This window comes from Pseudophryne corroboree, chromosome 4 (genome assembly GCF_028390025.1).
Source record: "Pseudophryne corroboree isolate aPseCor3 chromosome 4, aPseCor3.hap2, whole genome shotgun sequence".
Lineage (NCBI taxonomy): Eukaryota > Metazoa > Chordata > Amphibia > Anura > Myobatrachidae > Pseudophryne > Pseudophryne corroboree.
The window spans coordinates 498,088,992-498,377,349 of NC_086447.1; the positions used below are offsets into that span (position 1 = coordinate 498,088,992).

General features: G+C 45.9%; 2 long non-coding RNA genes across 2 annotated transcripts; one reads left to right on the forward strand and one right to left on the reverse strand.

Moving 5' to 3' along the window:
• The first annotated feature begins 5,649 nt into the window (after positions 1 to 5,649).
• LOC134911549 (uncharacterized) lies at positions 5,650 to 215,809 on the forward strand. Its single transcript, XR_010176664.1, has 4 exons — positions 5,650 to 5,715; positions 10,645 to 10,676; positions 215,534 to 215,636; positions 215,722 to 215,809. It is a non-coding gene; the product is annotated as an uncharacterized LOC134911549 (long non-coding RNA).
• Positions 214,297 to 231,049, reverse strand: LOC134911548 (uncharacterized). The gene is made up of 4 exons (XR_010176663.1): positions 230,814 to 231,049; positions 216,022 to 216,096; positions 215,734 to 215,948; positions 214,297 to 215,135 (listed from the first exon to the last, which is right to left on the reverse strand). It is a non-coding gene; the product is annotated as an uncharacterized LOC134911548 (long non-coding RNA).
• Between the last annotated feature and the right edge of the window lie 57,309 nt (positions 231,050 to 288,358).

The following is a 288,358-nucleotide window of genomic DNA, read 5'->3' on the forward strand; positions in this document are numbered from 1 at the left end:
CATCTCTTGCACGCCCCTGTCGTTTTTTAAATAATTCTGCACCACCAAATTCAAGGTATGTGCAAAACATGGGACGTGCTGGAATTTGCCCATATTTAATGCACACACAATATTGCTGGCGTTGTCCGATGCCACAAATCCACAGGAGAGTCCAATTGGGGTAAGCCATTCCGCGATGATCTTCCTCAGTTGCCGTAAGAGGTTTTCAGCTGTGTGCGTATTCTGGAAACCGGTGATACAAAGCGTAGCCTGCCTAGGAAAGAGTTGGCGTTTGCGAGATGCTGCTACTGGTGCCGCCGCTGCTGTTCTTGCGGCGGGAGTCCTTACATCTACCCAGTGGGCTGTCACAGTCATATAGTCCTGACCCTGCCCTGCTCCACTTGTCCACATGTCCGTGGTTAAGTGGACATTGGGTACAACTGCATTTTTTAGGACACTGGTGAGTCTTTTTCTGTGATCCGTGTACATTCTCGGTATCGCCTGCCTAGAGAAGTGGAACCTAGATGGTATTTGGTAACGGGGGCACACTGCCTCAATAAATTGTCTAGTTCCCTGTGAACTAACGGCGGATACCGGACGCACGTCTAACACCAACATAGTTGTCAAGGCCTCAGTTATCCGCTTTGCAGCAGGATGACTGCTGTGATATTTCATCTTCCTCGCAAAGGACTGTTGAACAGTCAATTGCTTACTGGAAGTAGTACAAGTGGGCTTACGACTTCCCCTCTGGGATGACCATCGACTCCCAGCAGCAACAACAGCAGCGCCAGCAGCAGTAGGCGTTACACGCAAGGATGCATCGGAGGAATCCCAGGCAGGAGAGGACTCGTCAGAATTGCCAGTGACATTGCCTGCAGGACTATTGGCATTCCTGGGGAAGGAGGAAATTGACACTGAGGGAGTTGGTGGGGTGGTTTGCGTGAGCTTGGTTACAAGAGGAAGGGATTTACTGGTCAGTGGACTGCTTCCGCTGTCACCCAAAGTTTTTGAACTTGTCACTGACTTATTATGAATGCGCTGCAGGTGACGTATAAGGGAGGATGTTCCGAGGTGGTTAACGTCCTTACCCCTACTTATTACAGCTTGACAAAGGGAACACACGGCTTGACACCTGTTGTCCGCATTTCTGTTGAAATAGTTCCACACCGAAGAGCTGATTTTTTTGGTATTTTCACCAGGCATGTCAACGGCCATATTCCTCCCACGGACAACAGGTGTCTCCCCGGGTGCCTGACTTAAACAAACCACCTCACCATCAGAATCCTCCTGGTCAATTTCCTCCCCAGCGCCAGCAACACCCATATCCTCCTCATCCTGGTGTACTTCAACACTGACATCTTCAATCTGACTATCAGGAACTGGACTGCGGGTGCTCCTTCCAGCACTTGCAGGGGGCGTGCAAATGGTGGAAGGCGCATGCTCTTCACGTCCAGTGTTGGGAAGGTCAGGCATCGCAACCGACACAATTGGACTCTCCTTGTGGATTTGGGATTTCGAAGAACGCACAGTTCTTTGCGGTGCTACTGCTTTTGCCAGCTTGAGTCTTTTCATTTTTCTAGCGAGAGGCTGAGTGCCTCCATCCTCATGTGAAGCTGAACCACTAGCCATGAACATAGGCCAGGGCCTCAGCCGTTCCTTGCCACTCCGTGTGGTAAATGGCATATTGGCAAGTTTACGCTTCTCCTCCGACAATTTTATTTTAGGTTTTGGAGTCCTTTTTTTACTGATATTTGGTGTTTTGGATTTGACATGCTCTGTACTATGACATTGGGCATCGGCCTTGGCAGACGACGTTGCTGGCATTTCATCGTCTCGGCCATGACTAGTGGCAGCAGCTTCAGCACGAGGTGGAAGTGGATCTTGATCTTTCCCTAATTTTGGAACCTCAAGATTTTTGTTCTCCATATTTTAATAGGCACAACTAAAAGGCACCTCAGGTAAACAATGGAGATGGATGGATACTAGTATACAATTATGGACGGACTGCCGAGTGCCGACACAGAGGTAGCTACAGCCGTGAACTACCGTACTGTGTCTGCTGCTAATATAGACTGGTTGATAAAGAGATGTCGTAGTATGTATGTATGAAGAAGAAAGAAAAAAAAACCACGGTTAGGTGGTATACAATTATGGACGGACTGCCGAGTGCCGACACAGAGGTAGCCACAGCCGTGAACTACCGTACTGTACTGTGTCTGCTGCTAATATAGACTGGTTGATAAAGAGATGTCGTAGTATGTATGTATGAAGAAGAAAGAAAAAAAAACCACGGGTAGGTGGTATACAATTATGGACGGACTGCCGAGTGCCGACACAGAGGTAGCCACAGCCGTGAACTACCGTACTGTACTGTGTCTGCTGCTAATATAGACTGGTTGATAAAGAGATGTCGTAGTATGTATGTATGAAGAAGAAAGAAAAAAAAACCACGGTTAGGTGGTATACAATTATGGACGGACTGCCGAGTGCCGACACAGAGGTAGCCACAGCCGTGAACTACCGTACTGTACTGTGTCTGCTGCTAATTTAGACTGGTTGATAAAGAGATGTCGTAGTATGTATGTATAAAGAAGAAAGAAAAAAAAACCACGGTTAGGTGGTATACAATTATGGACGGACTGCCGAGTGCCGACACAGAGGTAGCCACAGCCGTGAACTACCGTACTGTACTGTGTCTGCTGCTAATATAGACTGGTTGATAAAGAGATGTCGTAGTATGTATGTATAAAGAAGAAAGAAAAAAAAACCACGGTTAGGTGGTATACAATTATGGACGGACTGCCGAGTGCCGACACAGAGGTAGCCACAGCCGTGAACTACCGTACTGTACTGTGTCTGCTGCTAATATAGACTGGTTGATAAAGAGATGTCGTAGTATGTATGTATGAAGAAGAAAGAAAAAAAAACCACGGTTAGGTGGTATACAATTATGGACGGACTGCCGAGTGCCGACACAGAGGTAGCCACAGCCGTGAACTACCGTACTGTACTGTGTCTGCTGCTAATATAGACTGGTTGATAAAGAGATGTCGTAGTATGTATGTATAAAGAAGAAAGAAAAAAAAAACACGGTTAGGTGGTATACAATTATGGACGGACTGCCGAGTGCCGACACAGAGGTAGCCACAGCCGTGAACTACCGTACTGTACTGTGTCTGCTGCTAATATAGACTGGTTGATAAAGAGATGTAGTAGTATGTATGTATAAAGAAGAAAGAAAAAAAAACCACGGGTAGGTGGTATACAATTATGGATGGACTGCCGAGTGCCGACACAGAGGTAGCTACAGCCGTGAACTACCGTACTGTGTCTGCTGCGACTGGATGATAAATAATGATATAAAAAATATATATATATCACTACTGCAGCCGGACAGGTATATATATTATATAATGACGGACCTGCTGGACACTGTCTGTCAGCAGAATGAGTTTTTTATAGAATAAAAAAAAAAACACCACACAAGTGAAGTCACACGACGAGTGTTTAACTTTTTCAGGCAATCACAATATAGTATACTACTAACTATACTGGTGGTCAGTGTGGTCAGGTCACTGGTCAGTCACACTGGCAGTGGCACTCCTGCAGCAAAAGTGTGCACTGTTTAATTTTAATATAATATGTACTCCTGGCTCCTGCTATAACCTATAACTGGCACTGCAGTGCTCCCCAGTCTCCCCCACAATTATAAGCTGTGTGAGCTGAGCACAGTCAGATATATAATATATACATAGATGATGCAGCACACTGGGCTGAGCAGTGCACACAGATATGGTATGTGACTGTCTTGTACTCCTGGCTCCTGCTATAACCTATAACTGGCACTGCAGTGCTCCCCAGTCTCCCCCACAATTATAAGCTGTGTGAGCTGAGCACAGTCAGATATATAATATATACATAGATGATGCAGGCATGCAGCACACTGGGCTGAGCAGTGCACACAGATATGGTATGTGACTGAGTCACTGTGTGTACCGTTTTTTTCAGGCAGAGAACGGATATATTAAATAAAACAACTGCACTGCTGGTGGTCACTGTGGTCAGTCACTAAACTCTGCACTCTCTTCTACAGTATCAGCCTCAGGTCAATCTCTCTCTCTCTCTCCTAATCTAAATGGAGAGGACGCCAGCCACGTCCTCTCCCTATCAATCTCAATGCACGTGTGAAAATGGCGGCGACGCGCGGCTCCTTATATAGAATCCGAGTCTCGCGAGAATCCGACAGCGTCATGATGACGTTCGGGCGCGCTCGGGTTAACCGAGCAAGGCGGGAAGATCCGAGTCGCTCGGACCCGTGAAAAAAAACATGAAGTTCGTGCGGGTTCGGATTCAGAGAAACCGAACCCGCTCATCTCTAGTTTATTTATCAAAGGTCGATTTCATAGCTTTTTAACTATTTCAAAATAATGATGAAAATCGATGTTGGGTTTCCACGGTTAAAACACACATTTTCTAAAATGTAAAAATGAATTGAAAAAAATTAGAGGTAAAGATTGGAGCTTCTTTTATAGGCTCTTCACTTGTTATTGATGCTGCCTCTTAACTTCACATTGGACCTATCCCAAAAAAGGTCCAAAAATTACAATAATGGAATAAAGAAGTGTGTGAACAAGATGGTGCTGCCGTATTTTATGAGGAGGGGAGAGAAAAAGTGGTGACCAAAAACCAAAACAAATATTTATCTAAAAAGTTGGATTTTTTGATGCTCGTGAGTACATGAAAATTATAATAAAAGGGACAATGGGGGTCATTCTGAGTTGATCGCTCGCTAGCTACTTTTAGCAGCCATGCAAACACATAGTCGCCACCCACGGGGGAGTGTATTTTCGCTTTGCAAGTGTGCGATCGCATGTGCAGCCGAGCGGTACAAAAACATTTTGTGCAAAACAAGACCAGCCCTATAGTTACTTATCCTGTGTGATGATTCCAGCGTTGGATGTCCCAGAATTGACGCCAGATACCCGCCCTGCAAACACTTGGACACGCCTGCGTTTTCCCTACCACTCCCAGAAAACGGTCAGTTGACACCCATAAACGCCCTCTTCCTGTCAATCTCCTTGCGATCCTGTGCGAATGGATTCGTCGCTAGAAGCATTGCACAGCAACGATGCTGTTTGTATCCATACGATGAGCGTGCACATTGTGGTGCATAGGCATGCATAGTTTTGCCATTTTTTACCTGATCGCTGCACTGCGAAAATCGGCAGCGTGCGATCAACTTGGAATGACCCCCAATGTGTAGTGATACCTAGGGATATGAGTCTCCTGTGGTTAATAAGGTTAGTGATATCTAGGTGTATTCTAATCTTCTTCTCTAAAGATAAGGTAGTAATCCCTAGGTCTGACGTACCTAATTTACACAATCAAAGATGTCATAACACGCGTCAAGGTTTCTTTAACAATCTGGTGGAGATACTGTAGCACACCTCACTTATGTAATTCAATTTCACATGAAGCCTATCAGGGTCTCTTTAGCCCCTGGTAAACAGGTTTGCAAAAATGAGTGAGAGGGAGGTTGGCTTAATTAAAATAACAGGTGTATTCACACAGAAATCACCTGCATAGCAAAGCCTCCTATTACTTTGCATCTGCTCCCACCCCATTTATAAAGGTCTTGCTATGATCTGAGCCTCTGTACTGTACCTCCAATCCTCTGCTTATTGAAGAAGAATTCTGAACTGCTATGGTGCTGTAAACAATTATGCCAAACCACAGGTAATATAACATCTGCAAACGTAAAAAGACATTCCTCTTCTGTAACTTTTCAAGCTGCATGCACACATTTCTAAGTGCAAAATTAAAAGGACTTCTTTGACATTCAGTTACACAATGCTGGAAAAGCTTTCCAACCAAATATAATTAAATGCATAATAGTTTAGTTAAACTGTGTGGCTGGTCCTGCTTTGATACTGTAGTGGCAGTCCAGACCTCCTGGATAATATAGTACAATTATAATTACTCCACATTTGCTTCATTGGACAACGTCAGTTATAGGATTTGATTGGATTATCTTTCTGTATTGTATTCTGGAAGAAATTAACACATCTGGTACAGACAGTAATCTAATATACCATTTTCATGAATTGCTGCTTTGCTCTAAGGACATGCTTTGGTTTAATAACCATTCATGACAGGTTGTGGGTGTGTATATATAAGAAGATGATGAAATGTGATACATCTGAGAAGAATATCCCTTTCTTAATAGCAGGACACAATATCCATGCAGTATTTAAGGTATAGTACAGGTTGAGTATCCCATATCCAAATATTCCGAAATACGGAATATTCCAAAATACGGACTTTTTTTGAGTGAGAGTGAGATAGTGAAACCTTTGTTTTTTGATGGCTCAATGTACACAAACTTTGTTTAATACACAAAGTTATTAAAAATATTGTATTAAATGACCTTAGGCTGTGTGTATAAGGTGTATTTGAAACATAAATTAATTGTGTGAATGTAGACACACTTTGTTTAATGCACAAAGTTATAAAAAATATTGGCTAAAATAACCTTCAGGCTGTGCATATAAGGTGTATATGTAACATAAATGCATTCTGTGCTTATATTTAGGTCCCATCACCATGATATCTCATTATGGTATGCAATTATTCCAAAATACGGAAAAATCCGATATCCAAAATAACTCTGGTCCCAAGCATTTTGGATAAGGGATACTCAACCTGTACTTGGTATTTGATAGGAGTTTATTTTGCAAGCAGTCATTGAAATCGTATGCCAGACTTCCACCTTGGTATCATAGAGGAATGAACCTGCTGTGATTTGACTTAATATACTGACTGTAAAACCATACATACAATTGCAGTAATTCTGCTTATTTCAACTTTTTCTACTGATAATACAGAATAAGCCATGAATACCACACTCATTTCCTGTGTTTTGATGTAAAATGTGACAGTTACCATTGGAAGCAATCAAGCATTTGCTTTCATTGTCTAAGTTGCTGTAGCAAATAAAAGCTAGCTCCTGATTGGTTGCTTTGGTTCAGTGTTTATTTTCCAATGTAACACAACTGGGGTAATTGAGAGTTGATTGCAGCAGCAAATTTGTTAGCAGTTGGGCAAAACCATGGGGGGGTCATTCAGAGTTGTTCGCTCGCTAGCAGATTTTAGCAGCATTGCACACGCTAGGCTGCCGCCCTCTGGGAGTGTATCTTAGCATAGCAGAATTGCGAACGAAAGATTAGCAGAATTGCGAATAGAAAATTCTTAGCAGTTTCTGAGTAGCTCGAGACTTACTCCTACACTGCGATCAGCTCTGCCGATTTCGTTCCTGGTTTGACGTCACAAACACGCCCTGCGTTCGGCAAGCCACTCCCCCGTTTCTCCAGACACTCCAGCGTTTTATCCTGGCACACCTGCGTTTTTCCGCACACTCCCAGAAAACGGGCAGTTTCCTCCCAGAAACACCCACTTCCTGTCAATCACACTCCGATCACTTCAACGATTAAATTCTTCGTTCGGACGTGAGTAAATCTACTAAGTTTTGTGCTAAAATACTTAGCGCATGCGCACTGCGTACCATGCGCATGCGCATTTTTGCCTTAATCACTTCGTTGTGAAAATCGGCAACGAGCTAACAACTCGGAATGACCCCCCATGTGCACTGCAGGTGGGGCAGATATAACATGTGCAGAGAGAGTTAGATTTTGGTGGGTTATTTTGTTTCTGTGCAGGGTAAATACTGGCTGCTTTATTTTTACACTGCAATTTAGATTTCAGTTTGAAAACACCCCACCCAAATCTAACTCTCTCTGCACATGTTATATCTGCCCCCCCCCCTGCAGTGCACATGGGAGGTCATTCCGAGTTGTTCGCTCGCAAGCGGATTTTAGCAGATTTGCTCATGCTAAGCCGCCGCCTACTGGGAGTGAATCTTAGCATCTTAAAATTGCGAACGATGTATTCGCAATATTGCGATTACACACCTCGTAGCAGTTTCTGAGTAGCTCCAGACTTACTCGGCATCTGCGATCAGTTCAGTGCTTGTCGTTCCTGGTTTGACGTCACAAACACACCCAGCGTTCGCCCAGACACTCCTCCTTTTCTCCGGCCACTCCTGCGTTTTTTCCGGAAACGGTAGCGTTTTTTCCCACACGCCCATAAAACGGCCTGTTTCCGCCCAGTAACACCCATTTCCTGTCAATCACATTACGATCGCCAGAACGATGAAAAAGCCGTGAGTAAAATTACTAAGTGCATAGCAAATTTACTTGGCGCAGTCGCAGTGCGAACATTGCACATGCGCATTAAGCGGAAAATCGCTGCGATGCGAAGATTTTTACCGAGCGAACAACTCGGAATGAGGGCCATGGTTTTGCCCAACTGCTAACAAATTTGCTGCTGCGATCAACTCGTTCGTAAATGAGCCAAACTGCCTCTAGAATTCTGTAGCTTCAATTCCTGAATGAGAAATGTTTGAATAACATAACTTGTAAAGCAATTCTAGTTATTTTTATATGCAAATGCATAATATTCACAATTTGTAAAGAAATATTTTACATTCTGAAATTATATATAAATTATACTAACTAGACTGAGAAATTAATAATAAAATGATAATGTGTTAAACTGTTACACTGCAATGACAACATTTACAACCAGCAGTGTCCAAGGTGTACAATGGCATACCTCCCAACTGTCCCGATTATCGAGGGACAGTCCCTTTTTTTTGGGACTGTCCCGCTGTCCCACCCGCAGGCCGCAGTGTCCCGCAGTGGGAGGGCAGTTGGGAGGCTCCTGCACTCGCTGCTCTGCTAAGCAGCGGTGAATAGACACTGTGCGCATGCGAACAGCGTCTATTCAGTGGAGACAGGAGGAAAGGGGGCATGCCAGCAGCTCACGGAGCGCTGAGCATGCCCCCTCAGTGACGAAAATGGGGCCATGGCTCGCGATCGCGGGCCCTCCCGCTAAGCCATGCCCCCTTTTCATAGGCCACATCCCTTTTTGGGAGCGCTTGGCTCGCAGCGTGTGTGTCCCTCTTTGACACAGAAGAATATTGGGAGGTATGCAATGGGGAGCTGGCCAGGACATATGAAAATACATGTGAAGTTGTATACAACCTGTTCTGACTTCCTTCCCTGGGAATCAGCAGCCACCGCACCATGGGACACACTGCTCAGCCTGTCAATTGTCATTTAGCCCGGCCCCAGACTCCTGTGTGTGTGTGTGTATTTATATATATATATTTATATATATATTAGAGATGAGCGGGATCGGTTCTCAGAGAGCCGAACCGTACCAAACCTCACGCTCTGAGCCCGGTTCCAAGCCTGGCTCAGGTTTTCCCGCCTGACTTGGAAACTCGAACGAGGCAAAACGTCATCATCCCGCTGTCGGATTCTCGCGGAACTTGGATTCCATATAAGGAGCCACGTGTCGCTGCAATTTTCACTCCAGTCTCGGAGAGTGTAGTGAGAGGACATGTCTCCATCCTCAGTGTCTGTGTGGGGGTGGGAAAGTGGGGTAGCGAGTCTTTTGCTGTGTTGTGCTGCTCTGTCCAGTCCAGTGTAGTCAGTGTATTGTGCTGCATCAGTCCAGCCAGTCAGTGTTGGTGTCCTCTGCTGCTATATGTCCCAAGTGCTGCTGGCTGCTGTATAAGTCCCTTGCAGTTTTGCTGTGTTGTCTTGCATCAGACCAGGGGTAGAGTCTTTCTTGTGCAGCATCAGTCCAGTGACCAGTCACAGTGGTGGTGTCCTCTGCTGCCATACAGTATATCCAGTGTAGCTGTATAAGTCCCTTTCAGTGGTGCTGTCCTGCATTAGACCAGGGGAAGTCTCTTGTGCATCAGTCCAGTGACCAGTCACAGTGGTGGTGTCCTCTGCTGCCATATATCCAGTGTAGCTGTATAAGTCCCTTTCAGTGGTACTGTCCTGCATTAGACCAGGGGAAGTCTCTTGTGCATCAGTCCAGTGACCAGTCACTGTGGTGGTATCCTCTGCTTCCATATATCCAGTGTTACTGGCGTATAAATCCCGTGATACTGGCATATAATTCCTGTGATATTGCCGTATAATTCCAGTGATACTGGCGTATAATTCCTGTGACATTGCCGTATAATTCTCGGAATACTGGTGTATAATTCCTGTGACATTGCCGTATAATTCTCGGAATACTGGCGTATAATTCCTATGATATTGCCGTATAATTCTCGGAATACTGGTGTATAATTCCTATGATATTGCCGTATAATTCCTGTGACATTGCCGTATAATTCTTGGTATACTGGTGTATAATTCCTGTGACTGTGCCGTATAATTCTCGGAATACTGGCGTATAATTCCTATGATATTGCCATATTATTCCAGTGACATTGCCGTATAATTCTCGGAATACTGGCGTATAATTCCTATGATATTGCCATATAATTCCTGTGACATTGGCGTATAATTCTCGGAATACTGGCATATAATTCCTATGATATTGCCGTATAATTCCTGTGACATTGCCGTATGTAACCCCCCTCCTGCCAGTGGTTACTAGGTGTCTACTATAGTGCCTCCAACCAAGCGTTTCGTATAAAGTTATGTGACAGGCCGGCTTGGGAACGCCTATGGTAGATGGTAAATGTATACTAGACAATTACTGTTGACAACAGTGTTACCTCTCATTTGTTTTTCATTCCAGGCTCTGTCTCAGATACGAAGACGACTCTTCCGGTAAGTATGGTTATATTTAATATCACTAATCAATATTAACAATATCCACCGACAGATAACCCTTTCTATTACTTATATTGTCCTATACATAAAATATTGCATGCATTACAAAAAAAATTGGTAGAATGGAAAAAACAAGGTCACATGTTCTAACACCTAAATACCCAGGTAAAATCAGTTGGAGAAACTGCAGTTTAGATATACCATTGGGGCCCTTACAGGAGTAGTCACACGAATAGTCTGTAGCAATTTGTATCCATGCTAATAAAAGTTAATGAGTGAGTGCCCGTGGTCCTTACTGAAAGTTTATACCGTGCCGTGGGACTTTTCCCCCTTTATCCAGATCCACGTTCCACACCCTTTTGGATCCTAACACTGAGGTGGGTGTCAAGATTGTCCCCTTCCGTATAATTCTCGGAATACTGGCATATAATTCCTGTGACATTGCCGTATAATTCTCGGAATACTGGCATATAATTCCCGTAATACTGGGGTATAATTCCTGTGATATTGCCGTATAATTCCCGTGATACTACCATATAATTCCAGTTATCCTGCTGTATAATTCCATGTAAATCCATATAATTCTGTATAAATCCATACACAAATACAAGAGTCCGCCTTCTGCTGCGCTATCAGCAAGTCTTTAAATGAGTAATGTAGGTATTTCACAAAGTTGGAGTCTCAAACTTTAGAGCCCCGAAGCAAGAGATACCAATAACCCGAATATTCAGAGTCAATGGTGTTGGGGATCTTTAACTGACAGTGATTGATAGGTGTAAATCATGAAGAAGTAACAAAAGAACTCCTTATAGGTACGCACCGTACTCACATGTACGGTGTGTGCGAAGTGTCCATAAAGGTATCTTTTTCCTTCTTCGCTCCAATGGGTACTGGCCTTCTTCTATTCCCTTTAGCGACCCCTCATGGGAATACAAATGAACAGACGCGGGTGGAAACCCCAATAGTGTAATACGTTTGATGTATTGTAATTAAAAACAGAAGTAGGAAAACTGAAGTGATAATGTTAATCCTATTTCTAGTGGAGGACGTACCGTACTCACATAAAAACAAATAAAAGTACTCCTATAAAGGTATCTTTTCAAAGGAACAGAAAAACAGAAGAGTGAGGCGTACCCCGAACTCACGTTCTGTAGATGTTATCAAATCACATCAAGGTTTCTTTGAGGGGCGGCTTCTTACTTCTTCTCTATGGTGTTCTCGTCGGGACCACAGGATCCAGAAAAACCCACAGAGGAGAAGGTCTTATGAAAATATGTCCGTTTTATTCACAATAAATGTTATAAAAATGGGTAAAAAGCTTCCTAGACATGGATCACCATGCATAAATAACCAAGAGGAACATCCCAATACTAAGAGGTAGTTGTTGAAAAACACAGACCTGGGGTGTGGTAAGTCCGGACTCTCACACTCCTCAGAACTGATCTCCTGGGTACAGGGGTGAGCCTCCTTAACCACCAACGCGTTTCGACTGGAGAGTCTTTATCAAGGTGCAACTGGGTGGTGTGTGGTGCAGGAATAAATACACTGCAGCATGGTGACACCCCTTTTGGGGCGGAACCGGAAGCTAAAGGGATAAACTTCATAAAAAATGACATGGCCCCTCCTAGGGGGATGTATCTGGCCTCAATGGGGTGTAATAATACCTACTATAGGCAGTAAACCACTTAATAAATCTAAAATGAGCCTTAAATAAACAAAATAGCGGCGTGCGTTCCGGTTCCGCCCCAAAAGGGGTGTCACCATGCTGCAGTGTATTTATTCCTGCACCACACACCACCCAGTTGCACCTTGATAAAGACTCTACAGTCGAAACGCGTTGGTGGTTAAGGAGGCTCACCCCTGTACCCAGGAGATCAGTTCTGAGGAGTGTGAGAGTCCAGACTTACCACACCCCAGGTCTGTGTTTTTCAACAACTACCTCTTAGTATTGGGGTGTTCCTCTTGGTTATTTATGCATGGTGATCCATGTCTAGGAAGCTTTTTACCCATTTTTATAACATTTATTGTGAATAAAACGGACATATTTTCATAAGACCTTCTCCTCTGTGGGTTTTTCTGGATTCTGTGGTCCTGACGAGAACACCATAGAGAAGAAGTAAGAAGCCGCCCCTCAAAGAAACCTTGATGTGATTTGATAACATCTACAGAACGTGAGTACGCCTCACTCTTCTGTTTTTCTGTTCCTTTGAAAAGATACCTTTATAGGAGTACTTTTATTTGTTTTTATGTGAGTACGGTACGTCCTCCACTAGAAATAGGATTAACATTATCACTTCAGTTTTCCTACTTCTGTTTTTAATTACAATACATCGAACGTATTACACTATTGGGGTTTCCACTAGAGATGAGCGGGTTCGGTTTCTCTGAATCCGAACCCGCCCGAACTTCATGGTTTTGTTCACGGGTCCGAGCAGACTCGGATCCTCCCGCCTTGCTCGGTTAACCCGAGCGCGCCCGAACGTCATCATGACGCTGTCGGATTCTCGCGAGACTCGGATTCTATATAAGGAGCCGCGCGTCGCCGCCATTTTCACACGTGCATTGAGATTGATAGGGAGAGGACGTGGCTGGCGTCCTCTCCATTTAGATTAGAAGAGAGAGAGAGAGAGATTGACCTGATTTACTGGAGCTTAGGAGTACTGTAGAAGTGTAGAGAGTGCAGAGTTTACTAGTGACTGACCACAGTGACCACCAGACAGTGCAGTTTTATTTAATATATCCGTTCTCTGCCTGAAAAAAACGATACACACAGTGACTCAGTCACATACCATATCTGTGTGCACTGCTCAGCCCAGTGTGCTGCATCATCTATGTATATATATCTGACTGTGCTCAGCTCACACAGCTTATAATTGTGGGGGAGACTGGGGAGCACTGCAGTGCCAGTTATAGGTTATAGCAGGAGCCAGGAGTACATATTATATTAAAATTAAACAGTGCACACTTTTGCTGCAGGAGTGCCACTGCCAGTGTGACTGACCAGTGACCTGACCACACTGACCACCAGTATAGTTAGTAGTAGACTATATTGTGATTGCCTGAAAAAGTTAAACACTCGTCGTGTGACTTCACTTGTGTGGTGTTTTTTTTTTTATTCTATAAAAAACTCATTCTGCTGACAGACAGTGTCCAGCAGGTCCGTCATTATATAATATATACCTGTCCGGCTGCAGCAGTGATATATATATATATTTTTTATATCATTATTTATCATCCAGTCGCAGCAGACACAGTACGGTAGTTCACGGCTGTAGCTACCTCTGTGTCGGCACTCGGCAGTCCATCCATAATTGTATACCACCTACCCGTGGTTTTTTTTTCTTTCTTCTTTATACATACATACTACTACATCTCTTTATCAACCAGTCTATATTAGCAGCAGACACAGTACAGTACGGTAGTCCACGGCTGTAGCTACCTCTGTGTCGGCACTCGGCAGTCCGTCCATAATTGTATACCACCTACCCGTGGTTTTTTTTTCTTTCTTCTTTATACATACATACTACTACATCTCTTTATCAACCAGTCTATATTAGCAGCAGACACAGTACAGTACGGTAGTTCACGGCTGTAGCTACCTCTGTGTCGGCACTCGGCAGTCCGTCCATAATTGTATACCACCTAACCGTGGTTTTTTTTTCTTTCTTCTTTATACATACATACTACTACATCTCTTTATCAACCAGTCTATATTAGCAGCAGACACAGTACAGTACGGTAGTCCACGGCTGTAGCTACCTCTGTGTCGGCACTCGGCAGTCCGTCCATAATTGTATACCACCTACCCGAGGTTTTTTTTCTTTCTTCTTTATACATACATACTACTACATCTCTTTATCAACCAGTCTATATTAGCAGCAGACACAGTACAGTACGGTAGTTCACGGCTGTAGCTACCTCTGTGTCGGCACTCGGCAGTCCGTCCATAATTGTATACCACCTACCCGAGGTTTTTTTTTTCTTTCTTCTTTATACATACATACTACTACATCTCTTTATCAACCAGTGTATATTAGCAGCAGACACAGTACAGTACGGTAGTTCACGGCTGTAGCTACCTCTGTGTCGGCACTCGGCAGTCCGTCCATAATTGTATACCACCTACCCGAGGTTTTTTTTTCTTTCTTCTTTATACATACATACTACTACATCTCTTTATCAACCAGTCTATATTAGCAGCAGACACAGTACAGTACGGTAGTCCACGGCTGTAGCTACCTCTGTGTCGGCACTCGGCAGTCCGTCCATAATTGTATACTAGTATCCATCCATCTCCATTGTTTACCTGAGGTGCCTTTTAGTTGTGCCTATTAAAATATGGAGAACAAAAATGTTGAGGTTCCAAAATTAGGGAAAGATCAAGATCCACTTCCACCTCGTGCTGAAGCTGCTGCCACTAGTCATGGCCGAGACGATGAAATGCCAGCAACGTCGTCTGCCAAGGCCGATGCCCAATGTCATAGTACAGAGCATGTCAAATCCAAAACACCAAATATCAGTAAAAAAAGGACTCCAAAACCTAAAATAAAATTGTCGGAGGAGAAGCGTAAACTTGCCAATATGCCATTTACCACACGGAGTGGCAAGGAACGGCTGAGGCCCTGGCCTATGTTCATGGCTAGTGGTTCAGCTTCACATGAGGATGGAGGCACTCAGCCTCTCGCTAGAAAAATGAAAAGACTCAAGCTGGCAAAAGCAGTAGCACCGCAAAGAACTGTGCGTTCTTCGAAATCCCAAATCCACAAGGAGAGTCCAATTGTGTCGGTTGCGATGCCTGACCTTCCCAACACTGGACGTGAAGAGCATGCGCCTTCCACCATTTGCACGCCCCCTGCAAGTGCTGGAAGGAGCACCCGCAGTCCAGTTCCTGATAGTCAGATTGAAGATGTCAGTGTTGAAGTACACCAGGATGAGGAGGATATGGGTGTTGCTGGCGCTGGGGAGGAAATTGACCAGGAGGATTCTGATGGTGAGGTGGTTTGTTTAAGTCAGGCACCCGGGGAGACACCTGTTGTCCGTGGGAGGAATATGGCCATTGACATGCCTGGTGAAAATACCAAAAAAATCAGCTCTTCGGTGTGGAGGTATTTCAACAGAAATGCGGACAACAGGTGTCAAGCCGTGTGTTCCCTTTGTCAAGCTGTAATAAGTAGGGGTAAGGACGTTAACCACCTCAGAACATCCTCCCTTATACGTCACCTGCAGCGCATTCATAATAAGTCAGTGACAAGTTCAAAAACTTTGGGTGACAGCGGAAGCAGTCCACTGACCAGTAAATCCCTTCCTCTTGTAACCAAGCTCACGCAAACCACCCCACCAACTCCCTCAGTGTCAATTTCCTCCTTCCCCAGGAATGCCAATAGTCCTGCAGGCCATGTCACTGGCAATTCTGATGATTCCTCTCCTGCCTGGGATTCCTCCGATGCATCCTTGCTTGTAACGCCTACTGCTGCTGGCGCTGCTGTTGTTGCTGCTGGGAGTCGATGGTCATCCCAGAGGGAAAGTCGTAAGACCACTTTTACTACTTCCACCAAGCAATTGACTGTCCAACAGTCCTTTGCGAGGAAGATGAAATATCACAGCAGTCATCCTACTGCAAAGCGGATAACTGAGGCCTTGGCATCCTGGGTGGTGAGAAACGTGGTTCCGGTATCCATCATTACTGCAGAGCCAACTAGAGACTTGTTGAAGGTACTGTGTCCCCGGTACCAAATACCATCTAGGTTCCATTTCTCTAGGCAGGCGATTCCGAAAATGTACACAGACCTCAGAAAAAGAGTCACCAGTGTCCTAAAAAATGCAGCTGTACCCAATGTCCACTTAACCACGGACATGTGGACAAGTGGAGCAGGGCAGGGTCAGGACTATATGACTGTGACAGCCCACTGGGTAGATGTATGGACTCCCGCCGCAAGAACAGCAGTGGCGGCACCAGTAGCAGCATCTCGCAAACGCCAACTCTTTCCTAGGCAGGCTACGCTTTGTATCACCGCTTTCCAGAATACGCACACAGCTGAAAACCTCTTACGGCAACTGAGGAAGATCATCGCAGAATGGCTTACCCCAATTGGACTCTCCTGTGGATTTGTGGCATCGGACAACGCCAGCAATATTGTGTGTGCATTAAATATGGGCAAATTCCAGCACGTCCCATGTTTTGCACATACCTTGAATTTGGTGGTGCAGAATTATTTAAAAAACGACAGGGGCGTGCAAGAGATGCTGTCGGTGGCCAGAAGAATTGCGGGACACTTTCGGCGTACAGGCACCACGTACAGAAGACTGGAGCACCACCAAAAACTACTGAACCTGCCCTGCCATCATCTGAAGCAAGAAGTGGTAACGAGGTGGAATTCAACCCTCTATATGCTTCAGAGGTTGGAGGAGCAGCAAAAGGCCATTCAAGCCTATACAATTGAGCACGATATAGGAGGTGGAATGCACCTGTCTCAAGCGCAGTGGAGAATGATTTCAACGTTGTGCAAGGTTCTGCTGCCCTTTGAACTTGCCACACGTGAAGTCAGTTCAGACACTGCCAGCCTGAGTCAGGTCATTCCCCTCATCAGGCTTTTGCAGAAGAAGCTGGAGACATTGAAGGAGGAGCTAACACGGAGCGATTCCGCTAGGCATGTGGGACTTGTGGATGGAGCCCTTAATTCGCTTAACAAGGATTCACGGGTGGTCAATCTGTTGAAATCAGAGCACTACATTTTGGCCACCATGCTCGATCCTAGATTTAAAGCCTACCTTGGATCTCTCTTTCCGGCAGACACAAGTCTGCTGGGGTTGAAAGACCTGCTGGTGAGAAAATTGTCAAGTCAAGCGGAACGCGACCTGTCAACATCTCCTCCTTCACATTCTCCCGCAACTGGGGGTGCGAGGAAAAGGCTCAGAATTCCGAGCCCACCCGCTGGCGGTGATGCAGGGCAGTCTGGAGCGATTGCTGATGCTGACATCTGGTCCGGACTGAAGGACCTGACAACGATTACGGACATGTCGTCTACTGTCACTGCATATGATTCTCTCACCATTGAAAGAATGGTGGAGGATTATATGAGTGACCGCATCCAAGTAGGCACGTCACACAGTCCATACTTATACTGGCAGGAAAAAGAGGCAATTTGGAGGCCCTTGCACAAACTGGCTTTATTCTACCTAAGTTGCCCTCCCACAAGTGTGTACTCCGAAAGAGTGTTTAGTGCCGCCGCTCACCTTGTCAGCAATCGGCGTACGAGGTTACATCCAGAAAATGTGGAGAAGATGATGTTCATTAAAATGAATTATAATCAATTCCTCCGCGGAGACATTGACCAGCAGCAATTGCCTCCACAAAGTACACAGGGAGCTGAGATGGTGGATTCCAGTGGGGACGAATTGATAATCTGTGAGGAGGGGGATGTACACGGTGATATATCGGAGGATGATGATGAGGTGGACATCTTGCCTCTGTAGAGCCAGTTTGTGCAAGGAGAGATTAATTGCTTCTTTTTTGGGGGGGGTCCAAACCAACCCGTCATATCAGTCACAGTCGTGTGGCAGACCCTGTCACTGAAATGATGGGTTGGTTAAAGTGGGCATGTCCTGTTTTGTTTATACAACATAAGGGTGGGTGGGAGGGCCCAAGGACAATTCCATCTTGCACCTCTTTTTTCTTTTATTTTTCTTTGCGTCATGTGCTGTTTGGGGAGGGTTTTTTGGAAGGGACATCCTGCGTGACACTGCAGTGCCACTCCTAAATGGGCCCGGTGTTTGTGTCGGCCACTAGGGTCGCTTATCTTACTCACACAGTCAGCTACCTCATTGCGCCTCTTTTTTTCTTTGCGTCATGTGCTGTTTGGGGAGGGTTTTTTGGAAGGGACATCCTGCGTGACACTGCAGTGCCACTCCTAAATGGGCCCGGTGTTTGTGTCGGCCACTACGGTCGCTAATCTTACTCACACAGCTACCTCATTGCGCCTCTTTTTTTCTTTGCGTCATGTGCTGTTTGGGGAGGGTTTTTTGGAAGGGACATCCTGCGTGACACTGCAGTGCCACTCCTAGATGGGCCCGGTGTTTGTGTCGGCCACTAGGTTCGCTAATCTTACTCACACAGCTACCTCATTGCGCCTCTTTTTTTCTTTGCGTCATGTGCTGTTTGGGGAGGGTTTTTTGGAAGGGACATCCTGCGTGACACTGCAGTGCCACTCCTAAATGGGCCCGGTGTTTGTGTCGGCCACTACGGTCGCTAATCTTACTCACACAGCTACCTCATTGCGCCTCTTTTTTTCTTTGCGTCATGTGCTGTTTGGGGAGGGTTTTTTGGAAGGGACATCCTGCGTGACACTGCAGTGCCACTCCTAAATGGGCCCGGTGTTTGTGTCGGCCACTAGGGTCGCTTATCTTACTCACACAGTCAGCTACCTCATTGCGCCTCTTTTTTTCTTTGCGTCATGTGCTGTTTGGGGAGTGTTTTTTGGAAGGGCCATCCTGCGTGACACTGCAGTGCCACTCCTAGATGGGCCCGGTGTTTGTGTCGGCCACTAGGGTCGCTAATCTTACTCACACAGCTACCTCATTGCGCCTCTTTTTTTCTTTGCGTCATGTGCTGTTTGGGGAGGGTTTTTTGGAAGGGACATCCTGCGTGACACTGCAGTGCCACTCCTAAATGGGCCCGGTGTTTGTGTCGGCCACTAGGGTCGCTAATCTTACTCACACAGCTACCTCATTGCGCCTCTTTTTTTCTTTGCGTCATGTGCTGTTTGGGGAGGGTTTTTTGGAAGGGACATCCTGCGTGACACTGCAGTGCGACTCCTAGATGGGCCAGGTGTTTGTGTCGGCCACTAGGGTCGCTTAGCTTAGTCATCCAGCGACCTCGGTGCAAATTTTAGGACTAAAAATAATATTGTGAGGTGTGAGGTATTCAGAATAGACTGAAAATGAGTGGAAATTATGGTTTTTGAGGTTAATAATAATATGGGATCAAAATGACCCCCAAATTCTATGATTTAAGCTGTTTTTTAGGGTTTTTTGAAAAAAACACCCGAATCCAAAACACACCCGAATCCGACAAAAAAAATTTGGTGAGGTTTTGCCAAAACGCGGTCGAACCCAAAACACGGCCGCGGAACCGAACCCAAAACCAAAACACAAAACCCGAAAAATTTCAGGCGCTCATCACTAGTTTCCACCCGTGTCTGTTCATTTGTATTCCCATGAGGGGTCGCTAAAGGGAATAGAAGAAGGCCAGTACCCATTGGAGCAAAGAAAGAAAAAGATACCTTTATGGACACTTCGCACACACCGTACATGTGAGCCCGGTGCGTACCTATAAGGAGTTCTTTTGTTACTTCTTCATGATTTACACCTATCAATCACTGTCAGTTAAAGATCCCCAACATCATTGACTCTGAATATTCGGGTTAATGGTATCTCTCGCTTCGGGGCTCTGAAGTTTGAGACTCCAACTTTGTGAAATACCTACATTACTCATTTAAAGACTTGCTGATAGCGCAGCAGAAGGCGGACTCTTGTATTTGTGTATAAATTGTGTTGTTGGAGATAGAGTGACATCTCCTTGTACGCCCTCACTGCAGCTATCTGTGGGCGCAGTAGATCCTCACTGTCCATTTTTTCTTGATCTGTATAAATCCAGTCCAGTGGTGCTGCCATATAAATTCAGTAATGCTGTCCTGTGATGTATATTATTTACTCCAAATAAAGGGGTTATTAATATTTAATCCAAATATTTTTTACAGGGTTTGCCCTGTGTTGTGTAGAGGTACGCTCTCTTATGCCGCATATTGTGTTATATAACTCCTGTAAAATAATGGAGAACAAACGTTTGGAGGATAAAATAGGGAAAGATTAAGAACCACTTCCTCCTAGTGCTGAAGCTCCTGCCACTAGCCATGACATAGACGATGAAATGCCATCAACGTTGTCTGCCAAGGCCGATGCCCTATGCGATAGTAGAGGGCGTGAAAAATCCAAAAAGCGAATGTTCAGTAAAAAGACCCAAAAAAATAAATTTAAATGGTCTGAGGAGAAAAGTAGACTTGCCAATATGCCATTTACGACACGGAGTGGCAAGGAACGGCTGAGGCCCTGGCCTATGTTCATGACTAGTGGTTCAGCTTCACATGACGATGGAAGCCCTCATAACTGAGGCCTTGACACTTATGTTGATGTTAGACGTGCGTCCGGTATCCGCCATTAGTGCAGTGGGATTTAGACAACTAATGAAGGTATTATGTCCCCGGTAACAAATCCCATCTAGATTCAACTTCACTAGGCAGGCGATGCCGAGATTTTGCCAATTAATTCCAGTGATTTGGACGTATAATTATTAATTACAGTGATCTTGCCAATAATTCTAGTGATTTGGACGTATAATTATTAATTACAGTGATCTTGCCAATTAATTCCAGTGATTTGGACGTATAATAACAGTGATTTTGCCAATTAATTCCAGTGATTTGGATGTATAATTATTTATTACAGTGGTCTTGCCAATTAATTCCAGTGATTTGGATGTATAATTACAGTGATTGTGCCAATTAATTCCAGTGATTTGGACGTATAATTACAGTGATCTTGCCAATTAATTCTAGTGATTTGGACGTATAATTCCAGTTGGAATTGTTTGTGTCGCTTGGCTTAGTCATACAGCTACCTCATTGCATCTCTTCAACATCTTTGCATGAGGTGCTGTTTGGTGCTGTTTGCTGTTTTTGAAAAGTCCACCAATTTCAGATTTTTTTTAAAAGTGACTGGAGCGTGCTGGAGATGCCGAACAATTGCGGCTCACTCTCGACATTCAGCCACTGCGTGACACTACTAGATGGGCCAGGTGGTTGTGTCGCTTAGCTTAGTCATACAGCAACCTCGGTGCACCTTTTTTTCTTCTTTGCATCATGTGCTGTTAGGGGCTTTTTTTATATCTGCCCTCCTGTCTGCCACTGCAGTGCCACGCCTAGATGGGCCGATTGTTTGTGTCGCTTGGCTTAGTCATACAACTACCTCATTGCAATTCTTTTTATTCTTTGCATGATGTGCTGTTTGGGGCCTTTATTTTATGTCTGCCCTCCTGTCTGACACTGCAGTGCCACATCTAGATAGGCCAGGTGTTTGTGTTGTCCACTTGTGTCGCTTAGCTTAGTCATCCAGCAACCTCGGAGCAACCTTTTGGCCTAAAAACAATAATGTGAGGTGTTCAGGATAGACTGGAAATGATTGTTATTGAGGTTAATAATACCGTAGGAGAAAAATTACCCCCAAATTCTGTGATTTTAGCTGTTTTTATGTTTTTTTCAAAAATCATCCAGATCCAAAACCAAAGCCAAAACCAAAACATGAAAGTGGAATTAGAACCAAAACACAAAACATGAAAAGTGCCAGCCACACATCTCTAATAAACTGTATATATATATATATATATATATATATATATATATATATATATATATATATATATATATAGAGAGAGAGAGTTAAGTAATGGCCGGGGTGCCCTCCTGCAAGTGCCTTTAATGGAGAATCCTTCCTAGGTCCTTGATAAGGCCTCTATAGAAGAAAACACGGGCAGCACTTCACGGACTTTGAAAAGCAAGGTGTATTCATAAATAAAACATAGTGCAAGTACAATCAGGTTTCCCTGGCGCCACGGGACCCGAGGCTTGGACGGGTTGCCCAGCAACCATGACGTCATGAGCAGAGCGACCAGCTGACTCACCCGGATGCCGACGGCCCAAGACGCTGCGGGACACCACACGCTGCACACATACGGTATTTAACACAGGTAAGCACAAGCAACACTGTTTAGTCATTTGTATTTGTCACATCATGCTGCACAACCTGAAGAAAAGGCTGCACTGGCCTTGAAACGTCGTACTTGCACTATGCTATATTTATGAATACACCTTGCTTTTCAAAGTCCGTGGAGTGCCGCCCGTGTTTTCTTCTATAGAGGCCTTATCAAGGACCTAGGACCTACGGCGCTCAGGTGCAATTTTGTGATATCTATACCATAAGTATGTGTAACCCTTGTAGATAATAAAAACACTTCTCAATTTATTATATGAGCGGCACCTTATACATAGACATGTGCTTGGCATGCACATATAATTTGTTGCGAGAATTGGTGAATACAAGCGCCCAAGAGTCTAGTGAGTATATCAAGGGGAGAGAAGGTATAAAAGAAAGGGATGATAAGAACTGGCTTAGGTCACTTATCTGGTAACAAGAGAAGCTCTGCTCAAGCAGCACTCTTTTTGTGGCTTAATACATACGAATAAAACAGAAGAAAGCAAACATAGTGTGTACCGTTTTAAAATTCCATATTATGTCACTGCATAATTTTACAGGCCTAATTAGGAAACCAGCTTATTCCCAAAACACAATCAATATGCAGCCTGAGCAGTGTATATATTTAAAAACACAACAATTTAATACACATAATAACATAAGGAAACATAAAATAGCTGAATAACATGCGTACAGAATAAAAAATTATATAAAGGTTATCTGTCCATAAGAATGGCTGGAAGGCATGCGTACAGGATTAAAAATTGTATGAAGCTTATCTGTCCATAAAAGGAGATGTCTGCAGGTAGCTCCAACGCGTTTTGTCCGTCAGCAACCGGACTTCATCAAGGGGAACTATATATATATATATATATATATAATTTATACAGATGGAGCCACCTTATCTGACACCCCCCCAGTCGCAGGCGCGCACTCCCGGCATGACTAGGCGATCCGTCCGCCTAGTCACGCCAGGAGTGCACAGAGCTGCTTCCTATTGTAAGCGTTTCTGTCTGGGTGCGCGTGCCCGCCCGGACAGAGACACTCTCCATTAAAGTGAATGGGGCAGATCTCCGTCCAGGCGCGCGTGGCTGTCCAGAGGGAGATGCTCACAGTGTCTCTGGGGCGCGCCTAGTCACAGACGGAGCCACGACTAACGTGGCTCCATCAGTATATATCTGTCTGTCTGTCTATAATAAGAATATAAAACTACCTGACATGATTGAACGCCGTAGATTACATGACCGCGCATTATTTATTTCCCAATGACCACACACTCAGCATGGCCACACACTTCTCAGGGTAAACGTACACTTGTACTGCTTCAACCTTGACCAACTCAAAACACCAGCATCAGTGACAGAGACATTACTCACTAACAGCAGCACATTCCCACCTCACTTACAGAAGCACATCACTGCCTTACTGACAGCAGCGTATCCCTGTCGCTCTGACAGATATTCATATATCAGAAAAATGTTATTTATTTTATTCACTTACACTATTATCCAGTTACATGTTTATTTATTAAAAGTAATTAAAGTAAAAGACTATTCTGAACATTTTTTTTCTTCTAATTCTGTATTGTCATAACCGGGGCCATTTTATAAGATAGATATACTTCCCTCTCTTGAGTGTGTGTGGTCATCAGGGTTTAAAGTGGGCCGGAACAGGGCGGGACTGTGTTCTGTCACTTGTAAATCGAGGTGGAACCAGTTCCACCTCCGCTCACTCACCTTACCTGACCACAGCAACTTAGTACAGGCAGCACTGGAAGCACTGTTCCCAGCACATGAAGAGCAGCAGGGTGTGGGGAAGCTGTGTCCCCAGCAGGAAGTGCAGCAGCAGCGGGTGTCCGATGCCAGGGACCACCTGATGCTTCCCAGCTCCGGACTTGCATTTGCGACAGGCAGCAACATGGAAGCAGTGATTCAAATTTGCTGGCAATTTGGCAGCCAATCGGAAGCGACGGTGGTGGCCTTTTGGATTTGGCACTATCCATGAGCCATTTGCAGCTTGCAGATTGGCAGCCAATAGGATCACAAACAAATCAGAGCTTGCCACGCTGTAGCTTGCCTTGCCCCCATTGTGTGATGTCAGAAGCCACTGGACGGAAGAGCCAGACGTGCGGTGGTGGAGAGGAGGAGAGAATGCCAAAAGTAGAGCCCAGTGGATGTGGAAGAGGCCAGAAGATGCCAGGCTCAAGAAAAAAAGACAGGATGAGCCGTCTGGAGGCATAGAGGACTAGGTGGCGCCACTGGCCAGGATGGGCCTGAGGCAGACAAAATAACATTAGGACAAAAGAGGCACACAGGGGTGGAAAGCAAAATAGCTAACTAAGCTCCTCCCTGTAGCCTCTTCCTCTGGAGAAGGTAGACCCTCTGTGAGGCCCATCTGTCACCAGCACCCCTTCCCCCAAAACCATCAGTGTAGTTGGGCACTAAGCCCGTGGGCATAGACAGGCACTAGGCCTGAAGCAAAGCAGGTGGGCCCTCATCCCGGGGTGCAGTAGTCAGTCACTAGGCCCATGGACAAAAATGTAGGCCTTTGGTCTGTGGCACCAGAGATGGCATTAGGCCCTGTATAATAAAGTGCACCACCAGGTGAATAAGGTGACTCTGGACATTAGGCCCAGGTCACTTAAAACTGTCCCTCAGCTGGGCAGGCCAAAAGGGTCTGAACCTTAAAATTAAAAAGGTGATCTGGGTATTAGGCCCAGATAACAAGTGTGCCCCTCAGAAAGGCAGACCAAAAGGGCCTGAGCCCCATGATAAATAAAATGACCTGAGCATTAGGCCCAGATCACTCTGAGCTCCAAATAACAAGGCAACACCCTGAGCCCTGTAATCAGACTGGCTCTTGGCGCTAGGCCTAACTATTATATCAAGACATTGTCTGTTACCGACAGATGTTTGGTTTATGTGTAAGGGGCACTATTACTGTGGGCATTATGTGAACAAGGGGTACTACTGTGTGGCATAACATGAATAAGGGGCAATGCGTGTGGTGGAATGTGAATAAGATTGTTATACTGTGTGGTGTAATTTAAATTGGGGCATAGCATTGTGTAGCCATGCCTCTTTCTTGTGATACCCTACCAACTTTTTTTGTAGTGCGTGCCTTTGGCGTGCAATGTTCCTTAATAAGGTATGGGTTTTAGGACAAAAATGTATAGTTTGCAGTAGAGATAAGCGGGTTCGGTTCCTCGGAATCCGAACCCGCCCGAACTTCAGGTTTTTTTACACGGGTCCGAGCGACTCGGATCTTCCCGCCTTGCTCGGTTAACCCGAGCGCGCCCGAACGTCGTCATCCCGCTGTCGGATTCTCGCAAGGCTCGGATTCTATCGCGAGACTCGGATTCTATATAAGGAGCCGCGCGTCGCCGCCATTTTCACACGTGCATTGAGATTCATAGGGAGAGGACGTGGCTGGCGTCCTCTCCGTTTATAGAGAAGAGAGTGAGACAGTAGAGAGAGACACAGTAGTAATTTTGGGGAGCATTAGGAGGAGTACTAGTAGTTACTTGCTGAAGTGATAGATAGTGTGACTGTATTATCTGACTTGTGGGGGAGACACTGACAGTGGGGAGCAGTTAGAGTCTGAGAGCAGGACTCAGGAGTACATATAACGTACAGTGCACACTTTTGCTGCCAGAGTGCCACACTGCCATTGTGACCACACTGACCACCAGTATAATATATATTGTGATTGTTTGCTTAGAAGTACTACTTGCAAGTTGCTGATAGTGTGACCAGTGACCTGACCACCAGTTTAATAATCACCACCAGTGAGTTTAATATATATATATATATATATATATATATAATTGTATATAATATATATATAATATTGTATACCACCTACCCATGCTTTTTTTTTTCTTTCTTCTTTATACATACTACTATAGTAGCTTACTGTAGCAGTCTGCGGTGCTGCTGAGCTGACAGTGTCCAGCAGGTCCGTCATCAGTCATTACATAATAAATATATATACCTGTCCGGCTGCAGTACTAGTGATATTATATATATATATATTGATTTCATCTCATTATCATCCAGTCTATATTAGCAGCAGACACAGTACGGTAGTCCACGGCTGTAGCTACCTCTGTGTCGGCAGTCGCTCGTCCATCCATAATTGTATACCACCTACCCGTGGTTTTTTTTTTCTTTCTTCTTTATACATACTACTATAGTAGCTTACTGTAGCAGTCTGCGGTGCTGCTGAGCTGACAGTGTCCAGCAGGTCCGTCATCAGTCATTACATAATAAATATATATACCTGTCCGGCTGCAGTACTAGTGATATTATATATATATATATATATATATATATATATATATTGATTTCATCTCATTATCATCCAGTCTATATTAGCAGCAGACACAGTACGGTAGTCCACGGCTGTAGCTACCTCTGTGTCGGCAGTCGCTCGTCCATCCATAATTGTATACCACCTACCCGTGGTTTTTTTTTTTCTTTCTTCTTTATACATACTACTATAGTAGCTTACTGTAGCAGTCTGCGGTGCTGCTGAGCTGACAGTGTCCAGCAGGTCCGTCATCAGTCATTACATAATAAATATATCTACCTGTCCGGCTGCAGTACTAGTGTGATATAATATATATTGATTTCATCTCATTATCATCCAGTCTATATTAGCAGCAGACACAGTACGGTAGTCCACGGCTGTAGCTACCTCTGTGTCGGCAGTCGCTCGTCCATCCATAATTGTATACCACCTACCCGTGGTTTTTTTTCTTTTCTTTCTTCTTTATACATACTACTATAGTAGCTTACTGTAGCAGTCTGCGGTGCTGCTGAGCTGACAGTGTCCAGCAGGTCCGTCATCAGTCATTACATAATAAATATATATACCTGTCCGGCTGCAGTACTAGTGATATTATATATATATATATATATATATATATTGATTTCATCTCATTATCATCCAGTCTATATTAGCAGCAGACACAGTACGGTAGTCCACGGCTGTAGCTACCTCTGTGTCGGCAGTCGCTCGTCCATCCATAATTGTATACCACCTACACGTGGTTTTTTTTTTTCTTTCTTCTTTATACATACTACTATAGTAGCTTACTGTAGCAGTCTGCGGTGCTGCTGAGCTGACAGTGTCCAGCAGGTCCGTCATCAGTCATTACAAAATAAATATATCTACCTGTCCGGCTGCAGTACTAGTGTGATATAATATATATTGATTTCATCTCATTATCATCCAGTCTATATTAGCAGCAGACACAGTACGGTAGTCCACGGCTGTAGCTACCTCTGTGTCGGCAGTCGCTCGTCCATCCATAATTGTATACCACCTACCCGTGGTTTTTTTTTTCTTTCTTCTTTATACATACTACTATAGTAGCTTACTGTAGCAGTCTGCGGTGCTGCTGAGCTGACAGTGTCCAGCAGGTCCGTCATCAGTCATTACATAATAAATATATATACCTGTCCGGCTGCAGTACTAGTGATATTATATATATATATATATATATATATATTGATTTCATCTCATTATCATCCAGTCTATATTAGCAGCAGACACAGTACGGTAGTCCACGGCTGTAGCTACTTCTGTGTCTTTTAGTTGTGCCTATTAAAATATGGAGAACAAAAATGTTGAGGTTCCAAAATTAGGGAAAGATCAAGATCCACTTCCACCTCGTGCTGAAGCTGCTGCCACTAGTCATGGCCGAGACGATGAAATGCCAGCAACGTCGTCTGCCAAGGCCGATGCCCAATGTCATAGTACAGAGCATGTAAAATCCAAAACACCAAATATCAGTAAAAAAAGGACTCCAAAATCTAAAATAAAATTGTCGGAGGAGAAGCGTAAACTTGCCAATATGCCATTTACCACATGGAGTGGCAAGGAACGGCTGAGGCCCTGGCCTATGTTCATGGCTAGTGGTTCAGCTTCACATGAGGATGGAAGCACTCAGCCTCTCGCTAGAAAACTGAAAAGACTCAAGCTGGCAAAAGCACCGCAAAGAACTGCGCGTTCTTCGAAATCCCAAATCCACAAGGAGAGTCCAATTGTGTCGGTTGCGATGCCTGACCTTCCCAACACTGGACGTGAAGAGCATGCGCCTTCCACCATTTGCACGCCCCCTGCAAGTGCTGGAAGGAGCACCCGCAGTCCAGTTCCTGATAGTCAGATTGAAGATGTCAGTGTTGAAATACACCAGGATGAGGAGGATATGGGTGTTGCTGGCGCTGGGGAGGAAATTGACAAGGAGGATTCATATGGTGAGGTGGTTTGTTTAAGTCAGGCACCCGGGGAGACACCTGTTGTCCGTGGGAGGAATAGGGCCGTTGACATGCCTGGTGAAAATACCAAAAAAATCAGCTCTTCGGTGTGGAAGTATTTCACCAGAAATGCGGACAACATTTGTCAAGCCGTGTGTTGCCTTTGTCAAGCTGTAATAAGTAGGGGTAAGGACGTTAACCACCTCGGAACATCCTCCCTTATACGTCACCTGCAGCGCATTCATAATAAGTCAGTGACAAGTTCAAAAACTTTGGGCAACAGCGGAAGCAGTCCACTGACCAGTAAATCCCTTCCTCTTGTAACCAAGCTCACGCAAACCACCCCACCAACTCCCTCAGTGTCAATTTCCTCCTTCCCCAGGAATGCCAATAGTCCTGCAGGCCATGTCACTGGCAATTCTGACGAGTCCTCTCCTGCCTGGGATTCCTCCGATGCATCCTTGCGTGTAACGCCTACTGCTGCTGGCGCTGCTGTTGTTGCTGCTGGGAGTCGATGGTCATCCCAGAGGGGAAGTCGTAAGCCCACTTTTACTACTTCCACCAAGCAATTGACTGTCCAACAGTCCTTTGCGAGGAAGATGAAATATCACAGCAGTCATCCTGTTGCAAAGCGGATAACTGAGGCCTTGACAACTATGTTGGTGTTAGACGTGCGTCCGGTATCCGCCGTTAGTTCACAGGGAACTAGACAATTTCTTGAGGTAGTGTGCCCCCGTTACCAAATACCATCTAGGTTCCACTTCTCTAGGCAGGCGATACCGAGAATGTACACGGACGTCAGAAAAAGACTCACCAGTGTCCTAAAAAATTCAGTTGTACCCAATGTCCACTTAACCACGGACATGTGGACAAGTGGAGCAGGGCAGGGTCAGGACTATATGACTGTGACAGCCCACTGGGTAGATGTATGGACTCCCGCCGCAAGAACAGCAGCGGCGGCACCAAGAGCAGCATCTCGCAAACGCCAACTCTTTCCTAGGCAGGCTACGCTTTGTATCACCGGTTTCCAGAATACGCACACAGCTGAAAACCTCTTACGGCAACTGAGGAAGATCATCGCAGAATGGCTTACCCCAATTGGACTCTCCTGTGGATTTGTGGCATCGGACAACGCCAGCAATATTGTGTGTGCATTAAATATGGGCAAATTCCAGCACGTCCCATGTTTTGCACATACCTTGAATTTGGTGGTGCAGAGTTTTTTTTAAAAACGACAGGGGCGTGCAAGAGATGCTTTCGGTGGCCAGAAGAATTGCGGGACACTTTCGGCGTACAGGCACCACGTACAGAAGACTGGAGCACCACCAAAAACGCCTGAACCTGCCCTGCCATCATCTGAAGCAAGAAGTGGTAACGAGGTGGAATTCAACCCTCTATATGCTTCAGAGGTTGGAGGAGCAGCAAAAGGCCATTCAAGCCTATACAATTGAGCACGATATAGGAGGTGGAATGTACCTGTCTCAAGCGCAGTGGAGAATGATTTCAACGTTGTGCAAGGTTCTGCAACCTTTTGAACTTGCCACACGTGAAGTCAGTTCAGACACTGCCAGCCTGAGTCAGGTCATTCCCCTCATCAGGCTTTTGCAGAAGAAGCTGGAGGCATTGAAGGAGGAGCTAAAAGGGAGCGATTCCGCTAGGCATGTGGGACTTGTGGATGGAGCCCTTAATTCGCTTAACAAGGATTCACGGGTGGTCAATCTGTTGAAATCAGAGCACTACATTTTGGCCACCGTGCTCGATCCTAGATTTAAAACCTACCTTGGATCTCTCTTTCCGGCAGACACAAGTCTGCTGGGTTCAAAGACCTGCTGGTGACAAAATTGTCAAGTCAAGCGGAACGCGACCTGTCAACATCTCCTCCTTCACATTCTCCCGCAACTGGGGGTGCGAGGAAAAGGCTCAGAATTCCGAGCCCACCCGCTGGCGGTGATGCAGGGCAGTCTGGAGCGACTGCTGATGCTGACATCTGGTCCGGACTGAAGGACCTGACAACGATTACGGACATGTCGTCTACTGTCACTGCATATGATTCTCTCACCATTGAAAGAATGGTGGAGGATTATATGAGTGACCGCATCCAAGTAGGCACGTCAGACAGTCCGTACTTATACTGGCAGGAAAAATAGGCAATTTGGAGGCCCTTGCACAAACTGGCTTTATTCTACCTAAGTTGCCCTCCCACCAGTGTGTACTCCGAAAGAGTGTTTAGTGCCGCCGCTCACCTTGTCAGCAATCGGTGTACGAGGTTACTTCCAGAAAATGTGGAGAAGATGATGTTCATTAAAATGAATTATAATCAATTCCTCCGTGGAGACATTGACCAGCAGCAATTGCCTCCACAAAGTACACAGGGAGCTGAGATGGTGGATTCCAGTGGGGACGAATTGATAATCTGTGAGGAGCGGGATGTACACGGTGATATATCGGAGGATGATGATGAGGTGGACATCTTGCCTCTGTAGAGCCAGTTTGTGCAAGGAGAGATTAATTGCTTCTTTTTCGGTGGGGGTCCAAACCAACCCGTCATTTCAGTCACAGTCGTGTGGCAGACGCTGTCACTGAAATGATGGGTTGGTTAAAGTGTGCATGTCCTGTTTATACAACATAAGGGTGGGTGGGAGGGCCCAAGGACAATTCCATCTTGCACCTCTTTTTTCTTTCATTTTTCTTTGCGTCATGTGCTGTTTGGGGAGTGTTTTTTGGAAGGGCCATCCTGCGTGACACTGCAGTGCCACTCCTAGATGGGCCAGGTGTTTGTGTCGGCCACTAGGGTCGCTTAGCTTACTCACACAGCTACCTCATTGCGCCTCTTTTTTTCTTCTTTGCGTCATGTGCTGTTTGGGGAGTGTTTTTTGGAAGGGCCATCCTGCGTGACACTGCAGTGCCACTCCTAGATGGGCCAGGTGTTTGTGTCGGCCACTAGGGTCGCTTAGCTTACTCACACAGCTACCTCATTGCGCCTCTTTTTTTCTTCTTTGCGTCATGTGCTGTTTGGGGAGTGTTTTTTGGAAGGGCCATCCTGCGTGACACTGCAGTGCCACTCCTAGATGGTCCAGGTGTTTGTGTCGGCCACTAGGGTCGCTTATCTTAATCACACAGCTACCTCATTGCGCCTCTTTTTTTCTTCTTTGCGTCATGTGCTGTTTGGGGAGTGTTTTTTGGAAGGGCCATCCTGCGTGACACTGCAGTGCCACTCCTAGATGGGCCAGGTGTTTGTGTCGGCCACTAGGGTCGCTTATCTTACTCACACAGCTACCTCATTGCGCCTCTTTTTTTCTTCTTTGCGTCATGTGCTGTTTGGGGAGTGTTTTTTGGAAGGGCCATCCTGCGTGACACTGCAGTGCCACTCCTAGATGGGCCAGGTGTTTGTGTCGGCCACTAGGGTCGCTTAGCTTACTCACACAGCTACCTCATTGCGCCTCTTTTTTTCTTTGCATCATGTGCTGTTTGGGGAGTGTTTTTTGGAAGGGCCATCCTGCGTGACACTGCAGTGCCACTCCTAGATGGGCCAGGTGTTTGTGTCGGCCACTAAAGTCGCTTAGCTTAGTCATCCAGCGACCTCGGTGCAAATTTCAGGACTAAAAATAATATTGTGAGGTGTGAGGTATTCAGAATAGACTGAAAATGAGTGGAAATTATGGTTTTTGAGGTTAATAATACTTTGGGGTCAAAATGACCCCCAAATTCTATGATTTAAGCTGTTTTTTAGTGTTTTTTGAAAAAAACACCCGAATCCAAAACACACCCGAATCCGACAAAAAAAAGTCGGTGAGGTTTTACCAAAACGCGGTCGAACCCAAAACACGGCCGCGGAACCGAACCCAAAACCAAAACACAAAACCCGAAAAATTTCAAGTGCACATCTCTAGTTTGCAGGGGAGTGCAGAACACACTAGAACTGGCCCTGGCTCCTCCTAATGAGAGGGGAGGTAGGTGGCAGGGGAAATTAGTTCCACCGCCTCTCCAGGACCACTTTAAGCCCTGGCAATCACACTCTGACATACACACGCCTTGATTGGTTGAATGGTGATTGAACACACCAAGGCATGCATATACTGTATCAGAGCACAATGCACACCCACCAGCAGTATATCTATTACATATATACAGCAGAGTTTTTTATGACCAAAAAAAAATAGAGTAAAAAATGGCACTATCTACAGACATATAAATTAGTACAAATGTACTTCAAATTTGACCCACACACCCCTAATTAAGGACAACACATACTGTACTATAATAATAAAGTCCCACTATAACTAGCACTTCCCACTTTAGATTTTGTGGGTGCCTGCACTAGTAGGCGCCTTTTACACTATATATACACATATAGACACAGCACCATCACTATTGTAGATGCATCATCATGCAGTAAGCCTAGGGTAATGGTGCTTACTCACTCACTGACTGCTGTGCTGTCACACACTGCTGTGACAAAGTCAGAATTGGCAGCCCGTCCTCGGCCAGCTCCAGTCCTTGGCTGCTGTCTTACGCTGACTGTGTATGGAGATGGAGGTGGACCCGGAGGTGGATCCATCAGTGGTGACTGATAGGCCCCACAAAGGCTTATGGAAGGAGATGCTGTGGCTGGGCATGCGCAGCAACTCACCTGTTTGCCAAATTTGACTTACTTCAGTGAGCTTCAGTGCATGAGCAGAAGCTGTCTTCTAATGCTGACTGTTCAGAACTGAACAATTGTGATAGAGTAAAAGTAGATCCGTGACTTTATGTCTATTAACCAGTGTGGTGGTTGTATCGGTATCCTAAAGCATTTTCTATAAATGTCATAAAGAGCCTGTTTCTTAGTCGCAGGCACTGCCAATGTTGGATGCAGTGGAGTGATGTTTTTTCTTCTGCACATGCATCTAAATTATGTCACAGTCAGTGATAGGATTGAGGCACAGGGAAAAAGATGCACAGTCACAGAAATGTGTTGAACATAGAACAGAAAGGTGGCTTAGCACAATGGTCCTTTTTATGGTGTGTTATGGGATTTTTGCAGATGTGTGGTGGTTTCTTGGAGGCCATACTCAGACGGAGAAAATTACAGCTGCCATAGGGCTGGTGCAAGTTTCAATGGTGCGGCTGACTGTGCATCTATAAACGCTCTAATCGCTAATACAGCACCTACAGAGGCTGAAAGTGAGTGCCTCAGCCCTTGCGCATTCAGGACACATGGATGTGCACCAGGGAAGGTATTTGTAGCAGCATTTAAATAAAGTCGCATATGGGCGACCGCAAAAAGGCACAAACAGGGATGCGACAGCATCCAACTCAGAACCAGCCTATATAGGGAATGTCTAGGTGAGTGACTTACTAAGGAGATACATTGAGGTCATTAATACTATTATATTGTCATGGGATGGGGCCCTACAGGGAATAGAATATAAGTTTTAACTGATATTTAATCTCCACCCCTGTCTAGACAAAAAGGGGGCAGGACTTTTGATACTGTATACTGTGCATGCTAGGACCATTAGGAGGCATATGGGAGAAACATTACAAGAGAACACAGCAGTAAATACTAGTGATGAGCGGGTTCGGTTTCCGAGAAACCGAACCCCCCCGAACTTTACCCTTTTTACACGGGTCCGAGCCATACTTGGATTCTCCCGTATGGTTCGGCTAACCCGAGCGCGCCCGAACGTCATCATCCCGCTGTCGGATTCTCGCGAGATTCGGATTCTATATAAGCAGCCGCGCGTCGCCGCCATTTTCACACGTGCATTGAGATTGATAGGGAGAGGACGTGGCTGGCGTCCTCTCCGTTTATATAGTTATAGTTAGTTGATCTGATTGCTACTGCTTAGCTTATTGTGGGGAGGATTGGGGAGCAGCTGTTAGGAGGAGTACAGTGCAGAGTTCTGCTAGTTTTTTTTTATCCGTTCTCTGCCTGAAAAAAACGCTCCATACCATATCTGTGCTCAGCCTCAGTGTGCTGCATGATATATCTCACTGTGCTGAGTGCTCACACTGCTTAATTGTGGGGGAGACTGGGGAGCAGCTATAGCAGGAGTACAGTGCACAGTTTTGCTGACAGTGACCACCAGTATACGTTTGTCTGCCTGAAAAACACTCCTGTGGTGTCTTTTTTTCTTTATACTATAAGTATAAACGCAGTCTGCTGACATTGTCCACCAGGTCCATTATACTGTATATAGCAGTACGGTAGGCCACTGCTGTACCTACCTCTGTGTCTTCAGTCACTCGTCGTCATACATAAAGTATACTATCCATCCATCTACATTGTATACCTGTGGTGTCTTTTTTTCTTTATACTATAAACGCAGTCTGCTGACAGTGTCCACCAGGTCCATTATACTGTATATAGCAGTACGGTAGGCCACTGCTGTACCTACCTCTGTGTCTTCAGTCACTCGTCGTCATACATAAAGTATACTATTCATCCATCTACATTGTATAGCTGTGGTGTCCTTTTTTTCTTTATACTATAAACGCAGTCTGCTGACAGTGTCCACCAGGTCCATTATACTGTATATAGCAGTACGGTAGGCCACTGCTGTACCTACCTCTGTGTCTTCAGTCACTCATCGTCATACATAAAGTATACTATCCATCCATCCTCTTTTTTTCTTTATACTATAAACGCAGTCTGCTGACAGTGTCCACCAGGTCCATTATACTGTATATAGCAGTACGGTAGGCCACTGCTGTACCTACCTCTGTGTCTTCAGTCACTCGTCGTCATACATAAAGTATACTATCCATCCATCTACATTGTATACCTGTGGTGTCTTTTTTTCTTTATACTATAAATGCAGTCTGCTGACAGTGTCCACCAGGTCCATTATACTGTATATAGCAGTACGGTAGGCCACTGCTGTACCTACCTCTGTGTCTTCAGTCACTCGTCGTCATACATAAAGTATACTATCCATCCATCTACATTGTATACCTGTGGTGCCTTTTAGTTGTGCGCATTAAAATATGGAGAACAAAAATGTGGAGGTTAAAAAAATAGGGAAATATCAAGATCCACTTCCACCTCGTGCTGAAGCTGCTGCCACTAGTCATGGCCGAGACGATGAAATGCCATCAACGTCGTCTGCCAAGGCCGATGCCCAATGTCATAGTACAGAGCATGTAAAATCCAAAACACAAAAGATCAGTAAAAAAATGACCCAAAAATCAAAATTAAAAGCGTCTGAGGAGAAGCGTAAACTTGCCAATATGCCATTTACGACACGGAGTGGCAAGGAACGGCTGAGGCCCTGGCCTATGTTCATGGCTAGTGGTTCAGCTTCACATGAGGATGGAAGCACTCATCCTCTCGCTAGAAAAAAGAAAAGACTTAAGCTGGCAAAAGCACAGCAAAGAACTGTGCGTTCTTCGAAATCACAAATCCCCAAGGAGAGTCCAATTGTGTCGGTTGCGATGCCTGACCTTTCCAACACTGGACGGGAAGAGCTTGCACCTTCCACCATTTGCACGCCCCCTGCAAGTGCTGGAAGGAGCACCTGCAGTCCAGTTCCTGATAGTCAAATTGAAGATGTCACTGTTGAAGTACACCAGGATGAGGATATGGGTGTTGCTGGCGCTGGGGAGGAAATTGACAAGAAGGATTCTGATGGTGAGGTGGTTTGTTTAAGTCAGGCACCCGGGGAGACACCTGTTGTCCGTGGGACGAATATGGCCATTGACATGCCTGGTCAAAATACAAAAAAAATCAGCTCTTCGGTGTGGAATTATTTCAACAGAAATGCGGACAACAGGTGTAAAGCCGTGTGTTGCCTTTGTCAAGCTGTAATAAGTAGGGGTAAGGACGTTATCCACCTCGGAACATCCTCCCTTATACGTCACCTGCAGCGCATTCATCATAAGTCAGTGACAAGTTCAAAAACTTTGGGTGACAGCGGAAGCAGTCCACTGACCACTAAATCCCTTCCTCTTGTAACCAAGCTCCTGTAAACCACACCACCAACTCCCTCAGTGTCAATTTCCTCCTTACCCAGGAAAGCCAATAGTCCTGCAGGCCATGTCACTGGCAAGTCTGACGAGTCCTCTCCTGCCTGGGATTCCTCCGATGCATCCTTGAGTGTAACGCCTACTGCTGCTGGCGCTGCTGTTGTTGCTGCTGGGAGTCGATCGTCATCCCAGAGGGGAAGTCGGAAGACCACTTGTACTACTTCCAGTAAGCAATTGACTGTCCAACAGTCCTTTGCGAGGAAGATGAAATATCACAGCAGTCATCCTGCTGCAAAGCGGATAACTGAGGCCTTGGCAGCCTGGGCGGTGAGAAACTTGGTTCCGGTATCCATCGTTAATTCAGAGCCAACTAGAGACTTGATTGAGGTACTGTGTCCCCGATACCAAATACCATCTAGGTTCCATTTCTCTAGGCAGGCGATACCGAAAATGTACACAGACCTCAGAAAAAGAGTCGCCAGTGTCCTAAAAAATGCAGTTGTACCCAATGTCCACTTAACCACGGACATGTGGACAAGTGGAGCAGGGCAGACTCAGGACTACATGACTGTGACAGCCCACTGGGTAGATGTATTGCCTCCCTCTGCAAGAACAGCAGCGGCGGCACCAGTAGCTGCATCTCGCAAACGCCAACTCGTTCCTAGGCAGGCTATGCTTTGTATCACCGCTTTTCAGAATACGCACACAGCTGAAAACCTCTTACGGCAACTGAGGAAGATCATCGCAGAATGGCTTACCCCAATTGGACTCTCCTGGGGATTTGTGGCACCGGACAACGCCAGCAATATTGTGCGTGCATTACATCTGGGCAAATTCCAGCACGTCCCATGTTTTGCACATACCTTGAATTTGGTGGTGCAGAATTATTTAAAATCGACAGGGGCGTGCAAGAGATGCTGTCGGTGGCCAGAAGAATTGAGGGCCACTTTCGGGGTACAGGCACCGCGTGCCGAAGACTGTAGCACCAGCAAACACTCCTGAACCTGCCCTGCCATCATCTGAAGCAAGTGGTGGTAACGAGGTGGAATTCAACCCTCTATATGCTTCAGAGGATGGAGGAGCAGCAAAAGGCCATTCAAGCCTATACATCTGGCCACGATATAGGCAAAGGAGGTGGAATGCACCTGACTCAAGCGCAGTGGAGAATGATTTCAACGTTGTGCAAGGTTCTGCAACCTTTTGAACTTGCCACACGTGAAGTAAGTTCAGACACTGCCAGCTTGAGTAAGGTCATTCCCCTCATCAGGCTTTTGCAGAAGAAGCTGGAGACATTGAAGGAGGAGCTAAAACAGAGCGATTCCGCTAGGCATGTGGGACTTGTGGATGGAGCCCTTCATTCGCTTAACCAGGATTCACGGGTGGTCAATCTGTTGAAATCAGAGCACTACATTTTGGCCACCGTGCTCGATCCTAGATTTAAAACCTACATTGTATCTCTCTTTCCGGCAGACACAAGTCTGCAGAGGTTCAAAGACCTGCTGGTGAGAAAATTGTCAAGTCAAGCGGAACGTGACCCGTCAACATCTCCTCCTTCACATTCTCCCGCAACTGGGGGTGCGAGGAAAAGGCTACGAATTCCGAGCCCACCCGCTGGCGGTGATGCAGGGCAGTCTGGAGCGAGTGCTGACATCTGGTCCGGACTGAAGGACCTGCCAACGATTACTGACATGTCGTCTACTGTCACTGCATATGATTCTCTCACCATTGAAAGAATGGTGGAGGATTATATGAGTGACCGCATCCAAGTAGGCACGTCAGACAGTCCGTACGTATACTGGCAGGAAAAAGAGGCAATTTGGAGGCCCTTGCACAAACTGGCTTTATTCTACCTAAGTTGCCCTCCCTGCAGTGTGTACTCCGAAAGAGTGTTTAGTGCCGCCGCTCACCTTGTCAGCAATCGGCGTACGAGGTTACTTCCAGAAAATGTGGAGAAGATGATGTTCATTAAAATGAATTATAATCAATTCCTCCGTGGAGACATTCACCTGCAGCAATTGCCTACAGAAAGTACACGGTGACCTGAGATGGTGGATTCCAGTGGGGACGAATTAATAATCTGTGAGGAGGGGGATGTACACAGTGAAAGGGGTGATGAATCGGACGATGATGATGAGGTGGACATCTTGCCTCTGTAGAGCCAGTTTGTGCAAGGAGAGATTGATTGCTTCTTTTTTGGTGGGGGCCCAAACCAACCAGTCATTTCAGTCACAGTCGTGTGGCAGACCCTGTCACAGAAATGATGGGTTCGTTAAAGTGTGCATGTCCTGTTTATACAACATAAGGGTGGGTGGGAGGGCCCAAGGACAATTCCATCTTGCACCTCTTTTTTCTTTCATTTTTCTTTGCGTCATGTGCTGTTTGGGGAGTATTTTTTTTGAAGGGCCATCCTGCGTGACACTGCAGTGCCACTCCTAGATGGGCCAGGTGTTTGTGTCGGCCACTTGGGTCGCTTATCTTAGTCACAGAGCTACCTCATTGCGCCTCTTTTTTTCTTTGCGTCATGTGCTGTTTGGGGAGTATTTTTTGAAGGGCCATCCTGCGTGACACTGCAGTGCCACTCCTAGATGGGCCAGGTGTTTGTGTCGGCCACTTGGGTCGCTTATCTTAGTCACACAGCTACCTCATTGCGCCTCTTTTTTTCTTTGCGTCATGTGCTGTTTGGGGAGTATTTTTTTGAAGGGCCATCCTGCGTGACACTGCAGTGCCACTCCTAGATGGGCCAGGTGTTTGTGTCGGCCACTTGGGTCGCTTAGCTTAGTCACACAGCTACCTCGGTGCAAATTTTAGGACTAAAAATAATATTGTGAGGTGTGAGGTGTTCAGAATAGACTCAAAATGAGTGGAAATTATGGTTATTGAGGTTAATAATACTATGGGATCAAAATGACCCCCAAATTCTATGATTTAAGCTGTTTTTTAGGGTTTTTTGAAAAAAACACCCGAATCCAAAACACACCCGAATCCGACAAAAAAATTTCGGTGAGGTTTTGCCAAAACGCGTTCGAACCCAAAACACGGCCGCGGAACCGAACCCAAAACCAAAACACAAAACCGAAAAATTTCCGGTGCACATCACTAAAATACACAGTAATGTATTCCAAAATAATAAGACAATTCAAGGCTGATTATTCTTGCATTGTCTCTTTATTGTGGAATATTTACTTGTTTTCAAAAATTAATTTGTTCTATACATAAATTGGATGTGTTGGTGGTTTTTCCCATTGCTATGAGTCTCATAATACCACATTTAGATAGAAAAATCTCAAAATCCCGTGTTTTTCCTGGATTTGTGAAATTGGGAAAAACCCGGGTTACAGTTCCTAACCCCCTTTCACACAACACATTTAACCAGGATTATTCCTGGGTTGACCCCTTTCAGACAGAATCCATGTCAGCCCTGCAATAGACTTGTGTGTCATAATAAATGGACTATTTTTATTGCACACAGAGATGAGGTCATGAAAAGTTGGTGGTGACTGCTCACTGCATTGCATTAACCATGGCCGACGAGTTACTGCTGAGTAGCCCGCAGTTCCTGAGAGCCTGATGCAGCTGCTTGCACTGTGCTACCTGGCACAGTCTTATGCCAAGAGCAGAAGGGAGCAATTTCTGGCAGAGAGGCAGTGGCGGATCCAGGGGGGGGCACGCGGGCCCGTGCCCCCCCTGTCATGTCTGGCACTTTAAAAAACAACAACAGAGCAGTCCCTTTTAAAAAGAAGCGGCGGCGCAGACGGCGCGCGCCGCGATGAAGGGTCTGGCAGCAGCGGCGGCAGAGCCGGATTTAGGGGGGGGGGCCCGGGGGTAAGTACCCCGGGCCGCCCAATCTAAAAGGCCCCCCCCGCCGCAGATCGGATCTCTCTTAAATCCGATCTGCGGCGCTGCGCTTACATGTCCCGGCTCCCCAGCACCGCTGCCCTGTCCCTGACGTCCTCCTCCGCAGGCTTGCTGAGCCGGACAGCAATTGGACAGCTGAGCCGTCGCTCAACTGCCCTGACTAAGAGAGCTCTAAGAGCGGTAGTCAGGGCAGCTGAGCGGCGGCTCAGCTGTCCAATTGCTGTCCGGCTCAGCAAGCCTGAGGCTCAGTCATTGGCGCGCCGCATGCTGCACTGAAGAAGGAGGAGAGATGCGTGGAGCCCCGGAGGCTGTAGCTATGTTTGCGTCCTTGGAGGAGAGGCCGAGAGAAGCCAGCTCTCGGTCTCCAATTGAACAGTACTGCCCGCCAGCAGCATAACCACAAATGTAAGGCTGGCTAAATTTTAATATTTTAATATATTTTATTCTTGGTCATATGTTCATATATATATATATATATATATATATATTAGAGATGAGCGCCGGAAATTTTTCGGGTTTTGGTTTTGGGTTCGGTTCCGCGGCCGTGTTTTGGGTTCGACCGCGTTTTGGCAAAACCTCACCAAATTTTTTTTGTCGGATTCGGGTGTGTTTTGGATTCGGGTGTTTTTTTCAAAAAACCCTAAAAAACAGCTTAAATCATAGAATTTGGGGGTAATTTTGATCCCAAAGTATTATTAACCTCAAAAAACATAATTTACACTCATTTTCAGCCTATTCTGAACACATCACACCTCACAATATTATTTTTAGTCCTAAAATTTGCACCGAGGTCGCTGTGTGAGTAAGATAAGCGACCCTAGTGGCCGACACAAACACCGGGCCCATCTAGGAGTGGCACTGCAGTGTCACGCAGGATGTCCCTTCCAAAAAACCCTCCCCAAACAGCACATGACGCAAAGAAAAAAAGAGGCGCAATGAGGTAGCTGTGTGAGTAAGATTAGCGACCCTAGTGGCCGACACAAACACCGGGCCCATCTAGGAGTGGCACTGCAGTGTCACGCAGGATGTCCCTTCCAAAAAACCCTCCCCAAACAGCACATGACGCAAAGAAAAAAAGAGGCGCAATGAGGTAGCTGACTGTGTGAGAAAGATAAGCGACCCTAGTGGCCGACACAAACACCGGGCCCATCTAGGAGTGGCACTGCAGTGTCACGCAGGATGTCCCTTCCAAAAAACCCTCCCCAAACAGCACATGACGCAAAGAAAAAAAGAGGCGCAATGAGGTAGCTGACTGTGTGAGAAAGATAAGCGACCCTAGAGGCCGACACAAACACCGGGCCCATCTAGGAGTGGCACTGCAGTGTCACGCAGGATGGCCCTTCCAAAAAACCCTCCCCAAACAGCACATGACGCAAAGAAAAAAAGAGGCGCAATGAGGTAGCTGACTGTGTGAGAAAGATAAGCGACCCTAGTGGCCGACACAAACACCGGGCCCATCTAGGAGTGGCACTGCAGTGTCACGCAGGATGTCCCTTCCAAAAAACCCTCCCCAAACAGCACATGACGCAAAGAAAAAAAGAGGCGCAATGAGGTAGCTGTGTGAGAAAGATAAGCGACCCTAGTGGCCGACACAAACACCGGGCCCATCTAGGAGTGGCACTGCAGTGTCACGCAGGATGTCCCTTCCAAAAAACCCTCCCCAAACAGCACATGACGCAAAGAAAAAAAGAGGCGCAATGAGGTAGCTGTGTGAGTAAGATTAGCGACCCTAGTGGCCGACACAAACACCGGGCCCATCTAGGAGTGGCACTGCAGTGTCACGCAGGATGGCCCTTCCAAAAAACCCTCCCCAAACAGCACATGACGCAAAGAAAAAAAGAGGCGCAATGAGGTAGCTGACTGTGTGAGTAAGATTAGCGACCCTAGTGGCCGACACAAACACCGGGCACATCTAGGAGTGGCACTGCAGTGTCACGCAGGATGTCCCTTCCAAAAAACCCTCCCCAAACAGCACATGACGCAAAGAAAAAAAGAGGCGCAATGAGGTAGCTGTGTGAGTAAGATTAGCGACCCTAGTGGCCGACACAAACACCGGGCCCATCTAGGAGTGGCACTGCAGTGTCACGCAGGATGTCCCTTCCAAAAAACCCTCCCCAATCAGCACATGATGCAAAGAAAAAGAAAAGAAAAAAGAGGTGCAAGATGGAATTATCCTTGGGCCCTCCCACCCACCCTTATGTTGTATAAACAAAACAGGACATGCACACTTTAACCAACCCATCATTTCAGTGACAGGGTCTGCCACACGACTGTGACTGATATGACGGGTTGGTTTGGACCCCCCCCCCAAAAAGAAGCAATTAATCTCTCCTTGCACAAACTGGCTCTACAGAGGCAAGATGTCCACCTCATCTTCACCCTCCGATATATCACCGTGTACATCCCCCTCCTCACAGATTATCAATTCGTCCCCACTGGAATCCACCATCTCAGCTCCCTGTGTACTTTGTGGAGGCAATTGCTGCTGGTCAATGTCTCCGCGGAGGAATTGATTATAATTCATTTTAATGAACATCATCTTCTCCACATTTTCTGGATGTAACCTCGTACGCCGATTGCTGACAAGGTGAGCGGCGGCACTAAACACTCTTTCGGAGTACACACTTGTGGGAGGGCAACTTAGGTAGAATAAAGCCAGTTTGTGCAAGGGCCTCCAAATTGCCTCTTTTTCCTGCCAGTATAAGTACGGACTGTGTGACGTGCCTACTTGGATGCGGTCACTCATATAATCCTCCACCATTCTATCAATGTTGAGAGAATCATATGCAGTGACAGTAGACGACATGTCCGTAATCGTTGTCAGGTCCTTCAGTCCGGACCAGATGTCAGCATCAGCAGTCGCTCCAGACTGCCCTGCATCACCGCCAGCGGGTGGGCTCGGAATTCTGAGCCTTTTCCTCGCACCCCCAGTTGCGGGAGAATGTGAAGGAGGAGATGTTGACAGGTCGCGTTCCGCTTGACTTGACAATTTTGTCACCAGCAGGTCTTTCAACCCCAGCAGACCTGTGTCTGCCGGAAAGAGAGATCCAAGGTAGGCTTTAAATCTAGGATCGAGCACGGTGGCCAAAATGTAGTGCTCTGATTTCAACAGATTGACCACCCGTGAATCCTTGTTAAGCGAATTAAGGGCTGCATCCACAAGTCCCACATGCCTAGCGGAATCGCTCCGTGTTAGCTCCTCCTTCAATGCCTCCAGCTTCTTCTGCAAAAGCCTGATGAGGGGAATGACCTGACTCAGGCTGGCAGTGTCTGAACTGACTTCACGTGTGGCAAGTTCAAAGGGCATCAGAACCTTGCACAACGTTGAAATCATTCTCCACTGCACTTGAGAAAGGTGCATTCCACCTACTATATCGTGCTCAATTGTATAGGCTTGAATGGCCTTTTGCTGCTCCTCCAACCTCTGAAGCATATAGAGGGTTGAATTCCACCTCGTTACCACTTCTTGCTTCAGATGATGGCAGGGCAGGTTCAGTAGTTTTTGGTGGTGCTCCAGTTTTCTGTACGTGGTGCCTGTACGCCGAAAGTGTCCCGCAATTCTTCTGGCCACCGACAGCATCTCTTGCACGCCCCTGTCGTTTTTTAAAAAATTCTGCACCACCAAATTCAAGGTATGTGCAAAACATGGGACGTGCTGGAATTGGCCCAGATTTAATGCACACACAATATTGCTGGCGTTGTCCGATGCCACAAATCCACAGGAGAGTCCAATTGGGGTAAGCCATTCCACGATGATCTTCCTCAGTTGCCGTAAGAGGTTTTCAGCTGTGTGCGTATTCTGGAAAGCGGTGATACAAAGCGTAGCCTGCCTAGGAAAGAGTTGGCGTTTGCGAGATGCTGCTACTGGTGCCGCCGCTGCTGTTCTTGCGGCGGGAGTCCATACATCTACCCAGTGGGCTGTCACAGTCATATAGTCCTGACCCTGCCCTGCTCCACTTGTCCACATGTCCGTGGTTAAGTGGACATTGGGTACAGCTGCATTTTTTAGGACACTGGTGACTCTTTTTCTGAGGTCTGTGTACATTTTCGGTATCGCCTGCCTAGAGAAATGGAACCTAGATGGTATTTGGTACCGGGGACACAGTACCTCCAACAAGTCTCTAGTTGGCTCTGCAGTAATGATGGATACCGGAACCACGTTTCTCACCACCCAGGATGCCAAGGCCTCAGTTATCCGCTTTGCAGTAGGATGACTGCTGTGATATTTCATCTTCCTCGCAAAGGACTGTTGAACAGTCAATTGCTTACTGGAAGTAGTACAAGTGGGCTTACGACTTCCCCTCTGGGATGACCATCGACTCCCAGCGGCAACAACAGCAGCGCCAGCAGCAGTAGGCGTTACACGCAAGGATGCATCGGAGGAATCCCAGGCAGGAGAGGACTCGTCAGACTTGCCAGTGACATGGCCTGCAGGACTATTGGCATTCCTGGGGAAGGAGGAAATTGACACTGAGGGAGTTGGTGGGGTGGTTTGCGTGAGCTTGGTTACAAGAGGAAGGGATTTACTGGTCAGTGGACTGCTTCCGCTGTCACCCAAAGTTTTTGAACTTGTCACTGACTTATTATGAATGCGCTGCAGGTGACGTATAAGGGAGGATGTTCCGAGGTGGTTAACGTCCTTACCCCTACTTATTACAGCTTGACAAAGGGAACACACGGCTTGACACCTGTTGTCCGCATTTCTGGTGAAATACCTCCACACCGAAGAGCTGATTTTTTGGGTATTTTCACCTGGCATGTCAACGGCCATATTCCTCCCACGGACAACAGGTGTCTCCCCGGGTGCCTGACTTAAACAAACCACCTCACCATCAGAATCCTCCTGGTCAATTTCCTCCCCAGCGCCAGCAACACCCATATCCTCCTCATCCTGGTGTACTTCAACACTGACATCTTCAATCTGACTATCAGGAACTGGACTGCGGGTGCTCCTTCCAGCACTTGCAGGGGGCATGCAAATAGTGGAAGGCGCATGCTCTTCACGTCCAGTGTTGGGAAGGTCAGGCATCGCAAACGACACAATTGGACTCTCCTTGTGGATTTGGGATTTCAAAGAACGCACAGTTCTTTGCGGTGCTTTTGCCAGCTTGAGTCTTTTCAGTTTTCTAGCGAGAGGCTGAGTGCTTCCATCCTCATGTGAAGCTGAACCACTAGCCATGAACATAGGCCAGGGCCTCAGCCGTTCCTTGCCACTCCGTGTGGTAAATGGCATATTGGCAAGTTTACGCTTCTCCTCCGACAATTTTATTTTAGGTTTTGGAGTCCTTTTTTTTCTGATATTTGGTGTTTTGGATTTGACATGCTCTGTACTATGACATTGGGCATCGGCCTTGGCAGACGACGTTGCTGGCATTTCATCGTCTCGGCCATGACTAGTGGCAGCAGCTTCAGCACGAGGTGGAAGTGGATCTTGATCTTTCCCTAATTTTGGAACCTCAACTTTTTTGTTCTCCATATTTTATAGGCAGAACTAAAAGGCACCTCAGGTAAACAATGGAGATGGATGGATTGGATACTAGTATACAATTATGGACGGACTGCCACGGTTAGGTGGTATAAAAAAACCACGGTTAGGTGGTATATATTATAATAATAATACAATTATGGATGGACGGACTGCCTGCCGACTGCCGACACAGAGGTAGCCACAGCCGTGAACTACCGCACTGTACACTGGTTGATAAAGAGATAGTAGTATACTCGTAACAACTAGTATGACACTATGACGACGGTATAAAGAATGAAAAAAAAACCACGGTTAGGTGGTATATATTATAATAATAATACAATTATGGATGGACGGACTGCCTGCCGACTGCCGACACAGAGGTAGCCACAGCCGTGAACTACCGCACTGTACACTGGTTGATAAAGAGATAGTAGTATACTCGTAACAACTAGTATGACACTATGACGACGGTATAAAGAATGAAAAAAAAACCACGGTTAGGTGGTATATATTATAATAATAATACAATTATGGATGGACGGACTGCCTGCCGACTGCCGACACAGAGGTAGCCACAGCCGTGAACTACCGCACTGTACACTGGTTGATAAAGAGATAGTAGTATACTCGTAACAACTAGTATGACACTATGACGACGGTATAAAGAAAGAAAAAAAAATACCACGGTTAGGTGGTATATATTATAATAATAATACAATTATGGATGGACGGACTGCCTGCCGACTGCCGACACAGAGGTAGCCACAGCCGTGAACTACCGCACTGTACACTGGTTGATAAAGAGATAGTAGTATACTCGTAACAACTAGTATGACACTATGACGACGGTATAAAGAAAGAAAAAAAAATACCACAGTTAGGTGGTATATATTATAATAATAATACAATTATGGATGGACGGACTGCCTGCCGACTGCCGACACAGAGGTAGCCACAGCCGTGAACTACCGCACTGTACACTGGTTGATAAAGAGATAGTAGTATACTCGTAACAACTAGTATGACACTATGACGACGGTATAAAGAATGAAAAAAAAACCACGGTTAGGTGGTATATATTATAATAATAATACAATTATGGATGGACGGACTGCCTGCCGACTGCCGACACAGAGGTAGCCACAGCCGTGAACTACCGCACTGTACACTGGTTGATAAAGAGATAGTAGTATACTCGTAACAACTAGTATGACACTATGACGACGGTATAAAGAATGAAAAAAAAACCACGGTTAGGTGGTATATATTATAATAATAATACAATTATGGATGGACGGACTGCCTGCCGACTGCCGACACAGAGGTAGCCACAGCCGTGAACTACCGCACTGTACACTGGTTGATAAAGAGATAGTAGTATACTCGTAACAACTAGTATGACACTATGACGACGGTATAAAGAAAGAAAAAAAAATACCACAGTTAGGTGGTATATATTATAATAATAATACAATTATGGATGGACGGACTGCCTGCCGACTGCCGACACAGAGGTAGCCACAGCCGTGAACTACCGCACTGTACACTGGTTGATAAAGAGATAGTAGTATACTCGTAACAACTAGTATGACACTATGACGACGGTATAAAGAATGAAAACAAAACCACGGTTAGGTGGTATATATTATAATAATAATACAATTATGGATGGACGGACTGCCTGCCGACTGCCGACACAGAGGTAGCCACAGCCGTGAACTACCGCACTGTACACTGGTTGATAAAGAGATAGTAGTATACTCGTAACAACTAGTATGACACTATGACGACGGTATAAAGAATGAAAAAAAAACCACGGTTAGGTGGTATATATTATAATAATAATACAATTATGGATGGACGGACTGCCTGCCGACTGCCGACACAGAGGTAGCCACAGCCGTGAACTACCGCACTGTACACTGGTTGATAAAGAGATAGTAGTATACTCGTAACAACTAGTATGACACTATGACGGTATAAAGAATGAAAAAAAAACCACGGTTAGGTGGTATATATTATAATAATAATACAATTATGGATGGACGGACTGCCTGCCGACTGCCGACACAGAGGTAGCCACAGCCGTGAACTACCGCACTGTACACTGGTTGATAAAGAGATAGTAGTATACTCGTAACAACTAGTATGACACTATGACGACGGTATAAAGAAAGAAAAAAAAATACCACGGTTAGGTGGTATATATTGTAATACAATTATGGATGGACGGACTGCCTGCCGAGTTCCGACTGCCGACACAGAGGTAGCCACAGCCGTGAACTACCGCACTGTACTGTGTCTGCTGCTAATATAGACTGGTTGATAAAGAGATAGTATACAATACATACAACAATATACTACTATACTGGTGGTCAGGCACTGGTCACCACTAGTCACACTGGCAGTGGCACTCCTGCAGCAAAAGTGTGCACTGTTTAATTTTAAATTAATATAATATTATGTACTCCTGGGGGCTCCTGCTATAACAACCTGCAGTGCTCCCCAGTCTCCCCCACAATTATTATAAGCTTTGCCTTTTATACATTGATGTGCAGCACACTGGGCTGAGCTGAGTGCACACAGACTGAGTCACACTGTGTGACTGGCTGCTGCTGTGTATCGTTTTTTTTCAGGCAGAGAACGGATATAGCAGAGAACGGATATATTATATTAAAATAAATAAAAGTTAACTAACAACAACTGCACTGGTCACTGTGGTAAACTCTGTCTGACTCTGCACAATCTCTCTCTCTCTTCTAATCTAATTTCTAATGGAGAGGACGCCAGCCACGTCCTCTCCCTATCAATCTCAATGCACGTGTGAAAATGGCGGCGACGCGCGGCTCCTTATATAGAATCCGAGTCTCGCGAGAATCCGACAGCGTCATGATGACGTTCGGGCGCGCTCGGGTTAACCGAGCAAGGCGGGAGGATCCGAGTCTGCTCGGACCCGTGAAAAAAACATGAAGTTCGTGCGGGTTCGGTTTCAGAGAAACCGAATCCGCTCATCTCTAATATATATACATATATATATATATATATATATATATATGTATATATAATATATATGTATATATATAGAAATAGTCTCCACGTGCGGCACTCCTAGGCAAATAGCAGTCAACTCTTATATCGGCATATAGGGTAACGTTTCAGTGCCCCCTTCTTTTATTACATCGGCACTTTCATCAGACAAACAAATACATGCAACGAATCTTACCTAAATAAGTGCTCCCATCACCAGAAACGCCAATCGCCGGGCGCCAGGCTGCCCGGCGCACCCGGTCTCCTCAATAATGACGTCATTTCCCAGACACGTCTCACACGGACGGGCCGGTTCAAAGGTCATCACCCAGTGCACTGATAAAAAATACAATACATAAAATACAAAATACTAAAAAGCACATATATTGCTTGTCTTATAATTAAGCATATTGAAACAAATTAAATTCAATATGATAATAAGGAATATATATATATTTTTTAAAGATAATTAAACAGAAAACATATTGACAGGTAAGCCGTGCATTGAGATTATGCAATTATTAGACAGATCTTTAATGTATCAAGAAACTGGCAAATTTAAAGGTTATAGGAACCAATTTAAACCTAAATGTTCGTTTAACCCCTTAGGGCTGAGCGTATCGAGTCTGAATATCCACTCAGACTCACGCTGCAGTAATTTGAGTGATCTATTACCACCCCGAATCATCGGGGGTATATGATCAATCATACGATATCTTAGAGTACTTAAAGGGTGTCTAGCCATAGAGAAGTGATGGGCCACCGGCTGTTCACTACCCCCTTTATTAATAGCTGCCTTAATGGCACTACGGTGGGCGGCCATACGTTCTTTAAAGGCTCTTTCTGTTTTGCCTATATAAGATTTTCCACAAGGGCAGATGATTTGGTAGATAGTGAACTTGGAATTGCATGTCAAAGCATGTCGGATCTTATACTTTTTTCCTGACCCAGGGTGGTGAAATGTATCGCCTGCAATTAAAAATTGACAGGTGGTACAAGAACATCTCGTACAACCCATTTTTCTTTTTAGGAAGGTTTCTCTAGCAGTAGTTTGTGATCTAACATCTGTCCGCACTAGTACTGTATATCTCTCAGATTCCTACTCCTAGTGTAGCAACTCATCAGGTTAGTGTTATTGAGTTTCAAATCGCCATCCGATTGGATCATGGGCCATAAATTTTTTGAAACTCTATTAATACTGGCACTGTGTTGATTGTATTCCTGTACCCAAGGGATCATGTTATACTTCTTTTTGTTTTTGCATTGCCTAATTAATGTATCCCTGTCAAGTTTAAGGACTTTTTCCTTTGCTGTCAATAATTGTTGCAGATTATATCCTCTATGGAGGAATCTGTCAATCATAGTTTCCATTTGTTCTTCTGCTCTGGTCGGGTCAGAAGTGATCCGACGGATACGAAGCAACTGGGAAAATGGCAATCCACGTTTAAGTGGTGTAGGATGGAAACTCCTACCGTGAAGTAGGTTATTCCTATCCGTCTGTTTTGAGTACAGTGAGGTAGAAATCTTGCCCCCTTGTTTCTCAATCATGACGTCTAGGTAATGAATCTCTTTTTTGCTTATAGTGTATGTTAATTTGACAGGATGTTCACACTCATTATGCTGGTCAATTACCGATATCAATGATTCCTTAGGCCCTTTCCAAAAGATCAATAGATCGTCTATATATCTAGTATAGAACAATATATTATTGGCCACCTCTGGTTTAGAGAACAAGATATCGTACTCTACCTGGAACATATATATGTTGGCGTACGATGGGGCCACACTGGCCCCCATCGCACAGCCAACACACTGCAGATAGTATTGCCCATCAAACATAAAAAAATTTCGGGTTAAGACGAGGTTCAGCAGTTCCAACAAAAAATTAAGGTCTGGGCCCTTATACAGGGCATTATCTACAAGGAAACGCCTTACTGCGTTGAGGCCCTCCCCATGGGGGATAATTGTATATAGGTTACATACATCTATACTACATAACCAAATGTCATCATCAATATCACCCAATTCAGCAAGTTTACTAAGCAACATAGTAGTATCCAACAGATGGTTGGGGTGCGCCTGAATACAGGGCTGCAACAACGTATCAATGTATACAGACACAGGTTGAAACAAGGAGTAAATATGTATATATATATATATATATATATATATATATATGTATGTATATATATATATATATATATATATATATATATATACTCTGTAATCAAATAAAAAAGAAGGAGCGCTCTTGTGAGGCCACGCACACCTTCATGGGGCCGCATGCCTTCGGCATGCACAAGGTGCCCCCCCTGTCATTTTTTCCTGGATCCGCCCCTGCAGAGAGGGCTAATACTCGATGCCGGTATTTGTGCAGGAGAGCCCTGATTTTGGGCAGCATTACTTCTACCCTGAGATTTACCAGTGCGACTAATTGATCGTCGTGGACCAGAGACGAGAGACATGGACAAGCTTTCTTGGCGACAGTGGAAGCTTTTCAGCCCGAGCAGTGGATGGCACACTTTCGGATGTCGCATGCTACATTTTACTACCTGGTGAAATTTCTCACTCCAGCACTCACCAAGGGAAGCACTAACTACTGCCAGGTCCAGGTTACGAGCTGGTATTAGGAAGGCTAAAGCTGCATATTCAGCAAGGATTGAGGCTGATTGTTCCCAACTGAGGAATCCAAGATGGATGTGACAGTGGATAAAAGAGGCCTCTGGATGCTGTACAAATTCTGACATAATGATGGCTAATAACCCCGCGTTAGTGGAAGAATTAAACTCACTGGACTGCAGGTTTGATAGGGACAATACAGAACCTCCTATTCCTTTACTAACTGGCACTGATGATTCCACCTTGGTGCTTACAGAAAGTGAAGTTTTAGATTGTCTGCGATGAGTGAATTCTAAAAAAAATCTGCTGATCTAGACGGGATCCCTGGAAAGGTCCTCAAGGGATGCACTAACCAGTTAAACTGGATACTGACTGTACTATTCAATCTCTCCTAATTGTATTGTTTCTACGTGTTAAAAGACTACTACAATAGCCCCTATTCCCAAGAAAGGTCCGGTGAAATGCTGCAATGACTATCACCCCATTGCACTGACCTCTCTTATTATGAAATGCCTTGAATGTCTTGTATTGAAGTATATTAAATCCTTTATCCCTAGGACATTCGACCCCTTCCAATTTGCTTATCAAGAAAACCAATGTACTGAGGATCCAGTTCTTACAGTTTTACACTCATCTCTCAGTCATTTGGAGCAGCAAGGGTGTTATATAAGGATTCTTTTTATCGATTTTAGCTCAGTTTTTAACACTGTAATTCCCTGGTCACTAATATGTAAGCAGTGTGCCTTAGGTATTGGTCTACCTACTTGTAATTGGTTACTAGACTTCTTATCAAATAGATCCCAGCAGGTAAAATTAAGTAACCTTCTGTCTAAGAATGTAACTATAAGTACGGGAGTCCCACAAGGTTGTGTACTAAGACCTCTTCTTTACTCGCTATTCACCTACGACTGCATGTCTTCCTCTGATTGTGTGCAAATTATAAAATTTGCGGATGTCATTGCAGTCGCTGGATTAATATCTGGTGAGAATGAGGCGAGTTATCGTAGGGAAATTGAGAATTTGGTGACTTGGAGTGAGGTTAATCACCTTTTGATAAATGTAGACAAAACCAAGGAGTTGATGTTGGATTTTAGGCATAGTAGTGATTTTTCCCTACTCCTAGTATCCATAAATGGGTTAAATATAGAGGCTGTTCAGTCCTTTAAATTCTTAAGTATCCATGTTTCCTCCAGTTTATTGTGGTTGGTTAATACTCAGGAAATAGTTAAAAAGATACACTAACTCTTATTTTTCCTTCGCTGTCTTAAGGTTGCAGGTGTAGGCATTGGTATGTTAATACATTTTTACAGTTGTGCAATTGAGAGTGTTTTAACCTATGGAATTATAGTTTGGTACGGAAACTGTACCACCCGTGAGCAAGGGGAGTTAGAGCGCTTGGTTCACTTAGCTAATAAAATTATTGAGGTCCAGCTGCAGACTGTTAAAGATCTCTTTGCAGCAAGATTGACAAATCGAGCTAGGTGTATAATGTCTGATTCTAGCCATCCGTCTGCTTATCTTTTTGCTAAATTGCCCTCTGGCTAGCGTTTTAGATCAGTGAAGGCATGCACAAATCGCCTACGGAATAGCTTCTTCCCAACTGCTGTGTGCATGTTAAACGCTCATTGAGAATAATGTGTCATCTCTCAAATGCGTGAATCTGTGTGCTTTTTATATACCTATGTTTAATCTTTTTATCATCATTTGGTGTGCTGTACAATTGAATTTCGTTGTAAAATTTTGTTTGATAATGACAATAACTGTATTGTATCATATCGTTGATAGGGTGGAGATCCCGGCACACCTTATTGGAGATGCAGCGTACCCTTTGTGGCGATGGCTCATCAAGGGCTTCACACAGCATCTCTCTGTACCAAGTGCATTTCACCCACACTCTCAGCTTGGCCAGGATGTTGGTGGAGAACACCTTTGGGAGACTGAAGGGGCGCTGGTGGTGTCTACTAAAGCGTAATGACATTGCCATCACCCCGGTGCCGGATGTGGTTACTGTTTGCTGTATCCTCCACAACTTTTGTGAGATACAATTTTTCCTTAGTGGAATATTGTGGGATACACTTTTTCCTGAGTGGAATACTGTGCGATACTCCGGTAGAAGCAGCAGCCTATGAGGGTAAGACAAGAAGTGGCAATGCTGAGGAAATCCGCAACACCTTCACTGCTAACTTAACTACTATGACACAGTAGAGGACACAAGAGATATGATGCAAAAACGTTTTGGTTTAATTGTTTTTGAAAAGAAGTTTTGGGTTTATTGGTTATGAAAAAGTTATGTACAACATGCTTTTTTAATTTTTGAACATACTGAAAATAGGCCATAATGTGAAGCATAATGTGTGTACATTCAGTCTAGCGTACACCCCCATCTGTAGAAGTGGCTGAGGTAACGACCAGGTATGGCCTGTGCACTTGAAAAGCCTATAAAGTGCTTAATACACATGAACATTTAAAAAAATACAAAAGACGAAGAAAAAATATTATTTGCCTTTGTAGACACTTAAATAAAAGGCAAAACTGTACAGCATACTTGAAAAAGAAAAACATAAATGTCTACAACTGTCTGTAAGAAGTGCTGTCCAGTGGATGGTTATGAGTAAAGATGTGCGGCGGGTACTTTTCGTGTTTTGTGTTTTGGTTCTGGATACATCCTCGTGTTTTAGATCTGGATTGGTTTTGCCAAAACCACCTTTTGTGTTTTGGTTTTGGATCTGGATGATTTTTGAAATAAACATAAAAACAGCTAAAATCACAGAATTTGGGGGTAATTTTTGATCCTACAGTATTATTAATCTCAATAATAACATTCATTTCCACTCATTTCCAGTCTATTCTGAACACCTCACACCTCACAATATTGTTTATAGGTCAAAAGGTTGCACCGAGGTGGCTGTATGACTAAGCAGAATGGCACTTAAAAAAACTAGGCCCCAAACAGCACATCATGCAAAGAAGAAAAAGAGGTTCAATGCGGTAGCTGTATAACTAAGCTAAGCAAAACAAGTGTGTGGCACAAACACTTGTCCGATCTAGGAGTGGCACTGCAGTGGCAGACAGGATGGCAGGTTTAAAAAATAGGCCCCAAACAGCACATCATGCAAAGAAGTAAAAGAGGTGTAATGCGGTAGCTGTATAACTAAGCTAAGCGACACAAGTGTACGGCACAAACACCTGGCCCATCTAGGGGTGGCACTGTAGTTGCAGACAGGATGGCACTTAAATAAAACTAGTACCCAAACAGCACATGATGCAAAGAAGAAAAGAGGTGCAAGATGGAATTGTCCTTGGGCCCTTCCACCACCATTATGTTGTATAAACAGGACATGCACACTTTAACAAACCAATAATTTCAGTGACATGGTCTGCCACACGACTGTGGCTGAAATGACTGGTTTGTTTGGGCCGCTAACAAAAAAAAGCAATCTCTCCTTGAACAAACTGGCTGTACAGAGGCAAGATATCGACCTCATCCTAATTCTCTGATTCCTCACCCCTTTCAGTGTGTACATCTAGTGTTCCCTCTAGGATGAGGCAGGGGTAGGGCGCCGGAGTTCGGGGGCACATTGGCGCGCGTGCGGCCATGCAAATTAGGGGGCGTGGCGACACCTCCGTCATTTTCTTGGGCGGTGCGGCCCACAGATACTACTATAGAGGGCGTCTGTGGCCGGCGACATCACTTTTGGGGGCGTGCCCAGCACCTCCGTCGGTGCTGGGCTTCCCCCAGCGCTCTCCCAATGCGTGAATGGATGCTGCACGCATGCGCACGGCATCTTTACACGCTGGGAGGTCAGGAAGCGGGCGGCTGTTCTAGCAGGGCGCCGCAAAAGGGACAGGGCAGGTTTTGCCTTCTAAAAAATGGGCAGGGCACGGCGCCCTGCTAAAATAGCCTAGAGTGAACACTACACATCCTCCTCCTCACTGAGTATTAATTCGTCCCCACTGGAATCCACCATCACAGGTCCTTGTGTACTTTATGGAGGCAATTGCTGGTAAAGGTCTTTTATAATTAATTTTGATGAACATCATCTTTTCCACATTTTGTGAAAGTAAGCTCCTACACCAAAGCTGACAAGGTTACGGCTGCACTAAACACTCTTTCGGAGTACACATTTGAGGGGGGTGGCAACTTAGATAAAATAAAGCCAGTTTGTGCAAGGGCATCCAAATTGCCTCTTTTTCCTGCCAGTAGACGTACGGACTGACATGCCTACTTGGATGCTGTCACTCATATAATCCTCCACCATTTTTTCATTGGTGACAGAATCATATGCAGTGACAGTAGACATGTCAGTAATCGTTGGCAGGACCTTGAGTGCAGATGTCATAACTCGCTCCTGACTGCCCTGCATCACCGCCAGCGGGTGGGCTAAGAAATCTTATCCTTTTCCTCACAGCCCCAGTTGCGGGAGAAAATGAAGGAGGAGCTGTTGACGGGTCACGTTCCGCTTAAGTTGACAATTTTCTCACCAGCAGGTCTTTGAACCTCTGCAGACTTGTGTCTGCCTGAAAGAGAGATACAACGTAGGCATTAAACCTAGGATCGAGCACGGTGGCCAAAATGTAGTGCTCTAATTTCAACAGATTGACCACCCTTGAATCCTGGTTAAGCGAATGAAGGGCTCCATCCACAAGTCCCACATACTTTGTGGAATCGCTCCATCTTAGCTCCTCCTTCAATTTCTCCAGCTGCTTCTGCAAAAGCCTGATGAGGGGAATGACCTGACTCAAGCTGGCAGTGTCTGAACTGACTTCACGTGTGGCAAGTTCGAAGGGTTGGAGAACCTTGCACAAGATGGATATAATTATTCACTGTGCTTGAGTCTTTGCCTATATTGTAGCTGGATACATAGGCTTGAATGGCCTTTTGCTGCTCCTCGATCCTCTGAAGCATATACAGTAGAGTGTTGAATTCTACCTCGTTACCACCTCTTGTTTCAGGTGATGGCAAGGCAGGTTCAGGAGTGTTTGATGGCGCTCTAGTCTTTGGCACGCAGTGGCTAAATGCCGAAGGTGGTCAGCAATTTTTTTGGTCCACCGACAGCAACTCCTGCACGCCCCTGTCATTTTTCAAAAAATTCTGCACCACCAAATTAATTGTATGTGCAAAACATGGGACGTGTTGGAATTTTCCCAGATGTAATGCATGCACAATATTGGTGGCATTGTCCGATATCACAAATCCCCAGGAGAGTCTAATTGGGGTAAGCCATTGTGCAATGATGTCCCTCAGTTTTTGTAAGAGGTTATCAGTGGTGATACATAGCATAGCCTGCCTAGGAACGAGTTGGTGTTTGCGCGATGCTGTTACTGGTGCCGCTGCTGTTGTTGCTGCGGGAGGCTATACACCTACCCAGTGGGCTGTCACAGTCATATAGTCCTTAGTCTGCCCTGTTCCACTTGTCCATATGTCCGTGGTTAAGTGGACACTGGGTACTACTGCATTTTTTAGGACACTGAGGACACTTTTTCTGATGTCTCTGTACAGTCTCGGTATCTCCTGCCTAGCGAAGTGGGACCTAGATGGTATTTGGTACCGGGGACACACTACCTCAAACAATTATCTTAGTCCCACTGAACTAATGGCGGATACCGGACACACGTCTAACACCAACATAGTTGTCAAGGCCTAGGTTATCTGCTTTGAAAAAGGTTGACTGCTGTCATATTTTATCTTCCTCACAAAGGACTGTTGGACAGTCAGTTGCTTAGTTGTAGTCAGGGCTGGTGCAAGGTATTTCTGCACCCTAGGCAAAGTTTCAGCCTAGCGCCCCCTAATCTGCAACACCCCCCACCTCCCGGAGGTATCATTCTACATAGACAGAGAAAAGGGATAACACTTAAGGACTTTTAAATGAAAAGATATATTGTAATATGTATAAATGTTAGGTGGCATATTAGGAATCGATAGGACGCTGAGGCCAGTTTCTCCAATGTGCTGCGCAAACCCCCCCACCCTCTGTGGTCCCGCAGAAACCCCATGGGCAACTTACCATATGTTGTTTTCCCTCATTATTGGCAGGGTTCTTCCTACAGTCAGCCGCAGCATTACAGCGACGCTGCTGGGTGCAGACATGTAGTCAGGTGCTTCAAACAGAGAAATATATCAACTGCGCTGAAATGCAAGGGGTGCAGCTACTCAACAGGTTACCACAAACCTAAGTGCATACATGAAACAAAAAAATATGAATAGCGCTCCCCAATTGGGATATATATCACCGAAGCGTAATGTCCATCAGATTCTTGCAAGGAATATTGATAACGATGGTTCACTTTCTGATGTTTTCTCGCATAGCCGTTCAAGATACCTCAAATGAGATTAGAAAAAACGCCTCTCATAGCGTAAAACAATTTTTCCATTTATTCTAAAACTTTAAAATTCATAAGATAACAATCAATCAGTTATCCACCACCATACAGAGTAACTGCGTACCAGAGTGGGCCTATACAAGGCATGTGTTGCACATGAAAGGGTTAGTCCCGGGTGTAACTCCTCCACGGTCCAGTTGTTCTGCCCTTCAAGGTTCCACGCTGTATCAGTCTCTGCCTTGATCCACCAACGCGTTTCAACAAAATACTTTATTCTCTGATCTGATGGAAATTACGCTTCGGTGATATATATCCCAATTGGGGAGCGCTATTCATATTTTTTTGTTTCATGTAGTCAGGTGCTGCTTGCTGCTGGAGAGCCGGGATCCAGGGCCCTGGTGGAGGTGAATCAGGGCTATGTGGAGTGACCGTGGGGGCGCCCCTCAGGAGCAATAGTTATATCTGCCTCCTATGTGCCTTCACATGACTTGATGATACACGTGTCAGCAGGGAGGAAGAGCTGAGGCACTATGCAGTGCAGCATGATAGTGGCAGCTTTACCTGATTAGACCTGCAGCCGCTGCCGGTGCAGTGTAAAAGGGTATGTCTCGTACAGAGGCACCCTTCACTTTATTGCTTGATGAATTCAGTGACGCCCTCCAAGGGCCGGTGCCCCTAGGCAGCCGCCTAAAGCTGCCTAATGGAAGAGCCGGCCCTGGTTGTAGTACAAGTGGTCTTCCGACTTCCCCTCTGGATTGACGATCGACTTAACTCTTATCATTTTTCTAGAGGGAGGATGAGGGCTTCCATCGTCATGTGAAGCTGAACCACAAGTCATGAACATAGGCCAGGGCCTTAGCCGTTCTTTGCCACTCCATGTCGTAAATGGCATATTGGCAAGTTTACGTTTCTCCTCAGACCATTTAAATTTCTTTTTTGGGGTCTTTTTACTGAACTTTGACTTTTTGGATTTTACATGCCCTCTACTATCACATTGGGCATCTGCCTTGACAGACGATGTTGATGGCATTTCATCGTCTATGTCATGACTATTGGCAGCAGCTTTAGGCCTAGGAGGAAGTAATTATTGATCTTTCCCTATTTTATCCTCCAAATTTTTGTTCTCCATTATTTTTCTGAATTTATATAACAATATGCGGTACAGGAGAGCGTACCTCTACACCTCACAGGGCAAACCCTGTGAAAATTATTTGGATTAAATATTAATAACCCCTTTATTTGGAGTAAAGAATATACAGCACAGGACAGCACCACTGAACTTATATGGCAGCACCACTGGACTGGACTTATACGGTAGTCTAAGTCTAGGTCTTCAGGACACAGCCCTTACTTGGTACTCATCCTACCTATCTAATCGATCTTTCAGTGTTCACTTCTCTGATTCTACCTCCTCTTCTCTACCTCTATCAGTTGGAGTAAAGCAAGGCTCAGTCTTAGGTCCTCTGCTTTTCTCAATCTATACCTCCTCTCTTGGTAAACTAATCAGCTCCTTCGGATTTCAGTATCATTTGTACGCTGATGATACTCAAATCTACCTATCCTCCCCAGATTTATCACCATCTGTATTGGCTCACGTCACTGGATGCCTGTCTGCCATTTCATCTTGGATGTCATCTCGCCACCTCAAACTCAACATTTCCAAAACAGAATTAATTATTTTCCCACCAGCTAAGGGTAGTTACCAACCTGATATTGCCATAACTGTTGACAATGCAACTATCCACCCTACCCCACAAGCTCGCTGCCTAGGTATCATCCTTGACTCTGAACTGTTGTTTGTTCCACACATTCAATCTGTCTCTAAATCATGTTACATGCACCTTAAAAACATATCCAAAATACGTCCTCATCTTACACAAGACACTGCAAAAACTCTAATCCATGCACTCATCATCTCCCGCATTGATTATTGTAATAGTCTCTTTACTGGTCTTCCCAAACATAGGCTCTCACCACTTCAATCCATTTTAAATGCAGCTGCGAGGCTAATCTTCCTCGCTAGACGTTCTTCATCTGCTGATCCGCTCTGTCAGTCCCTCCATTGGTTACCGGTATTCTACCGTGTCAAATATAAAATACTTTTACTTACATACAAGGCTATTAGCCAAACTGCACCATCATACATCTCCTCACTCATCTCAAAATATCTCCCTACCAGACCCCTCCGCTCTGCACAAGATCTGCGTCTCTCATCCAGATGTATTACCTGTTCCCACTCAAAATTACAGGATTTTACCCGGGCTTCACCCACTCTGTGGAATGCCCTCCCACGCACAATAAGACTCTCCACTAGTCTCCAAACCTTTAAACGTTCCATGAAAACTCATCTCTTCAGACAAGCCTACCAAATTCCTGACCCACACACATAACCTTCAATGCTTCCCTATCCAGTTACATCCCCTCTGTACAGTCCCCATAACCTCACATTTTGTCTTCCAACATTGCTGGGTGATCATATCATACAACCCACTAAGAACCTAGCAATCTGGGGAACAATTATGTAACAGGTTGCATCTATCCTTGTGTATCAATGCCTATTTCCCTATAGATTGTAAGCTTGCGAGCAGGGCCTTCCTACCGCTATGTCTGTCTTTGCCCAGTTTTGTTCTATAACTGTTGTTCTAATTGTAAAGCGCAATGGAATATGCTGTGCTATATAAGAAACTGCTAATAAATAAATAAATAATAAATAAATAAATAAGTACCACTGGACATATACGGCAGTTTCACTGGACTGTATTTATATTCCAGTACCACTGGACTTATACGGCAGGATCACTGGAATTATACGACAGTACCACTGGAATTATATTGCAGGATCACTGGAATTATACGCCAGTACCACTGGAATTATACAGCAGGATCAGTGGAATTATACGGCAGTACCACTGGACTAATATGGCAGTACCACTTTACATATACGGCAGTATCACTGGACTGGACTTATACGCCAGTACAACTGGAATTATATGACAGGATCACTGGAATTATACGCCAGGATCACTGGAATTATATGGCAGGATCACTGGATTTATACGGCAGTACCGCTGGACATATACGGCAGTATCAATGGACATATACAGCAACACAGGGACACCACCACTGGACTGATGCAGGACAACACAGCACCACTGCAATGGACTGGACTTATACAGCAGCATTGGACATATGGCAGCAGAGGACACCAGAGGCGTCACCAGGTGTGGTGACACCCGGTGCGCACCCCTGATGTACTGCCGCGATCGCGGCAAAAAAGGGGGCGTGGCCTTACAGCTAGGGGGCGTGGCTTCGCGGGGATACCGGGATCGTCACTCTGGGGGCGTGCCCAGCATCTCCGGAGATGCTGGGCTTCCCCCAGAGACGGTCTCAGTGTGCTGTCGGCTCCTCTGCTATGACAGGAGCCGGGTGCTGTAACGGAATTTCACACTGCAGCACCTGGCTCCTGTCACTGCGGAGGAGCTGACATTTGGTGTCACCCCCTCCAGGTGTCACACCCGGGTGCGGGCCGCACCCCCCGCACCCGCCTTGTGACGCCACTGGAGGACACCACTACTGTGACTGGACTGATGCAGCACAAGACACTACCACTGAACTGATACAGCACCACTGGACTGGGCTTATACAGCAGCACTGGACATATGGCAGCAGAGGACACCACTACTGTGACTGGACTGATGCAGTGCAATACACCACCACTGAACTGATACAGCACAGCACCACTGGACTGGGCTTATACAGCAGCACTGGACATATGGCAGCAGAGGACACCACCACTGTGACTGGACTAATGCAGCACAATACATCACCACTGAACTAAAGCAGCACAACACAGCACCACTGTACTGGACTTATACAGCAGCACTGGACATATGGCAGCAGAGGAGACCACCACTGTGACTGGACTGATGCAGCACAAGACACCATCACTGAACTGATGCAGCACAACACAGCACCACTGTACTGGACTTATACAGCAGCACTGGACATATGGCAGCAGAGGACACCACCACTGTGACTGGACTGATGCAGCACAAGACACCACCACTGGACTGATGCAGCACAACACAGCACCACTGGACTGGACTTATACAGCAGCACTGGTCATATGGCAGCAGAAGACACAACCACTGTGACTGGACTGATGTAGCACAAGGCACTAACACTGAAATGATGCAGGACACTGAGGATGGAGACACGTCCTCTCTCTACACTCCAATACGGAGTGAAAATGGCGGTGACGCGCGGCGACTTATATGGAATCCAAACCCTGTGAGAATCCGACAGCGGGATGATGACGTTTTGGCTCGTTCTGGTTTCCGAGTCAGGCGGGAAAACCTGAGCCTGACTCGGATCCGGGCTCAGGTGGTGTCGTTCAGGTGGGTTCGGTTCTCTGAGAACCGAACCTGCTCATCTCTCCTCATTTCTAGTTATGAGTAGTGCCATCTGGATAAGTATACACAGTGCCATGTGTAGTATTATTACCCATGCCATCTGGACTAACATGCACAGTGACATGTGGACAGCTATGCATTGTACCATCAGGACTGGTCTACTTATTGGCATGTGGACTGCTATGCGCAGTACCATGTGAAAAATTATTTGCCGTGCCATCTAGATAACTAGGCACTGCGCCATAGTGAGAAGTATTCCCTGTGCCATCTGGACTATTATGTGGAGTAGCAGTAGTTGGATTTGAGGGGTTTGTTTCCATAAACTGTATGCCTCTGCTATGACACTGGTAGTTGGAAAAATGGCCCTCAGAATAATGAGGAGGATACACCAGATAAGGGTGTGGAGGGTGCGGATTGTGTAATCTAGACACCTGACCATTAAGAAAGGACATTTGTGCCTCTCTGTTTTCCCTAAAAATGTGTTCATGCATACCCACAAGTTGTGTGAGAAATGAATTTTGTAACTCTGTCTCGTTCTCAAAAAGTGTTGGAATTGGGCATCCTCCTGTGCCTGCATTTCAGCATCGGAATCTCACAGCTGATTGACCAGGACTCTTATCATTATGCGCGTAGCTTACTCCATCTTTGAGGTTTTTTTCTTCCATTCAGGTACGTCAAAGACTAGAAATGGAGGTTAAAAAAAAATCAAATAGCTCTGATGTCAGCATATATGTGCTTGAGGTCTTCTACCTTCTGTGCACTAGATTCACACTGCAACATATACATTTTGAGTATGTCAAGACAAAGATATCATGTGTGAGTTATGGAAGTGTGCAATTGTACAAACACGGCATGCTACGCACGATTTATCTAAAGGATAAATCGTACTATTAGCGTGCAGGTGTGTAACAGGTCTATGATGTTGTTAGCAGTCGTTATTACTCATAAATGCTGCAACAGCTAATGTGGCCTTCTGATATTGTTGAAATACATAACAGTCAGGAACTGAATGTGTAATGCAGCATTTAAAAATAATAACAAGTGCAAACAACATCATTGTGGAATAAGTGTGTGTAAAGTAAAACAAAAACATCTTACTGTTCCTACTCAACTTTGGGGTCTCAGTCTGCGCAGAAGTCGGTGTCCCAGACGAAGTCACTTTCCACTGGCATCGACCTCGATAGTATTGCTGTCTGGGTCCCCCACAGCAGCCATCGGATCAGTGTCTGTGATGTCAGTGATGTCATCACACAACATTGGTGGCGTCAGTGGAAGGATTGGCTGTTCTCCGAGGTAGCCCTTCGTGAGGACGCCCAACTGGATGATGAAATGTCAATGGTATTAACCAGTGCAGAATTACCAAAAACTTAATTGCACTGATCGTAGTAAAGCCACTCCATTCTAGCAGCACCACTTTTCCTCCTGTTGTGGTCGTGAACTTTGTTGTAAAATTTTATGAGAGCTTTCAATTTATTCACTACCTGCTGCTGTGTCCGCTAAATGCCCCTTGAGGTAAGTATCTTGGCAGTGTTTGTTTACACTGTGGCGTCCTTCACTGTCCCAGTGATCTGCTTCCGGATCTCCTACTCCCCTCTAACAGCAAGCAGCTCCCTGATCTCTTCCTCCTTCCAGTGCACCATGATGTCTCTCTCCATCTCCCCTGCAGCACAATTGTGACCTCAGACGCCAGCGCCAGTGCCACGCCCACTCAGCCAATCAGAGAGACCCTGCTGCTTAGCCAATTGCAAGTTCCCTGCCAGCTAAGCCAATAAGCGTTCTTAACTGCGTCCCATTTCTAAAATCCCGGGTCGGACCTTTACAGACAGCCGACAACCCATGTAAGATCCTGGAAAAACCAGGTAAAAACCTGGGTTGAAGTCCCGGGAATTCAGCCCCAGGTTGACGCTTTCAGACAGAAAAAATCCCAGGTCAACCCTTCCCGTGCCTGGAAATTACCGGTTCATTTTCTCTGTCTGAAAGGGGTATAAGGAACCTGGCATTCTGCTATTGGTGTCTACTATAAGCCAGAGTATTCTGTGAGTGTCTAGCTTCAACACATTCCTAATACTTTAGGCAATTTTAAAACTTAATACATATGAAACTGAAACAGCAAAGTAGTGGTTTTGTAATCTATTTTCAGATTACCACATGATGTTTTAATGACACAAATAGCAATATACAATTACTTTAAGCCCATGATATATTTTCCAGTTAGTGCTGAATTCACTGAATCTTGACACCAGGAATGTAACTGTTATTCAGCATTACCAATGAGTGGATTTGCTTGGATTAATTTCCAAAGGTTTTCAATGTAACATTCTTGTATTTGCTTTGTTGCTTCAGTGTGAGCAATGTTACAGTTACACTACAGTACCTTGACTCTAAATATCTTGTCAGATAGCAGCTAACAATTCTTTGCTTTACTTTAACATAAGGAATCTCTGAAAAAAATAGTTTGAAATTCATAAAAAGATGCTCTGTGGTTTATTGTTATTAACTTTCTATTGGAAAACATATATATTTTTGTCTCTGTTTCCACATTATTCACTTTGGAACTATTGTGTTTGAATTCAGTTTCATAGTAGTCTGAGTTCTGATGTCATGACTGCATATATACCATAAGCTCCATATCTCATTGGGAGACCAGTAGCTATTTAGAAAGGCATAAAGGTAATTGCAGTGTTCCATCAATGGATGGGAGTTTGTCTGTTGAATCCATTTTTTTATGCTGAGTAGACTAAAGGATAAGGGAACTCAAATGGCAGTACATAGCTGAGGATGCAGCCCAGGGAGTTTCTGTGTGCACTGGCTGCAACTTGTGAAATGCAGAGGTGGCAGTTCCTCAGCAATAAGTGAAATTTACCTTTCTGTATACAGCAGGCAGGAGCTGGGCACCGAGGAATAAAGGTTGCAGGCAGGAGTTAGGTACTAGGGAATGGAGACTATGGGCAGCAGCTGGGCACCAGGAGATGGGGGCTGTGGACAGGAACTAAGCACCAGGAGATGGAGGCTGTGGGCAGGAGCTGGACACCAGGGGATGGGGGCTGTGGGCAGGAACTAGGCACCAGGGGATGGTGGCTGTGGGTAGGAGCTGGACACTTGGGTGTGGAGGTTGTGAGCAGGAGTTGAGCATTAGGGATGGAGGCTGCAGGCAGGAGCTGGGCACAGTTTGATTTTAATTTGGAGGAAATGTAACCAGATTTACTACCTTCTGCTAATGTGAGTATCCATATGTCTTCATGCATATAGTCGCACCACACATTTTGCATCTGTAGCCATCATAATTAGTATAAGACCCATTCTGGGTGCAAAAGATGTGAACAAAACAGGTATCCCTTTGACATATGCAAGCCTCAGAGTAACCAGCTGTGCTTGGGCAATGTGGAAAAAGCTAAAATATGCAGGAAGACCTCCTGCAACCCACCAGAGAGGAATTAAAAGTATTATTGGCCATGGCAGAGCATAGTAGAGTATTACATGCAATTTAGATCAGTATAGAGCAGTGGTTCCCAAACTTTTCTGAATCACAGCGCCCTAGAGCATCAGAATTATTTTTACTGCACCCCTAGGCCAAAGGTTTCTTATTCAGTCATTTAGAAAAAAATATTAAATTAAGTAAACTGTGCTTCTGTAATCCTTAGGTTCAGTTATGTGGTGAGGGACAGGAATTGCTTCTGTTTGTCCACATATGTTATGATTAGCCACTAGCACTGGTTTTGCCTATTTCATTTTCCATAAATAATTTTGAATTGGTCCTGGACCACCAATCCAAGGCACCCCTGCAAGAGCCTTGTGGCACCCCAGGGCGCCTAGACACAGTTTTAGAACCACTGGCATAAAGTACTCATAAAAGTTGTTTGATTTATTTATTAGAATAGTAGTATTATAGTACATATAACATTTTCAACTAACTTCTTATTAAAGATATACGCAGACCCAGGGCCGGCTCCAGGCACGTTCGATGCGTGCGGCCGCGCAGGGCGCCATCCTTAATGGGCGCACGGATTTTTCACTGCCTTTAAGGGTTTTTGGCTGCAGATAGCAAACCACAACATTCCCTGCCCGTACCTCCCGACTGCAGCGCCAGTCATGTCACTCCTGACACTCGCAGCGTATCACCGGCAGCACAGCCTGTGCGGCTTCTCACTACACCCATACACCGACAGCAGGGCAGGCTGCTAGCATTATCGATTGGTGGACGGCGCTGGCCATACACCAATCACATTTCTTGGAGTATATTAATGCTGATTGGTGGATGGCCGGAGCTATCCACCAATCAGTAGAAGCTGCAGTGAAGCGGCAAATCAGTGAGGATGAGAGAGAGAGAGAGATATTGGAGACGGAAGTGATCAGTGCGCAGCAGGTGGAGGAGAAGGGTGAGTAGATGTGATCATCTGCCCCCATAGATCTGAGGTGGTTTCTATTCAAAAGCATATTTATGCAATGGAGGGCATTGCAGTTGGGTCATATTTTTTATTGAAGGAGAAGGGGGGGTTATTAGGTGTGGGGTGCAGTTATGGGATATGATTTTAGTTGAGGGAGGAGGGGGGGTTTCAGGATTAGGTGGGCAGTTTTGGGACATAATATTAATGAAAGTAGGATTGGGGGGTTTCATGCTTGGGGGTACAGTAGTAGGACATAATAATTACAGAAGGATGGGATTTCATTCTGGGAGGGGGGCAGTTGTGGGACATAATATTAAAGGAGGATGGAGGTTTTATTATGGGCGGGGCAGTTCTGGAACATCATATGAATTAAAAGAGGAGGGGGTTTTCAGGCTGGGGGGCAGTTCTGGGACATGACATTAATGACAGGGTAAGTGGGGTTGTTAGGTCTGGGGAGGGGGGGCGGGGTAGTCCTGGGACATGATATTACATAAAGGAGGAGGGGGTGTTAGGTCTGGGGGGTAGTTCTGGGGCATGATATTATAAAGGACAGGGCCGGCTCCAGGCATGTTTGAATAGAGTGGCTGCGTGGGTCGCCACCCTTAATGGCCGCCGCACGCTTGCGCCGCCATATTTGTGCCTGGAGCCAGCCTGCAGTGTCCCGGCCCCGGCCTAAACTCTTGTGTGCGTTCTATGCGGCGTATTGTGCGGCGCCGGCATCCGCATAGCGTGCACACGAGCATTTTGAAGAGTCCACCCGCGCCCTCAACAGCACTCCCCCTCCCGGCTCCCAGCACCGCAGGTATTGGGCATTTATCGATCTGGCACTGGGGGCATTTATGTATTGGGGTGGGCAGGGCACTGTGGGGTCATATCTGGCACTGTGGGGTCATATCTGGCACTGTGGGTGACTGGGGTCATATCTGGCACTGTGGGGCCATATCTGGCACTGTGGGGTCATATCTGTACTGTGGGGGTATTTATGTATCTGTCACTGGGGGCATTTATGTATCTGTCACTGTGGGGGCATTTATGTATCTGGCACTGGGGGCATTTATGTATCTGTCACTGTGGGGGCATTTATGTATCTGGCACTGTGGGGGCATATTTGCCCTGTGGGGGCATTTATGTATCTGGCACTGAGGGGGCATTTATGTATCTGGCACTGTGGGGGCATATTTGCCCTGTGGGGGCATTTATGTATCTGGCACTGAGGGGGCATTTATGTATCTGGCACTGTGGGGTCATATCTGCACTGTGGGGGTATTTATGTATCTGGCACTGGGGGCATTTATGTATCTGTCACTGTGGGGGCATATTTTCACTGTGGGGGCATTTATGTATATGGCACTGTGGGGGCATTTATGTATCTGGCACTGTGGGGACATTTATGTATCTGGCACTGTGGGGTCACTTATGTATCTGGCACTGTGGGGGCACTTATGTATCTGGCACTGTGGGAGCATATCTGGCACTGGGGGCATTTATGTATCTGGCACTGTGGGGGCATTTATGTATCTAGCACTGTGGGGGCAAATCTAGCACTGTGGGGGCATTTATGTATCTGGCACTGTGGGGGCATTTATGTATCTGGCACTGTGGGGGCATATCTGCACTGTGGGGGCATTTATGTATCTGGCACTGTGGGGGCATTTATGTATCTGGCACTGTGGGGGCATATCTGCACTGTGGGGGCATTTATGTATCTGGCACTGTAGGGGCATATCTGGCACTCTGGGGGCATTTATGTATCTGGCACTGCTGGGGGCATGTCATGTGTATCTGGCACTGCTAGGGGACATGTCACGTGTAGCTGGCACTGCTGGGGGGCATGTCACGTTTAGCTGGCACTGCTGGGGGGCATGTCACGTGTAGCTTGCACTGCTGGGGGGCATGTCACATGTAGCTGACACTGCTGGGGGGCATGTCACGTGTATCTGGCACTGCTGGGGGGCATGTCCCGTGTAGCTGGCACTGCTGGGGAGCATATCATGTAGTGTTCCCGCTAGGCGTCTGTGGCTAGGCAATGTGTCTCAGTGCTCTAACTGGCGCAAAGTGTCTAACGTGCTCTGCCTGGCGCAAAGTGTCTAACGTGCTCTGCCTGGCGCAAAGTGTCTAGGAGGTTCTACCTGGTGCAGTGTGTATTAGCTGCACTACTGTGTGGTGTAATGCGAATTGCCACTATTATGTGGCCACGCACCTTCCCCACGAAGCAATGCCCCTAAATTGTTGCTGCGCGCCTTTGGCGCGCACTGTCCATGCTTTAGCATACAGGTAGGGGAGCACCAAGCATTACAGTATGTACATCATTTTGCCCTCCTAACTTAAAAATGTGCCCTCCCTGTGATCAGCACCCTGCCCTAAAAAGTGAACACTATCATGTGTAGCTGGCACTGCTGGGGGGCATATTGTGTGTAGCTGGCACTGCTGGGAGGCATGTCATGTCTATCTGGCACTGCACATTATGTGTATCTGGCACTACACTGGAGACGTGTGTAAGGAACACTACTGTGGCTGTTATTTGTAAGGCTGCTAATTGTGTGCGTAGAGGGGGTGTGAAAATATATTTATAGTTTGCTGATATAAAGATATGAGGCCACGCCCACTTTCCCAGGAGGACACACCCACTTTCTCAGAGACCACACCCACTTTCTCTGGAGCGCGCGCCGAAGGCGCGCCTATGGGGGGGGGGAGGGGCGCTTTTACATTTTCTCGCTCAGGGTGCTAATAGGCCTGGAGCCGGCCCTGCGCAGACCCCAGTGGATGGTTTTGATTATAAATCTTTGTCGTGTTTTATCAAACTTTCCCCCAGTTGTTTTGATTTTGATTTTGGATTTGGATTTCTTTCAAATTGATTTAAAAACTTGGATCATGTAACTTGGATGCTAGTATGTAGTACTAAAGCATAAACTACAGCTCACATCCTCTCCATACACTCTCCTCTGTGAAATGGCAGCTGAAATCATGAAGGAGGGACTTACATGCAATCAAAAAAACAAAAGATTCATTTTTGAGTCCCAAGATTCAAACGACTGGTTAAGCTATTATTTATAACAAGTATATTCAGAAGCCTAAAAGCAATTATTTGTAAGTTGCATGCATGTTTCTAAATCTTACAATATTTACAGCATTCTATCTACTGTATGCTTGTTATTATCCTTCATTTGTCAACAGTAATTGTTTATTTACTTATTGTCCTAAAAATGTAATCTGTTCAATATCTCTGGCAAAGCACACACATTTGTATAATGTAAAATGACGATAAAAATGAAGTATTCAACAACAAAATGGAGTTTCTTTCCATAAGGAGCATTCCACTGAATACAAGGTAAAGTCATGAATTTGTGATTGTGTTCATACTATTGCTATTAAATACACTGTAGCATTGATGCTTGTTTTCTATAACTTAGCAGCAGATAAAATGGTTTCCATAGTGCCTTAATCTTTATTTTAGGATTCCCAATAAATGCACTGATGGCAGGACTGATTTGTAACCTTTATTAGCTAACCCACAGTTATCAGCAAACATGTGACAGAATGCAGGAATGCTGTATGATTCTTGATCAAAGCTCTGGGTCTTGAAACACTTCTTAGAGAATATAATTATAAGTAATTTGCAGAGTCACTTCACAAGCATGCGGTCATGCCATACTAACCAAATATCTCTTTGAGGGGAATGTGTTATTTGACATCAAGGAAATTCACTTTCTAAGATCTGGTTTTGCTATATTAAGTATGAGGAGTCTGTAATGTAACTGGACTGTAACCCCTGCACAGATTACTGGTTAGACTTGTATTCCATTTTTGTTTTGCACATTTTACTTATTTTCAGCTTAAATATAACATACACTTGACAACATTTTTTTTCTTTGTGACATTTTAATACATAGAAAGTAATGCTGACATTTTTCTGTGCAGTCATACAAGTACATAACTTTTAATGCAAGAAAACCCATAGTGAAAAACACTTATACAATATGTATAATATTTGGCAATGACAACAAACTGGTTCCAAGCATCCCTCCTTATGAGATGCAAATGAGTTGGGAGGGAAACATCATTTTATACTTGATGAGTCACTGCAGATAAATGTAATAAACATAATTAGCTATATTCCTAGGAGTTTAAATGAACATACCAACGTAGATGGTGGTTTTGTTTTTTGTTTGTTGTTGTTGTTGGTATAAAATCAGCTTTTACTAAATATTTGATGAAGTGATCATCAATTGAATAACTGCATGATATGGTGAATTAAACCCTTTGTTCTGTTACACCTTTGCATTTTTGGAATGTGTTTATTACACTGGGGATAGCTCTTATTGATTACTAGTTGTTTCTACAGGAAAAACTCCCCCCCCCCCCCCCCCCCCCCCCCAAAGAAAAATGCACAATTGCTGCTTGGTGATAATACCATTTGCACATATGTTATACATAGATGTTCTTCCTGCAGTCACTGTGGAAATCATGCTGAGCATTGTCAGAGGCAGTGTGGAGCAACATCATTTGTAAATACAAAGTATATTTAGCCATGGTGCTCCAAATAAATGGAAAGCTGGTAGGCTATAGGTGACCTAGCAGCCACTTGTCAATCATATGGCCTTTTTTTTTTCCCCTAAGAAAAAGGCCTTAGGGGATCAGCAATGACCATCTGAGATTTCAGTTCATTAGCAAGTAATTTACTTATTTATTTTCTGGTTATCAGGGAACTTATAATATGCCTGATATAACTGACATTTTCATTTTTAACATAATATACTGTACTTGATGTTCTTTTCTATAGAGACAGAACTGTTGTGAATTGCTATAGTTTTAACAGAGCCAACTTACCTGCTATAAACACAAATGATAAAAAGATTGAATTATTGGCTGAGAGACAGGTAATGAAGTTGTTAAGGAGAGATGCTGACGACTCATGAGGAACTCTCCAAAAAATGCTTCAATTTAATTAAGTTTATCCTGCATACTATATACTTTGGCTAGCTCACCAATGGGAACACTTGATGGAAAAGAAAGAAAGAGCTGTGGTTGAAACAAAAGATTCTGAAACTATGGAGAAAGAAGAGATTTTAAATGACCCTTGGCCTGTATATTATCACTAAGCTTTAAAGAGAGCAAGAGTACAGTAGAGAAAGTAGCAAGACAAGAAAACTAAGTTATACAGTTATACTGTAGGTTGAAACACAATCCACAAAGGTAGGAATAATCAGGAATATGTATCAATTATCTGTATCAGTTGTAAGGTATAAAAATAGTATTGGGTATTTGGCATTCACAGGCCACTATTTAGCTTATCAGGGTAATATAGTGTAATATCATGTTTTTTCTTACTCCAAATTAAGATAACATTTCTGATTTCAATCTTTTAACCTCTAGTGGTATTACCCATTTTTTAGAATCAACAAAATTGACGTTTCTTGCTATCCAGGGAGAATTTTGATATTTTCATTTTCTCAATTTAGTCAATAATATTAATACAGAGGGTTTTTTTTTGTTGCTATATCGTAGGCTAGTTTACAATAAATAAATTCCATTTATTTACAATCATTTTCAAATTGTTTCAAGAACTGGGAGTTTCAAGGATTCGCATCTTACACTATGAAAATTGGACATTTCTGCATTCTCTCAAATTGATCATGTAATTTAGAGAGTCAATGTCATAAACTGAAGTTATACTGTATAGAAGGTGTCAAAATATCCATTTAATGCAAATATTTATATTCTATCTTACCAACACTAATACCCTCAGTGTCAGGAAAGAGGGCACTTTAAAGGCACTGTAACTAGAAAATGTAATCTTTTATGTGCTCCACCGGATAACATATATTTGAATTTTGCAAAATAATTAGAATAATGATTTTTTTCTTAAAGCCTATAGTAAGTAACGTTTGGCACTTGACAATAGGTTGCTTCACTGCTGGGACATTTACAAAATAACAATTGCAGTGCATTGCCAATAATATCTCCTGCCTACAGTGTGCTTCTCATTATGTTATTATAAACATGCTTCATTTATTATTTAAAGAATTTGTAATTAATATACTGTAGTTGTTACACATAACAACATATTAATCAAATAATCACACTCTCCAAAACATTGACAATGTTTTCAAAATAATAAGTCAAATATGTATCTGTCACACTATTGTTACCTAGTATTAATATAAATGTTCCCCTAGGACCCAAACAAAGCTGGATTCAAGGTCATCCATCTTCCATTGCATATGGGTCAATCAATACTAGCCAGTGTTTGTCACATTTAGTAATGGTGCCCATAAATCCCACAGGAAGTTTAAAATGTTGGGCAGGCAAATACGGTGTAACCAACTATATTATACAAGACATACAGTAACTGGATTAGAGTGTTTTTTCTTCCATTAAAGTATACTTTCAAATTGGATTTTTCCCCCCAATTTTGGTATCACAAGTAGAGAGGGGCTTATGGGCTCTTGTCAGCATACTATGCAATGCAGTGACAAAGATGTCACTTGAAGTTGGCCAAATTTGTTAATCACGCAACTCTTCATGTCTTAGGAGGGCAGGAAGAGCCCTGTATGTTTTTCATGCATAGCTGGTAGCTTATGGGTAGGAACATGATCAGGATATTAAAGTAGCATCTCTATACAGTCCAGCCCTTGACTGATTGGAAACAAAAAGCTACAAAACTTCCACTGTGCACTGTTATAAATTAATTACATTTAAAAATAATATCATTCTTGGACTGACTTTTACCATAGCAGGGGATCTCCATGCCCTAGATTTACCTATTGTAGTGCAAACCAGCTCAGATTGTTTGGCAAACACACTAGTTGATTGTGTGTGGAGTGCGCTATGTATGTGCTGCCTCTGTTTTTACTTATGTATGTATGCATGTATTTATATAGATGCCCAATTATTTATATTATTACACATTACTAACAGTTTCCTTCAGCCTTACTATGATCATTGTGTTCAAAGTCATGATACATGTAGGAGGGAGGGATCTGAGATTAACAGCAAGGAGCTGTATAAAACTATGCAGCTAGCAATACTTCAGACTCCCAGTGGTTGCACTTTGTATTCTTGTATGCGTTAGAACATTTGGACCTCAGTCTCATGAAACATGGAGGATACATAAAACAAAAGAAAAATGGGGTGATTCAAAAAATGATATTACTTGTACAAGAATATAGTGTAAAAGATTGAGTGCTATTTATGTTTGTGGCGCCTGTAAAAAAAAACTTTATTAAGAACAGCGGTGTGTTTACAGCTCCTTTTGGAGCATTTTGTGGTATTCGAGTTTAGCCAGTCCGGATTACAGTTTCCCTAACAGCTGTCAGCCATTCATCATTCCAAGGCTGAGGAATCCCATGGTAACCTAATGCAGGGGCATAGCCAGAACTTTGTGGGCCCCATAGAAACATTTTGAAGGGGCCCCTGTCCCAATTTTTCTAGAGAGACACTTCTCTGCAGAAGTTGTTCATTTTATGCCCTATAATAGTGCCCTAGTTCATTTTCTGAACCATAGTAGAACTTATTTAATCTTATGCCCGATAGTAGTGCCCTAGATTATTTTATGAATCACAGTAGTGTGATAAGTTTACCCTATGTCTCATTTCAGAGCTGCCAGTACACATTATCCCGCACAGTTCCCCCAATTCACATTATGATATGTAGTGCTCCCCATTCATATTGTGCCTCATTACAGTGCAGCGGTTCATATTATATAACATTAAAATGCCCTTCAGTTCAATTTATACCACACTACAATAAGCAGGTTCAGGGGCATACCTAGATATATTGCAGGCCCCAAGGAAATATTTTGAAAGGACCCCTACGTACCACCCAATGGCGAAAAATGCATAGAACACATATAACTTTGACAGGGAAGGAGGGCTCCTCTCAGCTTTGGGCCCCATAGCAGCTGCACTGCCTGCACCTATGGTAGCTACGCCCTTGACCTAAGGTAGGGATATTTAGGTAAACTGTCATCCGGACTGGCTAAACTCGAATACCACAAAATGCTCCAAAAGGAGCTGTAAACACACTGCTGTTCTTAATTAACGTAATTTTTTTTACAGGTGCCACAAACATAAGTAGCGCTCAATCTATTACACTGTATTATTTATATTATATTTAAGCTACTTTAACATAAGCGCAGAACACATATTAATTTTAAATTACTTGAACAAGAGTCAAGATTACAAAATAAAATATTTTTCTTTTAGATAGTTTTTGTCAATTGAGCTACAGTATATAACCAAGTCAGTCTCATTCCTAACCGTAAACACAATATGCTCGATTTTTAAAATAACCTTTAGTCACTGATGCTAAATCATTTACACTGAACATTGTGCTTATTGGGTATAACATGAAAGACAGTTAAGCCTCAATTGGCAGAAAGTGTGATGTACTCAGCAGATTAGAGAGCGTTACATTGCTTGCTTCTAAACAATGGAGTTTATACAGACCCAGCACTGGAACGTGCTAAAGGTCTGAGTTAAAATTTTTAGTTGAAAAATAAGGCGTGTGATTGACGATTATTTCACTTTAAAAAGAATCTTTATAAATTAGCATTTTTATTAGCATCAGCGTCCTCTCTAGGAGAGCATAGGATCATGCAGAACATTATGTCTACAGACACACAAATATCCATTGTGATAGTTGTCCTTTGTCTCTGAGAACATGAAGATTCAGTAAGAATATACTGTACTCATTTCTATGAAAGTGAATGTCTGTGTTTTTATTTGATCTTTATACTCTTATATCACATGTACTGTACACCATAGATCTTGACAACAATATTATTTTTACTTATACCTACAACCAATTCCTCTTATGTATTACCTATTCAAATTTCAATCATTTCTGTCCCTTATTTATATTTGTACCTTATACCACCACACAAAGGGGATTATTCAGGTTCGCTAGCAAAACAAAAAAGCACACTAATGGGCAAAACCATGTGCACTGCAGGGGGGGCAGATGTAACATGTGCAGAGAGAGTTAGATTTGGGTGGGTTATATTATTTCTGTGCAGGGTAAATACTGGCTGCTTTATTTTTACACTGCAATTCAGATTTCAGTTTGAACACACCCCACCCAAATCTAACTTTCTCTGCACATGTTACATTTGCCCCACCTGCAGTGCAACATGGTTTTGCCCATTAGTGTGCTTTTATGCTTTGCTAAAAAACCTGAATAAGGCCCTTATTCCCCATGTATTCAACAATTTGCTCTCTTACCCATTGCTATTACAATCCTTTTCTGCCTATCATCCTCACATACGCAACACCACCATTAACATTCACCACCAATCCTAACCACCCACACGAGCTTCACAACTCAGCGGCAACAGCAAGCTAAGAATTTAGCTTTTACTAGCTACACTAGGTGGAGGAATACTGTTTATAGCACACACACACACATCTCTGAAGCTGAGTGCATAGATGAATCACACAGTTCCAAACATTGACTCTGTGGGACTCATGCAGCCTATGGGATGTGGATTGTGTTTATATGCTGTGAAGATACATGTCTCGCCCCTTTGCCCAAATCATCAATACTGTAAAAAAACTATAGTTGACATTTGTTTAAACCTCACACTGCTAAAGTAATGTGGAGATGTTAAATACTACAATTTGTGTACCTCTCCAAGTGTATAGCTATTATTTCTTTAATTGAGTCTCTCTTGTGGCTTCAGTATCAGATTCTGCTAAATCGTAAAATTTGCTACTGAAAAAAATCTCATGCTGGGGGCAGCCAGCACAGGGCAAAGCCACCAAGCATGAGAAGCGCTGTGATCACATTTAAAAATATGAATGCAATGCGACCATCATGCTTACCAGTAGCCCTCCTGCATACACAGCATGGCTGCATATGCCGGCGCACCGGTATCATGTCCCCCCCCCCCCTAAAATGGCCGTGTGTGATGTCACACGACCTCCCCAGAACAATCTGGAAACCCTTGTGTTGTCCGGAACACTCCTTCTTGACACCCCCCCCCCCCCCGATGTCCACTCTTGTCAATCACAGTGCTATTGCATTGTGGCAGGATGTAATTGCACTGAGATGCCCATGCACACGGAGTGCAGACGCTGCACATGCGCAGACAGACGACAATCGTCCAATCTGCGTAAACACAGCTTTGCATTGGTTACTGAATGAAGGCCAAGGCCCATTGCAATCACATCCACTCTCCCATATTTACACTGTGTTTACACCTCTGTCAGGACCCTTGACTTGGAAAGCTCACTAGTATAATAGTCATGTACAAAATAAAGTAAAACCCTTGCCTACTGATGGGTTTTTTTTCAACATAATTTTACATTATTTAAATAATAAATATATATTTATGTTATATTGGAGAACACTTTTATAATATGTACAATGTGTCATACTGTACCTACTGTACTTCTTACATGACCAAAGCTGCCAAACTCTTGAGCACAGAGTAAAGTCTGCACAAGAAGGTCTAGCAATGTGTTCTGGTTATGTTGCTTACAGTTGCAATTAGCTGTGCTTACACTACAGTAAATGAACCACAATTTATATATCAGTGGCAAAATGTAGGTATACTAATAAAAATAAATATATATTGTTGAAATAATGTTAAAAAGGCTGTAGTTTTTCTTATTGTGAATATTAATACTGAACACTCACCTAAAATAATCTCTACTGTACATGGAGAAAAATATGTTAGAAGGGAAATAAGCAGAAAAAAGGCAGACATTCCCGGGGTGAAGCTAGCTTGTCTGTCAAAAATTATTAACTACTTTAGCTTCATAGTAACAACCCCATTTACAGTAATATGATTACCACCATTACAATAATTAACTTTATAATTCCCATTATTTATTATCCAAAATATCATAAAATAATGACATGTATGTAAATTAAACTCCTACTTATATCCCTGTCTCATAAAATAACCTTAACCTTACTTAACCTCATTAAGTCATCAACCACTTACCACCTCTTACTCCTAGTCTTACCTACCATAAACTATATCCAATGCACCCCCACCCATACTCTACAGTACTATACCTGTCAGAGAGCTCTTCTGTTGAATCTGGTACTCTCCTATTGCAGCTACTATGCTCTGGAAGCATCAAGCTACTATCTGTCAGAAAGATCCCGCATAGCCTGCTGCTGTCAGTGAGTATGAGGGGCCTTGCACAGGCAGGGACATGCAGTCTAGTGCTGCAGAGTATGGCCTCTGGTAGGGGATAACTGCACTGACACCCCCTCCTTCCTCTCTTTGATATCAGGGATTGCAGCTTCGGATACCCTGCAGGCTCCACTTCTAAATCCATTTTTTACCAGGGGCAAATGGCCCAAATGTATTCCCCCCAACACACACACACACACACACACACACACACACACACACACACACACACACACACACACACACACACACACACACACACACACACACACACACACACACACACACACACACACTGTGCCCCTGCCTCATTCTGTTGTTAATGGCATGATATTTGTAAAATGTGTTCTTAACTATGGTCAGACCTCCCCCACACAACACAGCAAAATAAATTGATTGTAATTGCTCCAGACTGATTCCTAGATCATTAAATCTGCAAAATATAAATTTACAAATAGAGGGATTAGTTTAGAAATTCATACGAAATGGTCACATCTTCAGATCTTTTGTACTGTGCATGTGTCTGAGAGTATAGCTACCCATCACTCGGATCTGCGAACTACTCAGAATCACACAGAAGTAACCCAGAGCTGCACTTGGCTCAGTGGGTGTAACATGGTGGCAACAGAATGCTTGCATGGGGTTGTCCATGGACATGGAGACATACATAGTGAGAATTACTTGGCCTGTAATATGAGAGTGACGAGAAGAGTTGGCCATCAGTGGGTTAACCATTTATGGTCGCTATCATCAATGCTATCTGTGCTTAACATCGATGGCATAAATCAATCTACAGAGAACCATCTATGGTTTGCATCCATCAATGGTCATCACAGCTGTAAGGAATGCTCTCTTACACATTGTTAATACAATTCTTTCCTGCCTATCATCCTCACATATGCAACACCACTATTAACATTCACTACCAATCCTAACAACCCACAGTAGGCTATTCAGGGAAAGAGCAGATCTTAGAAGGCCAGTTTGGCACGGCTATGCTCTGTTCCACACCATCAAGGAAAAACCATTGGCCATAAGTAAAAAACCATTGATAATTGATGCCCATCCCTAGTCATGATCACATGTGCAGAGCGGGTCCTGCAATAGCATCTCAGAAAAACAATCGCCTCTGCCTGATTGACAGGTACAGCAGTTTGGTGAGAGGGACAGGGATGGCTTGCTGGAAATGAGGGTGCATCACTCACGTTTTCCAGGACTGCATTATGAGACGCAGTTTCCTTGGCCTCGTAAGCCACTCTGCATCAGCAAGCCCGAGTAAGGTGAGGCTTACTCAGCCTGCCGCTGCAGATGAACATCGCAGCCGATGGTTCCAATGTTCACTCCAGACTGTGATTGCATAGTTTGCAGTATTGCTATCACAAATGCAGGAAGGAGATGCTATGTTCCTCCTCCTGCAATTGCATTGTTAAGGATTGCATTTGCAAGCAGCTTTACTAAATGAGGGCCACTGTTCATTACTGCGTACATACAATGATTAATCATCTACCATTTCCACATTTTCCTAATCAGAAGTGTATTCATACTGTATCTTTGGACATTACTAAGGGGCACTGGGCCCATCTCATCTATTGGATTACACTGGACTCATTTCTGTTACTTCCCGTGACTTGTTTATCTATTCTGAATATTAACATTCCAGATTTATGTTTGTGCTATGTCTTTTTATGGTAAACAAACTTATGCTATAAACCTAACAATACTTCTAACTCAAACTAGGATAAGGGACCTAGGACATCATACAGTCTTCAGTTATGTAATGCTGATATATTTATTTACAGTGCATCCGGAAAAGTATTCACAGCGCTTCACTTTTTCCACATTTTGTTATATTACAGCCTTATTCCACAATGGAATAAATTAATTTTTTGTCCTCAAAATTCTAAACACAATACCACTCTACACACACCATTTTGGCAAATTTATTAAAAATAAAAAAAACTAAGAAATCACATGTACATAAGTATTCACAGCCTTTGCCATGAAGCTCACAATTGCGCTCAGGTGCATCCTGTTTCCACTGATCATCCTTGAGATGTTCCTACAACTTAATTGGAGTCCACCTGTGGTAAATTTAGTTGATTGGACATGATTTGGAAAGCCACACACCTGTCTATATAAGGACCCACACTTGACAGTGCATGTCTGAGCACAAACCAAACATGAAGTCAAAGGAATTGTCTGTAGACCTCCAAGACAGGATTGTCTTGAGGCACAAATCTGGGGAAGGGTACAGAAAAATATCTGCTGCTTTGAAGGTCCCAATGAGCACAGTGGCCTCCATCATCCATGAATGGAAGAAGTTCGGATCCACGAGGACCCTTCCTAGAGCTGGCCAGCTGTCTAAACTGAGTGATCGGGGGAGAAGGGCCCTAGTCAGGGAGGTGACCGAGAACCCAATGGTCACTCTGTCAGAGCTACAGCATTCCTCTGTGGACAGAGTAGAACCTTCCAGAAAGACAACCATCTCTGCAGCAATCCACCAATCAGGCCTGTATGGTAGAGTGGCCAGACGGAAGCCACTCCTTTGTAAAAAGCACGTGACAGCCCACCTGGAGTTTGCCAAAATGCACCTGAAGGACTCTCAGACCATGAGAAACAAAATTAACTGGATCTGATGAGACAAAGATTGAACTCTTTTGCATGAATGCCAGGGGTCTTGTTTGGAGGAAACCAGGCGCCACTCATCACCAGGCCATCCCTACAGTGTAGCATGGTGGTGGAAGCATCATGCTGTGGGAATGTTTTTCAGCAGCAGGACCTGGGAGACTAGTCAGGATAGAGGGAAAGATGAATGCAGCAATGTACAGAGACACCATGGATGAAAACCTGCTCCAGAGCTCTCTTGACCTCAGACCGGGGCGACGGTTCATCTTTCAGCAGGACAACAACCCTAAGCACACAGCCAAGATATCAAAGGAATGGCTTCAGGACAACTGTGTGAATGTCCTTGAGTGGTCCATCCAGAGCCCAGACTTGAATCCGATTGAACATCTCTGGAGAGATCTGAAAATTGCTGTGCACCAACGCTTCCCATCCAACCTGATGGAGCTTGAGAGGTGCTGCAAAGAGGAATGGGCGAAACTGCGCAAAAATAGGTGTGCCAAGCTTGTGGCATCATAGTCAAAAAGACTTGAGGCTGTAATTGCTGCCAAAGATGTATCAACAAAGTATTGAGCATAGGCTGTGAATACTTATGTACATGTGATTTCTTAGTTTTGTATTTTTTATAAATTTGCAAAAATCTAAAAAAAAACACTTTATTTACATTGACATTATTATTATTATTATTATTGTGTGTAGAATTTTGAGGGAAAAAAATTAATTTATTCCATTTTGGAATAAGGCTGTAACATAACAAAATGTGGAAAAAGTGAAGTGATGTGAATACTTTCCGGATGCACTGTATATTGGGATATTTGATTAGTGTTAATCGTGATTTGTGTATAGTATGATGTATTTGCGCTGCATTTTCAGGCAGAATGGACAGGAAATTTGTTGGTTGCACCCTCTGTGACTTGCCTTTGGGCCTAATTCATGTTTGAATGGAATTGCACAGCCAAAAGGAAGCAGCTGTGCAATCGGGTTGGGTATGATATGCCGGCAGTCAGAAGACCAACCACGGCATCCAGATGGTGAGAATCCTGACAGGGGCTAGGTAAGTACACATACCTTCAGAAATATTTCAAATACTTGCAGTTGTGCGCATCCCTGGGATAGCTGGGCAATCAAATAATCAGTCCATTTGCAGCTCTTATCTATGATATGTTCACTGAAAGAGTGTGTGAGTGACCACATCGGCTTTTGTATTGTTCTGAAGCGCAGTTTTTCCATTCTTTGGAAGCATACTTACCTTCTACCAATGGCCCCCAACCCTAGCTCTACCTTTCCGCAACCTAAGCTTAACCTTCCCCATCAGCCTAGCCATAACCCTCCCCGGTGGTGCCTAAACCCACCTCCCCTCCTTCCCGCAGCCTAAACCTAACCCTCCCTCCCCTCGTATCCTAAACCTAACTCTCCCAGGAGGTGCCTAAACCTAACCCCCCTTCCCCACAGCCTAATCCTAAACCTCCCTTTCCCATTTGCATACAAATCTGAATTTGGTCCTATGTTCCTTCTGGCAGCACAAATTCTGTCACTAAAAGAGACTTTCCTCCTTGGTAAAATTTGCCAGCCAGTGTCTCAACAGACACGTCTGTTCTTTTTGGCAACATTGCTAAGGCTTTCTTTTTAATAGTTACCACCTTCTGTATCTCCCAAGCAGGGGCGGATTGGCCACAGGGATAGTTGGGAAGACCCCCAGTGGGCCGATGTGCACGGGGTGGGGGGGGGGGGGGGGGATTGCTGCCATGGTTGCATGGTACACCTCTGGTGCTGCCCATGTGAGGTCTCCTCTAAAAAAAATTTCCAGGGCCATTTCTAGTTCCCAATCTGCTTCTGCCCAACTTTGAAAGAAATTGCAATGGAATATGCTAGTGCTGCATAAATATTAAGAAATAATTAATATTTACTGTACATGTTAAGCTAACAATTATAAAACTCTTGGTATCACTATGCCATTCGAACAGCAGTGGAAATTTGAAACAGATTGTGATACCAAAAGCTATATTAAACATTTCATTTGTTCACCCTATGGGGTCCAATTTGTTTTATTGTGGTCTGTGGGGGCCAATGTGTGTTTTCTCCTGTGGGGGCCAATGTTATTCATCTGCACTTACGTCTGAGTTGCACCATGCATGCACCGCAATGGTGTTCGTACATAGGGGGTCATTCTGAGTTGATCGCTCACTAGCTGTGTTTAGCAGCCTTGCGAACGCATGGTCGCCACCCAAAGGGGAGTGTATTTTAGCTTTGCAAGTGTGCGAACGCCTGTGTTGCCGAGCAGTACAAAAACAGTTTGTGCAGTTTCTGAGTAGGTCTGAACTTACTCATCCGCTGTGATCACTTCAGCCTGTCCGGTTCCGGAATTGACGTCAGACACCTGCCCTGCAAATGCTTGGACATGCCTCTGTTTTTCCAACCACTCCTTGAAAACGGTCAGTTGACACCCATAAATGCCTTCTTCCGGTCAATCTTCTTGGGATCGGCTGTGCCAATGGATTCTTCGTTAAATCTATCGCCCAGCACTGATCCGCTTTGTATCCATACGACGCACCTGCGCATTGCGGTGCATACGCATGCGCAGTAGTGACCTGATCGCTGCACTGCAAAAAACAGCAGCGTGCGATCAGGTCGGAATGACCCCCCTAGGTGCAGTACAGAGTCAGAAACACGCACCAAGAAGTGTATTAGAAATGTGTTGGGCATTCCTGTGTGGTTACTCAGATGTAAAGTAGTGTGGGTGTGTTGCTAAAAGTGCATGCATATAGAGACGTTAAATTACTCACATAGCAGGCCAAACTCAGATGTATGATCTGCACCTAGCATAGGGATGGTGAAAGTTTCAATGGTGTGACCGATAGCGATGTACAAAAGATAAAGATGTACAAAGTATGATTTCAGCATCTGTAGACACTGACAGTGGGCATCTCTATCCTTCCATATCTGGATGCACGGATGTACACCAGGCAAATGCATTGTAGCGTCTGTTAGACAGTGGATCACTCCGCGGTCTGTCTCCATTCCTACCACTAGAGGCAGCTTCACAGCTCTAGTGTTTTACCTCCTAGTGTCAGCTTAGTGCACAGTCTGAGAGACTTCTTCCTGGGAGAGACAACTGCACTGACTTGCAGCTTCTGCTCTCCTCAGTGTGCGAGCTTGTCTACCTCGAAGCCGCACCCTGTGTGTATGCAGCTGCATCCTGTGTGTACTGAATCGCTGTGTTACCGCTGTACTGCTTCACATGTATACTGTGAGTTCCTGCTGCTGCAGAACATCTTAAATATCCTACAAGCTGTTATCTCTGTTATATGAATAAACCAATCATCCTGGTTAAGTGCCGTTGTGTGGACTAACATCCCAATCCAACACCGCAACACTCTGCCAACAGCGTCATTAGCATAAAGTCACAGACACAACTGCAGCAAAAAAAAAAACAAGGAAGGCCACAACTGAGTCAAATCAGAATAATGCCCTATAAGGAGGAATCCCTCCCCATAAACAGACCCCGCCCCCATTAGGGCTACTTCCATAAATTTCCCGAGCTGGCTCTCCATCTCAATGCGCCCCTGCTCTTGAGGGAAGATAATTAGCAATGTTTATAGAGATATAAAGTCCCCAGGGCCGGCAACAGAAATCTTGGGGCAGCGGTATCTCTCTCTCTTTCTCTCTCTGCCAGTAACCGCTTTCAAAGTGCCTGGGTGCCTTCAGAGGAATGTAAATGACGGTAAGGGAAATGCTGCGGCACTCTCAGGACTTCTTCATCCAGTTCACTGGCTCACATATTCAGTGTGACTGCGGCATGTAATAAATAGAGGGAGAGAGTCGGTGTGTGTGTGTGTGTATGTATATATATATACTAGGTGCTTCATCGCGCCCTACGGGCGCTCTTCACACCGTCGCAAGGGGCTACTCCCCCTTAACCCTTGCATGCCTTTCTGGGGTTCAATATTTGTATTATATGGAGTATTACCTGCATTCCTTTGTTAGTGGTTAAATATTGCACAATGAAAGGGCGTGCGATGGTGAAGGAGGCGCAGCCCCTTGCGACGGCGTGAACAGCACCTGCAGGGCACGATGTGCAGAATGTAGCGGGTGCGGGGGGGACTGCGGATGGGGGAGGGTGTCTGTAGATGCTGCGGGTGGAGGGGGGCGGAAGCGGGGGGGGCCTGGATGGGGAAGGGTCGGGAGGTGCTGCGGGTGGGGGAGGGGCAGAGGAGTGGGTGCTGCAGATGGGGGAGGGGTACGGAGGAACTGTAGGTGGGGGAGGGGCAGAGGTGCCACGGGTGGGAGAGGTGCAGGTGCAGGGATGTTGCGGATGGGTGAAGGGTTCCGTAGGTGCTGTGGGATGGGAAGGGGCAGTGGTGCCGGGGGTGGGGTAGGGGGTCCGGAGGCGCCGTGGGTAGGCGAGGGGCAGGTATGGGTGGTGCGGCGGATGGGGACGGGGGTCCGGAGGTGCTGCAGGTGGAGGGGTAGGTGCGGGGGTGCCATGGGAGGGGTGGGTGAGGGGGGGTACCGCGGATGGAGGAGGGTGTCTGCAGATGCTGCTGGTGGAGGGGGGCAGGTGTGGGGGAGACATATATGGGGGGTGGATGGTGGAGAGGGCCTGGAGGTGCTGTGGGTGGTGGAGGGGCGGAGGACTGGGAGCTGCGGGTGGTGTAGGGGGTCTGGAGGCACAGCATGTGGGGGAGGGGTGGAGTGCCGCATGTGGTGGAGGGGAAGGTGCGGAGTCATTGGGGAGTGGTCTGGAGGCGCTGAAGGTACTGTACCTGCCAAAAAGGTAGTTGGAGGGTATACAGTAACAGGGCCAGAACAGGGGTGACGGGCCAGGACAGGGGTGACAGGGTCAGAACAGGGGTGATGGGGCCAGGACAGGGGTGACAGGGCCAGTACAGGGGTGACGGGGCAAGGACAGGGGTGACGGGGCCAGGACAGGGGTGACGGGGCCAGGACAGGGGCGACGGGGCCAGGACAGAAATTACATGGACAGGATAGGGGTGACAGGGCCAGGGTAGGGGCAGCAGGACCAGGACAGGGGTGACAGGGCCAGTATAGGGTTGACAGGGCAAGCACAGGGGTGACAGGGCCAGGATAGGGGTAACAGGGCCAGCATAAGGGTGAAAGGGCCAGGATAAGAGTGACAGGGACATGACAGAACACAGGGCACGGGAGAGATTGGTATTTGGGACAAAACAGATGTGTCTTACCGGAGTCACTGCTGCTGGCTGCTGCTGTTCCACTCCAACCTGTTGGGATCTGCTGCTGGTGGAGACTTGGCATGGCTGACTCTCTCAGGCTGGAGTACTGCTTCCTCTGCTCGTCCGCATCCCTCCCCCCCTCCTCAGTCACACACCGCAGACCTCGCGCAGCTGCCGGGCCCTGTGGTAAGGGGAGACTGGGAGTGACTGGTTAGCCCCCAGGAGACGCTGCGACTGCAGGGAGGAGGGGGTCATAGCATTCACGCAGCGCAGACCTCGCGGCTGCTGGGCACTGTGGTAAGGGGAGACTGGGAGTGACTGGTTAGCTCCCAGGAGATGCTGCGGCTGGAGGGAGGAGGGGGTCGGAGCCTGCAAGCAGCTCGGACTTCTGCAGCGCTGCCCGCCGGCTAAAGTGTGTGAAGGAGCTGGGTGCACCTCACTGCAGACTGCAGCGCTGCAGCTAGCGGTGGGGTTGCCAGGGCTGGAGATAATAGAGGCAGTATGGAACCTGCACAGCGGCAGGTGCCCCACAAAACTGCAGCTAAGAAGCGTAGAGTGTGCTAGAAAGTGACGCTCCTCAGCGCCAGAGACCCTGCTGAGTATGCTGATGTGAGCCAGTGCCCGTCTGTCTGTACGGCATACCCCCTCACACACCCCCATACCTCCCAACTGTCCCGATTTTTGCGGGACAGTCCCATTTTTTGAGGTCTGTCCCGCAGTCCCACCCGCGGGTCGCAGTGTACCGCGCGGGGGGGGGGGGGCAGTTGGGAAGCTCCTGTACTCGCTGTTCTGCTTAGCAGAGCAGCGGTGAATAGACACTGTGCGCATGCGTCTATTTAGTAGAGACAGAGGGAGACAGAGGGAGAGGGGGCATCAGGGGTACGGATAAAGGGGGGGGAAGGGGGTACGTACCGTGGGCCCCACAGTTTTAGGGGGCCCCCCGGCTGGAGTAGCTCTGTCCCAGCTCTGAAGCTACCCCGTCCTGCCAGCAACAGCATTGTGCTACAGTCAGCACACGCTACTGCGTGTTTGCAGGTCTGTGGTGTTGCAGGGAGGCAGCAGCCTCCCTGCTTTCTTCTGCCTGTGCCGGTGTGTAGGGGGGAGCGACCACCTCCTCTGGATTTAGCCCTAGCTGAGGGGCCAAAATTCCATTTAAAAAAAAACAGTGGAATTTGCATAAAGGGGCGTGGTCACGCGGGTGCGTTTAGGCCACGCCCCCAATCCCACAGCAGGCACAGTAATGAGATAGGGCTCCCCTGTCTCAAGTGTCCTGGGCCCCCCGGACTCATAATCCGCCCCTGGAGGCATGCCAGGAGCTCACAGAGCACTGGGCATGCCCCCTCACTGACTAAAACGGGGGCCCTCCCGTGAAGCCACGCCCCTTTTCGTTGGTCACGCCCCATTTTTGCTGCACGTGTATCCCTCCTTCTGCCTGAAGAAAGCTGGGAGGTATGCACCCCTGTCTGCCTGAAGAAAGCTGGGAGGTATGCACCCCTGTCTGCCTGAAGAAAGCTGGGAGGTATGCACCCCTGCCTGCCTGAAGAAATCTGGAAGGTATGCACCCCTGCCTAGTGATGAGCGGGTTCGGTTTCCGAGAAACCGAACCCCCCCGAACGTCACCCTTTTTACACGGGTCCGAGCCATACTCGGATTCTCCCGTATGGCTCGGTTAACCCGAGCGCGCCCGAACGTCATCATCCCGCTGTCGGATTCTCACGAGATTCGGATTCTATATAAGCAGCCGCGCGTCGCCGCCATTTTCACACGTGCATTGAGATTGATAGGGAGAGGAAGTGGCTGGCGTCCTCTCCGTACTACTACTAATACGAGACTGTTGGTTGATCTGATTGCTTGTTTTATTTTACTATAATTGTGGGGAGGATTGGGGAGCAGCTGTTAGGAGGAGTACAGTACAGTGCAGAGTTTTGCTGATAAGTGAGTCGTGACCACCAGTTTTTTATCCGTTCTCTGCCTGAAAAAAACGCTCCATACCATATCTGTGCTCAGTGTGCTGCATGATATATCTGTGCTGAGTGCTCACACTGCTTAATTGTGGGGACTGGGGAGCAGCTATAGCAGGAGTACAGTGCACAGTTTTGCTGACAGTGACCACCAGTATACGTTTGTCTGCCTGAAAAACACTCCTGTGGTGGCTTTTTTTTATACTAGTTTAGCAGTTTGCTGACAGTGTCCACCAGGTCCATTATACTGTATATAGCAGTACGGTAGGCCACTGCTGTACTTACCTCTGTGTCGTCACTCGTCATCCATTAATAATAATAAGTATACTATCCATCCATCTACATTGTATACCTGTGGTGGCTTTTTTTTTATACTAGTTTAGCAGTTTGCTGGCAGTGTCCACCAGGTCCATTATACTGTATATAGCAGTATGGTAGGCCACTGCTGTACCTACCTCTGTGTCATCACTCGTCATCCATTAATAAGTATACTATCCATCCATCTACATTGTATACCTGTGGTGGCTTTTTTTTTTATACTAGTTTAGCAGTTTGCTGACAGTCTCCACCAGGTCCATTTATTATACTGTATATAGCAGTACGGTAGGCCACTGCTGTACCTACCTCTGTGTCGTCACTCGTCATCCATTAATAAGTATACTATCCATCCATCTACATTGTATACCTGTGGTGGCTTTTTTTTTTATACTAGTTTAGCAGTTTGCTGACAGTGTCCACCAGGTCCATTATACTGTATATAGCAGTACGGTAGGCCACTGCTGTACCTACCTCTGTGTCGTCACTCGTCATCCATTAATAAGTATACTATCCATCCATCTACATTGTATACCTGTGGTGGCTTTTTTTTTATACTAGTTTAGCAGTTTGCTGACAGTGTCCACCAGGTCCATTATACTGTATATAGCAGTACGGTAGGCCACTGCTGTACCTACCTCTGTGTCGTCACTCGTCATCCATAAGTATACTATCCATCCATCTACATTGTATACCTGTGGTGGCTTTTTTTTTATACTAGTTTAGCAGTTTGCTGGCAGTGTCCACCAGGTCCATTATACTGTATATAGCAGTACGGTAGGCCACTGCTGTACCTACCTCTGTGTCGTCACTCGTCATCCATTAATAAGTATACTATCCATCCATCTACATTGTATACCTGTGGTGGCTTTTTTTTTTATACTAGTTTAGCAGTTTGCTGACAGTGTCCACCAGGTCCATTTATTATACTGTATATAGCAGTACGGTAGGCCACTGCTGTACCTAACTCTGTGTCGTCACTCGTCATCCATTAATAAGTATACTATCCAACCATCTACATTGTATACCTGTGGTGGCTTTTTTTTTTATACTAGTTTAGCAGTTTGCTGACAGTGTCCACCAGGTCCATTATACTGTATATAGCAGTACGGTAGGCCACTGCTGTACCTACCTCTGTGTCATCACTCGTCATCCATTAATAAGTATACTATCCATCCATCTACATTGTATACCTGTGGTGGCTTTTTTTTTATACTAGTTTAGCAGTTTGTTGACAGTGTCCACCAGGTCCATTTATTATACTGTATATAGCAGTACGGTAGGCCACTGCTGTACCTACCTCTGTGTCGTCACTCGTCATCCATTAAGTATACAATCCATCCATCTACATTGTATACCTGTGGTGCCTTTTAGTTGTGCGCATTAAAATATAGAGAACAAAAATGTGGAGGTTAAAAAAATAGGGAAAGATCAAGATCCACTTCCACGTCGTGCTGAAGCTGCTGCCACTAGTCATGGCCGAGACGATGAAATGCCATCAACGTCGTCTGCCAAGGACGATGCCCAATGTCATAGTACAGAGCATGTAAAATCCAAAACACAAAAGATCAGTAAAATGCCTCAAAAATCAAAATTAAAAGCGTCTGAGGAGAAGCGTAAACTTGCCAATATGCCATTTACGACACGGAGTGGCAAGGAACGGCTGAGGCCCTGGCCTATGTTCATGGCTAGTGGTTCAGCTTCACATGAGGATGGAAGCACTCATCCTCTCGCTAGAAAAAAGAAAAGACTTAAGCTGGCAAAAGCACAGCAAAGAACTGTGCGTTCTTCGAAATCACAAATCCCCAAGGAGAGTCCAATTGTGTCGGTTGCGATGCCTGACCTTCCCAACACTGGACGGGAAGAGCTTGCGCCTTCCACCATTTGCACGCCCCCTGCAAGTGCTGGAAGGAGCACCCGCAGTCCAGTTCCTGATCGTCAAATTGAAGATGTCAGTGTTGAAGTACACCAGGATGAGGATATGGGTGTTGCTGGCGCTGGGGAGGAAATTGACAAGGAGGATTCTGATGGTGAGGTGGTTTATTTAAGTCAGGCACCCGGGGAGACACCTGTTGTCCGTGGGAGGAATATGGCCATTGACATGCCTGGTCAAAATACAAAAAAAATCAGCTCTTCGGTGTGGAATTATTTCAACACAAATGCGGACAACAGGTGTCAAGCCGTGTGTTGCCTTTGTCAAGCTGTAATAAGTAGGGGTAAGGACGTTAACCACCTCGGAACATCCTCCCTTATACGTCACCTGCAGCGCATTCATCATAAGTCAGTGACAAGTTCAAAAACTTTGGGCGACAGCGGAAGCAGTCCACTGACCAGTAAATCCCTTCCTCTTGTAACCAAGCTCATGCAAACCACACCACCAACTCCCTCAGTGTCAATTTCCTCCTTACCCAGGAAAGCCAATAGTCCTGCAGGCCATGTCACTGGCAAGTCTGACGAGTCCTCTCCTGCCTGGGATTCCTCCGATGCATCCTTGAGTGTAACGCCTACTGCTGCTGGCGCTGCTGTTGTTGCTGCTGGGAGTCGATCGTCATCCCAGAGGGGAAGTTGGAAGACCACTTGTACTACTTCCAGTAAGCAATTGACTGTACAACAGTCCTTTGCGAGGAAGATGAAATATCACAGAAGTAATCCTGCTGCAAAGTGGATAACTGAGGCCTTGGCAGCCTGGGCGGTGGGAAACGTGGTTCGGTATCCATCGTTAATTCAGAGCCAACTATAGACTTGATTGAGGTACTGTGCCCGGTACCAAATACCATCTAGGTTCCATTTCTCTAGGCAGGCGATACCGAAAATGTACACAGACCTCAGAAAAAGACTCACCAGTGTCCTAAAAAATGCAGTTGTACCCAATGTCCACTTAACCACGGACATGTGGACAAGTGGAGCAGGGCAGACTCAGGACTATATGACTGTGACAGCCCACTGGGTAGATGTATTGCCTCCCGCTGCAAGAACAGCAGCGGCAGCACCAGTAGCAGCATCTCGCAAATGCCAACTCGTTCCTAGGCAGGCTACGCTTTGTATCACCGCTTTCCAGAATACGCACACAGCTGAAAACCTCTTACGGCAACTGAGGAAGATCATCGCAGAATGGCTTACCCCAATTGGACTCTCCTGGGGATTTGTGACATCGGACAACGCCAGCAATATTGTGCGTGCATTACATCTGGGCAAATTCCAGCACGTCCCATGTTTTGCACATACCTTGAATTTGGTGGTGCAGAATTATTTTAAAAACGACAGGGGCGTGCAAGAGATGCTGTTGGTGGCCCGAATAATTGCGGGCCACTTTCGGCGTTCAGGCACCGCGTACAGAAGACTGGAGCAACACCAAAAATACCTGAACCTGCCCTGCTATCATCTGAAGCAAGAGGTGGTAACGAGGTGGAATTCAACCCTCTATATGCTTCAGAGGATGGAGGAGCAGCAAAAGGCCATTCAAGCCTATACATCTGGCCACGATATAGGCAAAGGAGGTGGAATGCACCTGTCTCAAGCGCAGTGGAGAATGATTTCAACGTTGTGCAAGGTTCTGCAACCCTTTGAACTTGCCACACGTGAAGTCAGTTCAGACACTGCCAGCCTGAGTCAGGTCATTCCCCTCAGCAGGCTTTTGCAGAAGAAGCTGGAGAGATTGAAGGAGGAGCTAAAACAGAGCGATTCCGCTAGGCATGTGGGACTTGTCGATGGAGCCCTTCATTCGCTTAACCAGGATTCACGGGTGGTCAATCTGTTGAAATCAGAGCACTACATTTTGGCCACCGTGCTCGATCCTAGATTTAAAACCTACGTTGTATCTCTCTTTCCGGCAGACACAAGTCTGCAGGGGTTCAAAGACCTGCTGGTGAGAAAATTGTCAAGTCAAGCGGAACGTGACCCGTCAACAGCTCCTCCTTCACATTCTCCCGCAACTGGGGGTGCGAGGAAAAGGCTAAGAATTCCGAGCCCACCCGCTGGCGGTGATGCAGGGCAGTCTGGAGCGAGTGCTGACATCTGGTCCGGACTGAAGGACTTGCCAACGATTACTGACATGTCGTCTACTGTCACTGCATATGATTCTCTCACCATTGAAAGAATGGTGGAGGATTATATGAGTGACCGCATCCAAGTAGGCACGTCAGACAGTCCGTACGTATACTGGCAGGAAAAAGAGGCAATTTGGAGGCCCTTGCAGAAACTGGCTTTATTCTACCTAAGTTGCCCTCCCTCCAGTGTGTACTCCGAAAGAGTGTTTAGTGCAGCCGCTCACCTTGTCAGCAATCGGCGTACGAGGTTACTTCCAGAAAATGTGGGGAAGATGATGTTCATTAAAATGAATTATAATCAATTCCTCCATGGAGACATTCACCAGCAGCAATTGCCTCCAGAAAGTACACGGGGACCTGAGATGGTGGATTCCAGTGGGGACGAATTAATAATCTGTGAGGAGGGGGATGTACACAGTGAAAGGGGTGATGAATCGGACGATGATGATGAGGTGGACATCTTGCCTCTGTAGAGCCAGTTTGTGCAAGGAGAGATTGATTGCTTCTTTTTTGGTGGGGGCCCAAACCAACCAGTCATTTCAGTCACAGTCGTGTGGCAGACCCTGTCGCTGAAATGATGGGTTCGTTAAAGTGTGCATGTCCTGTTTATACAACATAAGGGTGGGTGGGAGGGCCCAAGGACAATTCCATCTTGCACCTCTTTTTTCTTTGCATCATGTGCTGTTTGGGGAGTATTTTTTTGAAGGGCCATCCTGCCTGACACTGCAGTGTCACTCCTAGATGGACCAGGTGTTTGTGTCGGCCACTTGGGTCGCTGAGCTTAGTCACACAGCTACCTCATTGCGCCTCTTTTTTTCTTTGCATCATGTGCTGTTTGGGGAGTATTTTTTTCAAGTGCCATCCTGTCTGACACTGCAGTGCCACTCCTAGATGGGCCAGGTTTTTGTGTCGGCCACTAGGGTCGCTTAGCTTAGTCACACAGCTACCTCATTGCGCCTCTTTTTTTCTTTGCATCATGTGCTGTTTGGGGAGTATTTTTTTCAAGTGCCATCCTGTCTGACACTGCAGTGCCACTCCTAGATGGGCCAGGTGTTTGTGTCGGCCACTAGGGTCGCTTAGCTTAGTCACACAGCTACCTCATTGCGCCTCTTTTTTTCTTTGCATCATGTGCTGTTTGGGGACTATTTTTTTGAAGTGCCATCCTGTCTGACACTGCAGTGCCACTCCTAGATGGGCCAGGTGTTTGTGTCGGCCACTTGTGTCGCTTAGCTTAGCCATCCAGCGACCTCGGTGCAAATTTTAGGACTAAAAATAATATTGTGAGGTGTGAGGTGTTTAGAATAGACTGGAAATGAGTGGAAATTATGGTAATTGAGGTTAATAATACTATGGGATCAAAATGACCCCCAAATTCTATGATTTAAGCTGTTTTTTAGTGTTTTTTGAAAAAAACACCCGAATCCAAAACACACCCGAATCCGACAAAAAATTTCCGGTGAGGTTTTGCCAAAACGCGTCCGAACCCAAAACACGGCCGCGGAACCGAACCCAAAACCAAAACACAAAACCCGAAAAATTTCCGGTACACATCACTACCCCTGCCTGTGCCATGCCCATACCATCTACTTCTGCTCCTAGTCTCCTATAGATTTGCCCAGATCTGTGACTCATTTGACTAACTCCGCCCAGTGTTGTGACTCCGCCCAGCATTAGCAAATGAGTCACAAAGTCACAGATCTGGGCTATTATATAGGAGATATATATATATATATATATATATACTTTTTTATATATATATATATATATATATATATATATATGGAACACAATTTCTGAGGGTGCTAATATTTATCAGAAGGAGAACGAAATGACAGGCATAGGAATGGAGAGAGTTAAACCTCCTCTGATGGGTGTGGACATAAGGGGTTATGAAAAGTACAGCCAATGGTAGATAGGGGAGGGATCAGCATATATAGGGTGGTATAGGTCATCTAGGGGTCTCTCTCTGCTAGTTTGCCTTCTCTGCTAGTTTGCGTTCTAGCTGGTGAGTGTTTCTCAGTTTTAGAGCATTTCATTAGGGATTTAAACAGGTTATATATGAAGTAAATTTTCTGTCTGAGAAGTTTATTATAGTTTACAACAGTATGGTTAGGGTACAGGGGTCTCTCTCTGCTAGTTTGCCTGCTAGCTGGTGAGTGTTTCTCAGTTTTAGAGCATTTCATTAGGGATTTAAACAGGTTATATATGAGGTAAATTTTCTGTGTGAGACAGGCTTGCCTACCCTCCCGCATTCAGCGGGAGGCTCCCGATTTTTACACGAGCCTCCCGCTGCCCCGCACCCCTAGACAACCCTCCCGGATTTTGAGGGTCCTAAATTCAAATTCTGGACTGCGCATGCGCAAGTCCGGAGATCGGGGGGGCGGGGCCGGCACGGGAGACTTCAAAGCCGGCCACCGCAGGGTTGTGTGCAGCGATCTCCCCCCTGCCGTGTACACAGAGAGCGAGGCAGTCTGAAGCTGGGCTTTGCTTCCTGGTTGCTGGCCCCTCCCACCACACTGAGTCAGATGGCAGCGTGTAGCAGCACATTCCCTCCTCCTGCTCCTCCATACGATGTGCCTGTGCAGTGCTGCCTTCCCACAGACCCACACTGTCCTGGGGCCGGCCCCAGTCCTTATTGGAAGGAACTACATATAGCCAGGTGGGTGCTGTGTGGAAATGGGGCTGTGTGTCCTGCAATGTGGCACTGGGACTGTGTGTAATCTAGTACATGGTGTAATATGGGGAGGGGGTATGTATCATGTAATGTACTGGGTGTAATATGGGGGGGGGGGGCTGTAATGTAATGTGCTGGGTGTAATATGGGGGAGACTGTGTGTAATGTCATTGCTGGGTGTAATGGGGGGATACTGTGTGTAATGTCATTGCTGGGTGTAGTATGGGGGGTACTGTGTGTAATGCAATTGCTGGGTGTAATATGGGGGGTGTATGCTGTATATACTTTAATGTGCAGGGTGTATTATGGAGAAGGGAGGCTGTGTATGCTGGGTGTAATGTTGCACTGGGGGTAATATAGGGGCAGGCTCCTGCTTTTTACCAGAGTCCCCCACTGCCCTGCAAATTGAAGTACAGCCCACCACCCCTTCGGCACACAGGTTCCCCTCTGCTGCTCACTCTCTCCCCCATCCACGGCACCCTTGACCCTCCCCTCCTCACATCCCATCCCCCATCCACGGCACCCCCGACACAGGTTCCCTTCTGCTGCTCACACTCTACTCACATCCCCTCCTCCATCCAGGCCACCCCAGACTCCCCCCACACACACACAGATTCCCCTCCTGCTCGCTTTTTCCTCACATCCACCTCCCCCATCCACAGCACCCCTGACCCCCCACCCCTCACCACACAGGTTCGCCTCTCCTGCTGACTCCCTCCTCACATCCCCCATCTACGGCACCCACAACCCACCCTCTTTCCCCTGCCCCCTCTCTCCTCACATCCCCCTCCCCCATCCACGGCGCCCCCTTCCCACAGTTTCCCCTCTCATGCTCTCTCTCTCCTCACAGGGTCCTGACTCCGGCGGTGTCAATTAGGTGAGGGCTGCTGGCTGGAGTGTGGACGCAGTACATTCTTCATTGTTGTCCCCTCTCCCAGCGCGCGACTCCAGCATGGGCGGGACCCGGCTGCTGAAGTCTGACGCCGGCAACTCCCCACAGCCACCTCCGTGTTGACTGGTTAGTGTTCTCTGCTGCAGGACCGGATTCCTGTTGGGATTGAGGGGGGGGAGGGGTTTGGAAAAATCTGCCTTCAGATCTCTCTCTCTCTCTCTCTGTCTGAAAACCCTTCTCTTTCACCCCCCTCTCTCTATCCCTGACACACTCTCTTCCCTCTCTTTCACTATCTATCTATCTATCTATCTATCTATCTATCTATCTCTGACACCCTCTCTCATCCCCTCTCTCTTTATCCCTGACACCATCTCTCTCTTACTCCCTCTCTCTCTCTCTACTCCTGACACCCTCTCTCTCAACCCCCTCTTGCACGACCCCTCTCTCTATCAATGATACCATCTCACCCCCTCTCTCGCTAACCCTGACACCCCCTCTCTATTCCTGACACCCACTCTCACTTCCTCTCTCTCTATCTCCAACACCATCTCTCTCTCACCCCATTTCTCTCTTCCCTCTCTCTTACCCCCCTCTCTATCCCTGATACCCTCTCTCCCCCTCTCTCTATCAATGACACCCTCTCTCACCCCCTTCTCTCTCATTCATCTTTCTCACCCCCTCTATCCCTGACACCGTCTCTCTCATCACCTCTCTGTCCCTGACACTTTTAACCCCTCTCTCTCTCTCTATTCTTGACACCCCTCTCTCTATCACCAAGTCTTTCACTCCCTTTCTCTCTTCCCTCTCTCACTCCCTTCTCTTTTTCCTCTCATCCTCTCTCTCACCCCCCTCTCTCTATCTCTGACACCGTCTCTCTCACCCCCCTCTCTCTTATCTCTGACACCGTCTCTCTCACCCCCCTTTCTCTCTGCCCTCCCTCTCTATCCCTGCCATCCTCTCTCGGTCATCCCCTTCTCTCTCTTCCCTCTCTCTACCTCTCCCCCTATCCTTGACACTGCCTCTCACCCCTTTCTCTCTCTTCCCTGTCTCTCTATCCCTGACATTGTCTCTCTCACCCTCTCTATTCATGACTCCCTCTCTCTCCCTCTCACCCCCTCTATCTATCGCTGACACCGTCTCTCACCCCCTTTCTCTCTCTTCCCTCTCTCTCTATCCGTCACACACACTCCCTCTCTCTTTCTCTCTATCCCTGGCACACACTCTCTCCCTCTCTATACCTGACACCCACTCCCACCCCCGCACTCTCACTTACTCCCCCTCTCTATCCCGCGCAACCTCTCACCCCCCCTATCTTTCTATCCCTGACACACTCTCTCACCCCTTCTCTCTCTATCAATGACACCCTCTCTCACCCACCCTCTCTCTATCCCTGACACCCTCTCTCTCACCCCTTCTCTCTATCAATGACACCCTCTCTCTCACTCCCTCTCTCTTTCTATCCCTGACACACGTTCTCACCCCCTCTCTCTATCCCTGACACATTCTCTCTCTCTCTCTCTCTCTCTCTCTCTCTCTCTCTCTCTCTCTCTCTCTCTCTCTCACCACTCTATCCCTGACACTCTCGCTCTCCCTTCTCACTTTGTCATTACCTCACTTTCTCTGACATCCTCTATCTCTCGCATTCCTCTCCCCCTCTCACCCTGACACACTCTTGTGCTCTGCTTCTCATTTACTCACTTTCTCTAACCCCCCACCTTTCCCTGACACTGAATAAGATCCCCCCACCCCAGGTGACACGTAAATAATCAACATTAGAAGTCAAATTTAGTAGTACTCACCAGGGCCGGATTAAAGTCTGTCAAATGTATATGACGGGAGTGGTAAGCGTGACCGGCGGTCAGGAGACCGCCAGTCAGCATACCGATGCCAGGATCCCGATAGTGGAATCCTGGCGGGAGGGGGCAAGTTTAGCTAGCCCCTTGCGGGCTCGGTGGCGACTGTGCCAAGTGGGAAAAGTCCCTATTGGTCACGGGATGTAGGTGGAGGTTATGTGTCTGCCGGTCACATGGCTACATCCCGTATATGACACATACTGTATGTGTATAATGATGTAGATGTGATGTCAGTATTATGCTCTGCTGTGTAATTTAGGTGTGATGACCGTATATAGCCCCCATGTGTGATGTCAATGTGTAGCCCTGCTGTGTAATGTTGGTGTGATGTCAGTTTGTAGCCATGTAATGTAGCTGTGATGTCAGTGTGTCGCCCTGCTGTGTAATATAGCTGCAATGTCAGTGTGTAGCCAGTACGGAGCTTTGTACTTCAGTTTTCACCTACCACTGCAGGACACACCCCTGTTTGACAGATACGCCCATAGGTGGAGATACACACCCCTTGGGTGGTATGTGACACGCCCCCTCAATGGTGCGCCGAGCGGCACATTAAGAGTGCGATCTATAATCTCCCTGAAACTACTTTTCAAAAGTAGGCAAGTATGGTGTGAGAAGTTTATTATAGTTTACAACAGTATAGGTATAGCTTGTGCCCGGTGTTATTTGCCCTTCTTCTCCCCCTCGCCTTCCAGTGCATTCCCTGAGGGCAGGTGCTGCTTGCATGGCCGCCTCTCGCCCCCACCGTTCGGCCGGGTCTCCATCTCGTTACCGCTCTGAGGGCGGGGGAGAGGGAGCCTTGGCTGGGCCTATGTCCCTAGTTCATGGTTCCCCATTCTCTGGCGACGGCGCGCGTACCCGCGCGGCGGTTGCCAGGCGGACTCGGTCTCCCCTGCCCCAGGAGTTTGGTCCGGAGGTAATCTCCGGCCGCGGATGGTGGGTGAGACGCAGGGCACAAGAGAGGGGAGGTGAGGTGGCCGGGCCTCGGCCTGCACCTCCCTCTCCTGAGGTGCCGGAGTTGCGGACCCGTGGACGCGCGCATGAGCGGGCAACATACCAAAGCTCCCGCCCTCCCGCCCTCCATTTCAAGGGTGCAGCAGGGGCAGCCCCCCCACGCAGATGCCGGCCGAGGGCGGCAAGGCGGGCGGAGTGCGGCGGCTGGGCGGGGAAGGGCTGTCGCCGGGGCTCGGGCGGCATCTGCAAGGGACGTGCGCGGTCGTTCGCTCAGCTAGTGGTGCCGACCGCGCACGTATATGCGCAGCGGCGCCACAAGGCTCTGAGTCTCCCCCGCAGTCTCCCTTACAGCCGGAGTCCAGCTGGGGGGGCAAAGGGGGGCATATAATGATAACCTCACTGGGCCCCATATGATTGCCTTCCCTGCAGCCGGAGGGAGCTCCGGGCTGCAGGAGGAGGGCACGCGTGCCAGGGGCAGCTGCAGTGGCAGCTTATTGGGTGAGTGTGGGCGCAGGGCATATGGGGGAGGTGAGGGGCAGAGGAACAGGCAGGAAAACGCAAGGGGGACCAGCGGGTCAACAGGGGTGCAGGCAGACTATATACCGGTGGGGCCCTTCTCGACGCCCACCGGACGGCAGGCCAGTAGGTGGAGGGATGCTTCCACGGGGGGCCTCCCCCGGTCGTGGCCACGAGTTTGGGGGCAGTCAGGAGGCCTCCGAGGAGTTAGCCTCAGCGCTGTCATCGTTGGTAGCGGCATTGGGCCCATTGATCGCAGCCACATCTCCGGGGACAGCGAGGCATTCAGGCACGCGCACAGTAGCTGGGGCGTCCTTCACGCCGACGGAGTCGGCAGTCAGGCAGATAGCGCACGCTTGTCATGACCTGGAGGTGGCCGCGGCGCAGTTAGGCAACCATAAGGTAGGAACAGAGCGCGGACGCTAGTCCCGGGCGGAGGTACCCCGGAATAGTAGGCATGCTCCGGGAGTGGTTTCCGGGTCCCGTGCTTTGTCGTCTTTTTCAGGGGTTCGTGGTGAGGCCGCAGTAGACGTGAGCGAAGACGAGGACTTCAAAGTTTTTCCACAGCGGGAGCATCCGAGTGGTCGGCAACGGCAGGTGAAATGGAGGACTCGGCATCGGGCTCCTCCACGCGCTCTAGTTCTGTCAGTTCCTCCTCTCCTTCATCCCTATCGTCGCAAGCGTCCGAGGTTAGTAGCATGACTAGAGCAAAGAAGCGGGCGGCGAGGTACGCAAAAAAGGCGGCAGGGCAGCGGGAGAAGCGGAAGAGGCGCAAGCGGCAGCGCTCGCAGGGCCAAGAAGCGCCGTAATTTGCCCGGAGTGGTTCACTGCAACTATACAGCAGTGTTGAGGGGTTTGCGGGATAGCTGCCGGAAAAAAAAAATCAGTAGAGGCGATTACGTGGATCTGTTCGTGCTGACTAAGGATGCGAAGGAGTATAAGGCAGCGAAGGCTAAGAAGGGCATAGGAGCTGAGGCTTTCCGTTTGTTTGACAACTGGCTGGCTGGTTTCTGCGTCTTTGCGGCGTGTTATCTGGAGGATAGGCCGGATGAACATATGAACATCATCCGGTACTTGCACCTGATACACGACATGCAACGAGCGTCAACAGGAGTAGAATGGCGAATGTATGACGAGAAGTTTCGGGAAAAGCAGGACTGCTTGCAGATAATTGATTTTAGATGCAAAGACGTGGAGGTCTGGCTCCAGGTCACCCGGACCTCTCAAGCTGCGAAGGAGTCCCGGAATCCGGGGGCGGATGGGCAGCACGCTGGGTCATCCGCCCTGGGGTTTAGCGTGGCGGGGGGGCCGGGCAGGAAACGAAGATCGGCTAATCGCGGGGGCGGACAGGCACCCGCGAGGGGGAAATGCTTCGCATATAGTGATGCGACCTGTTCCTTCGGCAGGCAGTGTTGTTTTCGACACTTCTGCCTGCAATGCGGCAGCTTACACCTGGCCTCCAACTGTTTTAAGGGGATTCGGCAGGGCCCAAGGTAGGGGGTAAGCAAGGCTATGGTAAACTCCCCGGGAGCGGGACCGCTCAACCGGGCTCCAACACCGATTAAGTTGGATGCCATGTCCAAGTGGCTGGGATGGTACCCCAATAGGCGGGACGCTAGTTTTTTGTTTCAAGGTTTTCAAGTTTGGTTTCACACCTTCCCGTCAGTTTTGCGCAAAAAAGTTGGGAAAGAAATGCGACTGGGTAGGATGGAGGGCCCATTTCCCCTGCCCCCATTGGATGAGTTGGTCATTTCTCCAGTGGGGGTAGTCCCCAAGAAGACTCCGGGTGCTTTTAGGCTCATTCAGCATCTCTCTTACCCATCAGGGTCATCAGTCAACGACACAATACCGCCAGAACAATGTTCGGTGGTGTACCAGTCGTTTGACAAGGCACTGGGGATTGTTCGGACTTACGGCCCAGGAGCACTGATGGCTAAGATTGATGTAGAATCCGCATTTAGGTTGCTCCCTTTGCATCCGGACTCATTCCGTTTTATGGGTTTTCGGATTGGAACAGAATATTTCATTGACAAATGTTTACCGATGGGGTGTTCCGTTTCCTGCTCATTCTTTTAAAAGTTTAGCACATTTTTACACTGGTGCATGGAGTCTTCTACGGGAGGTCATGGGGTAGCACATTACCTTGATGATTTCCTATGTGTGGGCCCGGCGAATTCACCGTGCTGCAGCGATTTGTTGTTCAGCATCCGAGCCCTGTTTTATCACTTTGGCGTTCCTGTGGCCGAGGATAAAACGGAGGGGCCAGTCCCCTGTTTGTCGCTCTTGGGGATTGAAATCGATACGATGGCAGGCTCATGTCGCCTTCCTCAGGCCAAGGTTGCCAAGCTTTGCGAGGTGATCGGGCAGTTTGTGGCGTCGCGCAAAGTTACGCTGCAGCAGGCGCAGTCTTTGCTGGGCCTCTTGAACTTTGCTTGTCGGGTCATCCCGATGGGCAGGGTTTTTAGCCGAAAGCTGGAGAGGTCGACGGCGAGGTGTGCCAGACCGCATCATTTAATTCGCTTGTCCTCCGAGATTAAGAGGGATTTGGCCTTTTGGGCCTCGTTCCTGGAGGACTTCAATGGGGTGCGTATCTGGTTGGCCCCAATGGTTGACAATGCTGGATTACAGCTGTTTACCGACGCGGCGGGTTCCTCTGGGATCGGTTGCTACCTAGAGGGCTCTTGGTGTGTGGCCCCTTGGCCGGAGGAATGGTGTTGCAAAGGTTTCACTAAGGACCGTTTGCTGCTAGAGCTTTTCCGCATTATGGTAGCGCTGGAGGTTTGGGGCGAACGTCTGGCTGATCGCAGCATTTTGTTCAGATGCGACAATCTGGGCATGGTGCATGCGATCAATAATCAGAGGGCGAAGTCGCTGGTGGTTTTGAGGGTGCTTGCGCAATTGTTGCTGACATGCTTGCGTAGGAATGTATGGTTCCACGCGCAACATGTTCCAGGAATTAAGAACGGAATTGCAGACGCGTTGTCCTGCGGGCAGTGGGAAAGATTTCGGCTGTTGGCACCTGAGGTCGATGAGCGAGGGTTTCAATATCCCGGTTATGTCTGGCAGGTGATCGGACCGGACTGGAGGGCCTAGCGATGCGATCAGTGGCTCCGAACACGCTCATGGCTTACGATCAAGCTTGGAGCGAGTGGGAAGAGTTTGTCCGAGGACGGGGTCAAGAAGGTAAGAGTGGGCATCGGATGATGCTTTCTTTTATTTGGCAGCTTTTTGTCACGGGTAGGTCCAGAGCGGTGGTGCCCGGTATAATTGTTTTATAAAATCAAGGGTCTTCCTGACGTGACAAAGAGCGGGCTTCTTGTGAAGGCGATGAAAGGGTGGGTGCGTGTGGCGCCAGCGCCGCCAGATAGGCGGCGCCCCATCGATGCGGCCTGGCTACCAGCTGTCATCGGTGCTGTAGTCGGTGTCGCATCATCACTTTTTGAGTCGCTGTTGTTCCAGTTGGCGTTCTCCATGGCTTATCACGGAGACTTTCGGGTTTCGGAGCTGGTAGCGCCATCTAAATGGGCAGATTCGCGCATGCTTCAAGATTACGTGGTGGTGGGTGAGAGGTCTTTGCTCTGCAGACTGCGTCATTCTAAGACGGACCAAGTAGGTAGAGGAAGATGGGTCACTTTGGTACCGTCTCTGTAGGAGAGCATTTGCCCGGTGAGATTGGCATTGAAATATGCAGCAGTTCGGCCCGATGTGAGGGGGTCATGGCTGCTGCACTATGACGGTTTACCATTGACGAAATATAAATTTCGTTGGATGCTTAGTCGCTGTCTGACCGGCTTGGGCCTTTCACCCACTGCTTTCGGTACACATTCTTTCCGAATTGGGGCTGCGACTTCGGCTGCGTCGGCGGGTTTTTCAGTTGCGGAGATTCAGGCGGTGGGGCGCTGGAAGTCTTCCAGTTACAAACGTTATATTCGCCCGGTTTCATGAGTTTTTCAGTTTTAATAAACGTTAATAAGATAATGTTGGACGGTTAAGTACGTCATTGTGCAGTTTGTGTCTGTTTGTCTCCCCTGTTCATCCTACTCAGGGATTAGCTACTCGCCGCTGCTGGCAGCGGGGGTCTGGAGTTCTTTTGCAATTTTTTGCCTGACCTGACAGACTGAATTTCAATTTACACAATTCGGCTGATTAGTTCCAATACAAAGTCCCTCAGCAGGTTTTTTATGCTTTCACCTCCAGCTGAGTTATTACATGTTTTTTCCCATTTAACCCCCCCCCCCACACCTCACCCCTTTTTATTTGGTTTTATTTTATTTGATCTTTCCCGTTGTGTTTTTATGTTATGCTTCGATTGGCTTGAAGCTTGTTTAGAGCGGCTAGGCCATGACTCAATAAGAAATGAAAACTTTTTTCTTTTGGCAGATCCTTCAGGTTAATGCATGCAATAAGCTCATGTTAGGATATTTTTTAACCAATTTTTATTCCTTTCCTTCACTTCAGGTTGCGTAGAAGACTATTTGGCAATACGGGTAGTTGGCCACTCTTATGTTTACTGGGCAGCCAGGTTTTTGGCCTCGGATGGGGCGTAGTTTTTTCCTTGGGCTCATGTCGTTCGTTGGCTTGGTTGGCGTGGGATGATGTGGCGAGATCTGAAGAGTAGATTGGTCAGTCAGGTCAGGGAGCATGGAGTCCATAGGGTGCTGGTTGTCCACTTGGGTGGCAACGATCTGGGGAAGAGAACATCTTCAGAGCTGAGATGGGCCATGATGGAAGATCTGGCCAGTGTGGCCGCAGCATGGCCCAACTGTGTTTTGGTGTTCTCCATGATGGTGCCAAGGTTGCGTTGGCAGGGAGCGGCGGACAGTCGCCCTATTGATGAGGCCAGGCAAAAGGTGAACGCTGCGGTGGCGAAATGGGTATTGGCTCACGGAGGGAAAGTGGTTCGCCACCCTAGGATTTGGTTCCGGGGAAGTCACCTTTTTCGGCCTGATGGTGTGCATCTGTCCAAGGAAGGGATGATGCTTTTCCTGGAGAATCTGTTTCAGGTGTTGCAGGAGTTAGGTTGAGGGTATGGTGGCGGTGCGAAGACTCTGTGGAAGAGTCTTTCGCTGTTGGCGGAAAAGAACGGCAGGTTATAGTTTGACTTGTTAGTCACAGGTTTTACAGTATTGGTGTGGTTTAGGTCCACTCACCTCCATTGACTTTTAAGGCCGCTAGATCACCCATCAGGGGGCAGCGTCATCACCCATCAGGGTGGGCAGTCAGCGTGGAGGTCTGAGTCGGGCACCTATTACCTATGTATGGTTTGTGGTAGATTAGGATTGTTTGAGTTTTTAATGTTCTGAGGTTATCTTCAGTGGGTTATAGCCGTCCTTTTTTCTGCCACCATATGTCGGTTGAATAGGCATGTTAACTTAATTTTTACTTTACAGGTTTTTTCTAATGGTTAGGGTACAATAAATAGCTAACAATTTTCTGCCAAATTCAAGTCTCCGTGTCAATATTTCATGGTATTAAGGGTATAGAATGTTTTACTTTTAGAATGGAGGTCCACACATTATCATTAGGAGGTTTAACAAAAATAATAAAAAGCAATATAATATATGTAAAATGTATTTACAGTTTCTACACAACAGACATGGTAAAAAGCTTTATCCACATAAGGAATAGTTCCAATTTAGTCAAGCAAAGTATTCTTGCCAAATAGTTGTTCAAAATGGTGATGTATGTATCAAGAAGACACAGAACCCAGCGCGTTTCGTCCCAAAGGACTTTCTCAGGGGTAAGGATCTAAATGATAAATAAAATTACTCAATAAACATGTATAAAATACCAGTTATTAACAATAGTCCAAAGACATACATACAAAACAATGTTTGTGAAATTAATATACAAAATAATGTTCAATAACAGCCAGTTTAGATTTATCAAAAAACTAATTTTCAGAAATCTATTTAGTATAAAAAGAGGGAAGAGAGGAGGTATACATACAACATTTGTTTTTCCATATAAAAACAGATAAAAGAACGAATACACACTTCTTTCAAAAAACAATCCTTTATAGGGATTATTTAAATGCGCTAGCCAACATTTGTGTTGGAACTAAAGAGGAGAAAAAAGATGGACTATTATAGTGGTGATACTATCGTATCTAATTGATAGGCACCTATGGTGATGGATATACATACCAAAGTGCAAAAGATCACAGGGAACACTACAGGACTTGTGATAGTCCCACTGGATGGTGTAATGGCATTCACCAATAAAGTAAAGACAATGATCTGTAGAAATTCATACATCAGTTTTAGGGCTCAGTCGTTAAATGATTATATCCAATATAGAGAAGTAATGTGGTTTAAAAGTGCCACACACTCCATATCAATATATCATAACACCAATGTCCCATGCCCCTAATGCTCTATAGATAATAAGCTCTAGCAATAGTGCCCCAAGAGTAAGCCATCTATATGTTTATAAAGAATATACAAGTCCTAATGCCCCAAGCGTGAGCCATCAATATAATTGTGAAAATATACAAGAAGATACAAGTCTATACAAAAATAAACAAGTCTATACAGAAATATGCAAGTCATAATGCCCCAAGCCTGAGCAATTAATAAAGTTGTAAAAAAATATGCAAGTTGTATATCACATATGGGAGCAATGAACAAGTAAAGATACAATCCTTACAGAGACCTGCTGTGTGTCTACCAGATTCAAACGTGAAATGAGAGGAATAAACCAGTGTGGGGTATATATACCATGAATGAATGACATCACTTCCTGTCATTAAATGAACAGGAATAAAGATATGCCAATTAAGAAACTTCTAACACTAGTGAAACCTATATCCCTGTACCAAATCTCATTAAGGTTGCTGTGAACTAAAACATAGTGAATGATTTTACCAAACAGTGGATATAAATATCACAGCTCGCGGGGGAGCGTGTTAACAATATGCGTTCCACCCGCGGGCAAATCTATTTCCTTTTTGCGTTCCACCACTGGGAGTTTCTTAACAGTATCTACTGGAAGCGCATGTCAGCCTTTCCTGAGGGAAGGAACTCAGCGGCGTGAATGTGCATTCCACCCGTGGGAAGAAACAGTTTGCGTTCCACCGCCCAATGACACACTTCCGGGGGCGGGTGCCAACCATGTATAGGAAGTGTGCAGTGTGCGTACTTACAATTAGGCAGCGTACTTTCTGGGAGGGGGGTGGGGGTGGCAGGCGTACCAAATACGTTGTAATGCTGTCAGAGGGAAGGATCAAACCTGGGGAATAGCTAATATGATGCCAAATTATATATATTAGCTGTTCTACCCACGGGAGTTTCCGATTTTCATGGTTGTAAATATAAATGAGTGTTAAAAATTTGGTAAACCTACAGAGCTGTAGATTTGAGATGTCTTAATGTACAGTAAGTAAATGTTAATCCATGGTTCTTGGTGTTACCCGAGGAGCACACGTAGCAGATAGGGTAAACAGTGACAGGACCATTTTTGTCATTTATGAAATTCTACACACTGGAAGTGCAATCAAAATTTTGATCTGATTGTCCATTTGGGTGTGGTCGTTCACTCAACGCAAGCCACGCATCTATAATGAGCTCATTATATCAACCCCTTTTCATCCCCTCAGGGGAGGGTTATAAAAATTACGTACGTAGTTTTTCTGTTTCCCATCTGAAGAATACCTATGTTACTGTACATTTCATCTTCCTAATATTTCGGGAAGTAAGAGAATTGTGCGGGCAGCTCCTGTATTTAGAGTTTAACTGTGGCTGTTGGAGAGCTTGGCACGCAGCAGATTTCCTAGCGGCCTGTCCGACTCTTCGTCATTAGCGGAGGCAGGGACAGGTAGCATGATGCATAGTGACGGCATCTCAGTGAGAACCGGACCAAGTCACTGGGTAAACGGTTTTAGTCCCGGCAACCCTGTTGATTTTGTTCCCCTGAACTTTGGGGACCTGTATGGATGTCCCCTTTGACCCCCCCTGTTGCCGGGACTGAGAGTACCAATGAGCTCCTGTCATTTTCCAAACACAGCCTGTAAAGTGAAAGTTAAGAACTGATTGGTTGATATTTTTTTTATATTTCTCCAAGTTTTTATTTATTTCAACCTGTGTCTCACTCACACACCCACTATGCTCATAATTTGTGACCTGTTTTAAATTCCAGGAGCCCCACAACGTCTTAATCCAGCTCTAAGGGGTCTCTGTACTAGGCCTTGGAGAGAGATAAAGTGGGCTGATCTAAAGAACCAACCAACCAACCAACCAGCTCCTAACTGTCATTTTTGAGACACAGCCTGTAACATAACACTTAGCTGTAACATAACACACAGCCTGTAACATAACACTTATCTCCATCTACTTTATCTCTCTCCAAGGCTTAGTACATAGACCCGTAAGTGTTAAATGCTTCAGCAATATCCACTGGCGCCAAAAGGCGGGGTTACTAATTACACGGGCTCCTGGGGGCCCATGACTGCTGCTATTCCCAAGTATAGCGAGTTATGCTTATGGTCGGCACCATCTTCCCAGTGACATTTTCAGGAAGATGGCACAGCACATTGAAGCAAAGACTCTGGCACTGTGCTCTCTAGTGTCAAATGCACCATGAATATCACTGGGAAGATGGCTCTGGCAGACAAGGAGGGACCCGCTTCCTTGACCAAATAATGTACCCCGCACCCCACCTGCCCCCGAGGCCCCCCATGTATTAAAAAGGGGCCCTCTGTGGAGCGTGTGAAATGGCCCTGCAATTATTATTTTTTAACATTCAAAGATTTTTAGGGAGCGTGCCCCATTTTTAGACCACGTCCAACATTCATTACAGGGGCCCAATGTGGCTCTCTACGCCCCTGCAATATCTATAGTTACTGTGAGATATTTTCACAGTAACCAGTAAATATAATTTTTGCCATCTGTATGCAGTCTGTGGCCAATCAGGAAAATTGGATTAAACACTAAAGGCTTTTTTTAATCATCCTAAACTACTGTAATAAGAAAATTGACTAAAACTTTTTAAAAAAAATAATAGTGAAAAGTGCTGGTCACAGAAACAAATCAGATTTGATCTATCATTTTCTAGGCTGTACTAGATAAATGATAGCAACACTCTAATTCTACTTTTTCTTTATATAGATGTTTTAATAAATCTACCCCTATGTTCCTATATAGATTTTTTCAGCCTTCCTTCTCCTTCGTGTATACCCAGATTATATACAGTATGTGCCTGATTCTTGTCAGCACTTCATATTCAAGCATGCAAATTATATTTATTTTAAAAATAAATAAAAGGATTAAAGATTGTGTTTATAAATGGTGATGAACTTGGTACAGATAGAATAAAGGATGTTGGAAAAGCAGCCATAACTTGTACAAAAGAATGTATACAAGAGTAGTTAGAAGGTATAACTATGGGGGTCATTCCGAGTTGATCGCTCGCTAGCAGTTTTTAGCAGCCGTGCAAACGCATTGTCGCCACCCACGGGGGAGTGTATTTTCGCTTTGCAGAAGTGCGAACGCTTGTGCAGCAGAACACCTGCAAAATCTTTTTGTGCAAAACAAGGCCAGCCCTGTAGTTACTCTTCGTGTGCGTTGATTCAGAGGGACGGCTTTTGACGTCACACACCCGCCCAGCGAACGCCCAGCCACGCCTGCGTTTTTTCTGCCACGCCTGTATTTTTCTAAACACTCCCTTAAAACGGTCAGTTGACACCCAGAAATGCCCACTTCATGTCAATCTTCCTGCGTTCGGCCGTGTGACTGGAATGTTCGTTACACTCTGTGCAAGCCCACAATGCTCATTGTACCCGTACGACGCACCTGCGCAGAAATGCCAATTTTTAGCCTGATTGCTGCGCTGCGAACAACGGCAGCTAGCGATCAACTCAGAATGACCCCCTATGCGAGGTGATGTGAAAGCCAACAGAGACAGTTTTATATGTCTACTAAAAAAGAATAAACCATCTCAAAAATGATGGGCCTTATTTAGAGTTGCACACAAGTCCATTTTGAGGACTACCTGTGGTCCAGAGATATACACATCTCGGCTGCATCTCCAGGCATCCGCACATAGGTCAAGTTTTCTGAGAGTGTGTTGCATTTCGTTTAGGCATACTGTAATTGGTGGTTTTGAGAGGTGACTGAATGCAGAGATCAGTCTGATTGTAGACGGATCTCTTACATCAAGAATGGGGCTTATGCAATGATAGTTATTAGTGATGAGCACCGGAAATTTTTCGGGTTTTGTGTTTTGGTTTTGGGTTCGGTTCCGCGGCCGTGTTTTGGGTTCGAACGCGTTTTGGCAAAACCTCACCGAATTTTTTTTTGTCGGATTCGGGTGTGTTTTGGATTCGGGTGTTTTTTTTCAAAAAACCCTAAAAAACAGCTTAAATCATAGAATTTGGGGGTCATTTTGATCCCAAAGTATTATTAACCTCAATAACCATAATTTCCACTCATTTTCAGTCTATTCTGAACACCTCACACCTCACAATATTATTTTTAGTCCTAAAATTTGCACCGAGGTCGCTGGATGGCTAAGCTAAGCGACCCAAGTGGCCGACACAAACACCTGGCCCATCTAGGAGTGGCACTGCAGTGTCACGCAGGATGGCCCTTCCAAAAAACACTCCCCAAACAGCACATGATGCAAAGAAAAAAAGAGGCGCAATGAGGTAGCTGTGTGAGTAAGCTAAGCGACCCTAGTGGCCGACACAAACACCTGGCCCATCTAGGAGTGGCACTGCAGTGTCACGCAGGATGGCCCTTCCAAAAAACACTCCCCAAACAGCACATGACGCAAAGAAAAAAAGAGGCGCAATGAGGTAGTTGTGTGAGTAAGCTAAGCGACCCTAGTGGCCGACACAAACACCTGGCCCATCTAGGAGTGGCACTGCAGTGTCACGCTGGATGGCCCTTCCAAAAAACACTCCCCAAACAGCACATGACGCAAAGAAAAAAAGAGGCGCAATGAGGTAGCTGTGTGAGTAAGCTAAGCGACCCTAGTGGCCGACACAAACAACTGGCCCATCTAGGAGTGGCACTGCAGTGTCACGCAGGATGGCCCTTCCAAAAAACACCCCCCAAACAGCACATGACGCAAAGAAAAATGAAAGAAAAAAGAGGTGCAAGATGGAATTGTCCTTGGGCCCTCCCACCCACCCTTATGTTGTATAAACAGGACATGCACACTTTAACCAACCCATCATTTCAGTGACAGGGTCTGCCACACGACTGTGACTGAAATAACGGGTTGGTTTGGACCCCCACCAAAAAAGAAGCAATTAATCTCTCCTTGCACAAACTGGCTCTACAGAGGCAAGATGTCCACCTCATCATCATCCTCCAATATATCACCGTGTACATCCCCCTCCTCACAGATTATCAATTCGTCCCCACTGGAATCCACCATCTCAGCTCCCTGTGTACTTTGTGAAGGCAATTGCTGCTGGTGAATGTCTCCACGGAGGAATTGATTATAATTCATTTTAATGAACATCATCTTCTCCACATTTTCTGGATGTAACCTCGTACGCCGATTGCTGACAAGGTGAGCGGCGGCACTAAACACTCTTTCGGAGTACACACTTGTGGGAGGGCAACTTAGGTAGAATAAAGCCAGTTTGTGCAAGGGCCTCCAAATTGCCTCTTTTTCCTGCCAGTATAAGTACGGACTGTCTGACGTGCCTACTTGGATGCGGTCACTCATATAATCCTCCACCATTCTTTCAATGGGGAGAGAATCATATGCAGTGACAGTAGACGACATGTCCGTAATCGTTGTCAGGTCCTTCAGTCCGGACCAGATGTCAGCATCAGCAGTCGCTCCAGACTGCCCTGCATCACCGCCAGCGGGTGGGCTCGGAATTCTGAGCCTTTTCCTCGCACCCCCAGTTGCGGGAGAATGTGAAGGAGGAGATGTTGACAGGTCGCGTTCCGCTTGACTTGACAATTTTGTCACCAGCAGTTCTTTGAACCCCAGCAGACTTGTGTCTGCCGGAAAGAGAGATCCAAGGTAGGTTTTAAATCTAGGATCGAGCACGGTGGCCAAAATGTAGTGCTCTGATTTCAACAGATTGACCACCCGTGAATCCTTGTTAAGCGAATTAAGGGCTCCATCCACAAGTCCCACATGCCTAGCGGAATCGCTCTGTGTTAGCTCCTCCTTCAATGTCTCCAGCTTCTTCTGCAAAAGCCTGATGAGGGGAATGACCTGACTCAGGCTGGCAGTGTCTGAACTGACTTCACGTGTGGCAAGTTCAAAAGGTTGCAGAACCTTGCACAACGTTGAAATCATTCTCCACTGCGCTTGAGACAGGTGCATTCCACCTCCTATATCGTGCTCAGTTGTATAGGCTTGAATGGCCTTTTGCTGCTCCTCCAACCTCTGAAGCATATAGAGGGTTGAATTCCACCTCGTTACCACTTCTTGCTTCAGATGATGGCAGGGCAGGTTCAGGCGTTTTTGGTGGTGCTCCAGTCTTCTGTACATGGTGCCTGTACGCCGAAAGTGTCCCGCAATTCTTCTGGCCACCGACAGCATCTCTTGCACGCCCCTCTCGTTTTTTTAAATAATTCTGCACCACCAAATTCAAGGTATGTGCAAAACATGGGACGTGCTGGAATTTGCCCAGATTTAATGCACACACAATATTGCTGGTGTTGTCCGATGCCACAAATCCACAGGAGAGTCCAATTGGGGTAAGCCATTCTGCGATGATCTTCCTCAGTTGCCGTAAGAGGTTTTTAGCTGTGTGCGTATTCTGGAAAGCAGTGATACAAAGCGTAGCCTGCCTAGAAAAGAGTTGGCGTTTGCGAGATGCTGCTACTGGTGCCGCCGCTGCTGTTCTTGCGGCGGGAGTCCATACATCTACCCAGTGGGCTGTCACAGTCATATAGTCCTGAGCCTGCCCTGCTCCACTTGTCCACATGTCCGTGGTTAAGTGGACATTGGGTACAACTGCATTTTTTAGGACACTGGTGAGTCTTTTTCTGAGGTCTGTGTACATTTTCGGTATCGCCTGCCTAGAGAAATGGAACCTAGATGGTATTTGGTACCGGGGACACAGTACCTCCAACAAGTCTCTAGTTGCCTCTGCAGTAATGATGGATACCGGAACCACGTTTCTCACCACCCAGGATGCCAAGGCCTCAGTTATCCGCTTTGCAGCAGGATGACTGCTGTGATATTTCATCTTCCTCGCAAAGGACTGTTGGACAGTCAATTGCTTGGTGGAAGTAGTAAAAGTGGTCTTACGAGTACGACTTCCCCTCTGGGATGACCATCGACTCCCAGCAGCAACAACAGCAGCGCCAGCAGCAGTAGGCGTTACACGCAAGGATGCATCGGAGGAATCCCAGGCAGGAGAAGACTCGTCATAATTGCCAGTGACATGGCCTGCAGGACTATTGGCATTCCTGGGGAAGGAGGAAATTGACACTGAGGGAGTTGGTGGGGTGGTTTGCGTGAGCTTGGTTACAAGAGGAAGGGATTTACTGGTCAGTGGACTGCTTCCGCTGTTGCCCAAAGTTTTTGAACTTGTCACTGACTTAAGATGAATGCGCTGCAGGTGACGTATAAGGGAGGATGTTCCGAGGTGGTTAACGTCCTTACCCCTACTTATTACAGCTTGACAAATGCAACACACGGCTTGACAAATGTTGTCCGCATTTCTGTTGAAATACTTCCACACCGAAGAGCTGATTTTTTTGGTATTTTCACCAGGCATGTCAATGGCCCTATTCCTCCCACGGACAACAGGTGTCTTCCCGGGTGCCTGACTTAAACAAACCACCTCACCATCAGAATCCTCCTGGTCAATTTCCTCCCCAGCGCCAGCAACACCCATATCCTCCTCATCCTGGTGTACTTCAACACTGACATCTTCAATCTGACTATCAGGAACTGGACTGCGGGTGCTCCTTCCAGCACTTGCAGGGGGCGTGCAAATGGTGGAAGGCGCATGCTCTTCACGTCCAGTGTTGGGAAGGTCAGGCATCGCAAACGACACAATTGGACTCTCCTTGTGGATTTGTGATTTCGAAGAACGCACAGTTCTTTGCTGTGCTTTTGTCAGCTTGAGTCTTTTCATTTTTCTAGCGAGAGGCTGAGTGCTTCCATCCTCATGTGAAGCTGAACCACTAGCCATGAACATAGGCCAGGGCCTCAGCCGTTCCTTGCCACTCCGTGTGGTAAATGGCATATTGGCAAGTTTACGCTTCTCCTCCGACAATTTTATTTTAGATTTTTGAGTCCTTTTTTTACTGATATTTGGTGTTTTGGATTTTACATGCTCTGTACTATGACATTGGGCATCGGCCTTGGCAGACGACGTTGCTGGCATTTCATCGTCTCGGCCATGACTAGTGGCAGCAGCTTCAGCACGAGGTGGAAGTCGATCTTGATCTTTCCCTATTTTTGGAACCTCAACATTTTTGTTCTCCATATTTTAATAGGCACAACTAAAAGGCACCTCAGGTAAACAATGGAGATGGATGGATACTAGTATACTTATGGATGGACGAGCGACTGCCGACACAGAGGTAGCTACAGCCGTGGACTACCGTACTGCGTCTGCTGCTAATATAGACTGGATGATAATGATATAAAAAATATATATATATATCTCTACTGCAGCTGGACAGGTATATATTATATAATGACGAACCTGCTGGACACTGTCAGCTCAGCACTGCAGACTCCTAAAGTTAGCTACTAGTATCAAGAAGATAGAAAAAAAAAAAACACCACGGGTAGGTGGTATACAATTATGGATGGACGAGCGACTGCCGACACAGAGGTAGCTATAGCCGTGGACTACCGTACTGCGTCTGCTGCTAATATAGACTGGATGATAATGAGATATAAAATATATATATATCACTACTGCAGCCGGACAGGTATATATTATATAATGACGAACCTGCTGGACACTGTCAGCTCAGCACTGCAGACTCCTAAAGTAAGCTACTAGTAGTATCAAGAAGATAGAAAAAAAAAACACCACAGGTAGGTGGTATACAATTATGGATGGACGAGCGACTGCCGACACAGAGGTAGCTACAGCCGTGGACTACCGTACTGCGTCTGCTGCTAATATAGAATGGATGATAATGAGATATAAAATATATATATATCACTACTGCAGCCGGACAGGTATATATTATATAATGACGGACCTGCTGGACACTGTCAGCTCAGCACTGCAGACTCCTAAAGTAAGCTACTAGTAGTATCAAGAAGATAGAAAGAAAAAAAAACACCACAGGTAGGTGGTATACAATTATGGATGGACGAGCGACTGCCGACACAGAGGTAGCTACAGCCGTGGACTACCGTACTGCGTCTGCTGCTAATATAGACTGGATGATAATGAGATATAAAATATATATATATATATATCACTACTGCAGCCGGACAGGTATATATTATATAATGACGGACCTGCTGGACACTGTCAGCTCAGCACTGCAGACTCCTAAAGTAAGCTACTAGTATCAAGAAGATAGAAAGAAAAAAAACACCATGGGTAGGTGGTATACAATTATGGATGGACGAGTGACTGCCGACACAGAGGTAGCTACAGCCGTGGACTACCGTACTGCGTCTGCTGCTAATGTAGACTGGATGATAATGAGATATAAAATATATATATATCACTACTGCAGCCGGACAGGTATATATTATATAATGACGGACCTGCTGGACACTGTCAGCTCAGCACTGCAGACTCCTAAAGTAAGCTACTAGTATCAAGAAGATAGAAAGAAAAAAAAAACACCATGGGTAGGTGGTATACAATTATGGATGGACGAGCGACTGCCGACACAGAGGTAGCTACAGCCGTGGACTACCGTACTGCGTCTGCTGCAGTGCTAATATAGACTGGATGATAATGATATAAAAAATATATATATATCACTACTGCAGCCGGACAGGTATATATTATATAATGACGGACCTGCTGGACACTGTCAGCAGAATGCGTTTATAGAATAAAAACACCACACGACGAGTGTTTAACTTTTTCAGGCAGACAATCACAATATACTGGTGGTCAGTGGTCACTGGTCAGTCACACTGGCAGTGGCACTCTGGCAGCAAAAGTGTGCACTGTTAAAATATGTACTCCTGCTATAACTGTTCCCCAGTCTCCCCCACAGTTATGCTGTGTGAGCAGTGAGCACTCAGCACAGTCAGATATACAGTATTACATAGATGATGCAGCACACTGAGGGCACACTGAGGCTGAGCACAGATATGGTATGTGACTGTGTCACACTGTGTATCGTTTTTTTTCAGGCAGAGAACAGATTAATTAAACTGGTGATCACTGGTCACACTATCAGCAAGTAGTACTCCTAATATGCTCCCCAAAATTAGTAAATCAAGTGTCTCTACTACTCTCTAGTCTACTCTAAACGGAGAGGACGCCAGCCACGTCCTCTCCCTATCAATCTCAATGCACGTGTGAAAATGGCGGCGACGCGCGGCTCCTTATATAGAGTCCGAGTCTCGCGATAGAATCCGAGCCTCGCGAGAATCCGACAGCGGGATGATGACGTTCGGGCGCGCTCGGGTTAACCGAGCAAGGCGGGAAGATCCGAGTCTGCCTCGGACCCGTGTAAAAAGCGTGAAGTTCGGGGGGGTTCGGTTTCCGAGAAACCGAACCCGCTCATAACTAATAGTTATAACTGCTACTTTCCCAAATGGATTGTTTTTTGCGGTGGGGTTGAATAGATGCGGCCAACTAAGAATATGGATAAAGACTTGAGTTTATTTGAAAGTACGCAATATGGCTCCATTTGAGTCTAATTAGCATTCAACTCTGAATTAGGCACAGTATGTGTGTAATGTAAAAGTATTATTTGCTGTATATTACCATGATCATTGTAACATTACTTTAATGTGGAACAAAGACATACCACCACTAGTACAAATTAAGGACCTATTCAGTTTGGATCACTATTGAGAAAGAAAGTGCGATTTTTAAAAAATCCTTCTTCTGCTAAAAAATGCATGTGAAGAGCCGCACAGAAATAAAACAGATGCCCACCAATGTGACTGTGTGTATGCAGTGGCAGAATTGCGATGAATATGCAGAAATCGAGTACCATCAACACTTGCAGCTGACCCAGGGCTACTCAGAATAATGAGAATGCAGTCGCACAGGCGCCATGTTTTTAGTCGCAGCCCATTGTCAGATACACACCCCAAAAACGCCATGACACGCCTGCGTTTTTCAAACCACTCCCCATAAAAGCCACGTAAACTCCCACAACACAATGTAAACAAATGTAATTAATCTTGTCAATAATGCATACAACAAAAATGTCATAACTCAGATGAATTCCGTAATAGAATATTCATCAAAATATTTTATAGTACCTACTTTCACACACTGGAAGTTTTGAAGTCTTATGCATAGATCAGGAACAAAGATGGAATAAATGCAGTCAAGGCTTTTTTATTAGCTTAAACGGCTGAACAGTGATGGCTTACAATTGCAAATGTCTTGTTGCCATCAAAGATTTACATTATATTGATGGATATTTCTATGAAATATTTAATACAATATTACATGGGAGGTGAGTGAATATCAATAAAACACTGTTAACATCAACTAATGACTGATCAGCATGGATCCTGGCTTTTCTGCTAGTTATCCAAACAGTACAGTAATTTGTGATGGCTCTTGTAAAATATTTGGAGAGCTGTAGAACAGAATAGTAATAGTTTATTTAAGGCAATAAGGTATGTATGTTATGTTCACAAATCCATTCCTACTGTATGTCTACATCTGTAAGAATGGAATCTATTCTGTATGTAAATGAGTTAATTGTGCATGACTACCTTCCTCTGGCATGTCATTATCAACAACAGATCATACACTGAACTGATGCCAAATTCTTTGGGGAAACTAAACTTCAGTCAGGATTGAATCAAGTTTGTCTTCTGCACTATAAATTATTGCATAAGCATCATTACAACATTTTCCTTATATGGGTCATTAATAAAAGTGTATTTTCTTTTACTTCACAGAGTACTTCAACAAGCACTTGTCTCAGGGTTTTGTGTCAGTTTTGTGCATTATTCTAAAAATAGCAGATGTCAATTTATTTATTTTTTATTATTATTATTATTATTATTATTATTATTATTATTATTTATTAGCAATTTCTTATATAGTGCAGCATATTCCATTGCGCTTTACAATTAGAACAACAGTTATAGAACAAAACTGGTCAAAAACAGACAGACATAGAGGTAGGAAGGCCCTGCTCGCAAGCTTAGAATCTATAGGGAAATAGGCACTGATACACAAGGGTAGATGCTATCTATTGCATAATGGTCGACCAGATTGCTAGGTTCTTAATAGGTTGTATGATATGAACACCCAGCAATGTTGGAAGACAAAATATGTGAGGTTATGTGGACTGTATAGCGAGGATGTAATTAGATAGAGAAGCATTGAAAGTTATGTGGGTGGGTCTGGAATTTGATAGGCTTCTCTGAAGAGGTGAGTTTTCAGGGAACGTTTAAAGTTTTGGAGACAAGAGGTGAGTCTAATTGTGTGTGGGAAGGCATTCCACAGAGTTGGGGAAGCCCAGATAAAGTCCTGTAATTTTGAGTGGGAAGTGGGAACAAGTAACACATATCAAAAAGACAGATACAGTACTTTAGAAAAAGTGCGCAATAAAATTTGGGGTGCAGCTACAAAATGTACATGTAAGTGTACATCCCAGAAACACTTATAGGACAGCTGTGCAAAAGTATTTTATGTACATCAATAATAGCGCTCTCTAAATACCACATTTAGACACATGACACCATTGTGTAACATTAACATGCAAACAGAAAACTGATTCACCTTAAAAAAGGGAATGTCCTCTGATCTCCTTTGAACTAGGTCTAGCCAAAAGATAACACGAAATGCTCCTTTTCAGATTTCACTCCAGACAGTGAGTCTGCTCTGTGCCTCAGGTGTTTGTAGAGAACCTGCAAGATACGTGTCTCCTTTCCCTTGAGTGATGGGGAATGGTAGGAGACACTTAGAGGACACAAAACATAGGGCCTAATTCTGAGTTGATCGCAAATTTGTTAGCAGTTGGGCAAAACCATGTGCACTGCAGGGGGGACAGATATAACATGTGCAGGGAGAGTTAGATTTGGGTGTGGTGTATTCAAACTGAAATCTAAATTGCAGTGTAAAAATAAAGCAGCCAGTATTTACCCTGCACAGAAACAAAATAACCCACCCAAATCTAACTCTCTCTGCACATGTTATATCTGCCTCCCCTGTAGTGCACATGGTTTTGCCTAATTGCTAACAAACTTGCTGTTGCGATCAACTCAGAATTACCCCCATAGTGTAGCAATCCTTTTAAAATGAACACATTTATTGCCACAGATTGCACTTACAAGAACATAGATAAAAAGAGCATATCACAATATCTCCATAGGACATGTCACCATTCATGTGTTCCCCTGGAGGATTCCTGAATCACCAGATGGTCAGTAGGCAAGTGGGTATCTAAGCTCCAGATGCCCAGGTCCACACAGGAAAAAGTCCTCCCCACAGGGATAGATGCATCCTAGGAGTCCACAAATGAGCCACGCTTAACGCGTTTCAGACCGATGGTCCTTCGTCAGAAGCGTGGTTATACTGGCTCAATGTATCAAGATTTAAACCCTATCAACAATAGCTGTGATCCATCGCCACTAATTGGAGTTTATCCAGTATTGCACTTGCGCACTGCATTCGGAAGCCGGAAGCGGAAGTCTTCCCTGCGGTTCACCTGTGTTCCAAAGATCGGAGGTTCTGATATTTGCGTTCCACTGCAATCCTACATGTCTCCCAGCTACACAGGACGGTGCTTCCATTACTGGGCAGAACTGGAAGGTTCATAAACAAAGGTCCCAGCGCAGCAAAGTCCCGGCTTCATAAGTCCTCACAATAACTATAACATAAAAAAAAAAAAAATGATACACAATTACCATGTGAATAAGAGATGAAGATCTTTTGCAGAGTGGAGAGGTCTGGTAGGGAGATATTTTGAGAAGAGATGTATGATGGTGCAGTTTAGTTAATAGTCTTGTATGTAAGTAAAAGTATTTTATATTTAACACGGTAGAATACCGGTAACCAATGGAGTGACTGACAGAGCGGATCAGCAGACAAAGAACTTCTAGCAAGGAAGATTAGCCTTGCAGCTGCATTTAAAATGGATTGTAGTGGTGAGAGCCTATGTTTGGGAAGACCAGTAAGGAGATTGTTACAATAATCAATGCGGGAGATGATGAGTGCATGGATTAGAGTTTTTGCAGTGTCTTGTGTAAGATAAGGGCGTATGTTTTTTAGGTGCATGTAACATGATTTAGAAACAGATTGAATGTGTGGAACAAACGACAGTCCAGAGTCAAGGTTGACACCTTGTGGGGTAGGGTGGAAATTCGCATTGTCAACAGTTATGGAGATATCAGGTTGGTAACTACTGGTGGGAAAATAATTAATTCTGTTTTAGAAATGTTGAGTTTGAGGTGGCGAGATGACATCCAAGATGAAATGGCAGACAGGCATCCAGTGACACAAACCAGTACAGATGGTGTTAAATCTGGGGAGGATAGGTAGATTTCAGTATCATCAGCGTACAAATGATACTGAAATCTGAAGGAGCTGATTAGTTTACCAAGAGATGAGGTATAGGTAGAGAAAAGCATAGAACCTAAGACTGAGCCTTGCGGTACTCCAACTGATAGAGGTAGAGAAGAAAAGGTAGAATCAGAGAAGTGAACACTGAAAGAGCGATTAGATAGGTAGGATGAGAACCAAGTAAGGGCTGTGTCCTAAAGACCTAGGGATTGTAGTGTCAACAGTGTCAAAAGCAGCAGAGAGATCTAAAAGAGTAAGAAGTGTGTAATGGCCTTTCGATCTAGCAGTGACCAGATCATTCACTACTTTGGTCAGTGCCATCTCTGTGGAGTGTTGGGCATAAAAGCCTGACTGAAGAGGGTCCAATAAGTTGTGTGAGTTAAGAAAGTGTGTAAGGCGAGTGAAGGCAAGTCTTTCAAGTAGCTTGGATAGACATGGGAGCTGAGAAATGGGATGGTAGTTAGAGAGAGTGTTTGGGTCAGAATTGTGTTTGTTTTTTTCAGAATGGGAGTAATCACTGCATGTTTAAACAGAGAAGGAAAGATACCAGTAGAGAGAAAGATTTTAGTTAAGGTTGAGATAAGCACAGGAGACAACATTTTACTGACTTGTGAGGGTATAGGATCAAGAGGAGAGGTAGTGGAGTAGGAAGATGAAAAGAGTGTTGATACTTCATCTTCACTTGTGGGATCAAATGAAGAGAAAGTGCCAGAGGGTTCAGGTAGGGAATTGAGCAGGTCACTGTTAGAGCATTCCATTTCATCTCGGATTTCATCAATCTTATCCTTGAATTAGGAAGTAAGTTCTTGTGCATGGATAGTAGCTAGTGGGGGAGGTGAGGGAGGGTAAAGAAGTAATTTAAATGTATTAAAAAGTCGCTTGTGGTTGGTGGCATGAGAAGAGATGAGAGATTGGAAATATGTTTGTTTGGCAGTGTCCAGGGCCTGACGATAGGAGTGGTAGGTAGTCTTATATGTAAGAAAGTCACTTGCACTCTGAGATTTACGCCACTGATGTTCTACTTTACGTGACAGTTTTTGTAGGTGTCTTGTTGATTTAGAGTGCCACGGTTGGCACCTAAGCCTATGTGGAGTGTGTTGAGGGGTAGCTGGAGCCACTTCATCAAGGGCACGCTCTAGAGTCTGGTGCAGGTGGGATACAGCAGTCTCAGGTGTGGTAAATGTAGAAATTGGGGAGAGCAGTTGTTGTAGAGAAGTGGAAAGTTGGTGAAAATTTATATTGTTAGTATTTCTGCGGGTTAGAGGAGGCTTGCTTGTTTTTAGTGTCATAGAATATAGAGTAATGGAAGAGATTGAGAAGGTGATCAAGTTGTGATCAGAGAGAGGGAAAGGAGTGTTAATGAATTCAGAAACTGAGCAGAGCCTGGTGAACACAAGATCAAGACAATGGTCCTCCTGGAGAGTAGAGGGGTCAGACAGTTGGGTAAGGTCAAGAGAGGAGGTTAGAGAGAGGAGTTTGGAGGCATGAACAGATTGTGGACTGTCAAGAGCTATATTGAAATCGCCCATAATGATGGTGGAGATGTCAGAGGATAAGAGGTGTGGGAGCCAGGCAGAAAAATCTTCTAAAAATTGTTGTTTGGGTTGCCCAGGAGGGGATAGATATCTCCAACAAGCAAAGAGAAGGGGGTGAAAATCCTGATAGTGTGAACTTCAAACAATGTTAATGCGAGTGATGGAACTTGAAGCAGAACTGTGTATGTGAAAAATTGGGACAGTAATATTCCAACCCCTCCACTTTAATATTAAACCATTTGCAACATATGTAGCCAATTGCCATGACAAGCAGGGCAGCAAGGCTTCTCTGCATAAAACACATCATTGATAATAAAATGCAATTTAATTAAGGTATGATCAGGGAATTTTCTAGTGTTGATGCCTTGCTGGGAATGTGTTGATGTTGACAACTGATAACTTTGGCAAGCAACCTTCTAGATTCTTCAGTTGCATCCACCCTACTGTACTGTATGCAAATTCTCCAGTCACCATGCTTGTTCAGCACCCTATTTCTTAGGATCATGAGTGGACTCCTCTCCAAGCACCACATTATCCTAACTTGATTTTATGGCATAGGTACCACGCAATTCAAGCTGCAGTTCTTCATTCCAAGTGGGACACCAGAGTGTCCTGGGTGCATTTTGCCTAATACCACACAACACCAGGGACAATCTAACTCCTACATAGAAATAAAGAAACCAGTGCTTACTGTATTAAATGATATACCTTTAATGATGGACAGTATGTTATAAAGCAAGACAATGGACCAGATGCATCATCGCTTGGAAAGTGATAAAATGGATAGTGAAAAAGTACCAGCCAATCAGCTCCTAACTGACATTTTGCAAACACAGCCTGTGACATGGAAGTTAGGAGCTGATTGGCTGGTGCTTTTTCACTCTCCATTTTATCACTCTCCAAGCGATGATGCATCTAGCCCAATATATTAAAACATTAAAAGGATTTCAAAAGTCTGACATAAAATATCTAGAGATGAGCGGGTTCGGTTCCTCGGAATCCGAACCCGCCCGAACTTCATGTTTTTTTTCACGGGTCCGAGCGACTCGGATCTTCCCGCCTTGCTCGGTTAACCCGAGCGCGCCCGAACGTCATCATGACGCTGTCGGATTCTCGCGAGGCTCGGATTCTATCGCGAGACTCGGATTCTATATAAGGAGCCGCGCGTCGCCGCCATTTTCACTCGTGCATTGAGATTGATAGGGAGAGGACGTGTCTGGCGTCCTCTCCATTAGAATAGAGATAGATTAGATAGAGAGAGAGAGATTGTGCAGAGTCGCAGACAGAGTTAGTTTACCACAGTCAGTGACCAGTGCAGTTGCTAGTTAACTTTTATTTAATATAATATATCCGTTCACTTCTCTCTGCTATATCCGTTCTCTGCCTGAAAAAAAAAACGATACACAGCACAGTCAGTCACACAGTGTGACTCAGTCTGTGTGCACTCAGCTCAGCCCAGTGTGCTGCACAGTCATCAATGTATAAATTAAAAGCTTATAATTAATTGTGGGGGAGACTGGGGAGCACTGCAGGTTGTTAGCAGGAGCCAGGAGTACAATTATATTAATTAACAGTGCACACTTTTGCTGCAGGAGTGGTGACCAGTGCCTGACCACCAGTATAGTATTGTTGTATACTACTAATATCTCTTTAAATATCAACCAGTCTATATTAGCAGCAGACACAGTACAGTGCGGTAGTTCACGGCTGTGGCTACCTCTGTGTCGGCACACGGCAGGCAGTCCGTCCGACCAGAATTGTATTATTTATTATTATATACCTACCACCTAACCGTGGTTTTTTTTTCATTCTTTATACCGTCATAGTGTCATCCTAATTGTTACGAGTATACTACTATCTCTTTATCAACCAGTGTACAGTGCGGTAGTTCACGGCTGTGGCTACCTCTGTGTCGGCACACGGCAGGCAGTCCGTCCGACCAGAATTGTATTATTTATTATTATATACCTACCACCTAACCGTGGTTTTTTTTTTCATTCTTTATACCGTCATAGTGTCATCCTAATTGTTACGAGTATACTACTATCTCTTTATCAACCAGTGTACAGTGCGGTAGTTCACGGCTGTGGCTACCTCTGTGTCGGCACACGGCAGGCAGTCCGTCCGACCAGAATTGTATTATTTATTATTATATACCTACCACCTAACCGTGGTTTTTTTTTTCATTCTTTATACCGTCATAGTGTCATCCTAATTGTTACGAGTATACTACTATCTCTTTATCAACCAGTGTACAGTGCGGTAGTTCACGGCTGTGGCTACCTCTGTGTCGGCACACGGCAGGCAGTCCGTCCGACCAGAATTGTATTATTTATTATTATATACCTACCACCTAACCGTGGTTTTTTTTTTCATTCTTTATACCGTCATAGTGTCATCCTAATTGTTACGAGTATACTACTATCTCTTTATCAACCAGTGTACAGTGCGGTAGTTCACGGCTGTGGCTACCTCTGTGTCGGCACACGGCAGGCAGTCCGTCCGACCAGAATTGTATTATTTATTATTATATACCTACCACCTAACCGTGGTTTTTTTTTCATTCTTTATACCGTCATAGTGTCATCCTAATTGTTACGAGTATACTACTATCTCTTTATCAACCAGTGTACAGTGCGGTAGTTCACGGCTGTGGCTACCTCTGTGTCGGCAGTCGGCAGGCAGTCCGTCCATCCATAATTGTATTATTATTATAATATATACCACCTAACCGTGGTTTTTTTTTCATTCTTTATACCGTCGTCATAGTGTCATACTAGTTGTTACGAGTATACTACTATCTCTTTATCAACCAGTGTACAGTGCGGTAGTTCACGGCTGTGGCTACCTCTGTGTCGGCAGTCGGCAGGCAGTCCGTCCATCCATAATTGTATTATTATTATAATATATACCACCTAACCGTGGTTTTTTTTTCATTCTTTATACCGTCGTCATAGTGTCATACTAGTTGTTACGAGTATACTACTATCTCTTTATCAACCAGTGTACAGTGCGGTAGTTCACGGCTGTGGCTACCTCTGTGTCGGCACACGGCAGGCAGTCCGTCCGACCAGAATTGTATTATTTATTATTATATACCTACCACCTAACCGTGGTTTTTTTTTTCATTCTTTATACCGTCATAGTGTCATCCTAATTGTTACGAGTATACTACTATCTCTTTATCAACCAGTGTACAGTGCGGTAGTTCACGGCTGTGGCTACCTCTGTGTCGGCACACGGCAGGCAGTCCGTCCGACCAGAATTGTATTATTTATTATTATATACCTACCACCTAACCGTGGTTTTTTTTTTCATTCTTTATACCGTCATAGTGTCATCCTAATTGTTACGAGTATACTACTATCTCTTTATCAACCAGTGTACAGTGCGGTAGTTCACGGCTGTGGCTACCTCTGTGTCGGCACACGGCAGGCAGTCCGTCCGACCAGAATTGTATTATTTATTATTATATACCTACCACCTAACCGTGGTTTTTTTTTTCATTCTTTATACCGTCATAGTGTCATCCTAATTGTTACGAGTATACTACTATCTCTTTATCAACCAGTGTACAGTGCGGTAGTTCACGGCTGTGGCTACCTCTGTGTCGGCACACGGCAGGCAGTCCGTCCGACCAGAATTGTATTATTTATTATTATATACCTACCACCTAACCGTGGTTTTTTTTTCATTCTTTATACCGTCATAGTGTCATCCTAATTGTTACGAGTATACTACTATCTCTTTATCAACCAGTGTACAGTGCGGTAGTTCACGGCTGTGGCTACCTCTGTGTCGGCAGTCGGCAGGCAGTCCGTCCATCCATAATTGTATTATTATTATAATATATACCACCTAACCGTGGTTTTTTTTTCATTCTTTATACCGTCGTCATAGTGTCATACTAGTTGTTACGAGTATACTACTATCTCTTTATCAACCAGTGTACAGTGCGGTAGTTCACGGCTGTGGCTACCTCTGTGTCGGCAGTCGGCAGGCAGTCCGTCCATCCATAATTGTATTATTATTATAATATATACCACCTAACCGTGGTTTTTTTTTCATTCTTTATACCGTCGTCATAGTGTCATACTAGTTGTTACGAGTATACTACTATCTCTTTATCAACCAGTGTACAGTGCGGTAGTTCACGGCTGTGGCTACCTCTGTGTCGGCAGTCGGCAGGCAGTCCGTCCATCCATAATTGTATTATTATTATAATATATACCACCTAACCGTGGTTTTTTTTTCATTCTTTATACCGTCGTCATAGTGTCATACTAGTTGTTACGAGTATACTACTATCTCTTTATCAACCAGTGTACAGTGCGGTAGTTCACGGCTGTGGCTACCTCTGTGTCGGCAGTCGGCAGGCAGTCCGTCCATCCATAATTGTATTATTATTATAATATATACCACCTAACCGTGGTTTTTTTATACCACCTAACCGTGGCAGTCCGTCCATAATTGTATACTAGTATCCAATCCATCCATCTCCATTGTTTACCTGAGGTGCCTTTTAGTTCTGCCTATAAAATATGGAGAACAAAAAAGTTGAGGTTCCAAAATTAGGGAAAGATCAAGATCCACTTCCACCTCGTGCTGAAGCTGCTGCCACTAGTCATGGCCGAGACGATGAAATGCCAGCAACGTCGTCTGCCAAGGCCGATGCCCAATGTCATAGTACAGAGCATGTCAAATCCAAAACACCAAATATCAGAAAAAAAAGGACTCCAAAACCTAAAATAAAATTGTCGGAGGAGAAGCGTAAACTTGCCAATATGCCATTTACCACACGGAGTGGCAAGGAACGGCTGAGGCCCTGGCCTATGTTCATGGCTAGTGGTTCAGCTTCACATGAGGATGGAAGCACTCAGCCTCTCGCTAGAAAACTGAAAAGACTCAAGCTGGCAAAAGCACCGCAAAGAACTGTGCGTTCTTTGAAATCCCAAATCCACAAGGAGAGTCCAATTGTGTCGTTTGCGATGCCTGACCTTCCCAACACTGGACGTGAAGAGCATGCGCCTTCCACTATTTGCATGCCCCCTGCAAGTGCTGGAAGGAGCACCCGCAGTCCAGTTCCTGATAGTCAGATTGAAGATGTCAGTGTTGAAGTACACCAGGATGAGGAGGATATGGGTGTTGCTGGCGCTGGGGAGGAAATTGACCAGGAGGATTCTGATGGTGAGGTGGTTTGTTTAAGTCAGGCACCCGGGGAGACACCTGTTGTCCGTGGGAGGAATATGGCCGTTGACATGCCAGGTGAAAATACCAAAAAAATCAGCTCTTCGGTGTGGAGGTATTTCACCAGAAATGCGGACAACAGGTGTCAAGCCGTGTGTTCCCTTTGTCAAGCTGTAATAAGTAGGGGTAAGGACGTTAACCACCTCGGAACATCCTCCCTTATACGTCACCTGCAGCGCATTCATAATAAGTCAGTGACAAGTTCAAAAACTTTGGGTGACAGCGGAAGCAGTCCACTGACCAGTAAATCCCTTCCTCTTGTAACCAAGCTCACGCAAACCACCCCACCAACTCCCTCAGTGTCAATTTCCTCCTTCCCCAGGAATGCCAATAGTCCTGCAGGCCATGTCACTGGCAAGTCTGACGAGTCCTTTCCTGCCTGGGATTCCTCCGATGCATCCTTGCGTGTAACGCCTACTGCTGCTGGCGCTGCTGTTGTTGCCGCTGGGAGTCGATGGTCATCCCAGAGGGGAAGTCGTAAGCCCACTTGTACTACTTCCAGTAAGCAATTGACTGTTCAACAGTCCTTTGCGAGGAAGATGAAATATCACAGCAGTCATCCTACTGCAAAGCGGATAACTGAGTCCTTGACAACTATGTTGGTGTTAGACGTGCGTCCGGTATCCGCCGTTAGTTCACAGGGAACTAGACAATTTATTGAGGCAGTGTGCCCCCGTTACCAAATACCATCTAGGTTCCACTTCTCTAGGCAGGCGATACCGAGAATGTACACGGACGTCAGAAAAAGACTCACCAGTGTCCTAAAAAATGCAGTTGTACCCAATGTCCACTTAACCACGGACATGTGGACAAGTGGAGCAGGGCAGGGTCAGGACTATATGACTGTGACAGCCCACTGGGTAGATGTATGGACTCCCGCCGCAAGAACAGCAGCGGCGGCACCAGTAGCAGCATCTCGCAAACGCCAACTCTTTCCTAGGCAGGCTACGCTTTGTATCACCGCTTTCCAGAATACGCACACAGCTGAAAACCTCTTACGGCAACTGAGGAAGATCATCGCGGAATGGCTTACCCCAATTGGACTCTCCTGTGGATTTGTGGCATCGGACAACGCCAGAAATATTGTGTGTGCATTAAATATGGGCAAATTCCAGCACGTCCCATGTTTTGCACATACCTTGAATTTGGTGGTGCAGAATTTTTTAAAAAACGACAGGGGCGTGCAAGAGATGCTGTCGGTGGCCAGAAAAATTGCGGGACACTTTCGGCGTACAGGCACCACGTACAGAAGACTGGAGCACCACCAAAAACTACTGAACCTGCCCTGCCATCATCTGAAGCAAGAAGTGGTAACGAGGTGGAATTCAACCCTCTATATGCTTCAGAGGTTGGAGGAGCAGCAAAAGGCCATTCAAGCCTATACAATTGAGCACGATATAGGAGATGGAATGCACCTGTCTCAAGTGCAGTGGAGAATGATTTCAACGTTGTGCAAGGTTCTGATGCCCTTTGAACTTGCCACACGTGAAGTCAGTTCAGACACTGCCAGCCTGAGTCAGGTCATTCCCCTCATCAGGCTTTTGCAGAAGAAGCTGGAGGCATTGAAGAAGGAGCTAACACGGAGCGATTCCGCTAGGCATGTGGGACTTGTGGATGCAGCCCTTAATTCGCTTAACAAGGATTCACGGGTGGTCAATCTGTTGAAATCAGAGCACTACATTTTGGCCACCGTGCTCGATCCTAGATTTAAAGCCTACCTTGGATCTCTCTTTCCGGCAGACACAGGTCTGCTGGGGTTGAAAGACCTGCTGGTGACAAAATTGTCAAGTCAAGCGGAACGCGACCTGTCAACATCTCCTCCTTCACATTCTCCCGCAACTGGGGGTGCGAGGAAAAGGCTCAGAATTCCGAGCCCACCCGCTGGCGGTGATGCAGGGCAGTCTGGAGCGACTGCTGATGCTGACATCTGGTCCGGACTGAAGGACCTGACAACGATTACGGACATGTCGTCTACTGTCACTGCATATGATTCTCTCAACATTGATAGAATGGTGGAGGATTATATGAGTGACCGCATCCAAGTAGGCACGTCACACAGTCCGTACTTATACTGGCAGGAAAAAGAGGCAATTTGGAGGCCCTTGCACAAACTGGCTTTATTCTACCTAAGTTGCCCTCCCACAAGTGTGTACTCCGAAAGAGTGTTTAGTGCCGCCGCTCACCTTGTCAGCAATCGGCGTACGAGGTTACATCCAGAAAATGTGGAGAAGATGATGTTCATTAAAATGAATTATAATCAATTCCTCCGCGGAGACATTGACCAGCAGCAATTGCCTCCACAAAGTACACAGGGAGCTGAGATGGTGGATTCCAGTGGGGACGAATTGATAATCTGTGAGGAGGGGGATGTACACGGTGATATATCGGAGGGTGAAGATGAGGTGGACATCTTGCCTCTGTAGAGCCAGTTTGTGCAAGGAGAGATTAATTGCTTCTTTTTTGGGGGGGGTCCAAACCAACCCGTCATATCAGTCACAGTCGTGTGGCAGACCCTGTCACTGAAATGATGGGTTGGTTAAAGTGTGCATGTCCTGTTTTGTTTATACAACATAAGGGTGGGTGGGAGGGCCCAAGGATAATTCCATCTTGCACCTCTTTTTTCTTTTCTTTTTCTTTGCGTCATGTGCTGTTTGGGGAGGGTTTTTTGGAAGGGACATCCTGCGTGACACTGCAGTGCCACTCCTAGATGTGCCCGGTGTTTGTGTCGGCCACTAGGGTCGCTAATCTTACTCACACAGTCAGCTACCTCATTGCGCCTCTTTTTTTCTTTGCGTCATGTGCTGTTTGGGGAGGGTTTTTTGGAAGGGCCATCCTGCGTGACACTGCAGTGCCACTCCTAGATGGGCCCGGTGTTTGTGTCGGCCACTAGGGTCGCTTATCTTACTCACACAGCGACCTCGGTGCAAATTTTAGGACTAAAAATAATATTGTGAGGTGTGATGTGTTCAGAATAGGCTGAAAATGAGTGTAAATTATGTTTTTTGAGGTTAATAATACTTTGGGATCAAAATTACCCCCAAATTCTATGATTTAAGCTGTTTTTTAGGGTTTTTTGAAAAAAACACCCGAATCCAAAACACACCCGAATCCGACAAAAAAAATTCGGTGAGGTTTTGCCAAAACGCGGTCGAACCCAAAACACGGCCGCGGAACCGAACCCAAAACCAAAACACAAAACCCGAAAAATTTCCGGCGCTCATCTCTAAAAATATCACATTATCATATACAGTATGTCAAGCAAACAATTATGTGCTAAATAGCCACTGGATAGTTCATGTTATTTCCACTACTCGATTTTAGGACCAATTCCAATAAAGGTGGTCATTCCGAGTTGTTCACTCGCTAGCAGTTTTTAGCAGCCGTGCAAACGCTATGCCGCCACACACTGGGAGTGTATTTTAGCTTAGCAGAAGTGCGAACGAATGGATCGCAGAGCGGCTACAAAGTTTTTTTGTGCAGTTTTTGAGTAGCTCTTAACCTACTCAGCGCTTGCAATCACTTCAGACTGTTCAGTTCCTGTTTTGACGTCACAAACACGCCCTGCGTTCGCCCAGCCACGTCTGCGTTTTTCCTGGCATGCCTGTCTTTTTCCGAACACTCCCTGAAAACGGTCAGTTGACACCCAGAAACGCCCACTTCATGTCAATCACTCTGCGGCCAGCAGTGCGACTGAACAGCTTCGCTAGACCCTGTGTGAAACTACATAATTTGTTGTAATAGTACGTCATGCGTGCGCATTGCGCCGCTTACGCATGCACAGAAGTGCCATTTTTTTGCCTCATCGCTGGACAGCGAACGAATGCAGCTAGCGATCAACTCGGAATGACCACCAATATCTCTCAAGTCCATATGCATCAAATGATAAACAGTTTTACCAATTGTAGGCAATACCCAATGACCTCTCAGTGTACTCTGTCTGATGCTGTTGCTATGGGAAACATCCACATATTATCGACAGCTGCAAATTAGAATCCAAGTTGCAAGGTAGTCCCCAGATATATCTCCGTAGAATCTGTCAGATGTTGTTTTTCCTCGCGGTCAGGAAGTCGACGATCCAGAAGCATGTTGATTCTGGGACCCCTAAGGAGAGGAGTTTGGCATGCAGGATACTGGGGACGATTGTGTTGAATGTCGAACTGAAGTTGACAAATAGGACCCTTGCATAAGAGCCCGGTCGGTCTAGGTGCTGTAGGATGTAGTGCAGCCCGAAGTTCACAGCGTCCTTGACACTCCTGTTCGCTCGGTATGCGACCTGCAAGGGGTCTAAGTGGGTGTTAGTCACTTCTCTCAGGTGGTTCAGCACCAGCTGTTCAAACACTTTCATTGTCACAGATGTTAGTGCGATTGGCCTGTAGTCGTTTAGGTCTTTTCAAGCTGCACTCTTTGGAACTGGGATGATTGTTGAACATTTAAAGCAGAGAAAAGCAAAGATGCAAAGATTATACAATACAGTATACAGTATGTGTTTTGTACATATGCATACTTATGTTCGTGAATAGTTTTTGTACTATATTTAAATAGTTATGAGCGGGTTCGGTTCGTTGAGATCCGAATCCCCCCGAACTTCACCTATTTTACATGGTTCCGAGGCAGCCTCGGATCTTCCCGCCTTGCTCGGTTAGCCCGAACGCGGCCGAACATCATCATCCCGCTGTCGGATTCTCGCGAGATTCGTATTCTATATAAAGAGCCGTGCGTCGCCGCCATTTTCACTCGTGTATTGGAGATTGAACGGAGAGGACGTGGCTGCGTTCTCTCCCTGAAAAGCTCTGTATCTGTGCTCAGTGTGCTGCAAATATCTGTGCTCAGTGTGCTGCAAATATCTGTGCTCAGTGTGCTGAAAATATCTACGTTCTCTGCCTGAAAACGCTCCATATCTGTGCACAGTGTGCTGCAAATATCTGTGCTCAGTGTGCTGCATTGTGGGGACTGGGGACCACCAGTATATAATTATAGTAGTACAGTACAGTAGGCCATTGCTGTATCTTGCAGCTCTGTGTCAAGTATACTATCTCTGTGCTGCATTATTGTGAGCAGTATATAGTAGGACAGTGCAGCATTTTGGTGACCAGCAGTATACATATAGTACAGTACAGTAAGCCATTGCTGTATCTTGCAGCTCTGTGTCAAGTATACTATCCCTGTGCTGCATTATTGTGAGCAGTATATAGTAGGACAGTGCAGCATTTTGGTGACCAGCAGTATACATATAGTACAGTACAGTAGGCCATTGCTGTGTCTTGCAGCTCTGTGTCAAGTATACTATCCATATCTGTGCTGCATTATTGTGAGCAGTATATAGTAGGACAGTGCAGCATTTTGGTGACCAGCAGTATACATATAGTACAGTACAGTAGGCCATTGCTGTATCTTGCAGCTCTGTGTCAAGTATACTATCTCTGTACTGCATTATTGTGAGCAGTATATATTAGGACAGTGCAGCGTTTTGGTGACCAGCAGTATACATATAGTACAGTACAGTAGGCCATTGATGTAGCTTGCAGCTCTGTGTCAAGTATACTATCTCTGTGCTGTATTATTGTGAGCAGTATATAGTAGGACAGTGCAGCATTTTGGTGACCAGCAGTTTACATATAGTACAGTACAGTAGGCCATTGCTATTGATATATTACTGGCATATAATTCCACACACATTAAAAAAATGGAGAACAAAAATGTGGAGGGTAAAATAGGGAATGATCAAGATCCACATCCACCTCGTACTGAAGCTGCTGCCACTAGTCATGGCTGAGACGATGAAATGCCATCAATGTCGTCTGCCAAGGCCGATGACCAATGTCCCAAAAAAAACAAAAAGTTCAGTAAAATGACCCAAAAATCTAAATTTAAAGCATCTGAGGAGTAGCGTAAACTTGGCAATATGCCATTTACGACATGGAGTGGCAAGGAACAGCTAAGGCCCTGGCCTATGTTCATGGCTAGTGGTTCAGCTTCACATGAGGATGGAAGCACTCATCCTCCTGCTAGAAAAATGAAAAGACTTAAGCTGGTAAAAGCACAGCAAAGAACTGTGCATTCTTCTAAATCACAAATCCCCAAGGAGAGTCCAATTGTGTTGGTTGCGATGACTGACCTTCCCAACACTGGACGGGAAGAGGTGGCGCCTTCCACCATTTGCACGCCCCCTGCAAGTGCTGGAAGGAGCACCCGCAGTCCAGTTCCTGATAGTCAAATTGAAGATGTCACTGTTGAAGTACACCAGGATGAGGATATGGGTGTTGCTGGTGCTGAGGAGGAAATTGACAAGGAGGATTCTGATGGTGAGGTGGTTTGTTTAAGTCAGGCACCCGGGGAGACACCTGTTGTACGTGGGATGAATATGGCCATTGACATGCCTGGTCAAATTACAAAAAATATCACCTCTTCGGTGTGGAATTATTTTAACAGAAATGCGGACAACAGGTGTCCAGCCGTGTATTGCCTTTGTGAAGCTGTAATAAGTAGGGGTAAGGACGTTAACCACCTAGGAACATCCTTCCTTAGACATCACCTGGAGCGCATTCATCAGAAGTCATTGACAAGTTCAAAAATTTTGTGTGACAGCGGAAGCAGTCCACTGACCACTAAATCCCTTCATCTTGTACCCAAGCTCCTGCAAACCACACCACCAACTCCCTCAGTGTCAATTTCCTCCTTAGACAGGAACGCCAATAGTCCTGCAGGCCATGTCACTGGCAAGTCTGACGAGTCCTCTCCTAACTGGGATTCCTCCGATGCATCCTTGAGTCTAACGCCTACTGCTGCTGGCGCTGCTGTTGTTGCTGCTGGAAGTCGATTATCATCCCAGAGGGGAAATCGGAAGACCACTTGTACTACTTCCAGTAAGCAATTGACTGTCCAACAGTCCTTTGCGAGGAAGATGAAATATCACAGCAGTCATCCTGTTGCAAAGCGGATTACTCAGGCCTTCGCAGCTGTATTGGTGTTAGATGTGCGTCCGGTATCCGGCATTAGTTAACAGGGAATTAGAGAATTTCTTGAGGTAGTGTGTCCCCGATACCAAATACCATCTAGGATCCCCTTCTCTAGGCAGGCGATACCGAGAATGTACACAGACGTCAGAAAAAGACTCACCAGTGTCCTAAAAAATGCAGTTGTACCCAATGTCCACTTAACCACGGACATGTGGACAAGTGGAGCAGGGCAGTCTCAGGACTATATGACTGTAACAGCCCACTGGGTAGATGTATTGCCTCCCGCAGCAAGAACAGCAGTGGCGGCACCAGTAGCAGCATCTCACAAACGCCATCTCGTTCCTAGGCAGGCTACGCTTTGTATCACCGCTTTCCATAAGAGGCACACCGCTGACAACCTCTTACGGAAACTGAGGAACATCATCGCAGAATGGCTTACTCCAATTGGACTCTCCTGGGGATTTGTGACATCGGACAACGCCACCAATATTGTGTGTGCATTACATGTGGGCAAATTCCAGCAGGTCCCATGTTTTGCACATACATTGAATTTGGTGGTGCAGAATTATTTAAAAAAATGACAGGGGCGTGCAAGAGATACTGTCGGTAGCCCGAAGAATTACGGGCCACTTTCGGCATTCAGCCACCGCGTGCCGAAGACTGGAGCACCAGCAAACACTCCTGAACCTGCCCCGCTATCATCTGAAGCAAGAGGTGGTAACGAGGTGGAATTCAACCCTCTATATGCTTCAGAGGATGGAGGAGCAGCAAAAGGCCATTCAAGCCTATACATCTGCCTACGATATAGGCAAAGGAGGGGGAATGCACCTGACTCAAGCGCAGTGGAGAATGATTTCAACGTTGTGCAAGGTTCTGCAACCCTTTGAACTTGCCACCCGTGAAGTCAGTTCAGACACTGCCAGCCTGAGTCAGGTCATTCCCCTAATCAGGCTTTTGCAGAAGCAGCTGAAAAGATTAAAGGAGGAGCTTAAACGGAGGGATTCCGCTAGGCATGTGGGACTTGTGGATGGAGCCCTTAATTCGCTTAACCAGGATTCACGGGTGGTCAATCTGTTGAAATCAGAGCACTACATTTTGGCCACCGTGCTCGATCCTAGTTTTAAAGCCAACGTTGTATCTCTCTTTCCGGCAGACACAAGTCTGCAGATGTTCAAAGACCTGCTGGTGAGACACTTGTCAAATCAAGCGGAACGTGACCCGTTAACAGCTACTCCTTCACATTCTCCCGCAACTGGGGCTGCGAGGAAAAGGCTACGAATTCCGAGCCCACCCGCTGGTGGTGATGCAGGGCAGTCTGGAGCGAGTGCTGACATCAGGTCCGGACTGAAGGACCTGCCAACGATTACTGACATGTCGTCTACTGTCACTTCATATGATTCTGTCACCATTGAAAGAATGGTGGAGGATTATATTAGTGACAGCATCCAAGTAGGCACGTCAGACAGTCCGTACGTATACTGGCAGGAAAAAGAGGCAATTTGGAGGCCCTTGCACAAACTGGCTTTATTTTACCTAAGTTGCCCCCCCTCCAGTGTGTACCCTAAAAAGAGTGTTTAGTGCAGCCGGTCACCTTGTCAGCGATCGGCGTACGAGGTTACTTCCACAAAATGTGGAGAAGATAATGTTCATCAAAATGAATTACAATCAATTCCTCCGTGGAGACATTCACCAGCAATTGCCTCCAGAAAGTACACAGGGACCTGAGATGGTGGATTCCAGTGGGGACGAATTAATATACTCTGTGAGGAAGGGGATGTACACAGTGAAAAGGGTGATGAATCGGATGATGAGGAGGAGGTGGACATCTTGCCTCTGTAGAGCCAGTTTGTGCAAGGAGAGATTGATTGCTTTTTTTTTGGTGGGGGCCCAAACCAACCAGTCATTTCAGCCACAGTCGTGTGGCAAACCCTGTGGCTGAAATTATGGGTTTGTTAAAGTGTGCATGTCCTGTTTATACAACAGTGCCCAAGGACAATTCCATCTTGCACCTCTTTTTTTTATTTATCTCTGCATCATGTGATGTTTGGGGCTAATTTTTTTAAGTGCCATCCTGTCTGACACTGCAGTGCCACTCCTAGATGGGCTAGGTGTTTGTGCCGCCCACTTGGGTCGCTTAGCTTAGTCATCCAGCGACCTCGTGCAAATTTTAGGACTAAAAATCATATTGTGAGGTGTGAGGTGTTCAGAATAGACTGAAAATGAGTGAAAATTATGGTTATTGAGGTTAATAATACTATGGGATCAAAATTACCCCCAAATTCTATGATTTAAGTTGTTTTTGAGTTTTTGTTAAAAAACCACCCGAATCTGACAAAAAAAATTCAGGGAGGTTTTGCCAAAACAAGTCTGAATCCAAAACACGGCCGTGGATCCGAATCCAAAACCAAAACACAAAACCCGAAAAATTTCCGGTGCACATCTCTATATTTAAATAGTGCTTTGGATATTAATAACATATATTTTCACCTTGATAAATTGCAAATTGATGGAAGTAGTACACAATTATTGATATATTTTTTGAATATGTATACACCTGTCCATTTAACATGTGATCAGTATAGAGTACACTAAATACTGCCATCAAAGTTTACAGCAATAGACTGTTTAAAAACTATGAGTAAATTTTCACGCAGACTTGTCCAAGGGCGTAGCTACCATAGGTGCAGGCATTGCAGCTGCTATGGGGCCCAGAGCTGAGAGGGGCTCACCTTCCCTGTCACAGTTACATGTGTTACTGTATATACAAGGATGTAGCTACCATAGGTGCAGGCATTACAGCTGCTATGGGGCGCAGAGCTGTGAGGGGTCCACCTTCGCTGTCAAAGTTACATGTGTTATATACATTTTTCACCATTGGGTGGTACGTAGGGGTCCTTTCAAACTTTTTGCTTGGGACCTGCAATATATTTAGGTATGCCCCTGGATCTGCTCACTGTAGTATAGTAAAAATGAACTGGAGGGCATTTTAATCTTATATAATATGAACCGGGGCACTGTAATGAGGCACAATATGAATGGGGAGCACTATATATCATAATATGAATTGGGGATACTGTGCGGCATAATGTGTACTCAGCTCTGAAATGTGACATAGGGTAAACTTAAGCACTACTGTGATTCATAAAAAGAAACATGGGCACTACTATGGGGCATAGCATTAAATAAGGCTCTACAATGGTTCAGAAAATGAACTAGGGCACTATTATAGGGCATATAATTAACAACTGCTGCAGAGAAGTGTTTTTAGAAATATTGGGATGGGGGCCACTTCAAAATGTTGCTATGGGGCCCACAAAGTTCTGGCTACGCCCCTGGACTTGTTTAATATTTTATTAAATAATTAATTACAATTACATTTTAATATATAAACATAAAGCATAATATACACATTGATATAATTTTTTTACTCTGTGGTGCACCACCATTGCCATAAATTATATTAACATTTTGCAAGGTATTATTTACCTATAGGTAGTCGTATTGTTGGTCTAAAACATACAATATACATTAATATACTGTACCTTTCTAAACTGTACATGTTGTAAACTCCAGTGTGGGATCAAACAAATATAGGGCCTCATTCAGTTTTGTTAGCAAACCCAAAAAGTTAGCAACTGGTCAAAACCATGTGCAGTGCAGGTGGGGCTGATGTAACATGTGCAGAGAGATTTAGATTTGGGTGTGGTGTGTTCAAACTGAAATCTAAATTGCAGAGTAAAAATAAAGCACCTAGGGGGTAATTCCAAGTTGATCGCAGCAGGAATTTTGTTAGCAGTTGGGCAAAACCATGTGCACTGCAGGGGAGGCAGATATAACATGTGCAGAAAGAGTTAGATTTGGGTGGGTTATTTTGTTTCTGTGCAGGGTAAATACTGGCTGCTTTATTTTTACACTGCAAATTAGATTGCAGATTGAACACACCACACCCAAATCTAACTCTCTCTGCACATGTTATATCTGCCTCCCCTGCAGTGCACATGGTTTTGCCCAATTGCTAAAAAACTTGCTGCTGCGATCAACTCAGAATTACCCCCCTAGTATTTGTCATGTACAGAAACAATATAACCCACCTAAATCTAACTCTCTCTGCACATGTTACATCTGCCACACCTGCAGTGCAGCATGGTTTTGCCCAATTGCTAACTTTTATGGTTTGCTAACAACAGTGAATAAGGACCATAGGGGGTAATTCCAAGTTGATCGCAGCAGGAAATCTTTTAGCAGTTGGGCAAAACCATGTGCACTGCAGGGAGGGCAGATATAACATTTACAGAGAGAGTTAGATTTGGGTGGGTTATTTTGTTTCTGTGCAGTGTAAATACTGGCTGCTTTATTTTTACACTGCAATTTAGATTGCAGATTGAACTCACCACACCCAAATCTAACTCTCTCTGCACATGTTATATCTGCCTCCCCTGCAGTGCACATGGTTTTGCCCAACTGCTAAAAAAAAATTCTGCTGCGATCAACTTGGAATTACCCCCATAGTTCACATTACATAATCTTGTGAGTCAGTGGGTACAACTTTCTAGTATATTAAATAAATTATTTAAAATCTAGAAAGGAAAACTGATTAGAGGCATTTATAAAAGAGACATGAATAACTTCTATAAAAGTACTCAGGTTATTTGTTTTGGACTACCAACCTAGATGATGGAAAATTCATAGGACAGTACTGGTAACAAAAAAATGACCACCTTTCAGATATCTTTATTCCTGTGGGGTTCTAGCATCACAATTACAAGGACCATAGCACTGTCATCCAATTTTGCAAGCAAAAATAAATAAATCTAAAACAATAAAACACAGTGGCCACTTGTGATGTTTGGGAATTGATGAAAAATTAACCACCACTCCTTCCAAATATCTTTGACAAGAGTGACATAAAATGACCCCCATTGTGGGATTTAGTGTCGTGTGAGAATAATAGTATAATAACGTATGTGAATTTAGGATTCTTCCTGGCTCCACCTGATGTGAGTTCTAGTTTATTGGTGCCCTACCACTTCCCTTAAGGTTCTGGATGGAATGATGAATCATGGGGGCAGATTTATGCCACCTTTCCCATGGATGACACCAATTGAAACATAGAGAAAAAGAGACAATAGGGCTAATTCAGACCTGATCGGTGCTGTGCGTGTTTGCACAGCAGCGATCAGGCCTGAACTGCGCATGCGCCGGTGCCACAGTGCGCCAGCGCCTGCTAGACAGCCGACGGCTATCTTTAGCTAGCGATCGCCTCTGCCTGATTGACAGGCAGAGGCGGTCACTGGGTGGGAGGGGGCGGGACGGCGTCGTTAAGCCGCCGTTTAAGGGGCACGGTCCGGCCAACACAGGCGTGGCCGGACCGTGCCGGGGGTGGTCCACGGCGACTGCGTGAAGTCACACGCAGCCGCTGTGACCCGGTCAGTGACGTGTAGCTCCCGGCCAGCACGCAGGAGCTGCACTGGCTGGGAGCTACTCCTGAAGTACAAAAGCATCACCACTTTGCAATGCTTTTGTACTTCTGCGACGGGACAGGGACTGATATGTGGGGCAGGCTAGCCCTGTGCTGGGTGTCCCAGGGCCGAAACTAGGATTTTTGTCACCTGGGAGCTGAGCTGGCCAGGAGCTACTGTACTCCTGAACTAGGATTTTCGTCACCGAGGTGCTGCGCTGGCTGGAAGCTACTCCTGAAGTACAAAAGCATCACCACTGTGCAATGGTTTTGTACTTCTGCGACGGGGCAGGGACTGACATGTGGGGTGGGCTAGCCCTGTGATGGGTGTCCCAGGACCGAAATTAGGATTTTCGTCACCCGGGGCAAGGCAGTAATTTCCCCCAAACTCCCCCCCCCCAAAAAAAAAAAAAAAAACAACCCCGTCAGACTAAAATAATGAAATTATCAAAAGTTTTGAAAAAAGGGGATACTACTGGACAATATTCCTCTATGTGCCTCAAATGCCCTATGCGTCACATGCCCCGCCCGCGTGTTCAATTACATGCTCCTCTGTGTGTCCCCATACATTGCACTATATCATAACACTGCATCACTGCACTAAATTCCCCTATCCACTGCACTACATCACTATATTACATGTCCCTATGATCTGCACTACGTACCCTATATGCTACACTACATCACTACTCTACAACTCATTATATGCTACACTACATAAGTGCACTACATGCCCATATATACTGCAATACACACTACACTACATATATTACTACACTACATCATCCTATAAGCTACACCAAATCCCCAAATCTGGGAGGCAAAGTGGAGGTTGATACTGCTAACTGGGAGCACAGTGTGTTTCTATAGCTTGTATAGTGCACCGCACGCTAGTTGCAGCGCTGTATAACAAAGAAGAGAGTTTAAGATAGTGGCCAACATAGGAGAGATCCCAGGTACTAGAGCTTACCCACACAGCCTCGGAGCCAGCTGCAGGCAGACAGGTGGGTCAGATACATTGCCCTGGGACCTGTCTGCTGTCTCACTGGATCAGCACAGCACTGCCGGTAAAAGAAAACAAAAACGCTGCTCTTCTGTAACTCCTTGGCGCCCCCTCAAATCCTGCACATGGGTCACATCGCCCTTAGTCCCCCCCCCCCAGTAAGGCCCTGGGCGTCACACCGCATATCAATGTGCCTGCTCATAGCTGTGCTAAATTTATAACAGCTACGATCAACTCTGAATCACCCCCAATATACACTGCATAAAGAACACTGGGGGTAATTCAGAGTTGATCAATTTGTTAGTAGTTGGGTAAAACAATGGTGGTCATTCCGAGTTGTTCGCTCGTTGCCGATTTTCGATATGCTGCGATTTGCTGCCAAATGTGCATGCGCTAAGTTATTTAACTAAAAACTTTGTAGATTTGCTGGTGCCCGTACGACGCTTTTCAGTCGCATTGGTGTTCGGTAAATGATTGACAGGAAAGGGGCGTTTCTGGGCGGCAACTCAGCATTTTCACGGCGTTGGCTAAAAAACGCAGGTGTGCCAGTGAAAAATGTGGGAGTGGCTGGAGAAACGGGGGAGTGGCTGGCCGAACGCTAGTGATGTGCACCGGAAATTTTTCGGGTTTTGTGTTTTGGTTTTGGGTTCGGTTCCGCGGCCGTGTTTTGGGTTCGAACGCGTTTTGGCAAAACCTCACTGAATTTTTTTTGTCGGATTCGGGTGTGTTTTGGATTCGGGTGTTTTTTTCAAAAAACCCTAAAAAACAGCTTAAATCATTGAATTTGGGGGTCATTTTGATCCCATAGTATTATTAACCTCAATAACCATAATTTACACTCATTTACAGTCTATTCTGAACACCTCACGCCTCACAATATTATTTTTAGTCTTAAAATTTGCACCGAGGTCGCTGGATGGCTAAGCTAAGCGACCCAAGTGGCCGACACAAACACCTGGCCCATCTAGGAGTGGCACTGTAGTGTCAGGCAGGATGGCCCTTCCAAAAAATACTCCCCAAACAGCACATGACGCAAAGAAGAAAAAAAAGAGGCGCAATGAGGTAGCTGTGTGAGTAAGCTAAGCGACCCTAGTGGCCGACACAAACACCTGGCCCATCTAGGAGTGGCACTGCAGTGTCACGCAGGATGGCCCTTCCAAAAAATACTCCCCAAACAGCACATGACGCAAAGAAGAAAAAAAAGAGGCGCAATGAGGTAGCTGTGTGAGTAAGCTAAGCGACCCTAGTGGCCGACACAAACACCTGGCCCATCTAGGAGTGGCACTGCAGTGTCAGGCAGGATGGCCCTTCCAAAAACTACTCCCCAAACAGCACATGACGCAAAGAAGAAAAAAAAGAGGCGCAATGAGGTAGCTGTGTGAGTAAGCTAAGCGACCCTAGTGGCCGACACAAACACCTGGCCCATCTAGGAGTGGCACTGCAGTGTCAGGCAGGATGGCCCTTCTAAAAACTACTCCCCAAACAGCACATGACGCAAAGAAGAAAAAAAAAGAGGCGCAATAAGGTAGCTGTGTGAGTAAGCTAAGCGACCCTAGTGGCCGACACAAACACCTGGCCCATCTAGGAGTGGCACTGCAGTGTCAGGCAGGATGGCCCTTCCAAAAAATACTCCCCAAACAGCACATGACACAAAGAAGAAAAAAAAGAGGCGCAATGAGGTAGCTGTGTGAGTAAGCTAAGCGACCCTAGTGGCCGACACAAACACCTGGCCCATCTAGGAGTGGCACTGCAGTGTCAGGCAGGATGGCCCTTTCAAAAAATACTCCCCAAACAGCACATGACGCAAAGAAAAATGAAAGAAAAAAGAAGTGCAAGATGGAATTGTCCTTGGGCCCTCCCACCCACCCTTATGTTGTATAAACAGGACATGCACACTTTTACCAACCCATCATTTCAGCGACAGGGTCTGCCACACGACTGTGGCTGAAATGACTGGTTGGTTTGGGCCCCCACCAAAAAAGAAGCAATCAATCTCTCCTTGCACAAACTGGCTCTACAGAGGCAAGATGTCCACCTCATCATCATCATCCTCCGATTCATCACCCCTTTCACTGTGTACATCCCCCTCCTCACAGATTATTAATTCGTCCCCACTGGAATCCACCATCTCAGATCCCCGTGTACTTTCTGGAGGCAATTGCTGCTGGTGAATGTCTCCATGGAGTAATTGATTATAATTCATTTTAATGAACATCATCTTCTCCACACTTTCTGGAAGTAACCTCATACGCCGATTGCTGACAAGGTGAGCGGCTGCACTAAACACTCTTTCGGAGTACACACTGGAGGGAGGGCAACTTAGGTAGAATAAAGCCAGTTTGTGCAAGGGCCTCCAAATTGCCTCTTTTCCCTGCCAGTATACGTACGGACTGTCTGACGTGCCTATTTGGATGCGGTCACTCATATAATCCTCCACCATTCTTTCAATGGTGAGAGAATCATATGCAGTGACAGTAGACGACATGTCAGTAATCGTTGGCAGGTCCTTCAGTCCGGACCAGATGTCAGCATCAGCAGTCGCTCCAGCATCACCGCCAGCGGGTGGGCTCGGAATTCGTAGCCTTTTCCTCGCATCCCCCAGTTGCGGGAGAATGTGAAGGAGGAGATGTTGACAGGTCGCGTTCCGCTTGACTTGACAATTTTCTCACCAGCAGTTCTTTGAACCCCTGCAGACTTGTGTCTGCCGGAAAGAGAGATCCAACGTAGGTTTTAAATCTAGGATCGAGCACGGTGGCCAAAATGTAGTGCTCTGATTTCAACAGATTGACCACACGTGAATCCTGGTTAAGCGAATGAAGGGCTCCATCCACAAGTCCCACATGCCTAGCGGAATCGCTCTGTTTTAGCTCCTCCTTCAATGCCTCCAGCTTCTTCTGCAAAAGCCTGATGAGGGGAATGACCTGACTCAGGCTGGCAGTGTCTGAACTGACTTCACGTGTGGCAAGTTCAAAGGGCAGCAGAACCTTGCACAACGTTGAAATCATACTCCACTGCGCTTAAGACAGGTGCATTCCACCTCCTTTGCCTATATCGTGGGCAGATGTATAGGCTTGAATGGCCTTTTGCTGCTCCTCCATCCTCTGAAGCATATAGAGGGTTGAATTCCACCTCGTTACCACCTCTTGCTTCAGATGATGGCAGGGCAGGTTCAGGTTTTTTTGGTGGTGCTCCAGTCTTCTGTACGCGGTGCCTGCACGCCGAAAGTGGCCCGCAATTCTTCTGGCCACCGACAGCATCTCTTGCACGCCCCTGTCGTTTTTTAAATAATTCTGCACCACCAAATTCAAGGTATGTGCAAGACATGGGACTTGCTGGAATTTGCCCAGATGTAATGCACGCACAATATTGCTGGCGTTGTCCGATGCCACAAATCCCCAGGAGAGTCCAATTGGGGTAAGCCATTCTGCGATGATATTCCTCAGTTGCCGTAAGAGGTTTTCAGCTGTGTGCGTATTCTGTAAAGCAGTGATACAAAGCGTAGCCTGCCTAGGAACGAGTTGGCGTTTGCGAGATGCTGCTACTGGTGCCGCCGCTGCTGTTCTTGCAGCGGGAGGCAATACATCTACGCAGTGGGCTGTCACAGTCATGTAGTCCTGAGTCTGCCCTGCTCCACTTGTCCACATGTCCGTGGTTAAGTGGACATTGGGTACAACTGCATTTTTTAGGACACTGTGGAGTCTTTTTCTGACGTCCGTGTACATTCTCGGTATCGCCTGCCTAGAGAAGTGGAACCTAGATGGTATTTGGTTACGGGGGCACACTACCTCAAGAAATTGTCTAGTTCCCTGTGAACTAACGGCGGATACCGGACGCACGTCTAACACCAACATAGTTGTCAAGGCCTCAGTTATCCGCTTTGCAACAGGATGACTGCTGTTATATTTCATCTTCCTCGCAAAGGACTGTTGGACAGTCAATTGCTTACTGGAAGTAGTACAAGTGGTCTTCCGACTTCCCCTCTGGGATGACGATCGACTCCCAGCAGCAACAACAGCAGCGCCAGCAGCAGTAGGCGTTACACTCAAGGATGCATCGGAGGAATCCCAGGCAGGAGAGGACTCGTCAGACTTGCCAGTGACATGGCCTGCAGGACTATTGGCTTTCCTGGGTAAGGAGGAAATTGACACTGAGGGAGTTGGTGGTGTGGTTTGCGCGAGCTTGGTTACAAGAGGAAGGGATTTATTGGTCAGTGGACTGCTTCCGCTGTCGCCCAAAGTTTTTGAACTTGTCACTGACTTATTATGAATGCGCTGCAGGTGACGTATAAGGGAGGATGTTCCGAGGTGGTTAACGTCCTTACCCCTACTTATTACAGCTTGACAAAGGCAACACACGGCTTGACACCTGTTGTCCGCATTTCTGTTGAAATGCTTCCACACTGAAGAGCTGATTTTTTTGGTATTTTCACCAGGCATGTCAATGGCCATATTCCTCCCACGGACAACAGGTGTCTCCCCGGGTGCCTGACTTAAACAAACCACCTCACCATCAGAATCCTCCTTGTCAATTTCCTCCCCAGCACCAGCAACACCCATATCCTCATCCTGGTGTACTTCAACACTGACATCTTCAATTTGACTATCAGGAACTGGACTGCGGGTGCTCCTTTCAACACTTGCAGGGGGCGTGCAAATGGTGGAAGGCGCAAGCTCTTCCCGTCCAGTGTTGGGAAGGTCAGGCATCGCAACCGACACAATTGGACTCTCCTTTGGGATTTGTGATTTCGAAGAACGCACAGTTCTTTGCTGTGCTTTTGCCGCAAGTCTTTTCTTTTTTCTAGCGAGAGGATGAGTGCTTCCATCCTCATGTGAAGCTGAACCACTAGCCATGAACATAGGCCAGGGCCTCAGCCGTTCCTTGCCACTCCGTGTCGTAAATGGCATATTGGCAAGTTTATGCTTCTCCTCAGACGCTTTTAATTTTGATTTTTGGGTCATTTTTTTACTGATCTTTTGTGTTTTGGATTTTACATGCTCTGTACTATGACATTGGGCATCGGCCTTGGCAGACGACGTTGATGGCATTTCATCGTCTCGGCCATGACTAGTGGCAGCAGCTTCAGCACGAGGTGGAAGTGGATCTTGATCTTTCCCTATTTTTTTAACCTCCACATTTTTGTTCTCCATATTTTGCGCACAACTAAAAGCCACCACAGGTATACAATGTAGATGGATGGATAGTATAGTATTACTTATACTTATGGACGACGAGTGCACTGACGACACAGAGGTAGGTACAGCCGTGGCCTACCGTACTGCTGCTTAGTGCTTATATATAAATATAATATACTGTATAACGGACCTGGTGGACAGTGTCAGCAGACTGCTAAACAAACTAGTATGAAGAAAGAAAAAAAAAACACCACAGGTATACAATGTAGATGGATGGATAGTATAGTATTACTTATACTTATGGACGACGAGTGCACTGACGACACAGAGGTAGGTAAAGCCGTGGCCTACCGTACTGCTGCTTAGTGCTTGATTATATATATAATATACTGTATAACGGTCGGACCTGGTGGACACTGTCAGCAGACTGCTATTAACAAACTAGCATGAAGAAAGAAAAAAAAAACACCACAGTGTTTTTCAGGCAGACAAACGTATACTGGACTGGTGGTCACTGTCAGCAAAACTGTGCACTGTACTCCTGCTATAACTGCTCCCCAGTCCCCACAATTAGGCAGTGTGAGCAGTGCACTCAGCACAGATATATCATGCAGCAGTGCAGCACACTGAGTGAGCACAGATATGGTGGAGCGTTTTTTTTTCAGGCAGAGAAACAACGGATTAAACTCAAAACCCTGCACTGTACTCCCTAACAGCTGCTCCCCGTCCCCAATCCTCCCCACAATTAAAACTAAGTCACTCAGTTTTTTTTTTTTCTAATACAACGGAGAGGACGCCAGCCACGTCCTCTCCCTATCAATCTCAATGCACGTGTGAAAATGGCGGCGACGCGCGAGAATCCGACAGCGGGATGATGACGTTCGGGCGTGCTCGGGTTAACCGAGCAAGGCGGAGGATCCGAGTCGCTCGGACCCGTGTAAAAAAAAGGTGAAGTTCGGGCGGGTTCGGATTCCGAGGAACCGAACCCGCTCATCACTACCGAACGCAGGGCGTGTTTGTGACGTCAAACCAGGAACTAAATGGACTGAGCTGATCGCAATCTGTGAGTAGGTCTGGAACTACTCAGAAACTGCAAAGAATTATTTAGTAGCAGTTCTGCTAATCTTTCGTTCGCAATTCTGCTATGGTAAGATACACTCCCAGAGGGCGGTGGCCTAGCGTGTTCAATGCTGCTAAAAGCAGCTAGCGAGCGAACAAATCGGAATGAGGGCCAATGTGCCCTGCAGGTTTGGCAGATATAACATGTGCAGAGAGAGTTAGATTTGGGTGGGTTATTTTGTTTCTGTGCAGGGTACATACTGGCTGCTTTATATTTACACTGCAATTTAGATTTCAGTTTGAACACACACCACCCAAATCTAACTCTCTCTGCACATGTTATATCTGCCCCCCCTGCAGTGCACATGGGGGGTCATTCCGAGTTGTTCGCTTGGTAAATTTCTTCGCATCGCAGCGATTTTCCGCTTAGTGCGCATGCGCAATGTCCGCACTGCAACTGCGTCAAGTAAATTTGCTATGCAGGTAGGAATTTTACTCACGGTTTTTTCTTCGTTCTGGTGATTGTAATGTGATTGACAGGAAGTGGGTGTTTCTGGGCGGAAACTGGCCGTTTTATGTAGAGATGAGCGGGTTCGGTTCCTCGGAATCCGAACCCGCCCGAACTTCATGTTTTTTTTCACGGGTCCGAGCGACTCGGATCTTCCCGCCTTGCTCGGTTAACCCGAGCGCGCCCCGAACGTCATCATGACGCTGTCGGATTCTCGCGAGGCTCGGATTCTATCGCGAGACTCGGATTCTATATAAGGAGCCGCGCGTCGCCGCCATTTTCACTCGTGCATTGAGATTGATAGGGAGAGGACGTGTCTGGCGTCCTCTCCATTAGAATAGAGATAGATTAGATAGAGAGAGAGAGATTGTGCAGAGTCGCAGACAGAGTTAGTTTACCACAGTCAGTGACCAGTGCAGTTGCTAGTTAACTTTTATTTAATATAATATATCCGTTCACTTCTCTCTGCTATATCCGTTCTCTGCCTGAAAAAAAAAACGATACACAGCACAGTCAGTCACACAGTGTGACTCAGTCTGTGTGCACTCAGCTCAGCCCAGTGTGCTGCACAGTCATCAATGTATAAATTAAAAGCTTATAATTAATTGTGGGGGAGACTGGGGAGCACTGCAGGTTGTTAGCAGGAGCCAGGAGTACAATTATATTAATTAACAGTGCACACTTTTGCTGCAGGAGTGGTGACCAGTGCCTGACCACCAGTATAGTATTGTTGTATACTACTAATATCTCTTTAAATATCAACCAGTCTATATTAGCAGCAGACACAGTACAGTGCGGTAGTTCACGGCTGTGGCTACCTCTGTGTCGGCACACGGCAGGCAGTCCGTCCGACCAGAATTGTATTATTTATTATTATATACCTACCACCTAACCGTGGTTTTTTTTTCATTCTTTATACCGTCATAGTGTCATCCTAATTGTTACGAGTATACTACTATCTCTTTATCAACCAGTGTACAGTGCGGTAGTTCACGGCTGTGGCTACCTCTGTGTCGGCACACGGCAGGCAGTCCGTCCGACCAGAATTGTATTATTTATTATTATATACCTACCACCTAACCGTGGTTTTTTTTTCATTCTTTATACCGTCATAGTGTCATCCTAATTGTTACGAGTATACTACTATCTCTTTATCAACCAGTGTACAGTGCGGTAGTTCACGGCTGTGGCTACCTCTGTGTCGGCACACGGCAGGCAGTCCGTCCGACCAGAATTGTATTATTTATTATTATATACCTACCACCTAACCGTGGTTTTTTTTTTCATTCTTTATACCGTCATAGTGTCATCCTAATTGTTACGAGTATACTACTATCTCTTTATCAACCAGTGTACAGTGCGGTAGTTCACGGCTGTGGCTACCTCTGTGTCGGCACACGGCAGGCAGTCCGTCCGACCAGAATTGTATTATTTATTATTATATACCTACCACCTAACCGTGGTTTTTTTTTTCATTCTTTATACCGTCATAGTGTCATCCTAATTGTTACGAGTATACTACTATCTCTTTATCAACCAGTGTACAGTGCGGTAGTTCACGGCTGTGGCTACCTCTGTGTCGGCACACGGCAGGCAGTCCGTCCGACCAGAATTGTATTATTTATTATTATATACCTACCACCTAACCGTGGTTTTTTTTTCATTCTTTATACCGTCATAGTGTCATCCTAATTGTTACGAGTATACTACTATCTCTTTATCAACCAGTGTACAGTGCGGTAGTTCACGGCTGTGGCTACCTCTGTGTCGGCACACGGCAGGCAGTCCGTCCGACCAGAATTGTATTATTTATTATTATATACCTACCACCTAACCGTGGTTTTTTTTTCATTCTTTATACCGTCATAGTGTCATCCTAATTGTTACGAGTATACTACTATCTCTTTATCAACCAGTGTACAGTGCGGTAGTTCACGGCTGTGGCTACCTCTGTGTCGGCACACGGCAGGCAGTCCGTCCGACCAGAATTGTATTATTTATTATTATATACCTACCACCTAACCGTGGTTTTTTTTTTCATTCTTTATACCGTCATAGTGTCATCCTAATTGTTACGAGTATACTACTATCTCTTTATCAACCAGTGTACAGTGCGGTAGTTCACGGCTGTGGCTACCTCTGTGTCGGCACACGGCAGGCAGTCCGTCCGACCAGAATTGTATTATTTATTATTATATACCTACCACCTAACCGTGGTTTTTTTTTCATTCTTTATACCGTCATAGTGTCATCCTAATTGTTACGAGTATACTACTATCTCTTTATCAACCAGTGTACAGTGCGGTAGTTCACGGCTGTGGCTACCTCTGTGTCGGCACACGGCAGGCAGTCCGTCCGACCAGAATTGTATTATTTATTATTATATACCTACCACCTAACCGTGGTTTTTTTTTCATTCTTTATACCGTCATAGTGTCATCCTAATTGTTACGAGTATACTACTATCTCTTTATCAACCAGTGTACAGTGCGGTAGTTCACGGCTGTGGCTACCTCTGTGTCGGCACACGGCAGGCAGTCCGTCCGACCAGAATTGTATTATTTATTATTATATACCTACCACCTAACCGTGGTTTTTTTTTTCATTCTTTATACCGTCATAGTGTCATCCTAATTGTTACGAGTATACTACTATCTCTTTATCAACCAGTGTACAGTGCGGTAGTTCACGGCTGTGGCTACCTCTGTGTCGGCACACGGCAGGCAGTCCGTCCGACCAGAATTGTATTATTTATTATTATATACCTACCACCTAACCGTGGTTTTTTTTTCATTCTTTATACCGTCATAGTGTCATCCTAATTGTTACGAGTATACTACTATCTCTTTATCAACCAGTGTACAGTGCGGTAGTTCACGGCTGTGGCTACCTCTGTGTCGGCACACGGCAGGCAGTCCGTCCGACCAGAATTGTATTATTTATTATTATATACCTACCACCTAACCGTGGTTTTTTTTTCATTCTTTATACCGTCATAGTGTCATCCTAATTGTTACGAGTATACTACTATCTCTTTATCAACCAGTGTACAGTGCGGTAGTTCACGGCTGTGGCTACCTCTGTGTCGGCACACGGCAGGCAGTCCGTCCGACCAGAATTGTATTATTTATTATTATATACCTACCACCTAACCGTGGTTTTTTTTTTCATTCTTTATACCGTCATAGTGTCATCCTAATTGTTACGAGTATACTACTATCTCTTTATCAACCAGTGTACAGTGCGGTAGTTCACGGCTGTGGCTACCTCTGTGTCGGCACACGGCAGGCAGTCCGTCCGACCAGAATTGTATTATTTATTATTATATACCTACCACCTAACCGTGGTTTTTTTTTCATTCTTTATACCGTCATAGTGTCATCCTAATTGTTACGAGTATACTACTATCTCTTTATCAACCAGTGTACAGTGCGGTAGTTCACGGCTGTGGCTACCTCTGTGTCGGCACACGGCAGGCAGTCCGTCCGACCAGAATTGTATTATTTATTATTATATACCTACCACCTAACCGTGGTTTTTTTTTCATTCTTTATACCGTCATAGTGTCATCCTAATTGTTACGAGTATACTACTATCTCTTTATCAACCAGTGTACAGTGCGGTAGTTCACGGCTGTGGCTACCTCTGTGTCGGCACACGGCAGGCAGTCCGTCCGACCAGAATTGTATTATTTATTATTATATACCTACCACCTAACCGTGGTTTTTTTTTCATTCTTTATACCGTCATAGTGTCATCCTAATTGTTACGAGTATACTACTATCTCTTTATCAACCAGTGTACAGTGCGGTAGTTCACGGCTGTGGCTACCTCTGTGTCGGCAGTCGGCAGGCAGTCCGTCCATCCATAATTGTATTATTATTATAATATATACCACCTAACCGTGGTTTTTTTATACCACCTAACCGTGGCAGTCCGTCCATAATTGTATACTAGTATCCAATCCATCCATCTCCATTGTTTACCTGAGGTGCCTTTTAGTTCTGCCTATAAAATATGGAGAACAAAAAAGTTGAGGTTCCAAAATTAGGGAAAGATCAAGATCCACTTCCACCTCGTGCTGAAGCTGCTGCCACTAGTCATGGCCGAGACGATGAAATGCCAGCAACGTCGTCTGCCAAGGCCGATGCCCAATGTCATAGTACAGAGCATGTCAAATCCAAAACACCAAATATCAGAAAAAAAAGGACTCCAAAACCTAAAATAAAATTGTCGGAGGAGAAGCGTAAACTTGCCAATATGCCATTTACCACACGGAGTGGCAAGGAACGGCTGAGGCCCTGGCCTATGTTCATGGCTAGTGGTTCAGCTTCACATGAGGATGGAAGCACTCAGCCTCTCGCTAGAAAACTGAAAAGACTCAAGCTGGCAAAAGCACCGCAAAGAACTGTGCGTTCTTTGAAATCCCAAATCCACAAGGAGAGTCCAATTGTGTCGTTTGCGATGCCTGACCTTCCCAACACTGGACGTGAAGAGCATGCGCCTTCCACTATTTGCATGCCCCCTGCAAGTGCTGGAAGGAGCACCCGCAGTCCAGTTCCTGATAGTCAGATTGAAGATGTCAGTGTTGAAGTCCACCAGGATGAGGAGGATATGGGTGTTGCTGGCGCTGGGGAGGAAATTGACAAGGAGGATTCTGATGGTGAGGTGGTTTGTTTAAGTCAGGCACCCGGGGAGACACCTGTTGTCCGTGGGAGGAATATGGCCGTTGACATGCCAGGTGAAAATACCAAAAAAATCAGCTCTTCGGTGTGGAGGTATTTCACCACAAATGCGGACAACAGGTGTCAAGCCGTGTGTTCCCTTTGTCAAGCTGTAATAAGTAGGGGTAAGGACGTTAACCACCTCGGAACATCCTCCCTTATACGTCACCTGCAGCGCATTCATAATAAGTCAGTGACAAGTTCAAAAACTTTGGGTGACAGCGGAAGCAGTCCACTGACCAGTAAATCCCTTCCTCTTGTAACCAAGCTCACGCAAACCACCCCACCAACTCCCTCAGTGTCAATTTCCTCCTCCCCCAGGAATGCCAATAGTCCTGCAGGCCATGTCACTGGCAAGTCTGACGAGTCCTCTCCTGCCTGGGATTCCTCCGATGCATCCTTGCGTGTAACGCCTACTGCTGCTGGCGCTGCTGTTGTTGCCGCTGGGAGTCGATGGTCATCCCAGAGGGGAAGTCGTAAGCCCACTTGTACTACTTCCAGTAAGCAATTGACTGTTCAACAGTCCTTTGCGAGGAAGATGAAATATCACAGCAGTCATCCTACTGCAAAGCGGATAACTGAGGCCTTGGCATCCTGGGTGGTGAGAAACGTGGTTCCGGTATCCATCATTACTGCAGAGCCAACTAGAGACTTGTTGGAGGTACTGTGTCCCCGGTACCAAATACCATCTAGGTTCCATTTCTCTAGGCAGGCGATACCGAAAATGTACACAGACCTCAGAAAAAGAGTCACCAGTGTCCTAAAAAATGCAGCTGTACCCAATGTCCACTTAACCACGGACATGTGGACAAGTGGAGCAGGGCAGGGTCAGGACTATATGACTGTGACAGCCCACTGGGTAGATGTATGGACTCCCGCCGCAAGAACAGCAGCGGCGGCACCAGTAGCAGCATCTCGCAAACGCCAACTCTTTCCTAGGCAGGCTACGCTTTGTATCACCGCTTTCCAGAATACGCACACAGCTGAAAACCTCTTACGGCAACTGAGGAAGATCATCGCGGAATGGCTTACCCCAATTGGACTCTCCTGTGGATTTGTGGCATCGGACAACGCCAGCAATATTGTGTGTGCATTAAATCTGGGCCAATTCCAGCACGTCCCATGTTTTGCACATACCTTGAATTTGGTGGTGCAGAATTTTTTAAAAAACGACAGGGCCGTGCAAGAGATGCTGTCGGTGGCCAGAAGAATTGCGGGACACTTTCGGCGTACAGGCACCACGTACAGAAAACTGGAGCACCACCAAAAACTACTGAACCTGCCCTGCCATCATCTGAAGCAAGAAGTGGTAACGAGGTGGAATTCAACCCTCTATATGCTTCAGAGGTTGGAGGAGCAGCAAAAGGCCATTCAAGCCTATACAATTGAGCACGATATAGTAGGTGGAATGCACCTGTCTCAAGTGCAGTGGAGAATGATTTCAACGTTGTGCAAGGTTCTGATGCCCTTTGAACTTGCCACACGTGAAGTCAGTTCAGACACTGCCAGCCTGAGTCAGGTCATTCCCCTCATCAGGCTTTTGCAGAAGAAGCTGGAGGCATTGAAGGAGGAGCTAACACGGAGCGATTCCGCTAGGCATGTGGGACTTGTGGATGCAGCCCTTAATTCGCTTAACAAGGATTCACGGGTGGTCAATCTGTTGAAATCAGAGCACTACATTTTGGCCACCGTGCTCGATCCTAGATTTAAAGCCTACCTTGGATCTCTCTTTCCGGCAGACACAGGTCTGCTGGGGTTGAAAGACCTGCTGGTGACAAAATTGTCAAGTCAAGCGGAACGCGACCTGTCAACATCTCCTCCTTCACATTCTCCCGCAACTGGGGGTGCGAGGAAAAGGCTCAGAATTCCGAGCCCACCCGCTGGCGGTGATGCAGGGCAGTCTGGAGCGACTGCTGATGCTGACATCTGGTCCGGACTGAAGGACCTGACAACGATTACGGACATGTCGTCTACTGTCACTGCATATGATTCTCTCAACATTGATAGAATGGTGGAGGATTATATGAGTGACCGCATCCAAGTAGGCACGTCACACAGTCCGTACTTATACTGGCAGGAAAAAGAGGCAATTTGGAGGCCCTTGCACAAACTGGCTTTATTCTACCTAAGTTGCCCTCCCACAAGTGTGTACTCCGAAAGAGTGTTTAGTGCCGCCGCTCACCTTGTCAGCAATCGGCGTACGAGGTTACATCCAGAAAATGTGGAGAAGATGATGTTCATTAAAATGAATTATAATCAATTCCTCCGCGGAGACATTGACCAGCAGCAATTGCCTCCACAAAGTACACAGGGAGCTGAGATGGTGGATTCCAGTGGGGACGAATTGATAATCTGTGAGGAGGGGGATGTACACGGTGATATATCGGAGGGTGAAGATGAGGTGGACATCTTGCCTCTGTAGAGCCAGTTTGTGCAAGGAGAGATTAATTGCTTCTTTTTTGGGGGGGGTCCAAACCAACCCGTCATATCAGTCACAGTCGTGTGGCAGACCCTGTCACTGAAATGATGGGTTGGTTAAAGTGTGCATGTCCTGTTTTGTTTATACAACATAAGGGTGGGTGGGAGGGCCCAAGGATAATTCCATCTTGCACCTCTTTTTTCTTTTCTTTTTCTTTGCATCATGTGCTGATTGGGGTGGGTTTTTTGGAAGGGACACCCTGCGTGACACTGCAGTGCCACTCCTAGATGGGCCCGGTGTTTGTGTCGGCCACTAGGGTCGCTAATCTTACTCACACAGCTACCTCATTGCGCCTCTTTTTTTCTTTGCGTCATGTGCTGTTTGGGGAGGGTTTTTTGGAAGGGACATCCTGCGTGACACTGCAGTGCCACTCCTAGATGTGCCCGGTGTTTGTGTCGGCCACTAGGGTCGCTAATCTTACTCACACAGTCAGCTACCTCATTGCGCCTCTTTTTTTCTTTGCGTCATGTGCTGTTTGGGGAGGGTTTTTTGGAAGGGCCATCCTGCGTGACACTGCAGTGCCACTCCTAGATGGGCCCGGTGTTTGTGTCGGCCACTAGGGTCGCTAATCTTACTCACACAGCTACCTCATTGCGCCTCTTTTTTTCTTTGCGTCATGTGCTGTTTGGGGAGGGTTTTTTGGAAGGGACATCCTGCGTGACACTGCAGTGCCACTCCTAGATGGGCCCGGTGTTTGTGTCGGCCACTAGGGTCGCTTATCTTACTCACACAGCGACCTCGGTGCAAATTTTAGGACTAAAAATAATATTGTGAGGTGTGAGGTATTCAGAATAGACTGAAAATGAGTGTAAATTATGGTTTTTGAGGTTAATAATACTTTGGGATAAAAATGACCCCCAAATTCTATGATTTAAGCTGTTTTTTAGTGTTTTTTGAAAAAAACACCCGAATCCAAAACACACCCGAATCCGACAAAAAAAATTCGGTGAGGTTTTGCCAAAACGCGTTCGAACCCAAAACACGGCCGCGGAACCGAACCCAAAACCAAAACACAAAACCCGAAAAATTTCAGGCGCTCATCTCTAGTTTTATGGGTGTGTGTGTGAAAAAACGCTACCGTTTCTGGGAAAAACGCGGGAGTGGCTGGAGAAACGGAGGAGTGTCTGGGCGAACGCTGGGTGTGTTTGTGACGTCAACCCAGGAACGACAAGCACTGAACTGATCGCAGATGTTTTGTAAGTCTCGAGTTACTCAGAAACTGCACAGAGATGTATTTTCGCTATATTGCGAATCTTTCGTTCGCAATTTTAAGAAGCTAAGATTCACTCACAGTAGGCGGCGGCTTAGCATGTGCAAAGCTGCTAAAAGCAGCTTGCGAGCGAACAACTCGGAATGACCCCCATGGGTGGTCAATCCGAGTTGTTCGCTCGCAAGCTGCTTTTAGCAGCTTTGCACACGCTAAGCCGCCGCCTACTGGGAGTGAATCTTAGCATAGTAGATTTGCTTACGAAAGATTAGCAGATTTGCGAATAGACAGTTCTTAGCAGTTTCTGAGTAGCTCGAGACTTACTCTGCCACTGCGATCAGTTCAGTCAGTTTCGTTCCTGGTTTGACGTCACAAACACACCCAGCGTTCGCCCAGACACTCCCCCGTTTCTCCAGCCACTCCCACATTTTCCCCAGAAACGGTAGCGTTTTTTCACACACTCCCATAAAACGGCCTGTTTCCGCCCAGAAACACCCACTTCCTGTCAATCACACTATGATCACCAGAACGAAGAAAAAACCTCGTAATGCCGTGAGTAAAATACCAAACTTCTTAGCAAATTTACTTGGCGCAGTCGCAGTGCGAACATTGCGCATGCGCAATTAGCGGAAAATCGCTGCGATGCGAAGAAAATTACCGAGCGAACAACTCGGAATGAGGGCCATGGTTTTGTCCAACTGCTAACAAATTTGCTGCTGCGATCAACTCTGAATTAGGCCCACTAACAAGACTTACATTACACCAAAAGATGCAAGGATAACCGACATTCAAATTTCAAATGTACTATCAAGAAACTCTCAAACACCCCTCTCTTGTAGCCTGGTTTCTACAACCTCTATTAAATGTAATGAGGAAGTGAGGAGGCTTTTATGGGGTGTCTCAGGTTAATAATCCTCAGGTTTTAAGTCCCAATTCAAAACTGTCAAAAAGAAAAAGGCATTTTTTTAAGTAATGATTTTGTCAGCACAATAATCCCTGCACCACGATGTTGTCTAGTAAAATGCTAATGAAACCATTTTAACAATGTCAGTAGTGTAACTCAGGGGCGTCACTTACATTGTGTACACCAGGTGCGGCACCGACAGGAAAGGGGGTGTTGCTTCTGGAAGTGGGTGTGGTCTCATGGGGGGGCTTAGCGTTCCGACCCCGTTTTCCGTTCAGGAGGTGCGGTCTGCCTGCCGCAGAGTGCTGTTTCTGCAGTGGCGGCTCCTACATAGTGACAGGAGCCGAGTGCTGCACATAATGAAAACAGTGCAGCACTCGGCTCCTGTCACTGAGCAGGAACCGGCATTTTTGTGTCACCCCTCGAAGGGTGACACCCGGGAGCGGGCCACGCCCCCCGCATCCCTCTTGTGAAGCCACTGGTGTAACTATAAACATGCAAAAACATTCGAAATGTACAGATATCATAGCTGCACAGGTGAAAAGTACAATTTCAGCTGTGTCAAGATTCCAGTGCAAACATATTTAGCTTGACATAGTGACTGGTACATTTTCACTGGCAGCCTTCAGTACGAAACCCTTAATAACGGTGTCAATTCACAAAGGGTTTTATTAACTAAAGGTTGATTTTCATTGATTTTTATCAATTTCAAATTGATGAAAATTAATCTTAATCGATGTTGGGTTTCATGAGCTGAAACACACATTTACTATCAGATGGTATATGTATATATATATATATATATATATATATATTAATTTTTAAATATTAGCAAATGAGAAAATTAGGACTGCCCCCGTTCCTACCCCTCAAGGTGAGCAGGGAGCACTGGGGGTAGAGCACCAGGACCAGGCTCAGCAGGGACATTACCATCAGACATTAGTGTACTCCCCACATTCTCACACCCACCCACACTGCTCCTATGAGACCAGGACAATTTCCCTCCTTTCGTTGGTTACCTGCAAAGGTGTTATCACCATGTCCCTTTTTTTTCTTTAACAATATTGTTACTGCATACTTTTACCCCACTGAGTGGTATTCCTATGATGTGTACCTCCAATTATTGCACACCCTGCCAGCAACAACCTACGGAGTGCGCCCTAGATGGATGCCTCGAATGTCTCCTCTGTGGGCAGATTGTACCTCATGTGGATTTTTCCATACAGGTTAATTCAAACTACTACACAAGTGTCCGTTTTCCCATATATGCATTGGGCCCATGTATGTCTCGCCTCCCATGGTGTAACCTTCATAGTGCGCCCAACATGGCTGCCTCATCTGGTACGCGTGTGGATGGGATGAAAAATACATGGACCTGATAGTTTTGTTGGGACCTTACTCTAATCATCGTTAGGACGCTGCAATCACCCCCACTTTATGTCATCTTTTACTTTTGTAGACTACTCCACCCAGGGTAATCCTTCATAGTGCGCCCAAGATGGCTGCCTCACCTGGCATCTTGTGAGTGTGGAATACACAACCAATGGAAGTTATTACCCAATATGCCTACAGAAATCCCACATTATGCTTACTCTATGCGTTCTAGGTTTTCATTTTTATGTCTGTGTGGCTTGTGTATTGCTGCATTAATCTTCTGTATTATGTACATTGTTATGATGACTGGGAAGCACATTGAGCCCTGTGTGGAGAAAGAATGTTATATAAATAAAATTATTATTATAATTATTATTAATAATAAATGTTTTAGCCCAGGAAATACAACATCGATTTAGATTGATTTTAATTTATTTAAAAAAAAAAAACAATTAATGAAAATCCTCCTTTAGTAAATATAACACTAAGAATGAACTTACAGTACATGTATCTTTCATGGCTATAAGCACTGGATGTGCTGTAAAATGTTCTCAGAATAACCTAAATTATCTTTTTGACTTCATTCCTAGAGATGAAGTCATTATAACAACTTCTTACATTTCTTTAAACTAGATAATGCTGGCAAGGCTTTAAATTACATATTGTAGAACGTTACACAAGCTGTGAATGCAATCTTAAATTATGAAGCTATCTTGCACTTCATGTTTTTTATTGTATCTATCTTTATAGTTACATTGTGTCTTTTAAGCAAAGTCTATGATTTGGACTATATCTATTGTATGTCATAAATAATTGTGATATAATATAATATCAATGTCCTTCTGTACAGTTTACCTGTTTGCAATGTATACAGTATATATGGGCTTAGCCATCTTTAATACCTTTAGAACTGCAGATCCAGGTAGAAATGAATACAAATAGTTGAAAAGTAATTTTATCACTTCAAAGTTGTTCCTACTGTAGCTTTAGATTTGGACCTATGCTGTAGCACCATGAACATGTGGATTAAGGTGAACAGCTCCTCATAGTTTGGAGGGTCCGAGTACAGTACTGCAAACTCCATTCAAGAGTTCAGACATAGGAGTAAATTTACTAAGATGAGAGTTCTATTTAAGTAGGGATGTTGCCAATAGCAACCAATGAGATTCCAGGTGTTATCTTCTAGAAAGTAGAGATGAGCGCCTGAAATTTTTCGGGTTTTGTGTTTTGGTTTTGGGTTCGGTTCCGCGGCCGTGTTTTGGGTTCAACCGCGTTTTGGCAAAACCTCACCGAATTTTTTTTGTCGGATTCGGGTGTGTTTTGGATTCGGGTGGTTTTTTCAAAAAACCCTAAAAAACAGCTTAAAACATTGAATTTGGGGGTCATTTTGATCCCATAGTATTATTAACCTCAATAACCATAATTAACACTCATTTTCAGTCTATTCTGAACACCTTACACCTCACAATATTATTTTTAGTCCTAAAATTTGCACCGAGGTCGCTGGATGACTAAGCTCAGCGACCCTAGTGGCCGACACAAACACCTGGCCCATCTAGGAGTGGCACTGCAGTGTCACGCAGGATGTCCCTTCCAAAAAACCCTCCCCAAACAGCACATGACGCAAAGAAAAAAAGAGGCGCAATGAGGTAGCTGTGTGAGTAAGATTAGCGACCCTAGTGGCCGACACAAACACCGGGCCCATCTAGGAGTGGCACTGCAGTGTCACGCAGGATGTCCCTTCCAAAAAACCCTCCCCAAACAGCACATGACGCAAAGAAAAAAAGAGGCGCAATGAGGTAGCTGACTGTGTGAGAAAGATAAGCGACCCTAGTGGCCGACACAAACACCGGGCCCATCTAGGAGTGGCACTGCAGTGTCACGCAGGATGTCCCTTCCAAAAAACCCTCCCCAAACAGCACATGACGCAAAGAAAAAAAGAGGCTTTTTACTGATATTTGGTGTTTTGGATTTGACATGCTCTGTACTATGACATTGGGCATCGGCCTTGGCAGACGACGTTGCTGGCATTTCATCGTCTCGGCCATGACTAGTGGCAGCAGCTTCAGCACGAGGTGGAAGTGGATCTTGATCTTTCCCTAATTTTGGAACCTCAACTTTTTTGTTCTCCATATTTTATAGGCAGAACTAAAAGGCACCTCAGGTAAACAATGGAGATGGATGGATTGGATACTAGTATACAATTATGGACGGACTGCCACGGTTAGGTGGTATAAAAAAACCACGGTTAGGTGGTATATATTGTAATACAATTATGGATGGACGGACTGCCTGCCGAGTGCCGACACAGAGGTAGCCACAGCCGTGAACTACCGCACTGTACACTGGTTGATAAAGAGATAGTAGTATACTCGTAACAACTAGTATGACACTATGACGGTATAAAGAATGAAAAAAAAACCACGGTTAGGTGGTATATATTATAATACAATTATGGATGGACGGACTGCCTGCCGAGTGCCGACACAGAGGTAGCCACAGCCGTGAACTACCGCACTGTACACTGGTTGATAAAGAGATAGTAGTATACTCGTAACAACTAGTATGACTGACTATGACGGTATAAAGAATGAAAAAAAAACCACGGTTAGGTGGTATATATTATAATACAATTATGGATGGACGGACTGCCTGCCGACTGCTAACACAGAGGTAGCCACAGCCGTGAACTACCGCACTGTACACTGGTTGATAAAGAGATAGTAGTATACTCGTAACAACTAGTATGACACTATGACAGTATAAAGAATGAAAAAAAAACCACGGTTAGGTGGTATATATTATAATACAATTATGGATGGACGGACTGCCTGCCGACTGCCGACACAGAGGTAGCCACAGCCGTGAACTACCGCACTGTACACTGGTTGATAAAGAGATAGTAGTATACTCGTAACAACTAGTATGACACTATGACGGTATAAAGAATGAAAAAAAAACCACGGTTAGGTGGTATATATTATAATAATACAATTATGGATGGACGGACTGCCTGCCGACTGACGACACAGAGGTAGCCACAGCCGTGAACTACCGCACTGTACACTGGTTGATAAAGAGATAGTAGTATACTCGTAACAACTAGTATGACTATGACGACGGTATAAAGAAAGAAAAAAAAATACCACGGTTAGGTGGTATATAATTATACAATTATGGATGGACGGACTGCCTGCCGAGTGCCGACTGCCGACACAGAGGTAGCCACAGCCGTGAACTACCGCACTGTACTGTGTCTGCTGCTAATATAGACTGGTTGATAAAGAGATAGTATACAACAATATACTACTATACTGGTGGTCAGGCACTGGTCACCACTAGTCACACTGGCAGTGGCACTCCTGCAGCAAAAGTGTGCACTGTTTAATTTTAAATTAATATAATATTATGTACTCCTGGCTCCTGCTATAACAACCTGCAGTGCTCCCCAGTCTCCCCCACAATTATTATAAGCTTTTATACATTGATGTGCAGCACACTGGGCTGAGCTGAGTGCACACAGACTGAGTCACACTGTGTGACTGCTGTGTATCGTTTTTTTCAGGCAGAGAACGGATATAGCAGAGAACGGATATATTAAATAAAAGTTAACTTAACAACAACTGCACTGGTCACTGTGGTAAACTCTGTCTGCACAATCTCTCTCTCTCTTCTAATCTATTCTAATGGAGAGGACGCCAGCCACGTCCTCTCCCTATCAATCTCAATGCACGTGTGAAAATGGCGGCGACGCGCGGCTCCTTATATAGAATCCGAGTCTCGCGAGAATCCGACAGCGTCATGATGACGTTCGGGCGCGCTCGGGTTAACCGAGCAAGGCGGGAAGATCCGAGTCGCTCGGACCCGTGAAAAAAAAAGTGAAGTTCGTGCGGGTTCGGATTCAAAGAAACCGAACCCGCTCATCTCTACTAGAAAGTGCTAGATAAATGAGAAGTAGAATCTGATTGGTTGCTATGGGCAACATCCCATCTTAAATAAAACTCCCATCTTAGTAAATTTACTCCTTAGTGGTCTATCGCCAAGGTCTCAATCATTTGCCCTAGAAAGTCAACTTTTGGTTGTAAACATTTTAACATCTTTTTTCCCTATATCTATAAACTGCAATCAGATTTATATTTAGTGAACCACCTGTCTGGTCCTGTAACATCAATGCAGGAAAAATCATCGGGATTATACAGTATGATGACCAGTGTTTGCACAGAAATGAGCAGGGTGGTTTGCCGCTAACATGCTCATGTAGTGACTAGCACTTGTCCAGGAGCTGACAATGCGGCTAGAGTTACAGCAATTCTGAGATTTTGTCCTGGTGTTCAGCTTGAAATAAAAGGAGCCTCATAGAATGGTAAGCTGCTCTAGTCACAGACACAGGTGGGTTGGCTTATTGCTATATCATTAGCTGTTGCTTGCACTGCCAAACATCTATGTGCATTGGCTCTAGGCACATTTGAACTGCATGGATTGTGAACAGTGTAAGTTACAATTAGTTATTTAAGCTCTGTGGAAACTGCAAATACAATTGATTTGCATGAGATGCAGTGGAGTCATCCCCGCTTCTCTCTCTGGGTAGTAACAAGAGCAATCCAAAACAGGAATCCATCTACAGTAGGTGCACTGGATACAGTGGCGTAACTGTAATGGGTGGAGTTTGTGCGGTGCACACAGGCCAGAGGGTTTCCACTCCATATACATGCATCCATTATTTCTATACTTACCTTCCCAGAGTCCCTTGTCGGCGGCAGTAGCACTGTATAAGTCACTGTTTTGCACATGCACAGTCGTTAAATCACCATTTCCCAGAAGTTGTGCATGCACAGTAGACTCTGGTGCTCCTAGTGCTCAGAGTCTACTACACTGCCTGCTAGAGAAACCGCCGCCCCCTACACACAACTTTCTCTTAATACACCCCTGACAGGATAACATACAGCCCAGCTATACATGGATTCCTCCAAGAGATGTTTTTAGTGAAGGTGTTTTTAGCCTTGTCTCACTAGTGATATCCCAATTACAGATATACAGTATCACCCAAAACTGCAACCATTAACTGAGTATTGGGACACCACTGCAGGGGTGATCCCTTAAAGTGCTGTTGTGATTATTTACTGTGGGTGAAATTTATAGTAGATCAAAATATTGCTATAGTGTGTGTGTGTGTGTGTGTGTGTGTGTGTGTGTGTGTGTGTGTGTGTGTGTGTGTGTGTGTTTATATATACAGTACTCTCAGGGAATGGCACGTTTGGTCTCACTTAAAGAGTTATCTCACTTACCCAGGTTCAAGAAATATCTGTCTCACTTATAGAGGTTCTCACTTATCCAGGTTCAAACAGTACTTGTTTCACTTATAGAGGTGCTTTAATGCTAAATAAGAATATATACGTTATGTACATGCTTGATTTCCATGTACCTTCTGACATCACTGATTGGAAGTAGAGACATGACAAAGGTTAATAAACTGCACTAATCTCACTTAAAGACTTGTCCTAATAGCAATTGTCTCCGTCATAGAGCTGATTATTTCTAAAAATCAAGAAAAATCTGTCTCAGGTAAAGAGATTTGACAGTGTCACTAGCAGAGGTTTTTTGGTGTAAAAATGCTGGGTCCTCACAATGGTCCCAGTAATAGAGGTTTCCCACTTATCCAGGTCCCACTTACCCAGGTTTGACTGTATATAGGCCCTCATTCCGAGTCGTTCGCTCGGTATTTTTCATCGCATCGCAGTGAAATTCCGCTTAGTGCGCATGCGCAATAATCGCACTGCGACTGCGCCAAGTATCTTTGCTATGAAGAAAGTATTTTTACTCACGGCTTTCTCATCGCTCCGGCGAACGTAATGTGATTGACAGGAAATGGGTGTTACTGGGCGGAAACACGGCGTTTTATGGGCGTGTGGCTGAAAACGCTACCGTTTCCGGAAAAAACGCAGGAGTGGCCGGAGAAACGGGGGAGTGGTTGGGCGAACGCTGGGTGTGTTTGTGACGTCAAGTAAGTCTGGAGCTACTCTAAAACTGCTAAGTAGTTTGTGCTCGCAATATTGCGAATACATCGGTCGCAATTTTAAGATGCTAAGATACACTCCCAGTAGGCGGCGGCTTAGCGTGTGTAACTCTGCTAAATTCGCCTTGCGACCGATCAACTCGGAATGAGGGCCATAATTTTTTATTAAATACATTTACAATGCTTTATTTTTCACACCTGAGGAAGTCTGAGAGGTGAGACATAACTGTATCCTTAATGAAACGCATTGGGTAACTTAATGCCATTGTAGCACTTTATTCAGTTTTAAGCTTCTTTCTCTTAAAATTAATACTCTAAAGAAGAGATGAGCGGGTTCAGTTCCCTGCTGTATCAGTCCAGGGGTGCCCTGTCTGCTGTATCAGTCCAGGGGTGCCCTGTCTGCTGTATCAGTCCAGGGGCGCCCTGTCTGCTCTATCAGTCCAGGGGTGCCCTGTCTGCTGTATAAGTCCTGGGGTGCCCTGTCTGCTGTATAAGTCCTGGGGTGCCCTGTCTGCTGTATAAGTCCAGGGGTGCCCTGTCTGCTGTATCAGTCCAGAGATGCCCTGTCTGCTGTATCAGTCCAGGGGTGCCCTGTCTGCTGTATCAGTCCAGGGGTGCCCTGTCTGCTGTATCAGTCCAGGGGTGCCCTGTCTGCTGTATAAGTCCAGGGGTGCCCTGTCTGCTGTATAAGTCCAGGGGTGCCGTGTCTGCTGTATCAGTCCAGGGATGCCCTGTCTGCTGTATCAGTCCTGGGGTGCCCTGTCTGCTTTATAAGTCCAGGGGTGCCCTGTCTGCTGTATCAGTCCAGGGGTGCCCTGTCTGCTGTATCAGTCCAGGGGTGCCCTGTCTGCTGTATCAGTCCAGGGGTGCCCTGTCTGCTGTATAAGTCCAGGGGTGTCCAGTCTGCTGTATCAGTCCAGGGGTGCCCTGTCTGCTGTATAAGTCCAGGGGTGCCCTGTCTGCTGTATAAGTCCAGGGGTGCCCTGTCTGCTGTATCAGTCCAGGGGTGCCCTGTCTGCTGTATAAGTCCTGGGGTGCCCTGTCTGCTGTATAAGTCCTGGGGTGCCCTGTCAGCTGTATCAGTCCAGGGATGCCCTGTCTGCTGTATAAGTCCAGGGGTGCCCTGTCTGCTGTATCAGTCCAGGGATGCCCTGTCTGCTGTATCAGTCCAGGGGTGCCCTGTCTGCTGTATAAGTCCTGGGGTGCCCTGTCTGCTGTATAAGTCCTGGGGTGCCCTGTCAGCTGTATCAGTCCAGGGATGCCCTGTCTGCTGTATAAGTCCAGGGGTGCCCTGTCTGCTGTATCAGTCCAGGGATGCCCTGTCTGCTGTATCAGTCCAGGGGTGCCCTGTCTGCTGTATCAGTCCAGGGGTGACCTGTCTGCTGTATAAGTCCAGGGGTGCCCTGTCTGCTGTATAAGTCCAGGGGTGCCCTGTCTGCTGTATAAGTCCAGGGGTGCCCTGTCTGCTGTATCAGTCCAGGGATGCCCTGTCTGCTGTATAAGTCCAGGGGTGCCCTGTCTGCTGTATAAGTCCAGGGGTGCCCTGTCTGCTGTATCAGTCCAGGGATGCCCTGTCTGCTGTATAACTCCAGGGGTGCCCTGTCTGCTGTATCAGTCCAGGGCTGCCCTGTCTGCTGTATAAGTCCATGGGTGCCCTGTCTGCTGTATCAGTCCAAGGGTGCCCTGTCTGCTGTATAAGTCCAGGGATGCCCTGTCTGCTGTATCAGTCCAGGGGTGCCCTGTCTGCTGTATCAGTCCAGGGATGCCCTGTCTGCTGTATCAGTCCAGGGATGCCCTGTCTGCTGTATAAGTCCAGGGGTGCCCTGTCTGCTGTATAAGTCTAGGGATGCCCTGTCTGCTGTATCAGTCAAGAGGTGCCCTGTCTGCTGTATAAGTCCAGGGGTGCCATGTCTGTTGTATAAGTCCAGGGGTGCCCTGTCTGCTGTATAAGTCCAGGGGTGCCCTGTCTGCTGTATCAGTCCAGGGGTGCCATGTCTGCTGTATCAGTCCTGGGGTGCCCTGTCTGCTGTATAAGTCCAGGGGTGCCCTGTCTGCTGTATCAGTCCAGGGGTGCCCTGTCTGCTGTATAAGTCCAGGGGTGCCCTGTCTGCTGTATAAGTCCAGGGGTGCCCTGTCTGCTGTATCAGTCCTGGGGTGCCCTGTCTGCTGTATAAGTCCAGGGGTGCCCTGTCTGCTGTATCAGTCCAGGGGTGCCCTGTCTGCTGTATAAGTCCAGTGGTGTCCAGTCTGCTGTATCAGTCCAGGGGTGCCCTGTCTGCTGTTTCAGTCCAGGGGTGCCCTGTCTGCTGTATAAGTCCAGGGGTGTCCTGTCTGCTGTATCAGTCCAGGGGTGCCCTGTCTGCTGTATAAGTCCTGGGGTGCCCTGTCTGCTGTATAAGTCCAGGGGTGCCCTGTCTGCTGTATAAGTCCAGGGGTGCCCTGTCTGCTGTATAAGTCCAGGGGTGCCCTGTCTGCTGTATAAGTCCAGGGGTGCCCTGTCTGCTGTATAAGTCCAGGGGTGCCCTGTCTGCTGTATAAGTCCAGGGGTGCCCTGTCTGCTGTATCAGTCCAGGGATGCCCTGTCTGCTGTATAACTCCAGGGGTGCCCTGTCTGCTGTATCAGTCCAGGGCTGCCCTGTCTGCTGTATAAGTCCAGGGGTGCCCTGTCTGCTGTATAAGTCCAGGGGTGCCCTGTCTGCTGTATCAGTCCTGGGGTGCCCTGTCTGCTGTATAAGTCCAGGGGTGCCCTGTCTGCTGTATCAGTCCTGGGGTGCCCTGTCAGCTGTATCAGTCCAGGGGTGCCCTGTCTGCTGTATAAGTCCAGGGGTGCCCTGTCTGCTGTATCAGTCCAGGGATGCCCTGTTTGCTGTATCAGTCCAGGGGTGCCCTGTCTGCTGTATCAGTCCAGGGGTGCCCTGTCTGCTGTATCAGTCCAGGGGTGCCCTGTCTGCTGTATAAGTCCAGGGGTGCCCTGTCTGCTGTATAAGTCCAGGGGTGCCCTGTCTGCTGTATCAGTCCAGGGATGCCCTGTCTGCTGTATAAGTCCAGGGGTGCCCTGTCTGCTGTATAAGTCCAGGGGTGCCCTGTCTGCTGTATCAGTCCAGGGATGCCCTGTCTGCTGTATAACTCCAGGGGTGCCCTGTCTGCTGTATCAGTCCAGGGCTGCCCTGTCTGCTGTATAAGTCCAGGGGTGCCCTGTCTGCTGTATCAGTCCAGGGCTGCCCTGTCTGCTGTATCAGTCCAGGGATGCCCTGTCTGCTGTATCAATCCAGGGGTGCCCTGTCTGCTGTATCAGTCCAGGGATGCCCTGTCTGCTGTATCAGTCCAGGGATGCCCTGTCTGCTGTATCAGTCCAGGGGTGCCCTGTCTGCTGTATAAGTCTAGGGATGCCCTGTCTGCTGTATCAGTCCAGGGGTGCCCTGTCTGCTGTATAAGTCCAGGGGTGCCATGTCTGTTGTATAAGTCCAGGGGTGCCCTGTCTGCTCTATAAGTCCAGGGGTGCCCTGTCTGCTGTATCAGTCCAGGGGTGCTATGTCTGCTGTATCAGTCCTGGGGTGCCCTGTCTGCTGTATAAGTCCAGAGGTGCCCTGTCTGCTGTATCAGTCCAGGGGTGCCCTGTCTGCTGTTTAAGTCCAGGGGTGCCCTGTCTGCTGTATAAGTCCAGTGGTGTCCAGTCTGCTGTATCAGTCCAGGGGTGCCCTGTCTGCTGTTTCAGTCCAGGGGTGCCCTGTCTGCTGTATAAGTCCAGGGGTGTTCTGTCTGCTGTATCAGTCCAGGGGTGCCCTGTCTGCTGTATAAGTCCTGGGGTGCCCTGTCTGCTGTATAAGTCCTGGGGTGCCCTGTCAGCTGTATCAGTCCAGGGGTGCCCTGTCTTCTGTATAAGTCCAGGGGTGCCCTGTCTGCTGTATCAGTCCAGGGATGCCCTGTCTGCTGTATCAGTCCAGGGGTGCCCTGTCTGCTGTATCAGTCCAGGGGTGCCCTGTCTGCTGTATAAGTCCAGGGGTGCCCTGTCTGCTGTATAAGTCCAGGGGTGCCCTGTCTGCTGTATAAGTCCAGGGGTGCCCTGTCTGCTGTATAAGTCCAGGGGTGCCCTGTCTGCTGTATAAGTCCAGGGGTGCCCTGTCTGCTGTATCAGTCCAGGGATGCCCTGTCTGCTGTATAAGTCCAGGGGTGCCCTGTCTGCTGTATAAGTCCAGGGGTGCCCTGTCTGCTGTATCAGTCCAGGGATGCCCTGTCTGCTGTATAAGTCCAGGGGTGCCCTGTCTGCTGTATCAGTCCAGGGGTGCCCTGTCTGCTGTATCAGTCCAGGGATGCCCTGTCTGCTGTATCAGTCCAGGGATGCCCTGTCTGCTGTATAAGTCCAGGGGTGCCCTGTCTGCTGTATCAGTCCAGGGGTGCCCTGTCTGCTGTATAAGTCCAGGGGTGCCTTGTCTGCTGTATCAGTCCAGGGGTGCCCTGTCTGCTGTATCAGTCCAGGGGTGCCCTGTCTGCTGTATAAGTCCAGGGGTGCCCTGTCTGCTGTATCAGTCCAGGGATGCCCTGTCTGCTGTATCAGTCCTGGGGTGCCCTGTCTGCTGTATAAGTCCAGGGGTGCCCTGTCTGCTGTATCAGTCCAGGGGTGCCCTGTCTGCTGTATAAGTCCAGGGGTGCCCTGTCTGCTGTATAAGTCCATGGGTGCCCTGTCTGCTGTATAAGTCCAGGGGTGCCCTGTCTGCTGTATCAGTCCAGTGATGCCCTGTCTGCTGTATCAGTCCAGGGGTGCCCTGTCTGCTGTATAAGTCCAGGGGTGCCCTGTCTGCTGTATCAGTCCAGGGGTGCCCTGTCTGCTGTATAAGTCCAGGGGTGCCCTGTCTGCTGTATAAGTCCAGGGGTGCCCTGTCTGCTGTATCAGTCCTGGGGTGCCCTGTCTGCTGTATAAGTCCAGGGGTGCCCTGTCTGCTGTATAAGTCCAGGGGTGTCCAGTCTGCTGTATCAGTCCAGGGGTTCCCTGTCTGCTGTTTCAGTCCAGGGGTGCCCTGTCTGCTGTATAAGTCCAGGGGTGTCTTGTCTGCTGTATCAGTCCAGGGGTGCCCTGTCTGCTGTATAAGTCCTGAGGTGCCCTGTCTGCTGTATAAGTCCTGGGGTGCCCTGTCAGCTGTATCAGTCCAGGGGTGCCCTGTCTGCTGTATAAGTCCAGGGGTGCCCTGTCTGCTGTATCAGTCCAGGGATGCCCTGTCTGCTGTATCAGTCCAGGGGTGCCCTGTCTGCTGTATAAGTCCAGGGGTGCCCTGTCTGCTGTATAAGTCCAGGGGTGCCCTGTCTGCTGTATAAGTCCAGGGGTGCCCTGTCTGCTGCATCAGTCCAGGGATGCCCTGTCTGCTGTATAAGTCCAGGGGTGCCCTGTCTGCTGTATAAGTCCAGGGGTGCCCTGTCTGCTGTATCAGTCCAGGGATGCCCTGTCTGCTGTATAAGTCCAGGGGTGCCCTATCTGCTGTATCAGTCCAGGGGTGCCCTGTCTGCTGTATCAGTCCAGGGATGCCCTGTCTGCTGTATCAGTCCAGGGATGCCCTGTCTGCTGTATCAGTCCTGGGGTGCCCTGTCTGCTGTATCAGTCCAGGGGTGGCCTGTCTGCTGTATCTGAAAGGGGTGATCTGTCTGTTCATCCAGGGGCTCTGCCTCAGTGTTAAATTAAATAATAAATGCTAAGAAGAAAAAGCCTACAATTCTAATTCTAATTTTTTTTTAGCTATCAAGGCACCTCCCACATGCTACGTCATTTGCAGCGAGAACATGAAATTTATTGTACAAGATTATAATGCAATTAACACCTCATCATGAACATCCTCACAGTAATTCTTAACGGAGGAAGTGCTATCGCTGGAATGATTGGTTTGTTAAACTGTGCATGTCCGGTTTAATATACACAACATAAAGGTGGGTGGGAGGGCCCAAGGACAATTCCATCTTGCACCTTATTTCTTTGTGTTATGTGCTCTCTTGAGCATTTCTTGGGCATTGTTTCTAAAACTGCCATCCTGTCTGCCACTGTAGTGCCACTCCTAGGTGTGCCAGGTGTTTGTGCCACCCACTTCTGTCGCTTAGCTTAGTCATCCAGCTACCTCGATGCAACCTTTTGGTCTAAACTGGATAAAAACAATATTGTGAGCTGTGAGGTATTCAAAATAGACTGGAAATAAGTGGAAATTAATGTTATTTTGGTTAATAATACTGTAGGAACAAAAACAGGCCCAAATTCTGTGATTTTAGCTGTTTTTATGATTTTTATTTTTTAAATTAGAACCAAAACCAAACCAATACACACAAGGGCGGTTTTGGCAAAACCAATCCAAAACCAAAACATGAAAAACAAAACCCGAAAAATGTCCAGGCGCCATCTCTACTATAAAGTATATGCTTTTTATGTACTTTCTGTAAATATTGATTTCAACCTGTGTATTTTTTATCAGTTTTTTTATGTGAGTTGAAGTCTCATTAAAAAAATATAAACTTATCTTGCTGGGATTTCGTGTGGAATTATTCCAGAATATACAGATAAACTGATATTACTTATTTTTTGGTATGGGTTTACATACAATTTACACATTGGGTGTTGCTACACACATTATTGCACTATGGGGCTCTCTTGTTATTTGCTTCTTTAGTATAGAGTTGGAATTTCCTATGCACTTTTTAAAGAATTCATTTATTGACTTCATATACTGTTATTATAGGTTTTGTATACACATTTACATCTATCTATCTATCTATCTATCTATGTATACTATGTATATAATAAAATACAATTCCCAAGTGCGCTATATTCATTAAATGTGTATTCATAAATTCTTCCAAGATGGACCTAATGGGTATCGGGGCCATAACTATGTTTGTGCGGAGGGGGCACTGCACATAGCACTGCAGGGTAGGGGGCGCTGTTATTAGCACTTGTCAGTTATCTGTTTTAATGACTTTCACTTACAGATTACCCCCTTTTTGAAGCCCAGCATCTCCTGATCGCTGCTGTCTCCTACCCTGACTCCTTCTGTCGCTAATACCTATATAACATTCATGAACTCAACTTGAGTTCTCTTTGTCATTAAGTCACATTACATTACATTTCAAGATGTGGACATACCTGGGATTTAAACCAACTGCCTGTGGCATTGCAGTCAGGCACTCTATTCATTGAGTTATCTGCCCTTGCATAGAAAGGTAGATAATTCTAAGCTAGAGAATTCTAACTATTTAAATCTTATTTAAAGCTTACCTTGTACTTACTGAAAAGATGATCAGCATTGCATCTGAGCAGATCTATGTAGTGTGTGGCTACAAGGGATTGGATGTGTCGCTGCACACTGCATAGATCTGCTCAATTACAATGCTGATTATTATTTTTTACAAAATACCAGTAGCTTCGTATAGTGTTTATAGTTTTTATGCAGGATCAAATAGCTCAATGAGTATGGTGTTTGATTAGAATTCAACAGGTTATAGGTTTCAATCCTGGGTATTGCAGTATATTCCCGGTGTCCTGAAACAGATATCCCCACACCAGAGAATCACCCAAACAAGAGGCCCAAGGCCAATTAGTACCAATTATTGGTTTATTAACACAGATTTTGAACATGCACATTAAAAAAGTTATACTGAGATAAAATTTGTATATCAGTAAGAAATGTCCAGAATATGATGGTGACAAGTTAGATCTTCCCTCACCTTAACAAGGTGTGAGTTCAAAAGGAAGAATCTTCACAAACTGGATTGATAACTCGTGGCTGACAGACCCTACGTGTTTCATCTTATTGACTTCATCAGGGGTAATTCAATAATAAGGGCAGGACCAAAAATGAAGTTGGAAATATATATACCAATGGTTATTCAGCAACCTTAATATGCCTTTTAGAAAAATCAATTAAGGTTTTTAATCCCAATAGCTTTGGTGAAGCTCATCTGTTATTCAGTAATGTACATATATAGGTGTCCTTGAAAGCACCTGAATACACTAAAAAGCTTTACATTCAAATAGCTTTGATGGAACTTGGAAAAATTTCATCTATAGAAACTCATAATCGTACAACAAGAGCTAAAATAAAAATGGCAACGGAAATCTCCGAAGTAAGATTCACAAATGGATAAGAAGGGCTTCTGCAGCAAACAAATGTGTGAAGGTTTCAGAATCGTGTGTGTGTGTGTGTATATATATATATATGTATATATATATATATATACACACTGCTGAAAAAAATTAAGGGAACACTAACATAACACATCCTAGATATGAATGGATTACATATTCTTATTAAATACTTTGTTCTTTACATAGTTGAATATGCTGACAACAAAATCACACAAGAATTATCAATGGAAATCAAATTTATTAGCCCATGGAGGTCTGGATTAGGAGTCACTCAAAATTAAAGTGGAAAAACACACTACAGGCTGATCTAACTTTGATGCAATGTCCTTAAAACAACTCAAACTGAGGCTCAGTAGTGTGTGTGGCCTCCACGTGCCTGTATGACCTCCTTACAACGCCTGGGCATACTCCTGATGAAGTGGCGGATGGTCTCCTGAGGGATCTCCTCCCAGACCTGGACTAAAGCATCCGCCAACTCCTGGACAGTCTGTGGTGCAATGTGGCGTTGGTGGATGGAGCGAGACATGATGTCCCAGATGTGCTCAATTGGATTCAGGTCTAGGGTAGGGGCGGGCCAGTCCATAGCATCAATGCCTTCATCTTGCAGGAACTGCTGACACACTCCAGCCACATGAGTTCTAACATAGTCTTGCATTAGGAGGAACCCAGGGCCAACCGCACCAGCATATGGTCTCACAAGGGGTCTGAGGATCTCATCTCAGTACCTAATGGCAGTCAGGTTACCTCTGGCGAGCACATGGAGGGCTGTGTGGCCCCCCAAAGAAATGCCACCCCACACCATTACTGACCCACTGCCAAACCGGTCATGCTGGAGGATGTTGCAGGCAGCAGAACGTTCTCCTTGGCATCTCCAGACTCTGTCACGTCTGTCACATGTGCTCAGTGAGAACCTGCTTTCATCTGTGAAGAGCACAGGGCGCCAGTGGCGAATTTGCCAATCTTGGTGTTCTCTGGCAAATGCCAAACGTCCTGCACGATGTTGGGCTGTAAGCACAACCCCCACCTGTGGACGTCGGGCCCTCATACCACCCTCATGAGGTCTGTTTCTGATCGTTTGAGTAGACACATGCACATTTGTAGCTTGCTGGAGGTCATTTTGCAGGGCTCTGGCAGTGCTCCTCCTGTTCCTCCTTGCACAAAGGCGGAGGGAGTGGTACTGCTGCTGGGTTGTTGCCCTCCTACGGCCTCCTCCACATCTCCTGATGTACTGGCCTGTCTCCTGGTAGTGCCTCCATGCTCTGGACACTACGCTGACAGACACAGCAAACCTTCTTGCCACAGCTCGCATTGATGTGCCATCCTGGATGAGCTGCACTACATGAGACTCCATCTCATGCTACCACTAGAGTGAAAGCACCACCAGCTTTCAAAAGTGACCAAAACATCAGCCAGAAAGCATAGGAGCTGAGAAGTGGTCTGTGGTCACCACCTGCAGAACAACTCCTTTATTAGGGTGTCTTGCTAATTGCCTATAATTTCCACCTGTTGTCTATTCCATTTGCACAACAGCATGTGAAATTGATTGTCAATCAGTGTTGCTTCCTAAGTGGACAGTTTGATTTCACAGAAGTGTGATTGACTTGGAGTTACATTGTGTTGTTTAAGTGTTCCCTTTATTTTTTTGAGCAGTGTGTGTATATATATATATATATATATATATATATATATGTAAGTATGTATATATATATATATATATATATATATATATATATATATATATAGAGAGAGAGAGTGTAAGGATGTGCAACCGGCATCTGCATCCTAAACACTCACCACTGTCACTTCAGGTGTAGCGGGCAGTCCGTCGGGTCCTTTGACAGGAGGGCTCCGACGTCTGGCAGGCTACGATGATCCTCTGTAGGGTTCCTGGGGACTCCAGTGTTTGCTATGAATACTAGTTTCCAAACTGCAGCACCTTCCCAGGCTGATTACACAGGTGTACATATTCAAGACTGCAGCAGTGTTCTCAGACCAGTTGTTAACTATTCTTGTGCATGAGGTTGATTCAAGCTCTTGTGTGCAGTCTATGATATATTCTGACATTGCTGCATTCCATGTTTTCTAGCTGATATCCACTTCACCAACTTAAGTCTTAGTCCAGCCTGCCAGTTACCCTGCAGCCAATCACAGTCCAGCAATGGGTTTACAGGAAGTCCAGCTGCAGGATTCTGTACCAGTGCAACTAGTTACATTGTAGGTGTGACAAGTAAACCTGCAGTTTGTCTTCTGTGCAGTTACCAGGTCCAGTGTCATTTCTTCAGCCGTTAGCCAGTCCAGTTCAGCTTTATTCCTCAGTTGTTAGCTAGTCCGGTCCACCTACATCTCTTCAGCCAGTATCCAGTCTGGCCCAGCTGTATTCTCCAGCCTGTAGCCAGTCCAGTTTAGCTATAATTCTTCAGCCAGTCCACAATAGAGCCTTTTGGTGGTTCAATAAGTGAAATATATAACAACGGCAGTTATCACTGCTACCTAAGTCTCATGCAAAAGAGATATACAGTATACAGCCTTCTTGGTTTCAGACCATACACTTTGACAAGTTGACAATGATTTTCAGCTGCTGGTGTGCCCTTTAGATGCAGAAATTTGATTTATCACACTATGCACCTCAATGTTTGACCATACTGTATGCCTGCCAGCCCAACTATCATACAACTGTTGTTGAGACAGTACGACTGAGATGAGGAGCAGTCTAATGGCCATGAGGGAAAGCAGTGGTCTACCATCTCTGGCCTGATGGGAAATTAGAATTAGAGAATATTACACGCATGAGGGGTCTTGTTACCTTACATATTCAACCACCCTCTTATAACAGTCACTGAACCTCCTCGTTATATGGCAGCCACTGGGATGCTTTCTCTATTATATATTGGTCACTGTGATGCTATTTGTATTATATGGTGGTCACTGATGCTCTCTGTATTATATGGCAGTCACTGATGCTCACTGTTTAACATGGCTGACAGGTACTGATGGTTTCTGTATTTTTATGGCAGTTACTGATGTTCTCTGCATTATACGGCAATCACTGTGATGCTGTCTGTATTATATGGTAGTCACTGATACTCTCAGCTTTATATGGCAGTCAAATAGGTAGAGGGAGACTACTACTTACTTGGGGTGAGTGGAGAGCAAGATAAGTCTTTTGCCTTGGATGGCAGTCAAATAGGTAGAGGGAGACTACTACTTACTTGGGGTGAGTGGAGAGCAAGATAAGTCTTTTGCCTTGGATGGCAGTCAAATAGGTAGAGGGAGACTACTACTTACTTGGGGTGAGTGGAGAGCAAGATAAGTCTTTTGCCTTGGATGGCAGTCAAGTAAGTAGATGGTGACTACTATAGTACTTACTTGGGGTGAGTGGAGAGCAAGATAAGTCGTTTGCCTTGGGTGACAGAAAGCCTAGCTGTGCACCTATTTGGAGATTTACAGTATATCTGCTGCATTTATTTTAATGGGGTTTTGTTTTAAGATCATATAAAGGTCCAAAACATTATAGTCACTAAACTTGAATTCTGACTGTGATAATTAGTATTTAAATTAAAGTATTAGGGCCTTATTCAGCATGGATCGCTATTCAAAGAAATTGCAAATTGAGCGATTATGAAACGAGTGCGCATGTATAGCATTCACATTGTGCAATCGTGAGGGGTAATAGTAACAGAAAATGCATACAGATCATAATAGCAATGTAGCTGCTGTTTGACTGACAGAAAGTCAGCATTTTTCTAGGCGGAAACCTGACATTTTCTGGGTGTGTCAGAAAAAACGCAGGCGTGCCCAGGCATTTTTTGGGGAGGGTATCTGACATCAGCACAGACCACATCCAGGCCGTCTCAGTCGCAGATTAATGGCAGCCTCTGACTTACTTACATTTGCTCAGACGGCAAAATTCTTCAATGTTCCTGAAATTGTGTATGCATCTGCAGGTGCATCACGATCTGCGATGCATTTGCAAACTTGCATGGGGCATTTTTTCTTCCTATCAGGGCAGCGCCTTTCTACTCGCAGACAACTGCAAATTCTCAGAATAATGATCCATGCTGAATTAGGCCCTTGGTTTTTTAATCATATAGTTTTCAGTTCTGGGCAGTAACTAATTATCTTCTTCAATCTATTAAAGTTGTGATTATTTGGAACAGGGACTTCTTGATGAAAGTGTCACAGAAAACAGATACATTTAATTCCATGATGTTTTGAGCTTTAATAAAATTACAGTAATTTATCACTCAACAGAAATGTATGTTGTCCCTGAATGAACCACAGCTGAAAGTTTGCCATGGTAACCATATATTGTTATATCGTCATCAGTTCTTCACAACAGCATAAGCCAAATATCACACATGGTGACTCATGGAAGTAATGTAAAGTTGTGTGCGCTGTTATTGACTTTATTGATAGCTGTCAAACCAAACTAAAATTGCTAAATGATTTATGTACGAATGAGAAATGTAATTCTTGCCTATAAATTGATTTAAATGAAAAATGCATAAAAAAATCATTATAAGCCTCTTATTGTCAATACAGCTGTTCCCTAATATTTTTTTATATGACAGCTCTTGAGATATACAGTATTGTTATATGCGTTGACTGTTTTATTTTTGTGTTAGCTCTTCTTAATTATTTTTATGGTAGCTATTCTTATTATTGTTATGATCACTCTTCTTTCATTCTTTTTTTTCTCAGAAACCAAAAACACTATTAAAAATGCAATCTTACTTTGTAATTGATTTTTTTTTTTAAAAAGGAACTGTGTAAACTATCTAGAACAAACTGTAGCACTCTTTGTAACCTATTATTGTTACCCAGAAAGCAGTATCAACAACTGACAGGCTTGATCAGAAAATCGATATGTGGTGAATTGCCCATGACCAGTTTTATTGATATTGACTAGTAACATAAAATGTTCCCACATAGTGGTAAATACTCATTTGCAATTGCTTAACTGCTTGTTTTACTACACTATTCATGAGATTATTTATGATTATTTTAAGACTAGTTGATGTCCAGGCCTTCGCTTGCATTGAAGTCACTTCCGCCAATTTTCTTTACATTTTTAGGTGATTTTGTTATATTTAGGAATTCCTATTTATTGCATGCAGTTCCTTTTTTTAATAAACAATGTGCATATGGCACATTTCTAAATTTATATTAAATGGCTCATAAAATAGTTTAATAGGTAGAATTTTAAAAGAATAATTTGTATTGCCATTGGCCATGCTTCCCCACACCACTTTCGCCAAGGCCACATGATCCTGTACACAACTAGGTTGTTGTTTTTTAATACATGAGCACAAGTGCAAAGGTACAGTATATTGAAAATATATAGCCTATCCTATTCTCTAATAAATATCAAATAAAATACAGAAAGCTTAATGAAAGTTGGTTCAGTAGTTTTTTAGTTAACCTGGAAAAAATAGGTTGACAAAAACTCTATAAAGTACTAAATCAGTCTAGGTACTGTTGAGATCACCTAAAATATTCACACTTACAAAGTTACAATTTTATTTATGTTGTTTGATTATTTAAGCACCTTGTTAAATAATATTACTTGAATACATAAAGCAAATTTCAAAGCTCACTATTTAAAAAAAATACATTGTTTGAAGTTCGCTATCTGAAGTTATACTACAGAGGGTGGAATTAAATTAGCCATTGTCCAATTAGTTCTGAAAGATGGCACTATTGGGAATTTCAATAGATGACCCAGTGTTACTTGGGGAGCATTCAAAAAGCTATATGGGTGGTGGCAAATTGTAACCTATCCCTGTAGCCTAAGAGGAAATAGGTATTTACCCGCTTGACCCAAAAGGATAAAATCTAGAACAAAGAAAGTATCTCCAACGCTGAGAAGGAAATATAATAGTAAATATAATAGTAAATTATAGCATGCAGTACACTAATGGGGGTTTATTGTGGCAGAAAAATGACAGAACACTCAAAAAAAACAAAATACATATACTACCATATAATAGAGAACATCACAGTGACCACCATATATAGAGAGAACATTGCAGTGATTGCCATATAACAGAGAGAGTATCGCAGTGTACACCATATAGTACAGAAAGCATTGCAGTAAGTGCCATATAATACAGAGAGCATTACAGTGACAGCCATTTAATACAAAGAGCATTGTAGTGAGTGACATACAGATGGGTCCTTGTTTATCTTGACCTTTAATAGGATTAACTGAGACTGGCCACTCGGACTTAAACCCCTGCTGTAATGACTTAATCCCCTGCTGTATTGTTCTCTGTATTGTATTGCAGCTGAGAATAATAGTTGAAGGGTTTATGCTAATAGGTCATGTTGTGACTAGGCACAGAAAACTAGTCAAGATAACCGTGGACCCATCTGTATTATGCAGACTGCTAGATAATACTGAGAGCATTACAGTGACAACATATTGTACAGAGACCATCAGTGGTCAACAAATTAAAAAGAGAGCATCATAGTGTCTGTCATATTATAGAGCATTCAAGTAAACTTCATACAATACAAAAAGTATTGTAATGAGTCCCATATAAATAGAGAACTCCAAAAGCCAGCATAAAATACAGGAGACATCACACCCACACACCATGGCTCCTGGAATGGAATATAACAGACAACAAGTCTATCTATCTAAGTAGAGGATGGTAGATGTACAGGGACAGGCAGATGTACAGGGGCAGGCAGATGTAGAGAACTGTGCGGGTGACGGGAAGAGACAGAGCATGACACGGAAAGGGTTATAGGAAATGACAGAAAGAGGCAATGGGTGATGGGTAGAGGGTGACAGCAGCAGGGAGAGGGTTAAAGCAGTGGGTGACAGAGAGAGGGTGACACCAGGGAGAGGGTGAAAGCAATGGGTGACACCATGGAGAGGGTGACAGTAGTTCGTGATAACCAGGGAGAGGGTAACAGCAGTTGGTGACAGGGAGAGGGTGAGAACAGTGGGTGATACCAGGGTGAGGGTGATAGCTGTGGGTGATGGAGAGGCTCACACCAGGGAAATAGTGAAAGCAGTGGGTGACAGAGAGGGTGAAACCAGGGAGTGAGTGACAGCAGTGGATGATAGGGAGAGGGTGACGAAAAAGAGAGGGTGAAAGCAGTGGGTGACAAGGAAAGGGTGACAACACTAGGTGATGCCAGGAAGAGGGTGAAAGCTGTGGGTGACAGAGAGGGTGACACCAGGGAGTGAGTGACAGCACTGGATGATAGGGAGAGGGTGATGAAAAAGAGTGGGTGACAACACTAGGTGATGCTAGGGAGAGGGTGATGCCAGGAAGAGGGTGACAGCAGTGGGTGATGCCAGGCAGAGGGTGACAGCAGTGGGTGACATCTGGGAGAGGGTGACACCTGGGAGAGGGTGACAGCAACACATATTAATACCCATTTACAGATTTTTCTAGTGGCCCTACCAAATCCATGGCTGTCTTTTCAAAGGGTGTCTGTAATATGGGTGAAGGCAAGAGTTCTATAGTCAGGTTTAGGACAAGTATTCTGGCAAAATTCTACCCCACAAGCTTGCTGCCTAGGTGTCAACCTTGACTCTGATCTGTCCTTTGTTCCCCACATTCAATCTGTCTCAAAATCATGTTACATTCATCTAAAAAACATATCCAAAATATGACCATACCTTACACAAGACACTGCTAACACTCTAATCCATGCTCACATTATCTCCCGCATTGATTATTGCAATAGTCTCCTAACTGGTCTTCCCAAAACGAGACTCTACCCACTACAATCCATTCTGAATGCAGCAGTGGGGCTAATCTTCCTCGCTAGATGTTCATCATCTGCAGATCCACTCTATTGTGAGTCAGTCCCTCCATTGGTTACCTGTATTCTACCGTATTCAATATAAAATACTTTTACTCACACACAAGGTCATTAACCAAACTACACCAACATACATCACTTCGCTTATCTCAAAATACCTCCCAACCCGACCTCTTCTTTCTTCACAAGATCTGCATCTCTCATCCACACTCATTACTCACTCCCACTCACGATTGCAGGACTTTCTTTGGGCTGTACCCACTCTGTGGAATACCGTACCATGCACAGTAAGACTCTCCTCTAGTCTCCAAACCTTCAAGCGTTCCCTTAAAACTCACCTATTCAGGGAAGTGCATCAAATTCCAGAACCGCCCACATAACTTTCATAAACCTTCCTATCAAATTGCATCCATTCTGCACAGTCCACTCCACACACATCCTCTCATGTCTTCTCATTCTTCACTTCCCCTTCCTCTCGACCCCGGTTCATCATTGCTGTATGACCATATCATACATCCCACCAGGAACCTTTGGAATCTGGTGGATGACTCTGCAATAGGCAGCACCTATCCTTGTGTATCCATGCCTATTTCCCTATAGATTGTAAGCTTGCGAGCAGGGCCTTCCTACCTCTATGACTGTTTGTTATTACCCAGTTTTGTTATATCATTGTTATTTCCAATTGTAACGGAATTTGCTGCGCTATATAAGAAACTGTTAATAAATAAATAAATAAATAAATAATAAACAGGACCAGACTGGCAGTATTTCTTTATGGATGTGGATGGCTCATCATAGCTACATCTTGGCAAAGTTGCACCTTGCTAGGTGTTACCACATGCACTTCTAAGGCACGCGTGCCTTAGACATGCACACGCCTCATTCACAATGAATAGGGTGGTTAAATATGCAGCTTGGAGCAACTATGCTAGCGTGACTACATCCATATGTGTGTGTAAATCTGCCTCTGATACTAGCATGTGCCCCCCCAGCCATTGACCTCAAAGCACATCATTGTGAATGTACCCACAACCCCACATTCCACTTGATAGTATGTGTCAGCACTGTAACTGTGCTACAGTGTGCTGAGACAAGAGCAACAGCTAATTATGCAGCCCAGAAAGTGGCTCGTAATGCTCCTCCAGTTGACCAAACTACAACACCAGCTAATTCAGGGACCAGCGCTACGGTGGAGCAGAATGATCAGGAGACTCCTGGACCAAGTCATCTGCCATTTCCTGGACTACGTATGACCTCTTTTAAAAAGCAACAGCCAGATTTCAGTATGTTTAAACCAGTAATGAATGTAAATATGTGTATTATTGGTAAAATAAAGATGATATTTAAACAAAACCATGTATTTTGCTGTGACCAAGGCACAAGCAAAATATTTAGAGATTAATCCCAAAATGTACTGTATTTTATAAATTTGGTCCATTTTATTTTCAGATAATCTAAATACAGTTAGCAAGACTTGAAATTCAGACTGAAGGGGAAAATAAAGGACCAGCAGCACCGCTACAGGGGGACAGTTAGAGGGCCAACCACTTCAATCTTTGGAATGTACCCTACTTAGAGAACCTGCTGTAGGGTGTATAACAGAGCAGGAGGTGATTGGCATCAGCTTTATTGACTCAGATGCACCTATCTTAATCCATCTAGATGCAGTGTTGGGCATTTAGTAGCAACATTTTGTTGGTATGTATAGCTTACATTCAAAACATATTTTTTTTTATTTTCCCATTCCCCTTAGATGAGGAGTCTTTCCCTCCTGGGGTTCATTCAGAGAAGGTAGCGGATCATTGGCCAACACCACCACCACCACCACCATTAAAGCAGCAACAATGACCCCTTTCTCTGAGTTGTTCCCTGCACAACTTTCAGAAACTCTCGTAGATTGAGGAGTAATTGGTGAGGCTATACAGTATGATACCCTGGTGAGATCAACAAAGGTGATGACCACCTGCAACCATGAGTCTTCTGGTCTTCTATACCAAGGATTGAAGGAGATTTCAGCCAGGATGTCATAGTTTCTGCCATAATTATCAACAAAACCTCTCACTGATCCCTACCCCTCAGGTTAGCAGTGCCCCTGCCCTGGTCAGGCTGCCCCATCTCTGGTCGGATGACATGGCATTCAAGGCACAATTTTGTCCATCTTCCTCCTGCCCACCACGAGCAACTTCAGTAGTAATCTCGTCCCAGATCTTGATTTTAGCTGAAGCCCACAATTGCCTGTTTGTAACTTGTGTTAAGTATTTTCTCAAGTAAAAGTGTCACAAATATGTTTAGCCTCTTGCTAAGAATGTGCCAAGTATTTTTTTTATTGGTTTAGGCCCTATTTGGCACAAGAGTACCTAGACAGATTGGTCCTGGAGTCTCCTGTTTATTTCTGTTCAACATAGTGCTGGTTCCTGGTTTGGTTGCATTTAGTACTTGATGAGCATTTTTTTATTTTGTAAACAAATAAACATAATTTTTTTTTATTGATGAAACAGTTGTTCTTGTCTTATTTGCAAAATGTATTAGTATTGGTTATGTTAAATAAATTATCAAAATAACAAACGGGTCCTAAGATATATGTACAGATGTGTCTAGATACACTGATCTCATTCGTGACAAACAACCCCTCTCGGCCGGCCAGGTCCTGGGCTACTTGGCTGCACAAGAGTCTTTTTTTTCTCAAAATGCGCATTTTATTTGGAAAACTAAAACAATGGAGTCCCATAAAACTGCATTTCTAGACTGCACTGGGCAATTTGATGTGAGACATTTGTACATCTGTGCGCGAATGAGTCTCAACATGTACAGTATAGTTCTGAGATGTGAATAAGCTGCAAAATGTAAAGAAAAGGTTACCATACTTCACTGCTCAGTTACGCCAAGGGGCAAATTTACTAAGAGTCAATTTTGATTTTCTGGGGATTTCCAGTCAATTTTCTGTCAATTTTGTAAATCTCTTTTTTACTGATGGAAAAATTTACTTAAAATTGACTGTAATTCAACTTTAGACTAACAGGAGCATCAGACAAACCATCTGTACTTTAACATACGCCTCTATAAAAAATCTTTTATTCACTAATAGTAGGTTTGAAATCCGACTCAACTGCGACTCAAAATCAGCCACAAATCACAAAAATTAATAGAAACAGGCGTATTTAACTTCTAAAGTGTGCAATTGGCTGAAACCTTATTATGGTGCCAATAAAAGTACAGTTGACGGACAATATGCCAATGTTTTGCAGTTGAGTAATTATCGGTAAATTACACATGCATACGATTCACTCTATGAATGTGCCAAAGTCTAATTACCTTCACGTAGAGTGATTGACAATCAGGCACCATTTGTGGGTGTTGATGGGAGAGTGGTGGTAAAAACGCATGCTAGTCATGGCCATGTTTGGGGCATGTCGCTGGCAGCGTCTGTGAATCTGTACTCAAACAGCGTTGCTACAATGTCTCTGTTTAGGCTGCCATGCTGCGTGGCTATTGATTCACTCAAGCTGATGATTATTGAAGGACCTGTGAAAAAATTAACTTTTTTTAAATAAGGAATTTCGTCCCAGAAACACCTGGTCAATGTTGATCGATTTTTTATATAAAATCAACCTTTAGTAAATTTTCCCACTGGTGTCTCACACAATATGGTACATTGAGGATAGGTGGTAACTTACTAAAGGTTGTTTTTATCATTTTTAGACTGATTTAAGATAAATTTAAATCAATCAAAATCGATATTGAAATTCCAGGGTCAAAACACACATTAATATTTCAAAATTAATATAAAACATCACCTGTTCTCAAATGTATGTTTCAGACTTTTAGTTTACATGGTAAACATCTGCAGGTAAATAATATTATTTATGGAAATACATTATACATACAATATAATGTTCTTGTTCAGGAGCAGCTAGATTTGCATGATGCTTACAATGAAAGTTGTGTATATGTTGTTAAAGCTTTTTACTTAGAACTATTTTTATGGGTGCATATTTTTTTATTTTAAGGTGCATATAAGGGTATACATATTACGCAATGTAAACTAACGATTATACACACTGTATAAAATAAATATAACTGTAAATATAATAAAAATATATATATTTTAAACATAAAGCAGCTGTCTATGGGGGTCATTCCGAGTTGTTCGCTCTGTATTTTTTTCTCGCAGCGGAGCGATTAGTCGCTAATGCGCATGCGCAATGTCCGCAGTGCGACTGCGCCAAGTAAATTTGCTATGCAGTTAGGTATTTTACTCACGGCATTACGAGGTTTTTTCTTCGTTCTGGTGATCGTAATGTGATTGACAGGAAGTGGGTGTTTCTGGGCGGAAACAGGCCGTTTTATGGGTGTGTGCGAAAAAACGCTACCGTTTCTGGGAAAAACGCAGGAGTGGCTGGAGAAACGGAGGAGTGTCTGGGCGAACGCTGGGTGTGTTTGTGACGTCAAACCAGGAACGACAAGCACTGAACTGATCGCAGATGCCGAGTAAGTGTGGAGCTACTCAGAAACTGCTAAGAAGTGTCTATTCGCTATTTTGCTAATCTTTCGTTCGCAATTTTGATAAGCTAAGATTCACTCCCAGTAGGCGGCGGCTTAGCGTGTGCAAAGCTGCTAAAAGCAGCTTGCGAGCGAACAACTCGGAATGACCCCCTATGTTAATTGGAAACACAATCAGTCTTGTAAATTATCAAGATAAATAAATGTAACACATCCAAAGTGTTTTTGAAATCTAATTATGTGAATTCTTACTTTGTGGTGACCTTTTTCTTTTTTTAACGTGTTATGCAGGCTATGAAGAAATTGACGGAGAATTACATACACTTGAACACATGAGGAGATGCAGCTGCATGGAGGAGGAGACTTACAGATGTGTCCTCTGTCATTCTCCTGCCACATGTGTATGCATTGTGGATACATGTAATCGCAGTCGCATGTGAGCATGCACACCTTGCGATCTTATGGATGGGTGCGTATGCAATGCACAAGCTTACGGATGGGCACACTAGTCACATCAACAAGTCGTGAATATCTGCAATTGTGGTAAGATGAGGCAGGACTTATCTGTAAGTTTGATACACACTGATAGATATATTGTCCATTCCACTGAACTGGAGATATATCTGTAGTGTATTGGCGGGTGTGTACCCATATGTCAATGAATGATGTCACTCACATATATATCAGGTTATCCCTGCAGCACAGCCTATGCTGATATATCTTGCAGATACTGTATATTGGTATGTCTGGCTGTGTGTTCAGACGACCCACCGACAACCCGTACATTGGCTGCAGGAACTGACATCACAGCTGGGTGGGCAAATTCTAATGCCTGCCCATTTGTGAGGTCTGCACAGGCGTATTGAGTGACTGATTGGTAAGTGTGTATGCTTACCAAATTAGCCGCTATGTCAGTGGATCCACCTTATGGCAGATCCATTGGCATAGTGTGTACCCAGCCTAAGTTATCTGGGAAATACAGACTAAGGCATGTAATAAATCTAACATGCTGTGAAACATGTTTCTACATATTAAACAAGTTAATTGATGTGTGTATTTAATCAGACTGACATAAAAGAGCAAACAATTTCATTAGTAATAAGCTCACCTGAAGAAAATGTTGTTTTTTGAAGTCTGATTATCGAATGATCATATGTAATCATTATTATCTTTGCACCAACCGCAAAGAGAATCACCTCAGATGCCAGGATATGACAGCGGAAGGGCTGCTTGAAGATGAATGTTCTTCTGTGCACACACCTATGTTCTGCTCATGACACGCCCACAGTCTGGACTTCTTAAATGTGCTCACTGGGCACACACCCAGTGCCCACTCACACTCGCCCTCACAATGCTCTGCTGCATGTGCCTGATTGCCAAGACAGTGAGCAATGTGACTGTGAGTGATACTGATATTTCATGTATGCACATGTCGCCTTCTGTCCCTATGGTACATGCATAGTACTGTATGCCAGTAATCGGTATTAAAGTTAGTGATGTGCACCGGAAATTTTTCGGGTTTTGTGTTTTGGTTTTGGGTTCGGTTCCGCGGCCGTGTTTTGGATTCCGACGCGTTTTGGCAAAACCTTACCGAAATTTTTTTGTCGGATTCGGGTGTGTTTTGGATTCGGGTGTTTTTTTCAAAGAACCCTCAAAAACAGCTTAAATCATAGAATTTGGGGGTCATTTTGATCCCATAGTATTATTAACCTCAATAACCATAATTTCCACTCATTTTCAGTCTATTCTGAACACCTCACACCTCACAATATTATTTTTAGTCCCAAAATTTGCACCGAAGTCGCTGGATGGCTAAGCTAAGCGACCCAAGTGGCCGACACAAACACCTGGCACATCTAGGAGTGGCACTGCAGTGTCAGGCAGGATGGCACTTCCAAAAAATTGTCCCCAAACAGCACATGATACAAAGAAAAAAAAGAGGCGCACCAAGGTCGCTGTGTGACTAAGCTAAGCGACCCAAGTGGCCGACACAAACACCTGGCCCATCTAGGAGTGGCACTGCAGTGTCAGACAGGATGGCACTTCAAAAAAATAGTCCCTAAACAGCACATGATGCAAAGAAAAAAAGAGGCGCAATGAGGTAGCTGTGTGACTAAGCTAAGCGACCCAAGTGGCTGACACAAACACCTGGCCCATCTAGGAGTGGCACTGCAGTGTTAGACAGGATGGCACTTCAAAAAAATAGTCCCCAAACAGCACATGATGCAAAGAAAAAAAGAGGCGTACCAAGGTGGCTGTGTGACTAAGCTAAGCGACACAAGTGGCCGACACAAACACCTGGCCCATCTAGGAGTGGCACTGCAGTGTCAATCAAGACAGGATGGCCCTTCCAAAAAATTGTCCCCAAACAGCACATGATGCACAGAAAAAAAGAGGCGCACCAAGGTCGCTGTGTGACTAAGCTAAGCGACACAAGTGGCCGACACAAACACCTGGCCCATCTAGGAGTGGCACTGCAGTGTCAGGCAGGATGGCCCTTCAAAAAAATTGTCCCCAAACAGCACATGATGCAAAGAAAAATGAAAGAAAAAAAGAGGTGCAAGATGGAATTGTCCTTGGGCCCTCCCACCCACCCTTATGTTGTATAAACAGGACATGCACACTTTAACGAACCCATCATTTCAGCGACAGGGTCTGCCACACGACTGTGACTTAAATGACTGGTTGGTTTGGGCCCCCACCAAAAAAGAAGCAATCAATCTCTCCTTGCACAAACTGGCTCTACAGAGGCAAGATGTCCACCTCATCATCATCCTCCGATTCCTCACCCCTTTCACTGTGTACATCCCCCTCCTCACAGATTATTAATTCGTCCCCACTGGAATCCACCATCTCAGGTCCCCGTGTACTTTCTGGAGGCAATTGCTGCTGGTGAATGTCTCCACGGAGAAATTGATTATAATTCATTTTGATGAACATCATCTTCTCCACATTTTCTGGAAGTAACCTCGTACGCCGATTGCTGACAAGGTGAGCGGCTGCACTAAACACTCTTTCGGAGTACACACTGGAGGGAGGGCAACTTAGGTAGAATAAAGCCAGTTTCTGCAAGGGCCTCCAAATTGCCTCTTTTTCGTGCCAGTATACGTACGGACTGTCTGACGTGCCTACTTGGATGCGGTCACTCATATAATCCTCCACCATTCTTTCAATGGTGAGAGAATCATATGCAGTGACAGTAGACGACATGTCAGTAATCGTTGGCAGGTCCTTCAGTCCGGACCAGATGTCAGCACTCGCTCCAGACTGCCCTGCATCACCGCCAGCGGGTGGGCTCGGAATTCTTAGCCTTTTCCTCACACCCCCAGTTGCGGGAGAATGTGAAGGAGGAGATGGTGACGGGTCACGTTCCGCTTGACTTGACAATTTTCTCACCAGCAGGTCTTTGAACCTCTGCAGACTTGTGTCTGCCGGAAAGAGAGATACAACATAGGTTTTAAATCTAGGATCGAGCACGGTGGCCAAAATGTAGTGCTCTGATTTCAACAGATTGACCACCCGTGAATCCTGGTTAAGCGAATTAAGGGCTCCATCCACAAGTCCCACATGCCTAGCGGAATCGCTCTGTTTTAGCTCCTCCTTCAATGTCTCCAGCTTCTTCTGCAAAAGCCTGATGAGGGGAATTACCTGACTCAGGCTGGCAGTGTCTGAACTGACTTCACGTGTGGCAAGTTCAAAGGGTTGCAGAACCTTGCACAACGTTGAAATCATTCTCCACTGCGCTTGAGTCAGGTGCATTCCACCTCCTTTGCCTATATCGTGGCCAGATGTATAGGCTTGAATGGCCTTTTGCTGCTCCTCCATCCTCTGAAGCATATAGAGGGCTGAATTCCACCTCGTTACCACCTCTTGCTTCAGATGATGGCAGGGCAGGTTCAGGAATGTTTGGTGGTGCTCCAGTCTTCGGTACGCGGTGCCTGAACGCCGAAAGTGGCCCGCAATTCTTCGGGCCACCGACAGCATCTCTTGCACGCCCCTGTCGTTTTTTAAATAATTCTGCACCACCAAATTCAAGGTATGTGCAAAACATGGGACGTGATGGAATTTGCCCAGATGTAATGCACGCACAATATTGCTGGCGTTGTCCGATGTCACAAATCCCCAGGAGAGTCCAATTGGGGTAAGCCATTCTGCGATGATCTTCCTCAGTTTCCGTAAGAGGTTTTCAGCTGTGTGGCTATTCTGGAAAGCGGTGATACAAAGCGTAGCCTGCCTAGGAACGAGTTGGCATTTGCGAGATGCTGCTACTGGCGCTGCTGTTCTTGCTGCGGGAGGCAATCGTCTACCCAGTGGGATGTCAAAGACACTTACTACTTCAGTAAGGCAATTGACTGGTCCACAAGTCCTTTGTCGAGGAAGATGAAATAGGTCACAGTGCAGTCTTTCCTGGCTGCTGAAAGTCGATATCTGAGGCCTTGAGACCTGGGCTAGTGATAGGAACGTGGTTCCGAGTATCCATGGTATTTGGTACCGGGGACAAAGTACCTCAATCAAGTCTCTAGTTGGCTCTGAATTAACGATGGATACCGGAACCACGTTTATCACTGCCCAGGCTGCCAAGGCCTCAGTTATCCGCTTTGCAGCAGGATGACTGCTGTGATATTTCATCTTCCTCGCAAAGGATTGTTGGACAGTCAATTGCTTACTAGAAGTAGTACAAGTGGTCTTCCGACTTCCCCTCTGGGATGACGATCGACTCCCAGCAGCAACAACAGCAGCGCCAGCAGCAGTAGGCGTTACACTCAAGGATGCATCGGAGGAATCCCAGGCAGGAGAGGACTCGTCAGACTTGCCAGTGACATGGCCTGCAGGACTTTTGGCTTTCCTGGGTAAGGAGGAAATTGACACTGAGGGAGTTGGTGGTGTGGTTTGCAGGAGCTTGGTTACAAGAGGAAGGGATTTAGTGGTCAGTGGACTGCTTCCGCTGTCACCCAAAGTTTTTGAACTTGTCACTGACTTATGATGAATGCGCTGCAGGTGACGTATAAGGGAGGATGTTCCGAGGTGGTTAACGTCCTTACCCCTACTTATTACAGCTTGACAAAGGCAACACACGGCTAGACACCTGTTGTCCGCATTTGTGTTGAAATAATTCCACACCGAAGAGCTGATTTTTTTAGTATTTTGACCAGGCATGTCAATGGCCATATTCCTCCCACGGACAACAGGTGTCTCCCCGGGTGCCTGACTTAAACAAACCACCTCACCATCAGAATCCTCCTTGTCAATTTCCTCCCCAGCGCCAGCAACACCCATATCCTCATCCTGGTGTACTTCAACAGTGACATCTTCAATTTGACTATCAGGAACTGGACTGCGGGTGCTCCTTCCAGCACTTGCAGGGGGCATGCAAATGGTGGAAGGCGCAAGCTCTTCCCGTCCAGTGTTGGGAAGGTCAGGCATCGCAACCGACACAATTGGACTCTCCTTAGGGATTTGTGATTTAGAAGAACGCACAGTTCTTTGCTGTGCTTTTGCCAGCTTAAGTCTTTTCATTTTTCTAGCGAGAGGATGAGTGCTTCCATCCTCATATGAATCTGAACCACTAGCCATGAACATAGGCCAGGGCCTCAGCCGTTTCTTGCCACTCCGTGTCGTAAAAGGCATATTGGCAAGTATACGCTTCTCATCAGATGCTTTCAATTTTGATTTTTGGGTCATTTTACTGAACTTTTGTTTTTTGGATTTTACATGCTCTCTACTATGACATTGGGCATCAGACTTGGCAGACGACGTTGATGGCATTTCATCGTCTCAGCCATGACTAGTGGCAGCAGCTTCAGCACGAGGTGGAAGTGGATCTTGATCTTTCCCTTTAACCTCCACATTTTTGTTCTCCATTTTGTAATGTGTGGAATTATATACCAGTATCAATAGCAATGGCCTACTACTATATATACTGCGCACAACTAAAATGCACTACAGGTATAGAATGTAGATGGATAGCATACTTAATGGATGACGAGTGACGACACAGAGGTAGGTACACAGCAGTGGCCTACCGTACTGCTATATATAGTATACTGGTGGACACTGTCAGCAAACTGCTAAACTAGTCTAAAATGCACCACAGGTATAGAATGTAGATGGATAGTATACTTAATCGATGACAAGTGACGACACAGAGGTAGGTACACAGCAGTGGCCTACCATACTGCTATATATAGTATACTGGTGGACACTGTCAGCAAACTGCTAAACTAGTCTAAAAAAAAGGCACCACAGGTATACAATGTAGATGGATGGATAGTATACTTAATGGATGACGAGTGACGACACAGAGGTAGGTACACAGCAGTGGCCTACCATACTGCTATATACAGTATACTGGACCTGGTGGACACTGTCAGCAAACTGCTAAACTAGTCTAAAAAAAAGGCACCACAGGTATACAATGTAGATGGATGGATAGTATACTTAATAGATGACAAGTGACGACACAGAGGTAGGTACAGCAGTGGCCTACCGTACTGCTATATACAGTATACTGGACCTGGTGGACACTGTCAGCAAACTGCTAAACTAGTCTAAAAAAAAGGCACCACAGGTATACAATGTAGATGGATGGATAGTATACTTAATGGATTACGAGTGACGACACAGAGGTAGGTACAGCAGTGGCCTACCGTACTGCTATATACAGTATACTGGACCTGGTGGACACTGTCAGCAAACTGCTAAACTAGTCTAAAAAAAAGGCACCACAGGTATACAATGTAGATGGATGGATAGTATACTTAATGGATGACGAGTGACGACACAGAGGTAGGTACAGCAGTGGCCTACCGGTCTGCTATATACAGTATACTGGACCTGGTGGACACTGTCAGCAAACTGCTAAACTAGTCTAAAAAAAAGGCACCACAGGTATACAATGTAGATGGATGGATAGTATACTTAATGGATGACGAGTGACGACACAGAGGTAGGTACACAGCAGTGGCCTACCGTACTGCTATATACAGTATACTGGACCTGGTGGACACTGTCAGCAAACTGCTAAACTAGTCTAAAAAAAAGGCACCACAGGTATACAATGTAGATGGATGGATAGTATACTTAATGGATGACGAGTGACGACACAGAGGTAGGTACAGCAGTGGCCTACCGTACTGCTATATACAGTATACTGGACCTGGTGGACACTGTCAGCAAACTGCTAAACTAGTCTAAAAAAAAGGCACCACAGGTAAACAATGTAGATGGATGGATAGTATACTTAATGGATGACGAGTGACGACACAGAGGTAGGTACAGCAGTGGCCTACCGGTCTGCTATATACAGTATACTGGACCTGTTGGACACTGTCAGCAAACTGCTAAACTAGTCTAAAAAAAGGCACCACAGGTATACAATGTAGATGGATGGATAGTATACTTAATGGATGACGAGTGACGACACAGAGGTAGGTACAGCAGTGGCCTACCGTACTGCTATATATAGTATACTGGACCTGGTGGACACTGTCAGCAAACTGCTATACTAAAATGCACCACAGGTATAGGAATGTAGATGGATAGTATACTTAATGGATGACGACACAGAGGTAGGTACAGCAGTGCACTCTGCACTGTACTCCTCCTATATAATATTAATTATACTGGTGGTCCCCAGTCCCCACAATAAAGCAGAACACTGTGAGCACGGATATGGAGTGTTTTTCAGGCAGACAAACGTATACTGGTGGTCACTGTCAGCAAAACTCTGCACTGTACTCCTGCTATAGCTGCTCCCCAGTCCCCACAATTAAGCAGTGTGAGCACTCAGCACAGATATATCATGCAGCACACTGAGCACAGATATGGTATGGAGCATTTTTTTCAGGCAGAGAACGGATAAAAACTAAACTCTGCACTGTACTCCTCCTAACAGCTGCTCCCCAATCCTTCCCACAATTATAGTAATAAACAAGCAATCAAATCAACTGTCTTCTACTAAACGGAGAGGACGCCAGCCACGTCCTCTCCCTATCATCTCCAATGCACGTGTGAAAATGGCGGCGACGCGCGGCTGCTTATAGAATCCGAATCTCGCGAGAATCCGACAGCGGGATGATGACGTTCGGGCGCGCTCGGGTTAACCGAGCCATACGGGAGAATCCGAGTATGGCTCGGACCCGTGTAAAAAAGGTAAAGCTCGGGGGGGTTCGGTTTCTCGGAAACCGAACCCGCTCATCACTAATTAAAGTGTGCATGAACTGTTGAGTACAGGTCAGAATCAGTCCTTATAGGTTTACTATATTTTACCAATGTTATAAGTTCATATTTCATTATATTTTGCCAACCTTAACTGTTCCATTGTTTGTTCATGCTTATGATCATTTTATAGGCATTAAAAGTCAGATTGGATGATATGTTATGCATTGTTATTTATTTAATATGTGAACGTATATCTCACTGTGCGGCACCAATAAACTGTACATGTGTTTGCTTTTATATGAAGGCCAAAGAGTGCTTATAGTCACTGTGTTTTCATTGAAAATATTATGGGTGGATATCTTCTGACAAGTCCAATAAAAATATATAGGAAGAAATGTTTTCATGGATTTACAGTGAGACTGGCCCTTTCTTGAAACCCTGAATAGTCCAAAAAGAATTTACATTTCTCAGTCATAACAATCTTTTTTTCTCCTGTTCAGTTTTCTGTCCAATGCTGTAAAATTGACACATTATAGCCATTTGCTACATGGTCTTGTTTTACTTTACAGATGTTGCTGTAATCTGTCCAAGAAGATGGGAGAGGCTGCTCTCAGCCCACATGCCGAAGTAGTGTATTTCCCCAAATTCCAATCTGTCAACATTCACTTCACAGCACTTTTGGGACTCTTACATGCTTTTTAAGTAGAAACGCCCAAGACATTGCATATTTCAGTGACACTCGAAACATACTGTTATACGATACAGTATGTGTGTATGTGTGCGCGTGCGTGCGTGCGTGCGTGTGTGTCCTTTTTAGAAATGTGCACCAGACCATTTTTGCTGGATTTGGCTCTGATTTGTCATGCAGTTTTAGATTTGATGGGCATTGGCCAAACAGCCGTAGCTGGTTTTGGATTCACTTACATCTGATTTGTTAGGCACTGTGGGAGCAGTTGCTGTATGACACGTCCTCTGCTGTGGGATCTTGATGCTGGATATCAATTTTCAGCACAGCAGAAAGTGAGGGTTCCCTGAGAACCGAACCGTACCGGACTTCACTACCTGAGCCCGGCTCGGGTTTTCCCGCCTGACTCGGAAACCAGAACGAGGCAAAACATCATCATCCCACTGTTGGATTCTCACGGGTTTTGGTTTTGGATTCCAAATAAGGAGCCACTCGTCGCCGCCATTTTCACTCCGGCATTGGAGAGTGTAGCGAGAGGACATGTCTCCGTCCTCAGTGTCTGTGCGGGAGGGAAAGTGGGATGGGGATTCCAGTGCTTTCTTGTGCTGCTCAGTCCAGTGTAGTGTCTTATGCTGCATCAGTCCAGTCACAGTGGTGGTGTCCTCTGCTGCCATATGTCCAGTGTAGCTGTAAAAGTCCATTGCAGTGGTGCTGTGTTGTCCTGCATCAGTACAGTGGTGATGTCCCTGTGCTGCTGTATAAGTCCAGTGGTACTGTTGTATATGTCCAGTGGTACTGCCGTATATGTCCAGTGATACTGCTCTATATGTCCAGTGGTACTGCCATATAATTCCAGTGATACTGCCGTATATGTGCAGTGGTACTGCCGTATAAATCCAGTGGTACTGGCGTATAAATCCAGTCCACTGATACTGCCGTATAAGTCCAGTGATACTGCCATATATTTCCAGTGGTACTGCCATATAAATCCAGTGATACTGCCATATATGTCCAGTGGTACTGCCGTATAATTCCAGTGATACTGCCGTATATGTCCAGTGGTACTGCTGTATAAATCCAGTGGTACTGGCGTATAAATCCAGTCCAGTGATACTGCTGTATAAGTCCAGTGATACTGCCGTATAAGTCCATTGATACTGCTGTATATGTCTAGTGGTACTGCTATATAATTCCAGTGATACTGCCATATAAATCCAGTGGTACTGGCGTATAAATCCAGTCCACTGATACTGCCATATAAGTCCAGTGATACTGCTGTATATTTCCAGTGGTACTGCCGTATAAATCCAGTGATACTGCCGTATATGTCCAGTGGTACTGCCGTATAATTCCAGTGATACTGCTGTATATGTCCAGGGGTACTGTCATATAAATCCAGTTATACTGGGGTTTAAATCCATTCCAGTGATACTGTCGTATAAGTCCATTGATTCTGCTGTATATGTCCAGTGGTACTGCTGTATAAATCCAGTGATACTGCCGTATATGTCCAGTGGTATTGCCATAAAATTCCAGTGATACTGCCATATATGTCCAGTGGTACTGTTATATAAATACAGTGGTACTGGCATATAAATCCAGTCCAGTCATACTGCCGTGTATGTCCAGTGGTACTGCCGTATCAATCCAGTGATACTGCCGTATATGTCCAGTGGTACTGCCATATAATTGCAGTGATACTGCCGTATATGTCCAGTGGTACTGCCATATAAATACAATGGTACTGGCGTATAAATCCAGTCCAGTGATACTGCCGTATAATTCCAGTAATACTGCCGTATATGTCCAGTGGTACTGCAGTATAAATCCAGTGATACAACTGTATATGTCCAGTGGTACTGCCATATAATTGCAGTGATACTGCCGTATATGTCCAGTGGTACTGCCGTATAAATACAGTGGTACTGGCGTATAAATCCAGTCCAGTGATACTGCCGTATAATTCCAGTGCTACTGCCGTATATGTCCAGTGGTACTGCCATATAATTCCAGTGATACTGCCATATATGTCCAGTGGTACTGCCGTATAAATCCAGTGGTACTGGTGTTTAAATCCAGTCCAGTGATACTGCTGTATAAGTCCAGTGATACTGCCATATATGTCCAGTGGTACTGCCATATAAATACAGTTGTACTGGTGTATAAGTCCAGTCCAGTGGTGCTGCTATATAAGTTCAGTGGTGCTGTCCTGTGCTGTATATTATTTACTCCAAATAAAGGGGTTATTAATATTAATCAAAATCATTTTTACAGGGTTTGCCCTGTGTGGTGTAGGGGTACGCTCTCCTTTGCTGCATTTTGTTATATAACTCCAGAAAAAAAATGGAGAACAAAAATTTGAGGATAAAATAGGTAAAGACCAAGAACCACTTCCTCCTACTGCTGCTGCTGCTGCTGTTGTTGCTGCTGGGAGTCGATCGTCATCCCAAAGGTGAAGTCGGAAGACCGCTTGTACTACTTCAACAAAGCAAATGACTGTGCAAGAGTCCTTTGCAAGGAAGATAAATGATGACAGCAGTTATCCTGTTGCAAAGCAGATAACTGAGGCCTTGACAGCTATGTTGGTGTTAAACGTGCATTCGGTATCCGCCATTAGTGCAGTGGGACTGCAGTGTCAATGTTATATGGGCTAGGTGTTTGTGCCGCACACTTATATCGCTTAGCTTAGCCATACAGCTACCTCATTGCACCTCTTTTACTTCTTTGCACGATGTGCTGTTTGGTGACTATTTCTTTTTAAGTGCCATCCTGTCTGACACTGCAGTGCCACTCATAGGGGGTCATTCCAAGTTGTTCGCTCGCTAGCAGATTTTAGCAGCATTGCACACGCTAGGCTGCCGCCCTCTGGGAGTATATCTTAGCTTAGCAGAATAGCGAACGAAAGATTAGCAGAATTGCGATTAAAAAATCTGGTTTGACGTCACAAACACGCCCTGCGTTCGGCCAGCCACTCCCCCGTTTCTCCAGACACTCCTGCGTTTTATCCTGGCACGCCTGCGTTTTTTCCCACACATTTCCAGAAAACGGTCAGTTTCCGCCCAGAAACACCCACTTCCTGTCAATCACACTCCGATCACTTCAACGATGAAAATTATTCGTTCGGACGTGAGTAAATCTACTAAGTTTTGTGCTAAAATACTTAGCGCATGCGCGCTGCGTACCATGCGCATGCGCATTTTTGCCTTAATCGCTCCGTTGCGAAAATCAGCAACAAGCGAACAACTCGGAATGACCCCCATAGATGGGCCAGGTGTTTGTGCTGCACACTTGTGTCGCTTAGCTTAGTCATACAGCCACCTTGGTGCAGCTTTTGGCCTAAAAACAATATTGTGAGGTGTGAGGTGTTCAGAATAAACTGGAAATGAGTGGAAATTAATGCTATTGAGTTTAATAATACCGCAGGATGAAAATTACCCCGAAATTCTGTGATTTTAGTTGTTTTTATATTTTTTTCAAAAATCATCCAGGTCCAAAACCAAAACACGAAAGGGTGGTTTTGGCAAAACCAATCCAGATACAAAATACGAGCTTGGAACCAGAACCAAAACCAAAACATAAAAAAGTGCCCGCCGCACATCTCTAATTTGCACTTACACTGACCAAATCCTGGGTTTAGGGGGTCATTCCGCGTTGATCGCAGCCAGCAACTTTTTGCTGCTGGTGCGATCAACTAATCCCCGCCTATGGGGGAGTGTATTTTAGCTTAGCAGGGCTGCGAACGCTTGTGCAGCCCTGCTTAGCTAAAAAAGTTTTGTGTAAAACAAGACCAGCCCTGGACATACTTACCCTGTGCGACGATCTCAGCATTGATGGGGCCGGCTTTGTCGTCACACCTCCGCCCTCCGTTCGCCTGGACACACCTGCGTTTTACTTACCACTCCCCAAAAACGGCAGGAAACGGTAAGGTGGTGCCCAGGAACGCCCTCTTGATGTCCATATTCTTTCTTCATTGTAAGCATCATTGCCTGGCGACCTCTGTCGATGGGCAACGATGTGCGTGCACGATGTGCACGCCGCGCATGTGCATTCCGGACCCGTTCGCACCGCAGCAAAGAACCGCTGCGAGAGAACGGGTCGGATTGACTCCCTTTGCATGTTCATGTGCAATAACCCAGGATTTTTAAGCCAGTGGAAAAGGGGTATAAGTTAACAGTGTTATAAATGCAGTTAACCTCATCATGAAGAGAGAAGGAAAACTCACATGGCAAAACTCTAGATCAGTTAGGGGTTGGATAGATACATCTGTGAAAATGGATGCATCTCCTGTTTTCCAGCTGACTGTGTAATACAGATGTGTCCTCATACACTGTGACTTCAAATGCTCCAAACAGCCCGTTTAGTTAGACTGCACTGATCAATTTCATATTGATATGCAAATCTGTACATCTGTGTGGGAATGAGTCTGAATACATATATGAAGTGGTACTATACAGCGCAGCGAAGTGCGATGTGGTTAATGGCAGTGGAGGCACTGTCTAGTATCAGAGCCGGATTTACACACACATATGATTGTCTAGAGTGCTTACCAGAGACAGAGGGGGTCATTCCGACCTGTTCGCACGCTGCCGTTTTTTGCAGCGCTGCGATCAGGTCACAACTACGCATGCGTATGCATCGCAATGCGCAGGCGCGTCGTACGGGTATAAAGCGTATCGTTGCTGAGCGATGGATTTAACGAAGAACCCATTCGCACAGCTGATCGCAAGGAGATTTACAGGAAGAGGGCATTTATGGGTATCAACTGACCATTTTCTGGGAGTGTTTGGGAAAACGCAGGCATGTCCAGGCGTTTGCAGGGCGGGTGTCTGATGTCAATTCCGGGACCGGACAGGCTGAAGTGAGCGCAAGGGCAGAGTAAGTTCAGACCTACTCAGAAACTGCACAAAATGTTTTTACAGAGCTCGGCTGCACAGGCGTTCGCACATTTGCAAAGCAAAAATACACTCCCCTATAGGCGGCGACTATCTGATCGCAGTGCTGCAAAAAATAGCTAGCGAGAGATCAACTCGGAATGACCCCCAGTGCATTATGCAAGCTACTACAGCTAATAGTGGCTATATTAGTCCAATGCATTTTTTGTGTACAAAACCCATCAAAAAGAGATCGCTCTAACCCATCCCATACAATATGTATACATCTCTGTGTAACTCCTGCAGCAGTGTCAGTACAGAGAGGGTGCTAGCTGAGCTTCTATCCTGCCATTTAGCTGATACAGAGACCCGACTCATCTGTTGCCAATAGACTTGGAAGGCAGCAGCAGGGAGAGGTGACACCCGCTGGTGACAGACAAGCAGTGGTGCTGGGCTGACTGGAAGACAGAAGGAGCATATGAGAAAACTGCAGTGCTTATGTTATTATAGACAGAGGAACCTGTAGCAGGATATGCTGTACTCACAGGCAGGACTTTTGATACTCAGCAGTCCAGAGCCCAGGCACCGGACCCTCTGCTGTTGCAGTAGTCTCAGTGGAGTGAGAAGTCCCCAAAGGCCAATGCACTAGAGCAGTGGGGAGATCAGGCAGCCGAGGGAGATCGTAGCTCACCCCAGGCATGTTCAGCACAAGCCAGTGGAAACGTGATTAGTACCAGGGGGAGGTAGCTATTACTTCTGCATCACTGAAGGGACATGCCTTGAGCCCATGTCAGGCACGCATGTCAAAGCTGCCTGCCTTCGTATATTTTTTCAATGCAGTGATACTGCCTGAGGTACGGCCCCGCCCCCTACCTATTCCCCCAGCTCTACACAGAGAGGGAGGCAGAGATCTTGCTGCCTCTTCTACAGTATGTCTCTCTGCTTGCAGAGGAGTGCAGGAACTTCATACTGAAAATAGCTGATTTTGACTCTAATCTGTGTAAATTATTACACAGATCAGTAGAAATATTTGGTATTTTCACTAGAGATGAGCGCCTGAAATTTTTCGGGTTTTGTGTTTTGGGTTCGGTTCCGCGGCCGTGTTTTGGGTTCGAACGCGTTTTGGCAAAACCTCACCGAATTTTTTTTGTCGGATTCGGGTGTGTTTTGGATTCGGGTGTTTTTTTCCAAAAACACTAAAAAACAGCTTAAATCATAGAATTTGGGGGTCATTTTGATCCCAAAGTATTATTAACCTCAAAAACCATAATTTACACTCATTTTCAGTCTATTCTGAATACCTCACAATATTATTTTTAGTCCTAAAATTTGCACCGAGGTCGCTGTGTGAGTAAGATAAGCGACCCTAGTGGCCGACACAAACACCGGGCCCATCTAGGAGTGGCACTGCAGTGTCACGCAGGATGTCCCTTCCAAAAAACCCTCCCCAAACAGCACATGACGCAAAGAAAAAAAGAGGCGCAATGAGGTAGCTGTGTGAGTAAGATTAGCGACCCTAGTGGCCGACACAAACACCGGGCCCATCTAGGAGTGGCACTGCAGTGTCACGCAGGATGGCCCTTCCAAAAAACCCTCCCCAAACAGCACATGAAGCAAAGAAAAAAAGAGGCGCAATGAGGTAGCTGTGTGAGTAAGATTAGCGACCCTAGTGGCCGACACAAACACCGGGCCCATCTAGGAGTGGCACTGCAGTGTCACGCAGGATGTCCCTTCCAAAAAACCCTCCCCAAACAGCACATGACGCAAAGAAAAAAAGAGGCGCAATGAGGTAGCTGTGTGAGTAAGATTAGCGACCCCAGTGGCCGACACAAACACCGGGCCCATCTAGGAGTGGCACTGCAGTGTCACGCAGGATGGCCCTTCCAAAAAACCCTCCCCAAACAGCACATGACGCAAAGAAAAAAAGAGGCGCAATGAGGTAGCTGTGTGAGTAAGATTAGCGACCCTAGTGGCCGACACAAACACCGGGCACATCTAGGAGTGGCACTGCAGTGTCACGCAGGATGTCCCTTCCAAAAAACCCTCCCCAAACAGCACATGACGCAAAGAAAAAAAGAGGCGCAATGAGGTAGCTGACTGTGTGAGTAAGATTAGCGACCCTAGTGGCCGACACAAACACCGGGCCCATCTAGGAGTGGCACTGCAGTGTCACGCAGGATGTCCCTTCCAAAAAACCCTCCCCAAACAGCACATGACGCAAAGAAAAAAAGAGGCGCAATGAGGTAGCTGACTGTGTGAGTAAGATTAGCGACCCTAGTGGCCAACACAAACACCGGGCCCATCTAGGAGTGGCACTGCAGTGTCACGCAGGATGTCCCTTCCAAAAAACCCTCCCCAAACAGCACATGACGCAAAGAAAAAAAGAGGCGCAATGAGGTAGCTGACTGTGTGAGTAAGATTAGCGACCCTAGTGGCCGACACAAACACCGGGCCCATCTAGGAGTGGCACTGCAGTGTCACGCAGGATGTCCCTTCCAAAAAACCCTCCCCAATCAGCACATGATGCAAAGAAAAAGAAAAGAAAAAAGAGGTGCAAGATGGAATTGTCCTTGGGCCCTCCCACCCACCCTTATGTTGTATAAACAAAACAGGACATGCACACTTTAACCAACCCATCATTTCAGTGACAGGGTCTGCCACACGACTGTGACTGATATGACGGGTTGGTTTGGACCCCCCCAAAAAAGAAGCAATTAATCTCTCCTTGCACAAACTGGCTCTACAGAGGCAAGATGTCCACCTCATCTTCACCCTCCGATATATCACCGTGTACATCCCCCTCCTCACAGATTATCAATTCGTCCCCACTGGAATCCACCATCTCAGCTCCCTGTGTACTTTGTGGAGGCAATTGCTGCTGGTCAATGTCTCCGCGGAGGAATTGATTATAATTCATTTTAATGAACATCATCTTCTCCACATTTTCTGGATGTAACCTCGTACGCCGATTGCTGACAAGGTGAGCGGCGGCACTAAACACTCTTTCGGAGTACACACTTGTGGGAGGGCAACTTAGGTAGAATAAAGCCAGTTTGTGCAAGGGCCTCCAAATTGCCTCTTTTTCCTGCCAGTATAAGTACGGACTGTGTGACGTGCCTACTTGGATGCGGTCACTCATATAATCCTCCACCATTCTATCAATGTTGAGAGAATCATATGCAGTGACAGTAGACGACATGTCCGTAATCGTTGTCAGGTCCTTCAGTCCGGACCAGATGTCAGCATCAGCAGTCGCTCCAGACTGCCCTGCATCACCGCCAGCGGGTGGGCTCGGAATTCTGAGCCTTTTCCTCGCACCCCCAGTTGCGGGAGAATGTGAAGGAGGAGATGTTGACAGGTCGCGTTCCGCTTGACTTGACAATTTTGTCACCAGCAGGTCTTTCAACCCCAGCAGACCTGTGTCTGCCGGAAAGAGAGATCCAAGGTAGGCTTTAAATCTAGGATCGAGCACGGTGGCCAAAATGTAGTGCTCTGATTTCAACAGATTGACCACCCGTGAATCCTTGTTAAGCGAATTAAGGGCTGCATCCACAAGTCCCACATGCCTAGCGGAATCGCTCCCTTTTAGCTCCTTCTTCAATGCCTCCAGCTTCTTCTGCAAAAGCCTGATGAGGGGAATGACCTGACTCAGGCTGGCAGTGTCTGAACTGACTTCACGTGTGGCAAGTTCAAAGGGCATCAGAACCTTGCACAACGTTGAAATCATTCTCCACTGCACTTGAGACAGGTGCATTCCACCTACTATATCGTGCTCAATTGTATAGGCTTGAATGGCCTTTTGCTGCTCCTCCAACCTCTGAAGCATATAGAGGGTTGAATTCCACCTCGTTACCACTTCTTGCTTCAGATGATGGCAGGGCAGGTTCAGTAGTTTTTGGTGGTGCTCCAGTTTTCTGTACGTGGTGCCTGTACGCCGAAAGTGTCCCGCAATTCTTCTGGCCACCGACAGCATCTCTTGCACGCCCCTGTCGTTTTTTAAAAAATTCTGCACCACCAAATTCAAGGTATGTGCAAAACATGGGACGTGCTGGAATTGGCCCAGATTTAATGCACACACAATATTGCTGGCGTTGTCCGATGCCACAAATCCACAGGAGAGTCCAATTGGGGTAAGCCATTCCGCGATGATCTTCCTCAGTTGCCGTAAGAGGTTTTCAGCTGTGTGCGTATTCTGGAAAGCGGTGATACAAAGCGTAGCCTGCCTAGGAAAGAGTTGGCGTTTGCGAGATGCTGCTACTGGTGCCGCCGCTGCTGTTCTTGCGGCGGGAGTCCATACATCTACCCAGTGGGCTGTCACAGTCATATAGTCCTGACCCTGCCCTGCTCCACTTGTCCACATGTCCGTGGTTAAGTGGACATTGGGTACAGCTGCATTTTTTAGGACACTGGTGACTCTTTTTCTGAGGTCTGTGTACATTTTCGGTATCGCCTGCCTAGAGAAATGGAACCTAGATGGTATTTGGTACCGGGGACACAGTACCTCCAACAAGTCTCTAGTTGGCTCTGCAGTAATGATGGATACCGGAACCACGTTTCTCACCACCCAGGATGCCAAGGCCTCAGTTATCCGCTTTGCAGTAGGATGACTGCTGTGATATTTCATCTTCCTCGCAAAGGACTGTTGAACAGTCAATTGCTTACTGGAAGTAGTACAAGTGGGCTTACGACTTCCCCTCTGGGATGACCATCGACTCCCAGCGGCAACAACAGCAGCGCCAGCAGCAGTAGGCGTTACACGCAAGGATGCATCGGAGGAATCCCAGGCAGGAGAGGACTCGTCAGAATTGCCAGTGACATGGCCTGCAGGACTATTGGCATTCCTGGGGAAGGAGGAAATTGACACTGAGGGAGTTGGTGGGGTGGTTTGCGTGAGCTTGGTTACAAGAGGAAGGGATTTACTGGTCAGTGGACTGCTTCCGCTGTCACCCAAAGTTTTTGAACTTGTCACTGACTTATTATGAATGCGCTGCAGGTGACGTATAAGGGAGGATGTTCCGAGGTGGTTAACGTCCTTACCCCTACTTATTACAGCTTGACAAAGGGAACACACGGCTTGACACCTGTTGTCCGCATTTCTGGTGAAATACCTCCACACCGAAGCGCTGATTTTTTTGGTATTTTCACCTGGCATGTCAACGGCCATATTCCTCCCACGGACAACAGGTGTCTCCCCGGGTGCCTGACTTAAACAAACCACCTCACCATCAGAATCCTCCTGGTCAATTTCCTCCCCAGCGCCAGCAACACCCATATCCTCCTCATCCTGGTGTACTTCAACACTGACATCTTCAATCTGACTATCAGGAACTGGACTGCGGGTGCTCCTTCCAGCACTTGCAGGGGGCGTGCAAATGGTGGAAGGCGCATGCTCTTCACGTCCAGTGTTGGGAAGGTCAGGCATCGCAACCGACACAATTGGACTCTCCTTGTGGATTTGGGATTTCAAAGAACGCACAGTTCTTTGCGGTGCTTTTGCCAGCTTGAGTCTTTTCAGTTTTCTAGCGAGAGGCTGAGTGCTTCCATCCTCATGTGAAGCTGAACCACTAGCCATGAACATAGGCCAGGGCCTCAGCCGTTCCTTGCCACTCCGTGTGGTAAATGGCATATTGGCAAGTTTACGCTTCTCCTCCGACAATTTTATTTTAGGTTTTGGAGTCCTTTTTTTACTGATATTTGGTGTTTTGGTTTTGACATGCTCTGTACTATGCCATTGGGCATCGGCCTTGGCAGACGACGTTGCTGGCATTTCATCGTCTCGGCCATGACTAGTGGCAGCAGCTTCAGCACGAGGTGGAAGTGGATCTTGATCTTTCCCTAATTTTGGAACCTCAACATTTTTGTTCTCCATATTTTAATAGGCACAACTAAAAGGCACCTCAGGTAAACAATGGAGATGGATGGATTGGATACTAGTATACAATTATGGACGGGCTGCCGAGTGCCGACACAGAGGTAGCCACAGCCGTGAACTACCGCACTGTACTGTGTCTGCTGCTAATATATAGACTGGTTGATAAAGAGATAGTATACTCGTAACTAGTATGTATGTATAAAGAAAGAAAAAAAAAACACGGTTAGGTGGTATATACAATTATGGACGGGCTGCCGAGTGCCGACACAGAGGTAGCCACAGCCGTGAACTACCGCACTGTACTGTGTCTGCTGCTAATATATAGACTGGTTGATAAAGAGATAGTATACTCGTAACTAGTATGTATGTATAAAGAAAGAAAAAAAAACCACGGTTAGGTGGTATATACAATTATGGACGGGCTGCCGAGTGCCGACACAGAGGTAGCCACAGCCGTGAACTACCGCACTGTACTGTGTCTGCTGCTAATATATAGACTGGTTGATAAAGAGATAGTATACTCGTAACTAGTATGTATGTATAAAGAAAGAAAAAAAAACCACGGTTAGGTGGTATATACAATTATGGACGGGCTGCCGAGTGCCGACACAGAGGTAGCCACAGCCGTGAACTACCGCACTGTACTGTGTCTGCTGCTAATATATAGACTGGTTGATAAAGAGATAGTATACTCGTAACTAGTATGTATGTATAAAGAAAGAAAAAAAAACCACGGTTAGGTGGTATATACAATTATGGACGGGCTGCCGAGTGCCGACACAGAGGTAGCCACAGCCGTGAACTACCGCACTGTACTGTGTCTGCTGCTAATATATAGACTGGTTGATAAAGAGATAGTATACTCGTAACTAGTATGTATGTATAAAGAAAGAAAAAAAAACCACGGTTAGGTGGTATATACAATTATGGACGGGCTGCCGAGTGCCGACACAGAGGTAGCCACAGCCGTGAACTACCGCACTGTACTGTGTCTGCTGCTAATATATAGACTGGTTGATAAAGAGATAGTATACTCGTAACTAGTATGTATGTATAAAGAAAGAAAAAAAAACCACGGTTAGGTGGTATATACAATTATGGACGGGCTGCCGAGTGCCGACACAGAGGTAGCCACAGCCGTGAACTACCGCACTGTACTGTGTCTGCTGCTAATATATAGACTGGTTGATAAAGAGATAGTATACTCGTAACTAGTATGTATGTATAAAGAAAGAAAAAAAACCACGGTTAGGTGGTATATACAATTATGGACGGGCTGCCGAGTGCCGACACAGAGGTAGCCACAGCCGTGAACTACCGCACTGTACTGTGTCTGCTGCTAATATATAGACTGGTTGATAAAGAGATAGTATACTCGTAACTAGTATGTATGTATAAAGAAAGAAAAAAAAACCACGGTTAGGTGGTATATACAATTATGGACGGGCTGCCGAGTGCCGACACAGAGGTAGCCACAGCCGTGAACTACCGCACTGTACTGTGTCTGCTGCTAATATATAGACTGGTTGATAAAGAGATAGTATACTCGTAACTAGTATGTATGTATAAAGAAAGAAAAAAAACCACGGTTAGGTGGTATATACAATTATGGACGGGCTGCCGAGTGCCGACACAGAGGTAGCCACAGCCGTGAACTACCGCACTGTACTGTGTCTGCTGCTAATATATAGACTGGTTGATAAAGAGATAGTATACTCGTAACTAGTATGTATGTATAAAGAAAGAAAAAAAAACCACGGTTAGGTGGTATATACAATTATGGACGGGCTGCCGAGTGCCGACACAGAGGTAGCCACAGCCGTGAACTACCGCACTGTACTGTGTCTGCTGCTAATATATAGACTGGTTGATAAAGAGATAGTATACTCGTAACTAGTATGTATGTATAAAGAAAGAAAAAAAAAACCACGGTTAGGTGGTATATACAATTATGGACGGGCTGCCGAGTGCCGACACAGAGGTAGCCACAGCCGTGAACTACCGCACTGTACTGTGTCTGCTGCTAATATATAGACTGGTTGATAAAGAGATAGTATACTCGTAACTAGTATGTATGTATAAAGAAAGAAAAAAAAACCACGGTTAGGTGGTATATACAATTATGGACGGGCTGCCGAGTGCCGACACAGAGGTAGCCACAGCCGTGAACTACCGCACTGTACTGTGTCTGCTGCTAATATATAGACTGGTTGATAAAGAGATAGTATACTCGTAACTAGTATGTATGTATAAAGAAAGAAAAAAAAACCACGGTTAGGTGGTATATACAATTATGGACGGGCTGCCGAGTGCCGACACAGAGGTAGCCACAGCCGTGAACTACCGCACTGTACTGTGTCTGCTGCTAATATATAGACTGGTTGATAAAGAGATAGTATACTCGTAACTAGTATGTATGTATAAAGAAAGAAAAAAAAACCACGGTTAGGTGGTATATACAATTATGGACGGGCTGCCGAGTGCCGACACAGAGGTAGCCACAGCCGTGAACTACCGCACTGTACTGTGTCTGCTGCTAATATATAGACTGGTTGATAAAGAGATAGTATACTCGTAACTAGTATGTATGTATAAAGAAAGAAAAAAAAACCACGGTTAGGTGGTATATACAATTATGGACGGGCTGCCGAGTGCCGACACAGAGGTAGCCACAGCCGTGAACTACCGCACTGTACTGTGTCTGCTGCTAATATATAGACTGGTTGATAAAGAGATAGTATACTCGTAACTAGTATGTATGTATAAAGAAAGAAAAAAAACCACGGTTAGGTGGTATATACAATTATGGACGGGCTGCCGAGTGCCGACACAGAGGTAGCCACAGCCGTGAACTACCGCACTGTACTGTGTCTGCTGCTAATATATAGACTGGTTGATAAAGAGATAGTATACTCGTAACTAGTATGTATGTATAAAGAAAGAAAAAAAAACCACGGTTAGGTGGTATATACAATTATGGACGGGCTGCCGAGTGCCGACACAGAGGTAGCCACAGCCGTGAACTACCGCACTGTACTGTGTCTGCTGCTAATATATAGACTGGTTGATAAAGAGATAGTATACTCGTAACTAGTATGTATGTATAAAGAAAGAAAAAAAACCACGGTTAGGTGGTATATACAATTATGGACGGGCTGCCGAGTGCCGACACAGAGGTAGCCACAGCCGTGAACTACCGCACTGTACTGTGTCTGCTGCTAATATATAGACTGGTTGATAAAGAGATAGTATACTCGTAACTAGTATGTATGTATAAAGAAAGAAAAAAAAACCACGGTTAGGTCACTGGTATATACAATTATGGACGGGCTGCCGAGTGCCGACACAGAGGTAGCCACAGCCGTGAACTACCGCACTGTACTGTGTCTGCTGCTAATATAGACTGGTTGATAAAGAGATAGTATACTACTAATATTATATACTGGTGGTCAGGTCACTGGTCACTAGTCACACTGGCAGTGGCACTCCTGCAGCAAAAGTGTGCACTGTTTAATTTTAATATAATATTATGTACTCCTGGCTCCTGCTATAACCTATAACTGGCACTACAGTAGTGCTGCCCAGTCTCCCCCACAATTATAAGCTGTGTGAGCTGAGCAGTCAGACAGATATATAATATATATAGATGATGCAGCACACTGGCCTGAGCCTGAGCAGTGCACACAGATATGGTATGTGACTGAGTCACTGTGTGCTGTGTATCGCTTTTTTCAGGCAGAGAACGGATTATAAATAAAAGTGGTGGTCACTGGTCACTATCAGCAAAACTCTGCACTGTACACTACTGAGTACTCCTAATGCTCCCCAAAATTAGTAAATCAAGTGTCTCTCTAATCTATTCTAATTCTAAACGGAGAGGACGCCAGCCACGTCCTCTCCCTATCAATCTCAATGCACGTGTGAAAATGGCGGCGACGCGCGGCTCCTTATATAGAATCCGAGTCTCGCGATAGAATCCGAGCCTCGCGAGAATCCGACAGCGTCATGATGACGTTCGGGCGCGCTCGGGTTAACCGAGCAAGGCGGGAAGATCCGAGTCGCTCGGACCCGTGAAAAAAAACATGAAGTTCTGGCGGGTTCGGATTCAGAGAAACCGAACCCGCTCATCTCTAATTTTCACTGGAGTATGGCAGGTGAGGCTCTTGCTACCCTGCCTCCACTGACTGCACGACCCTGACGCAGTGCCCACTTTTTCTCATGCAAAGTTCTGTTGTGCTTCACCTGCAAATTTGTGCAGTTTTAAAGTAGAGATGAGCGGTCTGTATTTTAGAAAACCTGAGCCCATCTGAACTTTGCCGATCCTTTCGGGGTTTCCCACCAGACTTGGATTCCAAATCGAGGTGAAATGTCATCCTCCCAGCATCGGATTCTCGCGGGTATTAGATTCTATATAAGGAGCGCTACGGCTCCGGACTCAGAGCCATTTGAGTCCAGGTACGCTGCTGTGTGCTGCGCTGTACTCTGCTGGTTCAATGGTTAAATTGGCTGTGCTGTCCAGACTCATAGTGACTGTCCTGTGTATACAAGTGGCTGTACTGTGGACTCCAGACTTATACAAGTGACTGAGCCATAACATACAGGTGGCTGCATAGGCCATCCTTACCGACATTAAAGCTCTCCTTCCCTGGAGATGCCCAGAGAGGAGAAGCGGGTGGATGGAGATGGGGGCGGGGCAATGTGAATCATGTTGTTAGGCACTAACCCCTTACTTAAAAATTGCTGCAATTGGCAGATATTTGCATAGGAGGTGGGGCCGAATGACGCTATTGCCATAGAAATGAGTCATTAGGCCCAGCCTTTTCTTGAATTACTGAATTATTCTCTGTGAAGTGGGCACAATGCGAAAAACCACAGAAACCGGGAGAGTAGGCCAGTATGACATAGGCAAATTTAGTGGTGGGGGGTGGTTCCCGTTGCCCTCTTCCTAGCCAGCATCTGAAATTATGACCACAATGGCAATATTATAAAATATGATTACTAGAGCTGCTGCTGCAACATGAGTGGAACTGCTGCACGTGCCAAGTGGTAGCAACTTCATCTACCAAATTTGCTGTTTGTGTGGATCTGAACATTCAGGACCAGATCCACACACACAATGACCCTCATTCCGAGTTGATCGCTCGCTATTTTTTGCAGAGCAACGATCAGATAGTCGCCGCCTCTAGGGGAGTGTATTTTTGCTTTGCAAGTGTGTGAACGCCTGTGCAGCCGAGTGGGACAAAAAAGCGTTTTGCAGTTTCTGAGTAGCTCTGGACTTACTCAGCACTTACAATCACTTCAGCCTGTCCGGTCCCGGAATTGACATCAGACACCCGCCCTGCAAACGCCTGGACATGCCTGCGTTTTCCCTACCACGACCAGAAAACGGTCAGTTGACACCCGTAAATGCCCTCTTCCTGTCAATCTCCTTGCGATCGGTTGTGCGAATGGATTCGTCGCAAGAAGCATTGCACAGCAACGATGCTTTTTGTACCCATACGACGCGCGTGCGCATTGCAGTGCATACGCATGCACAGTAGTAACCTGATTGCTGCGCTGCAAAAAACGGCAGCGAGCGATCAACTCGGAATAAGGGCCAATGTGTCAGTGCACAGGAACAGAGAGTAGCTGCCAAGAAAGAGAGACAGGCACCTTACCATGAGGTCGGCAGAATGTGTGTTTACAAAGTGCAGTTCCTATAGGTTTTGAAATGTATGTGTGGTATGCGGTTAAATTACCGGCTGTCGGGATCCCAGCTGTCAGGATACCGATGCCGGTATATTCCCACTCGGGTGATGGTTCACACCACCCCCCGAGGGGAAATATAATAGTGTTCTCCATTGGGCCGGAAGCGTGGTGAGCGCAGCGAGTATGAGAGGGGACGTGATACGCTCGCTGTCGCGATTCTGGCTGTTGGGTTCCTGGCATATGTCTCCTGACCTCCAAGGATCCCGACTGCCGGGATCCCATACCGATTCCGTCAATGGCGTAATTAGTCCCAGTTGCCCGGAGGCAAGATAAATATTGCTGCCCCCCCTAAATTTATATATATATATATATATATATATATATATATATATATATAGCGTTCTGATATAAAAATGTATATACTGTATATATACATTTAATTGTCTTTTATTAAAATCACACATTTCTTAGCAGTCATAACCAGGATTAGAAACCATGATCTGTTATACTGACGGCAGACACTTTACTGAGAGAGCTATTTGCTCCTGCATAAGAAGGATGAGAATTCACACTATATAAAGTTACTTGAAATTGTCAGTAAGGTAACTTCATATAGTAAGAATTCTCATGTTTACTATACAGGAGCAAATAGCTTCATCAGTAAGGTGTATTAGGTCGTGGGTTCTAAACCTGGGTATGACACTTGTAAAATGTGTATCTATAATAAAAAGGGTGTGACATGTAGGGTGCAGGGAACAGTGAGGAAGTTGGCCACTGAAGAGATAGCGCCAGCAATCAATTAACTTAATTGAAAGGTTTCACAGAATGAGAAGAGAGGTGCCCCCCTTCAGAGCAGGAGCCCAGCAGCAGATGACTCCGTTGCCTCCAAGAGTTACGCCTCTGGATCCTGTACTTGTATTGTTTGTATTAAATATGTTTGGTACAGCCTATACTATAGACCATCTATATCTTAAGTGTATAAAAAGACCACTGTGTTCATATATGTCCGGGGTTCGAACACTTGCTCCAATGCTCTGCAGAGTGGGAAATTGTAGGATGTACAGTATATGGAACCTGTGTTTGCCCCTGGGCTGTGCTGTGTCCAGACTCATAATGGCTGTTCTGTGTGTATAAGTGGCTGTGCTGTGTCCAGACTCATAATGATTGTGTTCTATATACAAGTGGCTGTGCTGTGGACTCCAGACTCCATACAAGCGGCTGTGCTGTGTCCATCTAAGTGGCCGTGCATTCACATATAAGCAGCACAAGAGTGTGTAATGTTTTCACTCAGTTGCGAAAAAAAGAAAACAAAAATTTTACTTTAAAAAAATTGATTCCATTACATTTGTTAATTGATTGATTGAAAAATTGATTCCATTACCACCTGTAGCCCTCATTCAGAGTTGAATGCATCCGCTGACAGGTGATGGGCATCGACGCAGCATTGGGGGGAGGAGATCGCAAAACACAGGCATGTCATGCCCATTTTTGTGGCAGGCTGATGACGTCACAAACATTTCCTGTGTGTGGAAACATGGCAGCGGTGCCCCTGTCTATGCAGTCAGATGTCAATCTCTTTCCACCTGCAGCAGTGACATTTACACATGTAATGCCCCCTGTAGCATTGACACTTACACACGTAACGCCCCCTGTACCAGTGACGCTTACACACGCAACGTTCCCTGTACCAGTGACACTTGCACACGTAACGCCCCCTGTAGCAGTAACACTTATACAAGATGCAACGCCCCCTGTAGCAGTGATGCTTACACACATTATGTCACACATATACATACACACACGTACATACTGTACATAAATTACACACATACAGTCACACATACACAGATACTGTATACATATACACTCACACACACTTTTACTCACTCTTTCCAGCCACTTACATAAAGAAGTCTGGCAAATCATCCTCCTGTGTTGCAGGCAGCTGTCTGGTCCCGTGCAGCTCCGCCCCTTATTCCTGTGTAGCTCCACCCCTTTTAGATCCTCCCAGTGCACTGCACTGTGAGTATGTGACTGGGGAGGGGGAAAGGAGACTTCAAGATGCCGGTGCCTCTGCCTGTCATAGAGTGTGACAGGCGAAGCAGCCGGCATCAGCAGGGGAATTCAGCACAGGGATGCAGAGCAGGGAGAGCACCTCTACAGCCTAGCGTCTACCTGATTTGCATCCATTTGCTGAGCGGTTAGCACCGGGCCTGGTGGTGTGTCACCGCACATTCTGGGCGGCCTTGCCCTGTGATGGCCTCTCCCCAACATGTGAGCAAAATCTGTGACCATCTTTGAATAACCCCCTTTGTGCAGTACCCCTGTTGTTTATTTTTAGCGAACATATAAAAGTAAGCTCTTTGAATTGCCGCAGTTTGAGTTGCACTGCAATGTGAAAATTAAATATATTGTTCTATTGTTTGTACTGTTCTGGCATACTGTACTCCATCTAATAAGGTCCCCATCCAAAGAATGGTGGGGGGGGGGGGGTTATTTTAACGACTGCATACAAACAGGCATGTCACAGAGTCCCTTTGACTACTAGAAGGAAATTTTGGAGGCTCTTGTACAAACTTGACTGTGCATTACTTAAGCTGCCTTCCTCCAGTGTGTACTTTGAAAGCGTTTTCAGCACAGCCAGGAACCTTCTCAGCGATAAGTGTAGGCGGCTGTTTTCTCAAAATGTGTAAAAGTTGATGTTTATTAAAATTAACTACAAATATATGAGGAAGAACTTTATCGCCATTACATCAAAGTACAGAGTCTTCTGTAATGGTGGATTCCATCGGGGATGAATTTATATTGTGTGCGGATGTTGTACACACTGATGAGGATGAGCATGGTAGTGATGATGACAACGTTCCAATGCAAAGATTTTAGCTTAGCTGCCTTGAGCCCTATGGTAGCTTGTTTTGTTGGGGCCCAAACACAACAAGCACTTCAGTCACAAAAGTGCCAGTTCCTGTGACTGAAGTTCTTGGTTTGTCAGGTCTGAATCGGGCCACAGTCCATAGAAGCCGGGCGTTTGTGCATGCGCAGTCACGCCACCAATTTAGTATACCAGTGATGTCACAAGACTGTATCCATATAAGTATAGCAGGATTAGTAATATATTACACTATTTGAAAAATAATTGCTTCTAGCATATCACAAACCCATAAAAAGAATACATTCTGAATTTTAAGTTTCTTTAATTGAACAGCTACAGTAAATATGTTTCAATTTTGTCAATAACAACTGAATTATTTCCCCTTGTTTGTGGTTAGGAATGACTTGGCTGCCAGATATACTGTCCGACAGTCAAAGCATATCCCTATGTTAGAAGGGCTTACATGATGCCTCTCTCAGCACATTTGTAACACAAAAGGCTTTTTATGTTCACTACAACTAGATTTTTCATTGGCACTTAGGAATGAGTTAGACTTCACCAAACAGATGCATTTTAGCAAGCAATTAAAGGATCCCGACATTACTTTGCTATAATTATTTGCTGTTCCAAGGTAATGTAGCAGAAAATATTATATTTACATAGAGGGAACACTGCTCATTTATGTTGTGGACATTCACTATTGGAATTAAAAAGGTCCAGATAGAAATGTGTGCCCATACTTTTCAAGTTTTAGGCTTTCATATATCTTTGTGTTGCTCTAGAAAATGGGGATGACCTTTTTTTTCACTCTACAATGCAAAACAGATGGTAAAGGTATTTTATCAACTACAAAAGCGTAAAACCACAATGCAAATGGTCTTTGGTAATATCATACACCTATTTTTGCGCTGATGGCCCTGAATAGGGATAGCCTGATATAAGTGGCTGAAAGACAGGTGCCCCCCAGCCTGGAACACTATCAAATGCTTTAGGGCTGGCATTTGGGTGGCCTACCTGTACTGTACATGATGTAGTCGTGGGCCGCTCATGCACATCCACTATTATAATATTGGTCCTACTGGACTCTTGAAGAAGCAATATGGCACTAAAAATTCTGTATGCCACTGCTTAATTTAATCATACAGTATGTGCATATGTGTAAAGTTGGTAATTAGTTTATTTGAGTTAAAATCATATTTCTATGATGTATGGACCAAGGAGTCTGTAACTTTTAAGAAATCCCTAGAAAAGTTTGTGTGCAGTCGACCTTTATAAAAGCTGTAAAACCCATTTAATATATACACAACCATGGGCGCATTAAGGGCCTAATTCAGATCTGTTCGCTCACTAGCTATTTTTTGCAGCGTTGCAAACAGATAGACGCCACCTATAGGGGAGTGTATTTTAGCTTTGCAAGTGTGCAAACGCATGTGCAGCCGAGCAGTACAAAAACAGTTTGTGCAGTTTCTGAGTAGCTCTGACCTTACTCAGCCGCTGCGATCACTTCAGCCTATTCGAGCCCGGAATTGACTTCAGACACCCGCCCTGCAAGCTCCTCGACACGCCTGCAGTTAGTTGACACCCACAAACGCCCTCTTCCTGTCAATCTCCTTGCGATCGGCTGTGCGAATGGATTCTTCGCTAGAACCAGTGCACAGCAACGATCCGCTTGTTACCCGTACAACGCGCCTGCACATTGCGGTGTATACGCATACGCAGTAGTTACCTGATGGTCTAAGCCCCCCCCCCCCCCCAGGAACCAGGGGCCCATGTGCACTGCACACCCTTCACCCATTATAGATATACAGTACCACTGTACACAACCAACTCCTAGTTACCTCACAGCATAGGAATCTGGACTAAGAAAGCCTGTCTACTAAGACACTGTAATATCTGATTCATAATTTTCATCTCTAGTAATCAATGTTATATTAAACATTTATCCTCTTTCTGTGACCCCAACACATTTTTTCCCTGTATTTCCAGGACAAGTAACAGCTTATTGGCCTGGTGCTGGTTATACTTTTGTGGGGGACCCCACACATTTTCTATTTTCTAACAATGAATTTACACACAGATCACACTAATCTTTGGAGGCTTCGACAGAACACACAGCTCACAGACAGGTCTATTTAAAACTTCTATTTTGGTCCTAGTTTGCTCTGTGTTTCTAAGCTTGATTCTCATTAAGTCCAGGGCCAAAATTTACTAAGAATTCGAGTTTGTCCGATTTGTGTTTTTTTTTCTAAGTCCCAATCCGAGAATTCACTAAGCACCAATCTAGGCAGTGTTTGGACTATTCGTAATGGTTTGATTCGCAAAGTTCAGAAATACAAATGAATAGACCATCGGTCAAACGCGGCTGTTATTTCATACAATACGGGAATTCACTATTCATTCGTATTTGGGTGTTAGTCTCTGAGTGGTCAAATGCGGTCGTATTTTTATGCGATTCGTTAAAAAAATCTGCAAAAAAATAGACCTGCTTTTTTCAGCCGTGTTTACATGTGCTGACACTTACAAATCATTCACACCTGACTTATCATGCCTATAAAAGGGACACAAACTTGTCTCATCCAAAATAATTTATTGCCTTAGGTTTGCTGGAGTAAATTTGGACTTTTAAAAGTCAATACACATTTTTCAACATATATCCATTATTACACACATTAGTGTTAAAAGTTAAAATCTTTTTAATTTTGTGGGTTGTGCCTCAGGTTTTTAAATATGATTACTCATTTTTTACACACACACAAACATGCCACAACAATAATGTCATTAATTTTGGTTATGAAAAATTATAAATGTACACAAACATATTAGGACACTTTTACACAACTCTATTGTGTTTTTCTTGTAAAGTCGTCTACAGAAGAAATGTAAACCAGTTTTAATTCACATTGTAAGTTGCATTGGTCATGGATGATTATGCCTGGCTGCCAATTATTGTGTGTGCAGGATCTGAGAATGATTGGAATCTAGAAAGAGTAATGATTAGAAAAAAATCAAGTGGTCTGGTTACTTCCTGCTTACATCTATGTGTATCACAAACATTTCCCTCCTCCAAAAAATTGCAAAAATGGTACAGAATAAATGTGCATACAAATTTCCTGTTGCTGTTTGTACCACTTCTAATTAATGATGTTGCTCAAATTGTCAAGTAGCTAAGTGTTATATCTTTTTTAACAAACATACACTTACAAAGTATTTTTATTTACTTCTCTGAAATTAAAAATGTGAGTTTTCAATGTTAATTGATTTTGGTTGGCTGCTTGTCCTGCCCTTTGCATTTACCACTGTCATGTTGGCGTGCTCTGGTGGAGCATCTTGGTGGTGATGACATTGGCGTGATATTTGGAGTAGTCGTACCAGAACTGCTGCTTGTTTGCCGATGTCGCGGAGGGATGCTGTTACCAGGACTAGAAGTAGAATTTTTTTTTTTAAAAACATTAGCTAGCCATATGTTTGATCAATTCTAACAAATCACCACACATGGAACACATGTCATTGACTGTTGCTTCCAGATATCCTGCATAGCAACATCATCACTCATAACTTAAATACATACATATGCCTGTTTGTGGCAAATGGGTCTGGTTACTTCATTGTGAAAGCAAACACATTAGTTTTCTTGTAGATCACACATACTCCACCATAAAAACACTTTGAAATCCATAATGTGTTACCTTATATTTGTATTTAAACAAACATAGTAATGTTTTTATATGTATTTGGCCAGGTTAGTTCAAACACACATGAGTTAAATTGTGAAATTACCGTACTATTTTCACAAAATAAACATAAGTTTCTGTTGCAGCATCTTACACACAATGTGCTACTGTATGGCTGAAGTGGACATACATATATTTACAGGATGTGGACAAGGCCATTTTGCTCGGATTCCATTTCATCTGACTTCGGTAAGTATATCATATTTTGATGTGTTTGGACTTAATGCGTTTAAGTAAAAGTTTGATTAATATATATTTTTTAAAATTTTTACAGTTTGATACTCACAATCAAGCTGAGGGGAGTGTGGTTCACGTCTTGGAGGTGTGTCCAAAATTTGGAGTGTGGGGCCCGAACATACTGTCGATAATCTTCGTGGCGGGGTAGCCTGCTGTGGTTGGCCCTGGACATCAGACCTTGCTTTCTTTGCTGCCCCATTTTTTTTTTTGCCTGTTGTGTTACTGAAGTCCAACTTCTGCTGCTCCAGACTTCTTTTGATGGACCTAGTATTGAAAGTGAAATGTTGTTATGGCCATTCCTTTACAAACATACCCTATACTACAATGGACACTTTACCTGCTTCCGCCACGTCAACATCATCAAATGTAATGGGAGTTACTGTCGGACAACCAGTACTGTTTTTTTCCAACACTGTAAAACCAAAATAAGAAATCATGTAATCATGCTATTGTGGATACATCCACCCATTATGCTTATAAACATTAATTAAATAAAAAGAGCGTGTTTTGCATTTTTAAAAAACATAAGGACCGTAAATAAAGAAACCACTACATAAAACAATAAAGATTGTCCAATAGCCATATGCACTATGGAAAGTGCTACACAGGAAAACATGTACAGGACACAGACATAGGACACAAGTCAAAATACAGTCAATAACAACCAAAAGCACACACATCTTCATTTGGTAATGAAAGGTCAAATATTACATATGCAATACAGAAATTGCTCTGTGATGTGGCACTCCAAACACACATTACCACTATATGAGGCAACCAAAAATACAACACCAAAAAAAAAAAAAAAACAGTGTTGTGTCTGGGTACAAATACAGCCTCAAACTCAAACAAATAGTGTTTTTTTGTCAAAAAAGAAAACATTCAGTAATAAGGACATTACACATGTAAGTGGTTTTAAAACCACTTTCCACTACTCCAGCCTCTAACATGACAACCACAGTTTTAACAACATTGCACATGGATAACATTAATCTCAAACCTAGTCAAAATGTAAACTTTCAAAATGTGCAAAATGAATACATTATTGCAGGACAATTCTATGACACACCAAGTCCAAACTACACATGGAAAATATAGTGAGAAAAAAAAACATGACATACAATAAAGTAAGATGTTACATTGGCTTTTGTATAAAACATTACCAAAAACAAGGTATTTGCTGACACACACTTGAAGATGGGAGTAATATGAAACATCACATGACACACATTAGAATTAAATAAAAAAAAACCCAAAAACCATAGAATGTTAATGCAAATACACATGCTCACCATTCTTCCTGGGCCTATCTGAATCCCGGACATGGGTTGCAGAGACTACTTCAGGAGGTATTACACTCTGCATGAGCTCCTCATACTCCAGATATCTTGCAATATAGGGCTGGCCACCACCGGCTTTTCGAACCGACTTCGCCTCCTTGGCCATTTTGGACTTGACACATCGCTTTATGTCATAGTACCGTTTGCGGCACGTGTCCTTCGTCCGCTTGACCACCCCCTCACTATTGACAGCAGCAACAACTTTCGCACACAACACTGTCTTCTTCCGTGTTGGCACCTTCGCGGACTCAGGGCCAAATAGCTGCCGCTGATACTTCATCAGCTCCCGCACCAATTCCACATTTTCTGCATAAGTAAACTTGACATTCCGCCCAGTCTTAGTAGTGGTGCGTGGCTTCGGAGCTCTCTGGCTGTCACTATCACTGTCACTTGAGGCTGCTGCAGCAACCTCACCCACCTCCTCCAACTCACTAACCTCCCTCACACTCACCTCCTCCACCTGACCGACCTCCTCCCCCTCACTCACACCCTCCACCTTACCCACCTGTGAGTCACACATAATTGTGTGTCTAAACACTTAACACAGAAAAATAAAAAGACAAACAACCCACTCCGCAACTACCACTGCACAAATCACACACACACACACACACACACACACACACACACACACACACACACACACACGGGTCTATAAAAAAAAAAAACTTGGACCAAAAATGAGACAAAACCACAAAAAACAAGACTACAAGAATGACAAGACTACTTTCAAACACAATACTACACTCAGAAATCGCCCAAAAAAACTCATCACCAAACCAACTACTCACCAACCTGCACAGCACAACCTCCCTCCTCACAACTAACTAAACCCACGAGGTGCGGACGGTTTGGGGCATATATGGTTGCGCACAGACACTCCTACCATCTGAAACACAACCAATCACGAACGGGGAGGAAGAACGAAACTAAAAGTGAATATGTGACCGCGGGAAAAAAATAACCCTGCCGCGTTTAGCTTAGAAAAAAAAACACAAAAAAAACAAAAACACGTACGCAAACAACAATGACGGACGCAAATGGGCCAAACAAAACCGACTGGCATCGACATCGGAAAACACGAAAAGCATAAAGTCGACTGCTTCGTAACTTGGCGTATATAGTTTCAAAAAGTTGCATGAAAATGCACCCAATACAAGACGAGTTTAAACACTACACAATCCGACACAAACATGAATATTAGTAAATATTGGCCCAGGTGTTTTATTCTTTTCTATGGAAATTACTTGCGAGTTGGTTCGATGTTGAATTGAATTTTATTTTAATTTTTTGTCTGTTTGTTTTTAAACCCATGTTAGCCTTTAGTACACCTCCTAACTGCCATGTTACAGTCTGGGTTTGAAAAATGACAGTTAGGAGCTGATTGGTTGGTACTTTATCACCGTGCATGGATGTACTTTTATGTCCCGGAATCTACAATGGATCTGTTCCATTAAGTTTACATGTTCCCCTATATTAATGTTTATTCTGCTACTTTATTTGACATCAGTATTTGTTGTTTTACATGCATTTGCTTATACTGTGATTTTTTTATTTAATTAAATCTTAATCTAACCAAAGGGAGATCATTTATTTTGCAGAAACCAGCATTCATTTTTTGTTTGTTTTATCTTTCTTAGTAGAGTGCAGTCTCCACCTTGTGAGTCTCTGTTCCCACAATGACTATATAATTCATGTGGCTCAGCAAATGCACCTTTGTTCCTTTATGTAGCACCTTACCATGGGGTCTATTTACTAAGCCTTGGATGGAGATAAGGTGGACGGAAATAAAGTACCAGCCAATCAGCTCCTAACTGCCATTTTTTTAAACCCAGCCTGTGACATGGCAGTTAGGAGCAGATTGGCTGGTACTTTATCCATACCTCCCAACATTTATTAAATGCAAAGAGGGACCTTTATGAGCGGCGAAGCCGTGCCTGCCCGAAAAGGGGGCATGGCCTTGGGAAAAGGGGGCATTGCTTCGCGGCAATGCCAAGAACGCCTGCTACGCCTCCCATTTTCATCACTGAGGGGGCATGCCCTCTCTCCCTCGGTGTTCTGTGAGTACTACGTCTACTCACCACTGTTCTGCTTAGTAGGAGCTTCCCAACTGCCACCCCCCCCCCCCACCGCGGGTCACTGCGGCCCGCGGGTGGGACAGTCCCATGCTGCCCCACCATCTAGGCAAACTGTCCTTGTTATTATGCTTAATATGGAATGAATATATTGCTAATATTATGCAAAGTATGTTTAAACATCTGTTCTACATCTTTAACACGTCATATTTACTGGGTGGAATTGCCATGCTGAAATACTTAGAGGATTATTTACAAAGCATTGCGTTGTAAAACTCTGTTTCCGATCATGTTTGTGCCTGATATTTAAAAGGGCAATGCTTTTACTAGCCATGTTAACCTTGTTAGTAAAAGCATTGCTCATTGAAATATTGGCCCTCATTCCGAGTTGATCGGTCGCAAGGCGAATTTAGCAGAGTTACACACGCTAAGCCGCCGCCTACTGGGAGTGAATCTTAGCTTCTTAAAATTGCGAACGATGTATTCGCAATATTGCGATTACTAACTACTTAGCAGTTTCAGAGTAGCTCCAGACTTACTCTGCCTGTGCGATCATTTCAGTGCTTGTCGTTCCTGGTTGACGTCACAAACACACCCAGCGTTCGCCCAGGCACTCCCACCGTTTCTCCGGCCACTCCTGCGTTTTTTCCGGAAACGGTAGCGTTTTCAGCCACACGCCCCTGAAACGCTGTGTTTCCGCCCAGTAACACCCATTTCCTGTCAATCACATTACGATCGCCGGAGCGAAGAAAAAGCCGTGAGTAAAAATACTTTCATCATAGTAAAGTTACTTGGCGCAGTCGCAGTGCGAACATTGCGCATGCGTACTAAGCGGATTTTCACTGCGATGCGATGAAAAATACCGAGCGAACAACTCGGAATGAGGGCCATTGTGTATTGCCCAACAAGAAATATTAACTGTATACTGAGAAATTAAAGCTGCGCAGCCATGGCGGTAACGCAGAATCACTGCAGGTCTACCTCACTCCACAATTATGGTGTGGTTTTAGAGGATGCACGTCTTCTTGTGCATAAATTACCTATTAATTTCTTCAACAGATAAATTAGAAGAATTTTGCATACTTTAGCCACAGTCTTTGAAATGTAAAGACACAAAGCGCTACCCCACACTGTGCAAAAAAATATGCTTTGCTTATTTTCTTCTTCTTCTTGCATTTGTAATGACATTTAAATGTTACTCTGAATCCGAAGCAGCTGGAAATGTTGAATCATGCTGCAGTACTGCAATGTGAAATTTATTATCAGTTGCATGAAGAAAATGAAAGTTTACTTTAGCATGATGTCCAAAAGTGGGGTAGTGGGCGCAGAATATTACAGCTGTGTGATAAACATGGTTGCTGTGCAACCAAAATGGAGAAAACACACTCAAAACAACTCCGCATTACAAAAATCTAATTTTAATGTAAGAAAAAAACTATTCTAGTGGCAATGTTGCTGCTTAGAAAATAATTACATGTATTTGTGAGTCATCCTTAAGAAGATGATAAAACATTAAAGGGTAACAGATGTGTCAGTTTCACAGAGATTAGCATTGTAGGGGGAATGTACTGTAATACAGCGTGATGAATCAGAATGGTTTAACTTTACCATGGAAATGATTGCCACTTTAAAAAACAGGAGAAATCTCCCAAAATGTCTCACTTTCTGATTCTCACACCCTATTACATTCCCCTCTGTGTGTTTGCAAATGTCTGGTGATAAGGGCCCTCATTCCGAGTTGATCGCACGTAGCAACTTTTTGCTGCTCGTGCGATCAACTTGATGCCGCCTATGGCGGGGGGGTGTGTGTATTTTAGCATAGTAGGGCTGCGATCGCTTGTGCAGCCCTGCTATGCAAAATAAGTTTCCTGCAAAACAAGACCAGGGTCAGACTTACTTACCCGGTGCAACGAATCCAGCGACGAAGGTCCCGGGATTGACGTCAGACATCCGCCCTCCAAACGCCTGGACACGCCTGCATTCGGATCTCCACACCTGGAAAACGGTCAGTATCCACCCCAGAATGCCTCCCCGCTGTCAATCTTCTTACGATTGCGCTAGCGATCACTTTCTTCTCTCTTCTGGTCGTTGCCCGGCGTCGGCTGTCACTGGGCAATGGCACGCGTGTGCATTGCGGTCACCGTGCATGCGCAGTTCCGACCCCTTAGCACCGCAGCAAAGAACCGCTGCGTGTGAACGGGTCGGAATGACCCCCAATGTCTTTACATACAAATAATTGAGACACAGTATTCTGGAAGTACAGGTGTGTCAAGTGCAATAATGCACAAAGATGCACCAACAATTCATCAGACCAGAAAAAGTAGAAAGATAATGTGTTGGCACCAGGGCCGGTGTAAGGTTTCTTGACGCCCTAGGCAAAACTTCAGCCTGCTGCGCCCCCCCCCTCCCCCCCCAAGGGGTGGGATGTAGGGGGAGGTGTTGCGACCAGCGGTCACATAACTACATCCCGTGCCTGCTGTTTCTCCAATACCTTGTGTGTGTATATATAATTCCGAACGATGTCTCATTCACAGCAGACACGGCACTCCAGGTCTTTCATATAAGCAGATTTAATAGCCACAACAGCAAAGCATGTATACATACATATCCAGGGTTGCAAGTTCAGGAGTGTATTTCATGTGTGGCATGAAGCAGTAGTAACATCAGCACAAGCGTAATCACAATGCAGCATTTCGGGCCACAGCGGGACCCTTCATCAGGCTTTGCAAGTGCTCAGATAAGACAAACATGAACATAACACACAACATTTTTGAAATTTTGAAGTGGGGGTATGGAAAAGTGAAGGTTGCAATTATGCGCGCACCGGAAAAGTGGACGTGGCCACTCAAAATGGGGCGTGTCCTTCAGTGTAGTTTACCACACAATATGCCCCTTATACACATTATGCACCACAATAGTAGGACCCCTTATACTATCTAGTTAGTACGGATGCCCCTTTCACATTATAGCACACAGTATGAGCCGAAATTCACATTTTAGCACACAAAATGAGCCGAAATTCACATTATAGTACACAGAATGAGCCAAAATTCACATTATAGTACACAGTATGAGCCGAAATTCACATTATAGCACACAGTATGAGCCGAAATTCACATTATAGCACATGGTATGAGCCGAAATTCACATTATAGCACACGGTATGAGCCCAAAATGCACATTATAACACACGGTATGGCCCGAAATTTACATTATAGCACACGGTATGCGCCGAAATTCCCATTATAGCACACGGTATGAGCCGAAATTCACATTATAGCAGACAGAATGAGCTGAAATTCCCATTATAGCACACGGAATGAGCTGAAATTCGCATTATAGCACATGGTATGAGCTGAAATTCACATTATAGCACACTGAATGAGCCTAAATTCATGGAATGAGACAAAATTCAGGGAGAGTAACAGCAGGGACATAGGGACAGGGAGAGTGACAGGGAAAGTGACAGCAGGGACATAGGGACAGGGAGAGTTACAGGGAAAGTGACAGCAGGGACATAGGGACAGGGAGAGAGAAAAGCAGCAGGGCAAGATTACCTATTTAGAAGCGACAGTGGTAAGGATGATGTTGTATGCGGTGCGATAGATGAGGAGGCTGTGGTCAGCATGGTGCGAAGGAGGCGGAGGTGCACAGAAGGACTAAAGGCGGTGGCGGAGCGGCTGAGGGCAGCGGTAGTGTAGCAGAGTAGGAGGCAGAGGGTGGTGGCGGTGCAAGGAGGAGGAAGCTGTTGTTGGTGGCACTGCGGCTCCTATGTCCGCGGCGCTACTATTTCAAATCTGCTGCGGACCGGTAGCCAATCAGGAGCTTGTTCTTCGTTAGTGCCAGGTCATTTATATGTGCAGGCCAATATGGACAATCTCATCCATATTAGCATGCAGGGCTATGGGGCTGGGTTAACGGGGTGGGAGGGTGAAGAAACTTCACTCCCCCGTCACAACCCCCCTCTGCTGGGTTGTCCGAAGGCTGCATCGGCCAGCTCGTCGGCCATTTGCCAAGTGTGTAGGGCCCAATACCGGCCCACTTTGAGCAAAATATACATACACACACAGAGGGGGTCATTCCGAGTTGATCGTAGCTGTGCTAAATTTAGCACAGCTATGATCATTCACACGGACCTGCGGGGGGACGCCCAGCACAGGGCTAGCCCGCCCCACATGTCAGGCCGGCCACCCCGCGCATAAGTGCAAAGGCATCGCACAGCGGCGATGCCTTTGCACTTCAAGAGTAGCTCCGGCCAGCGCAGCTTTAGCGTGCTGGCCGGGAGCTACTCATCGCTTCCCGGCCCGAAGCGGCTGTGTTGGCCGGACCAAACCCACGAAGCGGCGGCCAAATTCTGCCGTTCTGCCTCCACCCAACGATCGCCTCTGCCTGTCAATCAGGCAGAGGCGATCGTATCCCTGCTACGGCCTTCGGCTGTCTGGCATGCGCCGGCGCATGTGCAGTAGGGACCCGTTCGCTCTGCTGCGTTAAAACGCAGAGAGAAAACGGGTCAGAATGACCCGTACATACATGCACTCACAATAACAGAAAGCAAAACTCCTGCACCCATCCACATGCTGCTGCGGTAATCGGGACAGTGTGCCTCACTCAGCCAGTACATACATACATATATATATATATATTACACGACACAGAGGTAGGTAGAGCAGTGGCCTTCCGTACCGTACTGCTATATATACTGGTGGTCACTGTCAACAAACTGCAAAACTAAAATGCACCACAGGTATAGAATCTAGATGGATAGTATACTTGACAACACAGAGGTAGGTAGAGCAGTGGCCTTCCGTACCGTACTGCTATATATACTGGTGGTCACTGTGTCAGCAAAACTCTGCACTGTACTCCTCCTATATAATACTGCTGGTCCCCAGTCCCCACAATAAAGCAGTGTGAGCACAGATATATGCAGCACACAGAGCACAGATATGGAGCGTGTTTCAGGCAGAGAACGGATAAAACTGGTGGTCACTAATCAGCAAAACTCTGCACTGTACTCCTCCTATATAATACAGCTGCTCCCCAGTCCCCACAATTAAGCAATAAGCACAAATATTTGCAGCAACATTAATAAACGAAGAGGACGCCAGCCACGTCCTCTCCCTAACATTTCCAATGCACGAGTGAAAATGGCGGCGACTCGCGGCTCCTTATATAGAATCCGAATCTCGCGAGAATCCGACAGCAGGATGATGACGTTCGGGCGCGCTCGGATTAACCGAGCAACACGGGAGAATCCGAGTATGCCTCGGACCCGTGTAAAATGGGTGAAGTTCGGGGGGGTTCAGTTTCCGAGGAACCGAACCCGCTCATCACTATATATATATATATATATTATATATATATATATATATATATAAATACACTGACCACCCAGCCTCCCTGACACAAACCTGGCTGTTGCACAGTAATTAGGCATGCTGGAGTCAGTCACTGCCTCAGTTCAGGGGCTGCCACTGCCTATTTTCTTTTCACCGATCTGCTTTGGACGGGAGGAGCTGCGCACTGCCACTGCAGCTCCCCCTACATGCAGCCAGCATCAATGTTAGGGGGCAAAGCAGCTGCTGAATTAGAGCCTATTAAAGCCGCTGCCACATGCTGTTGGTGCGCGTTTGGCCACTGTGGTTGGGGGTGGAGTCACTGCGAGAGAGGAGGCGGCACCATGGAGGAAGAGTTCGGGACCACCTGACCGAAAACAGACGAGGAAGCAGTAGGAGCTGCTGCTGCCGCACATTAGCCGTACAGTGCGGCAGCTGGCAGCGGTTAAGCACCTGACCGTCTGCCGCTCCCCTTCTAAAGTAGACAGGTGCCTTTCTCTGCACCCCCCCTCCCCTTTCCGACGCCCCTGCGTGGACAGGAGCTAGAAGCACTGTAACAATAGCCGGCAGGACGCTGCTTACTCTATGTACATAGAGCCGCTGCTGATGGGTTACATTCACACTGACATCGCTGCACAGATGCCGCGGCCGCCCAACTGTTATCAGCCGCCAGCGCTGTCAGTGTGAATGTAACCCATGAGCAGAGGCTCTAATACTCTATGCACATAGAGTAAGCAGCGTCCTGCCGGCTATTGTTAAAGTGCTTCTAACAACTGTCTTCTCCTCCTCCTCTCCGCGGTAACGCTCCACATATTGTACGGAAGCATTCATCGGCAGCGTGACCGCCCTCTAGTGGCCGCCGCCCATAGGCAGCTGCTTAAAGCTGCCTAGTGGTGGCGCCGGCCCTGGTTGGCACCACCATCTGGCTCAGAGATAACTGGAAAAATTAAAACTGATCCATTAACAGCAAAATATACAAAAACTTAATAGTCTAGAAAACAAGGGATAATTGGAAAAAACAGCAATTACCATATACACCAGTGTGCAAAATAAACTGGTACTGATTTACAAGGGTAGGGTCAGTGCAAATTCCTCCCTGGTGACAGTACGTGCCTAAATTTGTGCACGTATGCCTACATTTCCACAATACACATGGATTTGCTGAAGAAGATTGCAGCATATACATTGGAATTTAATCCCATCAATAACAAGAGTTGAACAAAGTGTACCTCATAGCATATGTTGTAGGCACGGGTTGGGGCTGGGTGACTGGCGGTGGGGATCCGGGTACCGGTGGGGGGTGAGCGCAACAAAGCCCCATGTGGGCTTGCTGCGCTCACCATGCAGCAGGCTCGGTGGCTCACTGCGCTTGCCACAGGTTCTATTCCCACTCTATTGGTACCGTGGACACCGACTAGTGGGAATAGTCCATGTTAGTCAGCGTGCCGACTGTAGGGCTTTTTATCGCTCGGGATCCTGGTTTCAGCATGATGATTGCCAGGATCCCGAGCGTCGGTCACATGACCGGATCCCGTAGGCATACTACTGTGCTGTGCCTACATTTAAATAGTAATGAACATTAAGATCTCAATTAGCAGAATGAGAATGTAATCACTGCAATTAAATAATTGGGAGAGGCTGTATTATTAGGAATGTACCTTGCTGTAAGCTTGGATGCACAGCCACTTACTCTACATGCTGCAAAACAACATACAGTAGATACTACAGGGGCAGACACTAGGCATCATTATAGGTATAAGGGGGTATATGCAATTGCGGTTGAATTCTGGCTGGAATTCGACCGTTTTTGGATTCGACACAATTCGACAGTCGAATCCCGGCCGCCGGGACCCAAATTCAACATATTCAATAAAAAACGGATTCGACAGTCCCGCTGTCAAAAAACGGACCAATTGACAATAGTGTGCATCCTGGATTCGACTTCATGGACGGCACAAAAGTGTTCAAAAAACCCTGAAAAAAATTGCGTGGGGTCCCCCCTTGCAAGCATAACCAGCCTCGGGCTCTTTGAGCCGGTCCTGGTTGCAAAAATACGGGGGGGGGGGGGGGGGAAATGACAGGGGATCCCCGTATTTTATCAACCAGCACTGGGCTCTGCGTCTGATCCTGGTGCAAAAATATGGGGGACAAAAGACGTAGGGGTCCCCCGTATTTTTAACACCAGCACCGGGCCCCACTAGCTAGAGAGATAATGCCACAGCCGGGGGACACTTTTATACCGGTCCCTGCGGCCGTGGCATTAAATCCCCAACTAGTCACCCCTGGCAGGGGTACCCTGGAGGAGTGGGGACCCCTTAAATCAAGGGGTCCCCCCCTCCAGCCACCCAAGGGCCAGGGGTGAAGCCTGAGGCTGTCCCCCCCATCCAAGGGCGGCGGATGGGAGGCTGATAGCCAAGTGTCCAAAAAAAGACCTTGAGGTTACTCGCGGTCAACCGTTGACCACAAAGTTCCCACCATTGAATATAATGGAGCGCCTATGCACTCCATTGTATCTCGAGTGCGCCGTCTGACAGCTCAGACGTGCACAGCCAATCAGGAGAGTGCCACGACGTGGCGCTCCCTGATTGCCTGAAGGGACCCTCTTTGACAGCAGTCACAGGGGGTCCCAGCAGTCGGGAAAAGGGGTCCCATGTGTAAACATGGGACCCCTTTCAGTGGGTAGATTGTGTTTTGCATTTTATTATTTTGCCAAGTACGTGGATTACAAACTCTGAAGAGGACAGATCTACACTGGAGTGTTGTGAGTATAATTTTATTTACAGGTAACCCGTGGATTCTACGTGGAGAAGGGGACCGAGCCTCGTGTCAACAAAGGTAAGTATGTGTGTGTCAGTGTGCATGTACGTAATAAAGTTGTACTATCACGGTGTGTACTGTTTTTATTTGGGTATTTCTTTTGCAGTAGAACTACAGGTACCAGTGGGCCCGTTTCCCCCCCGCATGCTGGTACTTGTGGTTCTCCAAGTACCAGCTTGCGGGGAGGCTTGCTGGGACCTGTAGTTCTGCTACAAAAAACAATATTCTTTTTTTTTTAGACTTGGCTATCAGCCTACCATCCGCCGCCCTTGGATGGGGGGACAGCCTCGGGATTCACCCCTGGCCCTTGGGTGGCAGGAGGGGGGGACCCCTTGATTTAAGGGGTCCCCACTCCTCCAGGGTACCCCGGCCAGGGGTGACTAGTTGGGGGGTAATGCCACGGCTGCAGGGACCGGTATAAAAGTGTCCCCCGGCTGTGGCATTATCGCTCTAGCTAGTGGAGCCCGGTGCTGGTGTTAAAAATACAGGGGACCCCTACGTGTTTTTCCCCCGGTATTTTTGGCACCAGGACTGGACGCAGAGCCCGGTGCTGGTTGTTAAAATACGGGGGATCCCATGTCATTTTTTCCCGTATTTTTACAACCAGGACCGGCTCAAAGAGCCAGAGGCTGGTTATGCTTAGGAGTGGGGACCCCACGCATTTTTTTTTTCAGGATTTTTAACCCATTCCCACCCCTTCCCACTGAAAAACATGCACTGATCTCTCCATATTATTTTAGTCAGTAAAAAAAATAAAAATATTCTTTTAAAAAATATATTAAATAATACTTGTGGCTCCTAAATAGACAAACCAAGTAGATAATCCCTTCTAATATAAATAGATATGCTATTAGCAATTAAAAAAAAAACACAAAAAACATGTTTTTAAAAAATTTTATTAGATCACGCCAGCAATATGAGGCTGACTGAAATTGCCGAAATGACTGTCGAAAAGCACTGTTGTCGAATCGACATTCAATTGAATATACTTTTGTCGAAAAGCCGCATTTTTACCATTGCAGACATGTCGAATTTTAAAAATGTCGAATTGCAAAAAGTCGAAACTGAAATGGCAGGTTTTTTGACGAAAAGTACTGTATTGCATTGTCGAATCCAATTTGACAGTTTTTTTTGTCAAAAATGCCCCATTTTTCGACATTTGCGGCAATTTGACCGCAATTGCATATGGCCCTTAATGACTTGTACTAACGACACTTGCAGGCTTACTTTTCCCAGTGTGAAGAAAAGCATTCAAACATACAGAGTATAATCTCATCTCTGAGTCATTATACACCAGGTTGTGTCCACCTTAGGACCCATGTACAGCACATGTACTCACTTGTTTGGCTGTTCAAAGCGTAGTCCATAGGTATATACAACCACATGGGTGGTAGTAATAATAATAATAATAATAATAATAATAATAATAATAATAATAATGTCACTATCAGTCCATCAATTGCTATAAATCACTGTTGTTATATTTATCACTGTTAGAATAATAATAATAATAACAACAATAATCTATCTATAGCTGTCAATCTATCATTCACTGTCATCCTATCAATCACTGTTGACTGTCTATATCTGTGAATCACTAGCTATTTATCACTAACAGTCTATGTAGTTCCTAATCGATCTCCACTCAGGAGATTTTAAAAAATGAATAGTCCCTGTTTTGACCAAGAGGTGGGGGGAAAGGAACTGGCACAGGGCATGTAGCAATGGAAGAGAGGATATAGGGCAGCAGCCAGATAGGAGCAACGGTAGGAGAAAGAAGTGAGAAGGAGTGGGGAGAGGAGCATCGCTGGGCACAGAGGCAGTGTGGTGACACAGAGGGGTAGATGAGACAGTGGTCATCCTTGACTCCTGCCATTTACTAGCCCCGCGCTTCCCCAATTGTTGTACAGCGCATCCAAGGCCACTGCTCAGCTCATATCAGCATGAAGCAGGGACATAGCCAAACCACTCCTGATGAAGCGCCATGCTGGGCAGCACTGTGGCTGAGGCTGGGTGATTATGTGCTTGGTGATTCCCACAACCCCCCCTGAGTGCAGGCATAATGTTGCTCTGTGGACAGAATGGGCAGCTGTGTACAGCATACCTTCCTTGCCACCAACTTACCAATGCGTCCAGCTTAGTGACTGCTGTCACCATGTGGAATAGTTTATTTTCCTCAGGCAGACCCAAGAGTATGGATACAGGAGGGCGCAAAGAGAAGCCTACCTGCAGGAGATTCCAGGTATTGGCACCACAGTAGGAGCCAGGGACAGGTTCACTTTCTGTGCTCTAACCGGACTCCAGTCCCAGCCTGATGGTGGCCCTGGTCCCAACTAGTATCATTTATAATTGTGACAAATCAATATAAAATGACTTTGTGCCACTATTTAAAAAAAAAAAAAAAAAATGTTCCAGGGACAGTGACTGTGATCCAAATTTGTTCCAATGCAGAGACAGGCATGAAAATCATAGCTAGAACACAGCCACTATGCATTTGCAGCCATGATTCCACAGATCTGTCAGGCATCAGGTTCTTAGCCCTACAAAACCGCACCTGGAACTGTCACATTATCATTCTCCGAAATGCATTGTGCCCATGACAGCATTCCTATGATGATCAAACACGCTTTTAAACAGATAATCTGGCAGCAAGGGTGCAGCCATATTAGATTTCCCTGTCTGACTCTCTAAACCAACCCTAGAACTAAAGCCATGCTCACATGATTCCAGCATCCTATGAACTTTCAGTACTTCCTATGTAAACCTGCTCTGGATTGCTGTAAATTGCCAGACCAACACCTTCTTTCTGGGATAGTTTCTGGTTCCTTACCCTCAGTACTCCTGTTGTTTGTTCACTGACCAGCTCTGCTATATTCTATTCAGCTTCCAATCCTCTGATTCATAAGCTCACCATTGACATTCCAAGTGAAGTGCCTGTTTATCATTTGCTCCCAGGGGCGGATTGGGCCGCTGGACTGGATCCTGATTGGCCGGTCCCGTTGTCCCTTTCAGCGGCACCCGTCACCCCAATTCAAGGCCGCTGCCGCGATCGGAGCTCAGCTCACATCTGGCAGCGTTAACTGACAGCTTCTGACCATGCGCAGAAACTCAACATAGGCCAATGAAACATGGCTGCCGGGGGCGCTGCTGTGCATGCGCAGCCACAGCAGCTCCCCCATAAGCCATTGCAGTGCCGGGGCCATCTGTCATCACTGACGGTTCCGTCTGCAGCTCACGCTGAGATAGTGAAAACAAGCAGGCTGAGCTGCCTGCTGCTGCTATCTAAGAAGCCGGTGCCCAGCCAATTCTGTCGTAATTTGTGAGAAATGAGTAAACCACCATGTACAGTATACAGAGTGCCTGTACTCTACTAGAGATAGATATATATATATATATACACACACACACACACATACATACATACATACATACATACTGGATACAGAAGCAAAAGGAGTGCAAATCACTTATTTAAAACAGGTAAAATCCCTTTAACAGAGGATCCACATTAACACATAGGATCACTGTGACATAGAATACACATTAAATGAAGACTCGTACCGAAGTTCTCACCCGTGTGAACTGGTTACCACATAATGTATACAAAGTAAATACTCCAATCTCTCCAGCTGTGCTGCACTGTGAACCGGGACCTCACACTGCGCCTTACAGGACAACACGGCTTACGGGACAACACCGCAGCTCGTCGGGACACCAACACAGGCAGAAGGCACAGACCGGTGGTCAGCTTGGAGATGGGTACGTCTAGCAGGCCATGCCTCTACTAGTTTCGCATGTAGCTTCGTCAGGAGGCTGGCCTCCTGGACGTAATGCCTGTCATTTATAGTACTGGTTTCACACAGATGCAGCTTAATGAATCATGCCACCTGGAGCAATTACTCCACTAAAACATGCTTCTTCTATTAGCAAATTTCAAACTCAGAGCATTACATTTATAACAAATACAATACTAGCAGCAATGTCACACCAATGTTAAAACAAAATGTTAAAAAGAAACAAGTAGTAGCTGAGAAATACAAACAGAACAATACAAAAAATGCTTGAATACCTCCAAAGCATCTATATGTAATCAGCATTTAAAGCAGGCATGTCCAAACTGCAGCCCTCCAGCTGTTGAGAAACTACACATCCCAGCATGCCCTGACACAGCTTTAGCATTCTCTGACAGCAAAACTGTGTCAGGACATTCTGGGATATGTAGTTTCACAACAGCTTGAGGGCCGCAGTTTGGACATGCTTGATTTAAAGGGTACATAACCCTGTCATAATCTTACTTTGTTCATACCTCCCAACATGACCCTCTCAGGAGGGACACAATGTTCTGCTCCTGGACTTCCCTCTTAATATATGATTGCCAGCACCTGTGGTGAAACACCTTACTTATCCATTACCCTGTTCAACACAGGTGTCGGCAATCATACTTTAAGAGGGAAGTCCAGGAGCAGAACATTGTGTCCCTCCTGGAGAGGGTCATGTTGGGAGGTACGCTTTGTTAGATCTTCACTAAGAGACACATTTTATATAAAACAACAGAGATAGCAGTATTACATCTTTAGATGGAATAAAGCACGATCCAGCCACCTATAAAAGAATCATTTAAAGTGATACATACAACTGAGATGATTTTACCTCTCTGTCATTTACCTATGGCTGCCAGCATCGTGCCGATTATGGAGCACTATTATGCGTGCCTTTAAACTTTGATGGTACACTGCGTTGAATATATATCACGTCGCCTTGGGGAGTATTATCCTCAAAACATGCTGGCAGACCTGTTCGTGTCGTACACTATTATAACATTTGGTTGTATATCCATTTGACACGATACCGAACGCTGTATTTTAGCTGAAACGATTTGTATTTGACACAACAAAATGAACGGGAGGCGCAGATAGTGCAGTATCGTTTAAAATTCAAACACTTTACTTAATAATTGCACGTACATGTAAAAAATTATTCTAGGCTTATCACAGTGTAGACCGTCACAGTGAAGCACATCAGGTCTTGCAGGGCACTATAAATCCTGGGTGTCTGTCTCCAGGCTCCGGCTCTTTCCTTGGCTTGGCTCTCTGTTCTCACGTCCCGTCTCCTGGCTTCCGGTCACTTCACCGCAATCATATCCACAACACAGGTACTCTCACGTCACTCTCTCCGTGGCTTCACAGACCCTCCAACATGACCCACCCCACTAGGTACAAAATGCTCTGTTCCTGGACTTCCCTCTTAATTTATGATTTCCATCACCTGTGTTGAACTAGTTAAATGATAAGAAAGTTGTTTCTTCACAGGTGATGGCAATAATAAATTAAGAGTCCAGAAACAGAGCATTTTGTACCTAGTGGGGCGGGTCATGTTGGAGGGTATGGCTTCAGTGTGTATCAGCCAAACACGTTTCAGTGCTAGCCTTTGTCAGTGGGCACCCACTGATAAAGGCTAATGCCGAAATGCGTTTTGGAGATACACACTGAAGCCATGGAGAGAGTGACGTGAGAGTTCCTGTGTTGTGTATACAATTGTGGTAGCAAGTAAGCAGCAAGTAGACTCTGGCATAATGCCAGAGTCTACTGCACATGCGCAGGTTTCCGGGAACATGGTGCCTGCACCTTGCTCCCGTGGATTTCACCAGTGATGCTGTCAGTGAGGCGGGGATGTGCTGCTATCAGCGATGGAGGGATGCGCCGCTGTCAGTGAGGAGGGAATGTGATGCTGGAAACTGTGGTCATTCACAGTCATGTGATCTATGGTGTCCAATCATGTTAGTGAGTTGTTGTATTATTATTATTATTATTATTATTATTATTTTATTGCACCCTTTGACTATTGTTCCTATATATAGATATATACATATAGATATAGTATATGTGACATATATTTTCCGTACAGTATGCTGCAGCATGTGTGGTGTGAGGGTCACCATAATGTCACACCAGCTGCTGACTACTAACAAACAATTGCCAGCCAAAATATGTAATTTCTGCTTTTTTATTTATTTATTTATTTATTTTTATTGGTAGTTGCCGTTTTCTATTTATTGCACCTCTGAGATCAGCAAATAGAAGGGGAGTGACATTATGTAAATGTGCATGACCCTTTGTAGTTATTTTGTACAGCAAGCATCACTATCGCATAGCATACAGCATTATAGGCCTGATCTGAGTCTGACCAGTGGTGATGTTGAACGCAATGGAGTGATGTTTTTCATCTGAGTTGCACCGCACATACATCCCGATGGTGTTTGTACAGATGTGCAGTACAGATCCAGACATACGCACAAAGTAGTGTATCAGAAATGTGTTTGGCATTACTAGGTGGTTAAAGCGGGTTGGCTAATCAGATGCAGATGTAACGTACCGTGGGAGTGTTGATAATAGAGATGCTGAATCGCTCACATTGGAGGCCATACTCAGACATATGAACTGCACCTAGCACAGGACTGGTGAAAGTTTCAATGGTGCGACCACAGGTGGCATATAAAGACGCACAAAGCATGATTGCAGCGTCTGTAGACACTGACAGGGGGCATCTAAGTCCTTGCAAATTTGGATGCACAGATGTACAACAAGTAAGGGCATTGAATCGGCATTAGTCTAAAGTTGCAGACACAACTGCAGCAAAAAATGTAAGGAAGGCCGCAGCTGCGTCCAACTCAGAATTAGGCTCTATGGGAAGGGATCATGCCGCTATTTGACAGACCCCACCTCTTCAACAGACCCCACCTCTTTAGGGCTGCTACCAGAAATTTCCCGGGCTGGTTTTCAAACCCACCCAATCCACCCCTGTCTGCTCCCTGTATACATCACAGCACCTAAACAGCTTGGGTCAGTCATCTGGGTTCCTGCAGCTCATCATCTATAGCTGTTTACCATCTATTGTGCTTCATTACATGCTTGAGTTCTGTGTTCTGACCACAGGATCCGTAATATATAGCTCTGAGTTTCTTCATTGTTTTCCAGGTATTCACAGCTATAGTTCCAGTCCTGTACCCTGGAATTGAATTGGGTCTGGGCTTTCACTTAGCATTGCCAGGACTGCCAAGTACACCTCCAGCACATCAAGCTCTTGCACTTTCCACTCCATGAGTGGACAACATAGACCTTCTACGTTTACTCACACGCCAACCACAGCTTGACCACAGTGTCCTGAAATAGATCTCAAACATTCTACAACTGTGACATCTGCATAATCAAGAGTGTGAGTAGACAAGCATGGAGGCTTGCAGGTAGAGATTAGAAGATCCCTTTCTGGTGATGTTCTTCCCATAGGTGGCTAACACCAAGGGATATTGACCTTAGCTAGCAAGGCTAAGCTCCTAAAAACCTGTGTAATAAAAAAGCATATGTCAAACCTAAAAACATTTTTAATGTTAATGGAACATGTCTGTTAAATAATACTATTTTGCTTCAGCTCCATAATAAAGAATGTATAGGGCTAATTACATAAAAGCTTGAGGTACTTTATTGTTGCATAAACATTTTTATGGTATTACATTAATTCAGTGCAACATCATAAAATTATATCCACACTAACTATCAATTAAAATCAACCATTTTTAGAAATTTACTTCTTATCCTAATTTATTCCAAGAAGTACTTAATTAGAATTATTTTATCAAAATACTTAAACATGCACTTTTCACCTCGTGTAAGAGAAACAATGTTTGCTGACATTTCTCTCTGACAGTATAAAAGAGGAAATGAGGCACAAGCAAAGACTATTGCAGCCAGTCTCTCTTTACTTACAGGAAATGTTCCAGATCTAGTCTCAGCGTGTTGTTTAGATATTTATTTTTCATAAACATTATATAAGTTTATATAAACATACCATCATATTTTTAAACCTAGGTGTGCTTATAAGAACAAGCCAAAACTTTTTGATTGTGCTGTATTTTTTTTTTAGAGAATGAAGCTCACCAGAAAGAAGTGGCTTATCTCTGGAAGGTAATATCAAGGTCACCACATAGTGATTCTTTCATCAATAACATGCCTGTTGCTACCTGTCCAAATTAATCAGTTCATAGTCAAGTATAAATATGAAACAAATGCAAATATTAGTCAGTTTCTTTTACCACCCACAGTCACACCAGTTTCACTTGAATTATGCATTTGAGAACATTTTATTTTTGGAGTTATATGTTATATTTGGAATCCAATAGCTACAGTTTATACAGTTTTTAATTTGTATTAATTATAATATTTTTAAAACATTTTTAAAAACAATCTTAGTCTTCTAAAGTATAGAAGGTTAAAGTGGTCCCTTGGAGGCAGTGGAACTCATTTCCCCCACCACATACCCTCCCTCCCTCCCTCCCCTCTGGTTGCAAAAAAAGAGGTGCCATCTCACAAAGATGGGTGTGTAGAACAATATTATTAACATTACACCACACATAGTGCCCCCGATTCATATTATATCACATAGTAGTGCAACACAACATTACAACACACAGTTGTGCCCCTTATTCACATTGAATCAAGCATTAATGCCCCTTATTTACGTTACGTCATTCAGTAGTGTCCCATATACACAATAACCACAGTAGTAGTGCTTCTTACACATAATGCCCACAATAGTAGTGCCCCTTACACATAATGCCCACAGTAGTGCCCCTTATACACATCTCAGCCTCTGTCACTCCAGCAGCTCACTGCCCATGTTCCTCCAACAGCTCAATGCCCTGTGTCCCTCCAGCAGATTCTCCCCTCCTTTCTGTGTCTTTCCAGCCCCCTCTCATCTTGTCTTCAGCCTGCACAGAGACTTTTTCTCTTTGTGGCTCTTCTTCACAGCAGTGATGGCATGAGATCACATATGCTGTAATGCACATTTATTGGCAAGCTGCTCAATCAGATTGTGATGTCACTCAGGTGCTAAAAGGGAGGGATATTTCTGGGGTGTAGTATGGTATGCCGGCAGCCGGGCTCCTGGCGACCAGCATACCGGCGCCAGGAGCCCGACCACCAGCATACCGACAGCGTGGCGAGCGAAAATGTGCCCCTTGCCAATGCAAGCGGCACTAGTGTCACTGACAAGCTGCAGCTACCTCCCCCTTCCTCAGGTCCTGGCAACTCCATGGTTCTCTGACTGTGGCCCGCCCCTCCTGGTACTCACTTAAGCTGTGTCGGTAGAATGGCATTCATCCCCTATCAGGTCCCAATGAGCACCTTGTGGGCACGGTGGCATGCTACACTATTTTATTCTCCCTCCACGAGGGAGAAAAAGTGTCGGTATACCGACTGTCGGGATTCCGGCGCCGGTATACTGTGCACCGGGATCCCGACAGTTGGCATACTGAAGACCACCCATAATTCTGTGTAAGAAAAAACATTTTGTTATCCCTAATGCACAGAATTACCCCTCCCTTTTAGCACCTGAGTGACATCACAATCTGATTGAGCAGCTTGCCAATAAATGTGCATTGTAGTCAGAGAGGCATGGATGGGTCAGCATTAGAAGGGATTGCTGACTCCAGAGTGCCATTGGAGAAGCTAGGGGTGTCTCCAGGTAAGCTGGCTCTCAGATGCTGTAGGAGCCATTATCATGTGGCCTTACACTCAGGGCCGGATTAACAATGGGGCAGATGTAGCTGCAGCTCCAGGCCCCCCATTGAAAATAGGCCAAAAGAGTCTCCTGCAATGCAGCCAGCCAGCGATGACAGGAGAAATACCTTTCTCTTGTCATCACTCATCAACAGCATAAGCCTCCGCCCAGGCCAATGCTCCACCTACACCCTCCGCTCTGCCTGCAGTGCAGTGTGTACACCAACCCCCATGTTACCTGAAGCTCAGATCACGTCCGTGCTAAGCTCCGCCCAAACCGCGATAAGCTCCGCCCCCTCGGCGTTCTGCAGCTGTGCTTCCTTTCCTCTCCCATACCATCTGTTCCAAGGTTCTGTCCCCAGACCGTAAGTTCCACTCACTGCTCCACTCCTTCCAGCCCACACTGAGCCTGGAGCCACCCCCCCTTCCCCCTGGAAGCCTGAAGCTCCGCCCAAAGGTCCGATTAGCTCCGCCCCCTGGGCAGTCAGTGGCTTTGTCCATTTTCCTGGCATTAGAAGTCATGAAAATTCAACTGCTGCTGTCACTCAGTCAGCCAGTGTACAGAGGCGGATTAAGGTCCAGGGGGGCTTGGACACTTACATGAGGGGGCCTCTATTGCTTAAAGTGTGTAAAGTATATATATAAATATATATATGGGATGGCAGGGCTGTATGTAGCAGGATGCCAAGTGTGCCACACAGCGCAGTTTGCCTGGAGGTGGCACTCGGAACTAGCAGTTGCAGCAATGTCTATATTGCCGGGCCTGCCACTGTTATGCACACCAGTGCCTGCAGGAAAGTACTGGTGTCAGAACTGTTATGCACTCCAGTGTCTGCAGGAATGTACTGGTGTTTGAACTGTTATGCAAAACAAATGGACTCACAGACAAACTGGGGAATATGACATAACGTACACAGAAGGTAATAGGGTAACAAAATACACACAAAGTGAACAGAGAAGCCCAGAGGCTAAGGAACTGGGTATCTCCCTTGTATTAGAACTGCACAGATGGAAAAAGCAAGATGTTGTGTTTTAATACGTAGAGAACCTGAAATGCTGTTGCTAAGGGCAACAGCAAAACCCTAAAGGGTTACCAACGGGTGTGGCAGTAAACTCCTTGGTCAGAGATGGAATGATAGACACAAGGAGAGTCTCCACAATCCTATTTCTCACTTGCAGTGCACAGGTTTTAGCTTACTGCCACTAAACTGACCCCTGACACCTAGCACAGTGAGACAGGATTAGACAGGCAAGTCTTAGAATACAGCCGCAAACTTGCTAAGTTCACAGAGTAGTAACAGAACCCCAGCAAGCTAAACGACTGACTCCAGTCTTACTGCTAGGTCTGGATTGGCAGAGTGTAATACCAAATCCCCAGGCCTATTTGCAGTAAGCAACAAACAAATACAAAGCTACACAGTACTGGCTAACTTTCATGAACTGACTAACCAACAAAGATTCAGCAGCATCTGCTTACCCTGAAAAGAGGCCTTATAAAGCAGGTGCTGTCCACGCCCCACTCAGACCTCACAGACTGTGAGCACAAAAACCAGCACCGGATCCCCTGCCGTGCACAGAGCCTATAACCACTGCACAGCAAAAGACCCGAACCGGAGTATCAGCTGCGCTCAGGTTACTCCACTAGCACTTGTCTCCCGGTTGCCATGACGACGTGGCAGCACAGGGCAGGAGACCCTAACAGTACCCCCCCTCTGACGAGGGGTCAAAGAACCCCTACCACCGGGTTTATCGGGGAACTGCGAGAAGAAAGAGCGTATCAGTCTGGGGGCATGAAGATCACAACTGCGCACCCACGACCGCTCCTCCGGGCCATACCCCTTCCAGTGCACCAAAAATGACAGCCGACCCCGAACCACCTTGGAGTCAAGAATCCTTTCAACAACAAACTCCCTCTGGCCACGTATCAGAAGAGGGGAAGGTCTTCCACTGGAAGAAGGATTACTAATCGCCCGTTTTAAAAGGGAACAATGAAATGTTTTATTGATACCCAAAGAACGGGGCAGATCTAACTGAAATGCCACCGGATTGATAACCCTGGTGATCTTATAAGGGCCGATGAACCGGGGCCCTAACTTATGAGATGGCTGTCTCAACTTCAAATTCTTGGTAGACAACCAGACGAAGTCTCCTAATTTGAAGCTGCAGGGTCTTTTCCGCTTATCAAAAACCCTTTTGGTCACTAATGACACAGACACAAGGGCTTTCTTCACTTTCCGCCAAATACCTCTAAGGACCGAAACCACAGAGGAACCACCAGGCGTGGAGTCCAGGGGGTCAAAAGAATTGGCCTTAGGATGATGCCCATACACACAAAGGAAGGGAGAGATCCCTGTAGCAGAGTGAGCCGCGTTGTTATAGGCAAACTCCGCCATGGACAGATGAGCAACCCAGTCAGTCTGACACTTGGAGACATAACACCTGAGGAACTGCTCCAAGGACTGGTTCACCCTTTCAGTCTGCCCATTAGACTGCGGATGGTAGCCTGACGACAAGCTGACAGAAATCTGGAGATCGGAACAAAATGCCCTCCAGAATTTGGCCACAAACTGGGATCCGCGGTCAGAGACCACATCAAGTGGCAACCCGTGGAGACGCACAACATGCAGCATAAATAATTCAGACAGGCGTCTGGCTGATGGCAGCCCAACCAGTGGAACGAAGTGCGCCATCTTCGAAAACCTGTCAACGACAACCCAGATGGCTGTCATCCCCGAGGATTTGGGCAAGTCCACCACAAAATCTATTGAAATGTGGGTCCATGGCTTAGATGGGATAGAGAGTGGATGTAATGGGCCAACAGGAACCCCTCTAGGAGTCTTATTTCGGGCACAGATGTCACATGCCCGAACCCACTGATCCACATCCTTAGCCACCGAGGGCCACCACACCGCCCTAGATAGCAACTCCCGAGTTCTGGCAATACCCGGGTGACCTGCCGACTTCTTGGCATGGAATTCCAGGAACACTCGCTGTCTTAACCTAGGAGGCACAAACAAAAGACCTACCGGAAGGTCTGGAGGAGCCTGCTCCTGTGCTCTAAGGACTAATGATAAGAGGTCCTGGGTAATGCCCACTTTAATACATGATGGGGAAACAATGGGCAACGGCTCCTCGGTGGTCTCCTGGATTGGAGCAAAACTCCGCGAGAGCGCATCAGCCTTGATGTTTTTTGACCCAGGGCGATATGTTATCAAAAAATTAAAGCGAGCAAAAAACAAAGCCCATCGTGCCTGCCTGGCATTGAGACGCTTCGCTGACTCTAAATATGCCAGATTCTTATGGTCAGTGAGAATTGAGACCACAAACTTAGCCCCCTCAAGCCAGTGTCTCCACTCCTCGAGTGCATCCTTAATAGCCAACAATTCCCGGTTACCCACGTCATAATTCATCTCGGCAGGCGAAAATTTACGGGAAAAGTAAGCACAGGGATGAAGGCGATTATTAGACACTCCCATCTGAGAAAGCACTGCCCCAATACCCATCTCAGAGGCATCCACCTCCACCACAAAAGGACGCTCTGGATCTGGGTGTCGCAGCACCTTGGCCGAAACAAATGCCCTTTTGAGACGGGCAAAAGCCGCTTTAGCCTCACAAGACCAGTGAGCAACATCCGCCCCTTTCTTAGTGAGTGCCACCAAGGGCGCCACTATAGACGAAAATCCAGCGATAAATCGTCTATAAAAATTTGCAAAGCCCAGGAAACGCTGAAGCGCCTTCAAACTAGTGGGCTGCACCCAATCCAGGACTGCCTGTACCTTGGAACCCTCCATTTGGAAACCTTCTGGGGAGATAATATATCCTAGAAATGCGATTTGCTGAACTTCAAATTCGCACTTCTCCAGCTTTGCCCCAAGCCGGTGGTCTCTGAGTTTCTGGAGGACTAAGCGTACATGCTTCCGATGTTCCTCCAGGGAATGGGAGAAGATTAGGATGTCATCTAAGTATACAACTAAGAATCTATCCAAATATTCCCTGAGCACATCATTCATGAAATCCTGGAAGACTGCCGGGGCATTACAGAGCCCAAAAGGCATCACCAAATATTCATAATGCCCTGAGTGGGTATTAAAGGCAGTCTTCCATTCATCCCCCTCTCTTATTCGGATTAGATTGTACGCACCGCGTAGGTCAATCTTAGAAAAAATGGTGGCAGTACGAAGCTGGTCAAACAAGACCGAAATGAGAGGCAGTGGGTATGAGTTTTTAATCGTGATACGGTTCAATTCCCTGAAGTCGATGCAGGGTCGCAACGAACCGTCCTTTTTACCCACGAAGAAGAACCCCGACCCAACTGGAGACTGTGAAGGTCTGATAAATCCCTTAGCCAAGTTCTCCTGAATGTACTCTGCCATAGCCTGAGTCTCAGGACGTGACAGGGAGTACAACCTGCTCTTGGGAAGCTTAGCATTTGGCAACAAATCAATGGCACAGTCATAGGGGCGATGGGGAGGTAGTACCTCTGCAACTTTTTTGGAGAACACGTCCGCAAAATCTGCATAACACCCTGGCAATCCTGGCAAACTTAGCTGCGAGAGCCTGACTGGAAGGCTCAAGCAACTCCTGAAACAATCAGTACCCCAACTAAGAATCTCCCCAGAGACCCAGTCAAATTGAGGATTGTGGGCCCTTAACCAGGGTAACCCCAACACCAATGGGGCAAAAGTACAGACAGTCACATAAAAGGACAATTTTTCAGAGTGTGTGGCTCCAATAAACAAAGAAATCTGGCTAGTGCAAGAGGTAATTTTACCTTGGGATAATGGTTCCCCGTTTAACCCACAAATCTCAATTTCCGATGCCAAGGGTACTAAGGGAACAGAGTGTTTCAGGGCGAATTGGCGGTCCATAAAAACCCCGTCGGCCCCACTGTCCACAAAGGCCTCAGTCTTGACAGTTTGACCGAGGATCTTCAAGGTCACCGGAATGATAAAAGTCTTCTTGGGAAATTCTGACTTCTGGCCTGACAGGATATTTCCCATCACCCTCAGGCCCTGAAGTTTTCCGGCTTTTCTGGGCATGATACTACCACATGACCTTTATTCCCACAGTACAAACACAACCCCTGCTGTCTCCTCCGCGTCTTCTCACGTGAGGAGAGGCGGGTAGCCCCAATCTGCATAGGCTCCTCAGAAAATTCCTCAGAGTCTGAGGTTCCCTTGGGAAGGAAGGAAATCTCAGTCTCCCTTTCAAGCCTACGCTCTCTCAGCCGTCTATCCACCCGGATGGATAACTGCATGAGCTGATCCAAGCTATCAGGCAAGGGATATTGTACCAGTTGGTCCTTTATCTGGTTAGAAAGACCTCTTCGGTACTGGTGTCTCAGGGCTGGGTCATTCCACTGGGTATCATGGGCCAACCTCCGAAACTCCGTACAGTAAACCTCAACTGGCCTTCGCCCTTGCTTAAGGATCGAAATCTGAGCCTCGGCTGAGGCCGTCTTGTCAGGGTCATCATACAACATGCCCAGTGCCGTAAAAAAAGCATCAACACTTTTAAGCGACGGACAGTCAGGCTGCAACCCATATGCCCAGACCTGTGGGTCTCCTTGTAGCAAGGAAATCACTATGCCCACCCGCTGAATCTCCGACCCAGAAGACTGAGGCCTAAGCCGGAAGTATAGCTTGCAGCTCTCCTTGAAACAAAAGAACTGCGAGCGATCTCCAGAAAAACGATCCGGGAGATTTACTTTCGGCTCCTTAACCCCTGCAGGTGCTGCTGCTGCGGGAGCTCCGCCAGCAGCCTGGGAGGTGTGCATTTTAATGGACAAATCATTAAATTGTCGAGTCAGGACCTGCACCTGATCGACCACCTGTTGCAACGTATTTTGAGGGGTATGCTCCATATTCCCACAAAATTTCAACAGGAGTATTAGGCTGCTGAATATGTTATGCACACCAGTGCCTGCAGGAAAGTACTGGTGTCAGAACTGTTATGCACTCCAGTGTCTGCAGGAATGTACTGGTGTTTGAACTGTTATGCAAAACAAATGGACTCACAGACAAACTGGGGAATATGACATAACGTACACAGAAGGTAATAGGGTAACAAAATACACACAAAGTGAACAGAGAAGCCCAGAGGCTAAGGAACTGGGTATCTCCCTTGTATTAGAACTGCACAGATGGAAAAAGCAAGATGTTGTGTTTTAATACGTAGAGAACCTGAAATGCTGTTGCTAAGGGCAACAGCAAAACCCTAAAGGGTTACCAACGGGTGTGGCAGTAAACTCCTTGGTCAGAGATGGAATGATAGACACAAGGAGAGTCTCCACAATCCTATTTCTCACTTGCAGTGCACAGGTTTTAGCTTACTGCCACTAAACTGACCCCTGACACCTAGCACAGTGAGACAGGATTAGACAGGCAAGTCTTAGAATACAGCCGCAAACTTGCTAAGTTCACAGAGTAGTAACAGAACCCCAGCAAGCTAAACGACTGACTCCAGTCTTACTGCTAGGTCTGGATTGGCAGAGTGTAATACCAAATCCCCAGGCCTATTTGCAGTAAGCAACAAACAAATACAAAGCTACACAGTACTGGCTAACTTTCATGAACTGACTAACCAACAAAGATTCAGCAGCATCTGCTTACCCTGAAAAGAGGCCTTATAAAGCAGGTGCTGTCCACGCCCCACTCAGACCTCACAGACTGTGAGCACAAAAACCAGCACCGGATCCCCTGCCGTGCACAGAGCCTATAACCACTGCACAGCAAAAGACCCGAACCGGAGTATCAGCTGCGCTCAGGTTACTCCACTAGCACTTGTCTCCCGGTTGCCATGACGACGTGGCAGCACAGGGCAGGAGACCCTAACAGCCACCAGCAAACCAGGAAGTGGAGAGCGACGAGCCACACAGCATCTCCCTGAACTTCTTGCCCATTGGGACCCATGAAGCCGGGGAACTAAGGAGCAATCAGCCCGACAGCAGGTACTCTAATAAAATAGGAGGACAGACATCAGTCGCACTTACAGGAGATAGTGACAGCAGTGCAGTTACTACTGTACTTGGAGCAAGCAGCACTGGAGTCTGACCGTTTGTTCCAGACAGCGCTGCTTGCAGAACGCTCTTCTGTATTGAGCAGCATTTGCAACTCTGGCCTCCAAATAACCAGACTGGGACACACTATATGGAGTCATGATAATCTGCTACTGCCCCCATCTCGTGCTGTTCCCATCACTATTACCCCCCTTCATCCCCTGCGCTACTGCCCCCATCTCCTGCTGTTCCCATCACTACTGTCACCATCATACCCTCCTGTCCCCTGCACTACTGCCCCCATCTCCTGCTGTTCCCATCACTTCTGCCTAGAGATGAGCGGGTTCGGTTCCTCTGAATCCGAACCCGCCCGAACTTCAGGTTTTTTACACGGGTCCGAGCAGGCTCGGATCTTCCCGCCTTGCTCGGCTAACCCGAGCGCGCCCGAACGTCATCATCACGCTGTCGGATTCTCGCGAGGCTCGGATTCTATTGCGAGACTCGGATTCTATATAAGGAGCCGCGCGTCGCCGCCATTTTCACACGTGCATTGAGAGTCATAGGGAGAGGACGTGGCTGGCGTCCTCTCCGTTTAGAGAGAGAGACACAGTATTTTGGGGAGCATTATTAGGAGGAGTACTACTATACTGTATACTACTATACTACTTGCTGAAGTGATATTTATACTAGATTAGATAATAGATAGTGTGACTGTAAGTGTATTATCTGACTTGTGGGGGAGACACTGACAGTGGGGAGCAGTTAGAGTCTGAGAGCAGGACTCAGGAGTACATATAACGTACAGTGCACACTTTTGCTGCCAGAGTCAGTGCCACACTGCCATTGTTGTGACCACACTGACCACCAGTATAATAATATATTTTGTGATTGTCTGCTTAGGCCTCGGAGTACTAGTTGCAAGTTGCAACGTGACCTGAAGTGACCACCAGTTTAATAATCAATCACCACCAGTTTAATATATATATATATATATATATATATATATATATATAATTGTATATAATATATATATATATATATATAATATTGTATACCACCTACCCGTGGTTTTTTTTTTTCATTCTTCTTTATACATACTACTATAGTAGCTTACTGTAGCAGTCTGCGGTGCTGTGCTGACCTGACAGTGTCCAGCAGGTCCGTCATCAGTCATTACATAATAAATATATATAGTACCTGTCCGGCTGCAGTACTAGTGATATTATATTGATTTCATCTCATTATCAATAATTTATCATCCAGTCTAGACTCTATATTAGCAGCAGACACAGTACGTTAGTCCACGGCTGTAGCTACCTCTGTGTCGGCACTCGGCAGTCCATCCATAATTGTATACCACCTACCCGTGTTTTTTTTTTTTCTTTCTTCTTTGTACATACTACTATAGAGTATAGTAGCTTACTGTAGCAGTCTGCGGTGCTGCTGAGCTGACAGTGTCCAGCAGGTCCGTCATCAGTCATCATTACCTAATAAATATATTATCTACCTGTCCGGCTGCAGTACTAGTGATATTATATATACATACATATATATATTGATTTCATCTCATTATCAATCATCCAGTCTATATTAGCAGCAGACACAGTACGTTAGTCCACGGCTGTAGCTACCTCTGTGTCGGCACTCGGCAGTCCATCCATAATTGTATACCACCTACCCGTGGTTTTTTTTTTTTCTTTCTTCTTTGTACATACTACTATAGAGTATAGTAGCTTACTGTAGCAGTCTGCGGTGCTGCTGAGCTGACAGTGTCCAGCAGGTCCGTCATCAGTCATCATTACCTAATAAATATATTATCCACCTGTACGGCTGCAGTACTAGTGATATTATATATACATACATATATATATTGATTTCATCTCATTATCAATCATCCAGTCTATATTAGCAGCAGACACAGTACGTTAGTCCACGGCTGTAGCTACCTCTGTGTCGGCACTCGGCAGTCCATCCATAATTGTATACCACCTACCCGTGGTTTTTTTTTTTTCTTCTTTGTACATACTACTATAGTATAGTAGCTTACTGTAGCAGTCTGCGGTGCTGCTGAGCTGACAGTGTCCAGCAGGTCCGTCATCAGTCATCATTACCTAATAAATATATTATCTACCTGTCCGGCTGCAGTACTAGTGATATTATATATACATACATATATATATATTGATTTCATCTCATTATCAATCATCCAGTCTATATTAGCAGCAGACACAGTACGTTAGTCCACGGCTGTAGCTACCTCTGTGTCGGCACTCGGCAGTCCATCCATAATTGTATACCACCTACCCGTGGTTTTTTTTTTTCTTTCTTCTTTGTACATACTACTATAGTATAGTAGCTTACTGTAGCAGTCTGCGGTGCTGCTGAGCTGACAGTGTCCAGCAGGTCCGTCATCAGTCATCATTACCTAATAAATATATTATCTACCTGTCCGGCTGCAGTACTAGTGATATTATATATACATACATATATATATATTGATTTCATCTCATTATCATCCAGTCTATATTAGCAGCAGACACAGTACGGTAGTCCACGGCTGTAGCTACCTCTGTGTCGGCACTCGGCAGTCCATCCATAATTGTATACCACCTACCCGTGTTTTTTTTTTTTTTTCTTCTTTGTACATACTACTATAGTATAGTAGCTTACTGTAGCAGTCTGCGGTGCTGCTGAGCTGACAGTGTCCAGCAGGTCCGTCATCAGTCATCATTACCTAATAAATATATTATCTACCTGTCCGGCTGCAGTACTAGTGATATTATATAAACATACATATATATATATTGATTTCATCTCATTATCATCCAGTCTATATTAGCAGCAGACACAGTACGGTAGTCCACGGCTGTAGCTACCTCTGTGTCGGCACTCGGCAGTCCATCCATAAGTATACTAGTATCCATCCATCTCCATTGTTTACCTGAGGTGCCTTTTAGTTGTGCCTATTAAAATATGGAGAACAAAAATGTTGAGGTTCCAAAATTAGGGAAAGATCAAGATCCACTTCCACCTCGTGCTGAAGCTGCTGCCACTAGTCATGGCCGAGACGATGAAATGCCAGCAACGTCGTCTGCCAAGGCCGATGCCCAATGTCATAGTACAGAGCATGTCAAATCCAAAACACCAAATATCAGTAAAAAAAGGACTCCAAAACCTAAAATAAAATTGTCGGAGGAGAAGCGTAAACTTGCCAATATGCCATTTACCACACGGAGTGGCAAGGAACGGCTGAGGCCCTGGCCTATGTTCATGGCTAGTGGTTCAGCTTCACATGAGGATGGAAGCACTCAGCCTCTCGCTAGAAAACTGAAAAGACTCAAGCTGGCAAAAGCACCGCAAAGAACTGTGCGTTCTTCGAAATCCCAAATCCACAAGGAGAGTCCAATTGTGTCGGTTGCGATGCCTGACCTTCCCAACACTGGACGTGAAGAGCATGCGCCTTCCACCATTTGCACGCCCCCTGCAAGTGCTGGAAGGAGCACCCGCAGTCCAGTTCCTGATAGTCAGATTGAAGATGTCAGTGTTGAAGTACACCAGGATGAGGAGGATATGGGTGTTGCTGGCGCTGGGGAGGAAATTGACCAGGAGGATTCTGATGGTGAGGTGGTTTGTTTAAGTCAGGCACCCGGGGAGACACCTGTTGTCCGTGGGAGGAATAGGGCCATTGACATGCCTGGTCAAAATACAAAAAAAATCAGCTCTTCGGTGTGGAAGTATTTCACCAGAAATGCGGACAACATTTGTCAAGCCGTGTGTTGCCTTTGTCAAGCTGTAATAAGTAGGGGTAAGGACGTTAACCACCTCGGAACATCCTCCCTTATACGTCACCTGCAGCGCATTCATAATAAGTCAGTGACAAGTTCAAAAACTTTGGGTGACAGCGGAAGCAGTCCACTGACCAGTAAATCCCTTCCTCTTGTAACCAAGCTCACGCAAACCACCCCACCAACTCCCTCAGTGTCAATTTCCTCCTTACCCAGGAATGCCAATAGTCCTGCAGGCCATGTCACTGGCAATTCTGACGAGTCCTCTCCTGCCTGGGATTCCTCCGATGCATCCTTGAGTGTAATGCCTACTGCTGCTGGCGCTGCTGTTGTTGCTGCTGGGAGTCGATCGTCATCCCAGAGGGGAAGTCGTAAGCCCACTTGTACTACTTCCAGTAAGCAATTGACTGTCCAACAGTCCTTTGCGAGGAAGATGAAATATCACAGCAGTCATCCTGCTGCAAAGCGGATAACTGAGGCCTTGACAACTATGTTGGTGTTAGACGTGCGTCCGGTATCCGCCGTTAGTTCACAGGGAACTAGACAATTTATTGAGGCAGTGTGCCCCCGTTACCAAATACCATCTAGGTTCCACTTCTCTAGGCAGGCGATACCGAGAATGTACACGGACGTCAGAAAAAGACTCACCAGTGTCCTAAAAAATGCAGTTGTACCCAATGTCCACTTAACCACGGACATGTGGACAAGTGGAGCAGGGCAGGGTCAGGACTATATGACTGTGACAGCCCACTGGGTAGATGTATGGACTCCCGCCGCAAGAACAGCAGCGGCGGCACCAGTAGCAGCATCTCGCAAACGCCAACTCTTTCCTAGGCAGGCTACGCTTTGTATCACCGCTTTCCAGAATACGCACACAGCTGAAAACCTCTTACGGCAACTGAGGAAGATCATCGCGGAATGGCTTACCCCAATTGGACTCTCCTGTGGATTTGTGGCATCGGACAACGCCAGCAATATTGTGTGTGCATTAAATATGGGCAAATTCCAGCACGTCCCATGTTTTGCACATACCTTGAATTTGGTGGTGCAGAATTTTTTAAAAAACGACAGGGGCGTGCAAGAGATGCTGTCGGTGGCCAGAAGAATTGCGGGACACTTTCGGCGTACAGGCACCACGTACAGAAGACTGGAGCACCACCAAAAACTACTGAACCTGCCCTGCCATCATCTGAAGCAAGAAGTGGTAACGAGGTGGAATTCAACCCTCTATATGCTTCAGAGGTTGGAGGAGCAGCAAAAGGCCATTCAAGCCTATACAATTGAGCACGATATAGGAGGTGGAATGCACCTGTCTCAAGCGCAGTGGAGAATGATTTCAACGTTGTGCAAGGTTCTGATGCCCTTTGAACTTGCCACACGTGAAGTCAGTTCAGACACTGCCAGCCTGAGTCAGGTCATTCCCCTCATCAGGCTTTTGCAGAAGAAGCTGGAGACATTGAAGGAGGAGCTAACACGGAGCGATTCCGCTAGGCATGTGGGACTTGTGGATGGAGCCCTTAATTCGCTTAACAAGGATTCACGGGTGGTCAATCTGTTGAAATCAGAGCACTACATTTTGGCCACCGTGCTCTATCCTAGATTTAAAGCCTACCTTGGATCTCTCTTTCCGGCAGACACAAGTCTGCTGGGGTTCAAAGACCTGCTGGTGACAAAATTGTCAAGTCAAGCGGAACGCGACCTGTCAACATCTCCTCCTTCACATTCTCCCGCAACTGGGGGTGCGAGGAAAAGGCTCAGAATTCCGAGCCCACCCGCTGGCGGTGATGCAGGGCAGTCTGGAGCGACTGCTGATGCTGACATCTGGTCCGGACTGAAGGACCTGACAACGATTACGGACATGTCGTCTACTGTCACTGCATATGATTCTCTCACCATTGAAAGAATGGTGGAGGATTATATGAGTGACCGCATCCAAGTAGGCACGTCACACAGTCCGTACTTATACTGGCAGGAAAAAGAGGCAATTTGGAGGCCCTTGCACAAACTGGCTTTACTCTACCTAAGTTGCCCTCCCACAAGTGTGTACTCCGAAAGAGTGTTTAGTGCCGCCGCTCACCTTGTCAGCAATCGGCGTACGAGGTTACATCCAGAAAATGTGGAGAAGATGATGTTCATTAAAATGAATTATAATCAATTCCTCCGTGGAGACATTGACCAGCAGCAATTGCCTCCACAAAGTACACAGGGAGCTGAGATGGTGGATTCCAGTGGGGACGAATTGATAATCTGTGAGGAGGGGGATGTACACGGTGATATATCGGAGGATGATGATGAGGTGGACATCTTGCCTCTGTAGAGCCAGTTTGTGCAAGGAGAGATTAATTGCTTCTTTTTTGGGGGGGGTCCAAACCAACCCGTCATTTCAGTCACAGTCGTGTGGCAGACCCTGTCACTGAAATGATGGGTTGGTTAAAGTGTGCATGTCCTGTTTATACAACATAAGGGTGGGTGGGAGGGCCCAAGGACAATTCCATCTTGCACCTCTTTTTTCTTTAATTTTTCTTTGCGTCATGTGCTGTTTGTGGAATGTTTTTTGGAAGGGCCATCCTGCGTGACACTGCAGTGCCACTCCTAGATGGGCCCGGTGTTTGTGTCGGCCACTAGGGTCGCTTATCTTACTCACACAGCTACCTCATTGCGCCTCTTTTTTTCTTTGCGTCATGTGCTGTTTGGGGAGGGTTTTTTGGAAGGGCCATCCTGCGTGACACTGCAGTGCCACTCCTAGATGGGCACGGTGTTTGTGTCGGCCACTAGGGTCGCTTATCTTACTCACACAGCTACCTCATTGCGCCTCTTTTTTTCTTTGCGTCATGTGCTGTTTGGGGAGGGTTTTTTGGAAGGGCCATCCTGCGTGACACTGCAGTGCCACTCCTAGATGGGCCCGGTGTTTGTGTCGGCCACTAGGGTCGCTTATCTTACTCACACAGCTACCTCATTGCGCCTCTTTTTTTCTTTGCGTCATGTGCTGTTTGGGGAGTGTTTTTTGGAAGGGCCATCCTGCGTGACACTGCAGTGCCACTCCTAGATGGGCACGGTGTTTGTGTCGGCCACTAGGGTCGCTTATCTTACTCACACAGCTACCTCATTGCGCCTCTTTTTTTCTTTGCGTCATGTGCTGTTTGGGGAGGGTTTTTTGGAAGGGCCATCCTGCGTGACACTGCAGTGCCACTCCTAGATGGGCACGGTGTTTGTGTCGGCCACTAGGGTCGCTTATCTTACTCACACAGCTACCTCATTGCGCCTCTTTTTTTCTTTGCGTCATGTGCTGTTTGGGGAGGGTTTTTTGGAAGGGCCATCCTGCGTGACACTGCAGTGCCACTCCTAGATGGGCCCGGTGTTTGTGTCGGCCACTAGGGTCGCTTATCTTACTCACACAGCTACCTCATTGCGCCTCTTTTTTTCTTTGCGTCATGTGCTGTTTGGGGAGGGTTTTTTGGAAGGGCCATCCTGCGTGACACTGCAGTGCCACTCCTAGATGGGCACGGTGTTTGTGTCGGCCACTAGGGTCGCTTATCTTACTCACACAGCTACCTCATTGCGCCTCTTTTTTTCTTTGCGTCATGTGCTGTTTGGGGAGGGTTTTTTGGAAGGGCCATCCTGCGTGACACTGCAGTGCCACTCCTAGATGTGCCCGGTGTTTGTGTCGGCCACTAGGGTCGCTTATCTTACTCACACAGCTACCTCATTGCGCCTCTTTTTTTCTTTGCGTCATGTGCTGTTTGGGGAGGGTTTTTTGGAAGGGCCATCCTGCGTGACACTGCAGTGCCACTCCTAGATGGGCACGGTGTTTGTGTCGGCCACTAGGGTCACTTATCTTACTCACACAGCTACCTCATTGCGCCTCTTTTTTTCTTTGCGTCATGTGCTGTTTGGGGAGTGTTTTTTGGAAGGGCCATCCTGCGTGACACTGCAGTGCCACTCCTAGATGGGCACGGTGTTTGTGTCGGCCACTAGGGTCGCTTATCTTACTCACACAGCTACCTCATTGCGCCTCTTTTTTTCTTTGCGTCATGTGCTGTTTGGGGAGGGTTTTTTGGAAGGGCCATCCTGCGTGACACTGCAGTGCCACTCCTAGATGGGCCCGGTGTTTGTGTCGGCCACTAGGGTCGCTTATCTTACTCACACAGCTACCTCATTGCGCCTCTTTTTTTCTTTGCGTCATGTGCTGTTTGGGGAGTGTTTTTTGGAAGGGCCATCCTGCGTGACACTGCAGTGCCACTCCTAGATGGGCACGGTGTTTGTGTCGGCCACTAGGGTCGCTTAGCTTAGTCATCCAGCGACCTAGGTGCAAATTTTAGGCCTAAAAATAATATTGTGAGGTGTGAGGTATTCAGAATAGACTGAAAATGAGTGGAAATTATGGTTTTTGAGGTTAATAATACTTTGTGATCAAAATGACCCCCAAATTCTATGATTTAAGCTGTTTTTTAGTGTTTTTTAAAAAAAACACCCGAATCCAAAACACACCCGAATCCGACAAAAAAAATTCGGTGAGGTTTTGCCAAAACGCGGTCGAACCCAAAACACGGCCGCGGAACCGAACCCAAAACCAAAACACAAAACCCGAAAAATTTCAAGGGCACATCTCTACCCTTCATACCCTTCTACAGCCCCCATCTCCTGCTGTTCCCATTAGTACTGCCCCCACATGCTATGTGTTTCTTCATACTGTGCCTGCCTCCTACATCCATCTCTCTCTCTCTTTCTCTTTCTCTCTCTCTCTCTCTCTCTCTCTCAATTCACCATTGTTGTCTAGCACAATGTGTATAAACTTGGGTACTACATGAACATGGTGAATGCTCTGCATTATATGGTGGTCACTAAGGGGGTCATTCCGAGTTGATCACACGTAGCAACTTTGTGCTACTTGTGCGATCAACTAGACGCCGCCTATGGGGGAGTGTATTTTAGCATAGCAAGGCTGCGATCGCTTGTGCAGCCCTGCTATGCTAAAAAAGTTTTGTGCAGCAGTAGACCAGCCCTGCAGTTACTTACCCTGTGTGATGGATCCAGCGATGAAGGTCCTGGAATTGACGTCAGACATCCGCACACCAAATGCCTTGATATATCTGCGTTCGGATCTCCACGCCCGGAAAATGGTGACTATCCGCCCCGAAACGCCTCCCCACTATCAATCTTCTTGCGATCGCGCTAGCGATCACTTTCATCTTTCTTCTGGTCGCTGCCCAGCAACGGTCGTCGCCAGGCAATGACGCACGTGCGCAATGTGGCCACCGCACATGCGCAGTTCCGACCCGTTCGCACGCAGCGATGAACTGCTGCGTGCGAATGGGTCGGAATGACCCCCTAAGATGTTGTCTGTATTATATATATTATACTAAACATTTAATCACACAAAGGTTGAAAATGAAGAATATTTTCAGAGAGTGCAATTTCAATGTTCAATGGGTAGATCTTTCAAAGGCATAATTGTTCTTTGCCATAAACATTAAAGGTAATAAAAAAAATTGTTAGCTATCTCTAATAATAATATAATAATAATAATAATAATAATAATAATAATAATAATAAACACAAAAGTCTGAATAAAAGTTAATACTTGCATGGTGAAGTCTACTTAACTAGTATTGTAATGGTATTTGCACCACCTTATTACTTGATTTATAATCGCTATCTCAGGATGGCAACGACAGTTTAAAATAAGAATTTACTTACCGGTAATTCTATTTCTCGTAGTCCGTAGTGGATGCTGGGGACTCCGTAAGGACCATGGGGAATAGCGGGCTCCGCAGGAGACTGGGCACTCTAAAGAAAGATTTAGTACTATCTGGTGTGCACTGGCTCCTCCCTTTATGCCCCTCCTCCAGACCTCAATTAAGGAAACTGTGCCCGGAAGAGCTGACATTACAAGGAAAGGATTTTGGAATCCCGGGTAAGACTCATACCAGCCACACCAATCACACCGTATAACTTGTGATAAACTTACCCAGTTAACAGTATGAATAACCAACAGAGCATCAACCAATGGATGCCAACATAACATAACCCTTTATTAAGCAATAACTATATACACGTATTGCAGAAAGTCCGCACTTGGGACAGGCGCCCAGCATCCACTACGGACTACGAGAAATAGAATTACCGGTAAGTAAATTCTTATTTTCTCTAACGTCCTAGTGGATGCTGGGGACTCCGTAAGGACCATGGGGATTATACCAAAGCTCCCAAACGGGCGGGAGAGTGCGGATGACTCTGCAGCACCGAATGGGCAAACACCAAGTCCTCCTCAGCCAGGGTATCAAACTTGTAGAACTTTGCAAATGTGTTTGAACCCGACCAAGTAGCAGCTCGGCAAAGCTGTAATGCCGAGACCCCTCGGGCAGCCGCCCAAGAAGAGCCCACCTTCCTTGTGGAATGGGCTTTTACTGATTTTGGATGCGGCAATCCAGCCGCAGAATGAGCCTGCTGAATCGTGTTACAGATCCAGCGAGCAATGGTTTGCTTTGAAGCAGGAGCACCCAGCTTGTTGGATGCATACAGGATAAACAGCGAGTCAGTCTTCCTGACTCCAGCCGTCCTGGCAACATAGATCTTCAAAGCCCTGACTACATCAAGCAACTTGGAATCCTCCAAGTTACGAGTAGCCGCAGGCACCACAATGGGTTGGTTCAGATGAAAAGATGACACCACCTTTGGCAGAAACTGCGGACGAGTTCGCCCAGTCCTGTATGCCGAATCTGCGGCCCTCGAGGAGGTGAGCACCTTGTAGCCACCACAGAAGAGACACCCTGGCCCTGGGGGACAGGGTGATCATCCGATGCATCTGAAGATGCGATCCTGACCACTTGTCCAGCAGATCCCACTGAAAGATCCTCGCATGGAACCTGCCGAAGGGAATGGCTTCGTATGACGCCACCATCTTTCCCAGGACTCGCGTGCAGCGATGCACCGACACCTGTTTTGGCTTTAGGAGGTCTCTGACCAGAGTCACGAGCTCCTGAGCCTTCTCCTCCGGGAGAAACACCTTCTTCTGGTCTGTGTCCAGAATCATGCCCAGGAAGGGCAGACGCGTCGCAGGAATCAGCTGCGACTTTGGAATGTTCAGAATCCAGCCGCGCTGACGCAACACTTCCTGAGAGTGTGCTACGCTGATCAGCAACTGCTCCTTGGACCTCGCCTTTATGAGGAGATCGTCCAAGTATGGGATAATTGTAACCCCTTGCTTCCGAAGGATCACCATTATTTCCGCCATCACTTTGGTAAAAACTCTCGGTGCCGTGGACAGGCCAAACGGCAACGTCTGGAATTAGTAATGACAGTCCCGTACCACAAACCTGAGGTTCTCCTGATGAGGCGGATAAATGGGGACGTGCAAGTAAGCATCCTTGATGTCCAGAGACATCATAAAATCCCCTTCCTCCAGGCTTTGTGAATTGCCTCCAACACTATCTCCCTTTCCATGGGGGAAGTTGGTAAGGCCGATTTTAGGTAACGGTGAGGGGGCATCACCTCGAATTCCAGCCTGTATCCCTGAGACACAATTTGTATAGCCCAAGGATCTACCTGTGAGCGAACCCACTGGTGGCTGAAAAGTCGGAGACGCGCCCCCACGGCTCCTGGCTCCGCCTGTGGAGCCCCAGCGTCATGCGGTGGATTTAGTGGAAGCCGGAGAAGACTTTTGTTCCTGGGAACTAACTGCATGGTGCAGCTTTTTTCCTCTACCCCTGCCTCTGGCAAGAAAGGACGCACCTCTGACCTTCTTGCTCCTCTGAGAACGAAAGGACTGCATTTGGTAATACGGTGCTTTCTTAGGTTGTGGAGGGATATAAGGCAAGAAATTTGACTTCCCAGCCGTAGCTGTGGAAACTAGGTCCGAGAGACCGTCCCCAAACAATTCCTCACCCTTATAAGGTAAAACCTCCATGTGTTTTTTAGAGTCTGTATCCCCTGTCCATTGCCGAGTCCATAAGACCCTTCTGGCAGAAATGGACATTGCGTTAACTCTAGAGCCCAGCAGGCAAATGTCCCTCTGGGCATCCCGCATATATAGGACCGCGTCCTTGATATGTGCCAGGGTCAGTAGAACAGTGTCCCTGTCCAGGGTATCTAACTCCTCAGACAGAGAATCCGTCCATGCAGCTACCGCACTACACATCCAGGCCGAAGCAATTGCTGGCCTCAGCAGTGTGCCAGAATGTGTATAAACCGACTTCAGGATAGCTTCCTGCTTTCTATCTGCAGGATCCTTTAGGGCGGCCGTATCCGGAGACGGCAGGGCCACCTTCTTGGACAAGCGTGTCAACGCCTTGTCTACCCTAGGGGAGGATTCCCAGCGTAACCTGTCCGTTGGCGGGAAAGGATACGCCATAAGTAATCTCTTGGAAACTATCACCTTCCTGTCAGGGGAATCCCACGCTTTTTCACATAATTCATTTAATTCATGTGAAGGGGGAAAAGTCACTTCATGATTTTTCTCCCCATACATATAAATCCTCTTGTCAGGGACAGGATTTTCCTCAGAAATGTGTAATACATCCTTCATTGCTACAAGCGGATGGCTTTAGTCATTTTAGGCTGCAACTTTGCCTCATCGTCATCGACACTGGAGTCAGATTCCGTGTCGACATCTGTGTCAACTATCTGGGATAGTGTGTGCTTTTGAGACCCTGACGGCCTCTGCGCTGTAGGATCAGGCATGGGTTGAGACCCTGACTGTCCCCCGGTTACAGTTTTATCCAATCTGTTATGCAAGGAGTTTACATTATCATTTAACACCTTCCACATATCCATCCAATCAGGTGTCGGCACCGTCGGCGGCGACACCACACTCAGCTGCACTTGTTCTGCCTCCACGTATCCTTCCTCATCAAACATGTCGACACAGGTTTCATACCGACACACCGCACACACACAGGGAATGCTCTGACTGAGGACAGGACCCCACAAAGGCTTTTGGGGAGACAGAGAGAGAGTATGCCAGCACACACCCCAGCGCTATATAACCCAGGGATTACACTGTACCTTAGTGTTTACCCTGTAGCTGCTGTTAATATATATATACTGCGCCTAAATTTATGTGCCCCCCCCTCTCTTTTTCACCCTTTAATGCACCTGTATACTGCAGGGGAGAGCCTGGGGAGCGTCCTTCCAGCGGAGCTATGAAGAGAAAATGGCGCTGGTGTGCTGAGGAAGAAGGCCCCGCCCCCTCAGCGGCGGGCTTCTGTCCCGCTTTAATGTGTAAAAAATGGCGGGGGCTCGGGCATATATACAGTCCCAGACTGTATATATGCCTCTTTTTGCCAAAAAGGTACTTAATTGCTGCCCAGGGTGCCCCCCCTGCGCCCTGCACCCTACAGTGACCGGAGTGTGCGGTGTGCTGTGGGAGCAATGGCGCACAGCTGCAGTGCTGTGCGCTACCTTAAGTGAAGACAGGAGTCTTCAGCCGCCGATTTCGATGTCTTCTTGCTTCTGTTCTTCTGGCTCTGCGAGGGGGACGGCGGCGCGGCTCCGGGAACGGACGATCAAGGTTAGGTACCTGTGTTCGATCCCTCTGGAGCTAATGGTGTCCAGTAGCCTAAAAAGCGCTACCTAGGTGCCGTGAGTAGGTTTGCTTCTCTCCCCTCAGTCCCTCGTAGCAGAGAGTCTGTTGCCAGCAGAAGCTCTCTGAAAATAAAAAACCTAACAAAATACTTTCTTTTCTAGCAAGCTCAGGAGAGCCCACTAGGACCATGGGGAATAGCGGGCTCCGCAGGAGACTGGGCACTCTAAAGAAAGATTTAGTACTATCTGGTGTGCACTGGCTCCTCCCTCTATGTCCCTCCTCCAGACCTCAGTTTGAATCTGTGCCCGGACGAGCTGGGTGCACTTTAGTGAGCTCTCCTGAGCTTGCTGAATAGAAAGTATTTTGTTAGGATTTTTTATTTTCAGAGAGATCTGCTGGCAACAGACTCTCTGCTACGTGGGACTGAGAGGAGAGAAGCAGACCTACTCACTGTGGATAGGTCTTGCTTCTCAGGCTACTGGACACCATTAGCTCCAGAGGGATCGAACACAGGAACGCACCCTTGGTCGTCCGATCCCAGAGCCGCGCCGCCGTCCCCCTCGCAGAGCCAGAAGCCAGAAGCCGGCGTGAGAAGCAAGAAGACTTCGAAAGCGGTGGCAGAAGACTCCAGTCTTCATATGAGGTAGCGCACAGCACTGCAGCTGTGCGCCATTGCTCCCACATTAAACCCGCACACTCCGGTCACTGTAGGGTGCAGGGCGCAGGGGGGGGGGGGGGGGCGCCCTGGGCAGCAATTAAGTACCTCTTGGCATAAAAGAGCATATATACAGTTGGGCACTGTATATATGCATGAGCCCCCGCCATTATTTTACACAAAATCGCGGGACAGAAGCCTGCCGCTGAGGGGGCGGGGCTTCTTCCTCAGCACTCACCAGTGCCATTTTCTCTCCACAGCTCCGCTGAGAGGAAGCTCCCCAGACTCTCCCCTGCAAAATCACGGTAGAAGATGGTAAAAAGAGAGGGGGGGGGGCACATAAATTTAGCACAAAATCAGTGTATACAGCAGCTACTGGGTAAACACTAAGTTACTGTGTAATTCCTGGGTCATATAGCGCTGGGGTGTGTGCTGGCATACTCTCTCTCTGTCTCTCCAAAGGGCCTTGTGGGGATTCTGTCCTCAAATAGAGCATCCCCTGTGTGTGTGGTGTGTCGGTACGCTTGTGTCGACATGTTTGACAAGGAAGGCTATGTGGAAGCAGAGCAGGTGCAAATGAATGTGGTGTCTCCGCCGACGGCGCCGACACCTGATTGGATGGATATGTGGAAGGTTTTAAATGATAATGTAAACTCCTTGCATAAAAGGTTGGATAAAGCTGAAGCCTTGGGACAGTCAGGGTCTCAACCCATGCCTGATCCTACAGCGCAGAGGCCGTCAGGGTCTCAGAAGCGCCCACTATCCCAAATTGTTGACACAGATATCGACACGGATTCTGACTCCAGTGTCGATGGCGATGATGCAAAGTTGCAGCCTAAAATGGCTAAAGCCATCCGCTACATGATTATAGCAATGAAGGATGTATTGCACATCTCAGAGGAAAACCCTGTCCCTGACAAGAGGGTTTATATGTTTGGGGAAAAAAGGTGACTTTTCCCCCTTCACATGAGTTGAATGAGTTATGTAAAAAAGCTTGGGAATCTCCTGATAGAAAAATGCAGATTTCCAAACGGTTACTTATGGCGTATCCTTTCCCACCAACGGACAGGTTACGCTGGGAATCCTCCCCTAGGGTAGACAAAGCTTTGACACGCTTATCTAAAAGGGTAGCCCTGCCGTCACAGGATACGGCCACCCTAAAGGATCCTGCGGATAGAAAGCAGGAAGGTATCCTGAAGTCCGTTTATACACATTCAGGTACCCTACTAAGGCCTGCTATTGCGTCGGCCTGGATGTGTAGTGCTGTAGCAGCATGGACAGATACTTTATCTGAGGAACTTGATACCTTGGACAAGGATACTATATTACTGACCCTGGGGCATGTAAAAGACGCTGTCCTATATATGAGGGATGCCCAGAGAGACATTTGCCTACTGGGCTCTAGAATAAATGCAATGTCGATTTCTGCCAGAAGGGTCCTGTGGACTCGGCAATGGACAGGTGATGCCGATTCAAAAAAGCACATGGAGGTTTTACCTTATAAGGGTGAGGAATTGTTTGGGGACGGTCTCTCGGACCTAGTTTCCACAGCTACGGCTGGGAAGTCAAATTTTTTGCCATATATCCCCTCACAGCCTAAGAAAGCACCGTATTACCAAATGCAGTCCTTTCGATCACAGAGGCAAGAAAGTCCGAGGTGCGTCCTTTCTTGCCAGAGGCAGGGGTAGAGGAAAGAAGCTGCACAATAGAGCTAGTTCCCAGGAACAGAAGTCCTCCCCGGCTTCCACTAAATCCACCGCATAACGCTGGGGCTCCACAGGTGGAGCCAGGAGCGGTGGGGGCGCGTCTCCGAAATTTCAGCCACCAGTGGGTTCGCTCACGGGTGGATCCCTGGGCTATACAAATTGTGTCTCAGGGATACAAGCTGGAATTCTAAGTGATGCCCCCTCACCGTGACCTCAAATCGGCCTTGCCAGCTTCCCCCATAGAAAGGGAAGTAGTGTTAGCGGTAATTCACAAATTATATCTCCAGCAGGTGGTGGTAAAGGTTCCCCTCCCTCAACAGGGAAGGGGTTACTATTCCACAATGTTTGTGGTACCGAAACCGGACGGTTCGGTCAGACCCATATTGAATTTAAAATCCCTGAACATTAACCTGAAAAGGTTCAAGTTCAAGATGGAATCGCTCAGGGCGGTCATTGCAAGCCTGGAAGAGGGAGATTTTATGGTGTCTCTGGACATAAAGGATGCTTACCTGCATGTCCCCATTTATCCACCTCATCAGGAGTACCTAAGATTTGTGGTACAGGACTGTCATTACCAATTCCAGACGTTGCCGTTTGGTCTGTCCACGGCACCGAGAATATTTACCAAGGTAATGGCAGTAATGATGGTGCTTCTGCGAAAGCAAGGAGTCACAATTATCCCATACTTGGACGATCTCCTCATAAAGGCGAGGTCCAAGGAGCAGTTGCTGATCAGCGTAGCACACTCTCGGGAAGTGTTGCAACAGCGCGGCTGGATTCTGAATATTCCAAAGTCGCAGCTGATTCCTACGACGCGTCTGCCCTTCCTGGGCATGATTCTGGACATAGACCATAAGAAGGTGTTTCTCCCGGCGGAGAAGGCTCAGGAGCTCGTGACTCTGGTCAGAGACCTCTTAAAACTAGAGATGAGCGGGTTCGGTTTCTCTGAATCCGAACCCGCCAGAACTTCATGTTTTTTTTCACGGGTCCGAGCGACTCGGATCTTCCCGCCTTGCTCGGTTAACCCGAGCGCGCCCGAACGTCATCATGACGCTGTCGGATTCTCGCGAGGCTCGGATTCTATCGCGAGACTCGGATTCTATATAAGGAGCCGCGCGTCGCCGCCATTTTCACACGTGCATTGAGATTGATAGGGAGAGGACGTGGCTGGCGTCCTCTCCGTTTAGAATAGATTAGAGAGACACTTGATTTACTAATTTTGGGGAGCATTAGGAGTACTCAGTAGTGTACAGTGCAGAGTTTTGCTGATAGTGACCAGTGACCACCACTTTTATTTATAATCCGTTCTCTGCCTGAAAAAAGCGATACACAGCACACAGTGACTCAGTCACATACCATATCTGTGTGCACTGCTCAGGCTCAGGCCAGTGTGCTGCATCATCTATTATCTATATATAATATTATATATCTGTCTGACTGCTCAGCTCACACAGCTTATAATTGTGGGGGAGACTGGGGAGCACTACTGCAGTGCCAGTTATAGGTTATAGCAGGAGCCAGGAGTACATAATATATTATATAGTGAGTGACCACCAGACACACAGTGCAGTTTATTTAATATATCCGTTCTCTGCCTGAAAAAAGCGATACACACAGTGACTCAGTCAGTCACATACCATATCTGTGTGCACTGCTCAGGCTCAGGCCAGTGTGCTGCATCATCTATATATATTATATATCTGTCTGACTGCTCAGCTCACACAGCTTACAATTGTGGGGGAGACTGGGGAGCACTACTGCAGTGCCAGTTATAGGTTATAGCAGGAGCCAGGAGTACATAATATTATATTAAAATTAAACAGTGCACACTTTTGCTGCAGGAGTGCCACTGCCAGTGTGACTAGTGACCAGTGACCTGACCACCAGTATATAATATTAGTAGTATACTATCTCTTTATCAACCAGTCTATATTAGCAGCAGACACAGTACAGTGCGGTAGTTCACGGCTGTGGCTACCTCTGTGTCGGCACTCGGCAGCCCGTCCATAATTGTATATACCACCTAACCGTGGTTTTTTTTTCTTTCTTTATACATACATACTAGTTACGAGTATACTATCTCTTTATCAACCAGTCTATATATTAGCAGCAGACACAGTACAGTGCGGTAGTTCACGGCTGTGGCTACCTCTGTGTCGGCACTCGGCAGCCCGTCCATAATTGTATATACCACCTAACCGTGGTTTTTTTTCTTTCTTTATACATACATACTAGTTACGAGTATACTATCTCTTTATCAACCAGTCTATATTAGCAGCAGACACAGTACAGTGCGGTAGTTCACGGCTGTGGCTACCTCTGTGTCGGCACTCGGCAGCCCGTCCATAATTGTATATACCACCTAACCGTGTTTTTTTTTTCTTTCTTTATACATACATACTAGTTACGAGTATACTATCTCTTTATCAACCAGTCTATATATTAGCAGCAGACACAGTACAGTGCGGTAGTTCACGGCTGTGGCTACCTCTGTGTCGGCACTCGGCAGCCCGTCCATAATTGTATATACCACCTAACCGTGGTTTTTTTTTCTTTCTTTATACATACATACTAGTTACGAGTATACTATCTCTTTATCAACCAGTCTATATATTAGCAGCAGACACAGTACAGTGCGGTAGTTCACGGCTGTGGCTACCTCTGTGTCGGCACTCGGCAGCCCGTCCATAATTGTATATACCACCTAACCGTGGTTTTTTTTTCTTTCTTTATACATACATACTAGTTACGAGTATACTATCTCTTTATCAACCAGTCTATATATTAGCAGCAGACACAGTACAGTGCGGTAGTTCACGGCTGTGGCTACCTCTGTGTCGGCACTCGGCAGCCCGTCCATAATTGTATATACCACCTAACCGTGGTTTTTTTTTCTTTCTTTATACATACATACTAGTTACGAGTATACTATCTCTTTATCAACCAGTCTATATATTAGCAGCAGACACAGTACAGTGCGGTAGTTCACGGCTGTGGCTACCTCTGTGTCGGCACTCGGCAGCCCGTCCATAATTGTATATACCACCTAACCGTGGTTTTTTTTTTCTTTCTTTATACATACATACTAGTTACGAGTGTACTATCTCTTTATCAACCAGTCTATATATTAGCAGCAGACACAGTACAGTGCGGTAGTTCACGGCTGTGGCTACCTCTGTGTCGGCACTCGGCAGCCCGTCCATAATTGTATATACCACCTAACCGTGGTTTTTTTTTCTTTCTTTATACATACATACTAGTTACGAGTATACTATCTCTTTATCAACCAGTCTATATATTAGCAGCAGACACAGTACAGTGCGGTAGTTCACGGCTGTGGCTACCTCTGTGTCGGCACTCGGCAGCCCGTCCATAATTGTATACTAGTATCCAATCCATCCATCTCCATTGTTTACCTGAGGTGCCTTTTAGTTGTGCCTATTAAAATATGGAGAACAAAAATGTTGAGGTTCCAAAATTAGGGAAAGATCAAGATCCACTTCCACCTCGTGCTGAAGCTGCTGCCACTAGTCATGGCCGAGACGATGAAATGCCAGCAACGTCGTCTGCCAAGGCCGATGCCCAATGGCATAGTACAGAGCATGTCAAAACCAAAACACCAAATATCAGTAAAAAAAGGACTCCAAAACCTAAAATAAAATTGTCGGAGGAGAAGCGTAAACTTGCCAATATGCCATTTACCACACGGAGTGGCAAGGAACGGCTGAGGCCCTGGCCTATGTTCATGGCTAGTGGTTCAGCTTCACATGAGGATGGAAGCACTCAGCCTCTCGCTAGAAAACTGAAAAGACTCAAGCTGGCAAAAGAACCGCAAAGAACTGTGCGTTCTTTGAAATCCCAAATCCACAAGGAGAGTCCAATTGTGTCGGTTGCGATGCCTGACCTTCCCAACACTGGACGTGAAGAGCATGCGCCTTCCACCATTTGCACGCCCCCTGCAAGTGCTGGAAGGAGCACCCGCAGTCCAGTTCCTGATAGTCAGATTGAAGATGTCAGTGTTGAAGTACACCAGGATGAGGAGGATATGGGTGTTGCTGGCGCTGGGGAGGAAATTGACCAGGAGGATTCTGATGGTGAGGTGGTTTGTTTAAGTCAGGCACCCGGGGAGACACCTGTTGTCCGTGGGAGGAATATGGCCGTTGACATGCCAGGTGAAAATACCAAAAAAAATCAGCTCTTCGGTGTGGAGGTATTTCACCAGAAATGCGGACAACAGGTGTCAAGCCGTGTGTTCCCTTTGTCAAGCTGTAATAAGTAGGGGTAAGGACGTTAACCACCTCGGAACATCCTCCCTTATACGTCACCTGCAGCGCATTCATAATAAGTCAGTGACAAGTTCAAAAACTTTGGGTGACAGCGGAAGCAGTCCACTGACCAGTAAATCCCTTCCTCTTGTAACCAAGCTCACGCAAACCACCCCACCAACTCCCTCAGTGTCAATTTCCTCCTTCCCCAGGAATGCCAATAGTCCTGCAGGCCATGTCACTGGCAAGTCTGACGAGTCCTCTCCTGCCTGGGATTCCTCCGATGCATCCTTGCGTGTAACGCCTACTGCTGCTGGCGCTGCTGTTGTTGCCGCTGGGAGTCGATGGTCATCCCAGAGGGGAAGTCGTAAGCCCACTTGTACTACTTCCAGTAAGCAATTGACTGTTCAACAGTCCTTTGCGAGGAAGATGAAATATCACAGCAGTCATCCTACTGCAAAGCGGATAACTGAGTCCTTGACAACTATGTTGGTGTTAGACGTGCGTCCGGTATCCGCCGTTAGTTCACAGGGAACTAGACAATTTATTGAGGCAGTGTGCCCCCGTTACCAAATACCATCTAGGTTCCACTTCTCTAGGCAGGCGATACCGAGAATGTACACGGACGTCAGAAAAAGACTCACCAGTGTCCTAAAAAATGCAGTTGTACCCAATGTCCACTTAACCACGGACATGTGGACAAGTGGAGCAGGGCAGGGTCAGGACTATATGACTGTGACAGCCCACTGGGTAGATGTATGGACTCCCGCCGCAAGAACAGCAGCGGCGGCACCAGTAGCAGCATCTCGCAAACGCCAACTCTTTCCTAGGCAGGCTACGCTTTGTATCACCGCTTTCCAGAATACGCACACAGCTGAAAACCTCTTACGGCAACTGAGGAAGATCATCGCGGAATGGCTTACCCCAATTGGACTCTCCTGTGGATTTGTGGCATCGGACAACGCCAGCAATATTGTGTGTGCATTAAATATGGGCAAATTCCAGCACGTCCCATGTTTTGCACATACCTTGAATTTGGTGGTGCAGAATTTTTTAAAAAACGACAGGGGCGTGCAAGAGATGCTGTCGGTGGCCAGAAAAATTGCGGGACACTTTCGGCGTACAGGCACCACGTACAGAAGACTGGAGCACCACCAAAAACTACTGAACCTGCCCTGCCATCATCTGAAGCAAGAAGTGGTAACGAGGTGGAATTCAACCCTCTATATGCTTCAGAGGTTGGAGGAGCAGCAAAAGGCCATTCAAGCCTATACAATTGAGCACGATATAGGAGATGGAATGCACCTGTCTCAAGTGCAGTGGAGAATGATTTCAACGTTGTGCAAGGTTCTGATGCCCTTTGAACTTGCCACACGTGAAGTCAGTTCAGACACTGCCAGCCTGAGTCAGGTCATTCCCCTCATCAGGCTTTTGCAGAAGAAGCTGGAGGCATTGAAGAAGGAGCTAAAAGGGAGCGATTCCGCTAGGCATGTGGGACTTGTGGATGCAGCCCTTAATTCGCTTAACAAGGATTCACGGGTGGTCAATCTGTTGAAATCAGAGCACTACATTTTGGCCACCGTGCTCGATCCTAGATTTAAAGCCTACCTTGGATCTCTCTTTCCGGCAGACACAGGTCTGCTGGGGTTGAAAGACCTGCTGGTGACAAAATTGTCAAGTCAAGCGGAACGCGACCTGTCAACATCTCCTCCTTCACATTCTCCCGCAACTGGGGGTGCGAGGAAAAGGCTCAGAATTCCGAGCCCACCCGCTGGCGGTGATGCAGGGCAGTCTGGAGCGACTGCTGATGCTGACATCTGGTCCGGACTGAAGGACCTGACAACGATTACGGACATGTCGTCTACTGTCACTGCATATGATTCTCTCAACATTGATAGAATGGTGGAGGATTATATGAGTGACCGCATCCAAGTAGGCACGTCACACAGTCCGTACTTATACTGGCAGGAAAAAGAGGCAATTTGGAGGCCCTTGCACAAACTGGCTTTATTCTACCTAAGTTGCCCTCCCACAAGTGTGTACTCCGAAAGAGTGTTTAGTGCCGCCGCTCACCTTGTCAGCAATCGGCGTACGAGGTTACATCCAGAAAATGTGGAGAAGATGATGTTCATTAAAATGAATTATAATCAATTCCTCCGCGGAGACATTGACCAGCAGCAATTGCCTCCACAAAGTACACAGGGAGCTGAGATGGTGGATTCCAGTGGGGACGAATTGATAATCTGTGAGGAGGGGGATGTACACGGTGATATATCGGAGGGTGAAGATGAGGTGGACATCTTGCCTCTGTAGAGCCAGTTTGTGCAAGGAGAGATTAATTGCTTCTTTTTTGGGGGGGGTCCAAACCAACCCGTCATATCAGTCACAGTCGTGTGGCAGACCCTGTCACTGAAATGATGGGTTGGTTAAAGTGTGCATGTCCTGTTTTGTTTATACAACATAAGGGTGGGTGGGAGGGCCCAAGGACAATTCCATCTTGCACCTCTTTTTTCTTTTCTTTTTCTTTGCATCATGTGCTGATTGGGGAGGGTTTTTTGGAAGGGACATCCTGCGTGACACTGCAGTGCCACTCCTAGATGGGCCCGGTGTTTGTGTCGGCCACTAGGGTCGCTAATCTTACTCACACAGTCAGCTACCTCATTGCGCCTCTTTTTTTCTTTGCGTCATGTGCTGTTTGGGGAGGGTTTTTTGGAAGGGACATCCTGCGTGACACTGCAGTGCCACTCCTAGATGGGCCCGGTGTTTGTGTCGGCCACTAGGGTCGCTAATCTTACTCACACAGCTACCTCATTGCGCCTCTTTTTTTCTTTGCGTCATGTGCTGTTTGGGGAGGGTTTTTTGGAAGGGACATCCTGCGTGACACTGCAGTGCCACTCCTAGATGGGCCCGGTGTTTGTGTCGGCCACTAGGGTCGCTAATCTTACTCACACAGCTACCTCATTGCGCCTCTTTTTTTCTTTACGTCATGTGCTGTTTGGGGAGGGTTTTTTGGAAGGGACATCCTGCGTGACACTGCAGTGCCACTCCTAGATGGGCCCGGTGTTTGTGTCGGCCACTAGGGTCGCTAATCTTACTCACACAGCTACCTCATTGCGCCTCTTTTTTTCTTTGCGTCATGTGCTGTTTGGGGAGGGTTTTTTGGAAGGGACATCCTGCGTGACACTGCAGTGCCACTCCTAGATGGGCCCGGTGTTTGTGTCGGCCACTAGGGTCGCTAATCTTACTCACACAGCTACCTCATTGCGCCTCTTTTTTTCTTTGCGTCATGTGCTGTTTGGGGAGGGTTTTTTGGAAGGGCCATCCTGCGTGACACTGCAGTGCCACTCCTAGATGGGCCCGGTGTTTGTGTCGGCCACTAGGGTCGCTAATCTTACTCACACAGCTACCTCATTGCGCCTCTTTTTTTCTTTGCGTCATGTGCTGTTTGGGGAGGGTTTTTTGGAAGGGACATCCTGCGTGACACTGCAGTGCCACTCCTAGATGGGCCCGGTGTTTGTGTCGGCCACTAGGGTCGCTTATCTTACTCACACAGCGACCTCGGTGCAAATTTTAGGACTAAAAATAATATTGTGAGGTGTGAGGTATTCAGAATAGACTGAAAATGAGTGTAAATTATGGTTTTTGAGGTTAATAATACTTTGGGATCAAAATGACCCCCAAATTCTATGATTTAAGCTGTTTTTTAGTGTTTTTTGAAAAAAACACCCGAATCCAAAACACACCCGAATCCGACAAAAAAAATTCGGTGAGGTTTTGCCAAAACGCGTTCGAACCCAAAACACGGCCGCGGAACCGAACCAAAAACCAAAACACAAAACCCGAAAAATTTCAGGCGCTCATCTCTACTTAAAACCAAAACAGGTGTCGGTGCATCAATGCACGCGAATCCTGGGAAAGATGGCGGCATCTTACGAAGCCATTCCCTTCGGCAGGTTCCATGCGAGGACCTTTCAGTGGGATCTGTTGGACAAGTGGTACGATCGCATCTTCAGATGCAGCGGCTGATCACCCTATCCCCCAGGGCCAGGGTGTCTCTTCTGTGGTGGCTGCAGAGTGCTCACCTTCTCGAGGGCCGCAGGTTCGGCATACAGGACTGGGTCCTGGTGACCACGGATGCAAGCCTCCGAGGGTGGGGGGCAGTCACTTAGGGAAGAAATTTCCAGGGCCTGTGGTCAAGTCAGGAGACTTGTCTGCACATCAATATCCTGGAACTAAGGGCCATATACAACGCCCTAAGTCAAGCGGAGCCTCTGCTTTGCAACCAACCGGTGCTGATTCAGTCAGACAACATCACCGCAGTGGCTCATGTAAACCGCCAAGGCGGCACAAGGAGCAGGGTGGCGATGGCAGAAGCCACCAGAATTCTTCGCTGGGCGGAGAATCACGTGAAAGCACTGTCAGCAGTGTTCATTCCGGGAGTGGACAACTGGGAAGCAGACTTCCTAAGCAGGCACGACCTCCACCCGGGAGAGTGGGGACTTCATCAAGAAGTCTTCACACAGATTACAAGTCGTTGGGAACTGCCACAGGTGGACATGATGGCATCCCGCCTCAACAAAAAGCTACAAATGTATTGCGCCAGGTCAAGAGACCCTCAGGCGATGGCTGTGGACGCACTAGTGACACCGTGGGTGTTCCAGTCGGTTTATGTGTTTCCTCCTCTTCCTCTCATACCCAAGGTGCTGAGAATCGTAAGAAAAAGAGGAATGAGAACAATACTCATTGTTCCGGATTGGCCAAGAAGGACTTGGTACCCGGAACTGCAAGAAATGCTCACAGAGGACCCATGGCCTCTGCCTCTAAGACAGGATCTGTTGCAACAGGGGCCCTGTCTGTTCCAAGACTTACCGCGGCTGCGTTTGACGGCATGGCGTTTGAACGCCGGATCCTAGCGGAGAAAGGCATTCCGGATGAGGTTATTCCTACGCTGATAAAGGCTACGAAGGACGTGACAGCAAAACATTATCACCGTATATGGCGAAAATATGTTGCTTGGTGTAAGGCCAGGTAAGCCCCTACAGAGGAATTCCAGCTGGGCCGTTTCCTTCACTTCCTACAGTCGGGAGTGACTATGGGCTTAAAATTAGGGTCCATTAAGGTCCAGATTTCGGCCCTATCCATTTTCTTTCAAAAGGAACTGGCATCTCTTCCTGAAGTTCAGACGTTTGTAAAGGGAGTGCTGCATATTCAGCCCCCTTTTGTGCCACCAGTGGCACCTTGGGATCTTAACGTGGTGTTGAGTTTCCTGAAATCTCACTGGTTTGAGCCACTTAAAACCGTGGAGTTAAAAAACCTCACGTGGAAGGTGGTCATGCTGTTGGCCTTAGCTTCGGCTAGGTGTGTGTCAGAATTGGCGGCTTTGTCACATAAAAGCCCCTATCTGGTTTTCCATATGGACAGGGCAGAATCTCGTCCGCAATTTCTGCCAATAGTGGTGTCATCTTTTCATTTGAACCAACCTATTGTGGTGCCTGCGGCTACTCGTGACTTGGAGGATTCCAAGTTACTAGATGTAGTCAGGGCTTTGAAGGTTTATGTAGCCAGAACGGCTGGAGTCAGGAAAACTGAGTCGCTGTTTATCCTGTATGCATCCAACAAGCTGGGTGCTCCTGCTTCAAAGCAAACTATTGCTCGCTGGATCTGTAACACGATTCAGCAGGCTCATTCTGCGGCTGGATTGCCGCCTCCAACATCAGTAAAAGCCCATTCCACATGGAAGGTGGGCTCTTCTTGGGCGGCTGCCCGAGGGGTCTCGGCATAACAGCTTTGCCGAGCAGCTACTTGGTCGGGTTCAAACACATTTGCAAAGTTCTACAAGTTTGATACCCTGGCTGAGGAGGACCTTGTGTTTGCTCATTCGGTGCTGCAGAGTCATCAGCACTCTCACGCCCGTTTGGGAGCTTTGGTATAATCCCCATGGTCCTTACGGAGTCCCCAGCATCCACTAGGACGTTAGAGAAAATAAGAATTTACTTACCGGTAAATCTATTTCTCGTAGTCCGTAGTGGATGCTGGGCGCCCGTCCCAAGTGCGGACTTCTTCTGCAATACTTGTATATAGTTATTGCTTAAATAAGGGTTATGTTATGGTTGCATCAGGTTTGTCTGATGCTCTGTTGTTGTTCATACTGTTAACTGGGTACGTTTATCACGAGTTATACGGTGTGATTGGTGTGGCTGGTATGAGTCTTACCCTGGATTCCAAAATCCTTTCCTTGTACTGTCAGCTCTTCCGGGCACAGTTTCCTTAACTGAGGTCTGGAGGAGGGACATAGAGGGAGGAGCCAGTGCACACCAGTATTCCTAATTCTTTCTTAAAGTGCCCTGTCTCCTGCGGAGCCCGTCTATTCCCCATGGTCCTTACGGAGTCCCCAGCATCCACTACGGACTACGAGAAATAGATTTACCGGTAAGTAAAATCTTATTATTTTAATTAAAAAATAAAACTGAGAGCCCAAACCAGCTCACGCATGAACATCTGCAATGCAGTAAGTTAAGGTGCATACACACTGTGCGATAAAACAGACGATATTGCTACTTTTCACCTTTCTGAGCACTATCGTTTGTGATATCGCACAGTGTGTATGCTGCATGCGCCGGTTGATGCGTGCTCCTGGGGGTTGTTAATGACCCTCGCTGTCGGCCATGCATGCAGCTCAATTTGGACTTGATGTCCAAAGCTGCAAGCATGGCACGGGCACGGCATGATGTCACTGTGCAATATCGCACAGTGTGTATGCCCATGTCGGGTGGCCTGGGCGTGGAGGGAACATAATATGTGATGTTGCTCATTGAGCGCATCGCACAGTTTGTACGGGGCTTTAAACCTTACCGCCCTGATCCAGTATTGCCATTCCAGCTCTTTAATTTTCTAAAAAGACGGCAACTAAGAAGGCAGTTAATTTATTAATTTAATACAGTGCTATAAATGTGGGATGAACACTTACATAAATATGGCAATAACAGTGAACAATTTTGGATTTTTTTTCTTTTTTTATTAATTTAAACTACTCTAGCACTCAATAAAAGTCAAACAATACAGATCGCCACTTTCACACAAAAAAACTTTTTTCTTGTTATAGCTCCACTATAAAGTAGTTGAAGGTGTGCACCAGTTATGCCCTCCATAGCGATAGCCACACCCACAGCACAGGCCACACCCTCTGTAGACCACAGACCCACAGTACTGGTCACACCCCCACATTAGTCATTCTGCTGCAGCAATTGTCCCAGCCCCCACAGCGGCACACAATAGGCCCTTCATAAATCTCAGCTCCAGGCCCATGTCGACCATAATCTGGCACTGCTTACACTGGGCATTCAGACCCAGACATATGTGTAATTATTTATGGGGTTGGTGAAGGGTGCGGTGGCCCTTACAGTATGTCAGTGTGGCTGGTCGGCTTCAGGTCGGCACACCCTAACACTTTATTAACACTTATGATTTTCCCTATCACTTTGTATATATTTTTGTATTTTTTAATCACACTTCACTTACATAGCACTTATGTGCTTCTTATTAACCCTTATTAATTTTCACCTGTGTGCTGACCTGGGGTAGCTGACCTGTGCCGGCTGATGGGGTCCTGCACCCCGGACCCATACCTAATATTAGGGACCCCCAGTGACGGAGACGCCTTGCCGATCGGCCTGGGGGCTTAACCCTATATCTGCAGATATACGCAACTAAGATCACATATGCTGTGACATATGTCTGGGTCTGAATGCCCAGTGTAAGGCCACATGATAATGGCTCCTACAGCATCTGAGAGCCAGCTTACCTGGAGACACCCCTAGCTTCTCCAATGGCACTCTGGAGTCAGCAATCCCTTCTAATGCTGACCCATCCATGCCTCTCTGACTACAATGCACATTTGTTGGCAAGCTGCTCAATCAGATTGTGATGTCACTCAGGTGCTAAAAGGGAGGGGTAATTCTGTGCATTAGGGATAACAAAATGTTTTTTCTTACACAGAATTATGGGTGGTCTTCAGTATGCCAACTGTCGGGATCCCGGTGCACAGTATACCGGCGCCGGAATCCCGACAGTCGGTATACCGACACTTTTTCTCCCTCGTGGGGGTCCATGACCCCCCTGGAGGGAGAATAAAATAGTGTAGCATGCCACCGTGCCCACAAGGGGCTCATTGGGACCTGATAGGGGATGAATGCCATTCTACTGACACAGCTTATGTGAGTACCAGGAGGGGCGGGCCACAGTCAGAGAACCATGGAGTTGCCAGGACCTGAGGAAGGGGGAGGTAGCTGCAGCTTGTCAGTGACACTAGTGCCGCTTGAATCATCTATTGACAAGGGTGGTGGGGCAGGATTTTCTGTTGGAGTTACTGTGCAGGGCTGTAGAGTAACTCAGTTCCACCCCATCACCCCCCCCCCCCCTCCACACACACACACACACACACTTTAACCCCTGAGTATCATACCAGGTCTCTTTAGTGTTCTGGGCAGGACCCTGTCAAATGTCACACAATCTGCAAAGAGGAGGCCAGGAGCAGGAAGCTGTGTACCCACATTCTAACTAGAGATGAGCGCCTGAAATTTTTCGGGTTTTGTGTTTTGGTTTTGGGTTCGGTTCCGCGGCCGTGTTTTGGGTTCGAACGCGTTTTGGCAAAACCTCACCGAATTTTTTTTGTCGGATTCGGGTGTGTTTTGGATTCGGGTGTTTTTTTCAAAAAACACTAAAAAACAGCTTAAATCATAGAATTTGGGGGTCATTTTGATCCCAAAGTATTATTAACCTCAAAAACCATAATTTACACTCATTTTCAGTCTATTCTGAATACCTCACACCTCACAATATTATTTTTAGTCCTAAAATTTGCACCGAGGTCGCTGTGTGAGTAAGATAAGCGACCCTAGTGGCCGACACAAACACCGGGCCCATCTAGGAGTGGCACTGCAGTGTCACGCAGGATGTCCCTTCCAAAAAACCCTCCCCAAACAGCACATGACGCAAAGAAAAAAAGAGGCGCAATGAGGTAGCTGTGTGAGTAAGATTAGCGACCCTAGTGGCCGACACAAACACCGGGCCCATCTAGGAGTGGCACTGCAGTGTCACGCAGGATGGCCCTTCCAAAAAACCCTCCCCAAACAGCACATGACGCAAAGAAAAAAAGAGGCGCAATGAGGTAGCTGTGTGAGTAAGATTAGCGACCCTAGTGGCCGACACAAACACCGGGCCCATCTAGGAGTGGCACTGCAGTGTCACGCAGGATGTCCCTTCCAAAAAACCCTCCCCAAACAGCACATGACGCAAAGAAAAAAAGAGGCGCAATGAGGTAGCTGACTGTGTGAGTAAGATTAGCGACCCTAGTGGCCGACACAAACACCGGGCCTGCAGTGTCACGCAGGATGTCCCTTCCAAAAAACCCTCCCCAATCAGCACGTGATGCAAAGAAAAAGAAAAGAAAAAAGAGGTGCAAGATGGAATTGTCCTTGGGCCCTCCCACCCACCCTTATGTTGTATAAACAAAACAGGACATGCACACTTTAACCAACCCATCATTTCAGTGACAGGGTCTGCCACATGACTGTGACTGATATGACGGGTTGGTTTGGACCCCCCCCAAAAAAGAAGCAATTAATCTCTCCTTGCACAAACTGGCTCTACAGAGGCAAGATGTCCACCTCATCATCACCCTCCGATATATCACCGTGTACATCCCCCTCCTCACAGATTATCAATTCGTCCCCACTGGAATCCACCATCTCAGCTCCCTGTGTACTTTGTGGAGGCAATTGCTGCTGGTCAATGTCTCCGCGGAGGAATTGATTATAATTCATTTTAATGAACATCATCTTCTCCACATTTTCTGGATGTAACCTCGTACGCCGATTGCTGACAAGGTGAGCGGCGGCACTAAACACTCTTTCGGAGTACACACTTGTGGGAGGGCAACTTAGGTAGAATAAAGCCAGTTTGTGCAAGGGCCTCCAAATTGCCTCTTTTTCCTGCCAGTATAAGTACGGACTGTGTGACGTGCCTACTTGGATGCGGTCACTCATATAATCCTCCACCATTCTATCAATGTTGAGAGAATCATATGCAGTGACAGTAGATGACATGTCCGTAATCGTTGTCAGGTCCTTCAGTCCGGACCAGATGTCAGCATCAGCAGTCGCTCCAGACTGCCCTGCATCACCGCCAGCGGGTGGGCTCGGAATTCTGAGCCTTTTCCTCGCACCCCCAGTTGCGGGAGAATGTGAAGGAGGAGATGTTGACAGGTCGCGTTCCGCTTGACTTGACAATTTTGTCACCAGCAGGTCTTTCAACCCCAGCAGACTTGTGTCTGCCGGAAAGAGAGATCCAAGGTAGGCTTTAAATCTAGGATCGAGCACGGTGGCCAAAATGTAGTGCTCTGATTTCAACAGATTGACCACCCGTGAATCCTTGTTAAGCGAATTAAGGGCTCCATCCACAAGTCCCACATGCCTAGCTGAATCGCTCCGTGTTAGCTCCTCCTTCAATGTCTCCAGCTTCTTCTGCAAAAGCCTGATGAGGGGAATGACCTGACTCAGGCTGGCAGTGTCTGAACTGACTTCACGTGTGGCAAGTTCAAAGGGCATCAGAACCTTGCACAACGTTGAAATCATTCTCCACTGCGCTTGAGACAGGTGCATTCCACCTACTATATCGTGCTCAATTGTATAGGCTTGAATGGCCTTTTGCTGCTCCTCCAACCTCTGAAGCATATAGAGGGTTGAATTCCACCTCGTTACCACTTCTTGCTTCAGATGATGGCAGGGCAGGTTCAGTAGTTTTTGGTGGTGCTCCAGTCTTCTGTACGTGGTGCCTGTACGCCGAAAGTGTCCCGCAATTCTTCTGGCCACCGACAGCATCTCTTGCACGCCCCTGTCGTTTTTTAAAAAATTCTGCACCACCAAATTCAAGGTATGTGCAAAACATGGGACGTGCTGGAATTTGCCCATATTTAATGCACACACAATATTGCTGGCGTTGTCCGATGCCACAAATCCACAGGAGAGTCCAATTGGGGTAAGCCATTCCGCGATGATCTTCCTCAGTTGCCGTAAGAGGTTTTCAGCTGTGTGCGTATTCTGGAAAGCGGTGATACAAAGCGTAGCCTGCCTAGGAAAGAGTTGGCGTTTGCGAGATGCTGCTACTGGTGCCGCCGCTGCTGTTCTTGCGGCGGGAGTCCATACATCTACCCAGTGGGCTGTCACAGTCATATAGTCCTGACCCTGCCCTGCTCCACTTGTCCACATGTCCGTGGTTAAGTGGACATTGGGTACAACTGCATTTTTTAGGACACTGGTGAGTCTTTTTCTGACGTCCGTGTACATTCTCGGTATCGCCTGCCTAGAGAAGTGGAACCTAGATGGTATTTGGTAACGGGGGCACACTGCCTCAATAAATTGTCTAGTTCCCTGTGAACTAACGGCGGATACCGGACGCACGTCTAACACCAACATAGTTGTCAAGGCCTCAGTTATCCGCTTTGCAGCAGGATGACTGCTGTGATATTTCATCTTCCTCGCAAAGGACTGTTGGACAGTCAATTGCTTACTGGAAGTAGTACAAGTGGGCTTACGACTTCCCCTCTGGGATGACCATCGACTCCCAGCAGCTACAACAGCAGCGCCAGCAGCAGTAGGCGTTACACGCAAGGATGCATCGGAGGAATCCCAGGCAGGAGAGGACTCGTCAGAATTGCCAGTGACATGGCCTGCAGGACTATTGGCATTCCTGGGGAAGGAGGAAATTGACACTGAGGGAGTTGGTGGGGTGGTTTGCGTGAGCTTGGTTACAAGAGGAAGGGATTTACTGGTCAGTGGACTGCTTCCGCTGTCGCCCAAAGTTTTTGAACTTGTCACTGACTTATTATGAATGCGCTGCAGGTGACGTATAAGGGAGGATGTTCCGAGGTGGTTAACGTCCTTACCCCTACTTATTACAGCTTGACAAAGGCAACACACGGCTTGACACCTGTTGTCCGCTTTTCTGTTGAAATACCTCCACACTGAAGAGCTGATTTTTTTGGTATTTTCACCAGGCATGTCAACGGCCATATTCCTCCCACGGACAACAGGTGTCTCCCCGGGTGCCTGACTTAAACAAACCACCTCACCATCAGAATCCTCCTGGTCAATTTCCTCCCCAGCGCCAGCAACACCCATATCCTCCTCATCCTGGTGTACTTCAACATCTTCATCTTCAATCTGACTATCAGGAACTGGACTGCGGGTGCTCCTTCCAGCACTTGCAGGGGGCGTGCAAATGGTGGAAGGCGCATGCTCTTCACGTCCAGTGTTGGGAAGGTCAGGCATCGCAACCGACACAATTGGACTCTCCTTGTGGATTTGGGATTTCGAAGAACGCACAGTTCTTTGCGGTGCTTTTGCCAGCTTGAGTCTTTTCAGTTTTCTAGCGAGAGGCTGAGTGCTTCCATCCTCATGTGAAGCTGAACCACTAGCCATGAACATAGGCCAGGGCCTCAGCCGTTCCTTGCCACTCCGTGTGGTAAATGGCATATTGGCAAGTTTACGCTTCTCCTCCGACAATTTTATTTTAGGTTTTGGAGTCCTTTTTTTACTGATATTTGGTGTTTTGGATTTGACATGCTCTGTACTATGACATTGGGCATCGGCCTTGGCAGACGACGTTGCTGGCATTTCATCGTCTCGGCCATGACTAGTGGCAGCAGCTTCAGCACGAGGTGGAAGTGGATCTTGATCTTTCCCTAATTTTGGAACCTCAACATTTTTGTTCTCCATATTTTAATAGGCACAACTAAAAGGCACCTCAGGTAAACAATGGAGATGGATACTAGTATACAATTATGGACTGCCTGCCGAGTGCAGACACAGAGGTAGCCACAGCCGTGAACTACCGTACTGTACTGTGTCTGCTGCTAATATAGACTGGTTGATAAAGAGATGTCTATGTAACTATGTATGTATAAAGAAGAAAGAAAAAAAAACCACGGTTAGGTGGTATACAATTATGGACGGACTGCCTGCCGAGTGCAGACACAGAGGTAGCCACAGCCGTGAACTACCGTACTGTACTGTGTCTGCTGCTAATAATATAGACTGGTTGATAAAGAGATGTCGTAGTAGTATGTATGTATAAAGAAGAAAGAAAAAAAAACCACGGTTAGGTGGTATACAATTATGGACGGACTGCCTGCCGAGTGCAGACACAGAGGTAGCCACAGCCGTGAACTACCGTACTGTACTGTGTCTGCTGCTAATATAGACTGGTTGATAAAGAGATGTCTATGTAACTATGTATGTATAAAGAAGAAAGAAAAAAAAACCACGGTTAGGTGGTATACAATTATGGACGGACTGCCTGCCGAGTGCAGACACAGAGGTAGCCACAGCCGTGAACTACCGTACTGTACTGTGTCTGCTGCTAATATAGACTGGTTGATAAAGAGATGTCTATGTAACTATGTATGTATAAAGAAGAAAGAAAAAAAAACCACGGTTAGGTGGTATACAATTATGGACGGACTGCCTGCCGAGTGCAGACACAGAGGTAGCCACAGCCGTGAACTACCATACTGTACTGTGTCTGCTGCTAATATAGACTGGTTGATAAAGAGATGTCTATGTAACTATGTATGTATAAAGAAGAAAGAAAAAAAAACCACGGTTAGGTGGTATACAATTATGGACGGACTGCCTGCCGAGTGCAGACACAGAGGTAGCCACAGCCGTGAACTACCGTACTGTACTGTGTCTGCTGCTAATATAGACTGGTTGATAAAGAGATGTCTATGTAACTATGTATGTATAAAGAAGAAAGAAAAAAAAACCACGGTTAGGTGGTATACAATTATGGACGGACTGCCTGCCGAGTGCAGACACAGAGGTAGCCACAGCCGTGAACTACCGTACTGTACTGTGTCTGCTGCTAATATAGACTGGTTGATAAAGAGATGTCTATGTAACTATGTATGTATAAAGAAGAAAGAAAAAAAAACCACGGTTAGGTGGTATACAATTATGGACGGACTGCCTGCCGAGTGCAGACACAGAGGTAGCCACAGCCGTGAACTACCGTACTGTGTCTGCTGCGACTGGATGATAAATGATATAAAAAAAATATATATATCACTACTGCAGCCGGACAGGTATATATTATATATTATATAATGACGGACCTGCTGGACACTGTCTGTCAGCAGAATGAGTTTTATTTTTATAGAATAAAAAAAAAAACAACACACAAGTGAAGTCACACGACGAGTGTTTAACTTTTTCAGGCAATCACAATATAAGTATACTACTAACTATACTGGTGGTCAGTGTGGTCAGGTCACTGGTCAGTCACACTGGCAGTGGCACTCCTGCAGCAAAAGTGTGCACTGTTTAATTTTAATATAATATTATGTACTCCTGGCTCCTGCTATAACCTATAACTGGCACTGCAGTGCTCCCCAGTCTCCCCCACAATTATAAGCTGTGTGAGCTGAGCAGTCAGACAGATATATAATATATATAGATGATGCAGCACACTGGGCTGAGCCTGAGCAGTGCACACAGATATGGTATGTGACTGAGTCACTGTGTGTATCGCTTTTTTCAGGCAGAGAACGGATATATTAAATAAACTGCACTGTCTGGTGGTCACTCACTATATAATATTATGTACTCCTGGCTCCTGCTATAACCTATAACTGGCACTGCAGTGCTCCCCAGTCTCCCCCACAATTATAAGCTGTGTGAGCTGAGCAGTCAGACAGATATATAATATATATAGATGATGCAGCACACTGGGCTGAGCCTGAGCAGTGCACACAGATATGGTATGTGACTGAGTCACTGTGTGTATCGCTTTTTTCAGGCAGAGAACGGATATATTAAATAAACTGCACTGTCTGGTGGTCACTCACTAGTAAACTCTCTGCACTCTCTACACTTCTACAGTACTCCTCCTAGTCCTAAGCTCCAGTAAATCTCTCTCTCTTATAATCTAAATGGAGAGGACACCAGCCACGTCCTCTCCCTATCAATCTCAATGCACGTGTGAAAATGGCGGCGACGCGCGGCTCCTTATATAGAATCCGAGTCTCGCGAGAATCCGACAGCGTCATGATGACGTTCGGGCGCGCTCGGGTTAACCGAGCAAGGCGGGAGGATCCGAGTCTGCTCGGACCCGTGAAAAAAACCATGAAGTTCGGGCGGGTTCGGATTCAGAGAAACCGAACCCGCTCATCTCTAATTCTAACAAGATGGACACTGGTGCCACTGGGTCAGTAGCTCTGGTGCTCTCTAAGCCTTCTGTCCTGGGCACTCACTGGGTGTGCTGCTCTTGGTATGGGCCTGCTTTAAGACTTAACAACAATATGCATTTATTGCTTATAAAAATGTATTGAAATAAGTAATACTAACAGAACTTTATTTGTAATGGATACATTTTATTTTGTGTATTTGAAATCTGTGTTTGTTCTATTTTATTCTAGGCACAAAACAATAATTTAATAAATTATTAATGTTGTCCTAAAGTGGTACTCATTATTATTATTATTATTAATATTTTAATCTGGAATGCCATTCCTTAAGGTCTGGTGAAAAATGAGGTCACCAGGAACATTGTTCTGGAATGTCCTGGCCGCGGGCGCCGAAGGGTTTTCCTTTATGTGGATGGGTAAGTGCGGTCAGGTGCTGGCGGGTGCAGGGGGTTGCATAGAAATACCCCCCACAGCCCCTGTAGCAACTTGGGAGCACCATTGGCTGCAGGGGAGCCCGCCATGTAAAAAAAACACACCAAAAATTGCCGCTGCAGAGCAGGAGACAGAGATGCTAGAGGTCAAGTAGGATCTCTAGTGTCTGTCTTCTGCTCTGTGGTTGCCATTTTTGGGTGGCCTTTTTTTAACAAAGTGGAACCCTTCACAGCCAGTGGTGCTCCCAGGTCACTATGGGGGCTATTTTATGCAGCCCCCCACAGCACCTGGTGCTCTTTACGGAGGCAGCGAATAAGGAAACCCCTTGGCAAAAAGCAGGAAACCCCTTGGCAATGAGCATGAGACCCCTGGCAGCAAGCATGAAACCCTTGGCAACAAGCATGAAACCCCTGGCAATGAGCATGAGACCCCGGCAATGAGTAGGGAAGCCCCTTGCAAATGAGCACAAGACCCCTGGCAGCAAGCATTAAACCCATTGGCAACTAGCAGTAAACCCCTTGGCAACAAGCATGAGACCCCTGGCAATGAGCAGGGATGCCCCTTGGCAATGAGCAGCAAACCCCTTGGCAATGAGCAGGAAACCCCTTGGCAATGAGCATGAGACCTCTGGCAGTGGGCATGAAACCCTTGGCAATGAGCAAGAAACCCCTTGGCAATGAACATGAGACCCCTGATAGTGAGCAGGGAAACCTCTTGGCAATGAGCATGAAATCCCTTGGCAACAAGCAGGAAACCCCTTGGCAATAAGCATTAAACCCCTGGCAATGAGCATGGAAACCCCTGGCAATGAGCATGGAACCCAGAGTATGAAACCCCTGGCAATGAGCATGAGACCCCTTACAATGAGCAGGTAATTTAAAAGTAAATAGAAACCTTACTGTGGTGCATAATTTGTAACAGGTATTATTGTGGGTGGGGCATAACTTTGTGTGGCATATTGTGTAAGGGGCATTACTATAAGGATGAAAAATGACAAATAATGTAATGGATTTTTATTTTTCCTGTGGTGTCTGGGCATGCATTTTGCAAACTTGGGTAGTCTTTTCCTGCAAGGCCATGTCCATTGCAACAAAGCCAAGCCCCTTTAGACTCACATAGGAAAAGGCTTTATTCTTACAAAGGTGCCCTGCCCACTGTAGTTCCTCCCACATTGCCCCACAGCTCCGCCCACCACTGCCCATGCCCGAGAGTTCCTGAACCTATATTTCTACAAATAAAAGCACTGACTACTACTATTTTTGTTCTTTATTTTTTGTTACACAGAGTTTTAGAAATTAGATTTTCCATATATTATAACACGGTTCACGTTTTCCATGTCACCCAGCAGGTGCACTGTGTATCACCAACTGTCACATTTTGAAAATCTACAGGTGACCTGCAAAACATGGACCGTGTGGGGTCCTGAGGGCCAAGTTTGAGAACCTGTGGTCTAGACAAATGAGTTCGTTACAGATGTGTTTTAAAGAACCCCTGTAAAATCACTATAAAAATGTGTTGTCTAACATTCACAAACATGAATATAAAAATGTATATACAATGTAACCATTTAATATAAAAGTTAATTCTTGTTGTTAGTTATTTGAATGCAAGCAATTATCTCCTTAAATGTTTAATTTGTAATTAAAAAAAAGGTGAAATACAAATAATGATAATGAGATATAGTACTGTATGGTTGGAGGATTATAGATGTTAACGATTACAGAGCCAAAAAGACCTGTCTGAACCGTGTTCCAGTTAGTTTCAAAATAAATTAAGTTGCTGCATATTGTAACCCTGCATAAAGTTGTAGGAGTGGCTCACTTCTCAGTACCTGAAAACAACAATGATACAGCTATACATAATAAGGTATCAGTAGAGAGAATTTAAACACCAGATTATATACACACACACATACTGTATATACACTATGTAGACAAAAGTGATGGGACACCCCCGCGCAAGCAAATTGGTGTGCTCCTGCAGCAGACGTGTTTGTGAAGGTATAAAATGGGTAGAGGGGCACTGATTAGATCATTTGCAAATGAAATGGCTTCCTGGAAGGTGCTAACCAAGTTTGAAAAGGGGATCATTGTAGGCTGCTCGATCGGAGGTATGAATGTGAGAAGCATTGCGGATGTTTGGAAGTTTCCTAAATCCATCATATCTTTTGTCATTAATGCATGGAAGAAGAATGGTCATTGCAGGAATGCACCTCACCCTGGAGGACCCCTGAAACTGCAACCCGGGGACCAAAGAGTGCTAACCAGGGAACTGCGAAAGAACTAGAGATGAGCGCCTGAAATTTTTCGGGTTTTGTGTTTTGGTTTTGGGTTCGGTTCCGCGGCCGTGTTTTGGGTTCGAACGCGTTTTGGCAAAACCTCACCGAATTATTTTTGTCGGATTCGGGTGTGTTTTGGATTCGGGTGTTTTTTTCCAAAAACACTAAAAAACAGCTTAAATCATAGAATTTGGGGGTCATTTTGATCCCAAAGTATTATTAACCTCAAAAACCATAATTTACACTCATTTTCAGTCTATTCTGAATACCTCACACCTCACAATATTATTTTTAGTCCTAAAATTTGCACCGAGGTCGCTGTGTGAGTAAGATAAGCGACCCTAGTGGCCGACACAAACACCGGGCCCATCTAGGAGTGGCACTGCAGTGTCACGCAGGATGTCCCTTCCAAAAAACCCTCCCCAAACAGCACATGACGCAAAGAAAAAAAGAGGCGCAATGAGGTAGCTGTGTGAGTAAGATTAGCGACCCTAGTGGCCGACACAAACACCGGGCCCATCTAGGAGTGGCACTGCAGTGTCACGCAGGATGGCCCTTCCAAAAAACCCTCCCCAAACAGCACATGACGCAAAGAAAAAAAGAGGCGCAATGAGGTAGCTGACTGTGTGAGTAAGATTAGCGACCCTAGTGGCCGACACAAACACCGGGCCCATCTAGGAGTGGCACTGCAGTGTCACGCAGGATGGCCCTTCCAAAAAACCCTCCCCAAACAGCACATGACGCAAAGAAAAAAAGAGGCGCAATGAGGTAGCTGACTGTGTGAGTAAGATTAGCGACCCTAGTGGCCGACACAAACACCGGGCCCATCTAGGAGTGGCACTGCAGTGTCACGCAGGATGTCCCTTCCAAAAAACCCTCCCCAAACAGCACATGACGCAAAGAAAAAAAGAGGCGCAATGAGGTAGCTGTGTGAGTAAGATTAGCGACCCTAGTGGCCGACACAAACACCGGGCCCATCTAGGAGTGGCACTGCAGTGTCACGCAGGATGTCCCTTCCAAAAAACCCTCCCCAAACAGCACATGACGCAAAGAAAAAAAGAGGCGCAATGAGGTAGCTGACTGTGTGAGTAAGATTAGCGACCCTAGTGGCCGACACAAACACCGGGCCCATTTAGGAGTGGCACTGCAGTGTCACGCAGGATGTCCCTTCCAAAAAACCCTCCCCAATCAGCACATGATGCAAAGAAAAAGAAAAGAAAAAAGAGGTGCAAGATGGAATTATCCTTGGGCCCTCCCACCCACCCTTATGTTGTATAAACAAAACAGGACATGCACACTTTAACCAACCCATCATTTCAGTGACAGGGTCTGCCACACGACTGTGACTGATATGACGGGTTGGTTTGGACCCCCCCCCCAAAAAAGAAGCAATTAATCTCTCCTTGCACAAACTGGCTCTACAGAGGCAAGATGTCCACCTCATCTTCACCCTCCGATATATCACCGTGTACATCCCCCTCCTCACAGATTATCAATTCGTCCCCACTGGAATCCACCATCTCAGCTCCCTGTGTACTTTGTGGAGGCAATTGCTGCTGGTCAATGTCTCCGCGGAGGAATTGATTATAATTCATTTTAATGAACATCATCTTCTCCACATTTTCTGGATGTAACCTCGTACGCCGATTGCTGACAAGGTGAGCGGCGGCACTAAACACTCTTTCGGAGTACACACTTGTGGGAGGGCAACTTAGGTAGAATAAAGCCAGTTTGTGCAAGGGCCTCCAAATTGCCTCTTTTTCCTGCCAGTATAAGTACGGACTGTGTGACGTGCCTACTTGGATGCGGTCACTCATATAATCCTCCACCATTCTATCAATGTTGAGAGAATCATATGCAGTGACAGTAGACGACATGTCCGTAATCGTTGTCAGGTCCTTCAGTCCGGACCAGATGTCAGCATCAGCAGTCGCTCCAGACTGCCCTGCATCACCGCCAGCGGGTGGGCTCGGAATTCTGAGCCTTTTCCTCGCACCCCCAGTTGCGGGAGAATGTGAAGGAGGAGATGTTGACAGGTCGCGTTCCGCTTGACTTGACAATTTTGTCACCAGCAGGTCTTTCAACCCCAGCAGACCTGTGTCTGCCGGAAAGAGAGATCCAAGGTAGGCTTTAAATCTAGGATCGAGCACGGTGGCCAAAATGTAGTGCTCTGATTTCAACAGATTGACCACCCGTGAATCCTTGTTAAGCGAATTAAGGGCTGCATCCACAAGTCCCACATGCCTAGCGGAATCGCTCCCTTTTAGCTCCTTCTTCAATGCCTCCAGCTTCTTCTGCAAAAGCCTGATGAGGGGAATGACCTGACTCAGGCTGGCAGTGTCTGAACTGACTTCACGTGTGGCAAGTTCAAAGGGCATCAGAACCTTGCACAACGTTGAAATCATTCTCCACTGCACTTGAGACAGGTGCATTCCATCTCCTATATCGTGCTCAATTGTATAGGCTTGAATGGCCTTTTGCTGCTCCTCCAACCTCTGAAGCATATAGAGGGTTGAATTCCACCTCGTTACCACTTCTTGCTTCAGATGATGGCAGGGCAGGTTCAGTAGTTTTTGGTGGTGCTCCAGTCTTCTGTACGTGGTGCCTGTACGCCGAAAGTGTCCCGCAATTTTTCTGGCCACCGACAGCATCTCTTGCACGCCCCTGTCGTTTTTAAAAAAATTCTGCACCACCAAATTCAAGGTATGTGCAAAACATGGGACGTGCTGGAATTTGCCCATATTTAATGCACACACAATATTGCTGGCGTTGTCCGATGCCACAAATCCACAGGAGAGTCCAATTGGGGTAAGCCATTCCGCGATGATCTTCCTCAGTTGCCGTAAGAGGTTTTCAGCTGTGTGCGTATTCTGGAAAGCGGTGATACAAAGCGTAGCCTGCCTAGGAAAGAGTTGGCGTTTGCGAGATGCTGCTACTGGTGCCGCCGCTGCTGTTCTTGCGGCGGGAGTCCATACATCTACCCAGTGGGCTGTCACAGTCATATAGTCCTGACCCTGCCCTGCTCCACTTGTCCACATGTCCGTGGTTAAGTGGACATTGGGTACAACTGCATTTTTTAGGAGACTGGTGAGTCTTTTTCTGACGTCCGTGTACATTCTCGGTATCGCCTGCCTAGAGAAGTGGAACCTAGATGGTATTTGGTAACGGGGGCACACTGCCTCAATAAATTGTCTAGTTCCCTGTGAACTAACGGCGGATACCGGACGCACGTCTAACACCAACATAGTTGTCAAGGACTCAGTTATCCGCTTTGCAGTAGGATGACTGCTGTGATATTTCATCTTCCTCGCAAAGGACTGTTGAACTGGAAGTAGTACAAGTGGGCTTACGACTTCCCCTCTGGGATGACCATCGACTCCCAGCGGCAACAACAGCAGCGCCAGCAGCAGTAGGCGTTACACGCAAGGATGCATCGGAGGAATCCCAGGCAGGAGAGGACTCGTCAGACTTGCCAGTGACATGGCCTGCAGGACTATTGGCATTCCTGGGGAAGGAGGAAATTGACACTGAGGGAGTTGGTGGGGTGGTTTGCGTGAGCTTGGTTACAAGAGGAAGGGATTTACTGGTCAGTGGACTGCTTCCGCTGTCACCCAAAGTTTTTGAACTTGTCACTGACTTATTATGAATGCGCTGCAGGTGACGTATAAGGGAGGATGTTCCGAGGTGGTTAACGTCCTTACCCCTACTTATTACAGCTTGACAAAGGGAACACACGGCTTGACACCTGTTGTCCGCATTTCTGGTGAAATACCTCCACACCGAAGAGCTGATTTTTTTGGTATTTTCACCTGGCATGTCAACGGCCATATTCCTCCCACGGACAACAGGTGTCTCCCCGGGTGCCTGACTTAAACAAACCACCTCACCATCAGAATCCTCCTGGTCAATTTCCTCCCCAGCGCCAGCAACACCCATATCCTCCTCATCCTGGTGTACTTCAACACTGACATCTTCAATCTGACTATCAGGAACTGGACTGCGGGTGCTCCTTCCAGCACTTGCAGGGGGCGTGCAAATGGTGGAAGGCGCATGCTCTTCACGTCCAGTGTTGGGAAGGTCAGGCATCGCAACCGACACAATTGGACTCTCCTTGTGGATTTGGGATTTCAAAGAACGCACAGTTCTTTGCGGTGCTTTTGCCAGCTTGAGTCTTTTCAGTTTTCTAGCGAGAGGCTGAGTGCTTCCATCCTCATGTGAAGCTGAACCACTAGCCATGAACATAGGCCAGGGCCTCAGCCGTTCCTTGCCACTCCGTGTGGTAAATGGCATATTGGCAAGTTTACGCTTCTCCTCCGACAATTTTATTTTAGGTTTTGGAGTCCTTTTTTTACTGATATTTGGTGTTTTGGTTTTGACATGCTCTGTACTATGCCATTGGGCATCGGCCTTGGCAGACGACGTTGCTGGCATTTCATCGTCTCGGCCATGACTAGTGGCAGCAGCTTCAGCACGAGGTGGAAGTGGATCTTGATCTTTCCCTAATTTTGGAACCTCAACATTTTTGTTCTCCATATTTTAATAGGCACAACTAAAAGGCACCTCAGGTAAACAATGCAGATGGATGGATTGGATACTAGTATACAATTATGGACGGGCTGCCGAGTGCCGACACAGAGGTAGCCACAGCCGTGAACTACCGCACTGTACTGTGTCTGCTGCTAATATATAGACTGGTTGATAAAGAGATAGTATACTCGTAACTAGTATGTATGTATAAAGAAAGAAAAAAAAACCACGGTTAGGTCACTGGTATATACAATTATGGACGGGCTGCCGAGTGCCGACACAGAGGTAGCCACAGCCGTGAACTACCGCACTGTACTGTGTCTGCTGCTAATATATAGACTGGTTGATAAAGAGATAGTATACTCGTAACTAGTATGTATGTATAAAGAAAGAAAAAAAAACCACGGTTAGGTCACTGGTATATACAATTATGGACGGGCTGCCGAGTGCCGACACAGAGGTAGCCACAGCCGTGAACTACCGCACTGTACTGTGTCTGCTGCTAATATATAGACTGGTTGATAAAGAGATAGTATACTCGTAACTAGTATGTATGTATAAAGAAAGAAAAAAAAACCACGGTTAGGTCACTGGTATATACAATTATGGACGGGCTGCGGAGTGCCGACACAGAGGTAGCCACAGCCGTGAACTACCGCACTGTACTGTGTCTGCTGCTAATATATAGACTGGTTGATAAAGAGATAGTATACTCGTAACTAGTATGTATGTATAAAGAAAGAAAAAAAAACCACGGTTAGGTGGTATATACAATTATGGACGGGCTGCCGAGTGCCGACACAGAGGTAGCCACAGCCGTGAACTACCGCACTGTACTGTGTCTGCTGCTAATATATAGACTGGTTGATAAAGAGATAGTATACTCGTAACTAGTATGTATGTATAAAGAAAGAAAAAAAAACCACGGTTAGGTCACTGGTATATACAATTATGGACGGGCTGCCGAGTGCCGACACAGAGGTAGCCACAGCCGTGAACTACCGCACTGTACACTGGTTGATAAAGAGATAGTAGTATACTCGTAACAACTAGTATGACGACGGTATAAAGAATGAAAAAAAAACCACGGTTAGGTGGTATATAATACAATTATGGTTGGACGGACTGCCTGCCGAGTGCCGACACAGAGGTAGCCACAGCCGTGAACTACCGCACTGTACACTGGTTGATAAAGAGATAGTAGTATACTCGTAACAACTAGTATGACGACGGTATAAAGAATGAAAAAAAAACCACGGTTAGGTGGTATATAATACAATTATGGTTGGACGGACTGCCTGCCGAGTGCCGACACAGAGGTAGCCACAGCCGTGAACTACCGCACTGTACACTGGTTGATAAAGAGATAGTAGTATACTCGTAACAACTAGTATGACGACGGTATAAAGAACGAAAAAAAAACCACGGTTAGGTGGTATATATTATAATACAATTATGGATGGACGGACTGCCTGCCGAGTTCCGACACAGAGGTAGCCACAGCCGTGAACTACCGCACTGTACACTGGTTGATAAAGAGATAGTAGTATACTCGTAACAACTAGTATGACGACGGTATAAAGAACGAAAAAAAAACCACGGTTAGGTGGTATATATTATAATACAATTATGGATGGACGGACTGCCTGCCGAGTTCCGACACAGAGGTAGCCACAGCCGTGAACTACCGCACTGTACACTGGTTGATAAAGAGATAGTAGTATACTCGTAACAACTAGTATGACTATGACGACGGTATAAAGAAAGAAAAAAAAAACCACGGTTAGGTGGTATATAATACAATTATGGATGGACGGACTGCCTGCCGAGTGCCGACACAGAGGTAGCCACAGCCGTGAACTACCGCACTGTACTGTGTCTGCTGCTAATATAGACTGGTTGATAAAGAGATAGTATACAATACTACTAATATACTGGTGGTCAGGCACTGGTCACCACTAGTCACACTGGCAGTGGCACTCCTGCAGCAAAAGTGTGCACTGTTTAATTTTAATATAATATTATTTATCATGTACTCCTGGCTCCTGCTATAACAACCTGCAGTGCTCCCCAGTCTCCCCCACAATTATAAGCTTTATATACAATACATTGATGTGCAGCACACTGGGCTGAGCAGTGCACACAG